The sequence below is a fragment of the Taudactylus pleione genome, unplaced genomic scaffold (assembly GCF_031769625.1).
Source record: "Taudactylus pleione unplaced genomic scaffold, aTauple2 ptg000190l, whole genome shotgun sequence".
Classification (NCBI taxonomy): Eukaryota; Metazoa; Chordata; class Amphibia; order Anura; family Myobatrachidae; genus Taudactylus; species Taudactylus pleione.
Genome location: NW_028284592.1, coordinates 4,774,461 through 5,062,818, shown reverse-complemented (window position 1 = coordinate 5,062,818; position 288,358 = coordinate 4,774,461). Strand labels below are relative to the sequence as shown.

General features: G+C 43.4%; 1 protein-coding gene across 9 annotated transcripts; it reads left to right on the top strand.

Annotated features, from left to right (window-relative positions):
• The first annotated feature begins 52,288 nt into the window (after positions 1-52,288).
• SMARCA2 (SWI/SNF related BAF chromatin remodeling complex subunit ATPase 2) lies at positions 52,289-285,993 on the top strand. 9 transcript variants are annotated; one of them, XM_088476591.1, is made up of 36 exons: positions 52,289-52,546; positions 54,116-54,171; positions 81,227-81,465; positions 84,063-84,195; positions 98,480-98,860; positions 100,158-100,259; positions 102,234-102,483; positions 119,735-119,861; positions 123,001-123,174; positions 125,350-125,523; positions 126,715-126,882; positions 130,914-130,967; positions 137,256-137,386; positions 137,525-137,582; positions 139,346-139,446; positions 143,222-143,369; positions 146,366-146,529; positions 148,929-148,995; positions 153,658-153,768; positions 156,247-156,489; positions 160,038-160,151; positions 160,473-160,580; positions 163,171-163,257; positions 164,150-164,196; positions 172,041-172,207; positions 174,570-174,733; positions 175,913-176,140; positions 206,346-206,399; positions 221,927-222,004; positions 234,060-234,278; positions 247,108-247,328; positions 271,179-271,284; positions 273,798-273,899; positions 275,752-275,893; positions 282,114-282,256; positions 283,047-285,993. In XM_088476591.1, the coding sequence occupies exons 3-36, from the start codon at positions 81,241-81,243 to the stop codon at positions 283,080-283,082; spliced, it is 4,827 nt and encodes a 1,608-aa protein (XP_088332717.1). In that variant the 5' UTR covers positions 52,289-52,546; positions 54,116-54,171; positions 81,227-81,240; the 3' UTR covers positions 283,083-285,993. The 9 variants fall into 9 exon arrangements, with proteins under 9 accessions (XP_088332717.1, XP_088332719.1, XP_088332720.1 ...); XM_088476593.1 differs by lacking the exon at positions 54,116-54,171; XM_088476594.1 differs by lacking the exons at positions 52,289-52,546; positions 54,116-54,171 and adding an exon at positions 54,522-54,742 and having other exon boundaries at positions 84,066-84,195.
• Positions 285,994-288,358: the final 2,365 nt, after the last annotated feature.

Here is a 288,358-nt window from a genome sequence, read left to right as displayed (position 1 = left end):
CAAAATATAAAAAATTATTTAGAATCACTTTTTTCAACTCTTTTCACACATCTATTCAATTTTAATCCCAATTTCGCTGGCCATTTTTTTTAATATTAGTTCATTATTGTAACATTAACCAAATAATAATAAAAGTTAAGTTTTATGTGTATATTTTCAGTGCACCACATAGGACATTTCTATGTTTCCTCCTTCTATCTTTGGATAACCAGGTGGCACTCCACCCTTTATATGCTTCAGCGGATGGGGGAACAGCAAAAAGCCATCCATAGCTATACAACAAGTCATGATATTGGGAGAGAAGAGGGAATGTACCTTAGCCTAACACAGTGGAGAGTACTTTCTGCCTTGTGCAAGGTGCTCAAACCATTTGAAGTAGCCACATGTGAAGTGAGTGCTGACACTGCTAGCTTGAGTAAGGTGATTCCTCTAATTAGGCTTTTGGAAAATCAGCTGGAGAAATTGAAGGAGGAGATTAAATAAAGTGAATCTACAAAGTATGCAGGACTTGTAGATCAAGTTCTTTATTTGCTTCACCAGGATCCACAGGTGACCATGATTTTGAAATCTGATCACTACATTTTAGCAACCATGCTTGATCCTAGGTTTAAGTCGTATGCTGTGTCTTTCTTTCCAACTGACCCAGATCTTAAAAGATGCCAAGAGCTACTGGTGAGCAAGTTGGCAAGTGTCACAAGCACTACAATGTCTCCTCCTTCAGTTTCTTCAGCAGCAGCCAAAAAAAAAACTTTCCCAAAAAACCCAGTGGTGATGCAGATAATCAACCAAGCATTTTGACATCTGGTTGGGTCTAAAAGAATTGCCCAACATTAGTGACACCTCTACCATAACAACATCTGATACGATCACCATCCATAGAATGGTGGAGGATTATTTTCATGACACCGTGCAAATAGATATGTTACAGAGTCTGTTCGAGTACTGGAAGAAAAAAAAGGCAATTTGGAGGCCCTTGTATGAACTGGCTTTGCATTACTTAAGCTGCCCACCCTCCAGTGTTTACTCGGAGAGAGTTTTCAGAACAGCCGTAAACCTTGTGAGTGAACGGCGTAGGAGGCTACGTCCTCAAAATGTGGAAAAGATGATGTTCATCAAAATGAACTGGAAATTCAATGAGGAAGATCTTTCCCAGCAATTACGTCACAGTAAAGAGTCTTCTGTAATGGTGGATTCCAGCGGGGATGAATTAATATTGTGTGAGGATGATGTACACACTGATGAGGGTGAGGATGGCAATGACGGTGACATATTCCCATTGGTAGCTTGTTTTGTGGGGGCCCAAACAAACCAAGCACTTAAGCCACAAAAGTGTCAGTCCCTGTCGTTTAAATGCTTGGTTTGTTAAAGTGTGCATGTTCTTTTTAATATCCAACATAAGGGTGGGTGGGAGGGCCCAAGGAGAATTCCATCTTGCACTACCTTTCATTTCTGCCACTGCTGTGTGGCAATGTTTCATAAATGTGGTTTAAACTGTGGTGTCTGTGCCGCTGCTCTGTCACTTAGTAAACAGCCAGCTCACTGCAACCTTTGGCCAATATTTTAAGCTGTGAGGTGGTCTAAATTGACTGGAAATTAATGTTATTGAGGTTAATAATACTCTAGGAACAAAAAAATTATGTGATTCTAGCAGTTTTTGGCAATTTTTGTAAAAAATCCAAATCCAAAACCAGTCACTCTACTGGGCAGATCAATTTTTTGTCACTCTGACTGTGGTTACTGGCAAGACAAAGTGATATAGATGGAGATGTTGGTAGAAGAGATTGAGTTAGTAGACAGTGCTGGATGCCAGTCTAGAGAAGCATTTGTGGCTTTTTCACAGATGTCTCATACTCCATAACTCTATCATATTCATATATGTATATGTAAAAAATTATATTTATATAGGTGGGATAATGTAAAGCCGAAATGAATAACATGGAGCTTGCAGAATGTTGATATAATTCCAGCATTATACTTCACAAGAGCATAAATTACCTATGCAAAACAGGATTCTTGCCTCTCACTTCAAGGAAGGCTTTCATTGCTCAAACACCTCTGACAAGTGCACTGGGAATGGAAGTTTTACAGACTGACAGAGGAGATTGTTAGGAGATAGAGTACAGGTCAATTATGTAAGGAATTTGACATTTCATGCTAAGAAAAGCCTAAAGATTTTTTTTTGCTGCTGCCAATTTGGATACCTACTTACATCACTCTTGTCAATAGTTGCATTGGAAACTACTTCTAGAGGTAGACTTTCTGCAGTATTGTTAAAATAAATGTGACATTTTAAGAGGTTTCTTTTGTCATATTGACATTAACTGTTATAATTAGTGGACTGATAGGAAATCCAAAATATGGAAAATAAATATTTTATTAACCAGCAACAGCAAATAATTAATAGAGATGTGCGCTAAACCATTTTTGCTGGATTTGGATTTGGCTCTGATTCATCGTCCGGTTTTGGATTTGGATTTGCCAAAGCAACGTGACTGGTTTTGGATTTGGATTTGCATTTTAGTGCACCTGTATCACTTCTCCTCTACCCACTACTGTGACTGTGTATAGTGTACAGTCACTTTAGAGTACAGACACTTGTGGAAACAGCATAGTCTGAGCCAATACAGCAGAGTACAGTGCAGCAAACAGCAGCGTGCATCACACTGAAATGGCGCAGAGTCCCGGTCGCAGTGCCCTATATAGAATCCAAGTCCCTCGAGAATCTGATGCCAGGAGGTTGACGTTCGGCCTTGAAGTGGGATCCGAGTCTGGCGGGAATACCCAAGCAGCGGCTCAGGTGGACTCGGAACCCCAGAGTTCAGAGCGGTTCAGATTCCTTGGAATTCAAACCGCCCATCTCTAATAATGGTCCTAAACTGTTGAGTGTGGTCTTTCCTGTTGCCAGCATGCACCCCGCCTTAAACTATTTGTGCAACATTTCCCTGTATAACCCGAACAACACCTGCCAAGTACAGGCCAGTGCATGACCCTAGTGTAATAATTATTCAGTACATAATATTCAGTGTAGTACCATTACAAGGTGTATACATAGCTAGTAGAGAGTGTACTAAATATACAATATAGTGTTATACAAGACTAGTTCGCAGTACTAGCTAGCATATAGCACACAGCATAGTAAATAGCCTCTACATTGCCTATACACAACATAACTTATTCCTTAGCAGACTAAAATGTTCATGCCACTGAAAGGCGGAACATTGGCTTATTTCTAGCTACTGTATGTTGGAATTTGCAGCAAAACATGGTCAAGAAGCAGTTATCTATATAGAAATTTGATCTATAGTGCAAATTATTGTCATTAGTCATACATTTCACATGTTTATAGGATTATTTCACAGACACTTTGATAAAGACATTTAGTGAATAGTACTAAACATTAAGGTCCTAATGCAGAGTTGGAGGGTAAATGAGAGTACATGCTCCTGCATTGCATGCATAGAAACAACGTTGTATTGTCACAAACTGAGTTGTTGCACCTGGTGAGTCGCGGGTGCTTTGGCGCGGTCCTACTGGTGGGGGTGCTGGTGCCTGGAGGTTGGCACGAGGTGCGTGTGGATGTCTGAGGGGTACAAGCCATGTGGTGACAGGTAAGACTGGCAGCGCTGTCAGGCTTGGGATTGCTGGGTGCCACCATCTTGGTTTTGGGCATGTGACCTGAATGGGCCAATCAGGTTGGAGCATCTTGTGTTTGCTCTCAACAGCCTATCATGCACTTTCCCATGGTACTTAAGGGTGTTCAGCATGCCCTCTAGTTGCCAGTGCAACGTATACTCAGCGCAAGCTGTGTGAGAGTTCTCTGTGCTCCTTAGCTCGTTGTGATTATTGCAGTCCCAGCAGTGCTCTGTTTCCGTTTATTATAGTGGTGCCTTGGGGTGGCTTAGCTGGGCTAGTTTGGGGGTGTCTTGCACTCTGGATTTGAACCCTAGTATGTTAGGGACCTACCCTACAGAGGTTACCCGAATGTGGTGGGTAGGCCCATAACCTTGGCCAAAATTATGCCAAAAACCTTTTACTGCAAACATTTATTTATATATGATCAGTTAATTTGGAGTTGTACACTTGTATTTCTTTTTGTGTATATATCAATTGTCTCCATGGGTAGCACCTCCAATTATATATATATGTTCAGGGTGTCGAAGCTGAATATTTGGCTGAGACAAGTTCAGTTTAAGATTTAATCGCGATTGGCCGCAAGATGCCATCTTGAAAATGAGATCGCAAGATGCCATTTTGCGAATGGCCGCCTAAGCGCCATTTTAGATAAACTCACATTTTAGTACATGTGGCGATAATACTATTAGCACCATGCGATTGCATCTTTCACCATGTCTCATACACACAATTGCGCTGTTAACTAGTCGCTTATTAGCGAATGCATAGGACTTTGTATGAAACCGCTGTTTTATTAGCTTTATGCGCACGCATCTGATCCAAGTTAACTAGCGTCCTTATATCAAACCCTGAACACTCACACATTACATATTCACACATAAGGTTTAATAAGCTTTAAAGTATATGATTTAAGTTGGTTCAGTTAGTTTAAATGCTGAGAAATAAAGATATTTGATAACTAAGGTTTTATACATGCTAAACAAGTCGTGTTTGGTTTCGTACTGATCCGTACTCTTTCCACAGTATTCCGGTGTTTTCGGTGGGGAGATCGCATCATGCATTCTCGAGTTATGGATCGCAGAGTCTACAAGCAACAAAATGTATATTTCATGAACAACTGTTAGGATGTTATAGGGGGCGGGAAGGGAAAGACCCCCAGCTGTTAGAGGCAGGGAGAGTCTATTTGAACCAGCCTGTTAAATGCTCTGTAACAGATGCTTCTCCCCTGGGAACCAATGACATCAGCAACAAACTTCTCTATTGTCCTGTCTATTCTAGGGGGTATAAATATGTGTGCTCAAACGCTGGGTTCTTAGTCTTCGTGCTGAATGATGAGGGGTCTCTTGCTGATGCCTATCTTCAGGTCCGGAAGCGCTGCATATGTATACTGTACTTGGGTCTGTATAATTCCTTTTGCACCTAAATTGTGTCTGGATCAATTGCGTGTAACTGTCTGAACTTTTACTTGAATAACACTTGTGCTTTGGAACCGCAGATTCCAGGTCTAAGGGGGTAATTCAGACCCGGTCATTAGCGCTGATGCGCTCGGACCGGGTCGATGGCCCCCCACAGAGCATGCGCACGACAGCGACGGCGCCGTCATGCGCATGCGTGAGATCTGCTACGACCGACAGCGCCGGTCGTAGCGAGTCTCGATCCAAAGGGGGCGAGCTGTCGATGTTGATTGACAGCTTGTCCCGTTTGGAAGGCGGGCCGGGGGGGTGGCAGCCCAAATGGGGGCATTCCCATGGGAACGCCTACCGTTTGGGGGCGACCCCACTGACATCACTAGTGATGTCAGTGGAGAGCTTCCGGCTCAGACAGCCGAAAGCTCTCCGGGTCTTACGACTAGGGAGACCCTACCCTAGGGTCTCGTCGTAAGCCCTGATGGTCGCGATGGTCTTGACCATCGCGACCATCACCTTAGGCGGTCGTAAGGCTGTGGGTGTTAACCCACAGCCTTACCACCGCAAAGTAGGACGTCTTGAAAATTCAAGACGTCCTCCACTCATTCAGACCGACCGCACGCTCTGTGCGACCGGCTCTGAATGAGGTCCTAAGTCTTTATTTACTGTATGACTGCGTACGCAAATTAGCGTCATCCTCAGAAGGTATAGGCAGGTTATCAGAAGGTATAGGAAGGAGTGTATAGAGGTTCTGATCCATTATCGTTAGCTGTATAGAGGTTCTGATCCAATATCGTTAGTTGGGGGCTCGTAGTGAAGTCACTTACCTGCTCACACGGTACATATGGCTATCGATATTTCAGCAACGGGTGGAGTGGCCACATGCAGGGTTTGCCTGCAACCACTTTGTACTGAAAGATCGCTATCCGTCTCCGTGTGAATCAAGGAAGCTGACTAGAATCCAGTGACAAGAGAGGAAAAAGTTTGTTTTCCTCTGTTGATAGAACCTTACGTTTAAAGGGGTGCCGCAGTACTGCGTATGCGGCTAAGTTGCAGGTTTGCGCATAGCAAAGACACGCAGCTAAAAAGTCATTATACGGTTGTGTGGTAGTCGCATTATTTATGCGGCTGGTCGCACAATAGCGTATATGCACTTCCGGTTCTGCTGCCACGTGTTTGAACAAAGCCGTTGAGGTTTACATTTTTTAAAAAAATTTAATTATTACCAATATCTGGGTTAATGTTTATTTTTCTGCGCAGGAAAAAAGTGTGTAACAGTGAATATTTGTTGAACAAAGTTAAGGGTATTGTATCATCCTTAAGGGCTAGGTGCAAGGGTTAGTCTAGCCACTCGGCAAGTAGCTTTACCGTTCTATACACAGTAGCAGGTGTACATGTTGTCTTTGTTGTAGAGAGGTGCGTGGGAGTAGCCGACATATAAACTCCCATAGGTGTGGAAGTTGCCTTACTAAATCTTAAACGGGTGTGGAAGTTGCCTTTTTCAAATCTTATCCAGGTGTGTGGGCGCCGCCGACTTAAAATCGTCCACAGGTAAGTGAAAGTATCTTGATTGTCTTTCACCAGTTTAAATCTTTATTGAAAAGCGTAGGAGTTGTCTCAGAATGGGAGCCGCGCAAACAGTAGAGATGTTAGACAATGATGTGCTGCTAATGGAGGCGCCGATCGGATCGGCCCGTCGTATTATGCATCCTAAGTACGGTACTTATGCAATAAGGTATTGTGATTTATGGTTTAATATGACGAGGAAGAGTGTTAGCCAGTTTCGCAGAATTGGTAGTGTTGATAAAAACGTGTTAGATAATGTCCGGGATCACATCAGTTTGATGCGCTCCCGAGAGAAAAAGGTTAAATATTTTGAATGTTTCAAACTGTGGCAGCATGAAGGGGATGCGTGGCTTAAAAATGTGCAAACGACGCAAACTAGCGTCGTGAGCACATTGCCAGAAAATACATCCGCGGCGCTAAATTGCAATACGGGCGAGCCGCAAAATGGCGCGCCCTGTGCGGCAAGGTAGCATTGTGGAGAGTATTGCCAGCAGTTCACGCTCACCCCCCCACCTTATGTGGATGGAGGTGCAAGTACAGTTACCAAAAATACCCATAAAAATGTAACAAGCAACTTGTACCCTCTATTAAGCAACTATAAAGAAAATGTTCATGATGTGGATGATGAGCCTATTGTAATGTCTGCCATTTCCCATGCTGTACAAATGATAGATGCGGCATCACCACAATCACGAGTGGTGCCGCCATCTCCATCGGTAACAGCAAGGGAAGTGTTAATGCCGTCTGCACCTGTAGAGGAAGTTGTTCATACCATACGCAGCAGCAGCAGACTAAACCCCCAGCCAGGTAACCATGTCAAAGGTAGCAACACTACTTTTCTGCATCCCATTCGGACAATAACTGTTCCAAATGGAAATGCAGATGCAAACGGTATAGTGCCCACGAGGGAAGTAGTAATGCATTGTCCTTGGACAAGAGCAGAACTAAATTCCATCATAAATGATTTCCCCGATCCCAAAGAGGAATTAGCCAAATGTCAAAGATTTTTGAGAAATTTGGGTAGTTCACATGAACCCACTAATAAAGATTGGCGTGTGGTGTTAAGGGCCTGTCTACCACGCAATACCGACGTGACAAAATTTATCACGGATTGTGTATTGGATGGTGATGTTCCCTTAACAGACCAAGTAAACCAAGGTAACATTTCCTGCATTGTACCTCAATTGGGTATATATTTTTCCAGTAGTAGTTAACTGGAACAAAATTTACACCATTAAGTAGAAAGAGAGTGAAACTGCAGAAGATTATTGCGATCGGGCTCAGCAGGCTATCATCCAGTACACTGGGATAGAGGATATTAAAGATAGCACTCCCCACCGGGGAATGATAGCCACGGTACTTGTGGACGGTCTGAAAGAGAGTTTAAAAACTCGGGTTCAGACCTCACAGCCTGGCTGGTGGGGACTCACAATAGATACCCTCACAGAAACCGCCATCGAACATGATAAAAACATCTCCAAGAAAAGAGAAGCCCAGAGCGAAAAACTAATGGCTGTCAGTATACAAGCTCTGGAGGGAATGACGGTAACATCACAGCCAACAGACACACTTGCACTTGCACACACACTCACTTCTGAACAAGTATGTGCTCTCACTAACCCCATGCAACAACAAACACAACTCTATCCCACTAACCCGATGCAACCACAGGTCCCATACTACCCACCAACTTCTTATCCCCCACAATACCCTTACCCTCCCTATCCTTACCCATATCCACCACCTTTACCCTCTGCGTAAACCTCACAACACCACATGTCTTCACCCGATACACGAACATGTTTTAACTGTAAACAACCAGGACACTTAAGTAAAAACTGTACAGCAAAAAGAGTGGGGACCCCACATCAGGGAAGACCTGGATATCCCCATAAGGGATATGCACAGAGGCCAGCAAATGTTCAGCAGGCACCAGCTCCAATTGTAGCCGTAAATGCTTTATTGGAGAATGGTAGCCAACGCTAGGGGTCAGGTCATACCTGTAGTCTACAGATAGTCAGGTTAACGGGAAGTACTAGGGAAGAACCGGTCATGATGGTTGATGTAGCTGGTACTGAATATTCTTTTCTTGTAGACACAGGGGCGACCAGGTCAGTGATAAAATCTCCCGTTAATTTGCATGTGACCAACGAGACAGTACCAACAATGGGTGTAACAGGTAAAGTGGAACATTATCCTTTAACAAAGTCCACAGAGGTTACTATTGGGCCGTTGCATACCAGGCATTCTTTTCTCCTGGCTGCTGCGGCTCCTACTAACCTACTGGGCAGAGACTTGTTATGTAAGATGGGATGTGTTATATATTGCACCCCTGATGGTGTATTTTTAGATATCCCAGAGAGAATGGTATACGAGGTGCGGGATATATTGAACACTCCCCAAAGGATAATGTATCACTCTACAGTTTTAAATGAAACTCCATCACAGGTAGATGAAATGTCCCTAATTCCAGATTCCCTTTGGACGAAAGATGGACAGGACACTGGATTATTTGCAAACGTAAGCCCCGTAATGGTAAATTTAAAAAGCGGTAGGCAAGCTCCAAAAATTCCCCAGTACCCACTAAAACAGGAGGTAGAATTAGAGGTTTGTCCAATAATTGAGCGATTATTGCAACAGGGAATTTTAGTTCGTACAGCTAGTGTAGCCAACAGTCCCATCTTCCTGGTAAAGAAGAGTGGTGGGAGTGGTTATAGACTGGTACAAGACCTTAGAGGTGTTAATAAGGTAGTAGAGAGCCAATTCCCTGTAGTGCCAAATCCAGCTGTCATTTTGATGCAGATCCCACCAAATGCAAAACATTTCACTGTCATTGACCTCTGTTCTGCTTTCTTCTCTGTGCCTCTCCATCCTGACTGTCAGTATCTATTCGCATTTACATACAGAGGTTTACAATACACATGGACACGGTTACCCCAAGGTTTCATAGACAGCCCCTGTATCTTCTCCCAGGCATTGCACGACTGTTTACAATCTTTTCAACCTGCCAATGGATCTGTTCTAATTCAATATGTGGATGATTTATTGCTATGTTCTGACTTGTTTATGTCATGTTTGAATGATACTAAACTTTTGTTACTTCATCTCTCACAAACAGGACACAAGGTGGCTAAGGACAAACTACAGCCGTGCCAATCCAGAGTAAAATATTTGGGACACTGCCTAACCCAGGGGTTACGACATCTTACAACAGATAGAATCCAGGCCATACAAAACATGACACTGCCGCAGAATCAACAGCAAATTCATACCTTCTTGGGAATGTGTGGATACTGTAGAATGTGGATCCCAGGTTTTTCTATTTTGGCCTTACCTTAACACGAATTAGTCTCTTCCTCAAAGCCCGATTATGTCATACACACAGAGGAATCAGAGCAGGCTTTTCTTATGGTCTGACAAAATCTCCTGCATTGGGAATACCCGATTATGAAAAACCTTTTGATTTGTATTGTACGGAAGCTGATGGTTGTGCTGCAGGTGTCCTTACACAAAAATATGGTGATGCCAGTAGGCCCATAGCATACTACAGTGCCCAATTGGACACTGTGGCAAGATCACTCCCCACCTGTTTGAGAAGTGTAGCAGCTACCGCTCTATTGGTGAGTAAAAGTGAGGACGTAGTATTGGGCCATGATATGATTGTCTACACTCCCCATTCTGTATCTGCTCTGTTGAACTCAGCTCAAACCAGACACGTCTCCTCGGCTAGGTTCACCAAATGGGAACTAGCTCTAATCGCTCCTGCAAATATTACTGTTAAACGTTGCAGTACGCTGAATCCAGCAACATACCTACCATATGTACAACATGATGTACAAAGGGTGGAAGGAGAGGAGTTGCTGGCGGGAGGTGAGTTTGGCAGACATAATGATACGCACGATTGTATGACATATCTGAATCAGACCTTTACTGCTAGACCTGACATACATGACACATCTTTAGAGAATGTGGATGTAAAATTTTATACGGATGGGAGTTGTCATAGACAAACAGACACAGGTGAATTATGTACAGGTTATGCCGTTGTAAATGACACAGACATCATAGAAGCTAAACCTCTTGGTCCTTCTCACTCAGCCCAGGTGGCAGAGTTAGTAGCACTAACTAGAGCGTGTGAACTGGCAGCAGGTAAATCTGCTAACATTTACACTGACTCGAGGTATGCGTTCGGGGTGGTGCACGATTTTGGGTTTTCTATGGCGTCTGAGAAATTTTATGACAGCAGCAGGCACACCAGTTGCACATTCCCGACACATAAAACATCTTTTAGAAGCAATCCAACTACCCAAAGCGGTGGCAGTAATTAAATGCAAAGCCCATACATGTGAGGATGACCCAGTGTCACTGGGCAACAACAGTGCTGATGAAGCTGCAAAATGGGCAGCAGGGTTAAAAATGTTTTCTCCAACTGAAACAATTATGTCATTTCAAACAATTGATATACTGAAATTAATTGAGATGCAAAATTTGTGTTCAATTCAGGAAAATCCATCTGGAAGTCCAAGGGATGTGGGGAAGAGTCCTCTGGGCTCTGGAGGGACGGACATCGTAAGCCAGTAGCCCCCAAGGCATATTACCCCGGCCTGGCTGAGGCAGCACATGGTCTGACTCATCTGGGTAAACAGGGTATGTGCAAGTTGGTGAGGGCATACTGGTGCGCACCAGGTTTTTCTTCACAAGCAGAAAAGATAGCAATGTCTTGTCTGACCTGCTTGAGAAAGAACATAGGGAAAGTGATCCCTACCGAACTGTCCCACATTCCACCGACTGATGGACCTTTCCAGGTGATACAAATTGATTTCATCCAATTACCACCCTGCAGGAACCTTAAGTATGTATTAGTGTGCACAGACGTATTTTCTAACTGGGTTGAGGCCTACCCAGCGGCCACTAATACTGCTGCGTTTACTGCCAATAAAATAGTTCAGGAATTTGTATGCAGGTACGGTATCCCTAAAATCATTGAGAGTGATAGGGGTACTCATTTCACAGGTGATGTTTTTTTAAAATATGTGTAAGCTGATGGGTATTAATAGCCGACTTCATACCCCCTACCGACCGCAAGCCAGTGCCAAGGTAGAGAGGATGAACAGGGCTATTAAAAATAAGCTAAGTAAAATCATGGCAGAGACTGGACTAGGATGGCCAGAAGTGTTACCTTTGGTCCTACATAGCATAAGGACCACTCCTAGACCTCCTCTGAATCTGTCCCCATTTGAAATATTGTTCGGTAGACAACCTCATTTGATTATAAGTCCACAGGAAGACCTGAAGGGTAACAACAAGGTAACTGTAAAGTATCTTATATCAATGAGTAAGCAGTTAAAGCAACAGCAGCAGAAACTGAAATTGTTGTCTAATGATATGCCTGAAACTAACTGTCATGATGTTAAACCAGGAGAATATGTAATGATCAGAAATTTCTTGCGTTCAGGTTGTTTGACTGATCGGTGGGAGGGTCCATACCAGGTGCTGCTGACGAGTACTACATCTTTGAAGGTGGCCGAGAGAGATACCTGGGTCCATTCCACTCACTGCAAAAAGGTCAATCAACCGGTGGAGAAACAAGTCGGAGACAAAGCTGATAGCGTGGACCTGTCAATCGCGAGCTTGTTCCGGGAGGATTGAACAGGTTGTAGTGAGATATCTGAACTGAGAGAAATTTGCAGATCTTGTTGTGACAATGGACAGGCCTGTTGTGTTCATTTTCATATTCTCTTTTAGAGTGTTCACCATCTAGGTCAGTTCGGGGATATCCAGTGTCTGTGATGGGGGACCGATTGAGGAAACGGGAGCTGATGGCAGTGCTGATGGAGTGGAGTCAGGAGGAGTGCAATGCCAATCAGGGGAGTGTCTGACCAATCTTAGTAGTGTTATTGTTAAGAGAGCTGTCATTCCGGAGACTCGGGGAAGGTGTGGAGGTTTATCGTCTGAAGATTCCTGTATTTGTGAGCTTTGTGGGTCCCTAGTTGATGAGAACTGTATCCAACGGTGCCAATCTAAATATAATCTGTACTGGGGTGGGTATCCTCTAGAGGATTATCATAGCATGGTAGGCAAAGTGTTCAATCAAACTGATTGCTGGGTGTGTTCACATGTGCCACAGGGACAGCATAACATAGAGTTGGTGCCATTTCCGCTAAATACCACGGAAATTTTAGAATTACAAAAAGGAAAAACCTTGGATGGAAAATTTCTCTCATCCAAACCACCTCATTTCAAACTCCATCAATTCCAAGTAGATTGATCACTTTTGTGTTTAAACATAACCAACCCCAATAAACCCGGGAGTTGGGAAGTGACGGGGAATAATCAGACGATGACCTTCTCACAAAGAGCTGATAATGAGTCCATAAACCATCATCTGTTACGCTCCATTAAGTCTGGTGGGAAACATTTTAGGTATCGGTATACATTGAGTTCCACCAAAAAAATTATTGGTAAAGTGCCAAATGGTTATTGTGCTAAAATAATACAGCCAGAAACTTGCATGTGCCAGATGGAAGACCCAGAAATAGGATTGTTTGCAAGTGAAATGTGCTTATTGATAATGATGCATACCATTCCTTATGTTCTCCCTGATAATGTATATTTCATCTGTGGAAGAAAAGCGTATAAATGGCTCTCCCCGAGTTCCGAAGGTTTGTGTTACCTGGGAAGAGTAGTCCCAGAAGTTATGACCCTCACACATGTTGAAATGCTGGGTATACATAAAAACACACCGTCACCATATCTTCACACACAATATGAACACAGAGACAAAAGAAATATGATACCGGGTGACGTACATAAAGCCACTCAGTTAATCAGTGAGACAACTGGCTTTCAAGTTTTAGTCGCATTGGATCCCACCAGGATCGCTCGGGGTACATTAAATTTTAGATATATCCAGGAACTTGCTAAATTGATAGATAATATCACCAAGATGTACGATGACACATTCAGGTATGCAGAGAGAGAATTGCAAGCGTTCAAGAAAGAACTAGTGCAACACAGGCTAGTGCTGAATTATTTAACTGCTGTTACTGGAGGGTATTGCGTAACATTGGCCACCCAATTTGGAGTAAAATGTTGCACCTATGTCACCAATGATACCAGCGACCCCAAGGAGGTGATAGACCGAAAGATGGATGAAATTCTGCAGCTAAAATGGGAGTTTCGTAAGAACCATAACGCTTCAGTGGCGGAAGTAGGGGAGAAGATAGAAGGATGGGTTTCATGGCTGAACCCAGTGAAATGGTTCTCAGGTCTAGGGGAATGGGTCCAGGAAGTGATCGCCAGCATAGGCAAATTCTTGATCCTTATACTAATTGTCATCATCATAATTGGCATATGCGTCCGTGTGTTCCTATTGTGTCAAAGTGTGGAAAATGTAAAAACAGTAAAACGTGAGAATGAAAGTTTGATGGTGGTCAGTAATGACAATATGTATACCGAGGTAAATATAGAACTGCATTACAACCCTGAACTAGGAAATACTATCGTTTGATGTATTATATTTAGACATGCATAGAATGTATTATTGAAATGTTATTTATAGAACACCTCAGATAATGTAAAGTCTCAATTCCCCTTCAAGACTGCTTTTATAAGACTGGTGCATCCCCACACCTTTCACATGATCTTCCAAGATCCGCGGTGTGCGTATAATAGTAGTTTTATGTCCCCACCCTGAGACACATTATTGATGGATTAAGAACCACCTTGTGCCATCCCACAATAACACTAAATAATATGTAAATGTAAGCCTAAGTTAAATTCTAATAGCAGATTGTGATAGCATGTTGTTTGCTATCAAAGGGTGGACTGTCGAAGCTGAATAATTGGCTGAGACAAGTTCAGTTTAAGATTTAATCGCGACGACGCCATCTTGAGATTGGCCGCAAGATGCCATCTTGAAAATGAGATCGCAAGACGCCATTTTGCGAATGGCCGCCTAAGTGCCATTTTAGATAAACTCACATTTTAGTACATGTGGCGATAATACTATTAGCACCATGCGATTGCATCTTTTACCATTTCTCATACACACATTAATACGCACAATTGTGCTGTTAACTAGTCGCATATTAGCGAATGCATAGGACTTTGTATGAAACCGCTGTTTTATTAGCTTTATGCGCACGCATCTGCCCCAAGTTAACTAGCGTCCTTATATCAAACCCCGAATACTCACACATTACATATTCACACATAAGGTTTAATAAGCTTTAAAGTATATGATTTAAGTTGGTTCAGTTAGTTTAAATGCTGAGATATAAAGATATTTGATAACTAAGGTTTTATACATGCTAAACAAGTCGTGTTTGGTTTCATACTGATGCGTACTGTTTCCACAGTATTCCGGTGTTATCGGTGGGGAGATCGCATCATGCATTCTCGAGTTATGGATCGCAGAGACTACAAGCAACAAAATGTATATTTCATGAACAACTGTTAGGATGTTACAGGGGGCGGGAAGGGAAAGACCCCCAGCTGTTAGAGGCAGGGAGAGTCTATTTGAACCAGCCTGTTAATTGCTCTGTAACAGATGCTTCTCCCCTGGGAACCAATGACATCAGCAACAAACTTCTCTATTGCCCTGTCTATTCTGGGGGGTATAAATATGTGTGCTCAAACGCTGGGTTTTTAGTCTTCGTGCTGAATGTTGAATGATGAGGGGTCTCTTGCTGATGCCTATCTTCGGGTCCGGAAGCGCTGCATATGTATACTGTACTTGGGTCTGTATAATTCCTTTTGCGCCTAAATTGTGTCTGGATCAATTGCGTGTAACTGTCTGAACTTTTACTTGAATAACACTTGTGCTTTGGAACCACATATTCCAGGTATAAGTCTTTATTTACTGTATGACTGCGTACGCAAATTAGCATCATCCTCAGAAGGTATAGGCAGGTTATCAGAAGGTATACGAAGGAGTGTATAGAGGTTCTGATCCAATATCGTTATTTGTATAGAGGTTCTGATCCAATATCGTTAAGGGTGTGCAGTCTGAGGCCCATTTTCTATATAAATCCAATCAGTGCATTCATAAATCTCCTCCTGTGCGAGTTGTTACAATGTGATGGTACTAATGTATAAATTGAATGTATTGTGAAATGTGGAAACTTTATCTTTGGAGTTCCAATCAAAATTCTTGTTAATTTAGTACATTCAGTTAAGAATAAACACAGTGGCGTCACAATTGACCACACCCGGATACCACCCGCCAAGGGGTGAAACCAAAGTGCTGACTCCTCCTCTCTGTAGCATTAAGTGCAGCACTCGGCGCCTGACACAGTGAGGGAGCCGACACTGCACACAAAGTGGTCCACGAGGGCAGTCCGCACCTCTGGGACCCCCGGACCCCCTGCCTGCTAGTCACGCCCCCTGTCCACAAGACCACGCCCTCTTTTTCCGGCACATGTACTACAACTCTCCCCATACTGGGCTTCACACCAGGGAGGTACGCCACTGAGTAGGGGTTAGAGCTAGGAGGAAGATAAGGGTAAGGCACTAGGGGGATAGGGTAAGGGTTAGGCACTAGTGAGGAGGGTTAGGTTTAGGCACTAGAGGGAAGGTTAAGTTTACGGTGCAGGGAGGGAGGGTTAGGGTTAGGATACTTACCGACAGGTGTCGGTATCCTAACCCTGAATACTGGCATCGAGATTCTGACTGCCGGAATCCCGAGCTCTGGCATCCTATACCCAACTCATTTGAAGAAAATTTGTATACAGAGGAGCTGATGCTGAGTTGAATGGTCACCTGTTTGCAGAGAATATTTTGCACTGTGATTGCTCAAAGACTGTGCACATACAAGTGCAAGTAATACAGAGTTATTCACATTTTGACGCTTAGAACTGAAGAGATGTAACTTGGCTGAGCCTGTAAATTAGGCATTATTCAGAGAGGGTGTGTCAGCAGAAGGACGGGTTATGTGAAGTTGGACATAAGCAGAAATACATCAGTTTCCACCTTCCAGGTATTACTTTTGCACCTAGGATAGGGCTAGTACAAGTACAAACTGATGACTAGTGAAATATAAATTTTTCTACATTCACACAGTGCAGGAGCACATGTGACAGTACACATACTGTGCATCCAGCTCATATGGGTATATTTACCAAAGGTCGACTTTTAAATAGAGATGTGCACTGACGCCCGTGTTTTGGTTTTGGATCTGGATCTCCCCTGGTTTTGGATCTGGATTGGCTTTGCCAAATCCTCACCTCCGTGTTTTGTTTTTCATGTTTTGGTTTTGGATCTGGATTTTTTTTCTAAAAAAATCATAAAAACAGCTAAAATCACATAAAATGGGCCTTTTTTTGTTCCTACAGTATTAATAACCTCTATAACATTTATTTCCACTCATTTCCAGTAAATTTTGACCACTCCACAGCTCACAATATTGATTTTTTCATCTAGTTAAAGGGCCAAAAGATTGCATCCAGCTAGCTGGCTCAAAACTGATTGATAAATAGAGTTGAGGACTGTGCAAAGATGATGGTTGGGGTATCCCTTGGGGATTGAAGAATTGATAGTTGGCGCAGCCACTGGCTGAATTGATAATTGGTGCAGCCCCTGGCTGAAGAATTGATAATTGGTGCAGCCCCTGGCTGAAGAATTGATAATTGTTGCAGCCACTGGCTGAATTGATAAGTGGTGCAGCCACTGGATGAAGAATTGATAATTGGTGCAGCCACTGGATGAAGAATTGATAATTAGTGCAGCCCCTGGCTGAAGAATTGATAATTGGTGCAGCCCCTGGCTGAATTGCTAATTAGTGCAGCCCCTGGCTGAAGAATTGATAATTGGTGCAGCCCCTGGCTGAATTGATAATTGGTGCAGCCCCTGGCTGAAGAATTGATAATTGGTGCAGCTCCTGGCTGAATTGATAATTGGTGCAGCCCCTGGCTAAATAATTGATAATTGGTGCAGCCCCTGGCTGAAGAATTGATAATTGGTGCAGCTCCTGGCTGACGAATTAATAATTGGTGCAGCGCCTGGCTGAAGAATTGATAATTGGTGCAGCCCCTGGCTGGAGAATTGATAATTGGTGCAGCCCCTGGCTGGAGAATTGATAATTGGTGCAGCCCCTGGCTGAAGAATTGATAGTTGGTGCAGCCCCTGGCTGAAGAATTGATAATTGATGCAGCCCCTGGCTGGAGAATTGATAATTGGTGCAGCCACTGGCTGAATTGATAATTGGTGCAGCCACTGGCTAAAGAATTGATAATTGGTGCAGCCCCTGGCTGAAGAATTGATAATTGGTGCAGCTCCTGGCTGACCAATTAATAATTGGTGCAGCGCCTGGCTGAAGAATTGATAATTGGTACAGCCCCTGGCTGGAGAATTGATAGTTGATACATAATTGTGGATGCAGCCTTCGGGCTGAGTAGTAGTGGAATACAGAGCTATGATTAGTCCTGCAACAGCCTTGAGGCCTAGAACTCTTGGCAAGTTGCGGCCATTACAGCCTTGAGGGCTGGTGAGGAGTGACCTTTGGGCCATGAAGTAGAATGTGGCCTTTGGGCCGTGTAGTAGCCTTAAGGGCTGAGAACCCTTGGCTGAATGTCACTGTTTTGCGACTTGTGCCGTCGGTTTACACAACAAGCAGCAATTGGTTCAGAATTTTCTTTAAAAAAAATGAATGGGGCATGCAGGAGATGCTGTCTGTGGCCATTACAATTTCTGGACATTCATAAACCATAACATTAAAATGTCAGGCAGCAATGCCCCAACCAGCACATAATGGAAAGGAAAAAGGTGCAAGATGGAATTGTCCTTGGGCCCTACAACCCACCAATATGTTGTATATATGTGAAACAGGACATTCACAGTTTAACAAACCAATCACTTTAGCGACCGGGACAGCCACTTGTGGCTGAAATGATTGGTTTGTTTGGACCCCCCCAAAACAAGCTGCCAATGCGCAGTGGACATGATCCCATACACAAACTGGCTTTACAATACATTAGATGTTGTCATCGTCATCCCCATCAGTGTGTGCATCCTCCTCTTCTTCACACAATCTGAATTTATCCCCGCTGGAATCCACCATTACAGAGTCAGACGCTAATGTCTTTTTTGGACTTAAGGTCTTCCTTGTGGAATTTGTAATTCATTTTGATGAACATCATCTTTACCACATTTTGGGGAATTAACCTCCTACAACGATCACTGACAAGGTTCCCGGCTGCGCTGAAAACTCTTTCAGAGTACACACTGGAGGGTGAGCTACTTAAGTACAGCAAAGCCAGGTTGTGTAAGGGACTCCAAATTGCCGCTTTTTCCTGCCAGTAGTGAAACGGACTATCCCTAAAATAGTCATCCACCATTCTCTCAATGGTGACTGTATCAGACGAAGTCACGGTAGACATGTCACTCATTGTACACAGTTCTTTCAGACCCAACCAGATGTCATTAGATTTTGCTGACTGATCTGCATCACCACCAGCAGTGGGTCTCTTAGGAAAATTTAGTTTTTTCCTGGCAGCTGTAGAAAATTAAGGAGGAGATGCTGCCGTGTCATGTTCCGCTTGAGCTGACATTTTTTTTACCACCAGCTCTTTGCATCTTTTCAGATTTATGTCCGTCGGAAAGAAAGACACAAGGTATGACTTAAACCAAGGATCAAGTATGGTCACCAAAATATAGTGATCTGATTTCAAGAGATTGACGACCCTTGTCGTCGCGAATGAAGGGCTTGATCTACAAGTCCCACATACTTAGTGGAATTACTCCATTTCAGCTCCTTCTTCAGTTTCTCCAGCTACTTTTGCAAAAGTCTGATTAGGGGAATGACCTGACTCAAGCTGGCAGTGTCTGAACTAACTTCATGTGTGACAAGTTCAAAGGGTTTGAGAACCTTGCACAATGTGGAAATTATTCTCCACTGTGCTTGACTAAGGTGCATTTCCACTCCTCTACCTATGCCATAGGCCATAGTGTAGCCTTGGATGGCCTTTTTCTGCTCCTCCATCCGTTGAAGCATATAGAGGGTAGAATTCCACCTAGATACTACCTCTTGCTTCAGCTTATGGCAGGGCAAATTCAACAGTTCTTGCTAGTGCTGCAATCTTCAACATGCAGTTGCTGAATGTCGAAAATGCCCAGAAATCTTTCGGGCCACCAAGAGCATCTCCTGCATGCCCCTGTAATTTTTTTTAAAATGTTGCACCACCAGATTAATTATGTGAGCAAAACATGGGATGTGATCGAATTCGCCCACATGTAATGCCCGCACAATATTGCTGGCATTGTCAGAAATCACAAATCCCGAGGAGAGTCCAAGTGGGGTAAGCCATTTTGCAAGGATTTCTCTGTGTTTCTCTAAGAGGTTCTCAGTGGTATGCCTCTTACTGAAACTGGTGATACACAGAGTAACCTGCCTCTAAATGAGCTGACAATTGTCAGATGCTGCTGCTGCTGTTTGCACTGTTGGAGGCAATACACCTATCCAGTGGGCTGTCACAGTCATGTAATCTTTAGTTTGCTCTGTCCCACTTGTCCACATATCTGTGGTTAAGTGGACATTGGCAGTGCCAGATTAAGGTCCACATGGGCCTGGATCTGAAAATTATGAAGGGCCTATTGTGTGCCGCCACAGGGGTTGACTACAATGCCATGGGGGTGTGACTAGTGATGTGGGCATGCATTCTACACAAGGTGTGTGGTCTGAGCCCTGGGATGTAGCTAGCACCTTGGAGGACATATCTACCACCTACCTTCAGCAATCTCAATCTCCCTTCCCTCTTCATTCAAATGAAGCATGCACCACCTGTTATTTTATATAAAGAACAAAAGAGTAGGAGAGGGTACCCACAAATATTAGATATCCCTCATGCGAATATACAGGGGTGCCAGGTACCAAGCTCCGGAATCTAATGCCATCTGAAGTTGGCTCTAGACATCGTAGCCTATAGGCTACAGCCCACAAAAAGTAGTGGGAGAGGGATCTGTAGGATCTCTCCACTCATGCATGCATGGTCAACAGACTGCACATGCGCAGTAGCGCATCCAGCCCCAGAAACTGAAAGTAAAGAGATTGCTTATACGACCACTCTATTTTTACATATCACAGGGAAGGGCTCCTATCAGTACCTTTGTCCATTCATGTGATTCTTGATGCATACTGGCGGTACAATTTCCTATTGCCGTGATAAGCAGCAATAAGAAATCATAATTATCGGGTCTAAAACCCAATAAATAATAGATGGTCCCCATAGAGTATTATATCCACATGTATGTACATATAAATTATATACCATGTATGAAACACAGGAAAAACCCAAACCGTCCTCTATAATGATGAATATGTTAGCACCGTCCTGTCGTTGCTATAGTATCTCAGATGCTCCCAACTGCCTGTTGTGTGTAGAGAAAATTAATTATGTACCAAACTGCTAAGAGAGTAGTTAATAATATACACACACATTTTATATATCTATATAATAATTCTCTAAGGTTTGTCCCATCTCCTACATGCATGTTCAGTGGGAGCTGCTCCCACTGCTAGAAGGACCAAACAGACCATAGCCTAGCAAGAGAGGAGGAGGAGGACAAGGATCAGTGCTGACGGGAACATGGTAAGTATGTGGGCAGGACCCTCTATCTAGATGACCGCTATATAATACAAAGAACATCAAAGTGACCACCATATAATGCAGAGGGCATCATTGGGACTGCCATATAATACAGAGAACATCAGTGACCTCCATATAATGCAGAGACCATTACAGTAACCACCATAAAATACAGAAAAAACATCAGCAACCACCTTTTAATACACCAAGTGACCCCATACAATACAAAAAACATTGCGATAAGTGCCACATCATACAGACAACACCAATGGCCGCCATAAAATACAGAGAGAGGACATCACAGTTGTATAGCCCCTGGAACGGGATCAGTCAGACAGACAGCTAATGGTGTGTGTGTATATACACTGTATATAATCAGTGTACAATTAATGGAGGTCATTATTTTACATTTTTCAGATTTAACATGTGCATACTATGGCTAGGTTCCAGTGGTCTCTTGTCACTTGCCTCACACACCAATAGTGTTTAAGGAGACGCTGGTTCCAGTCATGCTCCTCGCCAGAAGAATGCCAGCCTGATTAAAAATCTCATCAGGCAAATCTCCGCCTACCTCCTCCCGGGCCCGGCTCCCATCAGTGCCATGATAACGTGCGCCGCGGTCAGTATATCAGGACAGACACACATTGACTGAGCCTGCGGCTGTGAAGCAGCGCCGAGGTAGAAAACAGAGAGCCAGCAGCAGTGCTGAAGGGTGATGATCACGCTTAATTTTAAATAATCACCTGGCAGCAGCTACCCACCTGCTGACACCCCCTCCCATCTGTCACTGGGACACACAGCACGGGGGACACATTGAAATACTATGGATGCAGGGAATTCCACTGCGCTGCCATTCCCATTTGTATTTGACATCTAGCCTAGATGGGCAGACGGGGTGTTTGTAATGACAGCCCAGCAGGTTCTAGTGGGCAGGGCTTCAGATGGCCATCTGCTGTGCTGCTGGGGACAGGAAAATTAATTTTCCTGTCTACAGCAGCACCGATCCTGTGGGCCTATTTTGATGGGGGGCCTGGATTTGCAGCTCCATCCGCCCCATTGTTTACCCGGCCCTGGACAGTGGGCACAACGGCAATTCAGAGGACATTAATAAGTTTTTTTAATGCCCTTGTACAGATTGGGAATTGCTGTTCTAGAGAAGTGCAATCTAGAAGGCACATTGTAGCGGGGACAAACCCACTGCATTAATGGTGGACACTGGACATCTAATACCAGCATAGCTGTTATGGCGCCAGTAATCCACTGTGCAGCTGTGTGTTTGCTGTCATACTTGTTCACCAATGCAAAGGACTGTGTGACAGTCAATTGTTGGTTGAACTTCCTGAACTACTAAAAGTAGTCATCTCCCTGGTCCCCTTCTGGGATGAAGATCCACTTATATCAATAGCAGCAGCAGCAGCACCAGACGTAACACTCAAGATCCTTCTGAGGAGCAACGGATAGGAGAGCAGTCAGTCCTTATGATATTGGATGAAGGACTACTTCTGATCACGAATGAGGATGATGATGATGATGGAAGTGCTGGTGGTGGATATTGCAGGCACTTGGATCCAGATAGAAGGGAGCAGCTTGGTGACACTGGACTGATTGTTGTTTGTTTGACTTTTTTTGTCCCCAAAGTTTCAATACCCTTTCCGATTTGATGAATGCACTACAAGTGATGTAACGGGGAGGAGGTTCCAAGATGGTTAAGGTCCTTACCTCTACTCACTGTTTCTTTGCAACGGGCACCAGTGGCTTGGCAAAAGTTGTCTGGATTTGGGTGGAAATAATTCAACACATGAGAAGTGGATTTTTTGGTCCTGGCATGACATGGCAACAACTGTTGCCTGATTTACAGTTTTTACACAAACATCCTCACCATCAACATCCTCACCATCATCAACATCCTCATCATCCTTATTGTTATCGCCAACTAGATAAATATCCTCCTCCTTGTCCAATTCCACAGAAGCATCCTCGATTTCTATGTCAGAAGGTACACAAATGGTGGAAGGAGGATCCTCTTCAAGTATAGTATTACTAGAAAGGTCAGGCTCACACATGGCAACAGCGGACACACTTGGACTCTCCTCTGGGATTTGTGATTTTTCAGAGCACACAGTTGGTTCCGGTGTTTTACTCGTCTTAACAATTTTTATATTTTTTGTACCTCTCCTACAAGAAGAGGGGCTTAAATTATCATTAGAACCATCAGTCATCATAAATACAGGCCAATGCCTTATCCTTTCCTTGCCACTTCGTGTAGTGAATGGCATATTGCCAATTTTTTGTTTCTCTAAAGCTGACTTAGCTTTACATTTTTTTTGCTTTAACAGGGTAAATGTTTTTTTTAGCCTGACTTTTTGGCCTGACTTAAGCCTTGGTACATCGGCCTTCATAGATGACGTTGACGGCCTTGCATCATCATCATGACTGCTGTCGGCAGCTACAAGACTGGTATGTGGATCCTGCTCTCTGGTCATGTGACTGTCCTCCATCCTCACTACGCAGAAAAACCACATACAAACATGTTTTTTAACACTGGGGTGAACCCCTGAAAGAGGCAGCAGCCCCTTGACAGACAGCAGCACAGAACCCCTGCGCACCTATGACAGGTGTGGCTAACACGCACACAAAATTTTTTATTTTTTTTATTTGAACACTGGGAGTGAACCCCTGAAAGAGACAGCAGCCCCTTGACAGACAGCAGCTCAGCACCTCTGTGCACCTACGACGATGACAAGTGAGGCTAACACACACACAAAAGAAAAAATTTTGTTTTTGATTTTTTTAACACTGGGGTGAACCCCTGAAAGAGGCAGCAGCCCCTTAACAGACAGCAGCACAGCACCACTGCGCTGATGACAAGTGTAGCTAACACACAAAAAAATATTTATTTTATTTTCAAACTGGGGGTCGATGAAGAGCACCCCTGAAGGACAGTGCACCCCCTGGACAACACAGCACTACAGCCAGCCAGCCCATATGGACAGGACAACAGCCAGCTCCTATGGACAGGACAACAGCCAGCTAGCCCCTATGGACAGGACAACAGCCAGCCAGCCCCTATGGACAGGACAACAACCAGCCAGCCCCTCTATAGACAACAGCCAGCCCTTATGGACAGGACAACAGCCAGCCCCTATACACAGTGTCAGCGTGCAACAGCACTGATCACAGATTACAGATCCCAACTCCCTCCCTCCTCCCTCTTCACTCTCCACAGCCGGAATGAAAAAATGGCAGTGATCACGGAACCTTTATAGAATCCAAAACCTGCGAGAATCTGACAGCGGGATGATGACGTTTTGCCTCGTTTTCAGATCCGAGTCGACTCGGCTCTGCCTCAGATCCCCGTAGTTCGGGTGGGTACGGATCTCTGAGATCCGAACCCGCTCATCCCTATTTTTAAATAGACTGAAATTGACTCAAACTTGACTGTGTAATGCACTGCCAAACTCTCTCATATACTAACCTTTGATTTTGACATCGGTTTCAAAATCAAATGCTATGTGAATCGGATTTGGCTGATGTAAATGCATTCGATTTTGAACTTTGAACACATGTAAAAAAAGAAGCATGCACATGCCTTATCCAGGGCCAGCTGGCCCACACCGCGAAGTACACAGCCGCGTACGGCGCCAAGCTGTAAGGGTGCCGTGTCCGGTGTCCCACAGCTGTCCACCACATTTGCTGCCGCGCTGCCCGCCGGCGCCACCAGTGCTGCGGCCTGAACACTGTCGGTGATTGACTGTACAGCCTGTGCTGTCAATCACTGCCAGAGTTCAGGTCGCAGCTAATCCGGCGGCACCATGATGACCACTGCCTCCTTCCCTCTCAGTCCCTCCCACTGTCTCCCAGAATGCCTGTGCGGCGCACCGTGTGACGTCAGGGGAGAGAACTGTAGACATGGAGCAGCCTGCAGGACCGGGACGCGGAGGAGCAGCCTTTGCCTGGAGGGACCCACAGCAGGTAAGTCACTGGGGGAACGGGAAGATTAGGAGGCGGTGAATGCTGAGGAGAGGGGGGGAGGCATTACATGTGTGGCATCATTTATTATAAAGGGCATTATATGTGTGGCATCATTTATTATAAAGGGCATTACATGTGTGGCATACCTTATTATAAAGGGCATTATATGTGTGGCATACTTTATTATAAAGGGCATTACATGTGTGACATAATTAATTATAAAGGGCATTACATGTGTGGCATACTTTATTTAAAAGGGCATTATATGTGTGGCATACTTTGTTATAAAGGACATTATATGTGTGGCATACTTTATTATAAAGGGCATTATATGCGTGGCATCATTTATTATAAAGGGCATTATATGTGTGGCATACTTTATTATAAAGGGCGTTACATGTGTGGCATACTTTATTATAAAGGGCATTACATGTGTGGCATAATTTATTATAAAGGGCATTATATGTGTGGCATACTTTATTATAAAGGGCATTACATGTGTGACATAATTTATTATAAAGGGCATTACACTTGTGTGGCATAATGTATTAGAAAGGGTGATCATTTGGGGATGTTCCACAAGGAAAAATTCCATCCCCCTTTTTGAAAGCGGCTTGCGCAGAGGAACGACATCTGCAAAGACGTTTTTGCGGAGGGGGGGGGGCAACTGGTAATTTCCGCCCTGAGCTCCACATTGTCTAGAACCGGCCCTGAGTACAGGCATGGCTGGAGGGATCAATCTCATGACTGGCCCCGGCGTTAAGTCCAAGGAAGAGTTCTGGGCCCAGGTAAGAAAATATAAATACTGTGGCCTGATTTGTATATTAGTCATCCACTGGCTGTCACCCTCTCCCTGAGACCGACTGCTGTCACCCTCTCCCTGGCACTGACTGCTGTCACCCTCTCCCTGATACCGACTGCTGTCACCCTCTCCCTGTCATCCACTACTGTCACCTTCTCCCTGTTACCAACTGCTGTCGCTCTCACCCTCTCCCTATCGTCACCCTCTCCCTGCCACCCACTGCTGTCACCCTCTCCCTGTTATCCACTACTGTCAGCTCCCTGTTACCAACTGCTGTCGCTCTCACCCTCTCCCTGTCGTCACCCTCTCCCTGCCACCCACTGCTGTCACCCTCTCCCTGTTACCAACTGCTGTCGCTCTCACCCTCTCTCTGTCACCAATTGCTGTCACCATCTACCTTTCATCAATCATTGCTGTCACCCTCGCCCACTGATGTCACCCCCTCCCCATCACCCACTGATGTCACCCTCTCCCTGTCGTCACCCAGAGCTGTCACCCTCTCCCCATCACCCAGTGCTGTTACCCTGTCCCTGAATATGTATCTTTGGGTATAATTGTATCTTAGCACCCAGGGTGGTCCTGCTGTATCAGGACTTCATACATATTCATGTGGGGCCTGTTTTTTTTTGCGAGCATAAAAGCATAATTATTTTCACGTGGGGGCTAATGTGTTTTTTTTTTCTTTATGGGTAGCCTATGGGGGGTATTCAATTAGCCACAGGGTTTCACCCGTGACTATTTACCGTAAAAAATCCCCGCTGCTTGGGGAAAGGCTGTACAATTAAATAGCCTTTTTCTCACGCCTGAAAATCGGGATTATTTCAACAGGGGGCGCCAAAATCTATATCCGCTTGCCAAAAAAATTAGGCTCAGGCCGGCCCTGACTGTATCATTATGATCTATGCATGCTTCTTAGGCTTAAAAGAGCCTAAAGAGTTAAGAAAAAAAAAGTCAGCTTGGGGTCACCCCTGATTCCATAACCAGCACTGGACCGTTTAGTACAGTGTGGTCATGGAAAATCGGGGAAAAAAACGGCATGGGTTGCCCCTATATTCCATTTACCAGCACCAGGCTGAACCAGTCAGGGCTGCAATGCCATAGCTTGAGGACATACAGTGTGGGGTCCTCCTGCCAAAGTATTAAACCAGCTATAAACTGACCATTCTGCCGAGCATTGGTGGCTGTGGATGCAGGGATGATGGGTTAAATTATGTAGCAATATTGTTCTTCATAGTGGAAATACAGATACCAGCCAACATGTCCTTTGGCACTTGTAGAACTTCCAGTGCTAGCAGTCCAGAGGCACCTGCATCCCCACTGTAAAAAAAATATTAAACAAAACAGTACACACAAACTGAATATTGTAATTCTTACACATTCATTCATTCACTCACTCACCACCCACACTCACACTACATACACTACTTATCTACTTCCTGGAGGAGGTCGGTCGCCTTCTACAGGTAGTAGTCTAAACAAAAAAACAATGAGACCCCACAGACGTGCAGCAGGAGGATCCTATGCTGTGTGACCTCCTACTGTGGCATTACCACCACAGCTAGTTCAGCCTGGTGCTGGTTAATGAAAAATAGGGGGAACCCCATGCTGGTTTTTTTCCCTGATTTTCCATGACAGGACCAGGCTAAAACGCAGGCGTGCCAAACGGTGAAAAGGGCGTTTAATGGGAGTGCATAATTAGTAAAGGAGCGTCATCGACCACGTCACTTGGTTGTCTTTTAGCCTGAACTGCTCGCAGTGATTGCGGTAAGAAAAACCTACCACAAGCACTGCGAGCAGTTCAGATGCCTTTCGATGTACCCGATTAATCTAATAAATACCGAAGATGACGTGTGATGTGAACACCAAAGGGGTGTCTTTACAAAATAGCGAGCACATTTTTCGTTCGCTCGCTCAGACATAGAGGCGTCACTAAACCGCAAAGAGCGAGCGCTCAATTTAAATAGCCGGCCCCTTTTTTGGAACGACCGTCCGCAAATAGCGTCCGGGTCTGAATCAGGCCCTCAGTTTTATAGTCGATTTTATATTCAATTTTGACTTTAGTAAATCTCTAAATTGCAAAATCGAATGAAAATCAACTACAAATATACCAAAAATGCTAAATTTACCTTTAGTAAGTAAATATAACCCAAATTGTTTACCTGTTCATTGCTCAAAGTGTCTGGTTCACTACAGATCGCAACTGCATATGCAATTACGATTACGCACGCAGTTCAGCAATAGTATGCTAATTTATTGCGATTGCTATACCGTCGCAGCATTACACAGACTGCGAAACCATCGTTACAATCGAGTACCATCGCAGCCTCACGCACACTTGCACAAGCTCTGACCTTACTCAGAAATTGCTAACTTCATCGCATGCTATGAGTCCTCAAGCTGCGTATGCCGAAGCAGTGGCTAATTTATGCACGCCCCTGTAACGGCTTCCAAACGCACTGACATGCCTGCATTTCCTCGACCAACCCCCCCCGTCACCACCCACAAATGGTACTTCCTATCAATCACTCTGTGATGGGTCTGCGTAGCCACCGCGATCGCAGTCATGATCGCAGTGGAGAGTTTGCGCACGTGCACTGTGATGCGTACGCATGCGCGGTGCATAACTATCTGCCGATTGTGTGCGTATTCGCAGTTGTGATCCTTGCTGAATCAGGCCCAAAGTCATAAATTGCAGTATTACCCCTTGTGATGTATATTTTTTATATTTTTATTTTAAAGTTAGAATATTTCATTGATTTGTATTTGCATGAGAGCCTGTTAAAATTACTGCCTCACTTAGAGTTGCACATAAATCCATTTTTGTGGCATCAATAAACGTATTTCTGTATAACAGTGTAGTACACCAAGGATATGTACACATAAGTGTAGCACACCCTCTGGAGATGAAGCCCGATGATACGGACGGATCCCTAAAAATGTTGCATAAGAGGCGTATCCCTTGTAGGTACTGAAGGCCGTATGTAAATATATGTGATGATGATAATTATACCAACAGAACTACGTAGAAACTCCTGATTGCTTGTTTATATTTATTTGAATCACAGATGTAGCGAAACACCACTGTATTAGAGCTACTGGGCTGCAACTTTAACCGCACAGGAATTCGTTTTAAACATGTACAAAGCCGGATTATAGGCAGGGCGACAGGGGCGGTTGTCCCGGGGCCCCCCAACACAGGGCCTGATTCAGAGCCGGACGCTCTGACCAAAGCGCTTGCTCTGAATCAGGGCCCTCCTACATGAAAATGGAGCAGCCTTATGGACGCTCGCATAGCTGTGGGTTACCACCCACAGCTATACCGAGCGTCCATGATGATGGTCGCGATGGTCAAGATCATCGCGACCATCGGGCTTGCAACGGAGACCCTGCGGTAGGGTTTCGCTGCCGCAAGCCCTGGAGTGATTTTAGCTCTATCAGAGCCAAAATCACTCCCACTGACATCACTAGTGATGTCAGTGGGGCCGGCTTCAGACGGTAGGCGTTCCCATGGGAACGCCTCCGTGTGGCAGCCACGCCCCTGGCACGCCCACCAAAGGGGGCGTGCTGTCACTCAACATCGACAGCACGCCCCCTTTGGTGCGAGACCCGGAGCGACGGAGAGCCCGTCGCTCGCCGGGTTTCGCGCATGCGCACGGTGGAGCTCCCTCCGTCGTGCGCATGCGCAGTAGGGCAACATCGACCCGCTTGCGAGCGTCCTGCGCTCGCGAGCGGGTCTGAATGACCCCCCCTGTCCCCTGCCTCCGGTCACTACTTCTATTGAAAACCGGATTACAGCATTTAGCTGTCTCCGGTGCGGTACTCCTCGGCAGCTCAGCTGTTTCTTTTCAGCAGCCGCCGAGGAGCTTGATTACAGTCACAGTCTCGTGAGATTAGGATGCAAAATCTCGCAAGACTGTGCCTGATCGGCCCAGAGCCCAAGCAAGCAAGGAAGCAGCTACCCAGGGGCCAGGCTGCCTGCAGTGTGTGACAGCATGAGGCAGAGCTGCTGGCTGGGACTCCAAGGTGTCATGTTACACTGCCTCTGCCGTGGAGCAGAAGAGGAGAGAGCCTGTGTACAAGTAGGTAATTGTGTGTGTGTGTGTGTGTGTGTGTGTATACTGTATACTGTATGCATGTAGGTAATTGTGTGTGTGTATACTGTCTGCATGTAGGTAATTGTGTGTGTGTATACTGTCTGCATGTAGGTATAAGTGTGTGTGTGTGTATACTGTATAAGTATGTAGGTAATTGTGTGTGTGTATACTGTATGCATGTAGGTAATTGTGTGTGTGTGTATACTGTATACTGTATGCATGTAGGTAATTGTGTGTGTGTACTATCTGCAAGTAGGTAATTGTGTGTATACTGTATGCATGTAGGTAAGTGTGTGTATACTGTATGCATGTAGGTAATTGTGTGTGTGTATTGTGACACCGTTAGGTTAGGGGGTCCCTCTCCTGGGTAGAGGACTCCTTCCTTACACACACACACAGCAGCAGGGAAGCAGCACACCAGTCTGGATGAAAGTACAAGCTGGTCGGCGCCAGTCTTTATTGTACAATGTCAGAACCATAAAGAAAACATAAATATAAATCCTAGCCCTGTCGGGGCACTAACTTCACAGGTAGTTCCCTCACTACCAGAACCTGGCAGAGCCTAATGCCCTCGCCAGCAACAAAAGCACAGCACAACACTCACGGTTAGGTTTCCAAGTGTCTCTGAGCAAACTCCCTGCCTGCTCTCCCAGGTGAGACAATCAGCCCTAAACAAACTAGGCTTATATTGGCCACTCTCAGGTGGAAAACTAACAATCCTGTTACCAGGCTGCGAGAACCAAAACCTGGAGTGGCCGTGGGTGGAGCCCTCCCTCTCCTCTCACCCACAACCCCCAGGTCCCAAACCGGCTTTTCAAAAAGCCGAAACTCAAGCCTGCTACACTGCAGACTTTCTCCTGGGGGTTTAAAATACAAAAGACAGGAATCTGGGACAAATGTACCTGCCACAGACCACTTTACCAGTGATCCTATCACATATCCCCCCCCTTTGTTTCGACCTGTGGGGCGGAACAACTGAAGCCCCCAAACAATGAACGCGTGACAACGCGTCAGCATTGGCCAGCTGGCTTCCTGGCCTGTGTTCCACTGAAAATTTAAAAGTTTGTAACGCCAAGAACCATCTTGTAATTCTCGTATTACTGTCCTTATTTTCAGACATCCACTTCAGAGGGGCATGGTCAGTGATCAATTTGAACTTTCTTCCGACCAAGTAGTACCTGAGAGCCTCTAACGCCCACTTTATGGCCAACGCCTCCTTCTCCACTGTGGCATAGTTTCTCTCATGTACATTCAACTTTCTGCTAAGATAGAAAATAGGGTGTTCCCCACCCTCCTTGTTCTGGGACAGGACCGCTCCTATACCTACTTCTGATGCATCGGTTTGTACCATGAATTCCCTTTCAAAATTAGGAGTCATCAGGGCTGGTTGGGAACACACTGCCTCAGGACTCCATTCTACCATGACTTTTTGTTTGCCTTTGGTCAGGTCAGTCCGTTGGTACTGCCATGGTGGCAAAGTTGGGTATAAAACCTCCTGTAGTACCCCGTAATTCTCAAGAAGGCTCTCACCTGCTTCTTATTCAGAGGCCGTGGCCAGTTTTGTATGGCATCAACTTTATTGAGCTGAGGCTTTATCAGGCCTCTGCCAATGGTGTATCCCAGATATTTTACTTCCTCCATGCCTAGACAACACTTTTTTGGGTTGGCTGTCAAACCTGCCTTATAGATGGAGTCCAACACTGCTTGTACCCTGGGTAAGTGAGACTGCCAATCAGGACTATGAATGACCACGTCATCCAGATAAGCAGCCGCATACCGTCTATGGGGCCTTAGAATCCTGTCCATCATTCTTTGGAAGGTAGCAGGTGCCCCATGTAGCCCGAAGGGCAACATCTTGTACTGAAACAAGCCCTCTGGCGCTGAAAAAGCTGTCTTTTGTTTGGCGCTCTCGGTTAACGGTACTTGCCAATACCCTTTGGTTAGGTCAAGGGTGGTTAAATACCTTGCCATCGGGTAGGCATCGAATTTTGAAACACTGTTCAACTTTCGGAAGTCATTGCAGAAACGCACACTCCCGTTGGGCTTTGGAATCAACACAATGGGACTTGACCATTCACTACGTGATTCTTCAATAACCCCTAACTCTAGCATATTTTTAATTTCTTTCGACACCGATTCTCTTTGTGCTTCTGGTAACCTATAGGGCTTTAGATTAACTTTAACCCCTGGGTCAGTGATGATGTCATGTTTAATGACCGAGGTTTTCCCAGGTACGTCAGAGAACAGCACCCTATTTCTAATCAGAAACTCCTTGACCTCTTGTTGTTGAATTGCCAACAGGGTTTTTGCCACTGTCACTTCGGGAACTAAGGGCCCTGGACTTACTGGAGGGTCTCGGACGGCCGACAGTACCGTTCTATCTTTCCAGGGCTTTAACAGATTTATATGGTATATCTGTTCCGGCTTTCTTTTCCCCGGCTGGTAAACTTTGTAATTGACCTGCCCTACTCTTTCTAAGATTTCAGAGGGCCCTTGCCATTTAGCCAAAAGTTTATTTTCCACAGTGGGAACCAATACTAACACTCTGTCCCCAGGAGCAAAGCTGCGTAACCGAGCATTGCGGTTGTATAACCTCTGCTGTGCCTGTTGAGCCTGTTCCAGGTGCTCTCTCACTATCGGCACTATGGCAGCAATTCTCTCCTGCATTTGAGAAACATACTCAATCAGCGTTTTGTAAGGACTAGACTGCCCCTGCCATGTCTCTTTGGCAATGTCTAGTAACCCCCTTGGGTGTCTCCCATACAACAAGTCGAAGGGTGAAAACCCGGTGGAGGACTGGGGAACTTCTCTTATGGCCAACAATAAATACAGCAATAAGTAGTCCCAATCCCTACCATCCTTGTCGACCACTTTCCTAAGCATGTGTTTTAACATCTTGTTAAACCTCTCGACCAGCCCATCGGTTTGGGGGTGATAAACCGAAGTTCTTAACTGTTCGATTTTGAACAGGCGGCATAACTCTTTCATGACTTTGGACATAAACGGTGTACCCTGGTCAGTTAGTATCTCCTTAGGTATACCCAGCCTGCTAAAGACATGAACTAGCTCTCTGGCAATGGTCTTGGTTGACGTATTGCGCAACGGGATCGCTTCCGGGTACCTGGTAGCGTAATCCATTATGACCAGAATATACTGGTGTCCCCTGGCAGACTTCATTAAGGGTCCAACCAAATCCATCGCTATTCTTTCAAACGGCACCTCTATGATAGGCAATGGAACTAGTGGACCCTTAAAATGTGGCCTGGGAGCATGATACTGACACTCAGGGCAGGATGCGCAAAAGTCAGATACCTCTTTATGAAGCCCGGGCCAGAAAAACCTCTGCATTATTCGCTCAGTGGTTTTCTCTACCCCTAGATGGCCTGCCGTTATATGACCATGGGCCAGATCCAACACTGTTCTTCTGTAGGCTTTGGGAACTATTAGTTGTTCCACAACATCTTCCCCCTTCTTAGTCACCTGATATAACAAATCCTGACACATTGCCATGTGGGGATAGGACAAAGGACTATCAGGGTCTACGGGTTTACCATCAACTACTTTTACATTCTCCCTGGCTTTTACCAAAGTAGGGTCATTCAACTGCTCGACGGCAAAGACCTCTCTTCTGACCTCTAAATCAGGCAGACGATCACCTGGCCCAACAACACTTCCCACCTCAATGGGAGGCACATCAGTTGGCGGGCCACCGTCACGTTCCGCATTCTCTAGTTCGCCAACCATAGTAGAAAAAGGGAATAACTCTGACTCAGAAGAAACTCTCTCCTCCACTACATCGACAACCTTCTCAAATGGATCGGGGTTGTTCACCTCTGGAACAAAACGGCTTTCCCACAACTTCCAGAAGTGAGCAAAGTCTCCCCAATATTGCATCGTACACCAGACCATGCACCAAACCCACAGAAACTATAGCAGAGCCACATGGTGTCTCGATGTTCACCTCGGCCGTAACATAATATCGAGTATCCCCATGTATGCAGGTCACACCAACAGTTTTCCCTGTATGCCTCAAGGGGTTCACCAGCTCAGCTTTTATAAGTGTCACCAAGCTACCAGAGTCTAACAGTGCCTCTACTCGGTTGCCATCTACAGTGAGTACACACATGTGCTTATCAGTCTCAGCCTGCCGGTCAGCCGTACAGGCTATCTGTGCAAAGAAAGACCCCCTGCGGTAGACATGAGCAGTATCACATTGCATAGGTTCAGTTGTAAGTGCACAATTAGCGGCAACATGGCCGAAGCCACCACATCGGAAACACTGAGTCATATTAATGTCTAGTCGTTTACGGGGCAAGAACCTTCCTGGCCTGGCAGGCCTGTCTCCAGGTTCTACACCCTCAGTCTTAGGTACATTCCACCCCCCAGCACCCTTCTCCCCTGGAACAGTCTTACCAGTGTCTCTGGGAGTTCGCCGGTGCGCCATCGGGGCTTGGTGGGGCATACTCATCAGCTCCTCAGCCGCCACGTACCTCTCCACCAGCTCGACCAACTGGTCCGCGGACTTAGGGTCTGCATGGCTCACCCACTTGCGCTGAGTCACAGGTAATGATCGCAGGTACCGGTCCATCACGACCCTTTCCACGATCTGTGGTCCCATCAGCATCTCGGGCTGTAGCCATTTTGAGGACAGATGGACGAGGTCATGCATCTGTGAACGTGGAGGCTTGTCCTTATGGAACTCCCAGCGGTGGACCCGTTGGGCATGAACAAAAGTGGTGACTCCCAAGCGAGTTAGCATCTCCTGTTTTAGTTTTTTATAGTCCTTGGCATCAGCCAGGCATAAGTCGAAATATGCTTTTTGTGGATCCCCAGACAAAAAAGGTGCCACCAGACTTGCCCACTGCTCCTGGGGCCAACTCTCCCTTTCGGCCGTTCTTTCAAATGCGGCGAGATAGGCCTCCACATCATCGCCCGAAGTCATCTTTTGGAGGAAGTGACTGGCTCGTATGGAGTGAGTGGTGGTGGGAGGACCAGTATTAACATCTCTGGGCCGGGCGACTAGGTGCTGTACCACCTCTCTTATGGCCTGGCTGTTTTCCGCTAAGGCCTGGCGGGTTTCCTCAATGGTGACCTGTTGAAGTCTGTTAGTCTCCTGCTGAGCTCTGGTAGATTCCTGCTGAAGTTTGTTTGTCTCCTGCTGAGCTGCTGTAGCTTGAAGCAAGGCCTTAATAATGTTCTCCATTTTGTCCTGGGGTGTAGGTTGGAAGCTGAACCTTGCCTCTCTGAGCATTGGCTGACGCCTCCTCTATGGGACTCCAAGGACACAGGGTTATTTCCACACTGACAAATTGGGTGTCTGTCCCTATAATTTTTAAACGGAAAGTTTTCCTCTCGCTGCAACTTCAGTGTGTGTGGGTGCCCGCATTCTCCACCATATTGTGACACCGTTAGGTTAGGGGGTCCCTCTCCTGGGTAGAGGACTCCTTCCTTACACACACACACAGCAGCAGGGAAGCAGCACACCAGTCTGGATGCAAGTACAAGCTGGTCGGCGCCAGTCTTTATTGTACAATGTCAGAAACATAAAGAAAACATAAATATAAATCCTAGCCCTGTCGGGGCACTAACTTCACAGGTAGTTCCCTCACTACCAGAACCTGGCAGGGCCTAATGCCCTCGCCAGCAACAAAAGCACAGCACAACACTCACGGTTAGGTTTCCAAGTGTCTCTGAGCAAACTGATGTCAGTAGTGGACTTCCTGCTCTATTAGAGCGGGAAGTCCACTCGGCCTTGCGGCAGCCTAGACCCTACCACAGGGTCTTGTCGCAAGGCCGATGGTCGCGATAATCGCGATGGTCTCCAGGTCGCTCACACAAGTTGTGGGAGGTCTCCCACAGCTTTGCAGGTGGAAGAAAATAAAAATGCCCACAGACCCTGCGAGCTGCCTACGGGTCTAAATCAGTGCTTGTGACAGCCCACTGGGTGGGTGATTCGCTTTCATCATCAGCAGTATCTAACAAACAACACCAGCTCATTCAGAGGTAGGCTTCACTGAGAGTCATACTGCTGACGACCTTTTAGAAAAACTAAGGTATGTTATAGCAAAATGGCTTACCCCATTTGGACTCTCCTCAGTATTTGTGACTTCTGACAACTTTACCAATATAGTGAGAGCATTACAGCTGGGTGAATCCAACACGTCCGAAGTTTTGCTCACAAAATCAACTTGGTGGTACAGGGTTTTCTATATAAAATGACAGGGGCGTACAGAAGATGCTGCCTGTGGCCTGAAAAACTTCAGGACATTTTCATCATTCAGCCACAGCATGCAGGAGATTGCAGCAGCTATAAGAACGGTTGAATTTGCCCTGCCACCAACTGCAGCAAGAGTTACACCCTTTATATGCTTCAACGGATGGATAAAGAGCAAAAGCAATACACAGCTATACAACAATCCATGACATTGGGAGAGGAGGGGGATTGTCCAGCGCAGTGGAGAATGCTTTCCATCTTATGCAAGGTGCTCAGACCCTTCAAAGTAGCCACCTGTGAAGTGAGTTCAGACACTGCTAGCATAGGTTTTGGAAAATCAGCTTGAGAAATTGAAGGAGATGAAACAAAGAGATTCTGCTAAGTATGTTGTTGCAAATCAAGGGCCTGATTCAGCAAGGATTGCTATTGCGATTATGCTCGCAATCGGCTGATTGTTGCATTCTGCGCATGCATCGCAGTGAGTGTGTGCGAACACTCCACAGCGATCGCAGAGTAATTGACAGGAAATACTGTTTGGGGGTGGTGACGGGGGGGGGTCGTCGATACGCAGACGTGCCAGTACATTTGAACGCCGTTGCAGGTGTGTGTATAAATTAGCCACTGCCATGCCATACGCAGCTTGGGCTTTCCCTGCGTGTGATGAGGTTAGCAATTTCTGAGTAAGGTCAGGGCTTGTGCAGTATTACGGATGTGTGTAAGTAGAGGTGAACGTTCTATGTTAGGCTGCTTATGGCATTACGATTGCAATCATTAGCATATCTTCCCAGTCAGACTACGTGCGTAATCGCTATTGCGATCGCAATAGTGATCCTCGCTTCTCCAGAATCTGAGGGTTGCCAATATCTTGATATTGGATCACTAAATTTTTGCTTGATCCTAGGTTTAAGTCGTACGTCGTGTCTTTCTTTCCAACTGACCCAGGGGCTTAGTCAGCATTGCACGTATGTGCAATGCTGAATGCAGATTCCTGATTATAGGGAATCTGCACATGAGCAGGGCCCATTTAGTAAATGTGCAGAATGGGTCCTGCATGATCGCACACAGCCCCTGCTATGCCTCTGCCTGTTAGATGGGCAGAGGCATTTAAGGGGCATTGCAGGGCTGGGGATGGCTGGTGTTCCTGGAAACAGGGTCATGTTGGCCCCATTTTCCTGGAGTGGCAAGGCCAGGGGCTACGTCTACGGATGTAGTTTCCTGGCCTTGCAAGCCGGCCAGCCTGAGTAATCTGAGGCTTACTTAACTGGCCGGAAGCCTGGAGTTGTCCACCATCGCAACCGATACTCGCGATGGTGATCCCAGCCTGCTACCTTGGTCGCAGTGCTGGGACCGCAAATGCAGCAGAGTGTGTCAAGGATGGAATTGCAAAGCTGCTTGCGAGCAGTTTTGCAATTCCATCTGTTAAGGGGTTCTTGATTCTTTTCTGTGTGTTATTTTTATTCCCTTGTTTGTTTGTACTTCAATTACCTTTCTGCCTGGGTTTTAATCTCATATGCCTGAAGCAAATATTCCGTGTTTATCATTTAACCAAAGGTTATAATATACCTTTAAATCATCAGGATAGTTTCATGTCAATAAGATTTGCATACCAGATGTACTGAAGTAAAAGTGTATTTATATATAAACAATTGATACTCATAAAGTTCACATACAGTATAGTATATCATAAAACAGTATTAGTCAAATACAATGTAAGAGAGAGAGAGGGAAAGAGAAAAATATAGCATTAGAGTGGGGGGAGTGTTAGGCTGTGGGGGAAGGGATGCCACGTTTCTTTGTTTCCAAGCCTCATGGTCCAAAGCTAAACTCCATTTTGTAGGGCAACTCCCATGATCCTACAATCTCTGTGATGCTGCCTACAACACTGATATCAGCCAATGATCATAACTATGATACTATACAAGCTTATTCAGACATTCCTTGCAATTCTATTATAATAAATATACAAATTGTATGCTGATCGCTGCCAAAACATGGTATCTTTAATGCTCTCGGCTGATACGGTATCCATTAGTGAGCTCAGCTCACTTTAAAGACCCTTTGATAATTTTCTGGCAAACACTGCTTTATGTAGTATTCCAAACTATATTATTGTATAATACAAATAAGCTGATTCCAATATCCAACAATTCCATCTTAATACAACACATACCACACAATCCTATCAGAATACAGCCAGTATTCAATAACATATGCATCCCAGACCATGCTAATGTTCATCTCATGGAATCGGCCATCTTGTAACATGTGCAGAATGTAAAAGGGGGAGGGGAGGACAGCATGGATTCCTTCGTGTAGGCCACATGGTGGCGGCCATATTAACAAACTACACTCTATTCCAAACGGTTATTACCTCATCTCCCATGATAATAAACCTATTTGAACTACACAATAAACCTAGGATTATAACTATAGTATATAACATTATACAAACTTCACAATACTATCATAATGTAGCAAGTAATTCACAACCCTTATTGAATCAAGCACATGGTTCAAGGCCTATGGTGGGTATCCATCAAACAGTGTATAGTACTTATAAGCCTATTACAATATTCCCTGTTAATCCTACATACCTATCAAAGATCCACAGCTTACAGTGAATACTTAAATCTCGTAATTGTGCAATCACTTTTATCTTTAAAGCTAGCCAGGACTATAATAAACAGTATATTAATTGACTACTACAGAACTTCACAATAAACAGCATCTTACTGCAGCTAACAACAATTACTACAGACTTACACATTGTAACAAGTCGCCGGCACGACTTCTCACTCTCCGACGCTGTGGACTTCGCTTCCTCTACTTCCGCCTCCCGTATGCGAACTGCACCACCGGTTTCTAGGCAACCTGGACGATGTCACGGGTTACTAGGAACATAGGATGATCATCCATTAATCTGATTGGTTACTCATCCTTTTTATACCAAGCAGTATCCTCATGGCTTTGCCGGCTGTAGCATCTCCATACGTGCCCTTCCGGTTATCTGTGATAACACCTTGCTGCTTGGCTAAAAGTGTCCCAGAACCTGTTATTTCAAGTGGATTCCCTCTTTCCAGCTTCCACATTGCTTGCCCAGCTCTCAAGCCGCACCAACGGCTCTCACGTCACACTACCAGCATTCAGACGCACCTCCAGCTCTCAAATCCGCATTTCATCACTGGCTCTCAAACCACACCACCGGCATTCAGCCGCACCTCCGTCTCTCAAAAGCATCATATCACCGACTCTCAAGGCACACCACCGGCATTCAGCCGCACCTCCGGCTCTCAAAGCCACATCACATCACCGGCTCTCAAGCCACACCACCGGTACTCAGCCGCACTTCCGGCTTTCAAAGCCACATCGCATGACCAGCTCTCGAGCCACACTACTGGCACTCAGCCGTACCTTCGGCTCCTGAAGCCGCATCACACCACTAGCTCTCTAGCCACAGCACCAGCACACAGCCGCATCTCTGGTTCTCTAGCTGCTCCATTGGCTAGACTTACTGTGCTTAGATCACCAGCCCTTTAGCTGTCACATTTACTCCGGTCTTCCTAGAGGATCTGTGTAAACCTCTACTACCCCGAGTTTAAGTCCAGGCAGTTGCCTAAGTACCGGTGAATGTAATTAGTCCTAAGGGAACAGCAGGCAGTTGTTAGAGGTAAAGACCTCGTCCATTGGGTTCTAGGGGTTTACACGGGGTACCCTAGGTAACCATAATATTATAGCTGGCCTAAAAACAGCAGTGACACAAATGGAGCCTTCACAAAATCCTGCTCAGGTTCTGGGGGGCCAGATTCAGCTCTCCAACAGGGTAGAAGATGTTCCTTCCACTTCAGCTCAGATAAGTGTCAAGAAACCCAAGATGCATCTCCCTGACCAATTCTCGGGCGATTGCAGCAAGTTTCTTAATTTTCGAGATTGTTGTAAACTCTATTTCAAATTATGCCCCATTTCCTCCGGAACCGAGGCACAACGTGTTGGATTAGTCATTTCGCTCCTTCAAGGAGATCCTCAGACCTATGCTTTCGAGTTACCTTCCACTCATAGTGCCCTTCTCTCCATGGAAACCTTTTTTAAAGCATTAGGTCTCCTTTACGAAGACCCAGATAAGGCTGCTATGATGGAGGCCAGTCTTCGCTCACTTGGACAAGACTTGAGAGCAGTGGAAGACTACTGCACTGAGTTTTGTACATGGGCAGTGGACCATCTACTCTGGTTGGAATGATTCCGCTCTTCATAGCCAGTTCCGTCTGGGGCTGTCCGAACCTATCAAGGATATCTTGGTTCAGCACCCTGTATCGGAAACACTGGACGATCTTATGCAGTGATTCGTATCGATCGTCTTCTCCGTAAACGCAGACATGAGAAAGATCTTCCCACTAGCTCTCCTAGGGTCTCTTCTTGGGGACTTCCTCATGCAGAAGAAGGACCTATGCAGATTGGAGCCTTTTGTCTGTCTCCTGAGGAGAAACGTAGAAGGTGTTCTCTTGGTCTTTGTTTGTACTGCGGTGGCAGATGATACTCCGTTAATAACTGACCAAACAAACCAGTAAAAGGGAAGGCCTAAGTGTTCAGGGGAAATTACATTTAGGCCTCGCTTCAGTTTCCCCCACAGATTCTGTTCTAGTTCCTGTGCTTTTTCAGACTTCTGGAAAGAAATTTTCTACCACCGCATTTGTTGACAGTGGTGCGGCTGGTAATTTCATGGACCTTTCCTTCTTTTAGACCCTGGAAATCCCTACTTCTCCTTTGAATCACTCAATTTCCATCTGCGGTTTAGATGTCCAGATCTTCCCAGATGAAATTGTAACTTTTGGGACACCGCCTATCAGGGCTTAAAGTGGTCCTGGAGACGCCATGCTAGTCTGACAGGCCAAAAGAAGGGGTGTGAACACTGTTCTTTACACACACACTGTTGTGTACAGGAAGCGGTAAAGTGAACGGCTGGGGGCCGCCTAGGCTTTGGGGGCTATGACAGTGTGAAATACATTTTAGATGCTTTTTTAGCACTCCTGCCATCAGCTGAGACTACAATGCTAGATCACTTAAAAAGAAAAAAAAATGTTCCATATCATCAGTGTTATTTTTCTGCCGTGCCTCTCAGTTTTTTTTATGGGGTCCCACAAACTAGTCTATGTCACTTGGATGCCCAATGTCTTTTTGCAACCCCTATGTATTGCCTTCGCTTGATTCTTTCTTTACCTATATGCTGGTTTCTCTGAAGAAATTGAGCCTCCCTAGGCAGACAGTGGTTCTCTGTCTGTGGGACTTCTGTGCAGGGACTTGGTGGAGGTGGAACTAGTTCCACCTACCATTAGAGGTGACAGAACTCAGTTCCACCCTGTTCCTGACTACTTTAACCCCTGCCACCCATCCATCTTTCTGTTGGTCTGTTACATTTTTCTTTCTTCTCATACACTGCCCCTTGTTGCCTATCGTCCTGGGTCTTCCCTGGCTCAGGGTGCATAATCCCGTTATTAACTGGGAGACTGGTGAAATTACCAGGTGGAGCTACAGATGTTTTTCTCAGTGCCTTTCAATACCTGTTCAGGTGTTGCAACCATCTGCTTTAGAACCGTCTTCCATGCTTCCTCCTCAATACTCTGATTTCTCCTATGTTTTTTCTAAACAAAAGGCCAACGTCCTTCCACCTCATCGATCTTACGGCTGTGCAATCAAGCTAGTCCCGGGCGCTAATATACCTAAAGGATGCTTATATCACCAGGCCTAGTGACAATGTGCCCGAACAGAACCACGTGCAGCCAATGCCCCTCGCCAAACACCAGCACCATTCCCAGAGATCCCCCACCATAACGACCTCACAGGTAATACCCGGTGACTACCATGCCGAGAAACCCTGGCCGTGACAGTATGGCCAGCATGGAACTTCCTGATGAGTGCAGGAGCATGGACATCTCCATGGACATGAACATCTCCATGGACATGGACATCGGTCCAACAACATTCCCCTGGGCCGTAGCCCTTCCAGTCCAGTAGGTACTGCAAATGTCCTCTGCGGAGACGGGAATCCAAGACCTGGGAGACCTCAAACTCTACTCCCCTTTCAGTCTGGACACGGGGAGAAGCAGGCAGGACTCTGTGGAACTTGTTTAGCACCAGGGGTTTCAACAGGGAGACATGAAAGGAATTGGGAATTTTCAGATAAGGGGGTAGTTGAAGGCGATAAGCCACGGGGTTAATGACTTATATGATGATAAAGGGCCCGATGAAGCATGGAGCAAATTTCATGGATGGCACTCGAAGTCGTAGGTTCCGGGTGGACAACCAGATCTGGTCTCCAACTTGCATATGTGGTATTTTCCTACGCTTTTTATCAGCTTGAAATTTGTAACGGGAGGACGCCTTCTGCAGGTCAATACGAACTTGAGACCAGATTGAAGCAAATTTCCGTACAGTGGGCCTGATTCAGAGCCGGATGCTCTGACCAGAGCGCTCGCTCTGAATCAGGGCCCTCCTACCTAAACTTGGAGCAGCCTCTTGGACGCACGCATAGCTGTGGGTTACCATCCACAGCTTATGCGAGCGTCCATGATGATGGTCGCGATAGTCAAGACCATCAAGACCATCGGGCTTGCGACGAGACCCTGCGGTAGGGTCTCGGTGACCGCAAGCCCTGGAGTGATTTTGGCTCTATCACACATCACTAGTGATGTCAGTGGGGCCGGACCCAGACGGTAGGCGTTCCCATGGGAACGCCTCCATCTGGCAGGCACGCCCACCAAAGGGGGCGTGCTGTCAATCAACATCGACAGCACACCCCCTTTGGTGCGAGACCTGGAGCGACGGCTTCCCCGTCGCTCCCCGGGTCTCGCACATGCGCAGATGGAGCTCCCTCCGTGGTGCGCATGCGCACTAGGGCACCATCGACCCGCTTGCGATCGCTCAGCGCTTGCGAGCGGGTCTGAATCAGGCCCAGTGTCTTCTACAGCTGGGATATCAAAGACGGGCAGGCTTTGAAATTCAGGGACCCGAGGATGAAGGGAATAGACCACTTGGAATGGTGTTTGGTTCGTGGAAGATAGGTAGGAGGCGTTATGAGCAAATTCAGCCCATGGCAGCAAAGCAGACCAATTGTCCTGGGATGATGTCATAAAAATCCTCAGGAAGGTCTCAAGGTCTTGATTAACCCTATCTGTGGAACCGTTGCTTTGTGGGTGATAAGCCGTAGAAAAATTTAGCTTTACTTGCAATACAGAACATAAGGCTCTCCAAAATTTTGCTGTGAACTGAACACACGGTCAGAGACTATCTCAACTGGAAGACCATGGAGACGGAAAATATGTTGAACGAACAAGTGAGTCAGGTCAGGGGCAGAGGCAATTTCATTAGTGGTATGTAATGGACCATTTTAGAGAATCGGTCTACTACGACCCAGATGGTAGTGAACCCATGAGAATTTGGCAGATCCGTGACGAAGTCCATGGAGAGATGCGTCCATGGACATGATGGAATAGGTAGTGGCAATAACTCACCAGCCAGTGCCTGACAAGAAGAATTATGCTGGGCACATGAAGAACATGAAGAAATAAATTCCGACACGTCTGCTTTCATGGATGGCCACCAATAGCCTCTCTTTAAAAATTCCAAGGTCTTCTGGGTACCTGAGTGACCTGCAAAGCGAGAGGAATGAGCCCAGGTGAGGAGCTGCTTCCTTAACTCTGGGGCCACAAAGGACATTCCTGTAGGAGGCTGTAGCTGTAAGGTGGCCAAGACTCTTGACTCCAAAATAGGGGTATTTTGTTGATTCTCTGATTTGTCATCAAAGCAGAAAGATCTGGACAGGGTATCTGCCTTTTGATTAAGGGTTCCAGATCGGAAGGTCAGGATGAACTGGAAACGAGCATAAAATATCGCCCATCGGGCCAAACGAGGACTCGCGCACTGAAGACTCTTGAGGAAGAGAAGATTTCTATGGTCCGTGAAGACAGGGGAAACTTGGCCCCTTCCAGCAGGTATTTCCATTCTTTTAATGCTAACTTTACTGCTAAAAGTTCTTGCTCACCAGTGGCATAATTTCTCTCAGCAGGAGAAAACTTCTTGGAGAAGAACCCACAGGGATGAACTCAATTATCATCATAACACTGGGAAAGAACTGCACCCATGGCCTCTGAAGACGCATACACTTCCACTAGAAACTGCCTACCTAAATCTGATTGTCGTAAGACTGGAGCTGAAATAAATGCCTGTTTTAAAAGTTGGAAAGCAGTCTCTGCCTCAGGTGGCCATAGGGCACGGTTAGCGTCTTTTCGGGTCAACGCGATAATGGGAGCCAATAATGATGAAAATCCTTTAATAAGACGTCTATAGTAGTTGGCGAACCCAAGCAATCTCTGGATGGCTTTCAAAGTTTAAGGACGGGACCAATCCAAAATCGCCTGCACCTTCTTGAGGTCCATTTCTACACTGGAGCCAGAGATGACGTAACCAAGGAATGGCACACTGGGAACCCCAAAGACACATTTCTCCAGTTTGCAGTAAAGGTGGTTCTTTCTCAGATGGGACAATACTTCCTTCACATGTTCATGATGTTTTGTTACAGAAGACGAAAAAATCAATATACTTCAACCGAGACGTACAACAAGTCCCGGAAATTCTCATTAACAAAGCCCTGAAACATGGCAGGGGCATTGCACAACCCAAAGGGCATCACAAGGTATTCAAAGTGTCCATCCCTAGTATTAAAGGCGGTCTTCCATTCATCGCCAGCACAAATGCGGATGAGATTATAAGCCCCTCTCAGATCCAGCTTTGAGAATATGATGGACCCTTTAACTCTGTCAAACAATTCAGTGATCAGGGGAAGAGGGTACCGATTCTTAATCGTTATATCATTGAGGCCCTGGTAATCTATACAAGGTCTTAGGCCTTTGTCTTTCTTGCCAACGAAAAAGAAGCCGGCTCCAGAAGGAGAGGTGGAAGGTCGAATAAATCCCTTTGTTAGGTTGTCCTGGATGTACTCCGACATGGCTTGAGTCTCAGGCACGGATAGTGGATAGGTGCGACCACGGGGTGGCATCTTGTCAGGCAACAGCTCGATAGGACAGTCCCATTCTCTATTGGGAGGTAAGACGTTCGCCTGTTCCTCGAAAAACATCAGAGAACATCTGGTACTCCTCGGGTATAGCTGGAGATGGTAACGAAGCTGTCTTTCTTACAGGTCGTATTTTGGGAAGACAGGATTTCTGACAGTCAGTTCCCCAAGAAAGAATCTGCATTGAACACCAGTCTATCCTGGGATTATGTTGGCGTAACCAGGGTAGTCCTAAAATTATTTCTTGAGAAGCCTCTGGTATCACTAAGAGTTTTAAAGACTCGGAGTGGAGTGCCCCAACACGAACTGGTTGAGTTTCCTTGGTGACTACTCCTTTAGCTAGAGGACGTCCATCTACAGAAGTCAGGGAAATTGCTTGCTTGAGAGATGAACAAAGAATCTGTAGTTTATCAACTAGGCTGGAAGTCATGAAGTTTCCAGCTGCTCCAGAGTCTAATAGAGCAGAGACAAAGACAGGGTTGGGCTTGAGATCCAAAGCTAAGGAAATCTTGAAATCTTTAGTGTTTGAGGATGGGCAAATAACTCCTAACTTGATGTCCCCAAGGTCAGTTAGGAACGGGCGTTTCCCGACTTGCGGGAGCAGGAGGCCACCAGGTGACCCGAATCTCCGCAGTACAGACAGAGGTTTTTTAGCATCCTTCTCTGACGTTCCTCTTTGGAGAGATGGGTTTGGTTCACCTGCATGGGCTCCTCATCTAAAGGAGGATGGGGTGGACGGGTAGGCAAGGGAGATGTAAATGACCTTTGCCGGTCAGTTCTGTGCTTTTCAGCCTGACGTTCTCTGAAGCGTAGGTCAGTCTTGTTGCAGAGTGAGATCATATCATTTAAATTGGTAGGAAGCTCACGGGTAATCAGATCATCTTTTAATACGTCGGACAGACCATGCCAAAAAGCTGAGGTGAGGGCCGCCTCATTCCACTTAAGCTCTGATGCCAAGATTTGAAACTGTACGGCATATTGGCTGACAGGACGGGTTCCTTGTCTCAGGGTCATGATGCTGGACGATGCTGACACTGTGCATCCAGGTTCATTGAAAATCCTCCTGAATGAAGATACAAAGTCTGTATAGTTATCCAGCAGCGAGTCTGAACGCTCCCAGAGTGGGGAGGCAATCAGTTGCTGGAGCAATATCTCCGTTGTTTTGTCTCTGCCACGGTCTGTGCAGTTCCTCCTCTTTGCCTGAGGCCTGTCTAGCCTATTCCACCCTGGCTAGTCTTTGATTACAGACCTGATTACCTAAATCAAGCAGCTGTGGGTTGCACCTGGGGAACTAGCTTTGTATCTCTTCAGAACTGAGCAATCAGTTGCAGGTCATCAAGTCTACCACTGTGACTGTGCTCCAGGTTCCCAGATATCCTCTGTCTGTTTGCTGTTTGGATCCTGGCTCGCTGCAACCAAGCTTCCTTGTGCTTTCCATTGTAAGTTTCTCGGGACATTATCATACTTTATCAGCATTATTTACATTTCACCAACTATCCAGGATTTGTTGATCACTACTGTACATCAGTTACTCTGGAGTTTGTTATTTTCAGCATTTACCATGTCTGCCTTATACAGTACCATTTGTACCTAAATATGATCTGCATTACTACCTTGGACTTTTTCTGATGTGTGTATCCAGTCCGGTTCCATCCAGCCCAGCCAGTGTACCTGTGTTCACAGACTGCCTGTTATTATCCTCATTCTGAACTCAGTAACTGTTTATCTGCATCAGCAAACCACAGTCCAATTCCAGTGATTGTCTATCTGCATTACTTCGGTACTGTTCAGTTCAAACCTGACCATTCCTGTATTCCTGTGTAAACCCTTGGTGATAATAAATCATCGCTTTATTCCACCTGTTTGCAGTATTAACCTCAATTCAAATACTTCATGAGCATGTACACTTTAAAAAATTGGGGATCGTAACAGTCTCTAAATGTCATATTGATCGGGTTGCTCATTTGCCTTTGGTAGAGTTTGCCTTTAATAATAATAATAATAATAATATCATGTCATTCTGCATCCTCAGTTTCTCCATTCTACTGTGTCACTGGACAACATCCCAGAGCCAATGCCTTCGAGCCCAATACCAGGGGGTCTACATCTCCATCCTCGATGGCCCAGCTGCGCTCCATTTGGAACAAGGCTCACCAGTGTCTCCTTAAAACTTCTGTACACTCTAAGAACATTGCAGACAAACATCGAAGACCCTGTGGATTCAAGGTTGGTGATTGGGTTTGGCTGGCTACGAAGAATATCAAACTGCGATAACCCCCACAAAAATTAGGTCCCAGATTCGTTGGTCCTTTCCGGATCATTGCTCAGGTTAATCCTGTCGCTTTCTGACTTAAACTGCCTAAGTCTCTGGCTATAAATAATACTTTTCATTGTTCCTTATTGAAATCGGTCTTTTCGTCCTCAAAATGTAAGTCCAGATGTCCAGTTAGACCTCCTCCGATCGTGGTTTAATGACAACAGGAGTTCGTGATTGAGAAGATTTTAGATTCCAAGTTCTCTTGAGGACATCTACAATTCCTGGTTCATTGGAAGGGATACGGTCCTGAGTAGAGTTCTTTGGTTCCAGAGATGTCTTTACATGCTCCCAGGTTAAAGAAAAGCTTTTATGATGATTTCTCTGACAATCCAGGTTCTAGGGACTTCTTAACCCTTCGTCAAGGGGGGGGGTACTGTTACAAGTCGCCAGCATGACTTCACACTCTCCGACACTGCAGACATCACATCCACTACTTCCACCTCCCATGTGCGAACTGCACCACCGGTTTCTAGGCAACCTGGATGCAGGACAACGTCACGGGTTACTGGGAACATAGGATGATCGTTCATTAATCTGATTGGTTCCTCATCCTTTTTATACCAAGCAGTATCCTCATGGCTTTGCCGGCTATAGCATCTCCATATGTGCCCTTCTGGTTCCTGTTGCTAGACTCAGCGTTATCTGTGATTATCTTCCAGCCTTGCTGCATGGTCTACGAGTGTCACAGAACCTGTTATTTCAAGTGGATTCCCTCATTCCAGCTTCCACATTGATGGCCCAGCTCTAAAGCCACACCTCCGGCTCTCATGCCACACTACTGGCATTCAGCCACACCTCCGGCTCTCAAAGCCACATCTCATCACCGGCTCTCAAGCCACACCACCGGCATTCAGTCGCACCTCCGTCTCTCAAAGCCGCATCATATCACCGGCTCTCAAGCCACACCGACATTCAGCCGCACCTCTGGCTCTCAAAGCTGCATCATATCACCAGCTCTAAAGCCACACCACCGACATTCAGCCACACCTCCGGCTCTCAAAGCCGTATCATATCACCAGCTCTCAAGTCACAGTACGGGTACTCAGTCGCACCTCCGGCTCTCAAAGCCTCATTACATCACCGGCTCTCAAGCCACACTACCGGCATTCAGCCACACCTCCGGCTCTCAAAGCCGCATCACATCACCGGCTCTCAAGCCACACCACTGGTACTCAGCAGCACTTCCAGCTCTCAAAGCCGCATCACATCACCAGATCTCAAGCCACACTACCGGCACTCAACCGTACCTTCGGCTCCTGAGGCCGCATCATATCACCGGCTCTCAAGACACACCACCGACATTCAACTGCACCTCCGGCTCTCAAAGCCGCATCATATCACCGGCTCTCAAGCCACACTACTGGCACTCAGCCGCACCTCCAGCTCTCAAAGCCTCATTACATAACCGGCTCTCAAGCCACACTACCGGCATTCAACCACACCTCTGGCTCTCAAAGCCACATCACATCACTGGCTCTCAAGCCACACCACCGGTACTCAGCCGCACTTCCTGCTCTCAAAGTCGCATCACATCACCAGAGCTCAAGCCACACTACCAGCACTCAGCCATACCTTCGGCTCTCGAGGCAGCATCACACCGTTAGCTCTCTAGCCACAGCACCAGCACACAGCCGCATCTCCGGTTCTCTAGCTGGTCCATTGGCTGTCACATTTACTCCAGTCTTCCTAGGGGATCTGTGTAAACCTCTACTACCCCGAGTTTAACTCCAGGCGGCAGCCTAAGTACCAGTGAACGTAATTAGTTCTAAGGGAACAGCGGGCGGTTGTTAGTGGCAGAAGACCTCATACATTGGGTTCTAGGTGTATACCTTAGGTAACCGTCACACACATAGAGACTAACACACAATGACACAAACCAAAGCATCACAACCACATTCTAATATTACACAATTAACCATCACCATCAAAGCTATCAGTTTCACATATTTAACTATGGTAGGTCATTATGTTTCTATTGTTTGATACTTAGCCATCCCTCTTGGCGTAGTCAGGGCCATGGTGCTGGTCTCTATGTAGCAGAGAAAGAGTGTGTTACTGTGGGCTAATTAATGGGCCCTGTGTGCGTTTGTGTCTGAGCTCCACCTTTATGCTGGTCTGCCTGTAGCAGCATTAGTGTCTGTGTGTGTCTGAGCTCTCTGTGGGCGTGATTATCCATAGGGAATGTTTCAAACCTTTAGTGTCTGTGAGTTTGAATCAGGGTTGCCGACGGAAGGGGCAGCCAGATCGGCAAATCGAGGGAGCGTAACTGGCATTTGTGGGCAGAGCAGGGTGAGGGGGCGTGACCCGCATTTGTGGGCGGAGCGGGGCGTGACCACGCAGTCATGTCATTTTGGTAACGCCCCCGCTACACAATGCCGGGATTACCGGCATTGTTAAGCAGGTGGTGTGGACAAAATGGGGCGATTCGGCGAGAATCGCATCATTGCTCCCCCCCCGCTGCGGGGGATTGTCTTATAACTGCGGGGGGACGGAGGGATCTCTGATCAAGTTTTTGATTAATAAAAATATTCTTGGTTTCTCTATGGGGTCATATAGTTTATTAAACTACCATCCTGTCAGCCACTGCAGTGCCACCCTTGTTTCCTAGATGTGCTATGTTGGAAGTTGAACTGCCACAGCCGCTGAAATCTTCTTCATTGAGGTTGATGAATGCCAAAATTGTACAGAAAGTTTTATGGCCACAAACATCATCTCCTGCATGCCCCTTTCATTTTGAAAAAAATTCTGAACCACCCAGTTTTGTGGGTGGGCAAAACATGAGACATGTTCACCCAGTTGTAATTATTAATTAATTTCTGCCCTGGCAGTGTAGTGTGAACTCTCCTTTGGCAGTCCTGTGTGAAATGGTGCCTAAATCACCACGAGAGGGACTTCTATCGAATCCAAAACCCGTGAAATTCAACACACGGATGATGACACTTTGCATCAATTTTGAATCCCAGCTTGGCGGGAAAACCCCAGCCGGGGCTCGGATCCTGTCAGATCCCCCTTCTCCTTCATACATTTTCTTAGGAATTAAAAAATTTAATTACATTTACAAACTAATCAATCCTTCCTTCCTTTCCCTGCCTACATACATACTCCATCTCAGGCCTCTTGATTAATGAATACATTATTGGTTTCTTTCGTATAGTTTATTAAACTGCCGTCATGTCTGCCACTGCATTGCCACTCTGTTTCCTAGATGTGCCACGTTTGAAGATAAATTGCCACATGTTTGTGCCACCCACTGCTGTTGCTTAGCTTAGTCAGCCAGCTAGCTCGGTGCAACCTTGTGGCCTAAACTGGATGAAAACTATATTGTGAGCTGTGAGGTGGTCAAAAATGACTGGAAATTAGTGGATATTAATATTATTGAGGTTAATAATACTCTAGGAACAAAAAAGGGCTAAAATTATGAAATTGTAGCTTCTTTTGTAAATTTTTGGAAATAAATAAAAACCAAAACCAGTCACGACGGTTTGGCAAAACCAAAACCGGCCGATGAATTAGAACCAAAACCAGCTAAAATGGTCCGGCAGACATCTCTAATTTTAAGTACAGTAATTTAGAGACTAGGAAGAATTTATTCAAAAGTTTAATTTGCAATTCAAAATGTTATGTCCGAATTGGCTATAATAAATGGGCCAAATGTAATATGGTGAGAGTCAAACTCGCACGGCCATCAGACAAATGATGCGGCTGGCCGGTCACCGTAGCATCAGTAGACTCTGGGCACTAGAGTGTGTCCAGAGTCTACTGTGCATGCGCAGATCGCAAGGGAAATGGCGCGGCTGCCATTTTCCCCGCAATTCCCACACTGCGCATGCGCAAGACACCAGAATAATGACAGCGGCGCCCATTTTCCAGCGTTTTGTGCAGCGCTGAGACACCCAATGCGGGACCTCGGAGAAGTAAGTTTTAGGTAATATCAGTGCAGGGTGTACGGTGAGGGCTCCCCCTGCACCAAGGGGCCCGCGTGCACCACACACCCTGCACCCATAATAGATACGCCCCAGTCTAGAATGTCCCCAGCTTAAGTATACTAATTAGCTCTTATCTTTAAATGGCTATTCGTTATGCAGTATCCATTTGTTTAGTGATTGTATAAATACATTTGTCAAGATAATATAGATTGTAATCACTGTATTAAAAAAAAAGTTGTATAGCTGCTTTAAACTTTAGGCATAAGTACAGTATATAATCCACTTTTATTGCTGCAACTAATAATGATGGAGATTGCAGTTACAGCTGTTCTGTTCCACACATCAAAGACAACCTAATGCTTGCCACTCGTTTGTATTGTACTAGGTAATAATGGTGACAGCAGGTCACAACAAACAAATGGCCACAAATTTACAGAACAAAGCCACCCTGACCCATTAAATATTGCAGGGTCAACAACAAGACAAGCTCTAACAGTGGAGGAGGTGTATAGGGATTTCTCATGAGTTGCCTCTGTGCAGTTGTTCTCATAGCTTCCTCCTTAAACTATGGAGGAGGTGTGGTGCTGGCACCCACTGCACGGGGGAAGTGGCAGAGAGGAGGAAAACTACAGACAGCAGGATTAAAAATAAAACCAAGAAGGAATTGGGAGGAGGAGTTGGCAGAAGGATTGAGCGGGAGGGGAAGAGGCCATGATCCGGATAATGATCTCATGGCCCGGCTGCCAACGAGAGTTGCAGCCCGTGTGAGTGACGGCGCGTCTGCAGCAGTGACAGGCAGGCACGGGGTGGTCAAAAGGTGGCACTGACCAGTCACAGGGAGAGCAGCAGCAGTGCTACCATCATCCCCATCACTCCTCCTCTCATACTAGTGACACACGGAGGACAGTGACAGCACATCTCCCTGGAAGGACAGGAGAGACCAGCAGCAGCTGCAGACTGAGCTTTGCCGCCGGTAATCCCATGCATTTACAGCTTCTCTTCCATTGTGGTAAAGGAGAGCGTGTGTGAGGTCATGACTTGTGCCACCTTTTGTTGTAATGCTCCTTGCCAGGCTCCCTCTCTCCCACCCAGCCGGCCGGCCGGTGACATCCTCAGCTGGCTGGTGTTATTCTTGTTGCAGTCTGCTCTCCCACATCCAGTCGGGGCTGGGTGCTGTAGTGCATTTCTTTCTAACTTGAGTCATGTAAACCCGTGGGGTTTGCATGCTGTTACATTAGTAATAATACAGTGGGTGGTGTGCGGGGGCATGATAACATGTACTGCTGCGTTGCTTTCAACTTTGGCTATTGTAGTATGGCAGATTCTGCCTTGCATTATTTGTGATTACGCCGTGTGTGTGAGCATGGAGGGAGGGGGTCTCAGCCAGTGTACATGCCGGAGTGTGTACACAGGGCTGTGTTAGGCAGCAGATTGCTCATGCAATCCAGTCTCCAGTGGGTAAGGCGACCTGGAGAATCACACGCTGTTTCTGCCAATGAAGTTTCTATAGGCAAGAGAATAAAGTTGGTGAATGACTTCCCATCATTATTCTTATTATTTACCACACAGACTGCGGTCACATCTGCTGCTGATGTGTATCCTTACTTCTGCGACATCCTATCCGTTATTTCATTGTACTTACGTTACGCCTTTATTTACTACAGGTAATGCTATATAACTGGGACTATCTATAGCGTGGGGAGGGGACTGGATTGCAGATATCTTTTGTGTGGAAAATAAGTAGAGGGTGAGATTTTAACAACACTACATATACACAGTACTGCAGCGACTGTGTATATCTGGTATCTGAGTTGCAGCAAAATAACAACAGACACACAAAAAGCATAATGAATCGGTATTTGTTATGTATATATTATTTGTAGGGGATGAATTACAGCATAATTATTATTACATACAGTGTTATAGCCCATCTGACGTATGGCATCTTCCTAGATTAATGTAGTATTACACACACTTCGCGGAGAGCGATAATGATTATGTTTTACCTTCTTTTAAGTGAAGAGGATTAATTAGGATTATGCTGGTGTGTGGTAATGAATCTACATATAGTTACTGCATTTATGTGTACAGAGAACAGCGATGAGGATAATGCATATGCTAGTCCTGGTGGGACACAGCTTCATATTCATTTGCTAAATCAGATATATTCTATTATGTAAACAATGAAAACAAATACAATAGAAAACATGCTGCATGATAATATCCATAATGGTAAATAGTATTTCACTTGTGAATATAGTATCAATTTCATTGTGTGGCGTTTCAGTGCATGTGTATCCGATGGCAACAGCCAATAGAAAGTGGATATTTAATATCATAAACTATTTCTACTGGATACATTGCAACTTACATCTTCCTTCCTATTGGCTGGAGGGAGCACGGGTTTCATGAATCATTAGCAGCCAGCCGGCATTCCGTGGTACTACAACCTCTACTGCTAACACACTGGTGGGAGTAATACTTATGTTATGTAATGCCATGTTATCTATCTATCTATTTATCTATCTATCTATCTATCTAGGTACAACGAGGAAGTCACGACTTGCTTTGATCCTGATTTAACTTTGGGTGTTTCATGTAAGTGAGTGGAGTACATGCTAACAGAGAATGCTGCCATATCTGGTAGATGAGATGAGGCTGGTGATGGGGTTTCCCTCTGCCCATCGTGCATGTTATTGCGTCCTGTGCGTAGTTTTACGTTTGCATTTACTGAGAGTGGGACCCATTAAAAGTAATAGCGTTTTAAAAAGTGCATGTATAAGTAATGGTCATTCTATATTGTATATACAAAGCTGTTTGTGGTGCTGTGCTCCTGTCTGCACAGAGTGTGTGTATGTATATATAGATATAAATAGACACACATGCACTCTGTCGGGCTGTATGGATTCAGTGTGTGTAATGTGCATGTGATGTGAGTAGTGTGTACACTAGGGGGGGTGGGACTGCTGCATGCACAGCGACTGATGTGCCGAGCGGAGCAGCAGCATCAGAATCAGGAAGTCAGGCAGAGAACACACAGACATGTTGGATCACGATGACATGACGGAGGGGAGGAGGAGGGACAGGAACAGGGCCTGAAGCTGTTACCTCCAGCACACTCACAGAGCACACACATACCCCCCACACCCGCCGCGGGGCTGCTGAGCAGGTAAGTGTCCACCCCTACCCCCGGGCAGGTACCCGCTGTCGCCCTGGCCCAGCCGCGCAGTTTCCGGATGTAGTCGCGGGTACAGCTGGCATCGATCGGGTGTAAAAACTTTCCTGAGGGAGGGAAGAGATATGGCTCCCTCCGTCCTTAACGTCGTGCCGTACGGCCTGGTGAGTGCAGGAAGTGTCCCCCCGCGGCTGTATCTGGGGTCTGAGGGGCTGAGCAGAGGAATGCCTGGTACCCCCTGCTGCCGTGCCCTCCCTGACCGCACAGTCCCCGGCCGCCGCATTCCTGCACTTCCCGGCTCTTTCTAGAAAAGTATAATTGTCAGCAGCTGCTGGTGTAGCGGAGTGTGGGGATGTGTGCGGCCCGGGGTGGTAGTAGCTGGGCCGCTGCTGTGACATGTGTTCCTGGGAGTTACATGTCTGCCTGCTGCTTAGTATGTTGTGTATGTCAGTGAGAGTGCAGCGTGCAGACCCCGCTAGCAGCCACATTACTTATCCTATTGTAAATACAGTGCTGAGTTATTACTGTGGCCTAACATGTAACCATAATAAAAAAACATTATTCCATGTAAGCTTCATAACTTTGGAGAGTGCTCTGCTCCCAAGAGCTTGCACTCATAACATGTTGGCATTGCTGTACATATACAAAGGATTGAGTTTTGATTTTCTATGCGATTAGAAAATAAACCCTAATGAATAAATTTAATTTTTGCAGAATAGCTAATTGGCAATTAAATGTATGTTTTGAATGTTTTGTATTTAAGTGTTTGACCTGGGTGTTCTATTTGCCTCTAATGTGAAAATTACCTATTTTATTACTATTACTAGGTTGTGTTGCTGGGTATTTTATACAAACCGTGACCCTTCATGTCACTCCAGCAAAACAAGGGAAGTGGCAAACACAGAGAGGATCTCTCACAGGAGCTTGCAGTCCATTAGGAACTTGGAAGGCAATGTTGATACAGGCACATGAAACATGAGGCATTGTGACATGTGACACACACCTGGACTTTGATTGGTCAGACCTGTTTCTATGGTGCCAGGTCAGGCAGAGCAGATTTAGGCCTGATCATTAATAAGCCCCAAATGGGCAACTGAATTGCGCGCATGTGCCACTTTGCTTACTCTACCTAGAAGTTAGTGTCTGAATGTAAATTAATTGGTTATGAAGAATAGCTATTCTTGGCTTCTCAAGATGCCAAGACTTTCTTATTCAATATAAAATCCAAACTTTATTATATTTATTGAGTGCTGCCAGATAATAAAAGGGCAGTTCCATAGAAAGTGAAACCAAACTGAAAAAAAAAACATTTAAAAAAAAATCACTGCTTTTTCATGTCAAATTTGGTGTAAAAAACATCAGTGTTGTTTTCTATACTGGTGAGATATGTGGCCACACTAGTATTTCTGTAAATGCTAATACTGAAGTTAGCTACTATTGGAAACGAATGCAAGTGAATAGCAGTATTTCAAGAGTAACGGTGTGTACACACTGTACGATTAAACTGCACAATATGAACGATCATATCCTTATGGTTCATATCGTGCATTTTTTGGTGCTTCCAACCCACCAATGACCTGCGATGCGCGGGCACACATGGACGATAACTATATCATCCATCGCCCGTGCATGCAGGCCAACCTGGTCGATATCGACCAGGTTACTATAGGGACTCGCGATCATTGGCCATTGTTGGTGGTGTGCTGGATAATCGATATCGATCATTCAGTACACCCGGGAGATCGTTCAACGATGTTCTTGACGATCGTCCTGTGTGTATGCACCATCAATTTAAAAGGTTTGTTATGACTCAATTATAATCTAAAACTTATACTGCAGAGGGATAGCACCGCTGTATACATGATGGGACAGCTCCAACTTGAAAAAACAAAAAATAACACACAGGCATGTAGGAAAAAAAACGATCACATAGGCCCCTAAAGGAAATAAATAAACAGATACGAGGAATTCAATTGTTCTGGGTAGTGTCTATGCCTTTGGGCACCCAGTGGAGCAATACAATCGCTGCTCTGTCGGGCACCCATTAGCTGTGGAAGACACATTTCTTCTCGCAGCCTCCTGAGGTGGTGAGAAGAAATGTGTGAAAAGTCAGTGGTTTGGGTGCTGAAACCATGACTTCAGATGGGTTTAGCCGCGCATCCCGTGCTTCTGTGCGCTTCAAAAGTAATGGGTGTCCGTATAATTGAATTGCTCCGTTGGGCGCCCAATACTTTAGACGCCACCCAGAATAATTGAATTTCCCCTGTATAGGCATTGAATGAAAACAAACGCGCACAGTGGTACATATGTAAGATAATAAAGACATACATAGGCCCCCCACAGGAAAAAAATAGAATACATAGGCTTTGCATTAAATAAACAAAAACACACACACACTGGCACCGATAGGAAAATGTTGTGGGATACACAGAGATAATGAGGCACATGGGTGGTGAGGCACACGGGTGGTGGGGTACACTCTACACAGTCAATGAACGTGGATTCTAGTATTACTCACCAGTTGCTTCTGTACAGAGCTGAGGAAGAGCTGTCTGATTCTGATTGAGGTCTGTAATGGTGGAGTGGAGAGGGATGCATCTGGTGGAGTGATGAGGACTCGGATGTAAGCAGGGATAGTGCAGGTGCCAGTGGATGAGTGACAGCAAATGCTGTACTAGGGAGGGGAGTAGCCCCAGAAACTAAGAGGCCCCAGTGCAGGAACAGCTCCAGGGCTCAGCCAACCGCACCAACAGTCACCATGGTGGACCAGTATGACAGGCTGTCCTGTCACCGGCAGGGGACGGGCACACATCGGCTGGCAGGCGGCACACTGGAAGGCTCCGCAACGTGGGTGAGTGAGCCATACTCCATCCGATAGGGGAAGGGCACAAACAGGTGGGCCGGGTCTCACTGCAGGGCTCTGCAGCGTGGGTGAGCGATGCAGAGACAGTTTAGGTGGGAGACAGGCACACACAGGCTAGTGGCGGTACACTGCAGGTCTCTGCAGCCTGGCAAGAGTGAGGCTGATTATGGTAGAGAGAGCCTTAGTCAGCTGCGCAGACACTGACTTGTGCCACAGCGTGCAGTATAAGGGGCTGCCAGGGTAACGGGGAACAGGCGGCACAGCAGGGCTCCGGAGCATGCCTGAGTGAAACTTTCCCACTCGGTGCTCAAGGTACGCCTCTGCCCTCAGCTCTGCAGTCCTCAGAAATGGGGAAAAAAAATGACTAGTGCTTGAAGTGCCGGTATGTCATACTGTTGCATACCGGCACACTTCGAGCACTGAATATTACCCTATCTTTGTAGTGCATGTACATGGCAATAAAAATTTAGATACACTGTACCACTAAAATAACAAGCTCATACATGTTGCAGTAATTACATACAGGTGGGTGATAATTGGATATTTTAGACATTATGACTAGAAAGTTTTTGTCCCTTAATGGGCATACCAAATTTTCTGGATTTTGCAATCTGTCGGTTTCCCTGGGAATTATTTGTCAAGCCAACATCATGCTAGAGCTTCTAAATGTGCAACTCCTGTTATATTCTAAAGAAATTGAATTATCCAAGTTTTCTGACCATGCCAAATGTTTGTATTTTAGGCAACGGTTAACCGTGTTCTAGTGCCCTAGTTTTTAAGTTTTTCCAATTTTTTTCCCTTCCGAATGAGACGGGAGGGTTTTGCTCGTAGAAAATTGGCAAAATGGCGGTTTTGAGGGTTTGGAGACACATTCATTTGCAAACATAGATGGATTTTTCCATACACTAATACCAACCATGCAGGATGTGTCAGTGCCATCAGAATAGACAACATATTCTTGTTGGAGAGGCTATTGGAAGGATACTTTATGGGGTCAATTGAATTAGGAGTGAGGTGGGTGAATTGCCATTGCAACAGTGTAGACACGACAGCATGACTTGTCCCCCCATGCGGCCCGATCTCACCCTGGACTCTTGGGGGCGAATCAATTCAGCTCAATGCTGAATAGCCACGGGAAGGAGTTCCCGGAGCTATTCAATTTGCAATGCTGGTAGCCCAACTAGGATTTCTTCTCGCACCCTCCTCAACAGAACAGAAATCCGACTAAAGTGCCGGACATAATGTTGTTTTCCAGCTTAGCGTAACATCGCGGACGGCACTAAAGTCGGAAAATGCCAGTTAGTGCATCTAATCACCCGACTTAAGGCGCGCTAACCGGCATCTCCCATCTAAGTCCCGAGAGCGGGGAAAACAATTGAATAGCTTTGGGAACTCCTTCCCGGAGCAATTGAATTGCCCTACTTGGACTTTTGTACGTAGCCCTAAGGCACTGCAAACAAAAATCCATGGGTTCGGCATTGGCGGTACCGTCAGTGTGACATATAGCCGCATTTTTTATTTTTATTTTTTATTTTGTCCACCTAAAGATAAAAGATGTGCAAATGGTCTAATCCAGTGGTTCTCATCTCTAGTGCTCAAGTACCACCAACAGGTCATGCTTTGTGGCTTTGTTTAGTCATGCACAGATGAGTTATACCTCTTTTACATCTGAATACCGGGTTGCACCTGGGATTTTGTACATGCATCCATCCAAGGTACGACCCGGCTGTGGCCCCTTATATTCTGGTGGCCCGACCCAGCACTAATGTCGGGTCGATTATGTCACCGCCATCACGTGTTGAGCCGACTCTTGGAGATGAGATCATCTCCAAGCACCGGCTCTTCCTATGCAGTGAACGGGACCCGGGTCACATTGACCTAGGTTACCCGTACACTACACTGCGAGCCACATGTTCAACCCTTCTCGTGACCAGGGTTGAAATGCCGGGTCGACCCGGCTTATTTCAATCTGGCCCTTTCACACTGCACCTGGGTAATTGCTTGTTGTGTGAAACTGGCATGACTCTATTTGGCTTGGCCAGTAATTCTACCACCACTTTTTACAGACGGAAATCCTCAAAACATGACTTATTGAGAACCACAGGTCTAATTTACATACGTTCTACATATCAGTATTGCTACATTTTGGTTATCATGTGCTTTGATATCAACTTAATTGATTTGCAGGCACAGAACTGCTATCTGAGCCTGTTACTGTCATCTTTGTTTGTGCTAGAAGGTATGCGGCTGGATGGTGGATTAGGCCAGCCAACATTTTACAGAATGTTTTTAAGTATTTTGTCAGGATTCACAAAGTCTGATGGGGTGTTATCAATAAGTGGTTTAGGGGGCCTATGTTTAAAAAACAAAACAAAACAAAAAACACATGTAGAAACGGAAGTATCTGTATTTTATGGATTGTAGCTATGTACTAAAAGCACAATGCAGGAGATTTTATCTCCGGCAAAGTGCTAATTAGCACTGCAGTTTGCAGTCCCCATTATTATCAAAATGGACTATGATCTGACCCCTATAGTATGTACCAAACTCCAAAAAGCAAAGATTTTTGGAGTTTGGCTCTGGTAGTTTACATTATCTTCAGATGGTGTAAATTGCTTTAAGCCTATGGAGGCTTAGGAGCAGGAGAGGGAACTTTCGATCTCTTTCCCACAGCCTCTGGCTGGCAGCGGAAGCTGACACTGGGCCTGATTCAGCAGCATAAGCAATTGCAACTACGTACGCAAATCGGTCAATTGTTCAGCACTGCGTATGCACTGCACTTCGCATGCGCTGCAATCGCACTGCGATTATATACGCACATAGGAATCCATCGCAGAGTGAGTGACAGGCTGTCAGCGTTTGGGGGTGGTGACGCGGGAGTGGTTGCAGAAACGCAGCTGTGTCTGTCCGTTTGAACGCCATTGCATGGGCGTGCTTAACTTGGCCACTGCGATTACCTACGCAGCTTGTGGACTTAATGCATGTGACGAGACTTGCACTTTCTGCGACTGGTCAGACCTGCTGTATTTGTGCGTGACGGGCCGATGTGCTTCGATGGTACCGATGTATTTGCAGGACTGCAATGTATTACGGATGGGAGAAAGCAGTAGTGGGCGTCTCTATGCTGGCTGAGCTGTGGCAGGCATTAGCATATTTTCGCATTGCGTACGATTACGCAGCTGCAATCGCAATTGCGATCCATACTGAATCAGGCCCACTGTGCGCATGCGCAGTATCAGCCTCTCAGCTTCCAGAGGAGAAGTCTTTCATAAACGTGAAAGACTTTTAAAATTTTCCGGGTATATAACTCGAAGGAACAGCGGTTACTGCAAACACTGTCCCCGCGGTACAAAGTAGGAATATTTTCGTTTAAAATGAAAATATCCCCTGCAATATGGATACTTAATAATCCCAGCAGTTCCGTGATTATTAGTACATAGACCCCTTAATCTTAAGTAGAAGCTAATAGGGCGATTATTGAATGGCAACATTCTTCAATGGTTAGAAGCCTGTTATCTCTGTTAAAACTTTTAGTCAAATCAACTTGTGCATGAATCCACTAATGTGCACTGCTCTGTTAAGTAGTCTTTGACTAGCCTGTCGTTTAGACCTCCATATTGTCATGGTGATGCAAGATGGGTATCTTGTGGACCTACTTTTCAAATTTTTTAAGTAATGCATTTAAAAAAAACCCCAAAAAACAAAACAAAAACAAGAAACAAACCACCGTACTGTGCAAATTTAGCTAAGGGGAAACCTTTCCGTCTCAGGTATTTTATTTAGCTTGGTAATACTGTTATATTTTAAAATCAAGTAGTCTGTAACCCTTTCAGCAATTTTAAGATTTACATTAAGTTTTGCCCCACACTTGAGAAGCCATCCATGCAAAACTTACCTTGAGTGCACAAGGCCCTAAACTGTCCTAACTTAAAATAAATGCAAAAAACAATGCCACAGTGTTATTGATACAGTAAAACAATAATAAGGTATTCCCAGTTAAACCAATATGAAAAATTAAGGTGGAAAAGAGTTAGCAGAGACTAATCTTATCAACAACCAATGTATTTTTCATACATGGAGGCTGATTTTTTTTGTGTGTTTGGTTTGGTGTCCTACTGTACTGACCAAAATGACTAGAAGTCTCCATTATTATATCTTTTGTTGGGTAGAGGGTGAAAAATAAACACATTTGTAATTAGTACAATTTTAAGCTTAGCAGAGGCATGGTTATCATTAGTTTGTGGATCAAAACTCTGCGTAAAATATTTCCTTGATAGTACCATTAATGCTACTTTTTAAACTGTAGCCGACTAGGCTAGTTAAGCAGTAAAATAAGGTTTAAAAGTGATGTTGTTAGAATGTAAATGTATTTTTTTGCAATAAATCAGGGGTTCTTGTTACACATAGTTAAGTTTGAATGAGTAATTGATGTCTTTTTATTTAAGTCTGCAAATTATTTTTAACATAACAAACAGTTGGGAATTGTAAAATAGAGTGCACACCATAGATTGCTGAACAAATGGTTTATTTGTTGGAAGAGCAATGTGGGTTTGTGAAAAGAATATGCAAATATGAAGATTTTTTCTTTTTGCGTGTGATGGGAGGGGGTTCAGAACAACTTTTAGAAAAGAAAACTTAACTACATAAAAATCTAGTAAAAAATGTAGTAACTTTAGCAAAAGCAGTTTTCAGAATCTACAGAGTCAAATATTGTACTTGTACATTGTTCAACTGGCGACCTGCCACACCATCTCCTGTGGGCCCTGCCTGTAGAACAGCACATTTAATATGGAGCATGGGGATCTACTGAACATCTTCCGCTTCACCATCTCTCCTGATGGCAAAGAGCTGCTTCATGGCTTGACACTGCTGCAACCTCTTTAAAAGCATTCATTGGCTGAATCTACCTTTAACCAATTAACTGGCAATTTTTTTCCCCTAAAAAACTCTTCAGAAATAGTATTTTTCTTTAATTTAATAGAGTTAAAAAGTTTTTTAAATAATATATTTATTTAAAAAATATATATATAGGGAGTTGTATTGCACACATTATAATACTTAAGGGGTTGTAGTGGTTGGGCCCATCCCTTCGGTGTCCATAGACCCCATTATAAAATAACTTCCCACCCTCATTGGCAATAGACCCCCATCCCCCTCCACTGGTAATAAATCCGCATAATACTACCCCCACACAACCCCTTAGTAGTGGAAAAAAAATCCCTGTTTTTTTTAAACCAATCCCGTCCTCCTCCTCCTCCTACCTTGTGACCAGTCTAAATTTTTATTATTTTGCCCCCCCCCCCCCCCCAACGTCATACTGCTTTATTTTACCCCTTTCCCACCCTCACTGATGTTTGATCCCTCCCGCCCACATGGGCGTATACCCCCTTCCATGCAGAGTGTGTGTCACGGGGGACTGATCATCAGTCCCCACTGCTGATCTTTGCACTTGCACAGATCAACCAAATAGTGCTTGGAGGGGAACTAGTTTGTGATCCTTGGCGCATACGCTCCAGAATGCCGTTCGCACAGCATGCTGGGACACAATTCTGAAAGTGATGTCGGCAGTCACAGACCACTGCATCACTTCCAGGGTGTCAGAGGAGATCTGTTCTGCACTTGTGGACACTGAGATAATAAAAAGTAAATTAAATATAGAAGATACAAGTATTTCAACTTAGAGGCTCCTGGACTGCTTTTTTTTGCTCTTATATTGAGCTGGTGCATATAATTTCAGCGCTGTATGTTATTAATCCTAGTTGGTGTATCCAGCAGATTTGCCTCATGCCCTCCATATGCATCCTGTGCCATCTTATGCACCTTATGTACAGTACAATGGACTCTACAATTAGTGTAAAATAAACAGCACAGAAAAATAACTACATATCATCATGGCCAGAACACTGGCTTTAATGCTAAGGCATTTATTTCAGGACAAACATTATAATAATAATATTATAAAATTTTTGCTTTCGCACATAGGCACAGTTACCCAAGTTACAGCTTTCTACAACTGGCAACATTTATTCTGGTATATCCTGATACTCTTTAGAGATTGTGAAGCCCTAGATATTAGCAAGGCCCCCAGAACCAGTGGCAGCAAATCGAATGACAATATCAATGATCCGCTGTCATATTTTACTGAGCAATTGAGGTCCTTTCCTCTTTTTTTCTAACCCCAAATACGCTGATGATGTGAACTGTGTTTTCTCATGCGGCCATAACACCTTTTTCCAATAAAGTCAATTGATTTGTGGGTGTCAGTAAAGTTTTTTTTTTTTCCCTGGCAACCTTTTCACCTAGCACGTTGGCATTGTGATACCATCTAATGGCTGATTTGCAGGCTTGTGGTCCTCCAAGTTGCAAACAGATCCTGCAGCTCACCATAATTGACCCTTGGATTGTTTTTCTACTCACTGTGAGTGTGGACAAGATACAGTTCCTGGTAAATTCATCACTGTTTTCTACTTCTTGATTCATAGTTCCAGAAGAAATGTTGTTTTGTTCTTCTAATGGTGCATACACACGGTCAGATTTGTCAGATGAACGATTTGAAAGATTTTACCAATGATTTGAATGATTTCTGACTCCATTAAAATGAATGGAATCGTCCAAGTCTGCCTGCCAACACATCAGATGTCAGATATTGTTATCTAACCATCGGGAACGGGCATCGTTCAACGTTCAGACATGTCAGATTTTCCTTCAGATATGAACGATTGGGTTCTACTGTATAATTCATATTTCACACTAAACATACTAAATTAAATAGCATTCAAGCTTATGTGTTTTCATAGGAAACCTATCACTCACGTAAATTCTTTTTAAATAATTGTATTAGAATTAACATGTAGTTGTTCTATATAATATTAGTACAGAACCAATGCACTCCGGGACCAAACAGCGTGTCCAATAATAGGCAGACCCCATCTTTTATCAAGACATATTCTTTTTTGGCTACGACATGCATCTTTATCTGTCGTTTGTTATTCTTTCTTTTTTTTTTGTTCATAATTATGCAGCCCACTGTATTTGGTATGTTTAGGGGCAGCTAAGTCAGTAACAGACTGTTTATGGTGGGCATTAGGTAGCTCTGCTGGGTAATGGTTATTATGGATTTGGTACTGCGTAGGCTTGAGGCAATTACGCTGGGCATCGGCTGTGTAAACGCATAAAAGCAGATTGAGATTGAAGATTGATTTATCTTCCCTGAATCCCAGCTATGATTAACAAAGTTATTATAACTGAGACCTATATATGGGTGTGTGACTGTGCAACTACACGGATCAGCTTAATATAAGCAAGAAAACCGGTACACCAGATAGCTGGCTGATATATAGAAAGGGCTGTGTGTGGAACTAGTAGTAGAGATCATCATTGTGTTTATTGTGATTGATGTAAGTAGAATCTGTGGATAAACAGAAGAATTTCATGTAGGAGTTGTTATCGGAGCATCGTCTTAAGGTGCGTATCCATTACATGGTAGTGTAACGACCATACGATTACAACATTGTAATCGTGCAGTTGTTCATCATCCTGTGCAGTGGATAATGTGGCCACCCTGAACGATACGTCATTCAGTGCAGGCACCCTCCCTCGTCCCCGAACATGCACAACCTGTCTATCGACAGGTTGACCCGCATGTTCAGGCGATGACAAATGCCGACAACGAACAGGGGGAACACGCATCGCTGGTCGTTTTCGACATTTTACAACACGGTAAATGAACGATTAATGAGCGATTGAACGATTACGACATCGTAAATCGTTAAATCGCTCATTTTTCTTGTCTAGTGGATACGTGCCTTTACAGTAGTGTTGTTTTTTTTTTTTTATATACAACACCATCATATTGTATCTGATTGCTCATCAGATGCCTGTCAACAGTGGCGTCACAAGGGTGGTGCCAGCAGCACCCGGGTGTTACCCGCCGAGGGGTGACACGAAGGTGCAGGCTCACCCTCAGTGACAGGAGCCGGGTGGTGCACTGTAGCATTAGGTATAGCACAGTGAGGGAGCCGGCACTGCCCGCACCTCTGGCACTCCCCACCACCTCATTGATAACCACGGGCCGGTTTTTGGGTTGCGAGGTCACGTCCCCCTTTTCTGCGGCGTGTGGCTGAGCCGTGCACATGGCATCCCTCCCCGCACCGGGTGTCACCGTGGGGAGGGACGCCACTGCTTGACAACAGGTGTGCATGTACAAGTCAAGTAAGTTGAATGTCAAGTTAACAATCATGCGCATTAAACCCTAAAAATTGTAAATTAAATTAACACAGGCAGATGCAGATATTGATATGCCTTTTTCAGTACACTATTGGGTTACAGTTAATCATCACACACCCAAATATGGCTGTTACTGTGCACAAGTTGTTAGCCTTTTTTATCATCATCATCATCTTATTTGTTACCACAGTTTGCCTTGGTGTTTCAGTGGTGGGTGAATTCTGATATAACCATGGCAATTTGTGGTTGAATGCATCAGTAATCAGCATGATGTTGCATTAAATGCTAATTCTTTCTCTGAATCACACACACATGATCATTAGTACATATCGAACTGTGTTCAGTAGCATTGTTTACCTCTACGATTACATTCACTGAAAGGTCAAATACATTGGTGAAACAGTTACATTTAACAAACTGGCCACTAGATGCTTGCCAATAAATGTAAAAGTAAAGGGGCCTATTCATTACGCGACCTGAAAAATTGAGCGACTAGCGTTCAGTCCTTCAGGTTGCCGGGTGCGGTGCCTGCACTGAACGGCGTTCACTGAACGTCTTTCAGTGCATGATCCCTACGTCCTATCTGGGAACATGTGTAACGATCGTCGTCCGGTTGATCAGCATGTTCCGTAGATAGTTCTGGTTCTTGCCAGCTATCCATTAGACGACTTTCTGAACAATCCGACCAAAACTTCCTGGTTTTGGTCGGATAGTTCAAAAAGTCTTGTAATGGATAGGCCCCTTAAGTCTAAATCGACAACCCAAACAAAAATGCATTGTTGCCAATAAAACATTCAATAAGGTTGTTTGTATTTTAAAAAATAACTTTGCTGCTTTATTAAGCTTTCCCCAAAACACACTTGCATTGGATGTCTTTCTGTAACCAGAGCTATTCAATTCAGATCGATGCTATGGCCGACTAAGAATTTCTTCTCGCATCCCTCCTGGGGTGCGAGCAGAAATCCAACAAAAGTACAGGCGCGATGCTGTTTTCTGTCCTTAGCGTGGCGTAAACAGCATTGCGCCGGGAAGTTTAGTCGGCGAATGCCCGTTCTCGCGACTAAAGACCCTGTTTAAGGCGCGAGGGGTGGGAGAACGGGCTTTCCCCGACCTAACAGCGCACAGAATTTAACAGCTCCGGGAGCTCATTCCTGGCACTATTCAATTTGCGTTGAATTGAATCGAGCCCTATAATTTAAAGTTAACATTTTCCACCTGCCCCTCCTCAGCATAACACAGCATGGTGCTAAGGTGGAAAATTGCACATTCTACCTGGACTTATTTTTAACCCTAAAGAAGGACCTATGGGCCCCATGTAACAATGATGCATAACTCCTTTAGCACTCACTAAAGGAGTTATGTCATCCTTTACTGCTGTTTGTTAAAGACAGAATCTAAGATTACCGCGGTCTGTCACTGCACCTCTCTCGCCATCTTTAGATGACGAGAGCGATGCGGTTCCCCAGCAGCAGCTTCAGCGTAGCCTTCCAGGTACTGTCGGCTCACGGCTGCGTTAAACATTCATGCACATGTGCAGACTGACCTTGACGCATGACACAGTAGGATGTCGCTGGACCTCGGAGGAGGGGTAAGTAATGATGAATACTAGTGGCATATTTGTTTTCCACTGCGATACTAAACGAAATATGCCGTTGGTATTTAGGTTCGTTGTTAAATGGGTCTTATGTATTGAATTATATGTTTATTACCATCTTTTTCTTTTCACTTTGGTTATTAATAACTTTTTTGAAGCTAAATATCTGTTTTTGACTAATAGAACAGCAATGCACACTTTGCATAGCAGGCCAGACAAAATGATAATTGCATTGGGATTTCTATAAATACTATAAGTGTTTGAGTAGCACTGATGTCTAGACACTGCAGGGAAGAATAGAGGTCTTTCCCCGAGGACACTCACATTGATAGCTGATGGGAAATGTAGGGAGAAAATAACAACGTAAATACAAATCACAGTCAGCTTGTTATTGTAAGTATTCCTGCGAATGTAGCTCTCCATTGCCATGGAGCACTGAGGGTCTGATTCTGAGGGGTCTAGTTACTAAACAGTGTTAGGAGACAGAGTGAAAAGTGATAAGGTGCCAGCCAATCAGCTCCCAAGTGTCATTTTTCAAACACAGCCTGTGAGATGACAGGAGCTGATTGGCTGGCACCTTATCACCTTCTTATCACTTTTCACTCTGTCTCCTAACACTGCTTAGTAAATAGACTCCCTAGTCTATTCTGGACATTCTTTCTATCTATTTGGTGATGTGCCCTCCAGATATCTAACACATTCAATCTTCGCAAATAGACAGGGATTCCCAATTTTGGAAGTCTTCCTCACCCCTATTTGGCAGTTGTTTGTCAAGTTGCGAGGAAGTGATAAGATTAAAATCTCCACACACACGAGGTATATCAGTAAATGCATGCAAGGAAACTAATGATTTTTGAAAGAATGGTTTAGAATAGACAGGTGCATATACACACTACACGAACCACATGATATATCGTTTCGATCCTCTTCGGAACGATATATCGTACAATATATCTTATAGTGTGTACCCAGCTTAACTTTCCTCAGAGAGAGAAAATATAATGGTGTGTGAAAGGATGTTGGAGTAGCAAGCAGTGAGAAATCAGCCTGTGAATGTACAGTGATGATAGCCAACACAGGGAGCCACAATTTTATATAAAAGTTATTTGTTAGGTATTATCTAAACAGTTGCTGTTAATAGTGCTGTGCACAAAATATTCCATTTACTTCTCAGGACGCTGAGAATGCTGCAGGTATTCATACAGTCTAGTTTGTAATGTGCTACTACAGTAAAACTGTAATCAACATTAAACAATATTGTAATTAATTTGAAAAATTTAATTTCAGAAAATAGTTTTTTTTACAGTTTTGCTTGGAGGCACGCTTCTAACTATAACTTGCAACGCTTACTTTTTGCACAGATCTAACGGGTTCAGTATGTTTGAAGTGTTAACAAAACTATACAAAGCACCCAATAGATACATTGTTTTATTGTATGTTAAGGTGCCTACACACATACAGATTTTTTACACGATCTGGCCGATTCCGGGGCATCGGAACGACAGATCCTGTAAAAAATGCCCAAATCGTGAGTCCCCACTCATGTTCATGATGCGATGCGCGTCCCCGCTGGTCACACATCGCATCGTCCAATCTGCCGTGCTGCAGGGGAGGTCTGACAATCTAGGACGCGATGCACTGTAAAAAGTCTGGATGCAGGAGAGATCGTATGAAGATTGGACACCAAATTGTGTGCAGAGCTGCCGGGGGGAGAGTTTCAAGGGAAATTGTACACATCGGCTGATCATGAGCACATCGCTATGTGTGTAGGCACCTTTAATGTGTCACCCCTCCTCTTTTAGTATTGAGTGACCATAACATTTCTGATATGATTGTTCATGGTGGGCTGAATCTTGATCATGTGGTTGGCTGCTGTTTTCTCATGTGTCTGGTAGCTGGTAAACAAGTCTCTACATTTTCTACCTCTTATATTTGAAGGAGGGATTTTTTTTTTACCAGCAGGCTAACAGGAGATGTTGCTGTAATTCATTGTAGAGCTCACATTAGCAGGTTGACGTAAGTGAGAAGGGCCTCTATGCTTACATTAGGATTCATTCCAAGAGTTCTCTTCTCAGCCTGTTTTGGTGTTTCACTGTTTTCCGACACCATCTTGCAATCATTTGTGGTTTTCTATGAATGTTAAAATATTATCCCAAAAATTATATAGTCCAAAGTTATTTTCCTGTTAATATATATATATGTAATAGATATTAAATTTTTTTCCCGTGAAGCTGTAAATGTTGCTCTATACACAGAAATCAGGTTATAATTAGACAAGTTTACTATTTCTCTGTCCTATTAAGGCTGGTGAGGGGGCAATTAAATTAAAATACATGTTGATGCAATGTGAAAGGCATACAAATGTATAATCAATAGTTCCCATATAAGGAAAATTGCTTTGCATTTTTTATGCAACCTCATTTTCTATCCCATGGCCAGCTATTATCTTACTTTACCACGTATCAGTCTTTGAAAGGCTCCCACAGTTCATTTCAGTAGTTTTGCTAATATATTTGTAATGTGCATTTGGTGGGGCAGATTCCTGCTTAATGATCAACTGTCTTAAAAGTTTTCTGTAGGGGAAATAGAAATCAGTTGTTACCTATGTAATGTTTTTGTTGTCCATACGTGCAGCAAAGCTATACTCCGAGCTGAGCTGCTGTTTTCTTCATTATTTCCTGTAAATGCTTATGCATTTTGAGTTGGATTGCGTTTCATCATATATGGTGGATAATCTGTTGTATGGAAGGTGATCATTATTTGACAAGAATATTGAAGTGGGTGCACAACATTGTATTCAAAGTGGCACTATCAGTGCAGATTGCACGTGTGTGTGGTTAGTTGCTCACTGATCAGGTTGTACAGCAGGTGGACTGAAGTCCCAGATTCGAGAATGTTTCATCAGCATTATTGTGTCGTAAGGGGCCCTTTTGTTAATAATCATATACAGTACTCAATGCGATCTGGGAGTGATATTAGCGCCTGAATGGATGAAATAGTACATGCAGGGGCAGGGTCTCTGAAAGAAGCCCGTCCTTACAATGTGCTTTGAGTGAAGTGAACACATCAGCGGTCTCTTCACTCCTCTGTCGAGACTCCTGTGCATGCGTGGTCTACAGACCATGCAAGTGCGACAGCCACTCTGGATCCCTCTCCCGGTAAATTTTTCAAGCGTAGCCCATAGGCTACAGCAGCACAACACTATGGGGACAAACTCCAGAGTGCTTCACATTCCGGAGCTTAGTAAATCTGACAGCTGTGTAACCTCCATAGAAACGGGTTGGGTACGTGATGCCGGCGCTCGGGATAACCCTCCCCCTTAACCCCACTACTTACCGTCGGGATTCCGGTGGTGGCATTCTGAGAGCCGAAAGCCGGAATTTCAACTACCTCCCATAGAAACCTACATTTTACCTCCCATAGAAACCTATAGGGGGTTGCTGCTGCTGTAGGAAATGGAAGGACTGCAGTAGATATCTACTGCAGTCCCTCCATAGGAAATCTGGGAGATACTTAATATTTGCAGATATTGCAAATATTTTTGAATGATTGAGGAGCGAACACCGCAAATTTTTGCATGTCGCACCTTCTATCTAGAACATTCCAATAGATTTCCATATGCACGCATTATGTTATTAATTTAGGGTATCCATTACAGCTGTGTCCTCATACTTCTAGCCTCAGAAAGTGCCCAAAGGACCTTTACATTTGGGACATATGGAGCTAGGCTGTCCTCCAAATTGGCAGAAGCGAACAGGAGTCAGATGTATTCTGTGTAATATAAATAGTTGAATATGCTGGAAACGTATTGAAGTAGTCGAGATCCGTGGACACTCCAGAGCCGCCTGCCACATCTCATCCTGCAAGGAGTCCACATCAATCTACCACTGAGCCCTAAGGTCTGGCAAGCACTCAGGATGATGGGCTTGCAGAACAGCAAAGTTCACATATGAGACAGTACAATGGGAGCCAATTACAGATAGAAGTTTCTTGTGGGGAGTCCTGAACAGTAGGAGGGGTCATCTGAGAACTGAACAGCCAGGGCATGCCGAAGCTGCTGGTAACGATAGTATTGGGTGGAGGGAATACCAAACTCTAATTGAAGCTGAGCAAAAGATTTGAGTACACCTGTCACATATAACTTGCCCCACACCTTCCTGGTTTGCAGCGCTGTGAGCTCAAAGTCCCCCAGCGTTCCACAGAGGAGTAGCCAGATCCAAACCTTGAGGCAGGAAAACTTTAGATGTTGAATTCCAAATTCGTATTTCTTGAGTAAGCAAGGGGATCCGCTGTCTAGGCTCCCGCCCCCTGAGTAATGCCTGTGGGGGGTCACCTGGATACCATTTGATTATGTAACGCGTTTGCTATCAGAGGGGGAATTCAATTGAACTCATGTTTGTTTAGCTTCGGGAATGAGTGCCCGAAGCTATTCAATTGGCCGTGCTGTAAACCTACAACTAGACTATTTCTGCTTTTACCCTCCTGAGGTGCAAGCAGCAACCGACATAACTAGTGGCACAATGCTTGTTGCACCCCGGGTATTAGTCATGGTAAACAGCATCTCCCGACTTAATGGTTGGACACAAACAATCAATTGTAATGTTCCCCCTCAGTCTTTGTTCCAATGTTCTAGATGAACCAGCTGGAAAGCATAGTAGTAGAAGCGAAAATGGGGTAATGCGAGGCCAACAGTCATTTTAGTAAGAACTTTAAGCTGAATGCAGGCATGAGGATCCACCAAGATCAGAGCTGAGACAAGGCTTATAGTATGGTAAAGTTTAAGGGGGAAGAGAACTAGAGACACTATAAGGGAGCTATATTATCATTTTAACTAAATTGAGAGAGAGAGAACTCCACACCAGATGTTAGACAATCAATAGATCGTCGGGGACAAAAGGTCGACACACTAAAGGTCGACATGGTCAAAAATGGTCGACACATTATTCTATTTTTTTAGGGCTAGGCATTAGAAGGGACGGTTAGGGTCAGGCACCTACCCCAACGGTTAGGGTTAGGCAGCAAGGGGAGGGTTAGGGAGAAGATTAGGGCTAGATTAAAATAAACCACCTATCGACTATTTTTTGTCGACTTGTTGTCCCTGTCGAACGTTTGTCTAACATCTATTGTCTACCTAGACATTGTCTATCTAATTACTGTCTATCTCTTATATCACACCCGACTTTTAAGTAGTTCAGCTAGGGGTGTACATTCAACGCCACATAATCCTGGGGAACATTAGAGATCCAAATTCACAATTATTTAAAGGTATCTACTGCAACGGGAGTGACATATGAGGACATATAGGGCACTGACCTCTGAAGGAAATATTAGACATGTTCCAATCTATAGGGCCTTAGAAGGTGCCATTTGTTTAATATTATTTTTTTTGGCTTTTGGTCTATATAGATGATGGTCAAATATAAAATTATTTGTTTGGCTCCTAAACATATTCATTTGATATAATACCTTTTGCTATTACATTAAAAAGGTCCTGTCAAGTTTCAGCTAAATATCATTTTGCATAGTTCCATGTCATTATATGTGTATTGCAAAGAACAGAGTAACCTAATATTCTCTGCTGCCAAAAGAGTTCACTACATATCTCAGGTCACTGTAAGCAAATGCTTGTGGAGATGGACTTAAGCTGGCTTCCAAGAGGCATCTACCCAGGAGCAAGCATGGATTGGTCTTAGGAGTTGGTTTTTGCATACAGCATGCAGAGATATTTCATGTTCTCTGCAAGGCATGGGAGAGTTGGAGCACTCTATTTCCGTCCTACTGTATACATGAAATGGACTTGATGGGTTTGAAAAGTGAAATGCCACGGGACGTGATATACATAATATAAGAAAATGTGATGAAGAATTGTTTAATGTTCAATGTCATTCAATTTAGAGACATTAAAGACTTTAGGTAAAGAGGCTCAGCAGGAATGCAGGTATTTTATATTTCCACGCCGACTTGAAACGCCTCCCCCTCTCTAAAAACTTATGCAGGTAAAGGCCTTTGTCTTTTTCTGCATTTAAGCACCCTATTTGTTAATTTCATTTAACAAATGCAATTTTTGAAGATCTTAATAACATTGGGAGCGATTTCGATTTGAATAGCGAGTGATTGACTTCCCGTAGCTATTCAATGGACCGCCCTGTGCCCTGTACTTAGTCGGCAGATGCCGGTGACCACGCCTTAAGCCGGGTGTTTAGTTGCAGTAACCGTCATTCTTCATCTTAAGTGCCGGCCACGATGCTATTAGCGCATGCACTAAGCCAGAGACCAGCATAGCGGCCCTAGTTTAGTCTTATTTCTTCTCGCACCTCAGGAGAGTGCAAGCAGAAATCCTCTAGTTGGGAGTTTAGAGTGAGGTCAATTAAATGGCTCCGGGAACTCTCTCCAGGCGCTATTCACCATCGCATTGAATTGAATCGCCCCTATTGTCTAGACCACAGGTTTTCAAACTCTGTTCTCAGCACCCCAAACAGTGCATGTTTTCCATGTTTCCTCACAGAATTACAAATAAAGTAGTTCGCACCACCTGTGTAACTTTTTTAAAATGTGTCAGTGAGTAATGAATACATCTGTGCACCTGCTAGGTGACCTGCAAAACATGAACTGTGTGGGGTCCTGAGCACAGAGTTTGAGAACCACTGGTCTAGATACTAGTCTCTCGGGCGTATGGCCCTCCATTGCATCATATTGTGTTCGGATAGGTAGATGTGATTTAATTTCATTGTTCTTGCTGGGCGTATATTATAAATATTTGTACACCAGATGCAGAAATACTGCTGTGCTTGTAATTGGTTATATCTTAAGTTACACAACTATGCATTTTTTGTAGCATAATTAGCAAACCACTGTAAATGATGCCCAGTATGCAGAGCAACATTGTTTTCTCATTTATATTCTCAGGCGTACATTACAATGACTGAATCATTGTAATCATACTAGATTGATACAGCACGGGGGACATTTCCATCCAGTGGTCATCAGTTGTGTGGTGGAGCCCGTGTTTTTCTTATTGTTACACAGGTGAATTAGATTTAAAAGAAATAAGAATTTCTATAACACAAATATATGTTAGTTGCTACCAACTGTCATGTTGAAATATTTTTATTATTTTAAAACAGCCAAGTGGGAACACTACAAGTTACTTTATGGCTTGTCATGAGCAAAAACCATATACATTGTTCTTATAGATATCAATTTTAAATAAAAAAACCCATACTGCGTAAGAGTATATCTCACCATAGACCACTATCAGCAGTGTTGCCCTTAACAGTTCCAGAATAGTACTAAACCCAACAAAGTGCATATAAGAACTTTGATACACACATATGCCGATTGTTTTGTAACCTACTTAGGGAAAACTACTTTTTTTTCCTAAATACTTTATTTAAAAAGCGCACAGGAAAAAAAAAACATGTAAAGTCACAAATATAATAAACATTACAAATGAGCCATTTTTAAAATAAAATAATTGGCAATAAGCGTATGAAAGGGTCACGGGGGGGGGAAGGTGTTGGGGGGGGGGGGGAAACAGGACTACCAAGGGAAGCAAGGTACCATGAAGAATACCAGATGCTGGGCAGGGAAGCATTAGAAGGAAGAAAAATGTGCCGCTTGTAGAACAGCAGTGAAAAGTATTTAGTTAAGTAGGGGGGGTTTGTCACAGAGGGGTCAAAGTAGGGGGAGCAGACTCATTTATCGCGCATGAATCGCACATGGGTAGCGAGTGTGGAGATCAAAGGTGGCAAAGTGCCATCGTATGAGAGCCCTGGAGCCCAAACCTGAGAGAACATATTGCCTCTATCATGACGGTAGTAGGTGATATTTTCCATCTCCGCTATATGCCGGATTTGTGACTTTAGGGTAGAGAGCTTTGGTGGAAAAGGGTTTTTCCAGTTACGAGCAATCAAACTTCTAGTAGCAACTAATGTGGGATAACAATTTAACAGAGCATTTACTAAGATCAGGAGGGGGGGTTACTTAAAAGGAAGGTCCATGGGTCTTTCGGAATGGGGGTCCCAAATACAGTGTTCAGAAAAGCATGAACCGAGGTCCAGAAAGGTTCAAGGATCGGGCAGGTCGACCAGATATGAGTTAGGGTACCTCGAAGGCCACATTTTCTCAAATAGAGGGGTGAAGCAGAGGGGATCATATGGGAAAGCAGTAGAGGGGTATAGTACCAGTGGTAATATAATTTATAAGAAGTTTCTTTAAGGCGAGTAGAGATAGAGGTTTTAGCAATTGCCAGTCTCATATCGTCCCAAGCCTCTTCGTCAGGTAGAGGGCCGATGTCCATCTACCAGGAGGATTCATGGGGATTATTAGTAGGGAGAGCAGCATCGATGAGAGTGCTGTATATTTGAGAGATCATCCCTTTAGACATGGGACAATGTTTACAGAGTTGTTCAAAAGGAGTGAGGTCACGGAGAAGTGGGAGCTGTGGTAAGGAGCCTAAATAGTGTCGTATTTGGAAATATTCAAAGGGATTTAGGGATTGAGTTGAACATTGCAGTTGTAGGTCTGAGAGAAAAATCCAGAGCCCCTGTGAGCTAAAATCAGCAGGAAATTTAAGGGACACTGTTATCCACGACTTCATGCGGGCTGTATGTAAACCCGGGGGGAAATTGGGGTTACACCATATGTGGGTAAGAGGAGATATGGGGGTGCTAATAGCAAATTTAAATGAGTATAAAACCCATATGCGTAAAAGGAATTTAAGTGTTGGAGGATGGTTAGAGGGAGGAGGACGGTGTTTCTTTTGTAGGCCCCACAGGGAGGATAGGTCTGGGGAGTTGATATAACTGGATTTAATATCCAGCCAGGAGGTCAATCCATGGGGGGGAGTAGAAGGGGACAATTTGGGAAAACTGTGAAGTCAGATAGTAGAGCTTAAATCCTGGAGTCTACCTCCCTTGGAAATAGGTTTTTTTAAGGATGGTTGAGGGGGTTTGCCATTCCAAATAAAACGGTTGACAGATTTCTGAAGATTTTGAAGGGGAACTGCCACTGGGAGGGTCTGGAAAAGGTGGTAGAGGCATTTAGGGAGAATATTCATTTTGACTGCGATGATCCTGCCCAGCCACGAAAGTATAAGCCGTTTCCAGGAGGTCAGATCCGCTTGTAGTTTCATAAAAAGCTGTGAAAAATTCTCCTGATATAATAGATCATAACGGAATGTCAGGAAGATCCCAAGATATGAGTTTTTTTATGTTGCCATTTAAAGTTGTAGGAGGATTTAAGGGCCTTAGCATCCTGGTGGGGGATATGGAGGAGCATGTTCTCAGATTTAGAAAAAATAATTTTCTATCCGGAGAGCACACCATAGCGGTCTAGTAGATTATAAAGGTTGGGTAAAGATATCCGGGGTTGAGTGAGGGCAAGTAAAATGTCATCGGCAAAAATGGCGATTTTGGAAGATGTATTCCCAACCTGCACTCCATGAATGCTAGGGTACAGTTGGATGAGGGAGGCCAGAGGTTCTGTTACCAGGGCGAAGATCAAAGGGGACAAAGGGCCGCCCTGTCTGGTGCCATTTGAGGTAAGGAAACTGTTGGAAAGGACGCCGTTGATGTAGACAGTAGCAGAGGGACTAGAATAGAGGGCCATGACACCAGTCAGGAAGTCTCCCGATATCTCAAATGATCGTAGGAGATCCTATCGAATGCTTTTTCAGCTTCGAGAGAAAGGATTACAGTCAAGGATCTCCTAGAGTTTATGGTACGGATTAAATCTATGGTTCAACGGGTATTATCCCAAGCTTGACGCCCAGGCACAAAGCCAACCTGCTCATAGTGGACCAATGAGGGAAGGACCTGGTTATTTAAGTCTGTTGGCTAAAATTTTGGATTATATTTTAACATCTAGGTTGAAGAGGGAGATAGGCCTATAACTAGCACAATTGTGCGGGTCCTGGCCTCAAGCATATCTGTAGTGAAGGAGCCCCCATGTAGAACATCCATTAAAAAAGGGAGTGCAGGTGGGGAACCAGATGCCCAATAAACGTTTATAGTATTTAGCCGTAAAGCCATCAGGTCCAAGGGACTTGCTGGACTTCTGCTGTTTAATGGAAATTTCGATTTCCTCCTCTGAGATCTCCTCAGTCAAACCCCTGAGCGGATTGGCAGTGAAAAGATATTCTTGAATTGCCATCTCAGTGGGTGAGACTGGAGTAGGGGGTGAGGCAGATTGCAGGTTGTACACGTTACTGTAGAAGCTCTTAAATTCAGAACGAATAGCTGCTGGGTCATGAAGAATTTTTATGGGTTCGTTCCACACGGAGCCCAGATGCCAAAATCTTAAAAGCCTTATCTCCCTTTTCATAAAAGGTTTGGCGTAACCATTATAGATGTTTAAGCGTGTGTTGGGAAAAAAGAAGAGCAAGAGAGTGACTAACAGTGGTAAGCTCCTGTTGAAGGGAAGGGCTAGGGAATGGTTTATGTTGCGACTCCAGTTGCTGGAGGCAGATGGAAAGGTGATTAGTACGAGTTAGAAAGTTTCTTTTTTTTTCTTTTAGAGGCTATACTAATCCGATGCCCCCATAAAACGGCTTTATGAGCCAACCTGAGGGTGGAGGGAGAGGTGCCTGGGACTTTGACCAACATCAGGGACCGATTTGAACAAAAAAAAAATGAAAGTGCCTGTAAATTTAAATGAACAATACAAACATTTAAATGATATTGTTACTTGTCTAGACAAGGAAACTGTACAGATTCTGCCCTAGATCTGGCATACTTGTTGACTCCTATTCCCAGCTCCCCTTCAACATCACACAGTAGTCAGATTTACATCCTCATTTTCTTAAGTTTGGTACCAATTCAATTTCTGTATCTGGCTACCCAATCAACATAAGGGGTGGTAAAAAAAATATAATGTATATTATTATATTATTCTTATTTAGCTTTTTAGTCATCAGCGTGAAGGTTTAAGGTTTCAGTCATATTTAGAAATGACTGCACATTTGGAAATGACTGCACATTTTTGAGTGTGTGTGTTTTGAGTGTGTTGAAGATGCAATCCCTTCTCAAAATGTTTATAGAACTATGATTACCTATAGGAAGACATAAGAAGTTAACGTGTGCTCAAGGTTTTGGTTCAAGCTTCTTTTAGTTGAACTACAGTTTGCAAAGTATCTGCCCTTCAGTTTTGTGACCACCAATGAGCTTTGTGGCTGACTGGCACAGACTCAGAGATCAGGTTCCACTACTCTTGGGAACAAGCAGAAACCAGATGTTTTCTGGAGAAAGATATATTTTTCTTTTGTGTCAAGTCACAGTTATATAAATGTGCTCACCAGAATAATTTTGCAAAGTGAAGAGTAAGGGCCAAATCTAATAGGGTGCAGGATTTTGAAACTGACATTCTTGTCGAGTTAGCAACCCAATTTAAAGCTGCAACCTGGAATTACCTTGCCAAACATTGTTGCTTTAAATTTGACTGCTAACTCAGTGTTTCCCAAACTTTCTTACATCATTTTTTTTTTTTTTTTTTTCAGGGTACGCCTTGGCCAAAAGTTTCTTATTAAGAAATTCAGTAAATTTTGCTTACATTTCTTCATTTGGTTCACTTATGTGGTGGTGGACAGGGTTGCGCTGCTTTTTGACCACATCTTTTATGATAGGCAAAAGCAGTGCTGGTGGCTGCCAGTCACATTGACAATAAATAATTTGATGTGGTCCTGGACCACCAACCTGTGGCACCCTTGTAAGTGCCCCACGGCACCCAGTTTGGGAACCACTGCACTAACTCACTGAAATCTTGGCAGTTTCAGAATCCGGCACCTTATTTTATTTGGTTCAAAGTTCTAGAATAATCTCCAGGAAAAGTGACTGCAGTATCATGTTAAAAAAAGAAAAAAAAATTACAAATCCTTTTTTTTTTTTTTTTTTTTTTTTTTTTTTTTAAATTGCTTTACGTGAAGGAACCAGATAAGTTTTGATGAGATGTGGAAGTTACTACTGCATTTTAAATATTATTGGAAAACCTTTTTTTTATTAGAAATTATATCACCCTGTTACAGCAGCACTCCATGGACTGTAGTGTGCCTGTTCTCTCTATCTATATTTGCTTAAACAAAGAATTTGTTTATTCACATGAGACAACGTTTCAAGTCTGCATCAGAACATGTTTCAAGCGCACACACACATAATAAATATATTTTTATATATATATGTGCAGTGTGTGCATACCCCGTTCATTTGGTAGGCTTAATTAGTGCATTTTAATACACTGGGGCTGTGAAATGTAAGGGCAATGTGGGGTACTGTTGCTAGTATTCATATGTCACCACATTGCCTGCTTCTTTCCTAATTAGATTGACTGCACCTACTTCATTATTTAGACAGTTTGTTTACATGTCTGGATCTCTCAGGAAATGAGGATAGGTTCCTCGACATTTAGATAGTCAATGTAAAGGCGCATATCCACTACACGATATAAATGGACGATTGAACGATAATGACATTGTTATCGTTCATTAATCATGCAGTGAATATGCCGGCAACAACCAGCGATGCACTCTCCCGCTGGTCGTTGACAGCATCACTCATCGCCTGAACATACTGCTCAACCTAACGATATAGTCAGGTCGTGCATGTTCAGGGATGAGGGAGGGTACCAGCACTGAAGACCTATCGTACAATGTGGGCACAATATCCACTGCAGAGTATAATGAACGATCGTTATTGTTCAGTCATTCATTAATCGTGTAGTGGATATGTGCCTTAAGAGAGAAGTAGCTACAGTTAACGGTAAGTACTTTGTAGCAATGTGTTTCATAAAGCCTGTCCCTTTGCAAGTAGAACTGCAACAGTTTCTTGCCCGCAACCTACAAAGGTCTGCTAATACTTATCATTCATGGTCCCTGCAAAGAACACTTCTTCCTCACTCATAGCTAGTAGACATCTAACAGTAAGCATTGAGTTGTTTATTAAGCTAAATGGCCACTGCAACTTTATAGTCTGCTCAACGAGTTGGGTACGGGATCCCGGGGGTCGGGATGCTAGCAGACAGAATACTGTCAGCAGCATCCTAACGGTCAGAATCCCGGCCCAATTAGGTAACTGTCCTAACCCCTCATCCTTCCACTAATCTACCTTTCCTGCAGCCTAACCCTAGCACTACCACCTGCAGCCTAACCCTAACCTTCCCTCCTAGCAGCCTATATCTAACCCTTCCCCTCCCTGCAACCTAAACCTAACCCTCCCCCTAGTGCATAACCACTAACCCTAAATCTAACCCTAACACTTACTGTTGGGATGGCGGCAGTCGGGATTCTGGCACCAGTATTCTGAGCGCTGGCATCCCGACCGCCAGGGTGGTAACTACATCCCTGCACAACAACTACATGTTTATTGTTTAACAGTTCTACTCTTAATTATTTTGGTTGATGTATTGACAAATATATCAATCCTACGACCCTTTTTTATGAATCTGTGTCCAAAGCTGTGTGTTGAGGAGCCCTGTCTCACACAGGTTTTTAGCCTCTTGAACAGTATTTCAATGCTGTTCTAAAAATATGTTCTTTTTTAAAGTTACACTGTTAGTATAGTATAGTCCACAATGTTTGCTGAGTTTTGTTGTAGAAATTTCACTTGGCAATTGATGCTTTTGCTGTAGTTTCGTAGTGTTATTTCTAGAAATCGTACAAGCGCAAATTGACACTGTTTGACCATGAAAAGGATCGATCACTTGCTAATCCATACTAAAATGCCAAAAAAAGAGGTTAGGAAAGCTCAGTTGTGATTTCTGATGATAGTAATGCAATAGTAAATATTGTTCTATTGTTATATTTTAGGTACGGAACATTTGATGTCTACGCCAACGGATCCGGGTGCAATGCCTCACCCGGGGCCTTCCCCTGGTCCTGGACCTTCCCCCGGGCCGATTTTAGGACCAAGCCCTGGACCAGGGCCTTCACCAGGGTCAGTACACAGCATGATGGGCCCAAGCCCTGGACCACCTAGTGTGTCTCACCAACTGTCTACCATGGGCCCATCAGATTACCCACCAGAGAATATGCATCAGATGCATAAGGTAAGAGTGCTCTAATACATACAGAAATAATCCAACGTTACAAAATTAATTTAGCCACAATTGGGGGAGACTCGTAGGCTTACAGTATATATCCTGCTTTGTTGTTCAGTATGTATAGGTTAGCTCAATAAAGGATTTTTCTTAAATCAAATTTTTTAAAGTTCTTTTTTAATCAGTATATAACATAACATTGTGTGTTAACCACCACACAGCTATGAAAATGGGATTGTAATAAATGTATCGAGCATGTTTTCAACATGTACTCTAAATAGTTTGTAACTCAAGATTACACATTTTAAAGACACTTGCCTTCTGCAATTAGTTATTTTGAGGCCTATTCAGAGTTACACGCAAGTAGTCTGTCATTGCACTGTAACTAAATACGTATTTTTGATCATATGCAGAGTTGTAGACATCTATGTGGCTGTGTCACTCCGTACAAGTCCACTTATTCAATAACTGTCCTCATTATTCATGCTCACTTGCAATGAAGTCAGACTGATCCATGCATGACCGCACTCAACTTTGCCTATGTGTGAATGCCCTGTTGCCACTCACTTATGTGAATTTAGCAGCAAATGGAGTTGCGACTGAAATGCATATGCTACAGAGCATGAAAAAAATGGCAAGATCCGTCTGAGAAACTAATTTGTGTGCAACTCCAAATCGACAATATGGTCTGTTACGTGCCACTGGTATAAATATTGTGCAGTTATTTTAATTTGCTGTTTAAAGCAGCTCTATATTTAAAACTATCTGGAATACTCTGCGTTGCCCGGGTTGAAGACTGGACCCTGAACTACACCTGCAGCCTTCATTTTTTTTACATTGTCCTCGCTTATAACCTGGATAATTATGCAAATTAGGAGTAAATGACAGTGTAGGCAGGCGTATTCTCATACCATTTGGAATGGGGTATATAAGGAGCAGACTGACTTACAAAACAGAAATCAGTATAGCTTCCAAAATCACTTGAGTGTCAGAAATCACTGCAGAACAGAGGGGGTGATTCAGCTGCAGACGGATATGCTATTATAGCTGCTAACATGGTTGCAGCTGTAATATGGTAATTCAGCAGGAGGCATTGCCTCCTGCATGCATTACTGATCCAAGCTGCATCCAAGGATGTAGCATCGGATCATCTGTGATCCCTTTGGCTGACCATGAGGGTCATGCAAGCCAGCCGCCGCAGATGAGTAAAAGTGGCCATGAAATCTCCGTCAGCCGATGAAGATCCTGGCCTCTCCGCTTCTTCTGGTCTGTGTGCGGAATTGCAGACCTGTGCTGCACATGCGCTGTATGGATCAGGTGCATTTGCAGATTCCTGATAATCGGGAATTTGCATGATCCCTGACACTGCGTCCGCAGCTGAATCACCCCCAGCAATCGCTCTGCAAACCAACATTGAGGGCCATGTCTAGCAGGGCTGCCATTAAGGGGGTAATGCTGGGACTGGAGTCCTGTTCCCAGACAGAAGGGGGCCTGCCCGCAGTGACCTTGTGTAGCTGCGTTCTATCTCCCCTGCTGTTTGTAATTTCCGTATGCTAAGCTTTGCCAGGATCAAAGATTGTGGATTGATTATGCTGCCTTCCACAGTCTGAATGTATGGAGTGCTGAGCTGCTCACATGAGCCTGCCAGGCACTTTGATAAGACCCCCGGGCGGCTGCTGTAAGATGAGACCGTGAGTGAAATGCTTGTAATGCACACTATTTAAGGTCAGTTTAACATGCAAACACAGAGGGCTGACTAACTCCGTATTTCATGTATGCGGTTGTTGGAATGGTGATGTAACACAGCACTTTGGAAGAGATGAGTGTGGCAATGTGTGTGTAATTTAAGAGTGTCCCGGTTTTATGGGATTTTGTGAGTGTGTGTGGCCCTGACGATGTTCAAACCTTGGCAAAAACCAAATTAGTGTCAAACTACACCACCATGCCAAATCTGGTGGAGCTAGGTACAAAACTCTTGCCCTGCATAAAAGCCAAACAGACACGTACACTTTCTTGCTTATTATATAGACGTTTTAGGACAGTAAGTCCCTTTGTGGATATTCCCGTAAGGAGCTATGAATGGACACTGAGGGGTATATTTGCTAAAGTGCTGGTTTTTAGAAGTGGTGATGTTGACCATAGCAACCAATCAGATATTACTTTAACTTTTTTCTAGCACCTTTTAGAAGTTAATAGACCTAATCTGATTGGTTGCTATGGGCAACATCTCCACTTCTAAAAACCCACACTTTAGTAAATATACCCCTGAGTGTGTAAAACTAGTCCAGCATGGCACATGCAAGTGAATCAACAGCATAGGGCTCATTTGATCCTTGTGTGAAATTGGACCATGCACCAAAACTGTTTCATGCTGCCACCATTGTTTTAGGCATATGGGCTAACCTAAGAATAATGCAGTATTTTGCCTGTCATAGCATTGTTCTCAATTGAAGCAGGTCTTTTTACAGTAGTAAATATTTTTTATTTATTCAAACAGGATATTGTGTATTTGATTAAATTTATATGTAATATATTGTAAAATGAAGAAAAAAAAATCTCTCAAGTTTATTAAAATCATTCTTGTGACCAATAATACATTGTTTCAGCAGCCCATGGAGAGTATGCATGACAAAGGGATGTCTGATGAGATGCACTGTGCTACTATGAAAGGTTCTAACATGAGACCACCCCATGCTGGTATGGGCCCTCCTCAGAGCCCCATGGATCAGCACAGTCAAGGTATTTGCTACTTTTATTTGTAGTTCTAGATGTAATACATTTGTTTTAATTGTATGTTACTCAAATACATGTACTCCTCTATGGTTTGGTTAGTGTTTAAGGCTAAATAAAGAACTATAGTCCTTTTGTTGTAGCTTGAACTAATTCCTTAATAAGATCACTAAGTAAAGAGCGAGTGCATTGTAAATCATGTGTGCATTGGCAGAATTTCAAAATGTTAAATTTATTGTATCTTAATAAACATTGCACTGCAATTTCATCTTAATGTAATATTCATTGGAGAATACTTACAGTTAATGTAATTAATTTCGCTATTACTCAGCAAAGAATGCTTTTTAAAAAACAAAACAAAATTAAAAAAAAAAATCATAAAAAAATATCATGGTTGTACATCCGGTTTGAATAACATCAAAAAAGCAATCATATGCCTGACCTTGCTTCTGTTATCTGTTGGACTGAGTATATATGGGCTCATTTATGCACACTGTTGTAACTGATGGAATCTGATTGAGTTGCTAGCAAATTTTTCTATTGTAGTTTTGACAATAAATCAAATGGCTGGTTGTTGTGTGTCACTGTACTTTTTTAATGTGCACCAGTGTTGTTTCTTAATTGTCCTTCCATTAAATCTTTGCAGGACAAAATTGCTTAATCAACAATTCCCAATCAAATCTTGATTTTTGCCATTGGAAATCCTGATTCCCAAAATGATTCTGTTAATCCAGTTTATTGGCATAAGAACCATGTACTGTTATACTGCATGTGGCACCAAATTGTAGGCAAGTGGTGTCACATGGATCTCCCTTATTTTTCCCTCCCATAACACGAACTTTTTTAAAGTATACTCCATGATGCAATAAGGAAAACTGTTGTGTAATTAGAGCTGGTCATAGAAAATTAGGTTTATTTTGTTTGTGTTAACATGGGTTGCTGGCTACTATGTAACCTTGTTTTATGTTGAAGAGCAATTTGTTGGGAACCAGATTTGTTTCCTATGAACAATAGTACGCTATTTAGTGAAGAGAGTTGGAGGATACTAGTTTCTATATCATGGGAATTATTGGGGGCGATTCAATTCAACGCGAATTGAATAGCGCCGGGAGCCTTCTCCTGGAGCTATTCAATTCAGTGCGCTATGTGGTTGGAGAATGCCAGTTATCGCGCCTTAACAAGGGTGTTAAGGCGCGTTAACTGGCTTTCTCTGCCCAAAGTGCCGGGCGCGTGGCTGTTAGCGCCGCGCTATGCAGAAAAACAGCTGGGCGCCCGGGACTTTGGTCGGATTTCTCCTCTCATCCCCAGGTGAGTGCAAGAAGAAATCTTTAGCACGCTTAAACAGCGCGGTGTATTGAATAGCTGCAGGAGCTCCCTCCTGCTGCTATTCAACATCGCGTTGAATTGAATTCCCCCCATAGAGTTTTATGTGGTGTAGAGTTGCTGAGTCTAAAGCTGGATACACATCAGACGTTTTTTTGAACGATTTGTCCGATTCTGACGAATTGGAACTATAAATGGTTCAAAATTGTCTAGTTTGTACACACTGTCGGCTGTTGCGTGCTCCCGTTTGGTTATCAGCCGCATAGTCTGGTTGTTCCTACACCTGACGATGCGACTGACGAACCTATGCAGTGAGATGCAGCAGGGGCCAACATGAAGGGCACCGGATCGTCTAGTCTGTACCGACCACCCGATATGTTGGCCCGTCGGCTGTGTGCCCAGCTTAACTGAAATGCTTTGTTCATTGGTACTTGCATCACGTGTAGCGTGCATCAGTTTCTTGTTGGAAAAATAGTTACTGTGCATTGTTTGTGTATTTTTGTTTTTGTGCATGCTATACTATACATATCTGTTTTTACTGGCCTGCAAGTTCTGGTAGATAAGTTTAAATTTACGTTTCCCAATAGACTTTTTTTTGCCCTTCCAAAATGTAAACCTCTAAGTTTGCTGGCAGTTAACCTATTAGTGTTCATACATTGCAATCAGCAATGTATTGTCACAAAACACTGTCATCCTTCACCAGTATATTAATAAGGAACACAATGCGTGCCACCTGGCTCACATCGCGCATCACAGCACACATACCACTATTGGTAAGTGGCTCAGGAGTAGACTGTAGGTTTTTGTTACAATGCCTGGATGCACAGAAATCACTATAACCTTTTATAGTTGCCAAGCAATGGCCACTTACTCATGACAAAAGACCTTTCTTCCCGGTGTGACAGAAACTGCCTTGCTCCGCCTAAAGTAGGTAACTGAGCTCTATAAAAAACCTACACTGACAAGCAACGGGAGCTGTTCTTCCAAATAGAGTCAAAACTAAAAAAGTAGCACAGAAATTGCAGTTTCTGGAAGTGCAAATTTCCTGTCTTAGTGTATTGGTCTCTCTTTAGTGTTCTGAGAGTCGCAATAGGGCATTGCACTACTACATAAAATCTTTCTGTTTTTGATTGACTAGCAGTGCCTTCCCTTCCTGCCCCTCCCACCGACTTTCGGCCGGAACTACAGTTAGTGCAATAGAAAGGTGTACTGCCATATAAATAGACATCATTGTATATATGTATGTGTATGTGTGTGTGTAATGTATATATCTACTGTATAAAATGTCAAATTTGGCCTTCTATACAAATCCACAGTTTATAAGCGAAGATCGGGAAATTTTACATACGAGCGTATTAAAACACGGCGGAGGCAACTAAAAAACATTGGAAATCGAAATTAATTACTGTTAATTTTTAATTAATTAAAAACCACAATTGTTGCTGGACGCTCATTGTGGGGCCTCACGGCATATGGGTAGGGCCTCTTAGCAAGCGTTTTGTGTTGTCATAATCTTAATGTTTATTATCGAAGAGTGCTTTAGCAGGCTTTGCCAGCATTCTCAGCTCTCTGACTATACAAAATTACGCAACAACATTGACTTTTCTTCGAACTGTGTCAAAATGGTGACTTTGCAAGGACCCGGCTGTACTGTGAGCTGCCAAAATATTACACGTGGAATGCTTCTCGAAAAGTTTTTATGCGCAGAAAACAGGGAGTCGCTGTAGATGGTCATCCTGGTATCAGAGCAACAGAAGCTCTTGGCCGTGTTTACACTGTACATCCGACAAATTTTGAATACTTCTATCTCCGAAGTTTGCTTTACACAGTTACAGGTCCTACTTCCTTCGAAGACCTTAGGACTGTTGATGGGGAAGTTTGTCAAACTTTTCGTGAGGCCTGCCTAAGGAGAGGTTGGTTGGCGGATGATGTGTAAACAAACATTCTTAAAATCCCGGGCAACACTGGGTACTCCAGCTATATATATATATATATATATATATATATATAATTATAAAGCAAGTCCAAATGATACAGCAGCTTCACTGTTAGATGAACACACATGGCATCTCCACTATATAAATCAGCAGAGAACATGTAATGGCAGATGCATTGCTAATTTACCTGATGAAACCAATATAAGATACAGAGTAGTATGCATTGTTTGCAAAACCACATATGACAAATACTTGGACCATCTGACACTAAATAGTTAAAGCTTGATAGCACAGGCTCCTCCTCCCCTATACCCCTCACCCCTTGCTCTACACAGCCAGTTATTACTAACAAAGCCCAAAAGATAGTCGTAGGAGAAGAGGAGGCAAACCAGGACTTCCACGTTGAAACTCCTGTCTGGGAGTCCATACCATCATGCAGTCTTTTTATCCGCAGGTTGAGAGCTGGAATACTGCACGTCCAAGTTGGCCTGCTCTAGGACTTGCCTTCTCTGGAAGAGGAACCTGGTCCCGAGAGTAGGGTTGAACCTTGGTTTGCCCTTAGAACGAAAGGAAGAAGTCCTTGCCTTTGGTGCTGAGGGGTGGGAGGAAGAACAATTTGGAGGCAGCCACCACTGTAATAATTTTATCCAATTCAGGTTCAAAAAGCACTTTGCCATTAAATTGAAGGAACTCTATGTTTTTTGGGGATTCCGATTCTGCCTGCCAAGAACGGAGCCAGAGAGCTTGTCTGGCAGCAACACCGGAGGCAGAAACCATGGCAGACAGAGTGCTTGAGTAAATGGCAGCCCACCCTAAATAAGATGCTGTTTCCCTGTTATTGTCAACCATGGACAACAATACCAAGCATTGCACACCTGTTCTAAGACCCTTATCCAAGGAATCTGCTCATTCTAAGGCATTAGTAACACATGCAGAGGCTAAAGGTAGATGCAGTGCTGCCCCTGCTGCATGGAAAATGACATTCAGAAAAACTATTTTCCTGTTCGTGGCATCCCTAAGAGAGGCCACATTAAGAAGGGGGAGCATGGTAGTCCTTACTAACCCATTGATAGGGCATCTAGCCCTGTCGGACGAAGGGAGGGGATGGAAGGCCAAAATACACTTTGAGACCTTGAATGTCTATTTGGATGAGTCCAGGTTTCAGCAATGAAATCCTCCAACTGAGTGGAAGAAGGAAAGGTTACGGTCTCATATTTAAATTTAAAGAAGACAGTCTCCTCAGAAGGAGCATCCACAGAGTCCTTAATAAACTGTGTGGATTTAACTGCACCAATTAAGGCCTCCACATTCACTGGACTAGGCTAAACCTATGCCTGTAAAGAAGACAGCTCTAAGTCTGAATCCTAGGGAAAGTCTTCCTCCACCTGAGAGGAGAACTCAGAATCAAACTCCTATCTTGAGTGTAGAGGAGTAGGCATTAGGATACTTGGATGGACACCGAAGGACTGTCAAGTCCAGCATCTGTTGTAGTGTATTTCAATCCTAAACTAGACCCTGTACCAATTTGAGACAAACCTTGTCCCCAGGGTGGCTCAACCAGAGTCTTTTAGGGAGCACCGGGCAAAGAGGAGGGTCCCGTGGGAGAGGAATGTGTGTGGGATGGCCTGGAGCAGGCCAACTGCTGCGCCAGCTCCAATTGGCTTGGGACAGGTTGAAGGACCATGCTGCCTCCGGCAGGGGCCCAGCTACCGGGGTAGCTCACCGCTACTCTGCAGTGAAGCAAAAATCAAAGGCCAGAGTGATCCTGAGCAGCAGTAGTAATTTTTGTCCTGACCGTTTTTGCAGGAACTTAAATTTAGCACAGAAGCGCCCTTTTACACGGGGCCAGTCCTGGAAGTATTTCCCTTGGCAGAAATATTTATTAACATGTGCAGTAACACCCGACACAGGGTACATACAGTGTCCTGAATGAGAGGGTGCGCACTGAACAGGAGAAAGCCACAATACAAAAAATGACTATCCAATAGAGAGACTGCACTATAATCGGCTGTACAATATGTGTAGTACTGTAAGAAGAAAAAGGCACAGTAGTGTGAGTTTAAACTGTTGTGTACAAGTACACAGCAGGATACTGGTATTAAATGCTAAACAGTGCAAAATTGGATGTATACGAGGCAAAATGTTATATAAATACACAGCAGAACACTGGTGAGAGTACTACGAGTATTAATACACACACAGCAGCACTCTGCACTCAGGTACCATGCACACAGAAGTTCAGAAATGCACAGAAAGCAACACCAAGCTAGGTGAGTTAAAACTCTAACCTGACACAGTCTGTGAGGTATAGTGGAAGAGCTGCACTCTATCAGGCTGCCAGCTTAGCAGAGCCTTGCTGAAGATGGCTGCTCTCCATCTGTGATGAGGACAAAGTGAAGAGGACTTTTGGCAGTCTGTCTGTATAAGGGGGCACACTAACGGATAGGGAGGAGAGACTGGGAAAGGGCTCCTCCCCAAGGCCGACCACCAGAGACTCCCTCTGTCCCAGGTGGTCCAATGAGGGAGCAGCGGAATGCGGGATCCAGTTACCTGAGCACCTGGCGTCTGTCCCACTGGGTCCTCGGGGGACCGGTACAGGTCTGGTGGATGGGATGCTCAGTGCCAGTGCTGCGTCCACAGCTGCACCGCCGGCCGCCCTGAAAAAGAAAATAATAAAGAAAATAAATGCTTTTTTAAAATTAAAAACCACAGCTGCAGAAGCATTAGCTGAAAAAAAACGTGCCAGCACCTTAGGGCACTGAAAAGAACTGGGTGTTCAGTGCAATGCTTCAACTAGTGCCTAGACTCCTCCAGCACCACCCATACCCCAGTGTCTCTAAAATGTGTCCCCATGGATGAAAGAGAAATTTTGCTGATTGCGAACGAAAAATAGTGGCAATTGGGTCGACAATGTCTAGATAGACACCAGATATTAGACAGTCAATGGGTCGACAGAGACAAAAGGTCGACACACTAAAGGCTGACATGCTAGAAGGTCAACAGATACAAATAGTTGACAGGGTCAAATGGTCGACACAAAAATGGTAGACGCTTGTGTGTTAGGCACTTACCGGAGGCACTAGAAGGGACGGTTAGAGTCAGGTACCTACCCTGACGGTTATAGTTAGGCACCAGGAGGGAGGGTTAGGCACCAAGGGGAGGGTTAGGATGAATACTAGAAAAAAAAAAAGTGTTGACCATTTGTACCCGTCGACCTTCTTACATGGTGACCACCTTACATGTCACATTTTTAGTGTCGACCTTTTGTCCCTGTTGACCTTTTTGTCCCTGTCGACCTATTGACTTTCTAACTTCTGGTGTCTATCTAGACATTGTCAAACTTTTTACTGTCTTATCTATTAATCCACACCTGATTTAAGACTTCAAGAAAATGTTATTGATAAGATAATTTTATTTAACTATACCCCTCTTAATGCTCACAAAGTTTAAGGAATTAAGGAATTGTCTGATGTCCACTTCTGCATCACAATAGTTTGTTAAGGTGACTACACACTAGGCAATATTTTACGTGATACGCCCGATTCGGACGCATTGGTAACGAGAGGCCGTGTAAAATATGTCGGAATCGTAAGTGTCCACTCACGATCACGCTGCCGATGCGCTTACCCGCTGGTCGTACATCGCATCTCCAGATCTTGCCTGCTGCAGGCAAGATCTGACAATCTCAGTCACAATGCACTGGAAATAGATAGGAGGCACGATAGATTGTGGGTCAATTTGTACAGTTTTTAACACCAAATCGTGCCCACGACTGCCGGGGAGCTGCTGGGGAGAGTTCAAGAGGAAATCGGACACGGTATCGCATCGTGACCACATCGTCCAGTGTATAGGCTCTTTTAGTATAGAGCTGAAAGGATTATGTAAATAGCTAAATTTATCTTGATCCAGAAGTTGCTAGATGTAACTTTGGACTGTCTTACTGAAGTACTTGAAAATGCAGAATAAACCAATTATTTTGGGTTAGAAGCTGACATCAAACCGTTCCATTGTGGAGGCGCAAGCAAATACATTTCACAGTTTCATTCATATACCAAGAACGATTTCCTTGAAGTCCTCAGTCAATGATATCCAGTGAATCCGAAGCATTTGTGAATGATATATACCAACTGTAAATGACCAGCTTTTCTACATAGGTTCAATATCTGAACTAAAAATCTACATACTACACATTCCCAAGCTTGATCTAAGTAACTACCTAGGTGACTAGCTAAGTAACACAGCAGTGCCAGTGCTCCACCTGCTACATTATCCAAATACAAACACCTATACCCCTGTGTCCTAGCTTCATTAATCACAGTCTCTTTATATATTTTGAATTACTTGCACTGAATGTAGTAGGAAGCCCTGGACATCCAGATGGGCTCCTGCTGAGTATAGTGAACAAACTGGATCTGCCATCTACGTACAGTGAAGGCATCTATTTTGTAGGCTCATCTAATATTGAGACTGCAACCTGCTAATTCACTAGGAACCCGTACCTAATGACTATAAATCAAGCCTCCACATTATTAGTCAGACCATTATGTCATTAGTTCCTAGCAAATGATTATTATTACATTTTATTTATAGGGTGCCACAAGTGTTCTGCAGCACCGTACAGAGAGCAAAACAATAAGAAAATACAGGGTAAAACAATACAGTATAAATAGCACTACAAATCTCAACACAGCTGATGCAATCTGTAGCTGTCAGTGTGGGCAAGTGACAGGTCTAGTTCGTCTGAAAAAACAAAAACAGTGTGTAGCAGCTGTGCAAGAGAAGTAGGTGATAAGAACAGGAGGAAGGAAGGCCCTGCTCATGAAGCTTACAGGGAAGGGGGAGACAAACAAAAGACATAATGAGTGAGCCAGTGTAAGGGGAGTTTAGAGGTAGCCTATGTTGTAACATGGTTAATAGTTGGATGGATATGCATTTATGAACAGGTGGCTTTTCAGTGCCCGCTTGAAGCAATGCAGACTGGGGGATAGTCTGAGGGAGAATGTTCCAATGGTGGTGGGCAGCTTGGGAGAAATACGGAGTTCTGGATGAGATGTGGTAACCAGAGGGGAGGAAAGGTGGCAGTCAATGGCCGACCAGAGAGGGTGGAAAGGAGGTGTGTAAGGCGATGAGGTTGGAGATATAGGGAGCTGTGGAGTTGAAGAGGGGTTTGTATGTGGTAGTTAGGAATTTGAAAAAGGATACTGTAGGGGAAGGGGAACCAGTGAAGGGCTTTGCAAAGAGGGGAGGCAGATGTGTAGTGTCAGGAGAGGAAGATAAGTCTAGCTGCAGCGTTGAGTACAGATTGGAGAGGAGTAAGGGAGTCCAGTGAAGAGAAGGTTTCAGTAGTGAATGCGAGAGATCAGGGCTGGCTGGTTTAAACCAAATGGTTTTAAAAAAACCAAAAAAACACACTGATTCTTATTATGCTGTGACTACAGGCACAACATTGTGACTGGTATTATTCCACATTCTTGTTGCTTGTGGTCTTTATCTGAGTAAGCTGAACCAATGCAGTAAATCGCACACACTACAAAGATATAGGGATGTTGAACCATATATGAGAGGTGCTAAATCTGCCTTGCATCAAGCTAATACTTCTCCCCCATCATCCCATAGGGCAGTAAAAAAAAAGCCACAGCTAACATTCTCAATCTTAAAGAGTAAACACCAACACATAAAACAGGCAATACACAGAGAAACACCTCATGGTTTATTCTCCATGTTTGCCTTTGTATTTCAATTCAAAACGTTCAGTCCTATTGCGATGAGTGCTAGAAAGAAGTCTCTTGTGGTGTCACAAGTATCATCTTATGAATGGTGGACGAGCAAAAAAAAAAAAAGCGCAATTGAAAAAAGTTAACCCCAATGTATTTCCCATTATATAACAATGTCTGACTGCTCAAGCATCTTCAGCTAGTGTAGAAAGAAGTTTTTCTTCTTTCAGTTTAGTTAATTCGAATCTTCGAAACAGACTGGGAACTGAAAAGGTCTCTAAACCAGTGTTTTTATTTAAAATGTTTATTGCCAGTGTCATTTCCAGTTCTAATGCTTAACTCCTTTTTTTTGTGTTTGTGTGCTTCTCTGAAAAGTGCATTTGCATGTTTTAATTATGTTTTAGTCTAAAATTGGTTTTATTGAAAGATGTAAAATAAATTAGATCAAACCCTAATAACTTTGGTTTGTTAATGTTAGCATTAAAACGTGATTGATCAAGGATTCTAATACATGGCAAGATTCTTTTTTTTTTTTTTTTTTTTTCATTTAAACATGAATTAAAAAAAAAACTGGTTTAAACTACAAAAAACTTTTATTTTTTAATTTAAAAAAAAACTTTTTTTTTTTTCCAACCCTGCGAGAGATCATCAGTGAGTGGACAATGGTTTTGGTGGCATCCTGGGAGAGGAAAGGTCTGATTTGAGCGATGTTGTGGAGCTGGAAACGACCAGATATTGAAAGAAATCAAATGTGTGGAGAGAAGGAGAAGGAAGAGTCAATAATGACTCCCAGGCAGCGGAGTTGGGGAACAGAGGAGATAGTGGTGTCGCTGACCATGATACTGAGGTCAGGAGGGGATTAGACTGTAGATGGAGGGAAGACAATGAGTTCAGTTTTGGCCATGTTGAGTTTGAGAAAGCGCTCTGACATCCAGGAGGAGATGGCAGAGAGGCAACTAGACCAGAGAGAAGGGAATGGGAGAGATCAGGAGAGAAGATGTAGAGTTGAGTGTCATCAACATAGAGGTGATACTGGAGGCCAAAGGAACTGATGAGTTCACCCAGCGAGGAGGTGTGCTGAGAAAAGAGTAGAGGGCCAAGGACAGAACACTGGGGGATGTCCACGGGAAGGATTGATGGTAGAGGTAGAGAAGGAGTGGTCGGCGAGGTAGGAGTTGAACGAAGAACGGTGTTAGAGATGCCCATGGTCTGAAGGGTGCGCAGTAGGAGAGGGAGATCCATGGTGTCAAAGGCCGCAGAGAGGTCCAGGAGGATAAGGGGGAAGAAGTAGCCCCAGGACTTGGCCAAGAGAAGATCATCGGTGACTTTGGCCAGTGCAGTTTCAATGGAGTGGAGGTGGCGGAAGCCAGATTGGAGAGGATCAAGGATACAGTTGTCAGAGAGGTAGCAGGTGAGACGGTTGTGGACAGGCTGCTCAAGTATTTTAGAGGCACAAGGGAGAAGAGAAATTGGGCGGTAATTAGAGTGTGAGGAGAGGTCAAGGTTGTTTTATCTCTTTAGAATAGGCAAGAGCGAGTATGAAGGGTGAGGGGAAGATGCCAGTGGAAAGGGATAGACTGAAGAGGTGAGCAAGGTGGGAGCAGGCAGTGGGGGAGAGGCAACAAAGGAGGCGAGAGGGGATGGGATCTATGGGACAGGTAGAGGGAGGAGAGGATAAAATAAGGGAACAGACTGTCTCCCGTGGTGGGCGGAAGGAGCATAAGGGTAGGTGGCTAGGGGGAGTGGATGGTGAGGTGGTAGGAGTGACAGAAGAGTGATGAGAGGAGGAGATACCGTGACAAATTGCCTCCTTTTTCACCTCCAAAATTGAGGCCAAGTCAGTGGCAGTGAGGGAGGGGGTGGGCGAAGGAGTATAGTATATGTGGCAAAGAGGTGGCGGGGGTTGGAGGATTGAGATGAAATGAGAGAATTAAAGAAACTTTGCTTGGCAAGGGAGAGGGCAGAGCCGTAGGAAGAGAAGGTGAACTTGAAGGAAGCCAGCTAAGGAGCAAGAATTCCTCCAGTGGCAATCAGTGGTGTGTGAGTATTTTTAAAGGAACGGGTACATTTTATGTGCCATGGTTGGGGCTTGGATCAGCGAATTGGGACAGGAGAGGTGGGGCAACAGAGTTGAGTGCTGAGGTAAGGATGAGGTTGGGGCAAGCAATGGTGGATAGAGGAGCGAGGAGAGTTTCAAGTGAAGAGGAGAGAATAGCGGGGCATCGATATTGTGTCTGTTGACAGTAGATTTGGGCATCAGCAGGGGTGTAGGAGGAGAGGAGAGATTGAAGGAGAGGAGATGGTGGTCAGAGAGTTGGAGAAGTCAGAGAGTGCAGAGATGGTAGAAAACAAGGTCATTGTAGTGGCTGAGGCAGTGGGTGGGGGGGGGGAGGTCCATTTGAGAGAGGCCAAAAGAAGAGAAGAGGTCAATAAGTTTGGTGGAAGCTGGGTTACTGGGGATGTTGAAGTCTCCTATGATCAGGGAGGGGAGGTCAGAGGGGAGGTAGTGGGGAATCCAGGCAGCAAAGTAATCATGGAACTGGGAAGTGGAGCCGAGGGGGACGGTAGATGATGGAGACACAGAGATGTATGGGGTAGAAAAGACAGATTGAGTGGACTTATTAGGAGAAGAAAGAAAGAAGGAGTGCTTAGGCGGGATAATACTAGAGGTACAGCTGGGGGATAGGAGGATGCCCACTCAACTGCCTGGGCGGTCATCAGGCCTGAGGGAGTGGATGAAGGAGAGGCTCCCAAAGGAGAGAGCAGTGGGGAATGCAGAGTCAGTGGAAAAAGCCAGGTTTCAGTTATAGCAAGAAGGTTAAGAGAGAGAGATGAAGAGGTCATGGATAGAGCCTAATATGTTACGGATGAATCTGGATTCCAGAGTGCACAGGAGAAATGGAGAAAGGGAAGTGGGCAGATATGGATGAGATTAGCAGGGTTGCAGGTATGTGGAGGTGGGCTAGGTCTGTGAGGGAGATAAGAGCAGGTGGTGATTATTGGTTATGGGTGCGAGCAAGGACACGTTGCAGTAAATAATAGTGTAGAAAGTGATAAGTTAAAGGGAGCAAATACAGCAAAAGGTAATACAAGTCAAACACAGTCAAAGTTGCTACTCAAGGGTAAGCTGTTGGGAGAGTTGTAGTGTGTACAGTAGATAGAGACAGTGAAGGTAAATAGGGAGGAATGCAGGACAAAGAACAATGCAGGTATGATTCTAAGTACAACTACAAAGTGTATTGATAGGGGATTAATCAGGAGATGTTAATTAGGAATACAATACTAATATAATCAGAGCTAAACATACATATATGTGAGGGTGATGTGAGAACAGATGGAAATACAGATATGAATTTTACGGGTTGTGGCATCACCAAAGATGGTGCTGGTGAGCAGCTGTTTTTGTGGTAGGGCTGAAGGGATCTGCCTACACAGGGTAGAAAAAGCCAGGTGCTAGCTCACCTAATTGCTGTCCTTTGCACAGAGCCCAGGGAGGGCTGGAGCAGTCAAACAGTCCAGCTGGGACTGCAATTGGAGACCAGTGTGTGCTGGGAAATCACTGGTGGCTAAGAAGCCAGGGTTCAGACCTACAGGAGGTAGGGAGAACCCTAAACCTATAAAAAGACTGAGTTAAGACTGCAACTATGAGGCTGTGGCAGCCAGCCAGCTAAAGACCAGGCCAGAACCTACGTTAACCTGCTAGAGGAAGCAGGACCGCTGACAATTGAGAAGCCAGAAGCCAAGCCAGGCCAGGCTAACTATCCCAATGTTACTTTGCAGGAAGCAGAGAGAGACTTTGGACTTTATTTACAGACTAGCTGCTCAAGGTTAGTCAGGGGCGAAGTAGTGAGTCAGTGCCCTGAATGGTGGCTATGCGTTTGGTATTTTCCTTCATATGCTGACAGTAAAGCACTTTTATTTTATTTATAACTTGAAAAGCTATGTGTGGACCCTGATAAAAGCATCTAACACTGCACCACTGACACTCTACCAAGCTAATTACCCTTATCACAGGGTGTATAGGCAAAATGGGATCCGGTCACAATCCCGACAGTCTGGATGCCGGCGCCGTTAATGTTAGGCACTAGGGGGAGGGCTAGGGTTAGACACTAAGGGGGGGAGGTTAGGTTTAGGGTGCAGGGAGGGGGAGGTTAGGTTTAGGCACCAGGAAGGGAGGGTTAGGGGTAGCGAGAGGGGGAAGGATTAGGATACTGACCGACAAGTGTCCGTATCCTAACTCTGTTGGGATGCTGGCGTCTGGATTCTGACCTCCAGGATTCTGAGCGCCGGCATCCCGTACCCAACCCAGAAAAATTATGTGGGTGCAGTTAAAAAGCAAAAAGCAATCTAACAACAGAAAGCAAGGTGATAACTCATTGCAATGACCAGGCAAGGAGGTCTGTTTAGATTGTCCAAGTTTTGCCAACAGCAAATGTTTGAGCAGATGAGTTAGAGAGCTCACAGTATTTTGGATTAGAGTAGTCCCTTTAGGGCAGGGGTGGGCAATAAGCGGCCCTCCAGCTGTTGTTGAACTATACATCCCAGCATGCCTTGCAACAGTTTTAGCATGGTCAAATAGCCAATCTGTGGCAGGGCATGCTGGGATGTGTAGTTTTGCAACAGCTGGGGGGGTGCACTTATTGCCCACCCTTACTTTAGGGGCTAACTCTGCTAGTGCTGTTTAAAATATTGTGACACTTTAAACTAAACACTTCAAAATCTAAACGGCTTAGCAGTCTTAACTATGCTGATTATATAATGGCTTGCATCCACCTTCAACCTGGAACCTAGGTGGCTCCATTATGTGTACGTGACATGTCCACTTTAGGTGTACTTACTAATAGCCAATAAAGATGTGCATTTACTTAAAGTCCTTGTTTTTTTTTTATCAATCTGTTGCAAAAATGAGACTTTAATTTTTCTGGTCGTTTAAAATTGGCTACATAATATGTATAATATAGAAGGCGATGCTTCAATATTGGATACATGAGAAATCAGTTTATTCATGTCATTGATATTCCAGCCAGTTATAGAAGTCACAACATTTCTGATTGTATTGTGTTTTTACCTAGAGCACTTTAGTATTATCTGTTTGATTAGAAAGAATGAGATATTAATTGTTATAAACTACTTCAAATAAGAAAATTGACACCAAAAATAAGTCACCTTTTTTTCAGTGATATGTGTTAGGAATATATTCAAAAGTAATCACAAAATGGACATTTTATTCTGCAGGATTGCCATAAGTAACTAGCAAATATATTATTTCCATGTGTTTAAAGACCAATAAAGTTGTGTGTTGCCTCTATTTTGCTTTAGGGTATATGTCACCTCATCCTTCACCACTGGGGGCTCCTGAACATGTAGCTAGTCCAATGTCAGGTGGAGGCCCAACACCTCCACAGTTACCACCAGCTCAGCCTGGGCTCATGATGCAAGGTGACCAACAAGTTATAAGCCAGCCCAGTCGTGGTCCCTCCGCGTTTAGCCAGGTTCAGCTTCATCAACTCCGGGCTCAAATATTGGCTTACAAGATGCTGGCGAGAGGACAGCCATTGTCTGAAAATCTGCAACTTGCTGTACAAGGAAAGAGGACACTGCCTGCAATTCCTCAACAGCAACAACAGCAGCAGCCACCACCACAAGCACAACAGCAGCCACCACCACAGCAGCCCCCTTCTAATTACAGCAGACCACCAAGTAAGTAAAGGACTTTGGCTTTCTGTTAACTCACCTTAATGTAATAGTCTTACATATGTGAACCTATGCACATTTTATTTCTTTCATTTGAAGAAAAATCTTTTTTTTTTTTTTTTTTAAACTATTTTATTTTTTGGTTATGTAATTTAATTGGTTTATTAGTATAATAAGTGTTATCATTGCATCACATTTGCTTTTGTAAAGATATCGTGGACTTGGGTCACCATTTGTTGTACACTGGTGTGTTCATATCACAAGTACAAGTGTTCTAGTAATCTATTTGGTGAATCCAGTGACTTAAATATTGCAATACAGCCTGCTCCATCAGTTTTTAGTCAATTTATAAACTAGACCATTATAGCTATACTGATAAGTACTGTTTAGTGAGCCATTTCTAATGTTTCTTTTTTGTAATTTTCCACTGCTGAGTTTAACTTTTTTTATCTACTTTAAATTGTTAAGGTAGTAGTTCAAAATTTTATTGCCCATAAAATATAATCCAGATCTAGATATATATATTAGGGATGTGCAGGCTCGGATAGGTTCAAATTTGCACGCCGACTTCGGCTTTTTCCCTCCAAAAATTGGGTCTCAGAAAGAGGCAAAACGTCATCTTTCATGGTCAAACATCATCTTCCATGGACTTTTGTCCAGGAATGCTGATGTTTGTCCATTAAAGATCACATTTTGTCTCTTTCTAAGACCTGATTTTTGGAGGGAAAAATCCGAACTCAACGTGCAAATTCGAACCTATCTGAGCCTGCACATCCCATATATATAAAACGAAACAACAGCGGCACTCTCAGGACTTGAAAAAAAATAAGACTCACGACTCCACAAGGTCTGCGTTTAGAACGCAGACCTTGTGGAGTTGTGAGTCCTATTTTTTTCAAGTCCTGAGAGTGCTGCTGTTGTTTTGTTTGTATGCTTGGTGTTTCAACCATTTTGAGGGCACCCAGGCCAGTATTGTATTTGTGGAGTGCCGGCGTTCTCATTATATACTGTGTGTGTATGTATGTATGTATGTGTGTATATATATATGTGTGTGTATATATATATATATATATATATATATATGTATATAAGTTTTTCTTCACAAGAAGATTTACGTGCTATTTTAAAATAACATTTTATCTGAATGTACCCTGTAATTTAAGACTGTAAATAACATATTTATTTTTTTTAGAACCTGTTCTGTAGAGCAAATACATTTTTTTTTTGTTTTGAATAATGTGGTAGTTTGGTAACGAGTTAAACATTCAGCAGTTTGGTATTCATTCATGTTTCTTGTTTAAAGGTATGGGAATGCACCCAATGGCTGTTCCTCCTGCTGGGGCAGGACCAGCACCTGGGATGGCTGGACATGCTGCCAGCATGGCTCTAAAGCCCTGGGCAGAAGGTAGGGGCAAGAGTGACCCATTGTAGATGGTAGGGGGCAGATATTTAGTAATGCTTTGGAATCTATTTTCACCAGCTGCAGAAATCTCTTTTCAAGTATATGAAATCTTTAAATCAGTTTTTAAATATATATTGCAAGTGGCTTCTTTATATACAGGGTTAATTCTGTATTTTAGATATTTGTAGCTTCTTCTGTTAACCGTGGAGTCCTAATATTTTATTTGCTTGTCTCAACATAGATCAACATTTGCCATTTGCACATCCACATCCATATTGATTTAATAGACAAAAATATGAGATGATTTTACATATCCACCTATTTAGTTTATAGATTATATTGCATGAAATCAACATTTATTTTCTTGCAAATGAAACCTGATAATGAGTATATACAAGTATGTATGTACCATAAAACATGTCCTGACTAATTTCTTACTGTACAGCCACTGAGAAAAGTTTTGAGAATGACACAAGTACTGGTTTTCACAAAGTTTGCTGCTTCATGTTTTTAGATCTTTTTGTCAGATGTTACTATGGTATACTGAAGTAAAATTACAAGCATTTCATAAGTGTCAAAGGCTTTTATTGACAATTACATTAAGTTTCTGCAAAGAGTCAATATTTGGAGTGTTGACCCTTCTTTTTCAAGACCTCTGCAATTCGCCCTGGCATGCTGTCAATCAACTTCTGGGCCACATACTGACTGATGGCCGCCCATTCTTGCCTGATCAATGCTTGGCGTTTGTTAGAATTTGTGGGTTTTTGTTTGTCCACTTTGAGGATTGACCACAAGTTCTCAATGGGATTAAGGTCCGGGCAGTTTCCTGGTCATAGACCCAAAATTTCGATGTTTTGTTCCCCGAACCACTTAATTATCACTTTTGCCTTATGGCAGGGTGCTCCATCATGCTGGAAAAGGCATTATTCGTCACCAAACTGTTCTTGCATGGTTGGGAAAAGTTGCTCTTGGAGGATGTTTTGGTACCATTCTTTATTCATGGCTGTGTTCTTAGGCAAAATTGTGAGTGAGCTCACTCCCTTGGCTGAGACGCAACCCCACGCATGAATGGTCTCAGGATACTTTACTGTTGGTACAGGTGTATAAAATCAAGTACCAAACATTTGTGAAACAAAATGGGTCGTTCTGAAGAGCTCAGTGACTTTAAGCGTGGTACTGAGATAAGATGCTACCTTTTAAATAATATGGGTCATGAAATTTCATCTCTGCTGGATATTCCACTGTCAACTGCAAGTGGTATTGGAAGCATTTAGGAACAACAGCAACTCAGCCATGAAGCAAAAGACCAAGTAAAATCACAGAGCGGGGTCATTGACTGCTAAGGCGCATGGTATGTAAAAGTCACAAATGCATCGAAAACATAAAAATTTTGAGTCCTTGGCCAGGAAACTCCCCAGACCTTAATTCCATTATGAACTTGTGGTCAATCCTCCAGAGGCGGGTGGACAAACAAAAACCCACAAATTCTGACATACTCCAAGCATTGATTAGGTAAGAGTGGGCGGCCATCAGTCAGTATATGGCCCAGACTTTGATCGACAGCATGCCAGAGAGAATAGCAGAGGTCTTGAAAAAGAAGGGTCAACACTGCAAATATTGACTCTTTGCATAAACTTAATGTAATTGTCAATAAAAGCCTTTGACACTTATGAAATGCTTGTAATTTTACTTCAGTATACCATAGTAACATCTGACAAAAAGATCTAAAAACACTGAAGCAGCAAACTTTGTGAAAACCAATACTTGTCATTCTCTTCTATCCTAAAGTGTCTTGCTTTATTGCTTTACTTTCGCATACTTTAGTTTTGCTTCAAAAATTCAAAACCATCTTCTTCCATTTAAACAAAAAATAAAACCCACTGTATTTATTCACTAATTTACTGTCATTAAATTATTTGTATTCTAGTTGATTTGGGCATGCCATAATTTATTTTTGTTGTTCAATGTTCCTATCAGGACAAAGCTCCGATCTAAATGTACCAAGTACTCCTCAGAAACTTGCTGTACCCCCCTCAAGTGGAAGGCCATCTCCTGCACCTCCCACAGCTCCTCCATCAGTTGCTCTGCCAGGTCCATCTGTTCCCCAGCCTACACCTGGGCAGCCTACTCCGATTGTTCAGCTTCAGCAGAAACAGAATCGAATCAGCCCAATTCAGAAACCACAGGGCTTAGATCCTGTTGAAATACTCCAAGAAAGAGAATATAGGTAAAAATCTATTTTATGTTTTAACTGTATTACATTACTAAATGCTTTCTTAATTGGCTGATAAATAAGTATTGAAATACCTCATCCACTTAATTCTCTCCTTATCTCATGTGTGACATGACCACTGAGGAGCTTGATATCTTACTGGCTCAGTATGAGTTCAGGTTGTGCTGACTTGGTAATAGGCAGAGGTTGGAGACTAGCAGAGAGACCCTTTTTGCAGTGGCCGCCATAGAAGTCTCCTCAAAATGATTATGCAAAGGGAACACTGAGTTATAGGTGAATTTCCTAGTTAACCCAGCTTCAAGTTAAAAAGTTCAAAACCTTATTTGGAAAATTAGCATGTACTGTTTTATATGTAGTGAAATTAACTTCGTTATGCCAAGTTTAATTACTTAAGTTTGCAGAATATTTTATACAAATTATTTCTACTTCAGGGTCCATAGGGGGTCCACAGGGTTGACCTTGGGGTATAGCTGGATCTGGATCCATGGGCACCACGCAGTTAAAGCTTTAGCTGCTCCCAGGATGCACTTGGGTCCGTCCTCCTCTATACCCCGCCCCCGGCCACAGCACCTCAGTTTGAGTTGGTGCCCGGCCGGAGTCGGGTCACCTGCGCAGGGGGGCTGCAGGAGCAGCCCCCAAAAGCTTTCTATTTTTATTTAAAAAAAAAAAAAAAAAAAAAAAGAGCCTGTTAGATTTTTATTTTAAAACAGAGGCTCTAGTGTGGCAGCGACGGGCTGTCTATGCAGACGCCCACGCTGCCGCTCTCCTTCCCCGCTGGCGCGCGACGGCAGTACTGCACTGGGGATCGCGGCGGGAGGCCAGAGTCCGTACTAGCCGGACTCTGGGTCCCTCCCTGGACTGCTGCCGGAGTCGCCGGGGACAACGTAAGCCGCGAGTCGCCGATTAGCGGCGGCTCGCGGGTTTTGCCTGCAGATGCAGTCCTTTGCCCCCGGTCCTAGGGGACAGACCGGGGGCCGCTAGCGGTGGCGGCGGGCTCCCCCTCTGAGGAGGAATAACCCGTGGAACCACTAGACCACCAGGGATATATGGCAAGCGGGATGCCGGCAAGCCCTGGGGTTAATATGCTAGCCAGGGGAGGAAGCCTTCCCTGTTTAGCGGCTCCTCCCCTCAGCTCAGCGCGCCTTTCAGCACGGAGTCTGGCGTCGCTGAGCTGCAGCTACTCGGCCACTCCTCCTCTGAGGTCTCCAGCGGCCATTTTCTCACAGTGGCAGCGCAGATCTTCAGGGAGCACGCGGACCGGTCCCCCTGTGTACCTCTCCCCTGATTAAGGACAGCGTACACAGCACTATAGCCCTCCCAGACACTGAATCTGGGCAGGTTGATTGTAGTGGAAAGGTGCAGTGAGTATATCTTCCTGCATGGTATGTGACTTTTGCTAGTGCTGCCTGTCTGTGCTTATTTTCCGCTTACTGTCAGCTTATACCTATCCCTTTACTTCTCCTACAAGCCCTACAGGTGTGTGGGGGAGGGGCGTTTCTACTGACCTCACTTATATAGATCACGTATTTGTGAGGTCCGTCACATACAGTTGTGTGCTACACAGTGCCGTATTGTGGGCTGTTGTTTAGCACACCGGTGAGTGCGTTTTCTTCTGCCCTGTTGCCAGATATATTTTTTGACTATATAATATATTCTGTCATGTCAGACGAGGAGGTTGAGCGCTCAGTGGCTCCGGTGTTGGCCTCCTGCGGACGCTGTTCTGCAGGAGTAGATAGGGAGGATTTGTCACAGGATGGCCTGTGTAGTCGATGCCAGGTGGCTCCTGGCCCATCCAGACCTTCTCTGGCGCAGGAACCACCGTGGGCGATGTTTTCTCAAGTGCTGGTGTCTATTGCGGACCGTCTGTCGGTCCCGACTGCTCTCCCTACTAGGGCGTTGCCCCAGCCGACCATCCCCCATTCCCCGGGTGTCCCGCAGTTATTGCGGAGCCCTCCTGGGTCTCAGTCGGTGGGTCCCTATGTGGGGTTGCCTATGTATATACAGGCTTCCCCTGTGCCGCAGCAGCCTGTGGTACCTTTTCAGGCCCCTATGGTGACTCCTCCACCCTGGGTGGATGTGCTCTCCAACTCCGTGCAAAATTTGGCGGCCGCTTCCTCGGCTTTTCAGTCAATGTTGCAGACTGACATGCCTTCTAGGATTTCAAAACGCCCACTCATGACACGGGCTGCTCAGGTATCGGACTCAGAGGGTTCCTCAGATGATGGGGAGGTCCCTGATGACACTGACTCGGACGCCTCGGTCCAGGAAATGGATACCAAGTCGTCCATTAATGTGCGAGCACTAGTTAGGGCGGTGCGAGCTATTCTTCTTATAGAGGATGAGGCACCGGTTCCTAAGTCGAAGTTTCCTAGTTTCAAAAAAACTAAGGTGGCTTCTGCGGTGTTTCCCCTGTCGGATCAGTTGACGGATCATATGGCGGTAGCTTGGCAGGCGCCCAGTAAGAGATTCCTTCCTCAGAAGCGGTTGGCTTCTAATTACCCCTTCCCTGAGGCACATTGTAAAAAATGGGAAACTCCACCGGCGGTGGATTCCCATGTCACCCGTTTAACTCGGGGCGCCACCTTACCATTACCGTCGATATCCTCGCTGAAGGATCCCACGGACAGGAAAGTTGAGACTTGCTTAAAGTCTATTTACTCCCTCTCCGGGGCGGTGGCCCGACCGTCCATGGCCATCTCCTGGGTGGCCAAGGCCATAGAGGGGTGGGCCAATGCATTGGAAGATACCTTCCCGGACGATGCTCCGGATGTCCAGCGGGCGTTGTTGGGACAAATGAGGGACGCTGCTTCTTACATTGGAGAAGCTTCTTTAGATGCTAGTCTGCTGACCTCGCGGGTATCGGCTGCAGCGGTGTCTGGCCGCCGATCCTTATGGTTGCGGTCCTGGAGAGCGGACTCTGATTCAAAGAAAGGTCTGGAGGCCTTACCTTTCAATGGGGAATTACTATTTGGTCCGGACTTGGACAAAATAGTGGACACCTTGGCTAAATCCAAGTCGGCCTTCCTCCCTTCGGCCGCACTGCCTGCTAAGGTTCGGAGTTCGGCTTTTCGTTCCTTTCGGGTTCAGGGTAAGGCGAAAGGTCAGTCCTTCCCGAGACAGTCTGCGAGTAAGACGGCCTCTAAACCCAAGAAGCAAGCCTGGAGTGCTCGGCGCCCTTCTTCCAAGCAGGAAGATAAACCTGCGGCCTGATGGGACGGGCCTCCCTCTGGGGGACCTCAGAGTGGGAGGCCGACTTCTTCTATTTGCCCAGTGCTGGCACAATACCACCACGGATGCCTGGGTTCGAGAAGTGGTCTCCCAGGGGTACGCCCTGTCTTTTCGGCACAGACCACCCCACCAGTTTTTCTGCACAAGTCCTTCTCACGACAAGACCAAGGCGTTACAGGTTCAGGAGGCTATAGAGTCCTTGCTGAAAGCAGGGGTCATTGTTCCCGTTCCTCTATCACAACGAGGGACGGGGTATTATTCGTCTCTGTTTCTGGTGCAGAAACCCAATGGTTCTCATCGCCCTATCCTCAACTTGAAGTCTCTGAACAAATTCCTCAGAGTTCCCAAGTTCAGGATGGAAACGTTATGTTCCATCATTCTGGCGATGGAACCGGGGGATTACATGGTGTCCCTGGACATCCAGGACGCCTACCTCCATGTTCCGATAGCATCTTCACACCAGCGGTATCTGAGGTTCGCTATCCTTCAACACCACTATCAGTTCCGGGCGCTACCCTTTGGTCTCTCCACGGCACCGAGGGTGTTCACGAAGATTATGGCGGTCATGGCCGCACATCTTCGGAACCAGAATGTACGGCTGCTGCCGTACCTGGACGACCTCCTGTTGCTGGCGAGCTCCCCGGAGGTACTGCATCAACATCTCCACCTGACGATCGCTTGCCTGCAAGCACACGGGTGGTTGATAAATTGGAAAAAGTCCTCCCTGATTCCATCACAGCGGATGGTTCATTTGGGAGCCCTGCTGGATTCGCGTCAGCAAAGGATCTTCCTGACTCCGGAGAAGGTCGCCTCCCTACAGCTGCGGATACGCAGTTGCCTGAGCCGTTGCCGCCTGTCGGTCCATTCGGCTATGAGAGTTCTGGGGTCCATGGTGTCGACATTTGACATGGTGGAATTTGCCCAGTTCCATTCCCGGCCCCTGCAGGGGCTGATTCTATCAGAATGGAACGGGTTACCTCACCGGATCCGCTCTCAGGTGCTGGTGTTGTCTCCGGACGTTCGGCTATCTTTGGCTTGGTGGCTTCAGACAGCTCATCTGGTCGAGGGGCGCCCATTTTGGATCCCGGACTGGGTCCTGCTCACGACGGATGCCAGTCTCCGGGGTTGGGGGGCAGTGACCGGCTTTTTGTCGCTTCAGGGTCGTTGGTCAGCGGAAGAAGCACTTCTCCCCATCAACATCCTGGAACTGCGGGCAGTATACAGGGCCCTGCAGTCGTCCGGCCCCGCTCTTCACGGAAGGGCGGTACAGGTGCAGTCCGACAACGCCACCACGGTGGCGTATATCAATCACCAAGGCGGAACTCGCAGTCAGGCAGCGATGTCGGAGGTGTCTCGTATCCTGACTTGGGCGGAGGGTCACATTCCAGCGATCTCGGCGGTCTTCATCCCCGGAGTCCTCAATTGGGAGGCGGACTTCCTCAGCCGTCACGACGTGCATCCCGGGGAATGGTCGCTTCACCCAGAGGTGTTTCAGCTACTCGTGGACAGGTGGGGACTGCCGGAGCTGGACTTGATGGCCTCCCGTCACAATCACAAGTTGCCCGTTTACGGGTCAAGGACAAGAGACTCAGGTGCAAGTCTGGTGGACGCGCTGTCGGTGAAATGGACGTTTCACCTGGCGTATCTGTTTCCTCCGATATCCCTGCTTCCTCGGGTTCTGCGGAAATTCAAGCAGGACGGCGGCATGCTCGTGCTGGTAGCTCCGGCGTGGCCCAGACGTCCTTGGTACTCCGATCTCAGGAGCCTCTCCATCGACGCTCCGTACCTTCTTCCTCAGCGTCGGGACCTGTTGTCTCAGGGGCCCTGCCTTTACCCGGATCTGGGTCGGCTGTCTTTGACGGCGTGGCTCTTGAGACAGCCGTCTTGAGGTCTCGGGGCTTCTCCAGTTCGGTTATTGGTACCATGCTCAGGGCACGCAAGCCTGCTTCAGCACGGATTTATCACAGAGTGTGGCACACTTACTTTCAGTGGTGTGAGTCCAGACATTATGATCCTCAGGTGTTCCGAGTTTCTAGGATCTTGGAATTTCTTCAGTCAGGATTGGATCTCGGCTTACGCCTTGCATCTCTGAAGGTTCATGTGTCCGCCTTGTCCGTGTGGTTTCAACGGCGGATTGCAATACTACCAGACGTTCACACCTTTTTCCAAGGTGTTCTCAGGATCCAGCCTCCCTTTGTGCCTCCTGTGGCTCCTTGGGACTTGGCGGTGGTGCTACGGGTCCTGCAGGGTCCTCCGTTTGAGCCTCTTGAGGCGGTGGAGCTCAAGTGGCTGACATTTAAGACGGTTTTTCTCCTGGCAATTGCTTCGGCCAGGAGGGTGTCTGAATTGGGGGCGCTTTCCTGTCGCCCTCCTTTCCTGATTTTTCACCAGGACAGGGCGGTGCTCCGCACTCGTCCTGAGTTTTTGCCCAAAGTGGTCTCGAAGTTCCATATTAATCAGGAACTTGTTGTGCCAGCTTTTCAGTCCCCTGATCTTTCAGCTGGTGAGACTTCCTTAGATGTGGTCCGGGCGCTTAGAATTTATGTAGACCGGACGGCTTCGGTTAGGAAGTCTGATTCCTTGTTTATCCTCTTTGGTTTTCACAAGAGGGGTTGGCCTGCCAACAAACAAACGTTAGCCCGTTGGCTTCGTTCCGTTATTTGTGAGGCTTATGCACAAGAGGGCTTACCTGTGCCAGCCTCTGTTAAGGCTCATTCCACTCGTTCTGTGGGTCCCTCTTGGGCTGCTAGACGTGGCGCTTCTGCTGTTCAGCTGTGTAAGGCGGCTACTTGGTCTTCAATTCAAACGTTTTTGAGGTTCTATGCGTTTGACACCTTTGCCTCTCAGGATGCATCCTTTGGGCGCCCGGTACTCCTTTCAGCACAGGAGCGTCCCCGCCCTTAGTTGTACTGCTTTGGGACATCCCCAAGGTCAACCCTGTGGACCCCCTATGGACCCTGAAGTAGAAAACAAGAGATATGGTAAGAACTTACCTTTGTTATCTCTGTTTCTACGAAGTCCATAGGGTCCACAGGGCGCCCGCCCTGACGCACCTGGCTTCAAATGGGCTGTGTGGCTGGTCACCGGTTTTCCGTCTCCCATTTCTGTGAGTATGGTTTCTTGTGTGTTCCAGTCTTCCTTCTCTCTGTTTAGTCTCCTCCTCCGGCCTTGGCTGCTTACCAACTGAGGTGCTGTGGCCGGGGGCGGGGTATAGAGGAGGACGGACCCAAGTGCATCCTGGGAGCAGCTAAAGCTTTAACTGCGTGGTGCCCATGGATCCAGATCCAGCTATACCCCAAGGTCAACCCTGTGGACCCTATGGACTTCGTAGAAACAGAGATAACAAAGGTAAGTTCTTACCATATCTCTTGTTTTTTGTTTTTGTAATTCTGTACATTTTTTTTTATTAATACAAATAATTTAATCGCATTGAAATTTTTGTTAATTTATTTTAAACACTTTTAATCATGTATTTTGTTTAATTTTACCCATGTTGGGCTGTTTTGATAACATACTATCAGATAACTAAAATATAACATTATTACCCAAGGTGCAACTTTGTATAGTTTAAGTATACTGTAGGTATCTGCCTAGTTTTCATGTACATGGAGATTTTGGTTTTTGTTTTTCCTTCTGTCCGCTTACAGACTTTTTGTTTTGTCTGTTTCTAATTCGCAATTGATAGCATACTGTTGAGAAGTTTTGTATGATATTATATAGTTGTTGGAGACTAAGCTAATCAAACATGATGACTTAATCCTTTGTGACCTTTTTTTAAAGGCCATCATTCAAGCTCATTAACAATGAGGGAAGTGTAGACCGATAAATGTGTCCCCGCTTACCGATGTTTAGGTCTTATGCAAGCCTGCAGCATGTTTCTGGTGGAGAAAGTAGTGCATTATTAGTGAATAACAACATATGCGTTGGTTATTTCACGTAAAACACAAGCATAATCCCTTTAATTCACTTTTTTTTCTCTCTTGTTTATGAAGAACTGTGTGCTTCTGTGTTTATAAATGATATTTTAATAATACCTCGGAATCTCAAAGCTTCAAAACGGTGCTCTCTGCATGCCAAATGTGTGGTGTCTTTACAAAAATATATATAAAAGATTAAATATTGTGGCTTTATATAGTCATTGTGGAATTTAGATCTGTCTTTTTGAGGCAGATTTATAAAGCTGTCCACACATGGGCCATTTTGGTTGCTTGACCATCAGGATTACTTTACACTTTGGTCACAAACGTGGATAGGATAGGTCCTATAATTGTTTTTGACTAGGTTATTATTGTTGATTGCACTTGTTTTGGTTCCACACCTGCTGGGATAACAGTCCTGTAGGTGGATCCTGCCTGCTTATCATTGTTAATGAACTGATCTTACCGTCATATAGTGTGGAGTATGAAGTCATTATCATTTCACAGGCTTGATATATGTTGCTACTTTCCTTGGTCTGTTTGCCATTTACTTGCATTTGTATTCCTTTCCCTTGAAAACATTCTAACTCCCAAATGTAACCGTTGCGATTTCGACTAGTTTTAAATTGGTTTTAAGGCAGAATTTTGACCTTAAAATTAATTGCAGCGTTAAATCTAGTGTTTATCAATCCAAAATGGAAACAGTGTCTGTAATTGGGTGTAAGTCTAGTTGTGGTCGCTGGTCTTGCTGCTGTTATTTCAGTCGTGAGTGACATGATGCAGCTTTTATATAAGTACTGTACATAGCCTAACCTAGTATTTAAGTTACACAATTAGATGTTTGGTTTGTATCCAACCTAAAACTGTATATTTTAATCTGTGTAACAGAACTTAGCACAATGTTTCATACGTTTCCAGAATCCAGCAACACAAAGTGATTTTGTGCATTCGTTAATAGGAACAGTGCACCCATTGTAATATATAATAATTCAGATATAAATTGTAAGCTCCTTGGCTCATACATCAGACACATTTGCAGGTGTAGGCAGCATTAAATCATGTATTCTGCAAATGGCCAGCAGGGTCTGTGACGTGTAAGCCCAAGTATTGCAATGTGAGTACATTGACATACCAAGTAAACGTTCCTCAAACCCATGAAATCGTAGCACTGCTAGAAAATAAACTCCATTCTGTTTCATGGGGTTTAAAAATTCTGCTACTATCAGTCTGAAAACAGTAAAATCTAAGTTTCTATTTAATACAGAACTAAGGCCATACATATTTGCAGTACTGAAACTTTTTCTTTCACGTTCTCGAGAAAAAAAAATTATGTTCGGCATAGTTATTTTCTTTATTTTATGCTCTCCATAGATCATAGGGAAGAAAAATATAACTATATACATAATTCTATTCCCTGTATTATAAATGTTGCATATATGTTTTTAGAAACTAGATGCAAAGACAAACTTAGCCGTACTCAGGCCTACCTGCTTGTGCAAGTTTTTGTTTGGTCTCCTCTAATGTTGATGTGACATAGGCCCTCATTCAGAGCCGTACGCTCTGAGCAGAGCGCACGCTCTGAATGAGGGCCGGGCTCCATTTTCATGGAGCGTCCTCCTGGACGCTCGTATAGCTGTGGGTCACCACCCACAGGCTATACGAGCGTGCATTTTGATGGCCGCGATGGTCGTGACCATCGCGACCATCGACATTGCGAGCCGGAGCCTGCGGTTGAGGTTTTCAACCGCAAGCTTCGGAGTGATTTTGGCTCTATCAGAGCCAAAATCACTCCCACTGACATCACTAGTGATGTCAGTGGGCCGGCTTCTGACGGGAGGCGTTCCCGTGGGAACGCCCCCGTCAGGGAGGCACGCCCACCAAAGGGGGCGTGCTGTCAATCAACATTGACAGCACGCCCCCTTTGATCGGACACATAACGAGCGAAGGAAAGTCCTTCGCTCGTCGTGTCTGGCGCATGCGCACGACGGAGCTCCCTCCGTCGTGCGCATGCTCAGTGCAGACCATCGACCCACTTGCGAGCGGACAGCCGCTCGCGAGTGGGTCTGAATCAGGCCCATAGTTTCCTAATGTTCACCTTTGGTGAGGATGGATGGCACATTCAGCAACCCACTAGTTTGGTATCTTTAGGCAAAAAGCTAAGAGCGTTGCCTACTCTTTCTTGAACTATTAGGGAGAAATCGTATTGTTTTGGGCGCCACGATACTTAATGGATGAAGCAATTAAGTTGTTTTGGGCGCCCATTAATTATCATGCTTGTTGTGCCCACTTGGCTAAACCCGTCGAAAGTCCTGGTTAGGGCGCTCAAACTGCAGGAGGCAGCGATCAAAAATGCAGGCGCTAGAGGATATTCGTACCTAAACGGAGCAACAATTGAATTGCTCCGTTGGGCGTCCATCACTAACAGCCGCCGGCGCAATTGAATTCCCCCCTAACACACAAATATTCCTAGGTCTCCTTGCATGCACTGCATGTCTTAGAACTCTTGAAAGATTTTCAATAACAAGTCTGGGACCTGTGAAGGCTATACCAAAATGTTAATCTTTGTTCCTATGTTAGTTATTTTGAGGTCTGTTTTGGATTATTGTTTCCCAAATCTCTGAATAGATCAAGTGACTTTATTAAAACACCAATAAAATAAGTAAATGATGCACTCATGAGTGATGCAGTATAAATCGCATGTAGAACATTTATGCAGGCTGCTCACCATCTCGAGACAGATCTCGGTTAGTCAGAGGAGAAGTCAGCCTTTTTGTTACTCGTTTCAAATTGATTCCTTTTTCGCATCTCCAGGTTTACAAGTAAAAAATAGTGTGGGTACTGCCAGGACAAAATAGATAATTTCATTAACTTAAACTGGGTACACACTAGACAATTTCTTAAACGATTTGTTGTTTTTATGACGAATCGGAATGACAAATCGTCTAGTGTGTATGCACTATGCACTCTTGCGGGGTCGTCCGTGGTATCTTTAGATCTGCCGTACATGCTGCTCTATCTGAAGATGTGACTGATGATCCCATGCATTTGGATGCGGCGGGGGAAACAAAATATCGTGAGGTTGTTCACCAAATCACGTGGTGTGCCACGGACCACACAATATGTCGTTACATCGCATCTGCCGTCGGCTGGTTACACCGGTTGTCTAGTGTGTACCAAGCTTAAATAAATGATCAATTTAAATTGCATGTTAAAACATATACTGTAGCAATATAAAATACCAATCATTATCCAAGAGGCACCAATGTATTAAGGGATTTATTTATGAAGCGTCGGTTTGTAAAACTCAACTTCTGTTCCTGTTTGTACCCAATATTTAAAAGGGTAGTGCTTTTACTAGCAAGACACGGCTAGTAAATGCACTGCCCTTTTCAATATCAGGCATAAACACATACAGAAGTGTTGGTTTTTACAAACCGAAAACTTCATAAATAAACCCCCCAAAATCCTAAATATCCACATTCCCAGTACAGCAATATTCACATTCCCGGTACAGCTGGTAAAGTGAATAATAAGAAAAATACTGGCAATTCGCTTTCCGAATCAGGTAATAATTGTCTGTTTAGACTTGTAAACCACCCCTTTGGCTGAAGATTTGCCTAGGTTCTAACTCAAGTCTCGATATAACAACCAGTCAGTCATTTTGAATAATTTAAGCACATGAGTTTGCGTAGACTAATAGAATATATATATATATATATATATATATATATACAATTCTAATGCCTACAGTTTGCGCTTTAAATATTGTAACTGTAATATAAATTACTGAATATGACTACCAGCTGCTTCCCTCATAAAAATCCCCTGTTAGAAGGATAAACCAAATACACAACAAATATATGAAAGAGGGCACTATTATTATTTTAGTCTTTAGATAATATTTAAGCTCAAATAGATTATCTTTTTTCAATCCAATGTGTTGGAAAAGACAAAATCCTGTGGAGGAGAATACAATGAAGACCCACAGATCACGTAGTTTATCTTCAAGCTATATGTTCCATGTTAGATTCTTTAGCTTGAAAGAGTAAATGTCCAAATGGAGATTTGTTCTCAAAACTTATAGAAGTAAACGAAGCCTTTTTTATCCAGCGCATTGTTCCTTTTGGAGTATTATCCTTCTCTAGAGAAATAAACCCTCACACCAAGGGAAGACACCCAAAGAATAATAAATAAAAATTCTGATGCGCATGTGTATATTTATTTAAGATCACAATCTTTAAAACACTTGACAGTAAAAAACATGCAGCAAGGCTTAACACAGTTCAGATTGGGGGTATAGTGAGAAAAATTCAACCACCTTAGAATTCTATACTCCACATCTGTGGGACCCCAAACAGGTGTGCCCAATCTTTACCCGACACGTTTCGTCCTATACGGACTTCTTCAGGGGTAACAATGTACATAAGAACTAACGCCTCACCAGACAAACAAATAGAGATTCTCTGGAATCCAAATTTCTGTGATATCATGCAAATATATACCAAATCGGAGTATAGATATCTGATGATGTTATTACTTTATCTCAGTATTTTCAGATTTTCCCAGTTTCACATAGTATGGTAAAAGGAAGCTTGAGAAACTTTACACTTTAAACAATTACCCAGTTCCCCCATGGAATTGTGTTTCCTCTAACTTTGGGAAAGATATGCCCTATGGAGGGTCTGTATATGCACCTCCTGTAATAGGGATGAATGCAGATTTTTTAGATCTGATTTCTGCATGTTTAAGAAGGGGAATAGATGATCAGAATGCATTTGGTCATCGCCACCTTCTCCTCCTGATCGCCCATCTCATTTGATAAATATTAAAGTAAAATAATGGTTTTATTTGCTATTAAAAGCTCTTTTAAAATTACTTTTCATTTTCTTACCAAAGTAATACTGGTCTTAATACAGGTTGAGTCTCCCATATCCAAATATTCTGAAATACGGAGTATTCCGAAATACGGAATATTTTTAGCATGACTGAGATAGTGAAACCTTTGCTTTTTGATGGTTCAATGTACACAAACTTTGTCTAAGGCACACATTTATTAAAAATATAGTATAAAATGACCTATAGGCTGTGTGTATAAGGTGTATATGAAACATAAATGAATTTAACGTATGTACACAAACTTTCTTTGAGCCACAAAATTATTGAAAATATTGTATAAAATTACCTTCAGGCTGTGTGTATAAGGTGTATATAATACATAAATGCATTCTGTGTTTAGACTCTGGCCCTATTCCTAAGAAATTTCAGTATTGTATACAAATATTCCAAAATACGGAATATTCCGATATCCAAAATACCCCTGGTCCCAAACATTTTGGATATGGGAGACTCAACCTGTATACAGTTTGTAGGTTCCAAAATGTTTAACCCACTTATACCTTAAGTAAAATATTATAATTTTCATTCTCAACTGAGCCATGTTACCTAATGTGGGTTCTCAAACTTAGAGCAGTATTCCCGGGTAAAGAACATAGATTACTTGGGCTGCTCATTCTTCTTAAGCTGTTTTAGTGTGCAGTTCAGAGGCTTTACTAAGGTGAAGGGTCAGCTCAGTTAACTGTTCCCTCGCCCAGCCTAATTGTCCATATATATATATATACATATATATAATATCTACATTTTATTGCAGCTTTTTTGTGTGACATTACACAATGTTAATTGTTAGTGATAGAGCATTTGACATGTAGAGAATTAGTGGCTGACTCAAATGTGTGGGAGTGAACAATTAAAAGTTGGATAATAACCAGCAGTTGTTTCCCTGCGGTGAGACGTGTATCATTGTCTTTTGTGTTAGTGGTGGGTCTAATGATAGTACTGACCCCCCAGGGAGAGATTATGTGTAATGATCTTTAAGGGGCACAAGCCCACTAACATCAACATGCTAATAATTACTTTGACCAGCTCCCCTGCACAGACTGAATACAGACATCCATTTACTTACGCTATTTGTACAAACTGAGCTTTCCCTTGATGTTTTGTACCAATCTCTTTGGTACCCAAGGGTATATTCTTCGATCTTTTACTATTATTGCATTTAACATAAGAGAAGGTACTACCCCCTCCCTTCCTTGGAGAAGGAAGAAGATGAGAAACTTGCTTCATCTAAAAAGATTACAATGAGCAGCTCCTGCTGTGCTGTTTGCACTGATGCTGCAGTGCTTGAATGTATGCACTAAAAATGCTAACTACCATTAATGGAAACAAATTGAATGAAAACGCACAAAAAAAATAAATGATTGCTCCGTTTTGATGCCTGGCTAAATGTGTATTTTAGAGAACCAGGCAATATGGTGTTTTTTTTACATTTTGTGATTTTGTTTTATTGTATAGGGCTGTTCCCAAATGTGTGTCTGAATATATTTAGGCTCCTGACCCTGTGTGTGGTTAAAGTTACTGATTCTCCACTTAATGCAAATTGTGGTCTCGCTCCCTGGCATCACTTGTGTCAGCAGATGGCAAGTTGTGCCATCCGCATCACACAGAATGTATATGTCAACAGTCTAATGATAACTGTAATGATGAGCTTCTACATTGCTGCAGTTCACAGAGCTAATGAGTCAGTACTTTTATATGTTACACTGTGCTGCAGTGCAAAAGAGGTAAAGAACAAGAACTCAGAACTGTCTCCAATCAATTTTTCTTTAAATATAATGCATCTACTTTGCCCTTTTGCAAAATGTCATTGCTTTTTTCAAATAGTCATAGAGGTAGGTTTGTGGTAATATCCTCTAGTCCAGTGCTACAGCTAAACACAAATTTGAGGGCCATCTTACTAGTTACTTATGGAATACTGTTGTTTTAATGCAAAATCGATTTGGCAAAGAAGTAAGGACAAAGGTCGTCATTCAGAGGCGGTCGCTAGAAGGGACTGCTCGCTCTGAATGAGGGCGGCCGCTTACGGCCTCCTGGTCGGTCGCTAAGCTGTGGGTTACCACCCACAGCTTAGCGACCGACCAGGTTGATGGTCAAGACCATTGGGGCTTGCAACGAGACCCTAAGGTTGAGTCTCGGCAAGCGCAAGCCCCAGGGAGCTTCCTGCTCTGATCGAGCAGGAAGCTCCCCACTGACGTCATTGCTGATGTCAGTGGGGCCGCCCCCAAACGGCAAACGTTCTGTCGGGAACGCCTCCGTTATGCAGACCACCCCCCCTGCCCGCATCCCAAACGGGGCGAGCTGTCAATCACCATCAACAGCTCGCCCCCTTTGGTGCGAGACCCGTAGCGACGTAGCGCCCGTCGCTAGCCGGGTCTCGCGCATGCGCACTTCGGAGCTGGCTCCGACGTGCGCATGCCCAGTGGGCAAACATCGACCCGGTTGCGAGCGCTCAGCGCTTGCGACCGTGTCTGAATGAGACCCAAAGTCTTAATGTGCTTTTAAATATCATCCTCCTTAAGGCCTTACACATATTGGCGTTCAGAACATGTTATCAGCAACTCTCTACTAGAGAATAGTGCAGGGCTAGGCAACCTGCAGTTTTCCAGCTGCTGTGGAACTGCCACAGTTTTTCTATTAGGGCATGAAAAAACAGGTGCAGCGCATGCTGGGATGTGTAGTTCCACAACAGCTGGAGTGCCATAGGTTGCCTACCCCTGGTATAGTGTTCTGCTTACGGAGTGTTCATGCTCGTAATGTGTTTTCAGGTTCAAACTCCTTACCTTTTTGGACAGCAAGCTTAAGAAGTTTGATTCCCCAGCCTTGTGTGTAAGCTACAATGGTACATTTTCATTAATACATATAACCTAAACAAAAAATATTAACCAAAGCAATAAAAAGTTGGCATATATAATAAATGGAGATCTGCAAAAAGATAATCAGTACAGAATTCTATTATGTGGAAATTTATGATGCTCCCAAATCACCTTCCTAATATATATATTATATGGTATTGATTCTTTGGGACTTGTATTCTATTTGGTATTTTATGGTAAACTTAATGATCTATACAATATATCCTGTCACCAAGGTATGCAACTTTATTTGTACAGGCTATGTATTTTATGTGTTGTCATAATTGTGAACCTCATAAGTATATATAAAAAACTATGGTGAGCAAAAGAAGGTGGTCTGCTGAGAAACCCTGGTCTGGTTATTCATGTGGACGTTAATTTGCCACATAACACTTGCCTAAACATTGTTGAAAACTAGGTACATCCTTTCATGGCTATGGTATTCTCGATTGGTAGTAGCCTCTTTCAGCTAGATAATGTGCCTTGCCACACTGTACAGATTGTTTAAGAAACATGATGAAGAGTTCATGGTGTTGCCCAGGCCTCCAAATTCACCAGATCTCAATCCGATCTAACTTGTGTAACTGTATGTGTTGTAACAACAAGTCTGATCCGCAGTGGCTCCTCTAAGCTTGCGATGAGCAGCCCTTGCTGAACACCGATATGATGGTGATACTAATTAATTATTATTTATTTACCTATATTGATGACAAGTTGCTGATTTTAAGATGCCTGTCTGTATTGTGTGCGTTACATTTCTGCAAAGAAAACCATTTTGGAAGTAATAAATATGCAAAAGAACTATTCACTCTTAGTTAGAGCACAATTTTAGTAGGCTTGTAACTGTGGTGGTCTTATTATAAAGATGAGTTCTCCTGAGACACAGCTGGCTTGAGACTCTGCTGTCGTTCTAGTCTGATCACCTCTTTACCTTGTTCTATAAATACACAACAAAAATAAGATAGACAGATTGTCTCCTAAGGAGATTTCAGGCTTTAAAACACCCCAAATCACAAGGATGTAATTCTGTATCACTGCAGGAGACTCGTTTTCTCTCCTCCAGTGCACAAAAAATTGAATTAGAATTAGGTCAGTCAGGTTTTTCATAGAGATTGAACTGTAAATCAAGAGAGGTTACTATTGCAGCATGAAACAGACTTATATTACAGGCTGGATATATTTTTCAGTTCCCAAGAAGAGGTTTATGAATCCTGCAGGAGATGTGAACCTAAAGTAAGAAGAGGAAACTGATGCATTGTCATATAAGACTCTGCTGATTCATTAATTTATATATTTATTATGCTATATTTCTATGTGTATGTTCAGCGAACAGATACTGTTTAATTATTCATATGGCATGCCAGGTCACATCAGCAGTAAAGAAATCTGTAATCACTAACTACAAAGTGCTGCTTGTGCAAGTTGCTGTATTCTTGGTGGATTGGGATATCTGAGTATTGGCACAGATCATGCCATTCAGATGAGTTAGCTGGGCATTAAGTTCTTTTCATTCTCATTTGTCACTAACATACAGCTCCCTATTCTTTCTAAATGTAACATTATGCATGCTCTCGACTCATGATTCTAAAATACAACTGGCATTAAAGGCACAGTATGGTAAAGAAAAAATGTACTTTGATTTTTTTTTTTAAAAGAGATGTTGGATTTTGCATTATGATGAGAAATTTGGGGGGTATACAGTAGTATAGTTTAAATCTATGGCAGATATTTTATTTTAGAATAAAAATGAAGAACATACCTTCATGTTAAAAATGTACAGTAAATATACATGATTATATACATAAATAATCATGATTCTTGTGGAAATGACACGCATCCACCCATGTTTTATTGAATCATTTACTTTGCACCTTTTTGTAGGGTCTAAAACGCCTATGTAATTTCATCATGGTACTATAAAAGATTATATCAACTGTATAATATAGACCTTTTATATAGGAGTATTTAATCATAGCTAACAACTTCAGCGACCTTGTAAATGGGAGATGCCATATTTTATGCAGATCGCTGTGGAGGCAAGCTGGATGGTTGGGAGGTATGATTAATGCACATTGCTGTATAAATTTCCAAAATCGGAAGAATACAATTTCCTAACATTCATGAATTCCCAAATGTCTTTTCATTGCTTCCAATATGAATAAAGGTTGTTAATAATGTACGTTTGTTCAATAAGAATAAGGAAATGTTTGTGATGCTGAAATGAATCATTGTGCTATGTACTGTAGTACATGCCAAAACTTTTCAGTACTTTTGAAAATCTTGTGATGCGAGTCTAAATGTTCACCAGAATCACTTTTTCCATATTCTAATTACTTTGAATGGTTGTGTCTCCAGACTTCAGGCCCGTATTGCTCATAGGATTCAAGAATTGGAAAACCTGCCTGGCTCCCTACCTCCTGATCTGAGAACCAAAGCTACTGTGGAACTAAAAGCTCTAAGACTCCTAAATTTCCAGCGCCAGGTAACCTTAATTTAAACCACAGTGCTTAGATACCTGTCCTTTACAGAGATCAAATACTACTACGGAGGAACATCATTACAAACCAATAAATCTAGTGTTCATTCTAGCACCCTGCACCTGTCACAACCTGTGCAGTTCCTCTTTCCTGCCTCGGGTGTCACAATCCGTTCTGGTGCTTCTAGCACACTCTGCTCTGCATTCAGCAGTTTATTGCATTGGCTGAGTGTGCTAGAAGCACCAGAGCAGAGAGTGACACCCCAGACCGGAAAAAGGAACTGTGCGGGTTGTGACAGGTGCAGGGTGCTAGAATGAACACTATAAATCTGTCCAAAACTAGACATGTTCCTTTCATGTGACATTAGGTTACACGTGGATCATTGTATACTCTAGGCCAGGGCTCTTCAACCTTGGCCCTCCAGCTGCTGTGGAACTACACATCCCAGCATGCACTGCCACCTTTTTGATATAACAATATGCTAAAACTATGGCAGTGCATGCTGGGATGTGTAGTTCCATAGCAGCTGGAGGGCCAAGGTTGAAGACCCCTGTTCTAGGCATTGCTAGTAGGTTCTGGATTTACTGAGATTATGTGGTTGGTCGGTTTGTTCAGAAGCTCATGATCAATTCCTAGTCTCTTTCGGATATCCCTTTACTCATGTGTAGTGTTCTGATTTCTCAGTAGATTATTCCTAGGCCAAATGGCATTGGCAATGGCATTTGTTATGTGGCACATATTACCAGTGTAGAAAAAACAGTTCCATGATAGCAGCCCTAAGTAGTAGATTTTGAAATAGGTGGAAGTTTTTGTTATTTTCTTTAATGGCAGTGTGCATCTTAAGGGTTCAAAGATGACTTATTGTGAATGGACAAATATTCTGTGTAAAGCACTACGGAATATGTCTGTGCTATATAAATAACTGGTAATAAATAAATAACTTGTTGACTTCTTAAAGTGGCAAATTGCTCAACCAGCAGGTTTGGCCCAGGTGTTTACAGGTCCTTTGTACTTTTGGAGTACCTTTTGGTGCCCCTGGTAAGTGAAAACTGCAATAAAGTGTTACAGTCCCTACTAGGACAGCAGGGATAGTATTTATGGGAATTCCATGGCACTAGTCTCCTGAATATATCTTTAATCCACTGACCCTATCACAGTGAGTGATCAGGTGAGAAGCTGTGCATCAAGCCTCTATAGAACAGTTGTGCAAAGTATACAATTTGTTCATCAGTACAGTACATTTGTTCATGTTCAGTACATGTGTTGCTGTTTTTGTTTATAAGGTCTTACAGATAGATGTAAAACAATAATTGTGATTTGTTTAGAACGCTCTTTAGTCACTGCTGTTTTTTCTATTTTGAAATAAAAATGTGTTGTAAAGAAATTATTTTCTCTATATCCATGACCTGACCCCAAAAAGCACTGAGCTTTTTACTGGATAAGATGCACATAAGCACATATAAAAAGCATTTTGCTAATTATTATTATTTATTTTGTAATATTTATTAAAGTGACCACTGAAAATAGTGTTAAGGTTACACAGCAGGATAAATTAGGACAATTACAATTCCTGCTGTTCAAAACCAGACTGCTTAAAACTAAAACCTTTGTGGTGAAAAGTGTAACCTTCTAATCCTGTATCTGCTATTTCTGTGTGATAATGTGAGCCTTGTGCTAGCTGGGAGCAGGTACATGAGGCCCATCAATAAGGCCTTGGTAATGAATCTGTGCTCTACATGGAAAGCAACTGGTTTTAACCAGGATTCTTTATGAAAAGTGATGCATGGTTGCTATAAACAGCGTTTTTCCAGTAAGAGATGATGGTCGAATCTGTTATTTTGTTTTAACACCCCCAGGATTCGTTTTTTGCTGTGTTAAGCTATTTTTCAAGCCTTGTAAACACCTCTTCCAATCTTGAATAGTAGGCTTGCTGAACCAATTTGATCTTCTGGCACAATACAATGAAATTCATTGGTAGACATTTCTACATTGCCTAGTTACTGGCTCTGTGATAGCAAGGGGGGTATCCAAGTAGCCCCAAACATTGTTTGGGTGATAATGGATCCCCCGGGGCTATCCAATTAGCCCTGAAGTCCGCCCACGCTGGCACTTATAGGGGCTTTTTTTTCGGGACCTGATGTGTTTTTTTGTGCTGTTTTTTCACCCCTGAAATGACAAAAACACATAGGTCCGCGAGCTTATCGCGGATCCTATGTGTTTTTGGGAGAAATATCCTACTATTTCGTATGAAATAATAGAATAGGGTATAAAAAAACATTGTCTCAAAACGGGGATAATTGTCGAAAAATACCCGTTTTTCGCCGATTGCGCTTAATTGGATACACCCCCAAGGGGGAATAAGTCCAGCCTGGTAAAGCAATATTCCCAGCTGTATTATGTGTAGCTTCAACTTAACACAACAATGAAGATGTTTCTGAGTCGTTTGAAACCGAAGTCATTTGCTATTTTAATAATTCTATTTGACTTTAAAAAAAAAAAAATAGTTTCTGCCTTTTCATAAAAAATTATGTAAAAATTACTGTTTGTGCAGCAACATCCAGAGAAGAAAATTAAGATGGAGACTTTAACGCGTTATACTCCTTATCCCAGTCATATTAGAACCTACATTGTCACTTCTGGGCTTTATGTAATTCACCTATACAACACTTATTGGGATTAATACCACACCTTAAATTGTCTTGCAGTGACAGCTAGGGCTTCTGATATGAGGGGGACCAATATGGGTAGTGTAAACTTATCAGTCACAGTACAGTTTTATGATTTACTAAATATAGTGTGTGTCCTCTTGTATTATTATTAGGGATGTGCAGGCTCGGATAGGTTCGAGTTTGCACGCCAAGTTCGGATTTTTCCCTCCAAAGAAACGGAACTCAGAAAGAGGCAAAACGTCATCTTGCATGGACAAACATCATCATCCCTTTGACTTTGTCCAGGGATGATGATGTTTGTCCATGCAAGATTACGTTTTGCCTCTTTCTGAGTTCCGTTTTTTTGGAGGGAAAAATCCGAACTCGGCGTGCAAACTCGAACCTATCCGAGCCTGCACATCCCTAATTATTATATTCCTGCTCTTAATGTTTTACACAAGGCATTATTGATTTGTTGTAACTTTCTGTTGCACAGCTGAGGCAGGAGGTTGTGGCATGCATGCGGCGAGATACTACACTGGAGACTGCCCTGAACTCTAAAGCATACAAGAGAAGCAAAAGACAAACCCTGCGCGAGGCCCGAATGACTGAGAAACTTGAAAAGCAGCAGAAAATTGAGCAGGAGAGGAAGCGAAGACAAAAGCACCAGGTATGGCTAATCTGCATGTAAACACTGCTTCTTGGAACGCTGTACAGTTTTGACAAAATGGGCCAGATGCATCAAGGGTAAAAATGCGGTCAAACCCCGGAAATGCGGGTTTGACCGCATTTCTTATATTAACCAAGCCCCAGAATGCGATGCACTCCGGGACTTGGCTGCGATGGGTAACGCCATCTTCTTGATGGCGTTACCCATAGAAGCTTATGGGCTTCTCTCCGCTGAGTGCTGTTAGAGGGATCCCTCCCAGCACCCCCCAAGGCACGCGTGTCCTTCTGCGCATGCGCAGAAGGATGCCAAAGGTGCTTCTGGGTCATAGACCCGGAAGTCCCTCCACCGCAAAGGGCCGCTCTTACCTTTGCGGGGATCGTCATGCACACGATGACCGGCGGAATGCATCACAGCGTGAGAGCGATGCGTCATGGATCCCGCCCAATATGAGAATAACTGCATAGTAGATCTGCATAAGTGGAGCCAGCCCATTCACACTGCAGTTCAGTTTTTAAACCTATAAGACAGTATGTGACACCCCCTTTCCCCCCTCACACCTATTTTACTAGAAGTACACTTTCAAACCCTGTATGTTAACATTGTTGCGGTGACGCCTTTGGTAGATGAATACATTTCCCATGCCTTTCAAGCACTGTAGGCATGCTGATTTATATTGAGGAATTTGTGTTCTTGTAACCTCATTTTTAAACTTTCTATTCATTCATCATTGAGCAGGTTAAAAAAATGGACATAGAAAACAAATATTCCACTGGCATGTCTTAAAAGCTCACATGGCTCAGTGGTTAAGTGCAATGAAACAGAGAGATACACTGTACACATTGGATTGACATCCTGTGTTGACTTCTCTGAAAAAGTCAATGTTTCTTTGACACTGAAAATGTATCTTTGCCTGGAGTCTCTACATTGCAGTATAAAATTAGGAATTTTATATATGTAATGATTGCAGCAGAATTTTGTGGAGCCATCTGCAATTACACATTGGAATGGTCACTTGGCTCCTTTCTTTGGGGGTTTTGAGACTACAGATGAGCGGTTCAGTTCTACTGTGTTCTTTTCGCCAAATTAGCGCAAGTTCGGATTTATCTTATTTGCTATCCCAAAGATTTGAGAGCCGGATAAGCCATAAGATGCCGGTTTTCAGATCTGAATCTCTAGTTGATACCAATGTGACTTTTCTGTCATTTTATTAAGCCCCATTTTGTTTTCCCCTCTGTTTTATATAATGTGCTGTGGTGTAGTGTTTTGATGTTATTTTCCACTGCAGAATTGGGTAAAAATTGTCCCTCTGTCTTCACTTATACCTTGAATACACCTGTATTTGTATACATTATTCTGTTTCTCACCATTCAGGAGCTTTGCATCCAGTGTATTGACAACTGTCAGTAAGATGCTGCTTACCTGTACTAAAGCCATGAAATAAATTTTTTATATGGAAAAAAGGTGGGTCAGGTGCGCTCTCTGGATATGCAGGAAGGGGATGAGTGTGTGTTATGTGGTGCTGGCATAACCTCACCCCCCCTGGGACCATTCCGGAGCAGCACTGTGTCTTCTCAATAAACGGTTTGGCCCCTCACCAGGTTGTTCTGTCTTTTGTTCCACACCAGCACCACATAACACACACTCATCCGCTTCCTGCACATCCAGAGAGCGCGCCTGACCCACCTTTTTACCAGTTCCCACACCCGGTAGGATTAGGTACTCCCACTACAGGTGCAGCTCTCTCCAACCACCATCCCCCTCCCCCCCCCCCACTTTTCCCCACTCTACCACATAAACACACACATACCATCCTCCAACTCCCCCCCCCCCCCCTCCACCTCCACCACAGTTATCCACCTTCCTAACCTCACCCCACGCACTCACTCCCCCTTCACCCCATAACCTCACGCCCCTCCCACACCCCACCCTACCCTTCAAACCCATCCCCCCCACACCCCTTCTACCCCACGACCGCACCCTTTCCAGCTCCACCACCACCCCACCCAACAGATACACACTTATGAGCGCAGTTCACCAACTATTGCCTGTAACTACATTTTTTATATGTTGCTCACAGTGATAGGAATTGATTTAACCTTGAGCTGGCCTACTATGTAAGTAATGCTCTTCTGTATGTCAATTAAATGTAATTTTTGTTTTCTTTTATTCCTACAGGAATATCTTAACAGTATATTGCAACATGCAAAAGATTTTAAAGAATACCACCGATCTGTCACTGGCAAAATCCAAAAACTTTCTAAAGCGGTTGCAACATGGCATGCAAACACCGAGCGGGAACAAAAGAAGGAAACTGAGCGCATTGAGAAGGAAAGAATGAGAAGATTAATGGTAAGTGCAAATACAGCAGAATAGATTCTAAATCTGACACATGTCTGTTTATGTAGGTATTTTTTGTGTTGCCTGTGAATTGGGAGCATTTAAACAATAAATATAAATCTTAACAATTTAACATTATATCTAATGAATTGTATGATTTTTTTTTTTTCTTTATCCTCTTTTTTTAAAATGGCATTTGAATTTTTTAGGTGACAGTGTTTCTTTAACCTGGCCTTGTAACCATGGCAACATTCTCCAATTCAGTAGCTCAAGAAAAAAAAAAGATCTGTCGTGTGTAATAGCCCAGGCAAGCACCAATTGTTTGGAAAAATGTTATTTACAGCATGGTGAAAGTCTACAAATAATATAAAGAAAGAAGTTCTTAAATTAAGTTTTCAATGTGAAATTGCTAGGGATGCAGGCATTCTTCATAAGCACCAGTTGCATATCTGGACTGGATGATCTGAAACAAAAAAATGAAAAACAGGCGCCCTCTTGTGTAATATTTTTCACACTATTATATAGATCATAAAGTGTAATAAGTGTCGTACCTATTAAAAGCTAAATAGTAAGGTTATTTGTAATTATTTTGATCTCCCACTCTCCTCTCTTTATGTGAATATCATCTCCTCCCAACGTTAGAACATTCTGAATCTGGACACCAGGAGTTTAAATTTAATTTTTGTTTTTATCTTGGTATGCAAAACAATGTATTGCATACTAAGCATATAATGACATGAAATATGTCACTAATTACACTGTCCAGATGTGTGCTAGCTATTAGGCACCACAAAACGTTCTGAACCTAGTATTACTTAATTTTGCATAAATTAAATAAATGTTTGTAATTGAATCCAACTGAATGCTGCTTCGGGTGAAGTAATAATAATGTTGGTAATAAAATAAAGAGGAAAATGATTCAAAGCTGTGGTATCCTAGTAAAATTCTTAATGCACTGTTCATGCATGTGTAGGAACATAATGCACAGAGATAAACATGTTAATTATTTTTTTTACTTCTATCAGAGCACAATGAAAAAAAAAATGTTTTATTCCAGAAAAAGTTCCTTAAACTAAATTTACATGTCTGTTCTCTTTGTTGAATTTTTTGCTGTGCTTGAATTTTGTAAGAAGTTTATTCATCAAACATGAGGTAAAAAAATATTACAAAGCACATAAAGAATTTGAACTTCTCTTTTAACAGGCAGAAGATGAGGAAGGCTACCGTAAACTTATCGACCAGAAAAAAGATCGCCGTCTGGCCTACCTGCTCCAGCAAACTGATGAGTATGTTGCGAACCTGACCAGTTTGGTGTGGGAGCACAAACAAGCACAGGCAGCCAAGGAGAAAAAGAAGAAGCGGAGAAAGAAGGTAAGGGCATAGATGAGCTAGAACAAGTGTGGGGAACCTTATTTCTGCCGAGGGCCATTTTGATACATATAACATTATTCACGGGCCCAATGCAGCACACGGCCCCTCCGTGTGATGTCACATGGGGCGGGCCACAATCGCCAGTGATTACAGCAATACTCGGAGCATCCTTAGGATGCTCCAGGGAGCTGTAAGGATAGCGGTGTGACCGTCTGAAGAATCCTAAGGACGCTCCAGCAGGACTGCTGCATAGATTCTGGCTGCAGACTGCCATTCTAGGCACCCCGCTAGCCAGATGAGGCTAACAGAAAAGTCTCAGAGGGCCAGACCAAATGATTCCAAGGGACTTATACGGCCCCAGGGCCTGAGGTTCCCCATCCATGAGCTAGAGGGACTATACGAAATGCATTAATCATCAGGTAATGACTATCAATATATCTCCAGGTGGCATTCGTGTGCAGGATGGTGACTTCAAACCGGGAAATACAAATTAAACCAAACCATGTAATTGAAGTAAAATTTATTTATTTTTTAAAATTTACTTATGTTTATCTTTCAATACCCTAGGGCAGTGATTCCCAACTTCGGTCCTCAGGGCACACTAACAGTCCTGGTTTTGGTGATGTCCAGGCTTGAGCACAGATGTTTAAATCAAAATAACTGAGGTACTAATTAAGTCACCTGTGCTCCAGTATGGCTATCCTCAAAACCTGGACTGTTAGCGTGCCCTGAGGACCGAAGTTGGGAATCACTGCCCTAGGGTATTGATAGATAAACAAACATAAGTAAATTTAAAAAAAAATAAAAAATTTACTTCAATTACATGGTTTGGTTTAATTTGTATTTCCCGGTTTGAAGTCACCATCCTGACCGTGGTTGGGAACCCCTGCCTACAAAACTTCTTTTTTGTTGTGAACTGCTCTCCATGTACAGTAGCTTGACAGATGTGCAGTACAGACACTAGATTTAGGATACTGGTGGCGGTAGCCAATGTCTTGATTTGGATGGTGTTCTTTAAATGTTTTACCCAGACTGTGTCATTGAAGGATTTTTTTCTGAGATTAATACTTCACTTGTGTCCTAGCGATGTGCAGTAGCTATTGTGTTGTTTTAGTTCATTGTGCTGGTCAAAAAAAAAAATAACTTTATTATAATTTGGCTGCAATTTTAGGTGTATTTTTCTGGTACTAATATTAAATTATATGCATTTAGTATTAGACTTTTATATGTTTCCAATTATAGGAGAGTATGGATTGAATTTGTTTCTTCCCTGGTTTTACATTATAGACATATTGGTGGCGGCTGAAAAATAATAAACTCAAATCAATTATCCTGCTTTAAACAAACTGATGCTGCACTACTAATACTTCACTTTAGATAACCTACATCTGACTACCTACTGCACAGATGGTTGGTTTTTGAAGCCCAGTGAGGCTTGCTAAATTAAAACCAGTGGCAAGCTGTTAATACATAGTTACTTATTTATAGAAGCACAGGCTTGGATGGCCTTCTGAGCTGCTCTTTCTCTTATGTGTATGTTTTGTTTTGTTTTGGGGGTTTTTTGGGGTGGAGGGAGATGCTTTTTAATATTTGACTGCTGATTGCTTGGTTTCCTTTTTTTTAATTTTAGTAAGGGAAAAGCTTCATTATTTTGAGATGAGTGTAAAAAAATAGGCCTGTATAATTTTCAACACTATGATTTTAAATTGCTTAGTCTGAAGAAAATGCTACTTTATTTCTTGTTGGTAAAATCATTTTGTGTACCTCCGTTCTGGTAGGTTGTTTTTCTAGAGCACTTGAAGCCTGAGAGCTGAAGTACGTTCCAGTCATTTGCCACAAATGTTCCCATTAGTAGTGTTTAAATGTCCGTATCTATGCAACCACAGCTGCACTCCTTGCTGGCTGTCTTCCTCATCTTTTTGTATATTTTTTTCTTCTGTATTCTTTTCCAAACTACACTAACAGCTCCACTACCTTTTATTATTGTTATTCCATATTTTGAAAACTTATTTATGTTTATTGCATGTTTTCGCACATATCTGAAAAGCTTATTGTTTTTCTATTTCTCTTAGGGAGTTAACTCCCTATCTACTAAAAAGAGCATGGTAGCCCTTAATACTGAAGATTTCCGAGAAGTGTCAGTTATTTAAAGTGGTATGCAGTCACTATGTTGCTGTTTAACATGCCGACATTCATAATGTTGACAGCAGAAGGTCAACATTGGTGTCGACACCTGCAAAATGTTGACATTGACAGAATGTTGACATTGGAATGTCAACATTTAAATTAGCGTCAGGGTTACCGTTAGGATTAGGGATAGAATGAGAAGATAACCAGTATCGACATGCTAACAATGTCGACATGGTGAATGTCGACATCATGGACATCTTTCCCATCGCAGGAACTCCCGGGGACTGCTCCATGCTGATGTTTTTCTGGGCTCTGTGTTTTATCTCAGTCTTGTGGCTGCAGAGGGGGATGTGAGTGAATGGATATCAATCAGAGGCTGCAGTCATTACGATTGCTGCTCTTGGTTGATCCACCCACTTACAACCCAGTCCGAAAGCCTTTTTAAAGTGGCAAACATAACTTAAATGTTCTGCCACTTAAGTGGTAATGCACTTTTAAAGGTCCATTTATCCCAAAATTAAATTCACGTGAAGCTGCTATAAGTTAAGTATATCACTGTTACCCTGTCATTATGTTGCTCCATTTTTAGGACAGTGCACTAATGGCATCCAATCAAAAAGCTTTAATTTCCGTCAGTTAAGCTGCTGTTTCCCTCCTAATATTGCAACCTGTTGTAAAGAAATAAAGGAGACAATTTTCTACACCGTTAACTTAAATCACTTTATTACTTTCAGATATATATTATTTATCTTATTAATATAAATTGACCTTTTTCAAATGTAAATAACCTCCCAAACCATGTGATATGTTACAGAGAGTGCAAAGGCTCATATTTTGACTTTCTATGTAAGAATGTCAAAAAAGCACAGCTTACTCATATAATATTTTACTTTGCGCTATTGTGCTACTGGGAGATCATTTACATGCCCTTTTTGGGAGCACATGGTTTTAAATGTGCAAATCCTAATGTTCTCTCTGATCTATCTGAATGGCTTGTGGTTTGTCTGTTGAGGCACGTTGGACTGTGGTTATTTTGGGGCCAATTCGAAGGTGAAGTTTAGAGTAAATTTTGATCTGTCATATATCTTGTAGTGTTCACTCTAGGGTGAACAGCCCTAGAGTGAGCTGTCCGGGAGAAGAGGCGTGGCTTCATGGCACTCTAGGGGACATGCATAGCACTTATGGAGATGCTGGGTTTCCCCCAAGCACTACCCTCACTGTGCATAGATGCCGTGCACATGGCATATATTCACCGGCCGTGATCGCTAAACCGCAACCTTTGCCACCCACAGGACACTGGCCCGCGATTGAGGCACAGCCATGAGGGCAGGGCGCATTTTATCATTTTAAAATTGGACAGAACTCACGGCCCTGCTGAAACAGCCTAGCGGGACCACTAAGCTTGTCTACATTTTTTTGAAGATCAAATAAAGTATCTTGACAGTTTAAATAAAAGTTATTTTGCTAGTAAATATAAGGTAGTGCATTTTCACTGCACTCATAGTTTTGAAATACTTTTTCCACATTTTATTTTAAACTTAACTTCCTTTTAACTTATACTGCACACTACTTGCCACTTCCCTAGATTTTCTGCTGAAATATGGCAGTCCCTTGTAGGAAAAAGCTGAGCTTGTTTAGCTTGTGGAAGTTAGTTTAACAACCAAATGAATTGTACTCACATTTAGGAGCAGATACAAATATCTTAAATACCTGAAATTGTTGTTTTTGCGGGGGAAGTGATTTGGGCATTTCATTCTCATTTTAATGTTACTTTCCATTTTAGTGCAGTAATATATTGATGCCTAACTACATATATTCTAACGTAATGCCCTTTGTCTACTCTTCTTTCTTTTCTTCTTATTAAAATAATGTAATTGCATTGTAATGTTTGTCTGTTACAGAAGGCTGAAGAAAGTGTGGAAGCAATGGGATCTGGCCTTGGTCCCGATGGAGAGGTAATGTCCAAACGGGGTTCATAACATGAAGGCATTTTGTTTTTCTTTCAAGTAACTTGTAATGCTATTAGATACTTTTGTGAAAAACAAAAACCTTAAATAAGACATTAAAGAGTTGAGAAAAATATGTACACTGAGAGACAATTATGTGTTGATAAGTTTCATTTGTAAGTAATGATCAGAAGGCTCAAAATTAGAATGCAGTGTACCCTGAACGGCGAAACATTTATAGGAGGAGTTACAGAGATTAATGCTATTTGAATATAATAAATCTCCCCCTTTATATTGCAGTATCTATGAGTTGAGATTAACTAGACTAGTTGATGAAATGACAGGGATGGCTGTTTTTCAATATATTTGGCCAAATAAGAGTGAGGTTAGGTGTATTTTATTTTTGTTTTCCTTGCAGGCAGTGTTTGTGGTAAGTAATGATGTCAATCAACCTTCTTAATGTATTTGCTTTTAAAGCAAATTGTGTTTTGGTTAGGTTTATTACTTTTTTGCTCACATGCTGTGTTGTGAATTATATCTTCTGGACATTTTAAAGCCGTTTGACAATTCTGATTAAAAAACCTTTATTAGTAATAAAGAAATACATCATTTTACACTTCCATTATTGAGGGAATCTTTTCGGAGAAACTACGTACAGGATATATCATGCTGTAAATTTGCTCCTTGGGGAGCAACTCTCCACCTACTGGGTTGCTTGAAAAAGGACTAGTTAAGGTGTCGTCTTTCTTGAAAAGGATCATGGAATCTGCCACCACTCCTAGAATGTGGAATAGAGATTCTGTATATTCTTCAGTCCTAGGAATGATCAGTCTTTGGCTTTTTCCTCCCAGGAGAAAGGTGAGGTTCCTAAAGATGCCATGATGAGGATTGCAACAGAAAATATTGAGGATGGTGAGGAATCATAAGTTCACAACAATTTTCTATCCAAGAGTAAGAAGTAACAGACTGTTTCCTTATGTTTTCCTCAGTTGGAAGACCCTTTCTGTGGACCTGACCTGATTGTAGGGTTCTCTCAAGACTTTTGTTCATTTTTTAGCAAGAATGTGGTGAAATGGGAGGCTCTGAATAAGTTATATTCTCTTAAAGCATGCTTAAGGCCCTTGTCTTTCCGATTTATGGACACTGTAACCTTCATAATGGTTAGAGTAACTTGGAGAGGCTTGCAATTGGGTAGACCAAGATCGGATTTGCTAACTGTGGTGGACCATGTTCATGAAGCATAGATATCATTAGGTCCTAGAATTTTGACCTTCTCAGCCTTGTATGCATTCTGGCTTTAGAGAGGTTGATATAGGTTGCGAAATGACTCTGAAGTATATACCTTTTCCTGGGATTGTCTTATTTGGTCCTAAACTGGAAAAGATCTCCATGGCCACAACAATAGAGTTCTTTTCTACAAGTTAATTCTCCCAGATCAAAGGTACCTAGGCTTCACTCCTTTCATTCCTCAGGGAAACTGAGGTGTCATACCTTCCGCTCTTCTTGTCATTCAGCAAATAAATCAACAAACTTGGGCAGCTGAGCATCTAGATCTTAAGTTTTCAAATAAACAGCATCATATACAGTCTGTCAACCTGGAAATTACCATGCTGGGAGCCTTTATGCTTTTGTAAGATCAGTGATTCAATTCCTCCTCTGATGCCTTGTTGAGAGGTATCTTCAGTCTGCGATTACCCCCTAGATCTCCTGATATTCCAACCTAGATGTGTTCTCTCCTCTGGCCTTTCAGTGGAGAAAACCACTGGCCTTCCAGAGACAAAATAAAGCATATGTATTCTTTCCTTTTTATTTTGGCCTATTTATTGCTACTTTTGCAGCAGGATCTGGATTGGGCATGTCGTAGTAGCTGTTTTGAGGTTCAGGAAACAGCCCTCTCTAGTATAATTTTTTTTTTTTTCTGCGAAAACAAGCATTGTTATTGGCAGTGCAGACTTCCTTACAGGAGTGAAGCATGTACAGCCTCCATACATCACTCTAATAGTTTATTGGGATCTCAACTGGTGCTAACAGCCTTACAGCAACTTTCCTTCAAACCATTGGTTTCTGTGAAGTTAAAATTCCTTACCTGGATAACTAGCTTTCTCTTTCAGCCATGAGGGACACTGTAGAGACCATGCGGGTATTGCTGGAGTCAGGACATTAAGGGGTAAATTTACTAAAGTGAGTTTTTAGAAGTGAGTTTTAAAAGAGATGTTGCCCATAGCAACCAATCAGAGTCCAGCTATTATCTTCTAGAAGGTGATAGTCAAATGTAGAATCTGATTGGTTGCTATGGGCAACATCTCTTCTAAAACCCACGTCTAAAAACTCTCACTTTAGTAAATTTACCCCTAAGAGTTAAATTCATAGTATAGGCTCCTCCCCTTTACCCACCCCCTGCCCAGGACAGGCTTTTTTTCTTGTAGTGCCCAGTGGTGCTGGGCACATTTTTCAGCTGTTCCTGTATCTGAAGGTTTTTTCTCCCTTTATGTTTTAGTTTGTTTTATTATTTTATTTTTTTAGTTATGGAGCTGGCTGTGGAGCTGCTGCTTAGCAGTAGTTATACCAGCCGCCTGTTACAGATCCCAGCTCTGGTGGGCAGATCTCTGTCGCTGCATACAAATCCATGCTGATTAAGGATCCATAGGAAACTCCTCCTTATTTGTCCTCAAACGCAAAAGGAAGGAAACAATAACCTTTCCTTTCTCCCCACAACTGGAGGATCTTTTCACTGAGAACTGTACCCTTCCAAATAAGCTGTTCCAGGTGTCCAAACGTATTCTGTCCTTTTATCCACCCCCCCTTTCTGACATGGCTAGGTTGGCTAAAGCCAACACTCTCCCTCTGCCTAATGTGGCCTCGCTCAACGATGCCTCTGATAGAAAAATGGAAGGTATTATTACAGCAATTTTTTCAGGGGCTGCCGCATCCCTGCCACCAGCTGTAACCTCGGCATAGGTTTTCAAAGCCTCGGAAAAGAGGGCAAACTCACTGTATGATGGCGTCCATTAAGGTGCTTTCTGCTCTTTATTATTTCACTGTGGAGAAAATCAGGGAAGCTGCCGCTCATCTGGGGGAGGCGTCCTTGGACTCTAGTCTTCTTTCGGCGACAGTTTCAGCGGCGATGGCCGGGTGCTTCTCTGGCTCCGCACCTGGCAGCCTGATACAGAATCCAAAACGTCCCTTGAGTCTCTTTCTTTCAATGATTTCCTTTGATCTATAATGGGACAAAATGATTTCTTCCATGGCAGCAACTAAGGGTGCCTTCCTACCATGCATGTCTTTGGAGACCAAGATATCCTCCTTTTTCAATATTTTTTCCCCAAGGACAGCCACAGTTTCAGCCATCCTCCCAGGGTCATGGTTCCTCCATCAAAGGTGGTAAGGCCAGGGGTAGACCATCTTCGGCAGGTTGCAAATCCACTGCCCAGCTCTCTAGGCAAGCAGCCCACATTGCGGGCTGGTCTCCCACCTATGATGAGTTTTTTAGTAGTGGCAAACAACATCATACTCTTGTGTGCAAAGCATTTTAAAGCGGAGCTACATCCTGGACTTCAGGGAGATTCCTCTCAACCGGATCTTCACCACGGGTCTCCCACCCGACTCCTCCACGGCTTGAGGCCTTGCAAGACTCCTTCAAGACCCTTCTGTCCTCAGATGTTAATTCCCTTGTGCCGCTACATCAGAGAGGGACGTGTTTTTATACCAAATGACTCCTGTCCCATTCTGAACCTGAACTTGTTGAACATTCATCTTAGGGTTCCCAGGCTCAACATGGAGTCCTTCAGGTCCATTATGCACTTTCTGGAATGGGGATTTCCTTGTGTCCCTGGATGTCAGGGATGCTTATTTGCATATTCCAATTTGGGAGGCACATCAGTGTTTCCTGCGCTTCACGGTCCTTTCAGAACACTACCAGTTTCGAGCCTTGCCATTTGGTTTGTCAACAGTTCCTCGGGTGTTCACCAAGGTGATGTCTGTGATGGTGGCCGCTCTGCTGCTTCGGAGTGTCTAGATAATTCCTTATCTGGATGATCTCTTTATTGCAGTTCAGTCGGCAGACACCCTGCAGGAGCACATGCAACAAATGATTTAGGTCCTTCGATCCCAAGGCTGAATCCTCAGTTTGCACAAATCCAGTCTTGTGCCTTCTCAGCACATGATGCACTTGGGGTTTTTTGTTGGTCCTTGGATGCGGTGCGAGCTCTCCTCATTTATGTTGAGAGATCTAAGGATATTCGGTGCATGCTGTTTGTTCTCTATTCTATGGTCAAATGGGGTTGACCTGCTTTCCAAGCAGACTGAAGCCCGTTAGATTAAAGCGGTCATCTGTCAGGCTTACACTTTGTAGAACATGCCTGTTCCACAATCGATGACAAGTCCCTTGACCTGGTCAGTGAGGACCTCCTAGGCGGCTTTGTGTGGTGCTTCGGTGGAGCAGCTTTGTAGAGCTGTGTGTGGTCTTTAGCACTAGTTTGACACCTTTGCCTCTAGGGATGCTAGTTTCTGGCGAAGGGTCATTTGCCCAGCACAGGAGTGTTTCCTTCCTTAGTGGACAGCTTTGGCACGTTCCTATTGCCTCTCCAGTGTCCTTCATGGCTGAAAGAGAAAACAGGATTTTGATTCCTACTTGATAAAGCAGTTTTTCTGATGCCATGGGTGACACTAGGCACCCTCCCTTAGATCCCGTTAGGTAATACAATCCCGCCCCATTTTGTAATCCCATGTTTCTGGATGTAAATTATGTAAATCCCAGGATTGAATTGTACAAAGATTCCCCCCCCCCCCCCCCTCTCCTACCTGCTTACCCTCTCCCTTGTCCCTATCCCTGGCATCCCTCTCCCTCCTCAACCCTTCCCTTTCATTTATCTAGTCACACAGCGATGGTCAGAAGGGGTTTCTCTTTTCACTGGGCGCATTGTTCAGCTGCAGTAGAAGAGCTGGATGCTTGTGATGCTGCTGTTCTCATTCACGGATTGGCTGGGAGTGCTTCGCACAGTGACTACGTCGCTGTGCAGTAGGCTCCAAGCCTATCACTGACTGAGAGCAACTGCATTATGGGACTGAGAGGACTGGATAATGTGGCCAGAGTTTAGAAGGTAAGTATTAACCCACTGCCCCGACCCAATCCATGGTGTGTTTGGAATCCCATAATACCCAAGATTTAATTATTATAATCCTGGGTATTTTGGGGACTCTAAAACAGCAGGGATTCCAGTAACTGCTTCCATAGTTCTAGATCTGCTGACCATCCTTAATAATGTGTGTGTGTTTGGTTTCTCCTTTTTCTCTCTCCTCTCTGTCCTTGGGGGTTTGCAAGTATAAACTGCCTGCCCTGGGCAGTATGTGGAGTATAGAGAAGGAGGAGGAGCCTGTGCTGTCTGAATTTAACTCTTATGGTGCGTACACACTGGGCGATAAAGTGGACGACTGAACGATATCGTTATCGTTCAGTCGTCCACTTTATCGTCCATTTTTAACCCCAAAAAGATGAACGATGACGACGCGCGTTCCCGCGGGTCGTTCGTCATTATCGTTCATCGGGCTGACAATGCAGGCCAACCTGACGATGTCGTCAGGTTGCTGCATGTCAGGGAATGGCGGAGAGAGCCCGGCGCTGTACGATATCGTTAATGATATCGTTCAGCGGCTGTGCTCCATGTCATGAACGACATTGAGCACAGCCTGCCGGGGACAACACTACACGATATCGCTCAGGGAGCATATCGTGTAGTGTGTACCCACCATTAGTGCCCAGACTCCTCCAGCACTAGCTTATACCCCCATTGTCTTTTCAGTGTCCCTCATGCCATCAAAGAAACTGATTTATTAGGCAAGAACAATAATCTGTTTTTCTGATGGCTATTGCCAAAGCTGGGAGAGGTTGGGAGTTGTCTTGTAGTTCACAATTTCTCATCTTTCATAATGGCACGCTGCTGTGACTTAGTCAGGACATTGTTCTCACTCTTGTTTGATTCCTCCTGCTCTGGTTTTTGGGGCTTTATTAAAAAAAAATATTACTGGAGATCCTAGCAGGCTATGGGGTTATAGTAGAGATAGAGGAGCCTGAACTTCTGGAGCCAAATTCATAGTTCCCAAGCTCCAGTTCAACCCCAATATTTCTAGTTTTGCCCAATGATTTAATGTAAAAACTTTTAATTTCACTTAAGTGTTTCATAAGTGACTCCATAGCATAAGAGAGAGTTCTTGATTTATTTTCACTGAGCATAAAGTGAATACTGCTTACATTAATAAAATGTCACATTTTGATTTGTTTCTTTGATTTGTGTCACCTAGTTTATAGATGAGAGCAGCCAGATGAGCGACCTGCCCATAAAGGTTATTCACACTGAAACAGGGAAAGTACTGCTTGCTCCAGAGGCACCAAAGGCCAGCCAGCTTGAGACATGGCTGGAGATGAACCCAGGGTGAGTTGCAGTCTCAGTGTTTTCTGCATGCTATCGGGTTCTCTTTTTTTCATTTAGCCTTGTCAGGCTCATAATAGAAATACATCCATAAAGAAAATGATTGTGTTAACTGTTCTGTTTTTTTCCCTCCCCCTTAAGATATGAAGTAGCACCTAGATCTGACAGTGAAGAAAGTAGCTCAGAGTATGAAGAAGAGGTATGTGTTTCCTATAATCAGGTGTCTCTATTTGAATATTCCTCAGATAGTAAAATAAATAGCAGGCACTCCTGTAGATTGTAAAACATTTTGTAGGTGCATACGCCTGTAAACATAAAAAATTACTTGTGAGCTTTCCCTTTGTTCAATTTACACAAAATACATTAGCCCATATGTTTTATTCAGACATCAATTTTCAAAACAATAGCTCACGTGTTGTATATAAGTTGACATGTTTGGGGCTTTCATGAAAAATGTTACATGACCTGTTTCCTTGCTTTATGTGTAATAGTAAGTTTCCGATTGCCATGTCTTTTACCCTGGTGACTTGGCAGTTTTTTACACTTATGGCTGCCTACAGCAAGGGAGCTGGGATGGGAGATGGAGGGGTAGATTGTTTTAAGTACAGTAGAGACAGATTGATGCGAGGTGCATCCCATGATGGCCACCTACAAGACACAAACACCCCTGTTTGAAAGGGATGACTTGCTGGTACTTAACCTTGGTGCAGGTTGTGAGCTGATGATGACCATGACTGATTCGCTGACTGTGTCTATGGCTGGGTACACACTAGACGATGTGTACCCAGACTGACATCTGCAGTGAAAAGACCCGGCACCGGCAAGTGCATACACACATGCATACATTAGTCAGCATGGTCCTCGCTAACAACATCCCCTGACGGCCCTGCATGTTGGGCCAACGGAGGATGTTTTTGAAGACCCGCAGGAGCATGCATCGTTAGCGACAAAGCAGGTACACACTAGACGATGTGCATGATATGTCTGTTCGATACGCCGGATCTGACAGCATATCGTCTAGTGTGTACCAGCATAAGATGTGATCAGGTAAGCAGTCATAGTATAACTGTTGAGGCTGAGTTCTAATTGCAGCATATTGTTCACTCATTTTAAAAAAAATGAGCATGGTTCCTACTCTGTTTTGGGAAGTGTAAGGCTGCGGATATGTTTATTATGTGAGGACTTTTAACTGGTTCTGTGCAACTTTGGAACTTATTATCAACACTTTCCAGCCATTTACTGTAATATATATGAATTATGTACTATGTTTTTGCCCATTTTCTGTACTCGCAGAGAAACAACATCTTCTCTTGTATTCCTGGCACATTTGCTGCTGCTGTTTTCAGACGAGGGAGGCACATTTTGCTATCTATACAGACTTGTTTACAGCCAACTCTGCAATTTTTTTTTCTTTGATGCAAATTGCTTCAAACTCTGAATGAGATCCTTTGTGTGTTTTGCCATTGAACTCCATATTACTTTATTCAGTGCTTATGCTTTTGAATGCTGCAGGCAACTACATAGTTAACAGAAAGTAAATGCTTTTCAGGAAGTGTGTGCACAGGTTCATTGGTTTACGGTATTTATTTATTTTTTTAGATATCCAAGCGTTTTTAATAGGTTTTGAAAGTGTTTTTTTTTATGTATTAAAATAAGGACCATGTGTTTAATTACCAGGAATATTATCCTGCTGGTCAATTGACATAACATAGATTATTGGAAAATAGGAACATTTCCATGGGGCAAATCTTTAAAGCCTGGGATTTCCATGAAACATATGGACAGTTGGCAGTTATGTCCATGAATTGGCAACTAGCCAAAGTGCATGAATCTTCTTTATTTAATGTATGTGTAGTTTCCATTTTAGAAACTGGTGTTTGATTTTTCAGTATTTGTGTCTCTAACTTTTCAAAAGGTTAGTGTACTAGACCAAAGCATTAACCATGTTTTTTTTCTCTATAGGACGATGAAGATGAATCTAGCAGATTGGAAGCAGATGAAAAGAAGCGCTTAGACCTGAACACTGAGGACCATGCAGAAAACAGTGCTAAGCAGATCATTGAGTATGCCCTCAGTTCTCCTTCGGGAATTCTCAACACTGTCTGTGCCAGCTGTTCTATTATGCAATAACCTGCATTGTATTTAAAGTACTGTGCATTATATTTACTCCAAAGGAGAACAGATTGCAATATGCAGATTTGAAAAGTTTGTTAGAACTTACATTTTAAGGTCCATGAGCTACTGTATATATGTGTTATTATACTGTATGTGGTATAATCAGGAATCACACAGTGACTCCTGCTTTATTTGTGTTGCTGAAATGATCTGTTTGGTGATCTGAAAAGTGTTCACGCTAGTTCTCGACTCTGTTATAACATATTGGGAAATATGTAATTTCCTGATAATGTTTGGTGACATAATGTAAAGCCTTTTTCTCTACCATCCTGTCTGGGGGACACTGCTATACCTTAGGGTGCAAAGGTTGCTGCGTATTCAGCCGAATTCCGCCGTGAGGTCTGACTGGGACCCCAACCACTCCATAAGACATGCCAGACCAATTGCCACCCCTCTGTGAAGTTTTCATCCACATCCATTCAATGGAACTCCCAGAATAGGCTCCCGGGGTCAAAGTTTTGCCCAGCGTCCCCGGGTCAAAGTTTTGCCTAGCGTACAACCGGGACCTCAACCGCCTAGTATGTCTTCTGGGATTCGATATTACCACTCTGTGAAGTTTTCGTAAAAAATCCATCCAGTGTAAAACCCATAACAGGCTCCCCGAGTCAAAGTTATGCCCAGCGTACACCAATGGGAGGTCCAACCGGGACCTCAACCCCCCTAAAACCTGGCCAGGATCCAACTGGACCACCTCGTGTTGGTTTTATCCCAATCACATTCACCAGACACACAAATTCATTTTATATATAAGAGAGTGCTCGTAGTGTAATAGATTTAAATACCAACTTCTTAGCTAATAAATAAATATTCTGCGTATTTCTTCTAAAATGGAGTGGTGCTTGTGTGATAGAATAACCACTTTGGGGATAGTACATAATTCCAGTTTTTAGGACACTTTCTGTGGTCTTCACATCTGTAACACAGCCCAGTACCAAACAAATTGTGAAATATGAACTGAACAGGAATCTTTTACAAACACCACTCCAGACTTTTATAAAATTTGAAGTTACCTCATTGGTGCTGTGCTGTGTTACAGAAAGATTGGGGTGGCTGCTAAGCCACAATCATAGCCAGGGTTGCACCCTTTCCATCTGGAATTGGACCATTGTGACTACAGATGTCACCCTGCAGGAATCAAGAGCAGTGATGCTAAACCTTTATCTCCAGGAGCTTGGGTGCTCATGCTCTGAGCTCAGTCATTCTTCTGGGAAAACCCCTAGGTATCCAGTCCGACAACGTCATGGTCATAGCATACATGTACAACCAAGTGACTTGACCATGGAGGAAGCAGCCAGGATATTCCGCTCGGCAGAGTAGTACATCTTGTTGATATCAGCAGTCTTCATCCCAGTGGGAGGGAACTGTGAAGTTGATATTCTAAGTCACACTGCCATTCATCCCAAGAAGTGTCAACTTGATGGTCTTTTCCGTAAATCATGCTTGTGCAATACTGTGTGAGAATTTGGAAGCTGCAGACAGTGCTAGTGGACACAATGAGTCAATGGGAATACTGACTGGGTTATATTTTCCCGCTGTTCCCCATGCTTTATTGGGTACATCTCGAGACAGTAGCGGCTTCCACTAATTCTGGTGGCTCCAGATTGGCCATGAAAATCATGGTATGCCAAGATCTTAAGCCTGGCGACAGGATCACCAAGGGGTAAATTTACGAAGATGAGAGTTTTTAGAAATGTAGATGTTGCCCATAGCAACCAATCAGATTCTACTTAACATTTAACTAGCACCTTCTCGAAGATAATAGCTACAATCATTTCTAAAAACTATCATCTTAGTAAATTTACCCCTTAAGTCAGGACCTTTGTTTTATCAAGACCTAATTTGATTGGCTTTATGGTATGGCCATTATTCCGTGGGCTATGGGGTTTCAGGAGCAGTTCATTCAGACTACAAAATTTCTCTAGAAGGCGAGAAAAATGTCTTCCAAAAACTATCATTGGGTGTGGAAGATTTACAGTTCTTGGTGTGAAAAGAAAAAGGTTCCCACTACTTCATTCAAATAGGCATGTCTCTTGTCATCTTGCAAGATGGTCTAAACAGTGGCTTGAATCTGGCCTCACTTCAGTTTCAGGCTAAAAGAAATTGGCCAGCATTCCTGCAGTGGAGGTTTTCCTTCAGAGGGTTCTTCATGTTTAAATACCTCATGTCTGATTTGTTGGCTATTGCCTCTGCAAGACGGATGTCTTAATTGGCTGCCTTGTTTGTAGGTCTCTGTACCTTGTCTTTCATAAGAACCGAGCTGTCTAAAGTTCCAGACTTTCTTTATAACCCAAAGTTGTTTCCAGATTCAATCTTAAACAGAATATTGTTTTCTCTGCTCTGGATCTAGATCTCTGTTCAGGAAGTAGTAGCTTTCTCCAAATCCTTGATGTGATTGAGCATATGCCGACCGATGTTTATAGGTTCTTCTTTCAGGAAGTCTGATATCCTTCTGGTGCTTTAAGATGCACACAAGGAAATCGCCAATGACAAAGCACAGCTGCCATCTGACAAGTATTTTTTCAGATAAGGCTTTCCTAATAACATTGTGGCTCACTCTGCCAAATCAGAGATCACCTGGAGCATTTGTGCAAAAGCAGCCAGCTGGTCATTCATCCATACTGTTATGAAGTTTTTACTAATTCAGTATTTTTGTGCAAATTTCTTGCATGCAGCTTTGTTTCAGCCTACTCATCTAGGGAGCCAATTTAGAATTTCCCTAGACTGAAAGAAAACGGGTTTTCACCATTAAATCCATTTTTCTGAATCCATCTAGGAAGCACTGCATTCCCATCCCCTTCTGTCTCTCTGATTGTCTGAGTGTTGTTCTGCTTTAGTGTTTAGTTCTAGTCTTTCCTTAGGACTTTGTTAATTATAACCTGAAGGCTGATTGGTGGAAAGGTATAGGAAGAAATGGCAGCAAACAAGTTCGCAGAACTGCCTACTCCTGGACACAGTGACTTCTAAACCTCAAGATTTAGCAGTTTCACCAAAGAAGGTTTCAGAGAACTGGATTTAATGGTACCCAAACCTCTTTTTTTTTTTTGTAAAGCCAAAGGCCACACACCTTCTGAATGATCATTGGCTAGGGATACATTCAAGATTGCAATGGTATATACAACTCTAAAATTCATTGTTTAAAATATATGCTTGTTTTTGTTCTTCTTAATTTGCTGTAAGTCATCTATTCCTGGTATCGTGATTGGCTTGCTTCATTTTAATGGACATTGTCAATCTAGTGGTTAATTGTTTTGATTCATTGATCATTGTAAATTAATTGGTTGCATGCATTATACATCTCTGTGTCCCTGATTGGTAGTTCTTCTATGTTAGGATTATAAAAGAACTGAACATTCACTGTCAGACCATCCCCCTAACAAAGTCCTGTGTGCTGAAACTTCTAGGATCAAGGCCTGGCCATTCACACTTAATTAATCATCATTCCACAATGACATTGATGCAGCAGGAGTAGCGTGCTATGTTTTTGAAGCAAGGAGTGCTGATTTATAATTTAATCAATTTGATCTGTGTTCAGTTGAATATTGCATAGCAAAGTACACTTATACCAGACTAGCGGTTTATAGTTTTTTCTCTGTTATCTATGCCTTTTTAGATATAGTTTTTTTTTTAAAAAAAAGTCATTTGTGAAATTCATTTCTACATCAGGACCGCGAAGCAGGATGTAGATGATGAATATGGTATGCAGGCAGATGCCCGCCAGTCTCAGTCCTACTATGGAGTAGCTCATGCAGTCACAGAGAGGGTGGAGAAGCAATCAACACTTCTTATCAATGGTAGCCTTAAACATTACCAGGTATGTTATGTTCTGTCCTGTACTAGTATGTTATTCCTATTACTGCTACTGATTTATGTGGTGAACCTAAAGAGATGCACAGGCAGTTAGTGCAAACATTACATCATTTACTATCAGAATGGATTATAGGCAAAATAATTAGCAAACTGCCTGCGCGGTTGACCTTAAAGATTCAATAAATGTTGATTAGCATATAGTAACTATCATAAATTATACAAAATGTTTAAAAAATTTTAAACTACATATAGTCTCCCTAATCCTAATAGTGACATGTCAGGAGGCCATGTCTGCACCCTCTGGAATTGTCTCTACAATCTACATTTGATTTAAAAATAATGAAGATGAAGTCTCTACCCTCTTCTGCACTTTTACTCTGTTTCCACAGAAATCAGTAATTCGTTGTCTTTTATGTTGAACCCATCTTTAATTAAAATGTGTAAAATTCTCTCTCCACTGGTATGTTTCCACCTTTTTTCAAGCACATGGTAATCACTAAAATAATCATAATAATTTGGACTATTTCTCAACTCCCATGCCCCTACAAGCTTTCAGGAGTCAACCTATACTCTCTTCACATGATATCTCCCCTCCCTCAACCTCTTGGACCCTCTTTAGAAAGGGGCTTTTGTTCCCAACACACCACAGAGATGGCACCAACTAAGCTACTCAGTGGTTTGCTTATTGCTAAATCTAAAGTACTGTACTTGCTTTTAATACTCCTATTCCTCTCTGCTGCATTTGACACTGTCGAACACTCATTTCTTCTATAAATTCTGTATAATTTAGGTCAATAGTACTCTGTTCTATCCAGGTTGTCTTCATATAAAACTTATTTTTCTGGATCGAACTCTTATCCAAGTCCTCTATCAGTTAGATTACCACAGGGTTCAGTCCTAGGCCATCTGTTCTCTCTATAAATGTTCCTTTTGGATTTAAGTTACCTCACTATGGGGCCGATTCTGAGTTGGACGTATAGGTCTTTATGCTAATGCCGCAGCTAGTTCTGACCATCGGCTATAATCCATCTCTCTGCGTCTTCAGACGCACCAGCACTAGGACAGGTGCAATTTCTCTGTCTGAACACGGCATCCTGTGTCAGTAAAGCTGTGTCTTTAGACGCAGTCTCTGTCAGCGACATGCCCAAGTCAGGCAAGCCATTATTCCGTTACCTTCAAAGAACACCCACTGAAATGCACAGCTCTTGCATACAAAATTGTACTGCGTCTCCGTGCGGTAAACATCGGGATGCGTAGTGCCAACTGTGTGCATATTGGCATGCATGCATCTCTGAATCAGGCCCTATGTATATAACTCCCAAATGTATCTATCCTCTATGGATCTTTCACCGTCGTTCTTTCAATTTGTATGTACTCTTCAAATTTAATCTTTCTTTCTCAGGAACTGAATTAATAATTTAACATCAATAATATTTAAAAGAAATATGGGGTACAGAAAAAAAAACTGAGGGGAAAAAAAACAGTGGGGGTACATATGAGAATCCAAAATATCATATAAATAAAGAATAACCTAGCGATCACAGTAAATGAAGAGGAGGCAGCCTCATTTAGACATATACGATAGGATGTAATATAAACCAATTTCCACTGAGCGTCTAAGATAGAGTGGCCCAAGTCGAGTTCCCGACGAGTCTGAGAAGGGGACTTCACACACTGTTGCAATTGTAGTCGAAGGTTATACCAGTATGAAATGTCTCCTCGACCTCTACTAGATTTTAAACGGAAAATCAAGTCCCTTGGTAGTACACCCACCGACCCAGAAAGTTTATTAATACTCTTAAACCAGTGACTAATCTGATAGTATTGGTATAAGACTGTGGGTGGGAGAGAGTAGCGACTTTGCAAACTGGAAAATGGTAGCAAAATGCCCCCTTCCAAAAGATCACCTAGGGTTGTAACCCCACTGAATTAATAATTTAGTTTCCAGTTAATAGAAGCAGCTTGCTTTATATATGTTTTGCTTTACAAGACAATAAAAATAACCCCTAGAGCTTTCTGCTCAACTTTAATCCTTGTCAAAGAACTGTCCTTTGTTCCCCAAATTCATTCTGTTCAAATCCTGTTTTATGCATTGAAGCAACACCTCCAGAATGTGCATGGATCTCACACAAGGCACTGCCAAACTTTTAATTATGCTGTAGCCATCTATCCCATTGACTATCTTACCAGTATTTCCCTAATCAGACCTTCACCTCTGAAATCACTTTTGAACAAAGCAACTATACTATTTTACCTCAGCAGTCTACTCCTGCTCCATTATATTAGCCTCTTTACAGAATGAAAAACTTCTACATTAACATATAAAGCCATTTAGAATACTGCATTAACATATACAGTAGATCTCTTCACTTGCATCAAAGTATATCCTCACTCAATCCCTCTGCTCTGCACCTCACTCATTGCCTCTATTACTGGTTTTGGGACTTAGGCTCCACTCGCTCTGAGGAATTCCCTCCTTCATACAACATCTCTTTCCCCTAGCCTCCAAGCCCTTGAGCATTTTCAGAAACTCCCCTAATCAGTGCACCTTATCTTCTTAATTTCCCTAAATTATTCTTTCTATACTGAAACATTGCTGTGTGTCTGGATCATATAGTCTCACTAAGCGAGTTTCTCCACTGCAGCTGGCAAGACCAGTATTGCCTTTATGGCAGTTTACCTTATGTATTAAATTAATTTTGCCCTGTGAGTTTGCAACCAGGGCCCTTTTTTACTTTTTTTTTATATAATACCCAATTTTGCTTTATTACAGTTTCCAATTATAAAGCGTTGCAGAGTAAGTTGGCGCTATTTAAATAAATATTTATCTATAAGCTACAGTTCCAGCTCAGGTAATTAAAATATTGTACACTTAAGTTTTAAAGCATTTGTTTTTCTCAAAGTATAGAGAGGATTATTTAGCTTGTTTTAAATAGATCAGTAGAAAATATTTATTGTCAGATGTGCAGATTTTTATCTTTGTTTTGCTTGGTAATTCAGGTCCAGGGCTTGGAATGGATGGTTTCTCTCTATAACAACAACTTAAATGGAATCCTTGCTGATGAAATGGGTCTTGGAAAGACTATTCAGACTATTGCACTCATAACCTATCTCATGGAGCACAAAAGACTTAATGGCCCCTATCTTATTATTGTTCCACTCTCGTAAGTAGAACATTTGTTTCCCTTACTGCATTGTTTTGAAATGTTTAAGTCACTTAGCATATAATAGGATGAGCTTAATGGTTAAACATCTTTGGGGAGAAGTATAAGCAACTTTTGAGATATATTTGTCTTAATTGACTGGATCTTGCCCTTTTTTATACTCCTGTTTTCTGTTTTTCTTTTTTTCGTTGGGTAAAACACAGATAACCCTATTTAAAAATGATTGCTTGATGAACTCAAACAAGTCATCTCTCATTTCTCTTTATAATTTGGTCACTTGGGTGGTGATCTAGTAATATGCATCAATGATATGTTTTTTGTTTTCTGCAGTTAGCATCACAGCTAAAGAAATATTTGTTTGGCTGCAGAAATACTTCTGTTCATATGTTTTTATTAGGTATCTATTTTTTAGTTTAACAAAAAATTGAAAGCAACTGCGCTAAGAATTGTTATATGTACTGTATGTATACATTCGCCGAATTATGTGCTTATTATCAAATAATGTGCTTGACAAAAACCTTTTTATGCCTTCACTTTTCCATGGTGGTAATTGCAAAACAAAAGCATCCCGCTGTGATCGCGCTGAGCAAACTAAATTATGGGTCCCTGGACTCCTCACTTTAAAAGATTTGGGTCCTACACCACTGTTTCTGTTTCCCACCACACATTATGGAGGGGGGGGGGGGTTAAGGCAGGCAGCAGTTTGGACAGTGCTGGGGGTACAGGCAGGGAGAAGTTGGGGCAGAGCTTAGGGCTAGAGAGGAGTAATGTCAGGCAGAGCTAGGGGTAGGGAAGGGTAAGTGCAGACAGCAGTTGCAACATTGCTGGGGGGTAAGGAAGGAGCTAGGGGCAGGCAGTATTGGGGGTAGCGGACAGGGCAATGGTAGAGAACAGTTGGGGCAGTGGTTACCGCCTTCCTCCTGCTGGTAGCCCTCCGGCCGGGTCACTGTTGTCCGCCTGCAGCTCCCTCCCGTCCCATGCAGGGTCCATCTGAGGGCCGGCTCCAGCTATACTAGCACCCTGTGCAATCAATTATTAAGCTCACCCCCAAATATATCCATGATGAATACTTTTATTATTGTTGGTAGTATTGTATTTATTATAGAAAAAACACACACACAACCATTGGCCCCCACAGGGAATGAAAACAAGCACAGCATGCTCAGGATATAAACAATAGCATTAAATGAACAGTAAAGTCATAGGGTGAAGCAGGTGAGAACAACCAATGTGGCATATTGAGAGTGATGCCTACACAAGTAATAGCAACCCAACAACAGAGTAGTATAGTAAATTGTAAATGGTCCAGACAGAGAGCAGGCCAAGCTAGCAGTGATAAAACAGCCCCACTGGAGGTTCTGGGCAAAACAATGTCCACATGTAGAATGCAGTGGGGACCAAAGAAAAGGACCCCCCCTGACAAGTGACAAAGAAAGGGGTAAAACTAAATAGAAGACAAAGGGGGACAACACACTGGGGAAATGTAGGTATAAAGAGGGATGGGAGGGGGACAATTAGCAGAGGAAAAAAAATCAGAACAGAGGGGACTGCAGAGGCATTTCCAAAACCATGAGCTGAGGAGGGAGCAGTCCAATAATGCCGATACCGGATAAGCAAGAGCGAGGGCGTCCACTGCCCCCCCAACCCAGTGGCTGTAGAAAAGGGGAGTAGCAGTCAGACTTACCACACCAGTGACCAGCATCCCAGCAAAAGGCACAAGGAGAAAGCAGGAGCAGGCTCCGGAGTGCACCTCCACGGAGAGAATGGTGGTCATGGAGACAGGTGCAGGGGCAAGCCATCACGGGTGGGGACCGCCTCAGCTGCTAACGCCACAGCACATTCAGATAAGCAGATTCAGATAAGTTCAGAGACGGGAACGCCAGCTTATGAGCCATGGAGCCTCCCGGTTCCGGCAGGGGAAAGTAACATAGCCACAGCAGGAGACTACTAACGTCAATCAGAGCAGGGGGCAGGATCGAGACTCCCAACGGGTCACTGCATAATCTTCTGCCTTCTGGAGACTGAGCAGGCTGGCGGGCTATGAGGAAGGAAGGCTGTGACAGGCTGCATTTAGATCAGACGCTGCCGGCAGCGATTGGCTGAGGAGATGCTGCTGGCAACTATTGGTTAAGTAGACACGACCGATTTGTTGAGAAAACGCCACTGGCAACCATAGGCTGCTGCTGCCGCACTGCCCACACCGCATCCTGCGGGACCCGATCAATTTTAAAAGCTGGGTCCTCAACTTCCTGTATCGCGTAAAAATGCGCTATAGCACTTATTTTGCAATCACGGTCCTGTGATCCTTTCCGTTCTAGGGTCAATTATTTTGAAAGAAATTCTTACGTTTTCCTTATTTTGCCTTCCTGCTTTTAAATTTATTGTTTGTTCTTCCCTAGGACATTATCCAACTGGCAGTATGAGTTTGATAAATGGGCTCCATCTGTGGTGAAAATTGCTTACAAGGTGTGTAGTGTTTGTATGGAGCTTTAGTGTCTGTGTACCTTTTTGTTCTTCTCCAAAAATCTAAATAATATTACTGTGTGTGCTGCAATGCAAGCTAACCATTCTAAGGAGACCGCAATAAAGACTAATTACTTTCAGATGAAAAAAGCTGCACAAAATGGTTTATCATCACATCCAATATATTTGATGAGAGCAATAATAGTTATGACTCTTGTATGCCGTTTTGTGTGATGGGTAGATTGGATTTATGTTTTGGAAAGGCCCACCTGCTTCCCTGAAATGTCACAGCTGAGCACCTTTGAGAAGTGTGATGACTTTTTTGTTCTTCAGCAATTGTTTTCAGAGGCTGTTTTTTCAGTGTTCTTTTCATATTTGGTTATGCACACTTCATGCTAAGGATACCCAGTGGGTAAAGCATTGACTTAGAAGGATGAACTGTAAATCCAGTTCTCAGAAATCATTAAAGATATCAAGATATAAGTGATTGTATAATATCACTAAGGAGGCGATTCAAAAGTCTTGCTTGATTTATTCACCATCTAAGTGAAGTTGGCGCAAATATAGTACTTTTAAATACTTTTTTGACAATTTTGTTTTTATTTTGTTTGGGCATATTTTTTTTTCAGCCTGGCAGCCCTTTGGGTAGGGTTTTATGATGGCTGCAGGCTAAATGTAAAAATTTACCTGAAACAGAATTTCTTAAATGTGAGCAATTTGTGTATAAAATGCAACATCAGTTTGTTGAAAGGGAGTGCTCTTGAGCTTTCTGCAGCATACACATGAGTGAATGTATAGTACAGTAGTCTACACCCAGTCAGGGAATGCAACCTACTCTCCAGGCCTTTCTTGCCACTGTCTGCTAACAGTAGCTTTGCTCGGCCACCAGATCTTAAGGTGCGTACACACGGAACGATATACCTTAACGATATGAACGATAACTATATCATTTAACGATATATCGTTCTGTGTGTATACAGTGAGCGACTAACGATGCGTGCGTCCCGCTGGACGATGATAATATCGTCCATCGGGCATGCATACAGGCCAATCTGGATGATATTGTTAATTTCCCATAGGGGTTTGCGATCGTTGGTCATTCATCGTTGGCGATATCTTTGGTGTGTGGATGAACAATTTTGTTTATCCAGCGCACCAGGAATTTCAAGGGAGATCGTTCAGCGATATCGTTCGCTGAACAGATCGTCCCGTGTGTACCCAGCATTTACACTCCTGCTATTTGTCTAATGTAAAAATGTTTACGGTTTATATTAATAGGAGTTAGAATGTATTTTAAAACGTGTTTCTAATGAGAAAAAAAACACACTGAACTTTAGTGGTGCAATGAGTTCTGGGACAACTGCTCTTCTGGGTCACAAGAACTGGAATGCTTGGAAGGGCAAAGCATCATGTAGCCAATTCACTATATCCCCAACGAGCAATGATATCTAGTCTGAGTCACATACAAGATATGTGATTCAACTTGAATTGCTTAAAGGGGCAGGGGGCTAAATTACCCCCTGCCATTCTTGTGCATAAACTGTATTCCTCTGAGTCACTACCCCACAGCAGTGTTCTTTATGGAGGGGCACGGGGGCAGGGCACCTGGCCAGCGTCCTCAAAAAGGGGCTTAGGCACTCAAAAGGGGCATGTCCTTGAGAGTAGCTCCCTTTACATCACTGTGGGGGCATGCCCAGCACTCATGGATATGCTGGGCAGCCCACAAACTCCCTGCAGTGACACAACATCCAAAAGTAAGGGTTTACAGGTGCCTTATGGAATTTTCTACTGAATTTTGGGTATAGCACCATTGATATTCATGTTTGTTGGGGCAGGTTTGTAACTTCCGGACATTGGAAGCCCCTTAGAACAATGTAATCCTTGTCCGTCACCAGTAAATCTTCAGATAATCACCTAGGAAATAGAGAATACCAGTGGTCTAGTGGTTTGTTTTTGAATGTTATTTTGGTAGGCCCTCACTAACAGGGGTCTCACAGAGAGAAGCAGCTGACTTGTACCTATCACAGAAAAGAGCAGTGTGTACATTCTAGGTTCGGCCGCACACCGTAGAAAGTGCACTTTCGTACGAGCCAGAATAGGGGGCGTGGCCACAAGCAAAGTGGCTATGTCCTCACTCTTGGGGGCGTTCCCAGCACTTGGACATACTGGGCTGCCCCCAAGCTGTCCCCTCGCTGTGAATAGATGCAGTGCGCAACAAGGTGGCACAAAAAGTGCACAGGCAATGAGAGTGATATGTAGGCAAATAAGAGTCAGACTACCTCAGCCGGCAAGAGCTACATCCAGGGGAATTGTCCATCCATCCGCAGGTCTTTCAGCTGTTGGTGGACCAGTGTGGTCAATTGGATGACACCATAGTGGCTTCCAGTCTGATCCACAAGGTGGAGAGGTCTGCTTAGGGACCTGAGACCTGTGGGTGTTTTTGATAGACGTCATGGTGGTACCATGGAATTACCCTTTAATTTATATTTTCCCTCTGGTATTAATGCTACAAAGGTGCTAAAAAGGATGGGTCTGTGTCATTCTGGTGGCTCCAGATTGCTCTTCTCAGCATGGTGGAGGATCCACTGTGACACCTTCCACTGAGACCAAACTTTCTCATTCATGGACCTTTTCAGCACCTTGACTTGCCTGGTTGACTTTAAAGGTGTGGCTACTGCAGCAACCATCCTGATAGCAAAAAGGTTCTTGATGCTGTTATGCAGATGATGATGATGATGATGATGCATGCCAGAAAACCAGTATCTGCCACAGTATATCATTGAGTTTGGAAAATTAACATTCTGTGGTGTTGTAGAGCAGTGTTTCCCAAACTCATTCATCAGGGAACATTAACAGTTCATGTTTGTCAGGTTCTTCACAGAATCACAAGTGAAATAATTAGCTCCGTCTGTGGATCTTTTAAAAAGTGTCAGCCAGTAATAAATATACCTGCCATGCACTGCTGGTGCTCCCTCCCTGCCATGCACTGCTGGTGCTCCCTCCCTGCCATGCACTGCTGGTGCTCCCTCCCTGCCATGCACTGCTGGTGCTCCCTCCCTGCCATGCACTGCTGGTGCTCCCTCCCTGCCATGCACTGCTGGTGCTCCCTCCCTGCCATGCACTGCTGGTGCTCCCTCCCTGCCATGCACTGCTGGTGCTCCCTCCCTGCCATGCACTGCTGGTGCTCCCTCCCTGCCATGCACTGCTGGTGCTCCCTCCCTGCCATGCACTGCTGGTGCTCCCTCCCTGCCATGCACTGCTGGTGCTCCCTCCCTGCCATGCACTGCTGGTGCTCCCTGAGGAATGCATTTGGGAAACACTGTTGGAGAGGTTGGAGTTTTTCACACTTTCATCTTTCCAGACTGCTGGTTTAAGACTTAATGCTTTGAAAGTGCAAATTTCTGCTCACTGGTGCCTTATCCAAAATAAATTGGCTTCTATTATTTGGAAGTAGAAGAAATGACTTGCTATATCTTCAGCTAGGAGGGTGTCCATGCTCAGAGTCCTTTCCTGTTGGTCATCCTTCTTTGTTTTATACAGGCCTGTCTTGAGGGCTAAGACCTTGTTTCAACTAAAAGTTCTTTCCCGATTTCATATGACCCAAGAAATAGTTGTTTCCTGCCTTAACTCAAAAAGTTCATTCACATGTAGAGTGCTTCCTTCAGACTTTGAATGTAGTGAAAAATCAAGAGTCAAAAATCCTATATTCAAAGGACCAAGGAGATACAACTTTTTGACAATCTCTTTGTTCTTTATAATTTCCAATCTATTGCCCACTGGATTAAAACTGTAATGCATCAAGTGTATACCACATCAAGTACATGAGAATATTGGAGATCACTCTGCTAGGCTCATGGAAACTTTGCGGGCAGCAAGGAAATGGAGCTTTTAACACCTTGACGTCAAGTAACATAAGCTTTGGGTGAAAGGTCCTTTGCGCAGCTCAGTAGTGTTCCCTCCCATAAGGACAGCCTTGGGACACCACCAGAGGCTTCAGTTTTCCCCATGAAATGAGAGTACAGGATTTTTACTTTTACTGTTAAATCCTTTTCTCTAAATTCCATGGGAGACGCTATATGTCTTCCCTCACACCCCTGGTTTGGTTGTTAGGTCTGTTTGCACTGTGTTTTGTACTACATTGTAAAAGTAACGTCTCTACTCCTAATTGATGCTCAGCCACTGTCCTTGGGCTTTAATTACAAACCTAGGTGTTGTTCACCAATAGAGGGGAAAAGAAAAAGCTGTGGCAAATTTTTTTTTTTTTTTTTTTTAAATGCCCAGACTCATTGTGCCACCATATATACCCCAGAGTTTCCAATGTCGTCCTTGTTGTTGTTTTTTACTTTTTTTTTTTTTTTTTTTTTGCGTTTTCTTAATACATAATTTTTTATAAAAAAAAACAAACATGATTTATTAAAGCTTAAATAAGAACATTGACAGTGTTATCATGGATGGTCCTTGTTCGTGTAAACAGACATAGAAAAAGATCAGGTTAATCATGCAGAAGATAAAAATAAAAGTGAATTGTTTTAATGAGTAAGCTATATTTTGCCTTTATTGTTTCCACACACTGTATGAAATCTTTATTTCGTAAATCTGACTCTTGTAAAATCGTGCTACCATATTATCAATGGTGTGATGTCTAGCCTTGTCTCATAATTTTAGGGAACACCTGCCATGAGACGCTCTCTGGTCCCTCAACTCCGCTCTGGAAAATTTAATGTCCTCTTGACAACCTATGAGTACATTATAAAAGACAAGCACATCCTTGCAAAGGTATTTTTTACTTTTTCTCCATTTTTATGTATGACATAGTTGTTTAACATTTAATTAAGACGAAACCATAGAACACTTTATCGTTCGCTCAGTCTAGACTTAGACTTTTTGTTTCTGCACTGTTGTTTGGAACATGTTTAGATTGTCTTATTGTATGTAATCTATTATTGATGCCACTGGTATCAAACGACTGCAGTGCAGACTTACTAATGCCAGCCGGCAATATTTAGTTTTGCTATAAAATGCATAATCCTTCCTACAGTAAGTATATTTTCTTCAGCCAGCATTCTGTTTACTCCTAGCCAGATATCTGATGCTGTTCACATTGGTAATTGCTGGTCTAGTCTATCCCAACATGTGATCAGTGGGAGCAATGTACTGCCCTAAGCAATAATGGCTGGCAAATGGAGACTGCAGCATTCTAAAGCTCCTAACTGCTCCTTCCTGATGATGATTACAGTTTACCCACTGCCACCTTGTTTTTGGTTAGATCTGCTTTGGATTATAATCTCATTAATGTATGAATCCGTGTTCAGGAGGATTTACTGATGCATTCAAATTATTTTATTTGAAGTTGTTGGCAAGTCCGCAGAGAGTTTGGCAAAGAACTGCATCGTGGGAAGGTCATGTGGGTAGCTGTCCAAATTATTCATGTACAAACGCTTTGTGCTAATTCCAGATAAAGTTTATTTATTGTTTTTAAAGTAAGTCTTCTGTTCTTCTAACAGTCTTCTCTCTAGATAATTAAGAACATACAATATAATGCACTGCCCCTTGAGTAACATTGCTCCTTATATTGTATCACCATTGCTTATTTGACAAATATTTGTCAAATAAACACTGTCTCAGCAGCTTATTGGGAAAAAATAAAACGTTTTGTTGTGTATAATAAGCTACGAAAACTGTGTTATGGTTAAAAAGACTATATAGATTATTTAACAAATGTTCTGAATTATGGTGGATATTTCTAAAAGCTGTGCAGGATGTATTGCCAATGGAGACCAATAAGATTTTCATTGGCACTTTTCTGGCACTGTTCAGAAAATGGGATGTCTGGTTACTGTACATATGTCTCCTACTAGACTTACAGGGGTATTCAATATGGGTGCGATAACATCGTTTTTGCATTAATATCGGAGGTATGACGTCATTATCGCAGGTTTTACTTTTACACCGTATTCAATTTCAAAGACTTATCGCAGTTTTGAAAAGTCTTTGATAAAAAACGGGGATAACTTTTCACCATTGAATAGGTGTCGAAAAAAAGTGCAGAATTGGGGCTATTTTTTTTAAGCCTGCACCCCTGGGAATGACATTTAAAAAAGAACTGTGTCAAAAAAAGTAAAAAAAAAAAATAGGGACACCCCAAAAAATAATTTTAAAAATTGGGGTGAGAAAAAAAAAATAGGAAAAAATTGTTTAACAATAGGGAAATAGGTTCAGGGCTATTCTGCAAGTATGCGGCAGATGTTTTCTAGAATAGAATTATAGCGGCAGGTGCACAAATGCAGAATTTAAAAAAAAAAATACTTTAGGGACTTAAAAATATGCTAGCACCCATTTTCATGTACTCCAAATTTGATGGGACCACTTAAAAAAACGAAAAAAAATAACCTAAGTGCTCTTCTGCATCACTTCAATGTCGGGAAAAAAACAACTGCTGCGGCTATTTAAATCACCGACTTTCAATTAAAGGCTAAAACGGGGGTACCCATAGTGTTCCCCCATGTTTTTACAACTTTCGGGGGGTCTTACAATTATTTTAAGGAAAAATTCGTAACTTTACGCAAATCCAACTTCGGAGTTTCCCGTTTTCGTTAATTTCATATTGAATACGAGGATAAGCGGGAGCGCGCACCATACCTTAACGCAGAAAAAAACTCTGATATGAAACGGTAACTTCGACAGTGAAGTTAACGTTTCATATTGAATACCCCTCTTAGCCTCAATATGTCATGTGTCTTTTTCATCGGAAAATGCATTTTGGTCACAAGCTGAAAATGAGTTCTAGGCCTAAACTGATGCAACAATCTGCTTCCTTGAGACTACCTTGATTGATTTGATATGCGACACTTGTATGTCTGTGTACAACTGAATCTGTATACGAAGTACAGCGGAACGGTGTGGTAAAAAGCAGTGGCCACTGCATTATAGCACTTCATACTCAGTTTCAGACTCCTTTGCACACAGATACACAAGCATTGCTTATCAAATGAATCAAGGCAGTCTCAGGAAGCAGATTGTTGCATTTGTTGAGGCCAAAGACCCATTTTCTGGAGAAACTTAAAAAATATGCAATGCAAACCGAGTCACATGGGAACTGGCTTCCCGAGAAGGGCTGTTTGGCTTGACTGCATCAATAGTTTATAAGAACACATCCGTAGGTTGCAGAACAGTTTTTCCTGTTGCCCGTGGAAGCTTTCATAAATGTGTGTAAATGCAGTGACATATGTAAGGCTTCCCTTGCCATGTTTTTAGATACGATGGAAGTACATGATTGTGGATGAAGGGCATCGGATGAAAAATCACCACTGCAAGTTAACGCAAGTGTTGAACACGCATTATGTGGCTCCAAGACGTATACTGCTAACAGGAACTCCGCTCCAGAACAAATTGCCGGAGCTCTGGGCTTTGCTGAATTTTCTTTTGCCTACCATCTTCAAAAGCTGCAGCACGTTTGAGCAATGGTTCAATGCTCCATTTGCCATGACCGGAGAGCGGGTAATGTTTCAATGTCCCCGGTGGTTATTTTTTCCACCCAAGAACCAGAAAAACAAAAATGCAACTTAGCACAGAAATTCTGAATTCTAAAATGGTATAACAATTTCAAGGTATAAATTGAGTTAGATACTGCTAGTACTATAGTGCAAATTTGGGTAAACACTAGCCTGCATGTTAAATTGATCATTCTATATTCTCATTTTAATTTCTATTGCATAGACCCAGTACATTATTTTACTAAACCAGATGCCAGCAGCTCTCATTTTAACTCAGTAGTTTGCTGATTTTTATGTACAATATCTATCCCCTGCAAAATTCCATTATTTATTAACCCTTTTAATTTAGTTTATCTAAACGATATGAGAGGTAGGGACGACTTGGATGTAAGATAAATGTTTTTGCCAATTATATTGCTCATTTTAACTATGGTAGCAGATATGTATGTCAGTATGTGGTGTTCTTCTAGCAAGTTGAGTATTCACTGATTTGTTAACTTTATAATATCAGAGTGCATTCTTAGTGTTTAGTGAAGGAAAACGGTGTAATACAACAGAAAACTATTTCCTGTTTCAAGTTAAGGTGTACTTGAGTATATAGTCATTGTTTATGGGAAACCTTTTTTATTGGTGTGCCAGTTTTTAATGGTACAGTTTTCAAGTTTGTCTTAAATTTTCCAAGAACATGAAAGAGCTCCTTGTATGGGTAATTTTGTATTGCACTTTCCTTTCTAGGTAGGTTTCTATCTTTGGCAGAACACATGTGCCACCAATTTAAGTACATAGTATAATGTTCTACAACGCGTTCTCCTTGGTCATATCTAAAAATTAAATGTACAGTTTGCAATTAACAAAATAAAACTTGTATAAAAATGAAGTTCAGAGGGAAAACTTTGATTTGTGAAGTTTAATGGTATATGTTACTAAACGATTTTTTTTTAGTAATGTGCAATGCAAACGGCTTCATCGATACTAAGTATCCTTAGTATAAACATTACTGCTCAGTGAAGACTAGCAACTTTTCTGCTATTTTTAACTATGCACAATCTTCCATTATAGATTATTAGGGAGAATTTATTTATAAGCAATTAACTATTGTAATAGCAATATAGGTTTGTTTTTTTTACAAGAAGGATATATAGATTTATTCTTATGCTTTTTAGCTAATCTTAATGTCTTATTTTTATCATACACGGGGGTTAAACATACTATAGATCAAGATTTCAAGTCCTTACTGACCAGTATAGATTTAAAGCCCTTAATGCAATTGTTAACCTCTGTGGTAATTCATTTCTCCCCCTCACCATCCTATGTACTCACATTTCTCCCACCCTCACCGTCCTATGTAGTGACATATTTCTCCCCCTCACCATCCTATGTAGTGACACATTTGTCCCCCTCACCATCCTGTGTAGTGACACATTTGTCCCCCTCACCATCCTATGTAGTGACACATTTCTCCCCCTCACCATCCTATGTAGTGACACATTTCTCCCCCTCACCATCCTATGTAGTGACATATTTGTCCCCCTCACCATCCTATGTAGTGACATATTTGTCCCCCTCACCATCCTATGTAGTGACACATTTCTCCCCCTCACCATCCTATGTAGTGACACATTTCTCCCCCTCACCATCCTATGTAGTGACATATTTGTCCCCCTCACCATCCTATGTAGTGACATATTTGTCCCCCTCACCATCCTATGTAGTGACACATTTCTCCCCCTCACCATCCTATGTAGTGACACATTTCTCCCCCTCACCATCCTATGTAGTCACACATTTCTCCCCCTCACCATCCTATGTAGTGACATATTTGTCCCCCTCACCATCCTATGTAGTGACATATTTGTCCCCCTCACCATCCTATGTAGTGACATATTTGTCCCCCTCACCATCCTATGTAGTGACACATTTGTCCCCCTCACCATCCTATGTAGTGACACATTTCTCCCCCTCACCATCCTATGTAGTGACATATTTGTCCCCCTCACCATCCTATGTAGTGACATATTTGTCCCCCTCACCATCCTATGTAGTGACACATTTCCCCACCTCACCATCCTATGTAGTGACAGATTTCCCCCCCTCACCACCCTATATAGTGGCATATTTCTTCCCCTCACCACCCTATGTAGTGACATATTTCTCCCCCTCACCACCCTATGTAGCAGTGCTTCTCAATCTTCGTCCTCAAGACGCGCTAGGTTTTAAGGATATCCATGCTTGATCGAATAGTACTTTATTAGTGCCTATGATTTAACAATCTGTGCCAAAGTTATCCTTAAAACCTGTACTGTTAGTGTGTCTTGAGGACAGCGTTTGAGAAGCACTCCTCTGTTGCAACACATTTCTTCCCCTCCCCAACCTCTGTAATGTTACATTTCTTCCCATCCTCTGTAATAATGCATCCTCTCTCCTCCCTAGTATGAACACATTTTCCTTGAAATGTCTCACAAGTACTTCGTCTTCCAAGGCAAAGTACTTAGCCATGTCAAATTCTGGGACTTTAGGGGAAATTTATTTTACAATGTAAAGATCGTGTAAAGCAATTGTCAGATTCTAGCTATTGTTTGGGTTCTGGACTATAGATGGACAGTAAAAAGGTCGACAATGTCTAGATAGACACCAGATGTTAGACAGTCAATAGGTCGTCAGGGACAAAAGGTCAACAAGGTCAAAAGGTCACCACAAAAATGATCAACACATGCTTTTTTTTTTGTTAGGGTTAGGCACACCCTGACGGGTTAGGGTTAGGCACCAGGAGGGAGGTTTAGGGTTAGGCACTTACTGTAGGGTTAGGGTTCGGCACTAGAAGGGGACTGTTAGGGTCAGGCACCTACCCTGGCGGTTAGGCACCTGGCGGGAGAGTTAGGCACCAAGGGGAGGATTAGGGTTAGGGTGAAGATTAGGGTTAGAAAACAAAAAAAGATGTCGACCATTTTTTGCATCATTTGTACCCGCCGACCTTCTTACATGTCGACCTTTACTGCGTCAACCTTTTGTCCCTGTCAACCTATTGACTTCCTAACATCATTTGTCGATCTAGACACTGTTGACCTTTTTACTGTCTATCTCTTCTACCACGCCCTTATTGTTTATTTTTTACATTCTTTAAAATTGTAGCTAAAATTTGAATAGCTGTTGTGGACAAACACCTTCAATTGTTTTCTTTAGAAGATTTGACAAGCCTCCCCCTCAGTCTCTTCTGTGAGTGTTTCTGACTGCCAGACTAATCTTACCGGTGAAGGTCTGGTCTCCATTAGGTAGTGAGGAGGAAATTCTGCACTTCCCTGCACAAAGTTGGACAGATCTAGAGAAACATGACACGTTATGTCACAAATACTGTAATAGTTTTTCAGTACCAGTGTCCTGGGTCTCCCTGTTTTTGCACTGCTTCCCACGTGCCATATATAAAATAGACAAATTATTCCTACTGTATAGAACTACTGTATATTTGTTAATCTGATTTGGTCACATTTTTTTCTATGCTACATTAGCCTATATGTTTTAATTCCAGGAATGTATTGTTTTTGTTTGTGATGCTAGGTGGATTTAAATGAAGAAGAAACTATACTGATTATACGCCGTCTACATAAAGTGCTGCGTCCCTTCTTGTTGAGAAGGTTGAAGAAGGAAGTAGAGTCGCAGTTACCAGAAAAGGTTGGTTATGCTATTTATGTTGCAGTGATTGGCTCCTTTTACATGCATGGACCAATAACCAGCAAAGCTGAGAAGTAATTGCTCATGGCCAAGTTACAGAGGGAACTTACGCAAAACAGGTTTTGACAGTCAAATTAATCGATATGAAACTGATTATTAGCAATTACTTGCTCTGGTTATAAATCTAAAGCTATTTGTGCACTGATTTATGTTATCTGTATGCTTATGATTTGTATGTGTTATGCAAAAATAACTTGTTTATTTATTTCCTTTTTTGTTACTACTTGTTTGCAAACATTATATACCTTTCAATTATTTCAGGTTGAATATGTAGTTAAATGTGATATGTCAGCTCTCCAAAAGATTCTATATCGACACATGCAAGCAAAAGGGATTCTCCTCACTGATGGATCAGAAAAAGATAAGAAGGTACAGTATGTAAAATGCTGTCTCTGAATTGTTTGTGAGAGTGTGTTGGAGAATTTGCAAGTGCTTCTGTAAATTTATCATGATTTTATTTTAATGGTTGGTATCTCGCAACTTAAATAAATAGTCACAATTGTGAGCATAACAAGAGATTAGCAAAAGTCTACTATTGGAAATGGTCAATCTAAGCCAAGAAACTTCTGAGGTTATTATTTTAGTAGTATTAGGAGTTCTCCTTTCTATGTGAAACACTGGGTTTATACCAGAAGGCACGAGGAGCCTGTCCACTGCTGCTCCCTCTATAACCTGGTTAGCGGAAGCTAAACTCAATCGTCAATTTTCCGTTGGAGCTGGGTGCGAGTTTTGAGATTGTTTTGCGGCCACTTGTATATTTATGCATAATTTTTTTTATATTTGTTTTCCCCTTGAGACGCATGTACCCTGCTTTTGGGCTACATTAGGGGCAGACTGTGCAAATCTGAAGCTTCTCAATTGACCGCAGTCTGCTCCTGACGTGAGAGCATCTCCAGGAGACATGGCCACTACCGCCACGGGTTACTGCCCGGGATTCCCGAACCACTAAAGCCCCCTTGTATGCTCTTTCTGTCTCCTACCATGCACCTGAGATGGGGGTGCACTGTTCTCTGTTCCCGAACGAAACAGAGAGCAGTGCTCAATCCCTGGCACCTCAGAAGGGATATATATAATATCCTGGTGCTGGGGGCAATAGGGCCTAACACGCTTCATATCAGGGCAGCTTTTCTGAGCTGCTGTCAGGGTGCTACTTAGTGATGGCAGCCTTTAGTTCGCAAGATACTTGGAAGGAGGTACTGTTGGCCTTCCTCTTTTTGGCACTGTCCAATCAGATGAAGTCAGAAAATATTCTGCTCAGACACAAGCAGCCGCCGTTGACTGAAGCAACAGCAGCAGCACTTAAGGTGGGTACACTAGATCAGGGGTCTTCAAACTTGGTCCTCCAGATGCTGTGGAACTACACATCCCAGCATGCACTGCACATAGTTTTAGCATGCTGTTATATCAAAAAGGTGGCAGTGCATACTGGGATGTGTAGTTCCACAGCAGCTGGAGGGCCAAGTTTGAAGACCCCTGCACTAGATGATATGTCATCCGATCCTGGGGAGCCGGTGAACTAAGTTTTTTTTACTGAATGGCTACAAAACATTACTTTATATCACATTGATGCGACATTATAGTGATATCTTCTGGTAGCCACTTCATGTGTACATGAATAAGTCCTGCATTATTTACTTGGAAGACATTCCTTCTCCTAGCCCAGTGGTTTCCAAACTTTATTGAATCACGGCGCCCTAGTGCATCGGAATTGTTTTCACGACACCCCTAAGCCAAAAGTTTGTTATTGAGAATTTCAGAAAAATGTAGTAAAGTAGTACAGTGAAGTAAATTGTGGTTACCTGTCATCCTTAGGCTCAGTAATATAGTGGGGGACAGGTTTGAGCTTCTGTTTAACCACATATTACATTACATTGACCAGAAATAATTTTATTTGGTGGTGGACCCACCAACCTATGGCACCCCTGCAAGTATCCTGAGGTACCCCAGGGTGCCACCACTGTCCTAGCCATATCTTTGACTTTGAGATGTCTGAACTTGCAGCTCTTTCCTGCTGGTCCACATGTTTATTTTCCATGAAGACAGGGCTGTTTTAAGGACTACACCTTCCCTTCAATCTAAAGTGGTTTCCCGCTTAATATAAACCAGGAAATACTGGTTCCCGCTTTGCCTTGAGAATCTCATCTGGACCAGCAGGATGCTCTCCATTTGTTGGATGTAGTAAGAGCGCTTGAGGTTTAGTTCTTCACAATGGGGAGATCTGCCTCATGTATGATCATTTTATTTTGTATGACTTTCAAAAAAGGGTCTGACCAGTCTCTAAATTAACTAATAATAAATGGATCTCTGCTGTTATCAGTCAGTCTTACATTTCTACAGGAAAGGCTGTACCTAAGACTGTACATTCCCGCTCAGCAGGTTTGTTGGGGCTTCTTGTGTGGAGAGACATGGGGACTCTGCTGAATAGCTCTGCAGGGCATATCAGCCACCTGGTCTCTGATTTAGTATAGTTTTGGCATCTGTCCTCACCACTGACAGATGTAGGTAAGTATTACACATTGGAATGCATTTTATAGCATCAGACACTGAATGAAATTGTTGTAAAACATACAGAACTATTAGTATTAAGGTACTTGGTTAAAAATTGAATTTTATAAGCATGTTCTAAGTAACTTTGACGTCTCGTTAACTTTTAGGTTTAGAAGGGATCTTATGTATAGAAAGGAGGATGTGGCATATTACTTCTCTTAAAGACTTGATTTATGGTAAATTGGAATGGTATAAACCAGAGGTTTGCAAATTACTCCATTAGTCCACATTTTCAGTATATCCATGCTTGAGCACAGGTGAGTTAATTGCTACCTCAGTCAATTTAATTTAACCATCTGGACACAAGCATGGATAGCCTTAAAAACTGGACTGGAATGGCGGAGTTTGGGAACCTCTGGTATAAACCATGAAGGTAAATGATGCCAATACATGTCTTTGTACTTTCTGACAGGGCAAAGGTGGAGCAAAAACACTGATGAATACGATCATGCAGCTAAGAAAGATATGCAACCACCCATACATATTCCAGCATATTGAGGTAAGTCCGGCGGTTGTCATCAGTTACCAGTCAGGTAATCACTTTATACTAGTGAAAATTTAGGGGGTGCCATAGCATAGGAAAGTAGTTGACATACTGGCAGTCAGGATGCTGGCGCTCAGAATATCAGAGCCGGAAATCTTAGAATCCAGGTGCCAGGATCCCGTCCGCTGGCATCCCGATGGTAAGTATTAGGGGGAGGGTTAGGTTAGGGGTTAGGATTAGGCACTACAGGGAGGGTTAGGCTGTGAGGGGGGAGTTAGGGTGAGGCTGCGGGAAAGGTGGGTTAGGGTTATACAATTTACCTTTGTGCGTCGGGATTCTGACTGTCTGGATGCTGTTGTTGGTATTCTGACCGCTGGCATCCTATACCCAACCCATAGCATATGTGGCATACGAGTACTTAATACAACCACTAGGTGAAGGGTTGAACCAAATTAAAATGTGTCAAAATCACCAGACATGAATAATTACCTTGTGAAAACACTACAGCTTACTGATTTGCAATGTAAACATCTAGGATTTCAGTCCAATTGCTGCTGATTTGTGGCTTAAGGTGCAATGTCTGCTATGTGCCACATTTACTGGTTTTTAATACACAAAAGTTCAGTTGTCACTATACAGATAGTGACAACTGAACTGATGTTCATCTTCATTTGCCAGTGCAAGAAATTTCATATAATGAAAATTATAGCTATACAGTGTATTTCTAGTATAAGGGCAGATACATTATGCTTGTGTCTTGCTTTTAAAATGTAAATTACATGGAAAATATTGTATACTATTAAAGATAAGCTGTTGTCCTTCAAATACTATGTATACACCCCTATAAAACAAGTATTGTCAATACATATGTCATACAAAATAATAATAAAAAAAAAATGTATTGCAGGAATCATTTGCTGAACATCTGGGATATGCTAATGGAATAATCAATGGGTAAATAATTTTAATATTTGCATCTGATGTTAGCATTACATATTTTAAAGTCTTACAATCCAACCACTTTTGTTTTAAGATAATAGAAAAATAACAGGATTATCTTCTGTATTATTATAGTAATGGATTGTTCATACTGATTATGTCCATTTATTTTGCATTATACTGTATATAGGATGCAATCAGTCACTTTTCTTGATTTATTTTAAAATATTACATTTCAAAAGTACTTTCTAGCCAGAATCTTGTCTGATATCTCTTGTAAAGGTGCGTACACGCTGGGCGATATTACTGAGCGACTGCACAATTACGACATCGTAGTCGTGCAATCGCTCAGTAATCGTGCACAAATCGTGCACTTTTATGTCACAAACGACCAGCGATGCGCACTCCCGCTGGTCGTTTCCGACATTGTCCATCGCCTGAACATGCAGCACAATCTGCCGATAACGACAGATTGGCATGTTCAGGAATGATGGACAGTGCCTGCACTGAGTGACTGATCGTTCAGTGCAGACACTACAGGGGATCAGGAACGACGGTACGATTGCGATGTCTTAATCGTACTCTCTTTCCTGATCGCCCAGTGTGTACGCACCTTAAAATATTCGAATGCTTGAATAAGCTTGAGAAGATATAAGCACACTGTTTTTTATTTTGGTACAGTACTAGTTAGAGCTGGTTTTTGTTGATAGTTTGTAATTGGTTGAGGTCAGTTGCCAATCATTATTTGGTTAGCCTATTAGCTGCCCCGTCAAGGCGGGGTTTAGCATTTGTATTTTAAGGCTGGAGGAGGAGTCAACTGCCTCTTGCCATTTTGAGATACCTCCCTCCCACCCACTCGGCACATTGAGGAATTGGTTTGTACCAATATTTTATTCATGTTGAGAAATTGGTTTGTACCAATAGTTATCAGTTGAGAAAATTGGTGTGTGCCAATACGTTTCTCGTTGGAATATGCTATGCTTCTTTTTCCAACAGGTGAGGAGCAGCAGGCGGAAAGCAGTGCTCCTCGGCGGCTCAATTTAGCGCAGCAGAGCTTGGCTAGCATTCCCCCTTTGAGAAAAGCGAGTCGGTTGCTACCTTAAAGGAGAACCAGGTCTTCATCCTAGGGAGGGGCCAGCAGTATGCTAGTTAAGGGGGGGTGGTTCTACCCAGGATAGCTTGCGCAGGGGGTGGAGAAAACTCCACCCCATTTTGGTAAAGCAATCAATTAATTATGAGCTGTGGACCGAGGTAGCACTGCTTTTTCGCCACCAGGACTAATTAACAATTCTAATTTCATATAATAAACTTGGCTGTGACCTCTTTTACCATTTCTATACAGTTGTCTGTGTCTTATTAATTAGTTAAGTTATATCTTAAGAGTGTTGTGTAAAATAATAAAACTATGGATGACTTAAGGATTAATTACATATTTTTGTACATAATTGTAGAACTGAAAGAATGGTGTTTTTTTTTCAGATGTATTGGTTATGTAAATTTTATCTTTCTTTAACTTGTTTACCAGGCATTCGACCTCGATTCTCAGATAGTTACAAATTAGCTAGTGTCATAGGAAAAGTACAAGACACCTGTTTTGATTAAATGTACAAGACAGTAGGTTTGCTTCTAAATGTTCTCATAACAATTGTTTTATTTTGCTAGGCTGAAGTTCATTTTATTAAAAAAAAATATATATACTCTGTGTGGAGCCATTTTAAGTCATGCTGACAATTTGATTGCTCCATAATAAATAGATTTATTGTTTTATATTTTTATTTGCTTTCTTTTTTATAATTAAGGATTGTTCTTATTGCTTTTAGTAACTGACTGGTTTTCTTCTTTCCAACCATACACTACACTTCTTATTTACTTGAAATTGCCTTGTACTTATTTCTCTTGCAGCAAGGCTGGAGAACACTGGACAATGGGATTGTAGGTTGGGGCTAGAGCTGGCACTTAAATTAAACTGTAGCTTTAAATCCTAAATTCTTCCCCCCCCTGCAATCCCACAATTCCAGTGTTCTTTAAGTGCTTCACAGAGTAGGGCATGTTTTAGAGGGCTGCTATGGATTGTTAGCTTATATTTCTCTTTTTATTTGGAATATTTATTTTTCTTTTTTTCAGTTAGGTACCTGTGCGCTGCTTATAGCAGCGCACAGACTGAGTGCGGCCGCTGCGTTTGTCAACAGGCCGGCGCACAGGGGGGTGCGCTTCACGGGGACCCCCCACAGCACTCTGGTGTCCGGTGAGAATGTCTGGGCCTGGGGTCCGGTGCACGCGGTTTCAATTTTAGAGGGTGACGATGGAGGGGGCTGTCGCAGATGGTGGCCGCCATTTTGCAAACAGGCTTGTTGCTGTGCTCCCCTCCCATACAAGAGGGGTGCGCGCGCGGACAGGCTGCCCATCAACAGGGCTGGAACGGAGTTTCCCGTAACCGTGGGTAGTACTCCAGGTCTGCGGAGTATGGAGAAGGTGGGGTCGGGGCTTCTCACGCTGCACTCACCTTCCTGCAGCAGCATAGAATGTCGGCTCTGCCATCACCAGGTGCACGGAACGTCATCCCTCTGCTGGTACTGTTGGTCTCTCCTGCATGACACAGGAAGGTTTCAATCTTCTCCCCTGCAGCTCCATGTAATACAAGTAGTCTACGCTTGTACTGGTATTACCTGCCTACTGTATGTGTTAACTGCTTCTGTGTTAGCCACCTATGTATACGCAGACTTCACCGCTGCCTGCTTTACAGTTAATCACATCTTTTGTTATACTAGGGGCAACACAGACGGTGTAATGGTTAGCATTGCGGCCCCACGCACGGCGGCCGTGGGTTCGTTTCCTGGTACAACCCTAACTATATGGAGTTTGTACTGGGATTTTACTGTAATTTTAGCAATGTTTGCCTTCATGCACAGGGTACCGGGCAGGTTGGTGTACACCCTATTAGTGGTGCTGGTTGTGCTTCACAGGGAAACCAAGTTCAGGCTTGGGTTTTCCCTCGTCTCTGGCGCAGGCTTTTTTCCCTCTATAGGGTTATGTTCCCAGCCACGGTATGTCCCGCTCTGGCTCCATGCTTTACAGCGTGCGGCGTCCGCATTTCAGCCAGTTTTCTACAAGAGACCTCATGGCACAAGGTAGTGTGTTTGACTCCAGCTCAGACAGTTGTGTGTTCAGACTATATACTTATTTGGCACGCTTTTCCAGGATACTCTCTGCTGTGCGAGGCGCAGGTGGAGGGTGGTCTTGGTGGCATCTTCCTCCTTTCAGGGCTTTATTAGACGTTTTGCATGCAAAAGAGCTTGCGAAGCTTTGCGCTGTCCCGTGGGGTGAGGGTCTACTGTCTCATTGCTGCTTTGCACTGCTCTCTAGGCATTTTAGATATGGATTCCCCAGCGGGGTCTGTGGGTCTGGCCAAGCGTTGGCGATGGAAAGTCATTACTTTCCTTCTGCGAATCTCTCCGGTCTCACCAGAAAGGCATAGTAGACGCCGGCTTAAGAGGTCTCCGCTTCTCGCAGGTATCTGATTGGCAGCACCTTCCACGGTGGTCGCTGCCATAGCAGTTATCACCACATGCCCCTTCCTGTTCAGGGCTCGACGTCCTTTAGGGTCTTCTACCCCAAACCTTTGAGGGTTGTCTCCGGTCTGTTTTAATAGGTTCTTTGGTCATTATCCGGCCTTGGCGAGCCTTGACATGGGTGGTGGGAGCTATGGTCACTTCTGCCATCACAGTGATTTGCCCTGGGATTCCCTGCTAACTTGGCATGACATTTGCGGCAAGCTCTGTGTGGCCAGGCAAGACGGCACAGGTTGCTTACGGGTTTTCAGCTACGGCCGGTTTGGCTTGAACGGTCCCTTTGGCTCAATGCTTCGCATTCACATTCATTACCAGTTAGTTCCTTACACTATCTTCTGTTTGGTAAGGAAGTTCTCTTTTAGCCACACCTGGATATTCCCCACCGGTCGGGAAAGCACTTATCTTCCGGTGGCCGTCCCTAACGACGGGGTCTGCATTCCCAAGCTTTCGCTCCTTCCTCTGTGTGGTGCATCCTTGGTAGGTCAGTCTGACACAAGCGGATTTTTTCCTTGGCAGGGGTTCGATTTCTGGGGGCAGATTTTCTAGTCCCATTGACAAGGAAGCCTAGGACCTAACGGGCTATCTCTCTCGCTCTACCTAGTTCGCGTGCAAGGGGTAGGGCGTTTGATCCGGTTCAGTGACCTTTTCTAAAGTTTTCAGACAGCTGGGTGCTTGGCATCATTCGCTATGGTTCCATCTTGGACCTCTGAGGTCCACCTCCTCGGCGTTGTTTAGTTATTAACATCGCTCTTCCCCAGGAAGCGGCGAACGCATTGACATTGGTCCGTGTTATCATTCCACTACTCTCAGCCGGCAAGTTTTTGCTCCCAAGACCACCGCAGGAATGCAAACTGGGGTTCTATCTCCTTCCTTGTTTGAATGCTCATTCCGGATGATATGATCTCTTTGTGCCTTGAGCACCAGGGGGTGGGTAGTTCAGTTTGCATGAACTCTCTCAGATCGGTACACCACAATACGAAGGCCAAAAAATCCTCGCTAGCTTGTCTGGTATGCGTATCTTCAGGTTCCATTTCGGGCGGGTCGTCCTTCTTCAGTGGGTAATTGACCCTGTTCCCTGTCTCTTCCGGACCCTACCATTCGGTGGGGCCCTGGCTCCGTGTGTTTGCAACACAATGAGATTGGTGATGCCATGCATATTGCACACAAAGGATATCACAATTCGTCCCTCTTCTGAGATTTTGTTTGTGAAGAATACGTAGGCTTCACAGTTACGGACTTTCCTAGGTCGCTTGTTTCATATACTTTCGGATCAGTGTTGTATCCCGATTTTTGCAAGGTCTCCCTTGCTTCCTCGTCCACGCCTTCAGTTTTGGGGGTTGCCTCCGACACCTCTCTCCAGCTGTGTTTTTCTTGCGGCTGACATTCAATGGACACAACCAACCTTGGCCAACGGTTCAGGCGGAGCCTCGTCCGTCGACCTTGTGGAACATTCGGTTGTTGGGCATGATGGTCTCCACTTAGGTACCATTCTGTGGACCAGGTTCTACTCGCGAGAGTCCCAGGGGGTAATTCTCCAAACTGGAAAGGGCTGCTCAGCATCCCTCTCGTCTCCGTTTCCGTTCTGTCCGACAGCACTCATCACTCTCCATTCGTGGAGCGTTTTCAGTTGTTCTCCTCCAGGTCGAATTCTTGATCCTTCGGTGTTGGTTCATTGTGACCATGGCTACGAGTCTCCTGGGCTGAGGTGCCGTGACATTGCTTTTTGGCTTCGGGGCCTTGGGTCACCGTCCACAATGGCTCGGCTGTTCGATGGACTTGCGCTACAAACAATCGTTCTGGCTCTGTTAGGTGCCCTGTCCATCCTCACCGGCTGGCCGATCGGACAAACGACTTGGCGATGGCATATGTACTTCTTCCGGCAGGCAAAAGAGCACAACGCCGATGCTGAAGTCTTTCCGGGGCGGAGACCTTTTTGTTCAGTCTCTCTCAGCGGTGGTCATACCAGTAGGGGGAAATTGGTCAGTGGACTTCCTCAGTAGAACCACGTTTCTCCCAGGACAGTGGGCTCTCCCTCCAATGGTCTTCCTACCAATCGGGCATGAGGCCTTCAGTGTGGGGATCTCATGGCCCCTTGGCACGTTTGCAAGACTCCGCAGTTTGGTATGTGATCCGCTAGCATCCGCAGGTGGTTGCCTTGCCTGTTCCGTGGAATTTTTCATCCAGAGAATCTGTTTCCGCCGTCCACACTATTCCCTCATGTCTCCAGGGGCATTGAGGCTTCCCGAGTGAGGGTAATCCTAGTGGCTCCAGGTTGGCTACGCTAGTCATGGTACGCGGACATTCACCCAAGGTCAGTAGGTCCGGGGTGGCGTCTTCCACTTCGTCCAGACCGGCTGCAACTTGGCCCATTTTTACAAGGGCACTTTCCTTGGTTGGTTTTCACGACGTGACTTCTGTGACTGAGTATGAGAAAGCTGCAGGTTTTTCTCTCTAGTGATCCGTACTACGCTGCAAACCCAGACTCTGTTTCCATCTCTTGCTTCTCTCCGGGATTGGAAAAACTACCTCTTGTGGTGTAACCGTTCCAAGTTATCGCCTCACGTTTCTTGGCCTTCCTTCTGGAGGGTTTGGAGGCCAGTTGACTACTTTGTTTTGTGACGATACAGGCTTGGGCCCTGTCATTTTCTTTCCAGCAACGTTTGGCTCTTATTCCAAGGATACAAACTGTTTTTTACAAGGTGGACTGCGTATATAACCACCGTTTTGTTCACAGGTGGAGCCGTGGAATCTTAATCTAGTCTTATCGGCTCTCACCTAGGCTCCATTGGAGTCGTTGCGCTCAGTGGATCTTCAATTAATTGCTTGGAAATTGGTCTTTCTTAGGGCTTTTGCTTTCCCTCGGCATAGTTCAGTGTTTAGGGTTGGCAAGCCACATTTTTCTTCTATGACGATTGTGCGGTTGCACCGTACAGGTTATATGTTTCAGCCTTGTTCTTACACCAGGATATTGTTCTTCCGGTTCTTCCTCTTTTTGTGAATTTCCAGGACTGGGATGATCTGGCTCTGCTAGTTGTGCTGAGCTCTGCATATTTCCTTGGATATGTCTTCTTGGGATGCCGTACTGTTCTCAGCTGGTTATTTATAACGTGCATGAACATGGTTGACCAGCTCCGCTCAGTCATCACTAAAGCCTATTCTGGTGCGTGGTGACCGCCACCAGACCAGGTGTCGCCACCTTCTGCTAGGGCGGCGGCGATCTTATGGGGCAGCGTAACGCGAGACTTCAGCAGCACAGGTCCGTAGTGCGGCCATCTTGTCCTCTGGCCTCACGTTTACACATTTTCACGTTTCGGCAAAACCCACTTTGGGTGTACACTGCCCCGATCAGGCAGCCTGAGCGTCCCACCCCTGGGGGTGGCTTTTGAACGTCCCATTGTCCAGAGTTCCCCAACCTTGCTGCAAGAGAAAATAGCATGTTTGGACAAATTACCGTTGAATCCTTTTCTCTGTCGTGCGAGGTTTTGGTTCTTGACAGTCTTTTTTTTATTTTTTTTATTTTATTTTTTTTATTCTTCCCCTACTGGTTTGTTTGGTTGGTTTAAACAGTAGACCGGGTTCCTGCTACTTCTCTCCGGACTATTTAAAAAAAAAAAAAAGTACTGGAATTGTGTGAATGCAGAGGGGGAGGAGTTTAGGATTTAAAGCTACAGTTTAATTTAAGTGCCAGCTCCAGACCCAACCTACAGTCCCATTGTCCAGTGTTCCCCAGTCTTGCTGCAAGAGAAAAGGGGATTCAGTGGTAAGTTGACCAAAAATTTCTATTATCCAAGCTTGAAACATTCCCATGTAAATACAGTAACACCAAAACTAAAAACCTGCTTCTACAGAGTTATGGGGTAGATGTATGAAGCAGTGAAAAGAGTGGAGATGTGTGCCAGTGGAGAAGTTACCCATGGCAACCAAACAGCTCTTATTATTTTACAGAATGTACTATAAATGCAACCTCAAAACTGATCGCTTTCCGTGGGCAACTTCTCCACTGGCACACTTCTCCATTCTTTTCATTACTTCATACATTTACCCCTATGAGTTCTAGGAACACTACTACAGTTTTACCTTTATTTATTTTATTCTATTAATCTGTAAATAAAAGTGTATTGTTATTGTGTTACAGTGAATAGCATATGGGATGCACAAACTTAAAAAGCTCTCCCAGATTTGATCACTCTGATGTCTCTGTATCATGATGTGTTATCTACTTTTTGTTGTTACTATGCTAATGTACATTTTTTAGTATTCAAACTTAAACCAGTTCTTTATGTCTCCAAGGCCTGATTTGTATAGGGCCTCAGGAAAGTTTGAATTACTTGATCGGATCCTACCAAAGCTACGAGCCACAAATCACCGGGTCCTGCTCTTTTGTCAGATGACATCACTCATGACCATCATGGAAGACTACTTTGCTTTCCGGAGCTTCCTCTACCTGCGACTTGATGGTTTGTGCTTTCTTTTTATAGTCAGAGTGAAATAAGTTTTGTTTGACAGTGTCATATATTTAAATTGTTTGGCAATCGCTTACCATTAACAGTGAATTCTGGTATTTCTCCATATCTAGTCTGCTTAAATGCTTTGAATGTATAAATTACCAATTTTTTTACAGAAATATATTCATACAGGGCACTCTAGCCTAACTGAAAAACTTTGAAGTAAAAGAAAAAGACAAGGATTACAACAGATTTAAAGAATGCTGCACACTATTAGAACCAAAATGAAGAAGAATCTATTTACATTTACAAACATAGCATTGAAGATATTAGAAATTGCATGCACCCTTACTTCCGAAGTGAGTGCTTGCTGTATTATGTTCTACTAGTCCAAACGTATATTCTGGATATATCATGAGTGCATGAACTCTTATTCTGCAGATCAGTAAGCCTGATATAGCATAGTCACTTCTAAGTTTTTTTTCTATTAAGCATAGAATATTAACATATATTAATACAATGGACCAGAGGTTCCCAAACGTCCTCAATGCTCCCCAACAGTTCAGGTTTTAGAGATATCCATGGTTGAGCACAGGTGGTTAAATCAAATTGACTGAGGTACTAATTAAATCACCTGTGCTCAACCATGGATAACTCTAAAACCTGAACGGTTGGGGAGCCTTGAGGACCGTGATTGGGAACCTCTGCAATAGACAGTCTAGGTATCAAAAGTCTATAGGATAAAATACTTTAGTATTTAAATGGATTATTTAGTTCCTAACATGATTGACATGCTGCGGCATTTGGGGGACAGACACGAGGATCGTTCTTCAAAATGGAGGCGTATTGAGTCCAGGATCTGCGCCGTCGGCTTACGCAGCCTGGCCAAAGCAGCAACCATTGCGACGGACGTTCGAGAGAGTGATCCGAGTCAGCGTCTACAGACGCTGCACTCAGATTGCAGTTGCATGCCGGAGGTGTCCATTTCCTACAGACACCACCTGCTGCATTTGTATTTTGGTTGGACTGTATTGCACAGCCGCTTTCCTGTGGCTGTGCTATACCGTCCATCTCTGAATCAGGCCCTATGTCATGAAACCTAATGTTTTATAATATGTTTTAGATCAGTATTTAAAAGTAGTTATTAAAAATCCCAATTAAACCTTTCTCATCTCCTTAGTGTACAGTTATGATATATATCACCTCTACCCTGTAAATTGTCCACTTATAACATATATTAGCGCAATTTTCAAGAGAGGCATTTTGTTAACTACTGTACATAACTTGGATAACACGTGAAAAAAAATGTTCCTACATACAAACTAAATAGTTGTGTGAATTATATATAATTTCTCTTGAAATCTGAATTAAATGACCATTAAACCTAAAGTACAAGCTGTTTCACTATGAGAAGGCATCACATACAGATTATTACACTCAATATCTTGAAACATTTATATAATTGAGTTATTTTATGTTGTATTTATCCTTTATTCACTGTCTTTTCCTTTGGTATCAGCCATTTTCTATCAGCTAGGTTATATAAAGCAAATTGATATTGCTTACAGCCATCTCATATTACAGTGGCACTGGGTGATGCTTGAGGTTTGGGCACCAACTCTGTACACTTTGATCATGCTTACCCACAGAAACCCTTCTACAATATCCACTCTGGATTACTTACTGATCTACCCAACAAAATGTACATCTACCAAAATGCATAAAAAAACTGTAAACCGAATTTACTTACATGCACAAGCCTTAACTGTACTGAACGAGCATGTCCTCTATCCACCGCCCAAAGGTGTAAGGTACCGCAAGGTACTGCAAGTGCAGTAAATTTAATGTTTACATGTTGTGGTTCGATTACTATACAATTGTAAAGCAGGTCCAAAGTGTCTTGGCAACTGGAGTCCCTCAGTGCGGATTGTGCACCTGCAAGTCACACACATGCTGCACTATATGACACTGCCCATGTTTAATGAAGGCTCTGCTTGTTGATATTAAGCCGGTGGCAATAAGTTATTTGTTTTTTTTTTTAACACTGGTGACCCTTGGTGTCTGTCGTCTACCTTGGCACAGTGATTTGAGGTACACTTCACTGTTTTTGTATTCCCTTCCTATTTAAACTAGAGATGAGCGGGTTCGGATTAGTTCGTATTTTCCGCCAAATTCTTTTTTTTCCCGCCAAAAGTCGGGTCTCAGAAAGAGGCAAAACGTCATCTTTCATGGACAAACATCATCATTCCTGATTTTCCCGCCAAATCTGAATTTGGCGGGAAAATATGAACTAATCCGAACCCGCTCATCTAATTTAAACACATATGCAAATGTATATTAAATGCAGCTAACATGGAGTTTGATGTCTTCTAAGGTACAACCAAGTCAGAAGACCGAGCTGCATTGCTGAAAAAGTTTAATGAAGAAGGATCACCCTACTTTATCTTCTTGCTGAGTACCAGGGCTGGAGGATTAGGCTTGAACCTCCAAGCTGCAGACACAGTCGTCATTTTTGACAGTGACTGGAATCCTCATCAGGTGCCGTTTTTATTGTTATTAAAATGATTATCTTCCCAAATGACATCCTATTTACTGATAAAAATAACTTTAATCATAACTAGTTGGTTAAAAAAATCAACACGCATAATATTATGTAATGCATTGTTACTTGTATAACTTTTATTTCCCGAGATATAATGGTTGTTTCCATTAGTCTCTTTGTGACGTCAATAAAGGTCCATCCAGCAGTAAGCTGTAATGTGTGTAGACTTTTCCAAATACTCCCAATCTGTATAGCAATGTATGCTAATTAAATAAGTATAGTGTAGTGTTCCTTTTTACCCTCAGCCTGCCAAAATGTATGTATAATGTAATTGATTTTACATAGAAGATGAAATAATATGGAATGATATTATGTATTTTAATACACCTTTAATTTAAAAATACATATTTGAAGAACAGTTGCAAATATAATTTACATTTTCTTTGTTATGACAACACTTAAAAATGGCTTCCCCTTCCCCAACTGAATATTAAGCACTTTTTATTTGTGACCTGCAGTGTGAAATCTCTTTTCAAACACTGTTGCAGCAGTTTAGGGCTTTTGCATAAATGGGGTGTATTGTCACAATGTGCAAAGCGCAGTCATTATTATCAATATTACACTTATTCCACGGTCGGAGCACCCGCAGCCCACACACACAATTAGTTTAATTGAAAGTCAAGTATTTTATTTAACACTCTTGTTTTGCACCATAAGGTTACAATAGTGCAAATATGCTATTGTCAGACATTAAGGTGGGCCAAGCTACCCCAGGTTAGACTGAAAATATGGAATTACTTACTATGGCTTTTAGCACATCTAGACTATTTATACCAAGGGTAATGAATATCCCGGCATATGTACATTTAGTTATCATAGATTCTTTACAATAAGTGAGAATGCATAGGAATAATGTCAAGTATGTCTTATTGATAATGTAGGCAGGTAGACATCACAGAGCACCACACCTCATGCCAAGGCTTAAATGCTTTCTACACTTTATGTACTAAAATACACATTTTATTCTGAAAATGCATTAGCCCCAAATGTAAGCTTTGTTTAATTAATTTTGGGCAAATACGCACATCTTAATAACGTATCATGAGCTAATCTATGCTTGCATGATTTTCAGTAGACTAGTAATATATCTAAGAAGATTTTCATTTAATACGTAGGACTTGCAAGCACAGGACAGAGCCCACAGGATTGGACAACAGAACGAGGTGCGCGTGCTGCGCCTGTGCACTGTGAATAGTGTGGAAGAGAAGATTCTTGCAGCTGCCAAATACAAGCTCAATGTTGATCAAAAAGTTATTCAGGCCGGCATGTTTGATCAGAAATCTTCGAGCCATGAACGCAGGGCGTTTCTACAGGCTATTCTCGAACACGAAGAGCAGAATGAGGTACTTTTTTTTTTTTTTTCCTACATAAACCTTTATAACATAGTTAGAAAAGGGAATCATCAGTTGTTTTTATGTAAAGTCTTATTAAATGGGAAGCTATAAGAGAAAACTGAATAAATAACACAGCAAGAACTCATTGATTGCCGGAACCACATATGCTGTCCATTAACACATCAGATATACATGCTTTAAACGTATTTTTGCAAGGTCATGATACAGACTCCCATTTTCCCATGGGAAACCTATGAGCCTATATTGCATTATTTGTGTGGTCATCAAAAGCGACATGCCATAGAGATCTTTGCTCTGCTCCTTCCCATGGCAGTTTTATTGTGTTCCATTTATAATCTACTGTAATAAAGGAAGAGACAGCACATGATTGGACATACCCTAATTTGGTATTTACTTATATTTTTGGTTTGATTTGTTTACTTTTATAGAACATTTAGTATTTAGTGTACAAAGCCCTAAAAACTAGTTGGATGTACCTTTTGGTCAGTTGCAGTAGTTTTCTATTCCCGATAATGATTTTTGCTGCTTCTCTTGTCACCCTTGGTTGTCAGGAGCAACTGTATGCCAGTCAGACGTTAATAAAGATATCTCTTTTTTTTATATGTGGTTTGAGAGCTAACAGCGCTGTGGGCCACAGAAATAAATAACCGTAAACTAAAGAAATGTGATGTATAGATAATAAATAAAAGGAAAATCAGTTATGCCATAAAAAGGTTATTTCAATTTATTAATAGATACACTGAATCAATATCTTATATTTAAAAAAACCACCAAAAATCGATGCATATAAAAATACGCTGGTGTGGGATCACCAAAAGATGTTATGTGGTATCTGCAATCACATACCACAGCTGATAATTAGACAGTTCAACAGAGTGGTAACTCTGTATCATGTAATGTTGCAGAACTGACACAAATAATAAACAGTTGCTAAATTCTTCATATGGGTTAGCTGGGAATTTTAGCTGTGAAATTTTCTCTAACCCTTCCTTAGGGGTGCCTAACACTAACCTCCCCCCCCTAGTGCAGTGATTTTCAACCTTTTTCAACTTGAGGCACACTACGTAAAATTTGTTAATTGCCAAGGCACACTATTCGGCAATGCAGCGTGCGCGACCCATGAAAACACATACTGTACATATTGGCATCCACATAAAAAAAACACATTCATTGGCCTCCACAGGAATAAAACACACTACATTGGCCCCCACAGAAAAAAAATAACATTGGCCCCCATAGAAAAAAAAATAACATTAGCCCCCACAGAGACAAAAAACAACAACACATCGCTGGGGACACAAAAAAATATATAAACCACATTGCTTCCCCAGAAATTAAATAATACTGCCTCCCTGTCAGTCATCGGCTGTGGGTTCCCACACTGCAGAGCTGTCCGCAGTGGCTGACTGGCCATGAGCTGGCTTGGTGACTGGCCACGGACGGGATGGAAGGGGTGGCTGGCCACAGGAGGGTGGGAGAGAAGGGCTGGCTGGGTGACTGGCTGCCAGCGGGAGGGAAGCACTGGCTGGCCGCTGGCTGGTGGGGAGAGAAGGGGTGGCTGGTGGGCCGCGGGTGGGAAGCAAGGGCTGGTTGAGACTCTGTTGGGGTGGGCGGGCGGGCAAACCAGGCAACACGGCGTGCGTGACCTGCGATGTCACGCCGCCGCATTTAGGTAGGTCACAGTCCGGGCACGCCTGAGCCTCCCAGAGGAGCTCAGCAGCAGCGCTGCCCAGTCCGCACTTCTGACCTGCAGCTCTGCGGCACACTTCACAATCGCCCGCGGCACACTACTGTAGTGTGCCGCGGCACAGCATTTGAAACCTCTGCCCTAGTGCCTAACCCTAACCTCCCCCCAGGGGTGCCTAAACCTACCCCCTCCCCCCACCCCCACTGCGGCTATAAGCTCCCGAAGCCCGGCTTACCTACGTTCAGTATGCTGGGTGTTGGGATTTTGGCGTGGGGCTAATGATAGGCATCAGTATTTAGACGCCTATCATTAGTCCCATGCCGGGATTTCACTGGCAGGAAGACGGCGGTTGGCATTTCCACCGCCGGCTTCCTGACTACATCCCCCTGAACACAGGGGTGGGTGGTATGTAGCACTCAATTGTATCAAGCGGAATTATGAGTTTTATTATTTTGAGTTTTTTATTCAGTCAATATACTCCACAGTCTCACTGGGGCCAAAATGATGGTGGTCAATAATGCTGACCTGGCGCTCACAATACGAGAGAGGACTGATATTCTGCGTGGTGAAGTCCGCCTTATCTCACCACATCCCCGACTTGTTAGCAGCCATGAACTGGGATCCGGTCACTCAGCGTGGCGAGGTCCGCCTGTTCTCACCTCGTCCCCGGTGTAGTTGTACAGTGTGCGGAAGGTCTGGTCACCCAGTGTGGCAGGGTCTGTCTTCTTCCACTGCGTCCTCAGTTGTATGTGGCTAACAAGAAGCGCCTGCCGTATCCCAGCTAACTGCGTCCTCGGCTGGATAACTGTTGGTGAGCTCCTTCACTGGACAATCAGCGGAAACAGAGTCTATATCCCACAGCAATGATCAAACATACGTAAACTTTACTTTATTTTATGTTTGATCATTGCTGTGGGACTGTGGGACTCATTCAGACCCGCTCGCGAGCGCAGGATGCTCGCAAGCGGGTCGATGTTACCCCAATGCGCATGCATACAACGGAGGGAGCTCCGTCGTGCGCATGCTCGAGACCCGGACAGCGACAGCCAAGCTGTCGCTTCGGGTCTCGCACCAAAGGGGGCGTGCTGTCGATGGTGACTGACAGCACGCCCCCTTTGGTGGGCGTGCCGGGGGCGTGGCTGCCAGACGGAGGCGTTCCCATGGGTCCGGCCCCACTGGCATCACTAGTGATATCAGTGGGAGTGATTTTGGCTCTGATAGAGCCAAAATCACTCCAGGCTTGCGGTCACCGAGACCCTACCGCAGGGTCTCGTCTTAACCATCGCGACCATCTTTTTGGCCGCTCGCATATGCTGTGGGTGGTCACCCTAGCTATGCGAGCGGCCAGGAGGCCGCTCCATTTTTAGGTAGGAGGGCACTGATTCAGAGCGAGCACTCTGGTCAGAGCGTCCGGCTCTGAATCAGGCCCTGTGTGTCAGTTCTGCCTGTGGTGGACATTAGGTGATACAGATTTACCACTCTGTTGAACTGTCTAATTATCAGCTGTGGTATGTGATTGCAGATACCACATAAAATCTTTTGGTGATCCCACACCAGCGTATTTTTATATGCATCAATTTTTGGTGTTTTTTTATATAAGATATTGATTCAGTTTATCTATTAATAAATGGAAATAACCTTTTTATGGCATAACTGATTTTCCTTTTATTTATTATCTATACATCACATTTATTTAGTTTATTTATTTCTGTGGCCCATAGCGCTGTTATCTTTTTTTTCTTTGTTATTCTTTTGTCTGGCTACCTTTTAACAGCACCTTGGAACACTTATTTTGTATTGATAGTGGTTTATAGTAGATTTTTTTTAGTGCCTGTGGCTATATCCTTTTTTCTCAAACCTGTCAGCAGGTTATCCGCACCTGTGTCCTGGTTATCAGCACCTTTTATGGCATTAAAAAGAAAAAAAAATGACAGCTATAAAAGGAACCACACAGATTTTAACCAGACTGACTTGTTTTGTATGTTCAGTTTTCTGAAATACACCTCAGTCAGCTTACAGTGGCTCCCAGATGGATTATGTTATTCACATGTACTTAATATACACACTTTAAACATACTAACTGAATCTTCCCTGCTGTTAATTATCAACTATTGTGACTCATTTTTGTTTATATGTTTACCTTAAAATAACAAAAGTGTGCATCACTCAGATGCTGTTAAAATAACAGTGCAAAAATATTGTGGCTGCTGAGTTATGCAGAACTGATTTGGCTATGAGACTAATCCCAAGGATAATATATACGTTCCCTGTAATGTTCTGTGTCTATGATCTTGATGGAATAGTATATAATCTCAGAGATATATCAATGTTGAAACATAATGTATATAAAGGTGTACTGTATATAAAGGCTCTCCAAAAATATTAATGTCTCTCATAGGCCTAAGCCTGTAACAAGTAGTTTAGAGCAACTATTTTTAATTACGATAAAATAACTAACTCAGTAAAGCTGCATATCCACATGCCGATATTAATGGACGACTGAAAGATAACGACATCGTTATCATTCACTTGTCCATTAATTGTGCATAAATCGGGCAGTTTACTGTCGGAAACGACCAGCGATGCGCGCTCTCGCTGGTTGTTTCCGACATCAATCATCGCCTGAACATGCCGGTCAATCTGCCGATAACGACAGATTGTCCATGTTCAGGGATGAGGGGGAGGGTGCCTACACTGAACGACATATCGTTCAGTGTTGGCACTACAGTGGATGAGGAACGACTATACGATTACTATGTCGTTATCATACACTTTTTTTTTTTTTTTTCCCCCTAGTCGGCAAGTGGATACACACCTTAAGTTAAGCGGAGGTGGACTGTTGTCTGTTTGTGTTAGGTTGTGTATTAATGGGTAGTTAGACCTGCCCTTAGTGTGTTTCCCTGCACACTACCTTCACCTGAAAGGGGCCTTCAAAATAATGGAATAGTAAGCAGCAAACAGTGCATCTGTGATCACTTAACACCCTAATGAACCTTGTCTAATTATACCGCTTTTATACCAAGTTTCCAGGTCTGACCCTGAGGTTGGAGCAGGGTTCCAATCAGGATCAGACCCAGAACTTCCCCGGCGCCGACCCAGGAGTCGGTGCCGTTCACATCGGAGCCAGGTCTGCAGTGACCCGGCTCTTCCGACGTTGAAGGGGACACTTGGAGATGACATCTCCAAGCACCGCTGAGGCCTGCCAATCGGCCAACATGTGGTGCGATCTGGGTCACGATACACTGCAGGCTGGCACGGGAACGACCTGTGGCCAACCCTGCAAAATACCCAAGTTAGATCCCCGGGTGGATCCATTTAAACCGGCAAAAATTGCGGGTTGATGGGCATCAACCCGGGATTTTTAGCTTGGTGTAAAAGGGGTATTGTTCATGAATATAAACACATTCTTTACTGGTGGTTACCTGTATGTGGTAGCAGTGCAGGGCAGAATACCTCATCCAGGTGTATATTGGTCCGTGATTACTAGGCCTTAGTTAACAATGGAATTAAGAGTTACCTAGCAGAAGGAGAATGCATTGTCTATATGTTGACTTGTTGTTGTCTTTTTTTGGGTGATGCTTAGCAGCCTTTATTCTGGGAGTTTATTGGGTATAAAAGGTTCAGAAGAATATTGATGAAATGTAATCAATATTGCTACTATTTGCCATGAAAAAAAAAAAGATTTTATCAAAATAAAATATTAAAATAATTGCTGAAAATCTGTATGCTTGTATGACAAGGTAGGTTTTTTCTTTCGCTCCATGGGGTCAATCCAATTAGGTGCGAGTCAGGGCTTGCAAGGAAACTCGCACTGCGAATTACACTTCGTATCCAATTCCAAACCCTCATTAACTTTCTACATGAAATTCACGTTTTTTTTGTGCACCTGTATGAGGGTGTGAAACGGTAGGGAAAATCTTTATTTTAAGGTAAACATGTTGGGACTTGCTTCAGAACTCCTTGGACACCCTCCCTAATGACTAATTAGGCAATTGGGAATTTTCAATAAGCTTAACTGGGCCAATAATTACATATCATTATTGTATTATTGAAAAAAATTCCCTCAATTTAGTCCAAAATCAACTTTGTTAGTTTAGGTACCCCTAATTTAATGAAAGTGTTTGTTTTTTGTTTTTTTTTTAAATAAAAAATAATGGCTTTTTATAACTTTTTGAGTGGCCTCAAATTACCACAGAACCACCTTTTTATTCTACTTTTTTCTGCTTTTTTTTTATTGTATTTTTTATTTAATTCTTGAACAAATCAACCATTTGACACAGTTTGAAAACCTCCAGTACTTTAATTGTGCTTGCTAACAGCCTTCTATATGATTCTGCTAACGAATAAGTAACTTTTTGCGGGTCCAGGATAACCCCCATGTGTCTTTACAGAGTGCAATTCACCCCTTATCAACACCGTGCTTTTCTAGCTGGAATCATGGAGTGTACAAAGAAAACCAAATGTACAGTAGTGCTAAAATAAATAGCTAAAAAATATCCTCTTTAAAGTAAATATCCTCTTTACTACCCCTTAGTAAAAGGTGATTAGTGCAAAGCCAGACATTTTTTCCACAGGCTCTCCCAGTTCTGGATACACAATTGACAAATGAATGGACTGCCTTTTAAATCAGCAGGGCCAATCACATGTTGTAATTTCTCTGTTTAATCGAGGGCTGTAAGAAAAGAAAACTGCAGCACAGATCACTGGCCAGAGCCCCATATGCTACCACCAGTTACAGGGTACTAATTGAACTTTACGGGACAGGAAATATGATGTGCAAAAATAAATGTATTCTCCAAGATCACAACTTTTTTTGTTTTGTATAAGTATAAGGGATTTTTGCATATAGTATGATTTCCACGAGTGTTTCAGGTTTAATTGATTTTTTGGATATTTCTGTTGACACTATAGTATCTAAATTTCTGATATATTCCCCTTTCTCTGGTCATCGGGTGCGTTATCCGGTCCCCTCGTAGGCTCAGCTGTACAGTAGTAGAAGAGCTGGAATCCTTTGATGCAACTGCTCTCAGTCACTGATTGGCTGGGAGCGTTCCGCACACTGATTATGTGAAGCGCACTGCGTTTCCAGCCTATTTGGGACTAAGAGAAACTGCATTATGGGACTCCATCTATTCCACGGGCAGCTAGTAGAGCCTGAGAGGACAATGTAATGCAAACGGAATCAAGACTGTGACTATTAACCCAATGCCCCAGCCCAGTCCACAGTTTGTTTTATATCCGATAATATCCAAAATGTAATTATTATAATCCAAGGTATATTTGGGACTCAAAAACATCCGGGATTGGTTTTACCAAGTATGACAGATTGTAGCTATGTATGTAAGCTTGTATGTTTCCACATCTAAACTTTTTTTTTTTTACATGTGATTTAAATTGAATTTACATTTTTTTTTTGTAGTTAAACTCCATGCTCATTTTACATTAAATAGTAATTTGGCACATTTTTGCCCTGTAACTAAGGAGATCTGTAAAACATGCACTGTTAGGGGTTCCTTACCACTAGAGTTGGGAAACACTGGCCTGTAGATGAGGTAGTTGAGATTAAAGTGACCTAAGACTAAACTGACTCTTGCAGCTCATACTATTTATTTATTTAGTTTGGTATTTATATTTTTGTGTATAGAATAGAATACTTTTATTGTCATTAACAGCACAAGTGATGTCATTGAAAAACTACACTTGGCACATTACCATATAATAAGACAAATGGCAGTTACTTTACAAATATAAAAATATAAAAAAAAACATAAGAATCAATCAAAGATCATTACGACCGTTTAACATACGCACAGAACTATGGGAAAAACTATTGTGACTGTTTTGTGCGCGATTGTAAGGCTCTAAGACGCCTGTTTGATGGTAACCACTCAAAGATCGCGTGGTTTGGATGGCTGGTTCTTCCACAATTGATTTTGATTTATTCAGGACTCTCTTTACATAGATCTCCTGGGAGCATGGTAACAGAACACCAATTATTTTACCAGCCGTCTTAACCACCTGATCCAGAGCCTTACGTTCTGTAGCAGTGCAGTTCCCAAACCATACGGCAATCCCGTAGGTCAGGACACACTCCATAATGATAAAAATTCAACAAGGTCCCTCTACTCACACAAGCCAATCTCAAGCGTCTTGGCGTTGTTGTGCCTTCTTAACCAAAAATGCAGTGTTTAAGGACCAAGTTAAGTTGTCCGAGATAAAAATCCCCAGGAATTTAAAGGACTCCACTTGTTCAATGGTCAATCCTTCTAAACAAACTGGTGCCTTCGGCATAACATTCTGTCTCCTAAAGTCATCTCTTTGGTTTTAGATGTGTTCAAATGTAAGCAATTCTCCTTACTCCACTTGCGCAATCTAACAAACTCGCGTCTGTAAGCGCTTTCATTCCCGTTGCTTATTAAGCTATTATTCTTACGTAGGCCTTCCTAGCTTCTAGATGTGAATGTACCTGATGCAAAACAGTCAGGACAGCATCCTTCGGCGAGCGATTTGGCCTAAAAGCAAATTGGAAGGGTTCAAACCCTGCAAGAAGATGTGACCTAACATGCTTCAACACTAGCCTCTTATAGCATTTCATCTCTAAGGACGTCAAGGCTATTGGCCGATTGTCATTTGGACATTTCGGTTTTCCACTCTTGGGAATGGGAACTATAGTAGTAGACTTGAAACATGTAGGAAAAAAATGGCACTGGCTAGAATTGCACCTAAAGGCAAGCTAGAGGTGTTTATCCTCACCAGAATCAAACATATACAGTATACACACACTTTAATTGGATGGTATCCCCTTGCGCCCTAAATAACACTTAAAAAAATAACGCTTATCTTGTTACAGAAGAAAACTTGATCTCTTTGGATCAGAATTCTCCACAATGTGTTGGTTTGTAATAATGAAGATATATTCTTGGACAGGTGCTCTCCATATCTTATTTTTAGGCTCCTGCCAATATAGATTTTCTCGAAACTACAACCTATAAAATAGATGATGTTCCTTGAGGTACATGTTATAAATTCCTCTTTTTTTTTTATTTTTCTGTTAATTGTCACTTACTCGACTCCTTGGTGTTCTTGCACATACCGCATGAGCCGCCCTCATCATTTACTTGTCTGGATATATCAGCTGTAAAACATCTGATTCTTTCATTATATGGATGATGCTATTTTGATTTTTTATTTTCATTAAATGTGTTTATTTTTTATCTATTGTGATTACTGTGCCTGATTTAGACCCGCTCGCTAAGATGCATACTCTCGCTGCTGCCGATGGTATACAGTGTGTTTGCATTGTGCGTATGTATCGCAGTGTGCATGCGCATACCTTAGCGAAAGATCACAATGCATTTGCTCGCTGCGCATAGACAGCCCAGCAGAGTGAGTGACAGGAGAAGCCGTTTGTAGGTGGTAACAGGGGCTGGCCATTAAAAACGGGGGAGTGGAGGTGCAAACACAGGCTTACCTGAGCATCTCAACAGCGTTTTAGATTTGTGCATAATTAAAAGACAGCATCATAGTACACGTCACCTGGCTTGTTTTTACACTGAAGTGCTCGCAGTGCTTGCGGCAGGGTATGGTCAACCTCATGCTCTACGATTTCTTTCCGATATACCGATGGTTGCATACACTTCCTGGACATGACGTGCATAAGTGGGCATCTTAAAACAGGCTTCTACCGAAGAACTATCTACACTCCTAACATCAGTCTGTTTAACCTTTATAGTCTGTAAGGCTCTGCATACATTGCCACATACGCCTAGAGTCGCCATTATGACTGAATTTCTTCTCCATTTTTACTGAGTAGTCTGCCTTGGCTCGACTAATACCGCTCCTTAAGTCGGCCCTAGCAATTCGATACCCGTTCTTATCACCAGACCTAAAAGCTCTATCCTGTGCCCTAAGTAGAGAACGAATTTACCCATTTAGCCAAGGTTTATCGTTTGCAAATACCTTAAAACTTCTCCTCACCGTAATGCTTTCTACACAGCAATTGGTATAACATTGGACCATAGAAGAAAGCAAGTCTACATCTATGGTCCCATTTACCACAGATTCATCAATAAATAGGGCCCAGTCAGTAAATTCCAGACTATCTTGGAGACTCTCCATAGCATTTGTTGGTCACACCTGTACACTCTTCCTAGTAGGTTTAATACGCCTTACAATAGGTACGTAAGTAGGAATCGTAAATAACAAAACATGCTCTAATTTCCCTATATGGGCACATACAACAGTTTCATAACCTGATTTAAAGCTTATATACACCTGATCAAGGATATTTCCTCCTTGAGTGGGAACCATAATATTTATATATATATATATATATATATATATATATATATATATTACTATATTTGCGAAATGCATGTTCTGTGTTGGAACAACTTTTTTAAGCAAGACATGGAGTGAACAATTTATTTTGAAAATGTAAGGGTGTCACACAAGTAAGTCTTATGGGGAGGCTTATCCAATTGGTCTCATTACTTCAAAAGTAAAAGGAGGCTCAAAAATAAGGCTGTGAGCAGATGACCTCACTGCTCTACCCGATCACTAATTAGCTTTCATCCCCACTGGATCTTTGGGTATCAGGGATTCCCGCTTACTGTCAGTAACCGCCTGGTACTGACTCCCAACACCAGGTCCTTCGGCCCTAGAACTGCTTGCTGCTGTGTATGCATCGACGAGCTGCGGCCACACCTCCTGATTGGTGTCCGTTGATACCCACTTATCCCTCGCAATGGACCAGGCTCTGCATGGTAACTGGCAGGGGGCTTGAGCTTGGAGACACTGGGCTCAATTCAGAACAGCCAGAGAACGGAATAGTATTTGGCCCATTTCTGTTGCCGCAGGATTCAAATGTAGTCGTTGTAAAGGCAAGATGCTTATTGCTCAGTTTGTCTTAAAAAAAGACTCTTCCCCTTGGGGGTGTTACAACAGTTGTTGATTTCCAAAAAGATATGCAGTTAAACCAGGCTCACAGGCCGCCTTTTATGCCACTCCAATACACATTACCACATTAGCCTGTAGTTTTTAACCAATCAATTTAAGTGCATGTGCCTTGCATGCTCACCTTTAACATGGTCACTCCCCTGTGCCTGAGCCCACCTGTAGGGCTCATCGATGCCCTCCGCTCAGTCACGTCTGGAATGGACAGATCGTTCCCTCCAAAACTTACTTCCAGGAACCAAGCCTGCTACCTCTGGCCTGAATCTGAGCTCCAGAGGTGGGCAACCAAGTTCCCCGGGCAGGAGGTGAAGCTCTTTGGAGCTCCCTTAAAATAATTAGCTGGCTGCTTTGGCCAGCTTTCCATGCACCTCCTCATACCACTTTCAAGCATGAGGTTGCAGGGAGAGGACAGCCTGTTTCCTTGTAAGGGGGCTGGGGGATCCAGCAGCCCACACGGAGCCCTGGATCACCTGGCACTTCCAGGGAAATTAAGATAAGTGCACTTTACTTTTAAAATACGTACATTTAATATATTTTTGACGTGTTATTTAACATTACCTATACTTATTTGTGTGTTCTTTTACATTGTGCTCAGCACTGGGCCTTGCTAAAATAGCCCTGCAGTGCTGGGGCACAGGGTGCCGAGCTGCCAGTCCCCATTGTATGGCATTCAGCTCTGCAGCCTGGGACCATGCCCGGGCTGCAGCAGCTATTTCTTTTTATACTTTGTGCGCTGGGATTTTACCTAGTTTACCGCTGACGGTACTAGGAGCTACCCTCCCAGTCCCCAGCACACTTGCACCAGCCTGGCTGCCCGCTTGTCACTGGGGTACCGGCGCTCCTTACCCCCCAGCGTGCGGCTATTTGAGTCGTTCACCCCCCCCCCCCCCCCAGGGCAGCACGCTGCACTGTATTCCCAGTCCCCATCAGTCAGCGCACAGCACCACACAGGGAGCCAGCTAGCCCGGTCCCCCTGCGGGTCACTCAGCCCTGCAGTCCGAACCACTTGTCCCTGCTGCAGCGTCCCTGGAGTGTTGGAGAACTAGGAGCTCTGCTCCCAGTCCCCAGCGGTCGACTTACAGCCTGGGACCATCTCCAGTGGCCGCGGCACTTAGACACAGTTGGGGTTAACACACACTGCTGCCGCGGTTGCCGGAGACGGTCCAGCCGCGGCATATCAAACATCTAAAAATTAATTTTCTAGAACACTCGCCGCTGATACATTTTAAATATGACGCCTAGTGCCCTTTGTCCTTTTAAAAATGGTGCCGCAGCACGGAGGGTTAACCCCTTCAGTGCCGTGACCGCCATTACCACATGGTGGGGGGTTGGAAACCGGCATCGGGACTGGGGACACACAGCCACAAAGGTTTATTGCTGAAAATTGAAAGACAATCCATAAGAGTTCTGTATCGTTCTACACTGAGCTGGTGGAGACATAGGGGGTCATTCAGACCCGCTCGCGAGTAAATGACGCTCGCAAGCGGGTCGATGTTTGCCGAATGCGCATGCGCACGACTGAGGGAGCTCTGTCGTGCGCATGCGCGAGACCCGGCGAGCGACGAGAAATACGTTGCTCGGGGTCTCGCACCAAAGGGGGCGTGCTGTCGATGGTGAGTGATGGGAACGCCTACCGTCTGAGTCCGGCCCCACTGACATCAGTAATGATGTCAGTGGCAGTGACTTTGGCTCTGATAGAGCCAAAATCACTCCTGGGCTTGCGGCAGCGAGACCCTACCGCAGGGTCTCGTCGCAAGCCCAAGGGTCGCGATGGTCAAAGACCATCGCGACCATCTTTTTGGCCGCTCGCATATGCTGTGGGTGGTCACCCACAGCTATGCGAGCGGCCAGGAGGCCGCTCCATTTTCAGGTAGGAGGGCACTGATTCAGAGCGAGCGCTCTGGTCAGAGCGTTCAGCTCTGAATCAGGCCCATAGGCAGCTCTGAAAAAAGCTGGCTTTTCATAAGTGCAGAAACAGGTACTTTATTTGTGGCAAAAATCTGAGTACGGTGATGGCTCTGAAAGTCTTATCTTACATTCTTTCGATTAAAGATGAGAATGGTAAAACCCTTCTTTTGGATGATAAAAACTTCCAGGGCTTTCCATAAATTCTATACAAATTGTATATTCTATACAAATCTTTCCTTAGCATACACAGAAATGAGGCAGAAAATGATAGTCCCAATACCATACTAACCTGTTCATTGTTCAAGAGTTTGAGGAAGCCATACTCGACTAGTGATGGATTTTCCATATCCAATTACAAAACCAGCATTTAATTAACACCATTTTTTTCGGAGCAAACATTAGCAATATATTTTACGCTTAAATCTGGTCATCAAACTCTGTGACAAATGCCTACCTCCTTCAAACATATTTGTCTCTCTTAATCAATAATGGTCGGGATGGCTTTATACCTAGAGGTCTATAATACTACGAAGGCATTTGATCTCATACACTACATCTGTCATTACCGCTGTCCACTGAGTAGGTTGATAATTTATGATGGTGGGGTGATGTGGCACTTGGGATTGGGTCCTTCATTCCGCAATAAAATCATTGCATTATATCGATCACCATTTGCTCAAATTAGAACCATTGGTGGTCTCTAGGATCCATATGGTTCTGAGAGACCACCATTGATACATGTCAGGGTTGCCTGCTCTATCCTGTGATTTTTATTCCCTGTATAAACACCTTGGCTAGGTCCATCTGCCTTAACACTGATCGAAGCGGCTTGTGGAGATTGAATTGGAGCTCTTTGCCTTTTACTTTCTTGCCTTTTATTACTAGTCAAGTTACTAAACTCCAAAAGTTGATGGAAGAGTTGGGACATTTTGTCTAATTTTAAGATATTTTTTTTTTCTAAATCTACTGCCTTTGGCATGTACATTTCTGTTTCAGTGGCTGTAGAAGAGTTTGTATCCTGATTCTCATGTCATCCCTCGCAGAATCGCTATCTGGGGATTGTTCTTTCAAAGCAGTTTCCCAATTGTAATCTCAGGTTTTTGCCCCTTTTGCCTATGTTGATTAAACGGGATGAACTTTGTTAAAATTAACATATTGACACGACCGGGTCAGCGACCTTGACCAGGTCCTCCACAAGCACAGAGGGGACACTACTGTAGTGGCAGCCATTTGGCTGGCAATAGATCTGCTACAATCCCACGGGTAGATCATCAATTGGAGAAAGTCTTTAACGCCATGTCAGCAGATGCTCCACCTGGGTGCCTCACTGGACTTCACTGTTCAGAGAGTCTTCATTCCAGCGGGCAAGATTCAGGACCTTCAGGGAAAGATGCGCAGATTCTTGCATCACTGCTGAGTGTCCATTCACTCCTGCATACAGATCCTGGGCTCACTGGTCTCCACTTTCAACATGTTGAAGTACGCCCAGTTTCACTCCTGGCCACTTCAGAGGGTAGTTCTGACCCGATGGAATGGTTGCTATCTCCAGATCAAGTCATAGACCATAATCTTCTACACGTGTCCAACTTGGACCAGGGCATCCAATTTTGGATTCAGGATTGGGTTCTTCTCACCACCGACGCAAGTCTGTGCGGGTGTGGACAGTAACCTGCCAGCAGTCCTTTCAGCTTTAGTGGATGGTTCAGAGAGCTGCCTTCCGATGAACATCCTAAAGCTCCGAGCGGTTTTCAGGCTCAGTGTCTAGCACAACCACTCCTCCAGCATCGTCCGGTACAGGTTCAGTCTGAAAACGCAACCGCCGTTGCCTACATCAACCAACAGGGAGGGAGTTGCGGTGCCTTGACAGAGGTGAGTTGCTGTCACAAGCTGCCGCACTGAGAATGCAGGGCGAGGCGAACGCTGGGCAATCTTTCGCTGAACTCCTCCCCATCAGCTGTCCATCATCCTTGGTCTGTCTTCGATTGGCTCCTGTGGCTATTTCCTGCTGGTGCGAAGGCTACTCCGGTGGCGGTGATAGCGTTTCACGTGCTTCTGGTTTAGGTGTTGTCTCCTGTTACACAGTTGAGTACCCAGTTCTCCTGTCAGCTTTAGTTACCTGCCGTTTGTGTCATCTAGGCAGCATGGTCCGCATACCTGCTGTTTGTGTCATCAAGGCGGCACGGTTCATATATCCACGCTCTGCCGTTTGTGTCATCCAGGCAGCACATACAGCACTCAGTGTCCAGAGTGCGCACTTCAGCGTCCAGCTGCTTGTGTCATCCCGGCGGCACAGGCCGCTCTCTAGCGTCCAGCTGCTTGTGTCAACCCAGCGGCACAGGCCCACCACCCAGCGTCCAAAGTACACAACCCAACGTACCACCGCCTGTGTCAACCTGGCGGCACAGGTCCTTCATCATACCACCGCAGCCAAGGCTGCTGCACAGCCCAAAGGCTGTATCTTGTTTTATGGGCCACAGCTTGCCAAGATTTACCAGCCCACAAGGCTGCATCTTGTTCTACGGCCCACAGGCCACAGCTCGCAAAGGTTTGCCAGCCCACAAGGCTGCTGCGCAGCCCAAAGGCTGCATCTTGTTCTACCACCCACAGGCCACAGCTTGCCAAGGCTGCTACACGGCCCAAAGACCTTTGGTCTTCCCTCCACAAGTACTGCATTACAGACTGTGGACTCCTTTTTTATCGCATTGGGTCTACTTTATGATATGATGACCCCTATAAAGCAGCTATGGCAGAGGCGAGTCTCAGATCCTTGAAACAGGAGAACAGGGCAGCCGAGGATTTTTGAATGCAATTCCGGAAATGGACAGTTGACGCAGGTTGGAATGACTTGGCCTTACAAAGCCAGTTTCGTTGGGGATTGTCAGATCAGATAAAGGATATCCTAGTCTAACATCCTTCTCCGGATTCCTTAGATGACCTCGTGAGTTTGGCCATTCGTATTGACCAGCGACTTCGGGAGCGCAGATTAGAAAATAATCTACATTCTCTGCCTCCGCGATCTCTGGTATGGATGGCTTCATCTGAGCCTGAAGAGCAACTGGGAGCATTTTGTCTTCCGGCCGAAGAGAAACGTAGGAGACGTTCGTTGGGTCTTTGCCTCTACTGTGGCGGTAAAGGACATTTGGCCCATGCTTTGTCCAGTAAAGTCGGGAAAAGGCAAAGTCTAGATGAGCTAGGGGAGGTACATCTAGGCCTTGCATTCATCTCCCCTGAAAATTCTGTTATCACCACAGTGATCAATTTACCCAACGCTCAAATTTCCGTCCCTGCCTTCGTAGACAGCGAAGCTGCGGACAATTTTATGGGCCTGTCTTTTTTTCGAGACTGTGTCTGAATCCCGAGTCTTTGTCTACTCCTGTGTCGGTTATTGATCTAGACAGGGCAATTCTTTCCAAAGTTCCAGTTGTCTTCCGGACCCCTTCTTTGCAATTGTCCATTGGAGCTCTGCATCAGGAAGAGTTGTCATTTTTCCTTCTTCAGTGCCCGCTGGCTATGGTCGTATTGGGGTTACCTTGGCTGAAAAAACATAACCCCGTGATCCAATGGCAAACCGGTGAAATCCTTGAGTGGGGATCGTCTTATTTTTCCCCAGTGTCTGTCTCGACCCATTCGTCTTGCTGCTGCCATCTCATCCGAATCCTCGTCTATTCCTGCTCCTTATCGAGACCTAGCTGAGGACTTTTCCAAGAAAAGAGCTGATGTTCTCACCGTTCTTTTGATTGCGCCATTGATTTGTTACCAGGAGCCAGGCTTCCAAAAGGCAGATTATATGCATTGTCCATCCTGGAGGATAAAGCCATGCAGGAATATATTCAAGAGGCTCTGGACAAGGGATTCATTCGTCCTTCTAAATCCCCAGTAGGACCGGGTATTTTCTTTGTCCAGAAGAAGGATGGATCACTCCGACCCTGCATTGACTTCCGTGGAATGAATAAGATCACAGTCAAGAACGCGTATCTCTTGCCGCTCATCTCCGTTCACTTTGATCAACTGTGTGAAGCTTCCATTTTTTCTAAAATTGATTTTAGAGACGCCTATAATCTCATCTTCATCAAGGAAGGAGATGAGTGGAAAACTGCATTTAACACCCATTCTGGACATTTTGAGTATCTAGTTATGCCGTTTGGCCTCTCCAGTGCCCCAGCTGTCTTTCAAGATTTTATCAATGAGGTGTTAAGGGATTTTCTTGGAGTCTTTGCAGTGGTCTATTTAGATGACATCCTCATCTATTCCAAGTCTGTGTAGGAACATCGTAGGCATGTGAGGCAGGTCTTGCGAAGATTGTTGGATAACAAGCTGGAGAAATGCGAGTTTGATGTGAAAGAAGTCTCATTCTTAAGCTACATCATTTCTTTGCAAGGTTTCCCCATGGACCCTGGCAAGGTGAAGGCCATCTTGGATTGGGAACAACCCACTACGTTGAAGGTCATTCAGTGTTTTTGGGGTTTCGCAAATTACTATTGCAGATTCATTAAAGCCTTCTCCTCCGTGGTCTCGCCCGTCGTAGAACTCATTAAAAAAGGAGCTGAGGTCGCTAATTGGTCGGCTACTGCCATTCAAGCCTTCGAAGCACTTAAAGCGGCTTTTGTGTCTGCTCCTGTTCTTCGGACCCGGCATTACTGACCGGTTTTGCCAGAAAAATCGTCAGTTAAGTGGTTAAACACCATAAAGTCTTCATTTGAAATGTACTCTGATGATGCAATAGAAAGTGCAACGTGTGTCTAACACAATTACATACCTTGTGTCTGAGGGTAGAGGGAAGTGCTGGGGTTGTGTCGGAGGGTGAAATAAGGCTTGTGGATTGGACAAAATATTGCAGGATTTCCATCCCCAGCACATAAATACATCAATATTTACTTTGTGAAAGGGCTTGTTCACACACACATACAGTCAGGTGCATAAATATTGGGACATTGACCGAATTTTCATATTTTGGCCTCTATTCACCACCACAATGGCTTTGAAATGAAACAAACAAGATGTGCTTTAACTGCAGACTTTCAGATTTAATTTGAGAGTAATTACATCCAAATCAGGTAAACGGTGTAGGAATTACAACGGCTTCTATATGTGCCTCCCACTTTTTAAGGGGCCAAAAGTAATGGGACAAACTAAACAATCCTACATCTAACTTTCACTTTTCAATACTCTGTTGCAAATCCTTTGCAGGCAGTTACAGCCTGAAGTCTGGAATGCATAGACATCACCAGATGCTGGGTTTCATCCCTGGTGATGCTCTGCCAGGCCTCTACTGCAAATGTCTTCAGTTCCTGCTTGTTCTTGGGGCATTTTCCCTTCAGTTTTGTCTTCATCAAGTCAAATGCATGCTCAATCGGATTCAGGTCAGGGGATTGACTTGGCCATTGCATAACATTCCACTTTTTAGCCTTAAAAAACTCTTTGGTTGCTTTTGCAGTATGCTTCGGGTCACTGTCCATCTGCACTGTGAAGCGTCGTCCAATGAGTTCTGAAGCATTTTACTGAATATGAGCATATAATATTGCCTGAAACACTTCAGAATTCATTCTGCTGCTTTTGTCAGCAGTCACATCATCAATAAATACAAGGGAACCAGTTCCATTGGCAGCCATACATGCCCACGCCATGACACTATCACCACCATGCTTCACTGATGAGGTGGTATGTTTTGGATCATGAGCAGTTTCTTTCCTTCTCCATACTCTTCTCTTCCCATCACTCTGGTACAAGTTGATCTTTGTCTCATCTGTCCATAGGATGTTGTTCCAGAACTGTAATGGCTTTTTTAGATGTTGTTTGGCAAACTCTAAACTGGTTTTCCAGTTTTTGAGGCTCACCATTGGTTTACATCTTGTGGTGAACACTTTATATTCACTCTTGTGAAGACTTCTCTTGATTGTTGACTTTGACACATATACACCTACCTCCTGGAGAGTGTTCTTGATTTAGCCAACTGTTGTGAAGGCGTTTTTCTTAATCAGGGAATTAATACTTCTGTCCTCCACCACAGTTGTTTTCCGTGGTCTTCCGGGTCTTTTGGTGTTGCTGAGCTCTCCGGTGCGTTCTTTCTTTTTAAGAATGTTCCAAACAGTTGATTTGGCCACACCTAATGTTTTTGCTAACTCTCTGATGGGTTTGTTTTGATTTTTCAGCCTAATGATGGCTTGCTTCACTGATAGTGACAGCTCTTTGGATCTCATATTGAGAGTCGACAGCAACCGATTCCAAATGCAAATGTCACACCTAGAATCAAGTCCAGACCTTTTACCTGCTTAATTGATAATGAAATAACGAGGGAATAGCCCACACCTGTCCATGAAATAGCTTTTGAGTTGATAGTCCCATTACTTTTGGCCCCTTAAAAAGTGGGAGGCACATATAGAAACCGTTGTAATTCCTACACTGTTCACCTGATTTGGATGGAATTACTCTCAAATTAAATCTGAAAGTCTGCAGTTAAAGCACATCTTGTTTGTTTCATTTCAAAGCCATTGTGGTGGTGAATAGAGGCCAAAATATGAATATTCTGTCAATGTCCCAATATTTATGCACCTGACTGTAAATACTGTTATTGAGTATTTCAGCTCCTAACTAATACAGATATGTCCACATACATCTATCCTCCGTGCGCGACACACAACACAGGAGCTCTGTGTGACTCGGTTGTGCCAAGCATTTTTTGTGCTGCTTTTTACCTTCAGGTGTGTCTTATTCACACAGGAACATTTAGCACAAGCAGCTTCTGCTGATTAAAATGATATGCAGCATGCCTATGTTCTCTGTGCATCTGCGGGTGCAGCTGACACTAACGTAGTGTTTCGCATACAGATACACCCACAGTCGCTCACAGAACATGGGCGTGCTGCATATCATTTTAATCAGCATCGCCGTGCAAATAAAGACGCATTTGAAGGTAAAAAGTTGCATGAAAAGACTCTCGGCGCTACCGAGTCACACCACGGCATGGCGCGACTAGAAGGGCTGTTTGGCTTCTAAGGAGGCTAGATGTATGAGGACACATCTGTACATTAAAAGTAAAACAAAATGTTTCCTTAAGGGCTTGATTCCACCATTCCATTTTACATTTTTATCGCCATTGTTAAAAAATTCAGAAAACTGCACAACCTATTTGTAAAATCGCAATGCATCATCAAACACATCTAATGCTTCTACTTCAGGGTCCATAGGGGGTCCACAGGGTTGACCTTGGGGTATAGGTTGGGAACCAAATCCGGGCACCACGCAGTTAAAGCTTTTAGCTCCCAGGATGCACTTGGGTCCACTCTCCCTATAACCCCGCCCCCCAGCCAGAGGCACCTCAGTTTAAGTTGGTGCCCGGCCGGAGTCGGGTCACCGTTACTGCAGGGGGGCTGCTTAGCAGCCTCTAAGCTTAAAAGAGTTTTGTTTTATTATTTTTTTACTACTCTTCAGAGCGGCAGCATCAGACTGTCCAATGGACGTCTGAGCTGCCGCTCCTACACCCCGCCGGCGCTGCGACTCCAGTACAGATCTGGGGATCGCAGCGGGACCCCAGAGTCTGTACTAGCCGGGCTCTGGAGGAATCCCTGGGCTGCTGCCGGATCGACGGGGACAGGTAAGTCGCGTGGTCACCGCTTGCGGTGACCCGCGTGTACATGCAGCCTTATGCCTCCGGTCTCTGGGGACAGACCGGAGGCGCTAGCGGTGGCGGCGGGCTCCCCCTCCATGGAGGCATACCCCGCGTGTCCACAGCCCACCAGGGATTATAGCGGCAGCGGGAGCCGGCATCCCGGGGGGTTAATTGCTAGCCAGGGGAGGAAGCCTTCCCTGTCTAGCGGCTCCTCCCCTCAGCTCAGCGCGCCTTTCAATAATACAGTCTGGCGTCGCTGAGCTGCTTCCTCCGCGGGCCACGCTTCTTCTGAGGTCTCCAGCGGCCATTTTCTCTCTGTGGTGCTGCAGAACTCTTAGGATGTCAGTGAGCCCAGTCCCCCTGCGTACCTGGCCATTTTGGGTGAGTGTACACAGCGCTATAGCCTTCCCAGACACTGAATCTGGGCAGTTGAATGTAGCGACATTGTGCAGTATATTATATGTCATGCTTATGTATGTATATATATTTTTCTGCATTGTATGTGACTTATGCTAGTGCTGACTGTCTGCTTTTTCTCTCACCTGTCAGTGTATATCTATCCCTTTTCTTTATCTGCCCTAATACAGGTGTACCTGGGGTGGTTCTGAGACCTCACATATATATATTTGTTAATATCTGTGAGGTTTGTCACATACTGTTGCGTGCTGCACGTTGCCATATTTTAGATGGAACTGTGAGTTGCGTACGCTGATAATGGGTTCCTGCAGCTAATCTTAGCGTCAGTCAGGACCGGTATGGCGCTGCTTAATATTTCCGTCAAGATAGTCAGATATATCTGACCAGGAGATTGCACACGATACTGCACCCATTATTGCTATCCTGCAAGTCATAGCCTGCAGGAATTAGTGCGGAGGATTTTAACTCAGAAAGGTTTACGTATGCGGCACCATCTGGTGCCGGGCCCCTTGCACGACCCCCTTAAAGGGCGTTGTTTCTCAGGATCCTCTCCTTTGAGGATCGCCGGGCGGGCCCCATTGTCGTCACTCGCTTGGAGTTACTTCACCATACTGCCCTTTTGAACTCGGGGTATCTCGCAATTTCTTGCAATTTACCCCTGTGTCACAGACTATCGCTCCCTGCCGGGGTTTTTCACAGTACATGAATTACCTCCGATACCACATCGGTCTGTCATTCCCCTTGCAGGGATTACCACAACGGCCACCCTGGTGGATGTCGTTTTATACGAAATACTAATTGGCGTGATATACGCCCTGTGGTTACTGACCAGTGGCTCTGCCGTGAACTGGATGGTATATTCGGCTCTTTCCCTCTCACATGGGGGGGAGCCAATCTCAAGTATTATTATCCCTGCTTTGGGGCTGGTAGCCAGGCTCATTCTGGATATAGAGAATGTCGATCCTGCACCTGTATCATACATCTCCCGTTTTCTGCCCAGCGGGTGGATCTCATAGCGGGAGTCTGGCTGTCCCCAGATACGAGGAGTCACAAAGGCCTCCTGTTTCCCATTCCCTGAGGGTCCTCACAAGTAATGGAAATCCCCTTCTGGGATGGATTTGTATGTTAATCATCGGGTTACAGGCATTAATACGCCTCCCATCCCGGCCTGGACGGATTTTACGGATCCGTAGGTGGTAACTTTGCCTGAAATCAATGTACTCGTTTTCAGGGCCTGTTGCCCGTCCTACCATGGCCATCGCATGGTGATGCTTTTGTGACGTTTTTCCCCTCCAACACGTCTGAGGTTCAAATATCTTTTTGCCGCTCACAAAATATGCAGTGGTCATATGTGGGATTACCTCATGGGATGCCGGTCTTCTAACTTTCAGGGTTTCGGCGGCATCTGTATCCGCCGCAGTACCCTATGGCTGCGTTATGGGAAAGCAGAGGTGCACACTCCTTCCAGGGGGAAGTTCTTGTTTGGTCCTGACCTTGACAAGATCGTTGCATCATTGGCAGTATCACTAATGGGGAGATACCGTCTTTAGCTACTCCCACTACATTCGGACTAACTCTGTTAAGTCTTTTTGTCCTCAGGGTCAGCCTAAAGGCCTGTTTTTTCCTAGGCTGTCGGCCTCCACGGGGGCCACCATATCCAGTACCGAGCAGTCCTGGACTTCCGGACGACCCTGTTTCTACACCTGAGGATATACCCTCAGCCTGACGGGACAGGTCTACATCTGGGGAATTTCCAGAGTGAGGTACTGATTCTCAACGGCCTCTCATTGCTCATGCAGCCTCCTCACAGGCATTGGTACACGGGCCCTTCTTCAGAACTGATCAGGGCCTTACAATCCCAGAAAGCTATACAGTCTTTGTGGTAAGCAGAGCTATTTCGGCCAACCTCACTATCTCAGTGAGGGACTGGTTGTTCTACTTTCTTTTTGGGGCGGTGACCGACTGGTCCTCCTTTGCCTATACTCTGTCTCAAATCCCTGAATCAGATTCCAACGGTGCCTTGACTCAGGTGGAATCGTCCATGCTCCATCATCCTATGTTTGGAACCTGGGGATTTTATGGTATATCCGAGTATTCAGGATACGTACCTACGGGTACATACAGAGCCCTCTCATCAGCATGGGTTCAGGTTTGCTGTGCCACAGCAACACTTGTAAGTTTCGGGCTCTGCCTTTTGGGGCTGTCCTCAACTCCACCGGGGTTTACCAGCTTTATGGATTTTCTGACAGTTCACCTGTTCAGTGTATCCGAATGCTCCTTTCTCTGGACGGTCTCCTACTTTTAGCAGGATCACCAAGGTACTTTACCGCCAGGTCAGGATAACCGGGGCTTCTTCTCGTCACAGAAAAGTCCTCCCTGCATCCCTCACAGGGTTTTCTTCATCTGGGAGCACTGCTGGATTCTCAGAATCTGAGAATTTTTCTGGCGTAAGACAAGATCTCCACTCTTCAACTTCGAGGGTGCGGATATCTACGCAGTCAACATATGTCATTACTCTTTGTGATGCGCGGTCTACCAGAGTGTCTACCTTTTGGTAGGGTGGAATGTGCTCAGTTCCATTCCAGGCCTTGCCATAATTGACTCCCCTCCAGATGGATCGAGTTTTTTCCATCGGATCACTGTTCGAACGATGATACTTTCTACGGAGGCGAGTTGGTCTCTGTCCGGGTGGCTATGGCCATCTCGTCCAGGGTGTTCTTTGCTAAAGACAGTGTCTGGTCCGCATTCATTTCGGGGCAGTTGGACGTCTGTCGCTTCTGCCCTGCCACTTACCTTGTTGATACTTTAAGCTGTCTTGGACTTTCACTCTGGCCTAACCCATTTGTCACGGTTAACCTGAATAGGTTCAGTCCGACAGTGTCACAACAGTGGCTTCCATCTAGGCAACACTGGTAGTTGGGTGGCAATGTTAGGAATGTCACCCATTCTGACATAGTCCAAGGGTCTTCTCCTGGCCAACTCTGCGGTGTTTATTCCCGGAGCTCTCCATTGGGAAGCGGGCTTCCTCAGCCGTCACGGCGTGCATCCCGGGGACTAGTCTCTTCTCCAAGAGAGGTTTCAACTCCTGGTGAGCAGAGGGGGCCTCCCTGAGGGGATTGATCCCCATGGCCTTCTGACTCGATCACACATTACCGGTGTTACAGTCCAGCTCTAGGAGTACTGAAGCTACCTTCAGTGACTCTTTGTCAGTGAAGTGGTCCTTCCACTTTGTGTACCTGTGTCCTCCGGTCTCCCTTCTTCCTCGAGGTCTTCGGAAGTTTAATTCGAGACGGAGGGGCTTTCCTTCTGGGGGCTCCAGGTCGTCCCAGACATCACTGGTACTAAGATTTTCGGAGTCTCCTCCTCGATGCTCCGTTCCTACTGCTTCACTATCTGGACCTGTTGTCTCAGGGTCCTTGTTTTTCCCTGGATCTGGATCGCTTGTCTTTAACTGCGCCCCTACTGTGGTCCTCGGGCTTCCCTGGCTCTGTCTTCATTGAGATGTTTAGAGCAGATAGGCCAGACTTTGCTGGGATCTGCCACGGACTGTGGCATACATAATTCTTATGGTATCGTACCTGTCGATACGATCCTCCGGTGTCCAGGATTTCCAGATATTCTGGCATTCCTTCCAGCTGGCTTGGGTTTCACCCTTGGCCTGGCCTTCCTGACAGTGCGGATCTCTACACTGTCGGTATGGTTAAGATATGGAATTGCTCCGCTCTGGTATCCAGTTCATCCTTTGGAGTGTTTTCTGGATTATGTCTCCACTTATCCTCCCTAGGGACTCCTGGGGAGTTAGTAGTGGTTCTTTGTTCCCTCCGGGGACAGTCCATGGAACCGCTGGTTGTGATAGCCATTACATGGTCTATTGTTTAAGCTCTCTCTCTCTCTCAGGGTGTTTAAATCAACCAGGAGAGTGTCTGAATGGGGAGCGTTCTCATGTGGCTCCCTCTTCTGGAGGGCATCATGTCAGGGTGTGAGTTGCTCTCGCCCTGTGTTTCTTCTTAAAGTGGTTTTTAGGTTCCATATTATTCTGGAACTTATGGTATGGCCATTCAGTTCCCAGTCCTCTCGGCTGTTGTGGCCTCATGGACTGTGGTCCGGCCTCTTTGGCTTTATGTGATCCGTTCAAGTTCCTTATGGTAAGCGGACTCCTTATTGGTGGTCTGCGGTTTCTGGTTTTAACAGGAAACGATGGCCGGCCTATAATGAAATGTTGACTGGATGGCCTCGTATGTCTTCCTCAGGGGCCTACCCATGGGTGGGCATTTCTGTCGTTGAGGCTTGTTTTTTTCTCGGGCCGTGTAACCCTCGTGGGCGGCTCGTCGTGGCGCCTCGGCTGTTTTGCCTTACTAGGTGTCCACGTGGTCTTCTGTCCATACCTTTTTAAGGTTCTAGGCATTGGTTTCCTTTGCCTCTCAGGATGCTTCCTTTTTGGCGACGGATTCTCCTCTCAGCACAGGAGCGTCCCCACCCTTGGTTGAACTGCTTTGGGACATCCCCAAGGTCAACCCTGTGGACCCCCTATGGACCCTGAAGTAGAAAACAAGAGATATGGTAAGAACTTACCTTTTGTTATCTCTGTTTCTACGAAGTCCATAGGGTCCACAGGGCGCCCGCCCTGACGCACCTGGCTTCATATGGGCTGTGTTACTGGTCACCGGCTTCCCGTCTCCTTTTCTGTGAGTATGGTTCTAGAGTGTTCCAGTTTTCTCTCTCTTTTTCTCTCCTCCTCCGGCCTTTGGCTACTTACAATCTGAGGTGCCTCTGGCTGGGGGGCGGGGTTATAGGGAGAGTGGACCCAAGTGCATCCTGGGAGCTAAAAGCTTTAACTGCGTGGTGCCCGGATTTGGTTCCCAACCTATACCCCAAGGTCAACCCTGTGGACCCTATGGACTTCGTAGAAACAGAGATAACAAAGGTAAGTTCTTACCATATCTCTTGTTTTTGCTTTCTTGCGTTTTACCCATGTTCTTAGTACATGTGTGTGAACAAACCCGAATGTTTAATGTATTACTAGCAGAACAGACCATCTTCTATTTATTTATTCATTAATTGTTTTACCTGGAAGATTTATATATATATGTGTATTTTGTACACATTAACACTGAATTGACAGTATTAGGAATATATACATATAATGTGTAAGTAAGTGCTTCAGGTTTGGTTTGAAAAACATTTAACTTTATAATGTAACGAATAGTATAAAATATATTACCCATTTGATCATTTAATCGCTATGTAGAGCTGCAGTGTTTTCCAGTGTACACTACAAAGCCATAAATTCAGTATGGGGTGTCCTTTTTAGTTATTTTTTGCTAGAGATAATGTAATTGTAAGACTTTTATGTAATAATAAGTATATACAGTTACTAAATACATATTTGTCTGTTTTATGCTTTCACAAAGCAGTATTTATTATGTATAAATGGTTATCTGGTCAGAAAAAATATCCTTTCCATGCTGATGCTGTACTTGTGTTGTCATTGGTCAACTGCAGTTGCTATGGTAACCACTTCTAGTATGTTTGGCCGTTGTAAAACTGAGGGAGTTTAACTGTAAATCGAGATGAAGAAAATTAATTTTTCTACTATTGTCTATTCGTGTCTGGGAGCAGAATCTAAAATAGCAGAACCAATTAAGACCTCCACTGACATAACTGTAGTAGAAGGCAACTAAATATATATCTAGGTAAAATATATTGCTGTGCAGACAACAATGTATCTGGTAAATTAATACGAAATACATCTCACAGTCACCATCTGAGAAGTAATAAGTATACAGTACAGCTCTCATTTGGGGGAGGATTCAACTGACCACAATAATTCTTCAATTTTTCTTTTTTTATTGGGACAATTCAATTACCCTCCATATTTACTGCACAAAAATTTATCCTGTTGATAAGTTCCCGGATCCATGTGTTTTTGCGATTATGGACGCAAAAATATGGCACGTATTGGGGGTTTGTTTCACCTGACTATGGGCAGGTGAAAAAAAATCCCAGATGGTGTCGGCTTCCTGTCAGCAGCCCAGCACACTCTGCTGTATGCTAGGCCGCAGTGGTACGGGGGAGACTGCTGCCGCTGAACTCCTCTGGAGGAATGCGATCACACTGATCGCAGCCCCCCTGGAGCTGCCCCTGGCTGAGCGGATCATAGAGCCCCTCTCCTCAGTGCGGCCATTTTTTTCCCCGTGATTAGACCACAGCCCCCGATAAGTCCCGAATCTAACTGAATTAGCCTTGAGAATCAATTAGCCAGCGGTAAAGTACCGCGGCTAATTGAATTCCAGTTTGAATTGCTAACCCTGTTCATCCAGTATTATTTCCCCCTTGCAGTATACAGTACATTTACCGTAAGCCCAGTATAACTCCTCCATCTTACAGAACAGGACCTGTACACCCAGTATTACTCCTCCCCCTTACAGTACGGCACCTGTACTCCCAGTATTACTCCTCCCCCTTACAGTACGGCACCTGTTCTCCCAGTATTACTCCTCCCCCTTACAGTACGGCACCTGTACTCCCAGTATTACTCCTCCCCCTTACAGTACGGCACCTGTACTCCCAGTATTACTCCTCCCCCTTACAGTACGGCACCTGTACTCCCAGTATTACTCCTCTCCCTTACAGTACGGCACCTGTACTCCCAGTATTACTCCTCCCCCTTACAGTACGGCACCTGTACTCCCAGTATTACTCCTCCCCCTTACAGTATGGCACCTGTACACCCAGTATTACTCCTTCCCCTTGCTGTATACAATACAAACCCCAGTCATTGGCTGACTGTTAGCCCCCACCCCCTCCACCATGCTGCTAGTATTACTCCATCCCAACAGCTAAACATAACTCACTGAATGTGAGGCTTCTGTTTCAGTTGACATCACTACTTACAGGTTAGTTTCTTGTTAATTATGGGTGATTTTACTATAATACGTTTTATTGCAAGTGAATACTCATCAACATATTTTTGTTAAAAATATAGAAGAGTGGAAATGTTTTGTGGGTACCGCTGAAAACCACTAAATGCATAAATACAGTATATACGTTTCATACAATGTTCCTATAGCTCATTGGCTTTGAAAAGCACTATTGTAGCTTTATGATCACCATTGCCATTCATAAAGAGCAATCCCTCATACTTTGATTTCTTTCTGACAAATTCAGCAATGGTTTGAAATGGTGGTAGATACCGATTAATGGACTGTAAAGTACCACAACCAAATATTAGGTGCTGTAAAAACAAGCTGTGGAATTGCTGTGCACCTTTTTATTTCTTATATTCAGCACTTACAGATATGTCCTCATATGTCTAACCTCATACACCAACTTGCCTGGCGTGAGTGAGCCGCTAGGTCTGGTGCTACTCTGCTAGTGTCAGGCGTGTTTTTTTATTTTACCAGAAATGAGTCTAAGATGCAATGTGGCTAGGACGCACCAGCAGACTGTGCTGATTAATTTGATATGTGACACTTGTATATCTGTGTGCAGCTCAGTCTGTATATGAAGCACAACGGAACTTGGAATGAAAAAAACTGCGGCTGCTGCATCATAGCACTTCATATTAGAGATGTGCGGGTTCCCTTTTACTCGGTTCTTTTCGCCAAAATTATCGCAAGTTCGGATTCGTTTGGATTAATTTTATTGGCTATCCAAATCACGTGATAGCCGATAGCCAATAAAATGGCGTTTTTGAGATCCGAACATATCCTGGTAAAACTGAACCCACACATCTCCTCTACTTCATATACAGAGTCAGGGTCACACCGAAATACATAGGTCGCATATCAAGTTAATCAGCACAGTCTCCTGGTGTGTCTTCTTCGCATTGTATTGCAACTTAGATGCATTTACAAAAAAGATGCCCCGCGCCAGCAGAGCCTCATGGTTCCTGTCGCACTGAGAGAGGCTTTTGGAGCGACTGCAGCAAAGATGTGTAAGGACACATCTCTAGCACTGTAAAACTACATTCTCCTAACAAAGGGGGGGGGGGATCAATTAGCCGGGGTACTTATCATAAGTAATTATATATGTCAAATACCCTCAAGATGGCGTGATTTCCTAACACATAAAGGAGCATGCAATGTAATTATGCTTTACATTTAAATACATGTACAAACTATTTTTCATATTGCATATAAATCAGGTTTCATAATTACTTATGCAGTATAACAGAAAACACTACGCTATTGGTCTGGAACATATATAAATACGTCGCTCTGTACACGCATTCTTAATTATTTAAAAACAAAATTTATTTTGAGGTACTTGTACAATCATACATACTTTATTTTATCCCACCCACCCAGCCCCGCACATTTGTAAACTAAAGCCCAGTCAAGTAGCAGGAGAAAACTTGCCTGATATGTGGATGAAAAATACAATATATTGTGTTATGGTACATCTTGCGGAGGCTATGCACGAAGTGTAAAATTTATACAGTTTAAAGATTGTAAGGCATGTGCATTTTTAAGAGCTGAAATATTGACTTAAAAATAAGCTATTATATAAAAATGTAGAAATAATTTATAGAAGTTAATAAAAAGGAAAAGATTTTCTGTAGAGGTAAACACACATCTAATTAGACATATATGTCAGTAGTTCTTCAAATTGCCAGCGAGATACTGTAAGTGCCTGACTATTCATTTGATAAGAAACTTAAAAAGAAACCCAAATTGCATGTTATTCTTCTATTTGTATTTAACATTCTGCTTCAGGCAGCTGTTGTATGCAATGGTTCTTGAATGGTATTGGGTAAATAACCTTTTAATTGTTGCCCAATATTTGAAAATGTATTACATATAGTTCATTAAAGAAGTATTCCACCTACAGTAAAATACCTCACATTATTCTCTCCCTCCCCTCCAGTAAGTAGAAGCATAGGTCTCCTATGCATGGGTCTCTTTATGCTAACCAGTCTATTCTTGCTAGTAGAACATAAACATGATTGCAGATGTTTCAACACATTAATACCGCTTTTCCACTTAAGTCCCGGGTCTGACCCGTACTTTGGAACATAGATGCAGTGCCGGCGCTTGAAGATGACATCATCTCCTTGCATCGGAATACAGCTCTCCCTGTGCTGTAAACTGGTCGGATTACCCGTTTACACTGAGCCTTCCCCGGGTCCTTTCCGGGAATAACCCTGCTCGCTAGCAGGGTTGGCTTCCCTGGTGACAAGTTTCTGCTTGCTAAAATCCTGGGTTTATGCGCGCTCACGTGCAATAACCCGGGAATTTGAGGCTAGTGGAAAAGGGGTAAAACTCTCTGGGCTGAGTATCTTGATGAGATACCCATTTGAACATGTGTAGTGTGTTTTTAATAGTTTTAAACTACAGACAAGAAGTGGGGATGATTATGTTTAAATCTATGGCAACCTTAAACACTGCTATGGTACTGTTCTGGTAGTTAGGATGACAGTAAACTGTAAGTGGAGCCATCCTTTTACATTTATTTTTTTCATGAACACTAACAAAAATGAGGTTATTGGCAGGGGTGAAATTCTTGAACTATTGAACGTGACTTGTTTATGCTCATTTGGATGTATTTAGCAGTGAGGTTCTTACATTTCAATTCAAACCTTAATCATGTCTAATATAGTGTTGTACTGATTGACCTAGAGCCAAAAGAAAGATGAACTGTCAGGAGATAATTCCCAAGAAGGTGCCAGCCAGGTTGGTGGTTTTAATGGCTTGTTTCAGTGGTTGGTCTATTGCATGTGGTGCTTGTCATCCATACATACTTTGTTTTTTTTTATTTGCATATTGCGTTATGGGGTGGGGCAATGCAGGTTAATGTATACGTCATTTTGCAAAGTGTGCTGACGTAATTAGCTCTAGTGCCAGCAGCTTCTTTTTATTTTTTACTGTTTTTTACATTGTATTGTTTTTGTACATGTTTTCGTTTTTCTAGCATAATTTAGTTTGTCTCTCTTGCAGTCATTTAGCTAAACTTGCCTGCTTATTATTTTTGTAAAATATCTGCTGTGATAAAATAATGACAAAATAATGAAAGCATAATTTACTTATTAAATACTTGAAGTATAATTGAAGTATAATTTAGCTCTTCGGTGTTAAAGAATTAAAAAAGTTTGTAAGTATGCAGTATACATGTAGAGTAGGTTACTGGGATTCTAGCACTACCCCCAGAAAACGCATCATTGCACTTTTTGTGTTCCCCTTTTCTGTAATAAGACCATCATATATATTCAGTGACGTATACTGTATTAGAACATAGTTTACATGATCATATTATACATTATTAAGTAACCAGTCTTGTCTCAGACTTATCAGGCTTTGAATGTACTAATGCATAGAATACAGTAATGCTGGCCATACACCAGAACGATATTGTTCCAACTAGTTGGCCTGTTGGTACGATAATCGTGCCCGGCAATAGCCGCCAAGGACCCAGGTTCTAATGGGGGCATCACCTAATTGCAGGAGGTGTTGCCACGCCCCCTTAGGGGAAAAACACTATTTGTGTGCCGTGGAGGGGGGCACTGTGAAACTCTCCGCCCGACACAAACCCAGGGGGTGGCGCGATCAGTGTGATTTTTAGCACATGGGTCATGCCGGGACTTGTAGTTTGTCAAAAAGTGTAATTACTTTAAATAACTTACAGTTTTGGGGTGTAGGAAGGTGCAATTAGGGGTGGGGGATACACATTTTGGCATGCCCCACTCCCCTGGGAAAGTCAGCCACAGTGCCAACCAGCCTGGGGCTGTCTGGAATTGTAGTGGGGGGGGGGGCTTCACATTGCAGTGACCCTCTGCATCAGGGGTCTTCAACCTTTGGCCCTCCAGCTGCTGTGTAACTACACATCCCAGCATGCCCTGCCACCGTTTTGATATAACAGCATGCTAAAACTGTGGCAGGGCATCCTGGGATCTGTAGTTCCACAGCAGCTGGAGGGCCAGAGATTGAAGACCCATGCTCTACATGGTTCCAGCAACCCAGGGTGGCAAAGCCCAGTGCTGGTTATCAACTTTTTTTTCCCTGATTCGGGGTAACCAGCACTTGGCTGAAAGCACCAGTGCTGGATACAAATTGGGGGGGGGGACCCTGTTCATTTTTTTTAATATTTATTTAAAATCTGAAGAAATAGGCAGACACTGTATGCCTTCTTCTGTGACATCACAAGTTGGAGAGAAGTTGGCTGCTCTGCTGAAAAAGTTGGCTGGTTGTATGGTCTGATGAAAAAGTTGGTTAAGTATGTGGAGCAGCATTTTAGTTGGACAGATAGCTGGTTGGATGAAAGTTGGTCTGGTGTATGGGCAGCAGAATACTGGCTACATATCACACTATAGTCACAAAAATTAAAAGATGTATACACTGGATACTTTAAAGTATATTATTTCCTACTCACAATACAATGTAATCACTTTATTTTTTTGTTAATGGAATATAAAGGTAAGTAGCTAATCGTAGTTATTAGCATTGTATTGTGTGAAATGTTGGGTTTTATTCCTCCGGATGGCTCCTGAGAATAAGAGTGTTGATAATATCCAGCATATGGAAAAACTAAGCTAATGCTCTACTAACATATAAATACATCTTCTGGAAGTCACTGGACATTTTCAATAGGACATAGACCAGTCTTGAATGAGCATACTAATATCTAATAATTTAACAATTTAATAATATAACCTCATTTAGCATAAAATATATAAGGACACTTATTTGTTTAGACAAATGTCAAAGGAGCTTAGTAAATTGTTTTGGAGGTGTGTGTGTGAAGGTAATATATTTTTAAACCACTTGTAAGAACAAAGCAAATTCCCTAGAGAGATTAAACCGCGTGCAGCATTCCCAAATTGGTAATTGCTTTCAATTGGGTCAAAAAGAGACATATTATTGGTATCAATATATTGGAGATGCCAGTTGTGGTTAATATATTACAGGTACCATCATGGTAATGATTAATCAAAGTTACCAAACCTTTTTACAACTATATCTTTCACCTGCTTTCAGGATAGTAGCGGCACTCACATGGGTCAGTGAAAATCACAGTGACAGACAAGTTGAAAGGCTAATTAATACTTGCCTCTATTTTAAAAGAGTAGTTCTTTGAATATGTGAGCCTGCAGTGATTTCAGGTAAATTCAATGATTAGGGTCAGACATTTGAAAGTTACAGAAGAAAGTTGTATTTGAATTAGATTTGAAAGAATCTGCAGCTTCAATAATCCTTTATATTTTAATCTCCTATCATACTGCTTAGTAATTACTAGTATGTAGTAATTTACACATACAGTGCATCTGGAAAGTACTCACGGCGCTTCACTTTTTCCACATTTTGTTATGTTACAGCCTTATTCCAAAATGGAATAAATTAAATTTTATCCTCAAAATTCTACACACAATACTCTCATAATGATGTGTTAAAAATTTTTTTAAGATTTTTGCAAATTTAATAAAAAAAAAAAAAACTAAGAAATCACATGTACATAAGTATTCACAGCCTTTGCCCAGTACTTTGTTGATGCACCTTTGGCAGCAATTACAGCCTCAAGTCTTTTTGAATATAATACCACAAGCTTGGCATATCTATCTTTGGGCAGTTTCGCCCATTTCTCTTTGCAGAACCTCTCAAGCTCCATCAAGTTGGATGGGAGGCGTTGGGGCACAGCCATTTTCAGATCTCTCCAGAGATGTTCAGTCGGATTCAAGTCTGGGCTCTGGCTGGGCCACTCAAGGACATTCACAGAGTTGTCCTGAAGCCACTCCTTTGATATCTTGGCTGAGTGCTTAGGGTCGTTGTCCTGCTGAAAGATGAACAGTCGCCCCAGTCTGAGGTCAAGAGCGCTCTGGAGCAGATTTTCATCCAGGATGTCTCTGTACATTGCTGCATTCATCTTTCCCTCTATCCTGACGTGTCTCCCAGTTCCTGCTGCTGGAAAACATCCCCACAGCATGATGCTGCCACCACCATGCTTCACTGTAGGGATAGTATTGGCCTGGTGATGAGCGGTGCCTGGTTTCCTCCAAACATAATGCCTGGCATTCATCCGAAAGAGTTCAATCTTTGTCTCATCAGACCAGAGAATTTTGTTTCTCATGGTCTGAGAGTCTTTCAGGTGCATTTTGGCAAACTCCAAGCGGGCTGCCATGTGCTTTTTACTAAGGAGTGGCTTCCGTCTGGCCACTCTACCATACAGTCCTGATTGGTGGATTGTTGCAGAGATGGTTGTCCTTCTGGAAGGTTCTCCTCTCTCCACAGAGGAATGCTGTAGCTCTGACAGAGTGACCATCGGGTTCTTGTTCACCTCCCTGGCTAGGGCCCTTCTCCCCCGATCGCTCAGTTTAGAAGGCCAGCCAACTCTAGGAAGAGTCCTGGTGGTTCCGAACTGCTTCCATTTATGGATGATGGTGGCCACTGTACTCATTGGGACCTTCAAAGCAGCAGATATTTTTCTGTACCCTTCCCCAGATTTGTGCTTCGAGACAATCCTGTTTCGGAGGTCTACAGACAATTCCTTGGACTTCATGCTTGATTTGTGTCTTTATATAAACAGATGTATGCCTTTCAAAATCATGTCCAATCAACTGAATTTACCACAGGTGGACTCCAATTAAGCTGTAAGAACATCTCAAGGATGATCAGTAGAAACAGGATGCACCTGAGCTCAATTTTGAGCTTCATGGCAAAGGCTGTGAACACTTATGTACATGTGATTTCTTAGGTTTTTTTTGTTATTATTAAATTTGCAAAAATCTCAAAAAAACTTTTTACACATTGTGTGTAGAATTTTGAGGACAAAAATTAATTTATTTCATTTTGGAATAAGGCTGTAACATAACAAAATGTGGAAAAAGTGTAGCGCTGTGAATACTTTCCGGATGCACTGTATATAGCGAGGTTATACCAAAACTTACAGTAAATAAACTTACTGTAATAGACTTGCCAAGGTCAGACTAATGTCTGTAAGATAGTCAAGAGTGTTGCTAATGTAAAGCAGAGCTGATCTTTAGGGAAGATTAAAGAGGTCTCTTTTTCTTGATCAGATAGGTACTTTGGATTTCCTACTTTGTTTTGCAGAAGTGTTATATTGTGTGGGCTTCTCTTAAAAGATTTTTTGATACTTTTCTGGTGTTGTGTTAAGAAATGCAAATAGTTCTTGTTTAATTAATTTGGTTAACCACATGTAGGTAGGCCACAGATTCTGTTGTTGCTATGTTTAGAAATATTTTCTAATTTAATGTAGATATTTGTCCTGTGCAGTGGAGCCACTGTTTCCTGTATAACAACCCTGGTCAAACAGGAAATCAACATGTAAACCTATACAATCCCAGTGATGTACATGTTGGTATGTTGATGAATGTTGAGTCCAACATATAATGTAATGTGGCATTTTTATTCTTTTCTGGGAAGCCTCTGAACTGTGGGTCTGATTCTGAGATTTACGCTAATGCAACTGCAATCTCTTACGGATCGCAGTTGCTAATGTATGATGATTGCCTTCCAAAGCACAGACACTCCCACTACTGCTTTCTCATATCCGTCCAGCGACGTACAACAGCGTAAACATCAGTAACATTGATGCATCGGGCAGCTACACAGCTTGTAAGTCAAGTCTGACCTGTCTCTCACACTGCGGCTCTCCTGGCACGCTAAGAGCTCTCGTGCTGTGAAGGGGATCGCAATGGCTAATTTATGCACGCCCATGAAATGGAGTTTAAACGCTCCCGATATGCCTGCATTTGCCTAGCCACTCCCATTACCTCCCCCCCAAATGCTGACTACCCATCATTCACTTTGCGATTGAATTCTCTGTGCAAACGTGATCGCAATACAGTTGCTGCATGTGCGCAGTGTTGCTTTCGTGCATGCGCAATTGTAAACTATTACTTGATCTGTGTAAATATTGGCTTTGCGTACATCTTGGAATGAGGCCCAGTGGGTAAGCTATATTCCAAGTTTCATTCCGAAAGATTCCAGCTGATGGGCTTGGTGGCTTTAAGGATGACAAAATAGGTCATCTAATATTGGTGAGTGTAATGATATTACATTGTTGCGGAGCAGAAAAAAGTCTAAATTGTAAAACATATTCCATTAGAGAAGGACCCATTCTTTTGGGTTTAAAGCAGAGGTGGGGAACCTTTTTTCTGCCTAGGGCCATTTTGATATATATAACATTATTCGTGGGCCTGGTGCAGGCCACACCCCCTCCGCGGATGTCACATGGGGCGGGCCACAATCGCCAGTGGTTACAGCAATGCCCGGAGCATCCTAAGGAAGCTCCGGAGAGCTGTAAGGCACCCTGCTAGCCAGCTGAAGCTAGCAGAAAAAAGCTCAGAGGGCCAGACCAAATGATTCAGAGGGACTTATACGGCCCCCGGGCCTAAGGTTCCCCATCCCTTGTTTAAAGTATAGCAAGTTGTGCTTGTCAGCCCTACCAAAGTGTCTGACACTAGGGACATTTCATTTCAAGTGGCACAATTAGGAATTTCTACTTCAGGGTCCATAGGGGGTCCACAGGGTTGACCTTGGGGTTATAGCTGGAACAGGATCCATGGGCACCACACAGTTAAGCTTTTAGCTCCCAGGATGCACTTGGGTCCTCCTCTATACCCCGCCCCCGAGCCACAGGCACCTCAGTGTAAGCTGGTGCCCGGCCGGAGTCGGTCACCGCGCAGGGGGGCTGCAGGAGCAGCCCCCAGAAGCTTTTTATTTTAAGTTAGATTTTATTTATTTTTAATCTCTTTTTACTACAGACGGCAGCGAAGGGCTGTCTGTACAGACGCCCACGCTGCCGCTCTGATCCCCAACTGGCGCCGCGACGCCAGTACTGATCTGGGGATCGCGGCGGGAGGGCAGAGTCCGTACTAGCCGGACTCTGTCTACCTCCCAGGACTGCTGCCGGAGTCGCCGGGGATTCAGGTAAGCCGCGCGTCGCTGGCTAGCGGCGGCGCGCGGAATGCCTTAAATGCAGTCCTTTAGCCTCCGGTCCTGGGGACAGACCGGAGGCTGCTGGCAGTGGCGGCGGGCCCCCCCCATAACCCGTGGGACTACTAGACCACAAGGGATAAAGGGGCAAGCGGGAAGCCAGCATCCCTGGGGTTATGGCCAGCCAGGGGAGGAAGCCTTCCCTGTCAGCGGCTCCTCCCCTCAGCTCAGCGCGCCTTTCAGCACGTAGTCTGGCGTCGCTGAGCTGCATCTACTCGGCCACTCCTCCTCTGAGGTCTCCAGCGGCCATTTTCCCAGTGGCAGCGCAGATCTCAGGGAGCACGCGGACCGGTCCCCCTGTGTACCTCTCCCCTGATTAAGGACAGCGTACACAGCACTATAGCCCTCCCAGACACTGAATCTGGGCAGGTTGATTGTAGTGTAAAGGTGCAGTGAGTATTACTTCTGCATGGTATGTGACTTTTGCTAGTGCTGCCTGTCTGTGCTTATTTTCCGCTTACTGTCAGCTTATACCTATCCCTTTACTTCTCCTACAAGCCCTACAGGTGTGTGGGGGAGGGGCGTTTCTACTGACCTCACTTATATAGATCACGTATTTGTGAGGTCCGTCACATACAGTTGTGTGCTACTCAGTGCCATATTGTGGGCTGTTGTTCAGCACACCGGTGAGTGCGTTTTACTTCTACCCTGGTGCCAGATATATAATATATTCTGTCATGTCAGACGAGGAGGTTGAGCGCTCAGTGGCTCCGGTGTTGGCCTCCTGCGGACGCTGTTCTGCAGGAGTAGATAGGGAGGATTTGTCACAGGATGGCCTGTGTAGTCGATGCCAGGTGGCTCCTGGCCCATCCAGACCTTCTCTGGCGCAGGAACCACCGTGGGCGATGTTTTCTCAAGTGCTGGTGTCTATTGCGGACCGTCTGTCGGTCCCGACTGCTCTCCCTACTAGGGCGGTGCCCCAGCCGACCATCCCCCATTCCCCGGGTGTCCCGCAGTTATTGCGGAGTCCTCCTGGGTCTCAATCAGTAGGTCCCTATGCGGGGTTGCCTATGTATATACAGGCTTCCCCTGTGCCGCAGCAGCCTGTGGTACCTTTTCAGGCCCCTATGGCGACTCCTCCACCATGGGTGGATGTGCTCTCCAACTCCGTGCAAAATTTGGCGACCGCTTCCTCGGCTTTTCAGTCAATGTTGCAGACTGACATGCCTTCTAGGATTTCAAAACGCCCACTCATGACACGGGCTGCTCAGGTATCGGACTCAGAGGGTTCCTCAGATGATGGGGAGGTCCCTGATGACACTGACTCGGACGCCTCGGTCCAGGAAATGGATACCAAGTCGTCCATTAATGTGCGAGCACTAGTTAGGGCGGTGCGAGCTATTCTTCTTATAGAGGATGAGGCACCGGTTCCTAAGTCGAAGTTTCCTAGTTTCAAAAAAACTAAGGTGGCTTCTGCGGTGTTTCCCCTGTCGGATCAGTTGACGGATCATATGGCGGTAGCTTGGCAGGCGCCCAGTAAGAGATTCCTTCCTCAGAAGCGGTTGGCTTCTAATTACCCCTTCCCTGAGGCACATTGTAAAAAATGGGAAACTCCACCGGCGGTGGATTCCCATGTCACCCGTTTAACTCGGGGCGCCACCTTACCATTACCGTCGATATCCTCGCTGAAGGATCCCACGGACAGGAAAGTTGAGACTTGCTTAAAGTCTATTTACTCCCTCTCCGGGGCGGTGGCCCGACTGTCCATGGCCATCTCCTGGGTGGCCAAGGCCATTGAGGGGTGGGCCAATGCATTGGAAGATACCTTCCCAGACGACGCTCCGGATGTCCAGCGGGCGTTGTTGGGACAAATGAGGGACGCTGCTTCTTACATTGGTGAAGCTTCTTTAGATGCTAGTCTGCTGACCTCGCGGGTATCGGCTGCAGCGGTGTCTGGCCGCCGATCCTTGTGGTTGCGGTCCTGGAGAGCGGACTCTGATTCAAAGAAGGGTCTGGAGGCCTTACCTTTCAATGGGGAATTACTATTTGGTCCGGACTTGGACAAAATAGTGGACACCCTGGCTAAATCCAAGTCGGCCTTCCTCCCTTCGGCGGCACTGCCTGCTAAGGTTCGGAGTTCGGCTTTTCGTTCCTTTCGGGTTCAGGGTAAGGCGAAAGGTCAGTCCTTCCCGAGACAGTCTGCGAGTAAGACGGCCTCTAAACCCAAGAAGCAAGCCTGGAGTGCTCGGCGCCCTTCTTCCAAGCAGGAAGATAAACCTGCGGCCTGATGGGACGGGCCTCCCTCTGGGGGACCTCAGAGTGGGAGGCCGACTTCTTCTATTTGCCCAGTGCTGGCACAATACCACCACGGATGCCTGGGTTCGAGAAGTGGTCTCCCAGGGGTACGCCCTGTCTTTTCGGCACGGACCACCCCACCAGTTTTTCTGCACAAGTCCTTCTCAGGACAAGGCCAAGGCGTTACAGGTTCAGGAGGCTATAGAGTCCTTGCTGAAAGCAGGGGTCATTGTTCCCGTTCCTCTATCACAACGAGGGACGGGGTATTATTCGTCTCTGTTTCTGGTGCAGAAACCCAATGGTTCTCATCGCCCTATCCTCAACTTGAAGTCTCTGAACAAATTCCTCAGAGTTCCCAAGTTCAGGATGGAAACGTTACGTTCCATCATTCTGGCGATGGAACCGGGGGATTACATGGTGTCCCTGGACATCCAGGACGCCTACCTCCATGTTCCGATAGCATCTTCACACCAGCGGTATCTGAGGTTCGCTATCCTTCAACACCACTATCAGTTCCGGGCGCTACCCTTTGGTCTCTCCACGGCACCGAGGGTGTTCACGAAGATTATGGCGGTCATGGCCGCACATCTTCGGAACCAGAATGTACGGCTGCTGCCGTATCTGGACGACCTCCTGTTGCTGGCGAGCTCCCCGGAGGTACTGCTTCAACATCTCCACCTGACGATCGCTTGCCTGCAAGCACACGGGTGGTTGATAAATTGGAAAAAGTCCTCCCTGATTCCATCACAGCGGATGGTTCATTTGGGAGCCCTGCTGGATTCGCGTTAGCAAAGGATCTTCCTGACTCCGGAGAAGGTCGCCTCCCTACAGCTGCGGATACACAGTTGCCTGAGCCGTTGCCGCCTATCGGTCCATTCGGCTATGAGAGTTCTGGGGTCCATGGTGTCGACATTTGACATGGTGGAATTTGCCCAGTTCCATTCCCGGCCCCTGCAGGGGCTGATTCTATCAGAATGGAACGGGTTACCTCACCGGATCCGCTCTCAGGTGCTGGTGTTGTCTCCGGACGTTCGGCTATCTTTGGGTTGGTGGCTTCAGACAGCTCATCTGGTCGAGGGGCGCCCATTTTGGATCCCGGACTGGGTCCTGCTCACGACAGATGCCAGTCTCCGGGGTTGGGGGGCAGTGACCGGCTCTTTGTCGCTTCAGGGTAGTTGGTCAGCGGAGGAAGCACTTCTCCCCATCAACATCCTGGAACTGCGGGCAGTATACAGGGCCCTGCAGTCGTCCGGCCCCGCTCTTCACGGAAGGGCGGTACAGGTGCAGTCCGACAACGCCACCACGGTGGCGTATATCAATCACCAAGGCGGAACTCGCAGTCAGGCAGCGATGTCGGAGGTGTCTCGTATCCTGACTTGGGCGGAGGGTCACATTTCGGCGGTCTTCATCCCCGGAGTCCTCAATTGGGAGGCGGACTTCCTCAGCCGTCACGACGTGCATCCCGGGGAATGGTCGCTTCACCCAGAGGTGTTTCAGCTACTCGTGGACAGGTGGGGACTGCCGGAGCTGGACTTGATGGCCTCCCGTCACAATCACAAGTTGCCCGTTTACGGGTCAAGGACAAGAGACGCAGGCGCAAGTCTGGTGGACGCGCTGTCGGTGAAATGGACGTTTCACCTGGCGTATCTGTTTCCTCCGCTATCCCTGCTTCCTCGGGTTCTGCGGAAATTCAAGCAGGACGGCGGCATGCTCGTGCTGGTAGCTCCGGCGTGGCCCAGACGTCCTTGGTACTCCGATCTCAGGAGCCTCTCCATCGACGCTCCGTACCTTCTTCCTCAGCGTCGGGACCTGTTGTCTCAGGGGCCCTGCCTTTACCCGGATCTGGGTCGGCTGTCTTTGACGGCGTGGCTCTTGAGACAGCCGTCTTGAGGTCTCGGGGCTTCTCCAGTTCGGTTATTGGTACCATGCTCAGGGCACGCAAGCCTGCTTCAGCACGGATTTATCACAGAGTGTGGCACACTTACTTTCAGTGGTGTGAGTCCAGACATTATGATCCTCAGGTGTTCCGAGTTTCTAGGATCTTGGAATTTCTTCAGTCAGGATTGGATCTCGGCTTACGCCTTGCATCTCTGAAGGTTCATGTGTCCGCCTTGTCCGTGTGGTTTCAACGGCGGATTGCAATACTACCAGACGTTCACACCTTTTTCCAGGGTGTTCTCAGGATCCAGCCTCCCTTTGTGCCTCCTGTGGCTCCTTGGGACTTGGCGGTGGTGCTACGGGTCCTGCAGGGTCCTCCGTTTGAGCCTCTTGAGGCGGTGGAGCTCAAGTGGCTGACATTTAAGACTGTTTTTCTCCTGGCAACTGCTTCGGCCAGGAGGGTGTCTGAATTGGGGGCGCTTTCCTGTCGCCCTCCTTTCCTGATTTTTCACCAGGACAGAGCGGTGCTCCGCACTCGTCCTGAGTTTTTGCCCAAAGTGGTCTCGAAGTTCCACATTAATCAGGAACTTGTTGTGCCAGCTTTTCAGTCCCCTGATCTTTCAGCTGGTGAGACTTCCTTAGATGTGGTCCGGGCGCTTACAATTTATGTAGACCGGATGGCTTCGGTTAGGAAGTCTGATTCCTTGTTTATCCTCTTTGGTTTTCACAAGAGGGGTTGGCCTGCCAACAAACAAACGTTAGCCCGTTGGCTTCATTCCGTTATTTGTGAGGCTTATGCACAAGAGGGTTTACCTGTGCCAGCCTCTGTTAAGGCTCATTCCACTCGTTCTGTGGGTCCCTCTTGGGCTGCTAGACGTGGCGCTTCTGCTGTTCAGCTGTGTAAGGCGGCCACTTGGTCTTCTATTCAAACGTTTTTGAGGTTCTATGCGTTTGACACCTTCGCCTCTCAGGATGCTTCCTTTGGGCGCCGGGTGCTCCTTTCAGCACAGGAGCGTCCCCGCCCTTAGTTGAACTGCTTTGGGACATCCCCAAGGTCAACCCTGTGGACCCCCTATGGACCCTGAAGTAGAAAACAAGAGATATGGTAAGAACTTACCTTTGTTATCTCTGTTTCTACGAAGTCCATAGGGTCCACAGGGCGCCCGCCCTGACGCACCTGGCTTCAAATGGGCTGTGTGGCTGGTCACCGGTTTTCCGTCTCCTATTGCTGTGAGTATGGTTTCTTGTGTGTTCCAGTCTTCCTTCTCTCTGTTCCATATTCTCCTCCGGCCTAGGCTGCTTACCAACTGAGGTGCCTGTGGCTCGGGGGCGGGGTATAGAGGAGTACCCAAGTGCATCCTGGGAGCTAAAAGCTTAACCGTGTGGTGCCCATGGATCCTGTTCCAGCTATAACCCCAAGGTCAACCCTGTGGACCCTATGGACTTCGTAGAAACAGAGATAACAAAGGTAAGTTCTTACCATATCTCTTGTTTTTCTGGTTGCTTGACCATTTTGTCAGTTAACCACTACATGCCAATAGATCAAAGCCACAAATATTTTTATTTTACTCGCTCCTTCTAAAAATCATGCTGACAGCGATTTTCATGTTTATAGGTGTTTATGCACAGGCATATATATCTGGACTGGGAGGACAAAAACCATTGTTCTCAGCAAAATTTGGTCACACATTGATTACCGTTTTTAGTGACTCAATTTGAACAAAATATTTGTGAAATTATTGAATTTCAGGCTTCCACTATCTAATGTTTGAATGAAATCTAAGGTTTCAGATGTTTTTGGGAGGTATATAAGTACTAGCATGTGTGATCAGAAATGTAGCCCAAAGTTGGCTGAGATGGTTTTTGTCCCAAGGTTCTATCACCTCCAAGTACTGAGATATTTGCTTTTGCGTAAACGCCTACAAACCTGAAATCATGATAAGATTGATGTGATTTCTAAAAGGAAGCAAGTAAAATAAAAATATTTGTGGTTTTGCGCTATTGGCATATAGGGGTGGATTAATTTTTTTCTAAAATGGTCAAGCAACCTGTGATGGACCACTTCATCTGTATTGACCCACTACACGGAAAAGACAAGTAGATATGCACATATGCTTTATTTATTATTACATTTATTTATAGGACGCCACAAGAGGTCCGCAGCACCATACATACAGTAAAGGGTACACAGAACATTACATTACAATACTGTAATGTAATGAGGATCAGTGTGTTTAATAGGTTTGCTGTTCCATAAAGTGCATGTTCTATGAACCAATGCACAAGAGTAAGCAGATTTTAGGATCAGAATGTAAAGATTCTTTCAAGAACTACATGTAAAGCGCCTTTTCGTTTAGACAAGCAACAAAATCTGGTTCCTGTCAAATGAGTTGGATTACAATTTGATGGACTATTCCATTCACTGACATACTTCTATGTGAGCTGAGTGATGCACTGCTTAGGGCTACATCATAGGTATTCAATTGTACCACTTGGTGCAAGAAAAACATAATGCTTACATTTTCTCGTACTGGCACAGACAAACCTGCAAATGAATAAAACCATGTTGACACTTCCACGGAATGATGCCAGTCCTTTCTTTGTTTTCTGAGCTACAGCACAATAAGCAAATACACATTTATTTTGATTGAAAGAAGTATACGATTAGTAAAATAAAGGCAAATGGCATATATATTTTTTTCAATTTATATTTTATTGAACCATATGAGAGAATGCAATATAAATAATAAACACAAAAAAAACAAAACATTGTACAATAGTCATGCGGCATTGGTATTCACAGAAATCGTTCGATGATTTTCCAGACAATGCATATCACAATCAGAAGAACATTAGGTACTGACATTGTACCGTTGATAATGTGTAACATGTGAACACCAATACATAATCAACAATGAAAAAGACTTAATAACCAAGACCTGTGACAGCCACCATCCCAGATTGGATCTGACCACAATAGCATTTGCTATATAAGGCAATCAGAGGGTCACCTTCCAGAATTCGCAGTTCGTACCTGGTGGTCAGATGTAAACTTCTATGAATTCTTCTTGGCATAGAGAGGAGTAAAAATTCAATATATAAAGAAAATGTGGGAGGGCCTGGGTGAACCCAATTCTGAAGTATGTTTTTTTTTTTTTTTGGCTGCAAAACTTTAAAGCCAATAAAAGCTTCTTACCACCCTTTGTGACACGTTGAGACCTGGGGGGGAAACCCAAATATAGCCCACTCCGGCATTAAAGGAACATAGTTGATGAGCGTTCTCTCTGCGTCCCTCTTCACCTTCATCCATAATCCCCTGATTATCGGACAGTCCCAGAGAGAATGGTACAAATCTGCCATCTCATGATGACATTTAGGACATCTATCTAAAGAAGTCAATCCCATGAGGTACTGCCTATTAGGAGAGGGATAAGTTCTATGAATTATGTTTTAAAACAATTCTTGGTACATGCTTGTAGACAATAGTTTGCAGGAAACCTTAAGAAAACGCAGGAGATCCTGAGTGGAGCAAGCGGGGAAGTGACAAGCCATTGTCCCATCCCTGCTTGTGAAGCAGTATGATCAATGGGATTTTCTAACGATACATAGTAATGAGAGAGAGCTTTTCTACTAATGAGTCCTCGCCTTATCAAAAGGGTTATCCCAGTCCAGATCTCCCAAGTGGAAATGTAGTGCTGTGATTGCAAAAATGCTACAGGGTAGGCTCCAAGAATCTCAAATTTAGCCACTGCCTCTGAGTATAAAAGAGGTCTCCTGTCCTCAATATTAACCAGACGATCTAGGTAATTTATTCCCCCCTGCTCTCTATACGGTGAAAGGGTAGGGAGCCATGCCGCCCTGGAATTCCTGATTATGGCAAAAGAGAAGGTGAAGGGAGCGATAAGAATTTAGACCATATCGATGTTGCATAATATGCCAAACTCTTCTCGTGTTCCAAAGCAAAGGGTTCCCCTGATGTTTGAGTGGTATATCCTGGTCTTTGATATGGAGGAGACTAGAAATACTTAGTTTCTAAAAATTAAGATTCCAGAGTAGTGTTGGCATATAAATCCCTGCCATGAATCAAGTCAATTAAATATCGAACTGAGCTGCATGATTATAACGTGCTACATCAGGAAAATTGATGCCACTGTTTGCTTTAGTTTGGCATAATTTTAGCAGTCTGATATGTGGTCGTTTCCCTATCAAATGAAATAACACTAATGTGCATTGATCTGCTTCATGTCTTTTTGAGTTAGAAGAAGGGGTAAGACTTGTAACAAATAAAGCAATCTGGGGAATGTGATCATTTTGATCGAGTTTGCCCTGCCAAAGTACAAAAGAGTCAAATGGCCCCATCCCTTGAACTCATCAAGAATATACTGAATTGCCCGAGTTGCGTTTATACAAGTCAGTAGGATTTCTGGTTAAGGTTATGCCCAAGTAGGTTAAAGAAGAGGCGGCCATTACAGAATGGAATGACCTGGACCCACCAACATCCTCACTGATTTTCTGCATTTAACTTTAGTCCAGAGACACTGCTAAAAGTGCTAATTTTGTCCAGAATGAGTCCAGAATCCTGAGGATTATTAATATGTAACAATAAGTCATCAGTGAAAATGGCATATATATAAATAAAAAGGAATCAATTTATTTGGGTCTTCTTAATACTATTTCTTGCAATTTTCTTAGTCTCACAGGTCTTCTCATCTTTTTGAACACATTTTTGTTTTAAATCGGTCCTGATGTGGTTTACATTTATTATATCATCCACCTTGCATGTTTAAGGACTATGTAGTGTTTTTAGCTCAGGCGTTACTTGTTGTAGTCGAGTTTGACAGCTGTGTACATTGAAGTGTATGTTTTGAATGAATGAATGAAGAATTGACACTTTCTTGAACAAGTACAAATGTTAGTCTTTTCGCCCTTTGGTGCCCATCATGGGTAGCAATGTGTATTCTTATTGACATAAAATGCAACCTATAATAAATATTTAGTCCATAAGCAGTAACTGCAGCACCTGGTGTTGATGAGCACACTGCATTGTTTTATGTGTCATTAGAAATCTTCTTTGTACATATTTTGGGGGCATGTGCACCCAAACTGGTTTATTTCTCTAACTCTGTGTCACACCCTGTCAGGAGGAAGATGAAGTCCCCGATGATGAGACACTGAATCAGATGATTGCACGTCATGAAGAAGAGTTTGACCTTTTCATGGTAAGTGAATTCAAAACTATGTTTCTGTTAACCTCTAGAGTGGTAATGGGCTGTGGCTATCTCGCTTAAAATAGAACATTTTAATTACAAAAAAAAATCCTACATTAATGCTTTAAAGACAAATTGAACATGTTACAGTGTGTAATGTGTTTGCTATTATTTAATTTACCTGTTACCACAGGTTTCTCTCCCTTAGCATCAGATCGTATTTTCATTGGCCTGATTCGCTTTTTATTGCTATGGAACAGTAGTTTAAGGTCCAACCCTTAAGTGCTCCCAACTGGTCATGTTTTCAGGATTTCTGTCTGTGGTAACAGGTGTGATAATTACTTGCCTACCAAAATGGATAAACTCATGCATGATTAAAGAAATCTATTAGCTGTTTGTGGGGTACTTGATTATTGAAAACCACTGCTATAGAAAACAACACTTTATATACACTTATGTTGTAATGTAATATTTTATTGCTTCAGATTAAGTTTTTACATCTACAAATATAAGATGTATGTGTTATGTCACATATTTAAAACAAGTAATGTAGTTAAGGGTACTACAATTGTTAAAAATAGCGAGGTTGGCATTACAGCAAGAAGATTCAAACTGTCGGATATCAGTTCCTACTTTGACAGGTTGCAGTGTTCATGATTGACTGTTTATTTGAGCCTAATGAATTAGAATGTTCATCTTACAATTAATTTGTAGCAGGCTAATAGCATGACGCAAAATAAATACAAAGTTTTCATTCCAATTTTACTGCACATCAAAATGTCTATAAGTTGTTGCATATAAGATTTGCATAATACTTCTATAGAGTGAACATTAAGATAAGGAGGGTTTTTTTGCGGTTTGTGCCTAACAGCTCATAAGATCTTTAGGTTAGAGTCTATTCTGTCTCCTCTAGCTTACCCAACAAAGCCCTTTTGTCTGCTCACATAAAATGCCACACAATATACGTACATGGCTTTTGCGATCCTTGCTGAATCAGGCCCTAAGACACACGCAGTCGGACGATTTTCACAATCTGCGTATGCATCGCAGTGCGCGAACTAGCCACTGTGACTGGGAATGAGAGCGCAGTGTGTACCCAGACCCATTGCAGATTGATTGACAGGAAGTACCGTTTGTGGGTAGTGATGGGGGGGTGGTCGGGCAAACGCAGGCGTGCCTGTGCGTTGGGACGGCGTTATAGGGGCGTGCATAAATTAGTCACTGCAATACCATACGCAGTCTGAGGCCTCATAGCGTGCGCTGAAGTTAACAATTCCTGAGTGAGGTCTGACCTGCCTTAGTTGTGCGTATGGGTCTGATGGTACTCGATGTTACCGATTGTTTTGCTATATTGCCCAAGTGTACGGATGTGAGTAAGGGGAAGTGGGCGTCCTCATGTTAGGCTGAGATCGCTTTGCAAATGCAAACATTTAAATTATACCGCTGATTTTAGCAACTGCTTTGCGTGCGTATAAGATCCTTGCTGAATCAGGCCCATATTTGGGGAAAAACAAAGTGACAGAAATCTGGTTACCCACCCCTTTTCCCACTAGTTCTGTACTAGACCACAATCCTATTTGTGGAATCCGGATCCATGTGTTATAGAGGGCTCCCACAGGAGCATAGCGCTTTGACCCAGTGCTGCCTATGGCAACATAAGTAATTTGCTTTTCACTACAAGAAATCTGCATTTTGTGTGTTGATGTCTACAGGACTGCCTCTGGTTGGTGAACCGGGCACGATAACTACAGATAGTGGGGGTGATGTATCAAAGCTTGGAGAGAGAAAGTACCGACCAATCAGCTTGTAACTCATTTTTTCAAACTGAGGGCTCCATTTAACAACAAAGCATAACCCCTTTAGCGCTCGCTAAAGGGTTATGCCATCCATTCTGTATTCAACAAACATTGTTAGAGAGACAGGAGAGACAAAGTGGGAGATGGTAGGAAGCGGGGAAGGTGGAGGGCAGAGATGGGAAGTTGTGAAGGAGAGAGAAGAATATAACACTTTAATGCTAGGCACAATAGTCCTGACATGGAATAGGAATTATTAAGGGGCCTATGTATTAATAATGACAGCACTGCCTTGATTATTAACAGTCCGTATCACAATGGATATACTCAGTTTGAATTAAAATATCCCCACATGCCTGGCGCCATTTTCTCTCCAGAGGAGGCCCGCACAAAATATTGCACCCAGGCCCACTCATCTGTTAAAACGCCATTGATAAATACCATAGTAGAGGTTTCTTCTCCCTTATATATGTGTGTGTTTGGGTTTAGGAGGTTTACACTCGGGGTCCTTAACAAAATATTATTATGGGGCCCACATATGTCTGGTTACACCGCTAATGTAGTGTGGCATTAGCAGTGTAACCAGACATATGTGGGCCCCATAATAATATTTTGTAAAGGACCCTGCAGAAACTTTGAGCAGCCATCCGCAGAACCTGTGTAATTCATGTGGTGCTTATTAAAGCACGATCTGCCAACCTTGCCCCTTATAGTGTGGAAGGCAGCATTGTGCTTGTGCATGCAGAAGCTGTACGTGGTAGTTGCCCTCCCCCGAAGGCTTGTTACACCACTGCTGTTTGAAAGTTGTCAAAGCGTTGAAAACCAACGGATGATCTTTTGGTTCTCTATGTTGCCCATGACTGAGGTTGTCCTGTGTCTAAATTAGATTATTACTAAGGGTATTACTTCTGTAAAATGTCAGGCTTACGGTGGAACAAGGAAAACTGTTCCTGAAAAAAGTGAGAGCACATTCTAGCAGATAGTTTACTACATCTTTGTCAGGCAGCCACCTGGTCCACTGTTCATACATTCACAAAGTATTACAAAGAAATTTTGGATTATCCCCGTGGCTCCAGAATCTCCCATTAGGATGATGGAGAAAACAGGATTTTTCTACTAAGGTTTAATTCTTCTGTCTGAATCCATTGGGAGATACTGGGCAGCCGACCCTTTAAATCTGGTTCTCTCCGATAAGTTCAAGTTTGTGCTTGTAAGAGGACATAATATTTCAAAATACAGTATATTAGAACAGAATACAATATAAAATAAGCAAAATAGAGCAATGACATGGGGCCCTTACATCAGCAATAAAAAAAAGGATTTTGCGTTTTTTCCCCTGATTTCATGATTCTTCAATCCATCCATTTGCAGCCATACACTACAGATAGTCATTCAGTGATTTTCATATCATTTTCAGCAAATAACAGATCAGCCAATCGTGAAAGGCTTATCTTTTTTTTTTTTTTTTTTCAATATTAGGTTTTTATTGGTTTCCATAACAGAATATATATAACGAAACATACAATAAAATAAAGTAAACAATAAAATATAAACAACAGGAAAGGGAAATAAATGGCCCTAGGGCCAGGGTACATCAAAACATATAAACAAACTTATCAATAAAGTACTGTAAACATACAGTATAATCCATACAGTATAATCATCTACATATAAACAATATAGTGCAAAACATATATCAAGTAACATAGATACTCAATGACGAGAATTCTTTATGTATGTAACACAGGCAAAATAAAGCTAGTAGTGCTTTGAGTGCGTCGGGACTCTGCTCGATATTCACTCCAACTGAACCATATCATTAATGGATTATTGGCTGAGGGTGGAGTATGAGACTCCTGCTATCTTAAAATCACAATGAGCTTGTATTTTATAGTCTATAGTATCCAATTTTTATATTACATCTGAATGCCAATGATATGCAAAAAGATACTTAGTGTCAATTAAAATATGCCCCTTCACATACTTATCCCCAGAAGAAATATTGCCATGATAGGCATGGAATAATGCTAAAAAAAAAAAGGATCCAGATGTATAGTAATCCCAGTCACCTTGAAGATTAACATAAATACCTGACGCCACAATATATAAAATTTTGGACATGCCCAGAAGACATGATAAATATCCCCAATTTGGCTGTATTTGCGCCAACATTGGTTAGGAAGAGCAGGCCAGAGTTTATGGAGCCTGTCGTAAAAACATCTTGTGAGTAAGTTTATAACACATTACCACATGGGAAATACATTTAGAAATACGGAAGCATGATTAAAAAATAGAGCCCCAATCATATTCCATAAGATAAAAAAGAAAAATCCGATTTCCATTTCAAGAGAGATGGAAAAGTTACAGGTTTGGAGGCACCAACTAATAAACTATGCCACCAAGAAATACTTCTCTTATATCCCCCTGGTAAGAGGTAAGTCTCTCACAAATATATTTTGGGGTAGCTTGCAATGGCTGAGAGCCCAAATGTAAAGTGTGCAATCAGTGCCGTAACTGTAGGTAATTATAGAAATCCATTGATGAAAACGATTCTTGAATGCGGGAGAAAGGGAGAAGTACACCATTAGACAAAACATCATTCAGTGAAATCACCCCCTGAGCCACCCATGTATCAAATTTCAAATCGGGGATCAAATTAGCTATACTATTCAAAGTAAGATTAGTAGTGGGAAGTCGAAAATCATTTAATCTAGATACAGCTTTATGCCATGCAGACACAGAGGCACTTATTGCCATCGAGGAAGAATGCAACTGGCTTTTACAGATAGCGTTAACCCTTGTAAATCAGATAATGAAAAAGGATGAGACATGTTCCGCTCCAAAATTACCCATGGTTTAGGGACATCCAACTCAAACCAATCCCCAAGTTGACATGTTCACTGGTACAGTTCTAGGTCTAGAAACGTACCATCTTAGGCAGGGACAGAATACGTCTAGACAATCCTAGGTTTTTTTGACTTCCAAACATATTTTGTAAAGACTCCCTAAAATTTAGATAACTGTGACAAAGGGAGTACCTCGGGAATTGTGCAAAATAGGTACATTAACTTCGGCAACAGAACCATTTTTTAAGCCGCAATACGGCCCAACCATGAAACTTCCAATCACATTTGTCAAGAGGGGAAGGTAGTTACAAGCCACAATATCAGCCACCATTTTTTGGAATCGGAACCCCTAAATATGTTACTCTTATCTTGCCATGCATAATTGTAAACCCCCGAAGCCTAGTCAAAAGTTCGGGATTTAGTTTATAAATAGGACACTCCGGAATATTGCTCCATTATTGTATGTAGTGACGACAATGAGGATTCAAGGCTAGTAAGACACATTAATACGTTGTCAGCAAATAAACAGATTTTATGAGATAAGCCCCCCCCCCTCCCCACTCAAGACTCTGTATAGCAGTGGTTTTCCCAATAGTGTCCGCCAAAGGTTCTATCGCAAGCACGAAAACCAAAGGGGAATGCGGGCAACCCTGCCGAGTGCCATTTGACATAAAAAAGGCAGAGGAGAGAAGACTGTTAGCAAAAACTTCAGCTGAGGGGTTAGAATAAAGGGCCAAAATGGACGACAAAGCTCTATCCCGCAACCCAAATCGAGTCAGAACAGCAGATGGGTAACCGTGATGCAGTCTGTCGAGTGCTTTTTCAACGATTTGCGGCTCCAACATCTCTCTTGGGAAGTTTCCTGTGCCTGAGGCTTCATTATACAATACCATAAGGACTGGAACAAATTCTTCCTTAAAAGTTTTATAAAAAAACATTGATATAGCCATCCAGACCAGGGTCTTTACCTAAAGGTAAGGACTCGATACCAACAGTTATTTCTTCTTCTGACCAAGGGTTGCTAAGAGATTGAATTGAATCCTCTGTAATGAAGGGAGATTAACAGCATCCAAAAATTTTGCGATCTCATCCGGCTTAGGCTGAGAAACTTGCGGATCACTAGATAAGTTGTATAGTTGCGAATAGTACTCAGCAAAAGCATTAACTATATCTAGAGGATCCAACACTTTTGCACCAAATTTATTGAAAATAGCACAAATTCTTTTCTTGGGAAGCTTCCCCCTTAGTTTTCGCACCAGTATTCTGCATGCTCTATCACCGTGTCTTAGCCTAAATCAGCTACTATGCACCTCTTCAAAAGTGAAACTATTCCATTCATCCCTGGCCTTAAGTAGGTCTTTATAAATAGCATCAGAAGGAGAACATTCTTAATTGAGCTTCCAGTGCAGCATGTCGCTGTAAATTGGCCTTCTTAATACGTTCCACTGATTGAATAGCCGTCCCTCTAACAGAAGGGGTGGGCAGTAAGCGCCCCCCCAGCTGTTATAGAACTACACATCCCAGCATACCCTGTCACAGTTTTGCCATTTGGCCATGCTAAAACGTTTGCAAGGCATACTGGGATATGTAGTTCAACAACAGCTGGAGGGACGCTTATTTCCCACCCCTAAGTCCACTGCTGTTAGTGTATATCAATAATTAAATACAGACGTATCTGTTTGTTTATTAGTTTCCATATACATAGAAAGGGTACGGGAATGGGCCTGTTTAGATTCCAGATCAGACAGAAGATAAGCTCCCAACTGCCAAGGCCTAGGCGCCATACAAGGTGACCCCAAAACCCACTCCAAACAAAGAGGTGCATGATCAGACCATGTCATAGGAAGTATAGCAGAATGTATAGTACCTTACTGTCGGGTGTTTTGTCCTCAATCTATCAAACAAATTATATTCCGTTAAAAGTTTTTGAAATGCCCGAGAATGGTCATGCTGAGATGTAGCCTTCACCCTAACCGTGGGAGAGGATCTATCAACCTTCTGGTCAATAACCATATTAAAATCACCTAAGACCATAACCACTCTATTACAGCATTTTTGCAAAGCAGTACAGAAGCATTTACAAAATGCCACCTGCTTCGTATTAGGGACGTAAACAGGTACCAAAGTGACTAACTGGTCTTCTAAGTTGCCAATCAAAATCAAATAACGCCCATGCAAATCTGCATATTGACATAGTAGAGTAAAGTTACAGGAACGACAAATTAGAATAGCTACTCAAGCCTTTTTCTCTGGCCAATTCGCAGTGCAACAGTGAGGATAGATGCGGTCATGCGGAGAAGAGAGCAAAATGGGTTTCCTGTATAGCTGTCACATGATGAGCCTTTGCAAAGTATTGCAAGGCAAGACTTCTTTTATTTTGGGAGTTTAAACCCTTAACATTCAGCGATATAACCCTAACCATAATCAATCGCAATTGAGCTATAGCACACCAGTATGCAAAACAGTACGTACATAATACAATAAAAGTACCCAAGGGAAAAAAAAACAGGAAGAAAGGGGAAGGGAAACAATAGAGATAAACAAACAATGCACAATAGAAAAAACTGAAATACATGTAGCTCCCATGTTGAGTTAGAGGACGTCACCAACTAAGATGACACTAAACGGGAAGGTGGGTAGAGGCCCCTCTCCACCACTCCTAACATAGATAGAAAGTATATATTTGAATTAAATCGTGTAATGACACTAATTCTGAGGACAAAGATAAGTGGGGATTAACAGTAATCAAACACATAATAGTCAGAGAGTCCTGGAAACACGTTGGAAAATACCCGTTTAAAGATCTTAACCTCTATAAATGCATTTTACCAGGAACAGTCCAAGGTCACAGATTCTGGTAGAGTGACAGTCTAGTAAACAATTAAAATAAAACCGCAAGACACACGAAAATAAGTCTGGCCCTCAATCATTAGACCCTACAGAAGACCATTCCTTTTGGATACGAGGACTTGAGGAAATCTGTACTGGATTGTCAGGCACAATATTCCAAGAGCAAAGTCATTGAAAACCTTCATCTGGTGTGAAACCTTAACTGTGGATCCATTATGCGATATGATCAGCTTTGTCCGGAAACTCCACCAGTACAAGACGGGTTGGGTATGGATTGCTGGCGGTCGCCATGCCGCTGGTCAGAATACAGACAGCGGCATCCCGGCAGTCAGAATCCCGGCACCCATAAGGAAACAAGGTAAGTCTAACCCTCCCTGCCCGTGCCTAAACCTAACCTCCCCCCCCCCCAGTGCCTAAACCTAACCTCCCCCCCCCCTCTCCGCACCCTAAACCTAACACACCCTCCCCGGTGCCTAAACCTCAAATCTTTATATTGTTGCGTCGTTACCGGTCTCCAAGCTCATCAACTTTATTTTGCAAGCTCTTAACTTCAGACTGAAGCTGCTCGTGCAAGCGAATCGTGTCATCATGGGATCCAACCACTTCCTCCATCTTAGTTTTCAAGTGATCGGTGCAAGTTCCCAAATCATCAATCAACTACTGACAGGACTGTAAGGCAGCCCGAAACTCCAAGGAAATATCCTCTTTGAAAGACGCCAAAAGTTGTTTCACTGTTAAAGGTTCCAACTCTCCAGGGGTAGCTGCAGGAGGTAGAGCAGTAGCTGCAATAGGGGATGACTGTGTTGTAGAAATGGGTCCTTTAACTTTGGCATCACGAGACACCGCTTCCAATGCACCATGATCAGGTGAACGTTGTTTAAAGAAGCTCATAGGAGGCACCTGGGCGCACGCTGACGTTTAGGCACCATTGATAAAAAGGAAGTAAAATAGATTAGAGAACACTAGCAATCCAATGAGATGGCTTAATAATACCACGGATCGTATAAGAAAGGGTCCTGGACTGCACCCACTTACTACAGTATATGTAATGGGAGGTGCTACCAGTTGAGACTATTATTGCAGGCACAGAAACAGACAGATCACAGGTGCACAAATCCAAATTACTGATTATATTTAAATACATAAATTTTACAACGGATCCACAGATCTTGAATAGTGTCAGAACATATAGGAGTGGTGGAGGAAAGTTTTATATATTGTTAATCACTGTCCATGAGGGTAGCTGATATGGCTATATACTGTAATCCAGTAGCAATGTGGATTATATTCTCCAACTGAAAAGATTTAACTACCAAAGCTAGGCAGGCAGGACCCCAGGACTAGATTCAGAGCATATGTGCAGGGAATATCACACAGGCAGGTTGCCAGGCACCCTTATTTCCGGTGCTGCAGAAGTTTCTGTTGTGCCTCTTTTCAAGACGGTGGTCGCTTAGTTTTCCGTGACTCCACACTAAGTACAGGGGCCCACGGACCTTTACTGGGCCTAGTAACAAGGTGCAGGGGCGTCAAACAGCTCACCTGCAGCCCCTTACAGTAAGGGAGAGAGCCGTCGATCAGCCGTGACCGCGACTTCCGCCCAGCCTTCAACTTTAGTCCCCGGCTTCCCGCAGCAGCCCCGGCCTCCGTACGCTCACCTGCAAGGAGGGTGATAGGAGGAGCCCTGAATCACCCTCCCAGGCTTTTCTTTTTCCTAGTAACGGTCACCCTGGCCAGTTAGTGAACCCTCATACATTGTAGATGTATTTAAACAATCATCTGCACACGGGGAATTGACCCAATTGATAGCTGATGTATGGGTGGTGAGACGTCTGGTGCGAGTGAGCCGCCTGGTCCCGTGCGATTCAGCTTGCGCCAAGCGTCTTTTTCATCCGCAAATGCGTTTAATCTCAATTGAATGTTACAAATCGCTTCACGAGACTGCACTGATTGGAAAACGGATGGGTTAGGAGATATGTATGCGAGTGATGAGAGCTCAGTCTCCATGATCAAGTATGTTTTACTCCCATATTGCTTTTAATTACTGCAGTGTAAGATGTGTAAAAGACCCCTCACATGATTATTGGCAATAGTTTTTTTTTTTTTAGCTAATTGCAATATAATGGAATGCCCTCCTTTGCTTTGTCCATTGCCAGTTATTGTGCATTTTCATACCTTTTCAAAACAATTCAAATTCGTACTCTGTTGTAATGTTGAGTGCATACTGATTCACAGAATGTATCACATTTCCTTTTGAAATACATTATGCATGAATGCAGTAAATGTTTACGGCTGTGTGCGTTTGTTAAATTTTCAAATGATTTCTTATGATAATCCGAAGCAAACAACTGTATAATAAGTTGCACATCACAATACTTCCAGATCTTTCAAGCAATATAAATGTTTGCTTGTGAATTTATTTAAAGCATTTTGCTTTCATTAACCTTCACGTAACTTATATTTATTGATTTACCCCTCTGCAATTTTTACTAAATACATTGCTTTATGGTACCCCCCTTTTTTATTTTTTAGACATGTATTTATACCCTCAGTCAGATTTTTTTGTTACTTTTTTTGTGTTGCCCTGTAAAATTATACACAAATGCTTTCTAGATATAGATTTGTCCTCCTACACTGTGGTTCTAGTCACAGCAAATAGCTCTTCTCTGTGTGCCAGGTCTCAGGCAGCTCATGTGTTTGTTTGTTGTTTTTTTTACTCAATATGTGTGTCTTATTCGCATAAATTAAATTACTGGGAGAAAAAAATGACATGGCTAGCTTGCACTGATCAATTTGATGTGCAACATTTGTACAACTTTTTGCAATTAAGGGCCGTATTCAATTAGAGGTGATTGCCGCTTATCGCCAGTTCGGAACTTATCTCCAAATTTAATTCAAGCCGGAATTCGTCTAAGCGGAAACTCAAAGCAATGCAAAAGTTTCTCCAAAGAATAGCAGGTGAGAAGAAGTGCAAAATCTTTATTTTGGGGTACAAACGTGGGGAAATGACCCAGAACCCTTGGGACAGACCCCCTAAAGGACAAATCTGGCCAAAAGAAAAACTTAACACCCCAAAAAAGTACTTTCATTTGTGGGGCGAAAAGAAAAAAGTTGGGGGACAAGCTTAAAAACTAGTGAAATAGACTTCTTGGGGGTCTGCAAGGATGGGTCAGGTGTTTTTGGGTTTGCAGGTGCATGTAGCAGGTTCACTTTAGAAACATTAAAACATGCTAGCACCCATTTTCAAGTACCCAAAATTTGACTGAACTACTTATTTTCACCAAAAAATACTGCTTTATGCCATTCTTCACGTCTTTTGCAAAGACACTAATAAGAAGCAATTTCAACTACTTAAATACCCCAAACACTTTTAATGTTACTGTATCTTTTTTGGGGGTTACAGACTGATTTCCCCACTTCTGACAGTACTTTCCACGTGTTCCGCATTCGCTGCTTTCCGGTTTCACTTGTTCAGGAATTGAATAGGGCAAAAAGCGGGGACGCTCACGAAACGTTTTCGCCTCTGAAACAGGAGAAGGAGGCAGAAACTTGTACGACTTTTCGCCTCTAATTGAATACAGACCTAAGTCTGAGTCTGCATACAAAGTGCTACGATGCCGCAGCTTTTTCTCACGCCAAGATCTGTTGTGCGTCACCTGCAACTTTGTATGTGTTTAAACTAATTCATGTGCAGCCCAGCAACTCTAATACACTGAGTGGTGTTTCGCTGTGTCTGTGATGCGAATAAGATCAGAAAGACGATACGCTACACATCTCGGAGAGGCTCAGTCATGTCAGGCGTCTTGCGCTGTATGACGTATGGATGCTAGATGTATGAGGACTCATCTGAACACTTGTTTCAAGTACACAAAGCACACTGAGCTTGGATTTTCACTGCCTACTAAAACCCCTGGTGAACTCCAACCTGTTGAAACCGTTCTCTGCCCACCCAATCACATGTTGTCTGGACAAGAGGGGGTATAAGCATATATGGATATGTAATCTCAATCCCTTCCATACTTATTGTATATAATATTTTTAGCTTTGGGATGCTGGGAAACATGAAATAGCATTGAGTTGTACAACAAAAATCCTTGAAAAGTCTGAGTTGATCAAAACGAATTAACTCCAGTCTGATACCAGGGCCAAATGCTAAAATAGGAGACTTTTTTTTGTCAACTGTTAAGTTTTTTGTATCTGGATTAATATAAAAATAGAAATTGATCTCACGCTATTTAAGGAAAGTAGCTGAGTAAATTAATTGTAATTATATATACACAGACATAGAAACATACAAAGGTGTTTTTATATTATATAATCAACAAGAAGGGTAGATATTGAGTATAATTAGTGGGCGTTAATTATTACTAAAACAAATAAAAATCTCTCTCCCTCTCTATAATAGTGTGTGTGTGTTTATGCATGTGTGTGTGTGTGTGTGTGTGTGTGTGTGTGTGTGTATATATATATATATATATATATATATATTTACAATGTGTATGCATAGTATATTGTAGACGTTTTATAGTATTATAATTATTTTTTTAAAGTATTACCCATATATTGCTCTTTGATCCACAGCGTATGGATCTAGATCGGCGCAGAGAGGATGCTCGAAATCCGAACCGTAAGCCACGTTTGATGGAGGAGGATGATCTTCCTTCCTGGATCATCAAAGACGATGCTGAAGTTGAACGACTGACTTGTGATGACGAAGAGGAGAAAATATTTGGCAGAGGATCACGCCAACGTAGGGATGTGGATTACAGCGATGCTCTTACAGACAAACAGTGGCTAAGGGTACGTTTTATTGTATTTAATCTACATTGATTATACTGCAGTAATGATTCCAAAATATAGACATATTGGGTTATAGTGCACTAATATAATAGTAGTTTACTAGAAGTATAGTAATTGTATACTCTTTGAAGTGTGACAAACGGTTCATGAGCTTTCTGTATTTTACTGTGTGTGCATTGTCTGCTGCGCTGTTCCAGGTATTTCACTTAAAAATAAATGCATAAGATTAAATTGTGAAGAGGAATAGATATAATTAGTGACATTTACTGTACAGAAAAAGTGCTGTAACCAATTTACCAGAAAAAATGACGGGATGCTATGGTTTGGTATGGACTATGGCACACTTTTTGCACAGTAAGCTGTGCACCCATTTTCATATTATAAATGATGACTTTATAGTAATGTTACTGTACGTTATTTTAGATAAACCCTGATAGTTCGTGACACCTCTCCCTTGCACTATTTCAGTCTTTACCCACTTCCGTACATCTGGACTCCCCTAGTGTTGCTGGAATACTGCTACCCAGTTCTCACTGCTATCCCTCCTTTTATTGCCAGCACTTATATGAATCGTAGTGTTTTGTTTTTGTTTTTTTATTACTCAGGGTTGGCGTGGATAAGAGATGAATTCTTTTTTCAATTGTATTTTGCTTATCTGTTTTGTGCACAATTTTGATTTGAATTTATTTTAGCCATGTGAGTGGATGCACTGTAAAGGGCCATTCCATGTCATGTATGGGACATAATACAAAGAGTTGAGCTGAATTATTAAGCAGAAATTTCCTTTAAGAGCGTGGGTTATTTATTTTTTTTTTTTATTATTATTAAGAAAACCTATGTGAAAGAGCTAAAATTGAACTTGAAAACTCGAGATATACAGCTGCAGATTTTTATTTACATTGTCACGTAGCATTATTATCCTTTTATACAACGCCACAAGGGTTGCAAACTACATGAACAAACAAGAAAACAATGACTTATGGTGCATACACACGATCAGATTTTTCCTTCAGATATGAACGATAACGATTTAAAAATCGTTCAGTCGTTCATATCTGAAGGAAAATCGTTCATATCTGACATGCCTGAACGATGGACGATCAACGATGCGCGTTCCCGATGGTCAGATAACGATTTCTGACATCTGATGTGTTTGCAGTCAGACTTGGACGATTCCATTCATTTTAATGCAGTCAAAAATCGTTCAATCGTTCAAATCGTTCAAATCGTTCAAAACTTTGGTAAAATCGTTCAAATCGTTCAAATCGTTCAGTCGTTCAGTCGTTCATCTGACAAGTCTGACAAATCTGACCGTGTGTATGCTCCATTACAGTACGAAACAATGCAGGACAAGGACATTGTTTATAAACATTGCTGCATTAGCGATCATAACACTCAATAAGCAGCATGGCATAAGCAACCAAGTGTTAGGAGTAGATGATGGTATAAGTAAGGGAAGGAGAAGCACATGAGAGAAGAGGGCCCTGCTTGTGGGACATTTCATGGAATGGCTCTAAAGTGATCTTGTCTGTTTAGGTCTTTGTGTAGTCACCATAAGACTAGATGGTTTAACATCACATGTCTAAAGTGTTTCATAAGGAGAGGATTGGCCAGCACCTTTGTAATGTGGCATGTCCTATATATGTTTATATACAAGTGTTTTCAAAACCTTATTTAACCTTGTTCATATTGCTTGTTCACTGGATCTCAAGGTCAGAAAAAGTTAGTCTAACCTCTCACAAATCAAACATAATCAGGACACATTTCAATTTACAATGTCCATACATTTGCTGATTTTAACATACTAAAAAAGATAAAATCAGTGAATTTGTTAAAGCCTGAAAAATGTATATGAACGTTAGGCTATATATTAAACTAAGTAAAACAATTCTGGAGGTGAATTCATATTAAACCATGGCCTCCTTTAAGCAGCTGACATGAAGAATCCCACCCATCCACCCCTCCCCCCTGGGATTTTGCCCATTCCTCAAGGCAAAACTGCTCCAGCTCCTTCATGTTGGATGGTTTCCGCTTGTGAACAGCAATCTTCAAGTCTGACCACAGATTCTCAATTGGATTGAGATCTGGGCTTTGACTAGGCCATTCCAACACATTTAAATGTTTCCCCTTAAACCACTCGAGTGTTGTTTTAGCAGTATGCTTTGGGTCATTGTCCTGCTGGAAGGTGAACCTCTGTCCCAGTCTCAAATCACAGGCATACTGAAACAGGTTTTGCTCAAGAATATCCCTGTATTTAGCATCATACATCTTTCCCTCGACTTGGATCAGTTTCCCAGTCCCTGCTGCTGAAAAACATCCCCACAGCATGATGCTGCCACCACCATGTTTCACTGTGGGGATGGTGTTCTTGTGGTGATGGGATCTGTTGGGTTTGCGCCAAACATAGCGTTTTCCTTGGTGGACGAAAAGTTCGATTTTAGTCTCATCTGACCAGAGCACCTTCCTCCATACATATGGGGGGTCGCCCACATGCCTTTTGGCAAACTCAAATCGTGTCTTCTAATTTTTATCACAAAGTAATGGCTTTTTTCTGGCCACTCTTCCATAAAGCCCAGCTCTATGGAGTGTACTGCTTATTGCACAGATACACCAGTCTCTGCTGTGGAACTCTGCAGCTCCTTCAGGGTTACCTTTGGTCTCTGTGCTGCGCCTCCGATTAATGCCCTCCTTGCCCGGTCTGTGAGTTTTGGTGGGCGGCCCTCTCTTGGCAGGTGTTTGTTGTGGTACCATGTTCTTTCCATTTGATGATGATGGATTTGATAGTGCTCCGGGGGATCATCAAAGATTTGGATATTTTTTTATAACCCAACCCAGAATTGTACTTCTCAACAACTTTGTCCCTGACTTGTTTGGAGAGCTCCTTGGTCTTCATGGTGTGATGCCTCTTGTTTAGTAGTGTTGCAGCCTCTGTGGGGCCTTTCAGAAAAGGTGTGTTTATACTGACAGATCATGTGACACTTATATGACACATAGGTGGACTTCATTTCACTAATTATGTGACTTCTGAACGTAATTGGTTGCACCAGAACTTTTGAGGGGCTTCATAGCAATGGGGGTGATTGCATATACACATGCCAATTTTCAGAATTTTATTTATAAAGATTTTTTTATATATATTTTTTTAATTTCACTTCACCAAATTAGACTTTGTGCAGATCCACCACATAAAATTCAGATTAAAAAAATAAATTAATTACAGGTTATAATGTAACAAATAAGTGAATACTTTTGCAAGGCACTGTATATCCTCCAACCTTTGCCTCTTGCTCTTTCCCTTCTTTATCTTTCTGTTTACTGTCAGATCTCCCTCTTTTTTTCGACATTATTGATCCCATCCCACCAGCTAACAGTCTCTGTGCTTATTGTAACCTCCCTCCTGCGGTCCCTCTCTCCCCCCAGCTTATTCTCCTCTACTCTTGTAAGCCCTCTGGACCCCTGCTGCTGTCCTAAGCGCCACCAGCAAACACTTTCTCTACTCCTGTATTCCCGCCCCATCAATCATACAGTCCACCCTTAAGCTGGGTACACATTTAACCATGTGTACCCAGCCGACCTGTCATGCGACGGGACCCCACATACATACTTGGCGATGTTGGGAACGACATCCCGGGGGCCATGCTGCATTTGGCAGTATGGCCCTCGCTGACTGTCGCGGACCTGCATGCAGGTCCGACTGGTGATGTCGCTGACGATGCGCGGGAGCTCGCATAGTCAGTGGCATTGAGTGTACACACTAGACAGTGTTGCTGACGTCATCCGATCTGGCCGGATCGGACGACGTATCGTCTAGTGCAGTGGTTCTCAAACTCTGTCCTGAGGACCCCACACAGGTCACATTTACCAGGTCACCCAGCAGGTGCACAGGTGTATTTATTACTCACAGACACATTTTAAAAGATCCACAGATGGAGCTAATTATTTCACTTGTGGTTCTGTGAGGAGACCTGGAAAACATGCACTGTTTGGGGTCCTGAGGACCGAGTTTGAGACTGAATGCAGGGGAATCCCTTTGTTCAAAGATTTTTTTGGAAGACCCCCAAAAAATCTCTGAACAAACTTCTTGGAAACTGGTCAAATATGCATGCAGAACCCGCATATTCCTGCAAATGACCTGCCGAGTGGATTAGCAGACATCATATTGGAACGTTTCCATTCCCATAAATTCAGAGTATAGGGTTGATACTTTAGAACAGTGTTTCCCAAAACTAATTTCTCAGGGAGCACTAACAGTGCATGTTTTCCAGGTATCCTCACAAAATCACAAGTGAAATAATTAGCTCCATGCACTGTTAGTGCTCCCTGAGGAATGAGTTTGGGAAACACTGCTATAGAGGCATGGAGTATACAAATGCAGTAGAAGAAGGTAGAGAATTGCTTGTTTCCTATGCAGTTTGGGTCCCTTACATACCCATAAATGTATAACGCTTGTTTCATATTAGCAATTGTTTTAGAATCGGAAGCCAAAAACTTTGAAAAAGGTAATTAACTAAATTATATGGCCTAACATTGCAGATAAATATCCACCCCCCAAAAAAACACATTCTGGTTTTATGAAGGGAATGGTACATTACATGGTGCAGTTATTATTGTCAGTGCAACACTAGTAACATATATACCATATTTGTTTTGGTTGTTTAGTGAGGTTTTTTTTTTTTTTTTTTTAAAGATAACTCCAGCATTTATTCATCCTTTTTTAAGTTGTTGTTTTCAAAAAGAAACTACATGGAACAATTGTCTGATCCAGAGAGACTATCCCATGTTCAAGTGAGTAGGTGTTACTTATTTGGGTTGGGTAAGATATCTGGGCGGTGACCATTTCGTCACAATACCGGCAACGAAATCCCGAAGGTCAAAATACCGACGTATGTTGGTAAGTATCTAACCTTATCCTTACCCACCCCTCCCACAGCGTAACCCTAATGGTCCCCTTTGGCAGCCTACCCTAACCGCTTCCTCCTGCAACCATCCCGTACCGCAGCCTAACCCGAATACTCAGTCTGGGTGACCATCGGGATTCTGGAGTCAGTAATGTGACCGTCAGGATGGTCACCGCCTAGATCCTGACTACATCCCACCTATGTGGCCTTGTTTAACATCAACCAGCTATGTAGAATTTATGCCTCTTTAAAAGCTACTTCCCCTCTGCAGTGTTGGTTTTTAATTTTGCTTTTCTGGACTACTAGTAAATTGGCTCCTGTCATTTTAAAAATATACACATAGAAACATGTAAGAATTGAATGAAGAAATTATTTCTAGACCTCTTTCTCGAAAGCAAAAATTTCTGGATTGTTAAATATCCAACATGTTTGATAAATATGTAGAAGCGTTTCCCTGCTGCCAGGAGCGGAACTAGCGGTGTTGCAGCCGGTGGCTTGCACCGGGGCCCGCTGTGGTGCAGGTACCCAAAGCCGCCGCTGCACCCTAACCATCCCCTACCGCAGCCTAGCCCTAATACTCACCGTCGGGGTTCCGGAGCCAGTATTGTGATGACCATCGGGATTCCCGAGTCAGTAATGTGACCGTCAGGATGGTCACTGCCTAGATCCTGACTACTTCCCACCTATTTGACCTTGTTTAACATCAAACAGCTATGTAGAATTTAGGCCTCTTTAAAAGCTACTTCCCCTCTGCAGTGTTGGTTTTTCATTTGGCTTTTCTGGGCTACTAGTAAGTTGGCTCCTATCATTTTAAAAATATACACATAGAAACATGTAAGAAATGAATGAAGAAATTACTTCTAGACCTCTTTCTCGAAATCAAAAATCTCTGGATTGTTACATATCCAACATGTTTGATAAATATGTAGATATGGAGAAGTGTGTCCTTGCTGCCAGGAGTGGAAATAGCGGCGGTGCAGCCGGTGGCTTGCGCCGGGGCCCGCTGTGGTGCAGGGGCCCAAAACCGCCGCTAGTGTACCTGCCGCTAGTATAAGGCAGACCTCAGTGAGAGCGGTCCGCACTCCACAGTAACAAACATATGCTATAGCAGCCGATGAGAGTCACTCGTGAGCTCCGCCTTCCAGCTCCCTCCGCAGCATGTGATGGGAGTGACGTCATGAGGTCTCTCCCTTAGTGCAGGAGAAGAGCGGGCCGGGACTCTGAGCAGATAGCGGCGATTGCTTCAGGAGCAGGGATTCAGGTAAGTTGGTGTTTTTTTGTGTTTAAGGGGCACTGGCACTGCATAGGGAGGGTGCTACAGGGGGCACTGTATAGGGGGTCTGCTACTGGTGGCACTGTATGGGAGGGCTGCTACTGGGGGCACTGTGTGGAGGGGCTGCTATTGGGGCACTGTATAGGGGAGGGCCGCTACTAGGGGCAAAGCATAGGGGGGACTACTACTGAGGGCACTGCATAGGGGGGACTCTACTGGGGGCAGAGCAAAGGGGGGACTATTACTGGGGGCAATGCATAGGGGGGGCCACTTCTGGGGGCACTGTATAAGGGTCACTACTGGGGGTACAGCATAGGAGGACCACTACTGGGGGCACTGTATATGGGGCACTACTGTGGGCACTGCATAGGGGGACCACTACTGGGGGAACTGCATATGGGGGCCCAAAGCATATTCTTGCACCTGGGCCCACCACTCTCTAGTTCCGCCACTGCTTGCTGTGTTTACAAGACTGATGAAAGACTGATGTTGAACAGTGTAGGTTTAAAGTGGGTAACTGAAAATATGTGTTACCCCTAAATAGTTTTTTGATATTTGCTGTCCTTTAATAATGTGGGGAACTGATCACAAATGTAGCCTGCTACAGCTGGCTGACTGCTGGAGACCCCAGACTACAGTCACATATTCAAACACTTGTCAATTGTGAGTCTGTAAGTGCTTAAACTTGCAAACTGACTATGTTGCCCGTTTTCTGTGTGTCCACTGTAATTTAGTGATGCAGGGTGCCATAAGCAGACTGGCTTGTACTAGTTTTAACATTGCTAAAAGCATTAGATTGTGTACAAATATTATTAAATTTGACTATTGGTGCCTGTTCCTTGTTTGACAATTTTCAAAGAATGGGAGAGCAGCCCAGACAAATCTGTTAGACAAAATATTGGCTCGGAAGTTTAAAACAATTATGCATTGAGGAGAAAGAGGAGCCAATGAATAGCTTGATGTTAATTGTCATTTTGAAACATGTCTTTTGCTGATCACAATGCATTTTGCTATCATTTATATTCTGTTAGCATGGTCTTAAAATATGTACATTCAAATCTAGATTAAAAATACACAATTATTGTAAAGTAAAATGTAAGTAAATTATCATTTTCTCCTATCGAAAATACAGTTGAGATCTTTAAAAAAAACTAGTAGTCACCCAAAAATATTTTAAAACAAAAGCCTTTATGCATTTGACTCTCTGGGTGCAATTCAATTAAAAGTAGTAGGCATGAGCTGGCAGTATTCAGACCGTTTCCTGGCATCTCATGCTCACTAACATCAGATTTGTGTTCTCAGCCCATAGAGCTGCATATGCAAATCTGCAATGTTTCCCGTCAATTTTAGCTATGGGACTGATTCAGCATTGCACGCAAGTGCATTACTGAACGCAGATTCCCGATTACCAGGAATCTGTGCTTGCGCAGGACCCATTCTGCGAGCGTGCAGAATGAGTCCTGCGTAATTGCACGCAGTCCCTTCTGTCCCTCTGCCTGATTGGGGGCGGCCGGCGTTCCCGGGAACGGGGGCATGTTCGCCCCATTTTCTGGGAGTGGCAATGCTGGCATCATCGCGACCATCGACCACCAATGATCGCGATGGTGTTCCCAGCCTGAGACCCTGGACGCTGTGCTGGGATCACAAATGCAGCAGGGGGGTATCATACACCACCTGCTGCATTTACATATTTACAACGCGATGTGACAAAACCGCTTCACGTGACCGCACTGATTAATTTGATATGCACCACTTGTATATCTGTATGCGACTGTGCCTACTATGATAGGATGGTCTGTGGTGATATGAAGATATGTGGTAATGTTATCGGTCACACTCACAAATTCAGCCAATTATTCCAGTTATGTTACCATGGACATATATTTATGGAAACTGCTTTACATGTACATTTGAACTGTTATCAGTTTACATGTTGACCTTTTGTGGTAGCTTGCGTTTGTCCTGTTCAAGATGTGTTTTGTCCCACTCGTAGCTTGGATGTCTTAGTGGTAAGACCATAACTAATATATTGTATTGGCTGCTGGAATGTCATAACACTAGAATGCAGGTCTCTGGAGGTTAACACCATGGGTTGGCATGTAATGCTGACACAGCATGGTTACTGTATATCTTATCCCGTATGTTTTGTGGTAGTGAAGCAAAAAATTATCTTATCTGCCTAGTTAACAAAACAGCCATGATTTCAATGTAGGAAAGATGCATATATTTTTCATAGTATTGCATTATTAATGTCATTTATCCTAAATCTTTCATTATTTGTTGTACTGTATATGCATGAGCACATCTTCAGTGATAACTGCTTGTGAAACACACACATGACCAGAGATGTTGGATTCCTAACACCTAAAGACTATAGCTATTATTGCCTTCCAACAGACAACGCTGTGACCAGGTAAAGTAAGGTTGAAGTGCTTGGTCGCACGTACATTTTGAGACTGTTAATATCTAGCATTCTAAATAGTTTTTGTTTTGTATATATATCCTATGCCTTCAGTAGGAAAAAGAAAATCTTGTCTGCAAGGTTGATCTTGCCCTTATACAGAGGGTAATTAGCATGAGGAGATGTGCAGACTGCAGCCCATCTTTACCTCAGCTCTCGGGCTGCTATGGGTTAAGTTTTTCCCTTTCAGTCCTTGTGCCTCCCTTTCCATTCACCTCACTAAATTGAGAAGCCGATCAGCAGGAGAGGCGTCACCGTGCGGAATAAGGTCTCACTGCAGCGCGTCACCAATCAGAAATGTGGGATTTGTCTTTGTGATTTATAATTACCGTGCTGAAGATTTGGATGGGCATTCTCTGTTCTCTTTTTGCTTTGTTTCATGGCACCCTTAATCACTGAAAGTCTAGCCTTGTATAGTAAGTTGTTTTTTTGGAGTCCAGTTGTCTGTATTGTATACATACATGATCTTTAAAAGCATTGTATTATGCAGCGAGGCTGCAGCCGGTTCCAATTTTCCTGTTTCCTTAGCATACAAAGAAAGCTTGCAGTTTCATTTAAAGGGACAATATCGTACCACCAGTTCAGTGTCTGTGACACAATCTTCTAGTAATGGATGACAATGGTATTTACAAGCGCCCTGCTTGATTGATTTGCAGGGTTTTATTTTGTTTTTATATTTTTTTTCGGGCAAGCTTGAAAACTGAAATAGCTTTAGGAGACAGCCTATTGTGTACATGGTATTCTAGTTAAATACTATTAAAACTACATTAAGCATGACAAATGCTTATGTATATTGGACACCGTGGTTATTTCATATACTATGTGTGCATTAGCCCTTTACGATAATATCAAATAACTTTTTAGATATATCATAAAGAGCAAATGCAAATAATATCATTCACACTATTGCTGTATATTATACTTGTATTCGATACACATTATACATGTTTCTTTCTCTAATACAATGACAGCTTCTCTAGCAGTGACCTATAATCTACACTGAGTGTACTACTTCATATGTGCAAGCTTTATTGGGAGAAAAATAGATTATTGCTTGACAATGATAAATTGTGCAGAGTATTACACAATTGTTATTATATTTACCACATATTTGAAGAGATGAAAATAATTTCCCTGTTTTCAGTATACAATGTTTTTGTCTAGTTTGTCCCGTATTTATTTCATCATGAAATGAATAGTCAGAAGGAATGATTGTCCTCAATGATAATCCTATTTTTGTGCCTGGAATAATAAGGGCAAATATGATAAGTAGTTGTCAATATGAAAGCAGGACTGAAGCAAGAAGGCTTTAGGCCTTGTGGTCGGTAGAATGAAGCAGCAGATTTGAGTATCAGTCTCCCTCATATTACATTTTCAGTAAAATAAAATTACTTGTATATGAAAACATAGCCTTTCCCCTGCTCCCTCTTTTTTTTTTTTTTTTTTTTTTTTCCTGATCAGCTGATGAAGAGACTAGCAGCTCGCTGCTTTGCTGGCTTGTTAATTTTGTCCCCACTAACAGTGATTTCCGATAGCCGGCCTGCTGATAGTGGTAAGGTAAATATCCTTTTTTATTGTCGTCTCGAAGATTCAGTTCAACTTGTATAACAGGCATGTGTAGGTGTGTAGCACATCAAAAGCTGGTGTTCATCGTGTTTCTCTGTTCGTCTGAGTGCTTAAGGAAAGCAATAGCATTAACTGTTGACTGTCTTGTATGCTGCATTTTAGAATGGAATTTTAAGCTGTCAGACATACAAGGAATACTAGACATTCTGTATCCTAATTGCTTGCTAGCTGTAGTATGACGGGTAATGCTGTTTTATCCATATACCTTTAATGATAATGAGCCTTTTAGCAGATTCATTTTCTATTTTGCCGTATCCCGTCAGATTTTTGTGCGTCCTTTATGGTTATTGTGTCTGTACGCTACAAGCATGATGGAAATTGGCTTTTGATTATTAAGGCCTAGTCTGGAGCTGTCCCTTAGGATTTTCTGCTCATGTTTGTTCTGTGGGTTTTAGACGTTGTAAGGATCCGTAGGAAACGGATCTGCGAATCCATTTGGCTTATTCACATGCCAGGGTGAAGAATTAGAATTTTTTTTTTTTGTGTGGTCGGGATTTATTCCTTTTTTTTTTTTTTACCAATAATTTACAGAAGGATTTATAAAGGAAATATATGTTGGGCGTGAACTGTGTTTATTCTTGTTGATTGTCCTACTCCCATGATTGTAAATATTGGCTATGTTTGGTACTGTGGAAAATTGAAGGTAATTGCCATTTGATTAGATTTCTTTTCAGCTGCTGTCAAAGACTGATAAACATTTGTATGCAGACAACAATATTTAGATGCATAAGTCTGTATCTGCATACAGTTATTACAGATGTACTACTACTTCTCATTAATTTCATCTTTACACAAAATGCTTTTCCTATTAGTTAGTGTTATTATAGTTGATAAAATACACAAAGTAAAGTTAATTTGCGCGAATGTGGAGATATGCTTAAAATTGATGTAATGTACATGTTTGTCTGTGTTATTGAAATAGGTTGATGGTTATTTTCTTGGTCTCTCTAATTTATTGAAAATGTGTTGTTTCTATTGGTATAAATCTATGGTACATCACTAGGATGTGTATTACATTTAATGTAGAGTACCAGGAGATCACTCACTGTGGGTCACAAGTTTTTAAAAGTTTTTGATATAGAATTTATCAACATCTAACATGTTATTTTTGTAGAACATTTTCATCATCATTCATATCTAAATAATAGCCCCACAGACCATATATTGGTTTTTGAAACAAACAGCAGCATGTTTGTCAATGAACTGTGACACAGCAAGGTTCCCATGCTTTGTGGGTTAAATAGGTAGTACATATACTTTCCTGACTGATGATGCTGTATTTGACCATATTGGAGAATGAAATGTCACGAAATCGTATGGCAACACAGTGTTTATAGTGGTAGGTTAATAGTGATATATAGCATTAATAAAAAGCTGTATGCAGTGGCGTCCATTAGCAATCCCCTATAAAGGACATCTTGATGCATCCATTGATTGAATGTAGATCATGGATCCATGCTTTACTTTGGGGTAATTCATATCTGTGCAGTGTGCATGCTGGGCATCGCCAATATACCCAGTTGCGCACATGTGGTCTAGTATTGAAGTTTGCGATGCCTGAAAACGCTATGTCAGAGCTTCCCCAAACTCTGTCCTCAAGTCACCCAGGTTTTAAGGATATCCATGGTTGAGCACAAATGATTAAATCAAAAGACTGAGGTACTAATTAAGTTACCTGTGCCCAAGCATGGTTATCCCTAAAACCTGGACCGTTGAAGAGCGAGTTTGGGAACCTCAGTGTTCTGTTCCATTCCCGAGGCAGCACATGGAGTAACTGCCTGATATGTGTGCAGCCCAGCATTGAGGTGATGTCTGGTGGCACATCATACAGATTGATTCCTCCGCTTAGTTTGCTGGGTGCAGTAGTATCTTTCACTCTCCTTGCAAAAAATATTGTCCACTCATATTTACTGTATATTTATTATATTCTCAAACTGTGATAGTTTCTGGCCTTTACAGGTAAGTTGTATGTATTATTGTGTGATACAAGCTAAAAGTATTATTCTGTTCTCATTAAGAGGGTAGTATCACCTATCTTATTAAATCTAACTTTCTAAACAAATTAGCACTTAGCTTGGTCTCTCAATGTTGACATAAACTAAAACCAAGGAACAAACCAATATTTACTACATGGGGATAATAAAGCAATTAAAACCTGTGTCACTTTATTCTTCTCATGTGTCCAGATCTTCCCATTCTTGTTTTTTTTTACACACACGCACATACACACACGCACATACAAAGACTGGAGCGCTGTGGAATAACTGGAACATAGAATTAGCTAAATTAGTCTTCATTTGCTGCACATGAAATATATACTAAATTCTGTGGACTTCTTGGAAAAAAGGCTCACGAGACATCACCACGCTTTTCTAGTAATTGCCAAGGGTTGTGCAAATATCCTCTTTCCCAAAAAGAACATAATAATTGGCAATTTAACATTGAAAGATGTGAATAGCTGAAAAATTATTCAGTTGTATAGATACAGTATAGTATGTTTTAGTTTAGAATTATTTGCGCTGAAAAGTACAGTTAAAAATGTTTTTAATAAGAAAATGTTTCTGCTCTCAGGCCATCGAGGACGGAAATTTGGAGGAAATGGAAGAAGAAGTACGGCTGAAGAAGCGCAAGCGACGAAGAAACGTGGACAAAGATTTTGTAAAAGATGATGGTGAAAAGAGAGAAAAAAAGAGAAGGGGTCGACCGCCAGCTGAAAAATTGTCGCCAAACCCGCCAAAGTTGACCAAGCAGATGAATGCCATAGTTGATACTGTAATTAACTATAAGGACAGGTAAGCTTTTCATTTATGGTTTACTCTTGGCATAATTTCAAACCATATTTAAAAAAACAAAAAGTTACTAAAGGGATGGATTTCATTACCCCTCCCCAGCCACTCCAGTCTATGCAGCCTCCTCAGCTTCAGTGAAATCAGCAACAAGCACTCTCAGGCTCCCCAGACCCAGTCCTCCTCCAGAGCACTGTCTGACAGTGCCAGTCTTTCTCCCACCGCAGCCGCCGCACAAACAGTATGACAAAGTGACAGTGTCACCAAGCAGCCGCGGCACTGAACCGGCAGGGGCAGACAGACCTCCGCGGGCAGGCTCCTGATGTGGAGCTCCGCAGCGTGACCTCTGACGTCATGCGCAGCTGCACAGCCTGCCTGGCCCAGGACAGCGTCTGAGCCGAGTACTCAGTGCTTCCCAGCTAAATACAAATGTGCGCATGGGTGATGGCTATGGGAGGCCGGCGTTCGGGATCTAGGCGGTGAAAATTCTGACGCAGCATCCCAACAGGGTTAGGATACCAACACTTGTCGGTAGGTATCCTAAGCCTCTCTCTACCCTAACCCTCCCTCTACCCTAACCCTCCCTCCACAGTGCCTGAACCTAACCTCCCCCTCCTCGCACCCTAAACCTAATCCTCCCCAACTCCGCTACTTACCTTTGGGATGCTGGTGGTCGGGGTGCAAGTGCCAGGATTCTGACCGGTGCCGGCATCCCCTGTGTCAGAATACTGAATGTATGCGCACGCGAACACTGATCCCGTAAATCCCGCGATTGGTAGAACCAAGCCGAGATTCAAATCCCGGCATTTTTGGACCAAAATCCAGCAATCCCGCTGATCCCGATTCCAGGATTAGCCTCCCTAGATGGATGGATTTTTTTCCATTTCTAATTATTGATTAGAAATATTAACACAAATAGTAGTATTTCAGGACATATTTTTGCATTTTCAACAGCTCAGATGGAGTTTACAGGTTATATGGAGTATCATTTTCTATTGAAAATTCTGGTGCAGACAACATGGTGACTCTCTAAATACAGCGCACATGATCAAATCTATAGCACACTATTAAATCATACACATTTGACATCATTTTAAAACACAGAAATGTGATTAAAAAGATATATTACTCTCTTGGTCTGTTTGATGATCTTTCCTTCTCAGTTATTTCTCTTTGTAGGCTTTAGAACGGGATTAAAGAGTTTCTTAATTTCAGATGACTTTTGTTTCTTGCTTTGTACTATAACTCTTATTAAATGCATTGCTCCCTTTCTTTTCCATTGGTCTATGTATTTTACCAATACTTTTCTTTACTGTCAGATTTGTTTACTTTCTAAACCCTCCATTTGGGGCACACTGGGAACACGTTGGGGTATAGTGGATGCTGGTTAGGTGCAAAACATTAGATTAGATTACGTGTGGGGCTTTCTTACATCTGCAAAATGCATCTTTTGTTTTTATATTTGCTTTTAATTCCATTGCTCTGAACTGTGTCTGTGGCGAGTAGATTCCTGCATACAGTTCTGCACAATGCTTGATGGCTGTGCATGGGCTGGGGATGCCATAGCTTCCTGACCCCCACTCCCAGTGCTGGGCCTCGGGCAGCAAGGTCATTGCCAGGGAACGCAGTGAACAGGTCATCCACTGGCAGCCACTACACACCTTAAGTGGATGACTCTAAGCAACCTTTTCTCACTTCTGGGAGAGGGCCTTTTTCTTCTTCCATAGGGTCCACAGGGACTACCTTGGGGTATGTAGTTGGAGTAATCTATTGCACCAAACAGCTACTGCTTTCAAGCTCCCAGCATGCATAGGGCCTCCTCCCTATATACCCCTCCCCCGGCCACAGGCATTCAGTTTTTTTGTTTGTCTCGTGGCAAGTGTCCAGACGCACCTCTTATAACAGTAAGACTGCTTAGGCAGTCCTAAGCTTTTTGATTTTTTGATTTACCTTAGTTTTTTATATACCTTTACCTTAGTTTTTTATATACTACTGAGTTGAGTTCGTACTAAGCTTCCAAAGTGACGCATGTACTACGATTCCTACTACCTCCGCTGATGCCGAATCGCCAGCTCCTGATCTGGCCTTGGGGATTTTGGCGGGTCTCAGCGAAGCTTCGCTAGCAGCGACGCTGAGGCCCGGACTGCAATCGGATCCAAGAAGATGACAAGGAAAGGCGATTCCTCGTTTGCGGGGAATTGTACGCTGCAGTCCTGGCTTTCGGTGTAGGAGACGCATCGGAGGCTGCTGCGGGTGAAGGGCTCGTCAGAGTGCCTCACTAAGACCGCTGGGGCCTTATCGTCTGACGCCAGGGATGGGTAGTAGATGCACTGACAGCGCACTAGTAAGCGTCTACTACTGTGAGGCCAGCATACCTGGCCGTCAATATCGCAGCTTAAGCGAGATAAGCGCTCCCCCGGCCGCTCCTCCCCCAACCCAGACGCAACTTCCTGTGTGGGTATATATGACCATCTCGTGTATTGAGACGCTCGCAGTTCACCTATGGCGCGCTGCTGAAAGCTGTTGGCTCTCAGAGGTGTGGGTCAGTCTCCCTGTACGCCTCTCCCTTGGGTCAGGTATACTGTGCTCTATATCCTACCAAGGCCCCGGGGGTTCGGTCAGTTGATTCAGAGCCCATTTTGCATTTGCATTGGCATATGAAATTATATTTGCATTGTATGTGACTTTAATGCTAGCTGCTGTATTGACACTGTCTTTTATTTTCTAAACTGTCAGATATATATATCACTGTGTTTCTCCTCATCCCTCTGTACAGGTGTGTGGGGTTTTTCATTGTCTTACACATTTACTTGTGAAGACGGTCATATTGCATTTATATCTTCTACCTTTGATACATTGTTATGTCTAAAAGCACGGGAAAGAAGGAGGTTGAGCCTCCTACGCTGGTATCATGTAGATCCTGTTCGGCAGACTTGCCAGAACAGGATTTTGTGCAAGATGGTTTGTTTAGGGCCTGTTATAAACAGCCGATTCTCCAAATCGGTACACCAGCACCTGCACAAGAGCCACCGTGGGTGGCCTCTTGGTTCCAGGTTTTCTCGAATTTAGTGGACCGTGCAGCAGCTTCACAGGCTCCTGCAGCGGTGCTGCATCCCTCTAATGGGTATCCACAACATTTACATCTTTCTATGTATATGTCTCCCATGAATACTTTTTGGTTTGATGCTTATGCTCACTCTAGTCAGAGTAGAGTATGCTGCCGTTTATAGCTGCTCAGCAGGTAATGCAAGCGAATAGTCTAGTTGTGGTAAAACAAAAACATAAGAGAGTATCCCTTCAGACATTGCCTCAGGATCCTCACATGGCAGCATCATCAGACTCTGATACTCAGAGTTCCGGTACTTACTCGGTTGAGGAAGACCATCATTCCTCAGTAGATGTCCCCCCTCTGGTGAGAGCAGTTAGGTCTGTCCTAGGAATAGAGGAAGAGGAGGTTCCGCCTAAATCTAAGATTCCGGTCTTTAGGGGTCAGAAGGTGGCAAAGGATTATTTCCCTCAGTCTGAACAACTGACGGATCTCATGTCTGAAGCATGGAATACTCCTTATAAGCGTTTCCGTGCAATAAACAATTTAACTTCTCGTGACCCATTTTTACCGGGTGAGTGTAGCAAATGGGAAGTTCCTCCAACGGTAGATGCTCATGTGACAGGATTGATCCGGAGTTCTACATTACCTATCCCTGCCGCATCCTCACTTAAGGAGGCTACAGATAGAAAACTGGAAAACTATTTGAAATCAGTTTTTTCATTATCTGGAGCTATTACCAGGCCAGCTATGGCTTTTGCCTGGGTGGCCAAGGCTATGGAAGAATGGACGTCGTCTCTGGAAGATAGTATGCCAGATGCTACCAGAGAACAGTTGTCTTATCTCTGCAAAATACGAGAAGCAGCTGCGTATGTTGGGGAAGCAGTTATTGATGCAGGTATTCTGGCTTCGAAAAGTATCGGCAACCTCCTTGGCTACTCTGAGGACCCTGTGGCTAAGAACTTGGAAGGCAGATACAGGGTGCAAGAGAGCTCTTTGAGACTTTACCTTTTGTTCGGAAGGTACTGTTTGGGCCGGAATTGGATAACATTGTGACTTCTCTGGCAGCATCTAAATCTGTTGGGTTGCCCTCTACGTCTACCCCTAAATATAAGCAGACGTCCTTTCGCCTGCAAGGTCAGCTTTTATAATCCCCATTCCTGTGACGCAAAGGGAAGGGGTTATTATTCAAATTTGTTTCTGATTCTGAAACCAAATGGGTCTCATCGCCCTATTCTGAAATTTAAAGTTTCTCAACAAATTTATCCATGTACCCAAATTCCGTATGGAAACCCTACGGTCAGTTACGCTAGCAGTGGAGCCTGGAGATTTCATGGTTTCCCTAGACATACAGGATGCGTATCTGCATGTACCTATTGCACGTTTTCACCAAAAGTTTCTGAGGTTTGCGGCGAGTCAGCAACATTATCAATTTCAGGCTCTGCCCTTCGGTCTGTCTACAGCACATTTGTATATATGTGTGCTGCTGTTTGTAAATGGAATTTGTTGTGGGAAAAAAATGCTGCCACTTTGTATGCTGTTTCAGAGACTCAATCACATATAGATATAAAAGTGTTGCATACCAGATCAATTAGCAGTGTCTCCTGGTGCGCCCTAGTCACATCACATTGTGACTTAAACACATTTTCATCAAAGAAGACACCAGGAGCTAGCAGTGTCTCACGGACCTGGAGAGCCGAGAAGGGCTATTTGGTGCGACTGTAGTAAGGATGTGCAAGGACACATCTTTAGGTACTGTGACTGTTCCATTCTAAGGCTGGGTACACATCTAAAAAATTATGGTTGGGACAAATTCCCTTCACCCCGGATCATCCAAGTTTGCTCGCACACACTGTGATTTATTGAACGACTGAACGATGCCTTGTTCCGTCCTTCATTAAACTGTACGGCCCTGCATACGATATCATCTGATTGGCCGTGCAGCACAGCCAACCAGAAGGTCTCATATTCAACTCGTGGGAGCCGTGCAATTGTGGATACACACTAAACGATCTTCAAGATTCCAATATGACAAATCGTGAAGATATCGTTCAGTGTGTAACTGCCCTTAGTTCTTCAGGAAGAGGTGCCTAGAGACTTGTGCCTGGATTCCATTGTATTAGCTCATTCCCCTAATGAACTACCACAATTTAATAAAATATTCCAGAGTTGGCTTCTACATAAAATCATTTTATCTATCTTTTTCTTTGTTTTTGTGACTCCTAATATTATAGTGGACATGTGCTGTAGGCCTTAAGGCCCCCATACATCTGCGATGGATTGGGACAATTTGGTGATGATTGTCCCAATACATCTATAATTGACGATTGTATTAAAAAAGTGATCACAATCGGCAAATCAGGTTGTCCAACATGTTGGATTTCACAGATTAATCGGGGCCATACTGTAGTTTGCTAGCTAGTGTATGGTAGCAAACAACTGCTTTGCCGACCCCGTGTGTGTTTGTGTGTGGTGTGTGTGTGTGTGTGTGTGTGTGTGTGTGTGTGTGTATATATATATATATATATATATATATATATATATATACATATATATATATATATATATATATATATATATATATATACACACGCACATACACACACAGTGGCCTCTCTTTTGTTTTGTATAAGTAGGGTTTCTGGCAGAAACTATTCATACAATTGGAAAGTGAGAATGATCGCTCTAATTTTAGTTATTGTTGCAAAGTAATCTTTCTGGGCTATATCAGGCAGGCATTTTATCAGGCTGTGATGGATACTCTTTGTGTGAGGGTACGCCTTTTTTGTTTCTTTTGATTGGTGCAGATCATATTTCCTCTCATTAAAATGTGTGTAAGATACTTATGCAGAAGAGTTGGTAATGATGGTATGTGGATGGTAGACTTGGGTGCACTTAAGATTAACTCTGGGTCCCCTCATCACGAATATAAAACATTTAAAGTACAAAGGACAGTGGGAAATTACAGTGCAGTGCTGAGGTGTATCCTCAAACCTGGTATGGGGTTGTTTCTGTGATCTCCTGTAATGATATCTGAGTTCAGCTGTTAGACGCAGTGAGTTCACCTGTTATTTCTGTAGCCATCTCTGTTCCTCCTTTGATTTCTCTGGCCGCCTTGGTGGAAGCAGGTCATGCCACAACTTCTGTGAACATCGGAAAGAAAAGCCCTGGATTTGTGTTAAGCAGCGAGCATAATGTCAAACGAAAATATGAGGCAGAAAGCTTGCAAATAACTTTTACATGTGCACAGTAGCACAAAAATGAAAAGCCTTTTCTAGAACCAGAGTAGAGAATATATTGAGTTTATGTAAATGGTGAACTGTTTTGACACACACTTTCCCCACCAACAGCTGCAATTTGTTTCCCACACATTGTAGATTGTAAGCTGGATGATCTATCACTCCCTCGATGTACAGCGCTGCGTAATACTGTACGTCAACACTTTATAAATGAACTATAATAATAATGGAGCAAAAGAGCTTACATCCCGAACTTCTGGTGAGGCCTAGAAATTGAATACAAAATAAGTATTATATCAGTAAGTGGTGGAACTGTAAGGGTTGTGACAATGCCCAAGCACCAGTTCCAAGGTTCCTTCATCCCCTCCCCAAGACCCCAGCCAAGTGGGCATTGCATGTGCAGTGGGGTCAGGTCCTCCTCTTTGTTCTTCTCAGAGCCTAGTTGTGGAGCCAAGAGCAGCATGTCTGGGCCCTTCCCCAAATTTCTCTATGCGCAATACCGCCGCTGTATATAGTCACACTTTTGAGGAAGTTTGTAACAAAGCAAACAGATTCATTTATAAAATAAACTACTTTTAAGTACAGGTAATAGGTTGCACTTAAACCTAATTCTCTAAAATATCACAGAGGTCTTAGGCAAAGCCTGGGGTTACACATTTTAAACTAAGTTAGATTATTAAGATTTCATAATTTACTTTTGGCAACAACACACTGAGATTTACATTTACAGTAAGTAGTAAATCCAGCTAAAGGGTGCACACTCATGCATTGTGCAGCTTTATTTTTACACTGCAATTTAGAGTAGTATTTGCTTGCTTCTCCCTCCCAACTGTATATCTGTCTGCACAATTTAAATTTGTGAAGACCCACCCCCTCCAATATACAATGTGATTCTCCAAGCTGTCATTCTACCTGCATCCTCCCTTGTCTAGTTTCTACCTTATTTGAGATCCGCTGTGCCTGCTACAGTTGTGTCCTCATACACTATTGCCGCAGTCACGCCAACCAGCCTTCCTCGCCACGCCAGGTCTAGTGTGTCTCTGTTTGCGCCGAGTGCCTTTTACAAGTATTTTTGTTTGAATGTGCACCTTAGTCGCAATGGAATGTGACAGAACCGCTTAAAGAGACTGCACTGATTAATTTGATATGCAACACTTTCATATCGGTGGCTGAGTCTGAATCTGTATACAAAGTGCTACGATGCAGAGGCCGTAGCTTTTTTTCACACCAAGTTCTGTGCGACTTTGTACGTATTTAGAATTCATTCCTGTGCAGTTAAAGTCGCACACCAGCGTCTATGGTGTGTGACTTTATCTTCGATTGGGATGCCGGGCGCCGGTCTACCGGCATCGGTAAAATGACCGTCGTCTAGACGCCGGGCATTTCACCCTCGCCGGGATATAACAGTCGGGAAGCCGGCTGTCGGCATGATGTCACCGGGTTCCGGATTGCATACCCTCTAGAAAGCATTCCTTTACCAGTACTGACTGTCTTCCTGTCTCTCCAGCAAATAATGGATTATAATATCTTTTATTGAAAAAGCGCTGACTTATTACACTGCTCTGTACTTTAAACATGCTTGGGATCGGCATAAATATATAATTACAAAAAACTGACGCTCACATAGGGTTGAGGTTACCAAAAGGTAAAAAGGTAAAAAAAAGGGCAGACTACATGGGCCAAGTGGTTCTCATCTGCCATCAAATTCTATGTTTCTATGATACCCAAATGAGCACTTGAGAGAGTACACGTGCATGGTTTCCCATGTAGATTTGGGAGCTAAACATTGATAGTGTCTGATGATACACAGATAACTAATAATACAATCTTCAAAAAGTGTTACATTTCTCTCTATATGTTAGTGACTATTATATAGAAATATATAGAAACTACTGAGATACATTTGAATTTGGGCATATGAACTCCAGATAAAACATAAAAATACTTCTAGCAATTAAGATACTGTACGCAGTTAGCAGTAATTCTGGCATAAATTATATGTTGGCATCTGAAGACTAATCTATCTTAACGCCATATTCCAACATTTTTTGAGTTAAGTCTGGCGGTAATTTTAGCTTCTCACATGTTTAATGTTTGTTTATATTAGGTTAGGGTATTTATTGGCATATTTATTTAAATGTGTGGCAGCCCCTGAATATTAACTCTACTGTACTTATTGCTGTATATTGCGGGAAGAAGGATTCTGTTTTCTCCTGTGATGTACCAGTTTGAATCGCCTGGACACCTGCTCTGGTCAGGAAGAAGTGAAGTGATTGCGTTGCGATCACTTTACATCTACATACGGACCTCAGAGCAGCTACTGCACGTATGTGGCTTTCCAGCTGTGCATGCACAATACAGAAAGTCCTGCAATGCGCTTCAGGATCTGCAAGACCTTCCTCCATCAGGGCAGCCCCATTGTAGGTAATGAAGATGGCGTTAGCCCACACAGGCAAGATCCGCAAAACTTCGCTTTGTGGATCTTGTTAAATACGAACTATAGTCATAGAAAACTATAGGGAGGGCCGCTGCAGGGGGAGGTGGACAAAAATCAGGACATATCTCTGATATCTCCTCTTTGGTACTTTCAATGGACACTTAATTCTGACCTTAAACCTGCGGAAACAGCAGTTTCTGCATATTGATGAATAAATAGGCCCCTTTCTACTTCAGGGTCCATAGGGGGTCCACACGGTTGACCTTGGGGTATAGCTGGATCTGGATCCATGGGCACCACGCAGTTAAAGCTTTTGCTGCTCCCAGGATGCACTGGGTCCATCCACCTCTATACCCAGCCACAGGCACCTCAATTTTAATTGGTACCCGGCCTAAGGCGGGTCACCTTAGCGCAGGGGGGCTTAGGTTATTTTTAGAGTTTTTAATTACTTTTTTTTTTTTTTATTGACTCAGAGCGGCAGCATCAGACTATCCATTGGACGTCCAAGCTGCTGCTCCTACACCCCGCTGGCGCCGCGACACCAGTACAGATCTGGGGATCGCGGCGGGACCCCAGAGTCTGTACTAGCACGGGCTCTGGGCTCTCCCACGACAGCTGCCGGAGCGCCGGGGATAAGGTAAGACGCGAGTCACTGCTTGCGGTGACCCACTTGTGTCTATGCAGTCGCATGCCTCCGGTCTCTGGGGACGGACCGGAGGCGCTAGCAGTGGCGGCGGGCTCCCCCTCTCCGGAGGCATACCCCGCGGGACCACTAGACCACCAGGGTATTATGCGGGAGCCAGCGTCCCTGGGGTTAATTGCTAGCCATGGGGAGGCAACCTTCCCTGTTTAGCGGTTCCTCCCCTCAGCTCAGCGCAACTTTCCGCTTAGGTCTGGTGACGCTGAGCTGCTTCCTCCTGCGGCCACTCCTCCTCTGAGGTCTCTGGCGGCCATCTTCTCTCCAGTGGCAGCGCAGATCTCGCAGGCAGTGTGCGGTCGGTCCCCCTGTGTTCCTCTCCCCTGCTAAAGGATAGCGTACACAGCACTATAGCCCTCCCAGACACTGAATCTGGGCGGTGGATTGTAGTGACAAGGTGCAGTGAATATTTGCTAGTGCTGACTGTGCTTTATTTCTACTTACTGTCAGTCTATGACTATCCCTTTACTTCTACAGTGTGTGTGGGAAGGGCTTTTCTTGGATCTCGCTTATATAAATTCATGTATTTGTGAGGTCGGTCACATACTGTTGTGTGCTACACGGTGCCATATTTGTGGGCTTGTGTGCTGCATGCTTGTGGGTGCGCCAAGAGTATATACTGAGCTTCCCTGTTGTGTTGCTGTATATATATATATCTGTGTATATATATTTTATCATGTCTGATGAGGAAGTTGAGCGCTTTACGGCTCCCACTCTGCTCACCTGCAGACGCTGCGAATATGGAGCATTTATCACAGGATGGGCTGTGTGTGAGGTGCCGTCGGTTACCTGGTCCCCCCAACTCTGACGACCCCTCCTCTAACTAACGAGCGTACGAAATAGCGAGCGTACATCCCCGAAATGGCTTGAAAGGAACGCACGCACAAGTATAAACAGGAAGTGGCCTTGTCAGATGTCGATTACCTGCTCCTTTATTCTGCCTACCTCCATCAATCGTATCATACCAATCAATGTATCAATTAGCTTAATTGTTTGTTTTTTTTCAACACAATGCAAGAAACTTTACTCTTGTCTGTGTTTGTGTTTACCCGCAGAATACGTACGGATGAAACATTCGCTTTTATTGTTTAAAAAACATGTGAACCACAATTAAACAATTGTACTATTGCTGTGTATCCCCGCATATTTCCCTGGGTTCATTTCTTTATTTAAATTTGCTTACGCATGTCACTGCATCAAGCCTATCCTAACTCTCCAGAGATTTCTGGCCCTGTCGAACACATGACTCATACACTAACCAATAAAATTGCTCCTGTTAATTTCCAAAATACATTAGCCAATCAGAAAATTTTTAGACACTTTATCAAAAATGATTTTTAAGAAAAACACCATTGCCATCATGAGAGCCTCCGCATTCACCAGGCGTGAGCTGCTGGTGCTTACGGAGGTCATGGATCGCCGGATCACCAGCCAGCCAGAACCCATGACCAACCGGCAGAAGCGCTCCGCGTATGCGGAGGTACGGTCCCGCCTGCGGTCCTTCGGATCACGCCGCAACATCGGGCAGCTGGAGCGCAGGTGGTCCGACCTGCAACGGCGAACGCCCCGCTTGCTGGCATGCTTTCGCATGCAGATCCTGGCAAGTAAGTGTTATGTATTGTGGTTTTAATGTTTGTGTTTGTGGGGCAAACTGCGTGTGCATGTTTTCCTGTCTGTTCTATTTATTATTTGTACTCATATCTGCGTGTGCATGTTTTCCTGTCTGTTCTATTTATTATTTGTACTCATATCTGCGTGTGCATGTTTTCCTGTCTGTTCTATTTATTATTTGTACTCATATCTGCGTGTGCATGTTTTCCTGTCTGTTCTATTTATTATTTGTACTCATATCTGCGTCTGCATGTTTTCCTGTCTGTTCTATTTATTATTTGTACTCATATCTGCGTGTGCATGTTTTCCTGTCTGTTCTATTTATTATTTGTACTCATATCTGCGTCTGCATGTTTTCCCTCTTTTTATGAATTGTTAATTCTACTGCTATTTTTTTTGGTTTTATTTCTTTTTTCTTTTTTTTTTTTTTTTGTTTGTTTGCCCGGATTTGTCCATAAACTAAACGCAATTTATTTGACATATTTTAGGGGGACAGCCAAGACTCCGCCGTCAACGTCGGCGTTCCCGCCCACTCTCCCCAACCCCCAGCCAACACTCCACCCCAAATCTTTCGCCTATTCCCCACTCCTCCCCATCCTTCCCAGACCCTCTCCCGGAAATGTCGGGCCTCCTTCCCCTCCGTCCCACTTCCCCCTCTCCTCCACCCACCCCTCTTCCAATTACCCCCTCCCCGGAGTCCAGCATAACTCCGCCCCATTCTTTGGGGAATGACGGATCCTCCGAGGAGGATCATGGAGGTTTTGCCGGAGCTCCCGATTTGTTTCCCGGTATGTTTTTTATTATTTTTTTTTAAAGCACAAACTGTTTGTATGTAATCATGTGTCGTGCCTTTCTTCGTGTTTTTGTGGCTTGACTTTTGTTGATTGTGAAGGTTTGCCTTTACCTCTTCCTGGTGATTTAAGCATACACATATCATACCTGTGGGAATTTGTACCTAGGCCTTGTATTTTTGCCAGCCCACCCTTTTTATTTATGTTTTTGGGTTTAGGAGTGATTTGTTTTTTTTTTAATGTTTTTCTGTGGAGTCCCTATTGTTGTATTAACCCACACACTTTTCTCACCCACAGAGGAACAGAGGCGTCGGCAAGAGGTGGCGGATGTTGTGGGGCAGATGCGCCACCATGTAATCGGCCTTCTGGTGGCCCTCGACCGGCTGTCTGGCCTCCTTCGGCATTAGTTTTTTTTTTTTTGTTGTATTTGCCAAATAAATTTTTAAAGACAAATATACGTTGTGGCTCATTTTTAAAAACCAAAACCAAGATAGTTTAGCCTGACATAAGTTCCTGCAAGGATTTCCCTTTTTTAAAAGTTAGATTGTGTTTTGTCTTTGTATGTCAAACAGACACCAGAAACACATAACAGTAACAATGTAATTTCCCTTTTTGGGTGTAGTGTCAATTTCAGATTTCTACATTTTCCAGGTTCCTACTTGGTGCGCAAGCTGCTTAGGCCAATCTTACAAATCCCAAGGTTGGGCCAGGCTTCCTTTTGGTGTGGATTGGAAAGCTGAAAACATATTTCAGTTTTGCTCAACTGGCGTCAGTACTGGTTTACCCCTTAGTAAAATGTAACTTGTGTTAACCTGGTTACACTTGCTGTTAACGTCCCAAAAAAGGAAGACCATTTCACTCTTCAAACATTTATTCACCACATAACAGAGAAAACAAAGTGGTCACTCCCAAAAAAAATACACAGTGATAAATTCAAATACAACACATACCAAGAAAAAAATAAATAAAAACACAAAATCAAGAACTGGTTGACGAAGGACCATGCCAACATGATTCCACAAACATGGCGTTGCGATATGGGTTCCAGAATATATGCCCAAAAGGACCAGATCCAGGTTTGGTAAGGGTAGCAGGAAGTAGTGAGCGTTGGAGTGCCAAAGATTATGTGGACAAACAGAAGATGGTGAGAAAATTAAAAATAAATTAGATGTTTGCCAAAAAAAACAAACACATTAGGTATAAACACTGGAGTTTTGAACAAACTTACCTAAAAAATCTGGCCACCACATCATCGCGTATGGCCCCCCCACATACTGACCTTCGACCAACCTCGGGGGGGCCATCCTCAGGTAAGGCATCCTCTGGCTGCATTGGGACACCACTCCTTATGGCAATGTTGTGAAATATCCCACACAGGACCACAATTTTAGACACCATATCCGGCACATACATGAGCTCGCCACCAGAGCGGTGGAGGCATCTGAATCGGCCTTTTAAAAGGCCGATACAGCGCTCCACCACTTGCCTGGTGGCTGTAAGTGCGAAATTATACGCACTTTGTGGCCCTGGTGTGGGAGCCAAATAAGGAGTGAGCAGCCAGGACATGCAAGGGTATCCACTGTCTCCTGTGAACAAAAATAGACCACATCAGGAACACTGTGTATCAAGCTTAACATTGTTATGTACTAAAGGTCTCCACTTACCCAGAAGCCACGCATCACCAGCTTGTAGGTTGGTTAATTTCTGCCATATCCCTGATTGCCGGATGACGAAGGAGTCATGTGCACTTCCTGGTAATTTAGCATTCAGGGACAGGATCTGGAGGGAGGCATCACATACCACCATTACATTCAGGGAGTGATAGTGTTTCCTGTTTCTAAATATTGCCTCCAGCCGTGCTGGAGGCTGAAGTGGTATGTGAGTACCATCCACAACCCCTATGATGTGTGGGAAGCCAGCTATTTGGTAAAAATTGGCCTTGGCCACACTAAGGGCACCCATATCCAAAGGCATTTTAATAAAATGATGGAGGTGCTTGAAAAGTGCCTCCATCACTGCCCTCAGGATCCGGGAAAAGGAGGATTGGGAGATGCCCGCCACTATTCCCACCGTTGTTTGAAACGATCCTGAGGCACAGAAATGTAACACCGCCATAAATTGCGTCAGTGGTGGTATTGCTGTTGGACTGTCAATTTGCCGCTCAAGATCACTTTCTATTAATGAGAGAGTGTCTATGATGATTTTGGGAGGTAGACGGTAGCGTCTTAAAACCTCATCATCGGGCATTCCAAAAAGGGTGACACGTGTTCGAAATATCTGGGGCCTTGCATGCCTACGATGCCTACGCCTGGGACGAGTTTGAGGTTGGTCGTCTTCCGGGAGCAGGGCCAGAACAATTCGCCCCAGATCTACCTGAAATTCAAAGTTTACAATGTAAGGCTTTTGACCCACCCCAAAAGTAAGAAAAAACAACTTAGCTTTCTGATACCATCCATAGCTGCTTACATGCCGGGGTATTGTCATGATACGTATAAACTGTAAAAAAGGCAACAATGAGACTTCAAAAATTTAGAGGGTGTTTTTTTTGTTAAAAAATTGTTGCAAGCCAACACAGAAAATAGCGGAAAAACACATTTGGCCATCGATGAAAACTACATTGCACACCGTACGTCAAATAGGGTTCAAATGGACCCAAAAAATGGAAAAGGGAAAAGCAAAACTGGATTATATGATGAATAAGCCGTCAAAAATGGGATAAATTATTCGCAAATGCAAGTCACTACACCAACAGTCAAAAATGCGGTAAATTATTCGCAAATGCAAGTCACTACACCAACAGTCAAAAATGCAGTAAAGTATTCGCAAATGCAAGTCACTACACCAACAGTCAAAAATGCAGTAATTCATTCGCAAATGCAAGGCGCTACACCAACAGTCAAAAATGCGGTAAATTATTCGCAAATGCAAGTCATTATACCAACAGTCAAAAATGCGGTAAATTATTCGCAAATGCAAGTCACTACACCAACAGTCAAAAATGCGGTAAATTATTCGCAAATGCAAGTCACTACACCAACAGTCAAAAATGCAGTAATTCATTCGCAAATGCAAGGCGCTACACCAACAGTCAAAAATGCCGTAATTCATTCGCAAATGCAAGACAAAAAATGGACTTACCCAACTCGAATATATAAGATGTCCTCAAAAAACTTCTTTGGGTCCGAAAACAAAAAAAAACTAAAAAAGATGAAATGAGTGTTAAACAAATTAACTAACCACAAAACAGAAGAATACACCAATTGGCCACAAATTTGAATGCACAAAACTTACCAAATCAGGAAAGGATGTTGAAAAAATGAAAAAAATGCGAACGGAAAAACCAAAGAAATGTAGCAAAAACAAACAAAAAAACAACTCTCCAAAATCCTCCAAACGCAACCAACCAACCAAATCCAAACCACTTAACCGACAACACTCCAACAACCCCACCTCGAATCCACACACACCAAGCCATAAATAGTGTTTATTTTCCCGCACAAATTAAGGATGAATCATAGGGACGCACAATCAATGATGCGGCCGCAAACTAACGACGCATGTATAAATACGTCACGAAATCACATAGAATTTCTGGATGATTTCATGCTGGAAGCAGAGACATGGCTTCAAACCAGGGAAACAATGGTCAAAATTGCGGCGGTAAGGCCTTCATGCATTTTGTGTCAATGAGTATTTTAAAACATAATATTGTGCAAGTTGTGAAGTGGCTAAATCTGCATATTTACCCAAATAGGTGAGGAGGATGACATGGAAGAGACTGCTGGCCCCAGTCAACCCGCCAAAGCTGCAAAAAAAAAAAGGCAGCCACATTTCACAAGCAAGGAGATGGAGGTTTTGATCCAGAAGTGCGTTGACATCCTGCCCCAGGCAGCCAGGAATATGAGCCAAAGCCAGAAGTGGAGAATGTGGGAGGAGGTCGCCGTTGCTGTCAATAGGGTGGGTGATTATGTCCGTCTAGCCCGGGATGTCAAACGGCGGTAAGTAAACACTTTCCCATCCTATAAACAAACCCCATTGTAAAAAAAAGGATAATGGTTCCAAATTCATTCCACAGATGGGCAGACTTCAAATATCGTCTAAAACAAAAACTTGCCGACAGGGCTAGGCATGCAAGGGGGACAGGTGGGGGTCCCACCCCTGTGTCATTGGAGTTGACAGACTTAGAAGAGATGGCACAGGGGTGTGTGCAGGCTGTGGAGGTGTTTGGCGTGTCCAACATGGATACGGACATGCCAGACTTTGCGGCTCCTCATGTTGGCCAAGGTAAGTCTTGTGATGTCACCAACTCAGAAATGCTATTGTGCCAATATGTAGATTCTAATGTGAGTCTTTTCTCCAATTTCCTAACAGAGACAGAGGCGGATGAGTCTGCTCCAGAGGGGAGCCTTGGCCGCAGAATTTCTGCTGACTCTGCAGGGGAGGAACCAGTACATCCGGCTGAGGACCCTGCAGAAGCCAGTCCAGGGCGTGCCCCCTCGCAGGCAGTGGGCCTCCTCACAGAACTCAATTTTAAATCGGATTGCCATACGGAGATTCTGCAGAGGATGGACGCCAGTCTGATACGGGTGGCTGAGGCCCTGGAGCAAAATGCTGCGGCCAACGTGACCATTGCTCAGGCCCTGGCGGAAAATACCAGGGCCAACATCCGCATCGCCGATGCCCTGGAGCAGCTCGTTCGCCAGCACATGGTGGAGCCGACCTCCCTTCCTGCCGGAACATCCAGATCCTCTACCTCTGGCACAACATCAGGCAATCCTCCAAATGTGCCTAGCCCTGTGCCTAGTCCAGAGGCCACAACATCTGCCTCTGGACAGGCCAGCCCGATGGCATCCCGGACCCGGTCTGGCGCCCACCCTCACCCAGCCAAACGGGCGAGAAAACGGTGACAGCAATGGCGACTTTTCCCACTTTCCTTCTGTGCTTGGCTCATATTCCTTTCTGGTCAAAACTTCCCTCTCCTTTCTTGTGAAATGTTTTTAAATTTTGTATTTACGCTTATGTTAGTAGTTATGTTTTTTTTTTTTTTTGATCAAATATCTTGGCCACAAAAAAAGGCAATACAATATTATGCCAATTTGTTTGTGTGTAAACAATAAATTAAAAACAAAACACTGACATTGTATTGTGACATTATTGTACAAATGGGTTACATTTAATCCTGGCCTTAAACGCAAAAACTGACCCTCTTCTTTTTTTTAAAAAAAAGGCCTCTTTAAGGAACGTTTAAAAAAACACATAGCGATGCAAATTCCACAGTAAACCAAAAAAAAGGGGAGCTAATTAAAAGATGATGACATTATTGTTACAATAGGCCATAACCACCAAATTGTGGCCAAAATAAAAGCCCAAAAATGTACGCTAATTGATTGTGTAATCATGACATTAGCAGCTCTGATTTCCACCTGCGTACGCTTTTGTGCTATCCCAATAAACTGCTTTCCAAACACATACCAAGCCGGATTTCAATCCAACACTAATTACTTTACTGACCAGCCACGATTAATCGCTGCACCATCGTGGAGTCCCGGGACGGAGGAGAAGGCCATCGCCAATGTGGTCGAGTAATCCTGACCCTAAGCTGTGCGAGCATTTTGAAGGGAAAGCGGATGTTTCAGTGACGTATGAGACGGTCCGAACACATTTGACGTTCGCATCTGCTAATGTATGTACGCCCCAAAAACGCCTCGCCACGCCTGCGTTTTTTCATCTCCACCCCCGTCAACACCCAAAAACGCCCTGTTCTGTCAATCACATTTGACATGTCACTTCCTGTACGCTATTTTAGGAACGAGAGAAAAAAAGCTCGCAATCTGCCGTACGCACATGCGCGGTGTAACACCGACGCATGCGCGGTTAGTCAACATCGGAACGCAACGAGCGTACTGTTGTTAACGTGCGGCTCTGAATGAGGGCCTCAGTCTCCTCCGGTGACGCAGCAGTCCGTCATTCCCCTCCCATGGTCTCCCGCAGGCGGGTCAACCACCATGGGTGGATGTGTTCTCCAGTTCAGTCCAGAGTTTGGCGGCCTCATCTTCAGCCTTTCAAACTATGTTGTGTAGTGACAAGCCTCAGAAGGCGTCAAAACGCACTGGTATGTCATCCCAGTCTGCGCAGCTATCAGACTCAGATGAATCCTCGGATGAGGGGGAATTGCTTGAGGGCTCTGATTCGGATTCCCCTGAAGTGGAGACGAAATCTTCCATTAATGTGCGGACGGTGCGGTCCATTCTTGATATAGAGGATGACGCCGCGGCCCCTAAGTCCAAGTATCCAAATTTTAAGCAGGCAAAGGTGACTTTGGCTGTTTTTCCTCTCTCTGACTAGCTGACTGATCATATGGTGGATGCCTGGCAGTCGCCTAGTAAGAGATTCCAGCATCTAGTTATCCGTTTCCTGCAAGTCATTGCAAAAAGTGGGAAACCCCGCCTGCGGTGGATTCTCATGTCACTCGCTTGATCAAGGGTGCTACCTTGCCTATGCCGTCCATTTCATCCCTAAAGGATCCCACGGACAGGAAAGTGGAGACTTGTTTAAAATCCATTTATTATCTCGCTGGTCCGTCCATGGCCATCTCTTCGGTGGCTAAAGCCATTGAGAGCTGGCCCAATGTACTGGAAGATACTTTTCCTGAGGAAGCTCCGGAGGTTCAGAGAGCTTTAGTTGGACAGATGAGGGATGCCGCTTCCTATATTGGAGAAGCATCTTTGGATGCCAGTCTTCTGACTTCCAGAGTTTCGGAGGCAGCGGTCTCTTCTCGACGGTCTTTGTGGCTTCGTTCTTGGAAAGCGGATGTGGATTCCAAGAAGGGCCTGGAGGCATTACCCTTTAATGGGGAGATTTTGTTCGGTCCTAACCTAGACAAAATTGTTTAAACCTTGGCAAAGTCTACGTCGGCGTTTCTGCCATCAGCAGCTGCACCTTCTAAGGCTAGGACCTCAGCCTTTCGGTCCTTCCGTACTCAGGATAAGTCCAAGGGTCAGTCCTTCCCGAGGCAGTCGTCAACCAAGGCTGCTCCTGGAGCACTAGACGCCCAGCTACCAAGCCTGAGGATAAGCCTTCAGCCTGATGGGACGGGCCTCTCTCTGGGGGATCCCAGAGTGGGAGGCCGACTTCTTCAATTCACCCAGTGCTGGTGCAATACCACCATGGATGCTTGGGTACGAGAAGTGGCCTCTCAGGAGTACGCCCTGTCCTTCCATCACAGACTCCCCCAACAGTTCTTCTGCACGAGTCTTTCTCAGGACAAGAACCAAGGCCTTGCAGATTCAGGAAGCCATAGAGTCCTTGCTGAAAGTAGGGTTTTTGTTCCCGTTCCGCTTTCTCAATGCGGGATGGGTTACTACTCTTCTCTATTTCTGGTTCCGATACCCAATGGGTCTCGTCGACCTATCCTCAATCTGAAATAGTTGAACAAGTTCCTCAGAGTGCCCACTTTCAGGATGGGAAACTTCGCGTTCCATCATTCTGGCTATGGAACCGGGTGATTATATGGTCTCCCGGGACATCCAGGACACCTACCTGCATGTTCCTATAGCATCTTCATCTTCCAGTGGTATCAGAGGTTTGCTATACGTCAGCTTCACTTCCAGTTTCAGGCTCTGCCCTTTGGCCTTTCCACAGCTCCATCTGCGCAGCCAGGGTATACGGCTTCTGCCATATCTGGACGACCTCCTATTGCTGGCAGGCTCTCCAGAGGTACTTTTGCAACATCTGCACCTGATGATCGTTTGTCTGCTAGCGCACTGGTGGATGATAAACTGGAAGAAGTCCTCCCTCATTCTGTCACAGAGGATGGTTCATTTGGAAGCCCTTCTGGACTCTCGTCAACAAAGGATCTTTCTGACTCCAGACAAGATTTCCTCCCTACAACTATGAGTGAGCAGTTGTCTGATGAGTTCCCAGGTGTCGGTTCACTCGTCAATGAGAGTTCTTGGGTCCATGCTGTCGACATTCAACATGGTGGAGTATGCCCAGTTTCATTCCCGGTCCCTTCAGGGGCTGATTCTATCCAAATGGAACGGGTTACCACACCGGATCAGGACTCAGATGCTGGTGTTGTCTCCGGAGGTGCGCCTATCGCTGGCTTGGTGGCTTCAGACATCTCATCTCGCCAAGGGTCGCCCCTTTTGGATCCTGGACAGGGTTCTGCTCACGACAGATGCCAGTCTCCGGGGTTGGGTGCAGTGTCGGATCCACTTTCACTTCAAGGCCGTTGGACGGCGGAAGAAGCGGTTCTTCCAATGAATATTCTGGAACTTCGTGCTATGTACAGGGCCTTCCAGTTGTCCAGTCACGCTCTTCAAGGAAGGGCACTGCAAGTTCAGAACGACAACGCCACCATGGTGGCGTACATCAACCGTCAAGGGGGACTCGCAGTCGAGCAGCAATGTCGGAGGTGTCACGCATCCTGTCTTGGGTGGAGTGCCACCTTCCGGCCACCTCGGCTGTCTTCATTCCAGGAGTTCTCAATTGGGAAGCAGACTTCCTCAGCTGTCACGACGTGCATCCTGGGAATGGTCCCTTCACCCAGAGGTATTTCAACTACTCGTGGACAGGTGGGGACTGCCGGAGGTGGACCTCATGGCCTCCCATCACAATCGCAAGCTGCCTGTGTACGGGTCCAGGACAAGAGACGCCGGCGCAATGGACATTTCAGCTGGCGTATCTATTCCCTCCGATATCCCTGCTGCCTCGGGTCCTTTGGAAATTCGAACAGGACGGCGGCACGCTTCTGCTGGTGGCTCCAACTTGGCCCAGACGTCCTTGGTACTCCGATCTTCGGGGCCTATCCATCGACGTTCCGTTTCTTTTTATATATATATATGACAGCATGCTTTCACATGAGGTTAATATGGAACAGCAGGTTTGTGCAGAGTTGGAGCAATAAACAGCATGGTAATGAGATCCAGTGCAGGTTTTCCTGGGATCACTTGTAAGCCACAAGCAAGGCTAATTAGCAGCACCTGTTATCTGTCTTTAAACTTGTGCCAGTGCAAATCCACAATGATCCTGATGGTGAATTAGTTGCCCAGGTTATAGGCCAGGGGGTGACTAGTGTTAAGGATCCTGGACCTGAGGATCCACTGAAAGAACTGTGTTGCTGTATGAAAGATTATGTTTACCTGCTGTAACATCTTGTCTGTGAACATTGCATAACATGAAAATCTGGGAGTATATGCCTTCCATGACGTAGGTACCCACTAAGTAGGGATTTTTCTAAATTCGACTACTCAGAGGGTGAAAAGGTCTAAAATGTTTCCACCACCTGTGCAATGTCCTGACTGACTCATCGTGGCTGTAGCACAGCTCATATTCAAACACCAACTGTCACCCCAAGTGTTGCCAAACATCACTGGCAGTTGGTGTAGACTCCTCTATTTGAATAGTGAGGGAAGGGAATGTGTTACTACAGAGGTGAGAGAAAAATGTGTTACCATAGAGGTGAGGGAGGGGAATGTCAAATGAGTTACTACAGGGTGAGGGAAGGGAATGTGTTACAACACGGGCGAAGGAGTGGAATGTGTTACTACAGGGGTGAGTGGGGGTAATGTGTTACTCCACAGGGGAGGGAGGGAAATAAGTTACTACAGGTGTGACTCAGGGGACATGTGTTACTACAGGTGTGAGGGAGGGATTGTATTCCTACACAGGTGAGGAAGGGTAATGTCTTACTATAGCAGTGATGGAGGGGGTGCATTACTATAGAGGTAAAGGATTAATGTGTTATTGGAGTGGTGAGATAGAAATGGAAACAGTACATTTCTAAGGTCTGCCCAGATGAAACCAGGTACATCAGCAAACATATATATTTTTAGCATGACTGAGATAGTGAAATCTTTGCTTTTTGGTGGTTCAATGTACACAGACTTTGTTTAAGGTACAAAATTATTAAAAATACGGTATAAAATTACCTTCAGGCTTTGTGAATGAGGTGTATATGAAACATAAATGAATTTCATGTATGTACACAAACTTTGATTTACCAACAAAATTATTGAAAATATTGTATAAAATTGCCTGCAGTCTGTGTGTATAAGAAGTATATTAAATAAATGCATTCTGTGTTTAGATTTGGGTCCCTTTCCCAAGATATTTCATTATGATATGCAGATATTCCAAAATACGGAATATTCCAATATCCAAAATACCCCTGGTCCCAAGCATTTTGCATATGGGAGACTCAACCTGTATATGATCCTGTTGTATTGACTCTCTTAAATTTTGCATAGACCAGACAATCCAGACCGGCCCAGCAGTATAATCATTGCACATCCTCCTGCTGCAAACACTTACAGCCATTGTTGTGGTCTCCGCTCTCTCTGCGGCAGGCATCTCCTGTTGCCTAGAGACCATAGTAGCATGATAAGCGCGTGCACTGTTCTGGCTAGCTAGGAACACAGCAGTGCTAAGTAGATGGAGATTATCATGTGCAGTCATTTAATGCTTTGCTAGAGCACCATATAAAAATTCATAATCCTGTACTCTTGTCAGACAAGTGTGGGTGTTTAAAAATGGAGTCATTTTACACACAGCAGCATGATTTCAGCATTGTACTGATCATAAAACATTTAAGAAACATCAATCTGACCATGTATATTATCTTGCACCATGATTTTGAAGTTAAATCCTATTCTTTTTATGTAATATTGGCAATCTTTTTTGCATATATTTGTCTATTGATATTTTTTGTTTTAATGTTGTAAGTGCAAGTATGTTTGAGTGGAACTATTATTTTTTTGTGGTAAGTAACTATACAAATGCTTTTCAGAGTCTCTTCATATTTATTTAATCAAACAATAGCACTATTCTATTGTATTCTTCTAACATTCGGCATTTAGCTCTGTCCACCAGTAGGTGGCATCTTCTGCAAAGCAATTATACGATCATGAGTATTGGTGTTCATTTCATAAACAGCATCAAACAATAAAACCAGAGATTTTTACGTCATTCTATTTATTGGTTCAGCACCGTGATTTCAAGAAAAGGAATCACATTTGCTGTGTAATTTTTTTAATAATGGTCCATATTTACTGGCACAATGTGGAAATATATGTTCCATATGCATGTTACCGTAGATATTAATCCCAGGCAGGTATTGTCCCCTCTATCTGCTATTGGTCTGTCTCAGGGCATTAATTGTTATGTGCACACTTCTGCTTTCTATCTAAGCACAAGAGCCTGGTTATCGTAAGGCTTAGCTGCAGTAAAAATAGACATTATTCTGTGTGCTGTATTTTAAAAAGAAAAATACCTATAGTTACAGCCTCGTTTTATTGTATTATTTGTAAATCGTGGTATTATGCATTAGCCGCTGAGCCAAACGGAAATGACAAAAAATTCCTAACGAGCTACATCTTCTAGCATACCTTTGAAAATGTACTGTTCAGCGCAATTTCTCAGATTATATTATTCATGCTGCAGTTTTCTGAGGAGAATTAGTTTTTTTGGGGGTGGTCTAAAATAATTGCCAGTCAAAATGGTGTTGAACAAGCTTTTGATCAGAGTGGAGGAAGCTGTACTTTCCCACAGCCCTGCTCTGCTATCTGCCTTGCTCAGAAAACCATGTGCGCTGCTCCAGTGTCTGCACAGAGGTCAGTGATCTTTTTGTGAGCTTTGAGCTGCTTACAAGTCAATAAAGGGGAGCCTGACTTTGTTAATGCCCATGTGCACAAGCCCTTAACAGATCCAGTTTTACGTGCAAAATTGGAGCAGCACTGAAGGAGAGTGTGAGATGCGCAACAAATGGTAGAAGATTCCCTACTTCCAAATACTATAATAGGTAAAGGAGGAGAGGAGTAAAGTGGAAAGCCCCTTATAATGCATATTTAGAGGTTGCACACTAGACCTAATTTTGTATTTGCAAGGAGATATTATCTAGGTTTATGGATTACAGATGACGCATCAACTCTAGACTAATACAAACACAATGAGAGTGATACCAAAGAGTGCAGTGTGTGGCTGTCATTGTACTGTGATCTGATTTTAATACTTGAAAATTGTTTCCTTTTTAACAGCTCTGGACGGCAGCTAAGTGAAGTTTTCATACAACTCCCTTCTAGAAAAGAATTACCAGAGTATTATGAATTAATCCGAAAACCTGTTGACTTCAAAAAAATAAAGGTATGACTCATTGTAATTTGAGAGGTGGTCTCTTAAGTGCCCATAAGCGCAGTGACTTAGGTGGCTAAATCTGCCGTCAGTTGCCTGTCCAACCATCACTACGAGTCTGGGTACTTTTACATCGATACTGAACTGTGCAGTCACAGAATATAACAGGGACATTATAGCCACTTATAAAAGTGATTCTTTGCTCACATATACCATAGTTAGGTATCGTAACTCCTTGGTCAGAACGATAGACCTGCACTCTTCACCTCATATGCGCTTTGGCAAAAGAAGCGTGCCTGCGCGCAAAACGGCTATTGGCCAGATGTCTAAACTCTGCTGTCATTTGAACGTTTATCAGAGGTTGTATACCATTGTATCACAAATACATTGTTACAATGTTGTAAGTGATGTGTTTTTGACTCTTTTTGCTTTTGTTTGGAATCTTGTTATCTTCAATGGACATACAGGCACCAGAGTTCCATAGATACGGTAGGATACTCAAACACCATATAGCCTGGAGCAGCTACTGCACTGCCTTTTCTCTGTGCTTCCCCTTAAAGTGGTCATTTGCGTTTGGGTCTTGTTTACTTGTATATTTGTTTTCAAACAAAAAGTTTGGATTTTTTTTTATTTTTTTTTAAATAATTTTATTGACATAGGGCCTGATTCACTGTGTATGCAATAGCGATTACGCACGCAGTTCAACTGCGATAGTATGCTAATCCATTGCGTTCACAATGCCCTCTCAGCACTACATAAGGACGCCCACTTTACCTTACACACATCCATAATGTTTAGCAAGACTGCAAAACCATTGGTACAATCGAGTACCATCGCAGCCTCACACACACTTACACAAGCTCTGACCTTGCTCAGAAATTGCTAACTTCATTGCACGCTATGAGACCTCAGGCTGCGTATGGCATCGCAGTGGATAATTTATGCACACCCCTGCAATTGCGTTCAAGTGCACTGGCCCACCTGCGTTTCGCCGGCCACCCCTCCATCACCATCCACAAATGGCACTTCCTGCGGTGGATCTGCATAGTCACTGCGATCGCAGGGGCCGGTTCATGCACTGCGACGCATGCACAGAATGCAACAATCGCTCAATTGCGTGCGTAATCGCAGTTGCTAACAGTAGTGAATCAAGCCCATAGACCTATAGGCAAATGTACAAACAATGGACCATATGTAAAATTGTACATAAATATTATAAGGTATTATATTGAGTACAAACAGTACATGATGCCAAAACTCCTAAGGAAGTACAGGAGTAATAACACCTGGATTTACCATTTTAATATTTTTAATAGTGTTTAATGCAAAACATTGACAAACAGCAAAAAGAACAAATTTCATGGCTGGGTGGGTTTAAGTTTTTGCTTGAACCTTATTGCAAACTTGTTTTTGGTAATTTTGTACTCGAATACTATTTAACATAATTAATGGCACCTGAAAAAACAAAGTTTCACTATAGTGTCTGGTTATTTAAGACGTGCAGATATCACTACTTACCAGGTTGTTGTTGTCATGCATTCATCCTGTCTGGGCTTACACATCTGTGCATTACAGCAAAGTGCCAAGGCCTTGTGGCACAGTAATGATAAGCACATAAGCCCTAGCAGCTATAACCCCAAGAAATAAAGTATGGTAGTTAACACGTCCGATTCCAGCTTCTAATGGGATGTGATGGCAAACGGGCAACCATGCTAGTGTTTTCGGCTTCTAACTGTATTCCTCCGCCCACCCCTTTATTATTAAATGAGTTCTCCCTAAAGAGGGTGGGATAGAGGAAAAAAGTGTTTGTGTTGCAGGACAGGTTACATGCTGTTCTAAATCTGATCTTTTGTTCATAGAAGTTTCAACCCAAGATATTAAGCAGTCTTGCTCTGAGAACAGCCATGTGCTCTATTTCTATACTTTATGCTAAATGAGTTTGTATACTGCACCATAATCTCTGGAGTGGATTTTGAAGCATTTCCAACACAAATCTGCAATTTGTACCATATATCACTACATCTGCGTTTTTCTCTGTGTGCCATTAGTTCACCACTTTCTATACTGTTGTGAATGGATGTTTTTTTTTTATTTGTTATTTTTTTAAACCATAATCCTCTGTGGGAGTAAAAGGCTTATAATCTTGTCACAAACGTAGCTGAAGCTATCCTAACATAAGTGATTTCTTTTTCAACAGTGGGGTGTCACCAAGAAGCCCCAAACCACTGGCTACTGTAGTATTTATGATCCTATATTTATAGAGTGCCAAGATATTACTCAGCGCTCTACTGCTAACTTGGGGGCTTATAAACAGATAAAATGCAATGGGGAAAGTGATGGCAGTGGTTGGCCTAGGGCAGTGGTGTTGAACCCTGGCACTCCAGCTGCTGTGGGATATGTAGTCCCACAGCAGCTGGAGTGCCAGGGTTCACCACCACTGCCCTAGGCCAACCAGTTTACAGTTTGATTTTATTGCTCAATTGTATTCTCTCTTGATTTTCCTTTTTCTCTTTTTCCAATAATAGGAAAGAATTCGCAATCATAAATACAGAAGTATAAGCGACCTAGAGAAGGATATCATGTTGCTGTGCCACAATGCACAGACATTCAATTTAGAAGGCTCTCAGGTGAGTATTGTTACATTTGTTGCTCATATTGTCTGCGTTAGCCATTGCAGCCTATAGGAAACATATCACTATAGGATCCCTCCCTGGCACTCTCCACTCGTGCATGCATACGTAATAGTGAAGGGACTGGTAATGCAATTCCTTAACTTCTTGCACACTGCAGGGACAGGCCTCTTTCATAGCCCCTGTCCCTTTAGGTGTATTTTAATACATTTGGGAGAATCTAAATTTCTTATTGCCATGAATAGCAGTAATAAGAAATTATAATTATTGGGTTTAGGACCGATAAATAATAACTATGCCCCTTAGTGTCTGCTGTTGAGAAACGTGATAACATATTACAAGGTGTGATGAATATGCAAACATTGACACTGTCAGATACTATAAAAAGGTATCGGACTGTAATTGTGATTATTTTTTCTAAAACATAACCATCTAGAGAGGTGCTATAATCCCTACTCTCTTGGTCCATGACTAATGCTGGCCACATATGAGCAGACCCTGTCATTCGGCACAAGTGTCAAACATCAGGGTCCTTTTCCAATCTTGGTAATCTGGAAATCTCCCTGATGCACCCAGGCCAGGTCACTCCTCTGCACACCAGGCATTTAGGCATGCCCCAAAAAAACCAATCCATTTTTAATTGTTTTGTTTGCCAGCATAATTATTAGGATAATTTCCCATTATTCTCCTAACATACTGCTTGTTCAAGCCTCCTTGATGTCTACTGTAATTTACAGAAGAAAGGGCACGTAGTGACTTTGAACATTTTCATTTCTTAATTACATTTAGTCATGTTTTTTGCAACTTAGTAAATAGCATTTTATATATGAAATGAACATGCTTTTTTTCTAGACCACTCTACACATCACAACATAATAATCATCGAAAGAATGGATTTTCTGCTGGGAAGTTTGTTCTTGTTTTGTGTGAATTCAATGGCTGTCCTAACAGCTCCTGCTACGCAGCCTAAACTGTCATTGGCATCATGAGGGGGTGTGGGCGGTGCGAGACGCACCCTGGTGTCACCCTAGGCAGGTACAGCACCCGGCTCCTGTCATAGAAGTCATTGGGATCTCCCACTAGACCACACCCCTTTTTTTGCGAGTGGTCTCGTCTCCAGCGCGCAGGGATAGTCAAAGTGCGCACTGGGTTTCACCAGACCCTCGGTGACTCCTCTGTAAACTGTCTGCTACACAGAACAAACTCACTTGATGACAAAAAATAGTTATACAGATTTGTCCACATACATCTTAATTAAACAGTCCTTCTAGTCATGCTATGCCGTGGCATGACTTGGTAGCGTTGAGTGTCTCTCTGTGCAAATTTTTACCTTCAAATGCGTTTTACAAGCAATATATATATATATATATATATATATATATATATATATATATATATATATATATATATAGTGCTATATATATATATATATATATAGTGCTATATTCTGTGTGCAACTGCGGGTGTATCTGCATTCTAAATGCTACGTTAGTGTTACAGCCGTGGACACTGTAACGTAGCATTTTGCATGCAGATATAATCGCAGTCACACACAGAATATAGGCATGCCACCTATCATTTTAATCAACAGACGCTGATTGTGTGTCCTATTCCCATCGCTTTGCTAATAGAACACATTTGAACTTAAAAAGTTGCACAAAAAGACTCAGCACCACCGAGTCGCACAACGGTCTCGCGTTATTTTTAACGCGACTTATAGCGCACGAAGGTAAGATGTATGTGGACATACCTATATTTTCTCTTACAGATTTGCCTCCATTGAGTGTCTTATTAGTTACCATTATCGTGTTGTTTTAAGCACTCATTACCTCATGTGCCTTGTTTCTAGATATATGAGGATTCCATTGTCCTACAATCAGTCTTCAAGAGTGCAAGGCAAAAGATTGCAAAGGAAGAGGAGAGTGAAGAAGACAGCAATGATGATGATGATGAGGAAGAGGAGGAGGATGAAGATGAATCAGAATCTGAGTGTAAGCCCATTTTCAAAATCTCCCTTAAAGAAGACATGCCACATTTCTATTTCCTGTGCTGGTAAAAGGGTCTCGACCTATGTTTAATTTTAATTTTTTTAAAAACCAGTGGTTCCCAGACTCGTTCCTCAAGGCACCCTAACAGTCCTGGTTTTCAGCACATCCATACTTAAGCACAGGTGACTTAATAGTACTTCAGTCAGTTTGATTAAACCATCTATGCACAAACATGGGTATCCTTAAAACCTGAACTGTTAGGGTGCCTTGAGGACCGAGTTTGGAAACCCCTGATGTAAACACAGTATCTTATAATGCAACAGTGTTAGCTTTTGCCTTCACTGTAAAAGAGAGAGAGAAAAAAAATCAATTTGTAGACTAGAGGAGGCCTAGTCGAAGGTTTGACGTACCGACAGCACAAACTTGTCCTGGGTCATCATAACATTATAAAGAATTGTGGTGGAACCAGCGGTGTAACGGGGCTGCAGTGTGCCCTGTGCTGGCCCTGCCCCTTGAGCGCATGACATCATGATGTTGTGCAGAACCTACCATCACCTCAAAGTGCAGCACTGCCTGCGGCGTTCTAAAGATACTCAGAGCGGCTGTACAGACTGCAGGGTGCATGCTTAGAGCGTCCAAAGAATGCTCCGGCAGACACTGCAGCAGCGATACTGGCTGCAGGGTGCTGTTCCAGGCAGCGATGGTGCCATACAGAGGACACCGCTCGCACATCCCTAGTTACGGCCCTGGGTGGAACTGAGGTCTTTTCTAAGCAACCCACAAGATAAATACTCTGATTGTAATGGTTTCATACCATAAGAGGAATGTTACTAGAATTAAATATACACATTATACAGTTTGCCAAATATTTAAGGCCCACCGATCCAGATTTTTTTTTCTATTTAAACAAATTTTTTCTTATACCATGACAATGTCCATTAAATTAAAGACCTATCTATGCAAGTGTACCACTAAAAGAAAACCCTGTCTTGAAAAGTAATGTAAAATTCACACTTGTATGAAGAAATAAATTATGCCCATTTGACTTGATGCATTGAAAAATGTGAAATTTTATCTCGTCATAAAGGCGTGAAAACCTTGTGGTTTTCATGTGGTTGAGTGTACAGTATTACATATAACTATAGTACAGATGTCTACACATACATCTTAAGCCAGGCACACACCGGATCGATGTTGGGCCAATATACCGTTTTCGTAACGACGTATCACCTGCATCGCTGAGTGTGTACGCATGATCGCGTGCTACCGCGGCAGCCAGGTTTGATATGCTGCACATCAAACCTAACTGTATCGCTAGCGGCCAGTGCTTTGTTAATGAATGACGAATGGTGATCGTTCTGTCCATTAAAGTCGTCCAGTGTGGAAACACAATCACTGTTCACGGGCATTCATTCCAATGTTGGCAAGGAATACCCATCGCTTCAGTGTTTACCCAGCCTTACTTCCTTGCACCGGGTGTCACCAAACTCTGGTGACGCCTCTTTAAACTGTCTGCTACACAGAGCAAACTCACTTGATGACAAAAAATAGTTATACAGATTTGTCCACATACATCTTAAACAGCCCTTCTAGTCGCGCCGTGGCCTGACTCTGTAGCACCTAGCATCTTTTCATGTAACTTTCTACCTTCAAATGCATCTTAATTGCAAAGCGTTGCGAATAGAACGTACAAGTAGCTTCTGCTGATTAAAATGATATGTGGCATGCTTATATTCTGTGTGCACTGTGGGTGTATTTGCATGCAAAATGCTAAGGTTCAGTGTCAGCAACTATGACGCTGTAACGTAGCATTTTGCATGCGGATATAAGGAAACATGAGGGAAAAACGAATACCTTAAGTATATTAGTAATTGTACTTTCAATTCAAATGCCACATCTTGCTTACATAACTGACACCAAAACGTAAAAAAAAGTTTCTATAAAAGCCCTCTTAATAATTTTTTTTTAAGATTTATGCAAAGGTGTTTCCTTTTTCATCCACATGGAGGATGCCATTACCTCTGGGTTATGTATAGTGAGCTGTAGAGTCGGGCACTAACTAAGACTTGCTCCCACCCCCTATATAACCCCTCCCCTTCCACTAGAACCTCAGTCTTCTTTTTAATGCCTTGGAGTAAGGCACTAGCTAGGTCCAAGCTTTTAGTTAGGTTTAATGTCTTTATTTTTCTGTTTTCCACATTAATCAGGATATCGTCCTTCCAGCCTTTCGTCAGGCTTCAGTGACTAGTGAAGCTTCCTCCTTAGCACTATTGGATGTGGTATGTGCGTTACGCATTTACTTGGAGCACACTGCGTCTTTGAGCCGTACATGTTCTTTGTTGGTATTGATTGATGCACCCGAAAGAGGCTGACCAGCCTCGAAAGGATCCATCGCTAGATGGGTCACTTCTGCCATCCGGCAGGTATATATGTCTTCAAATGTGATGGTCCCAGCTTCAATCCGGGCCCACTCGACTCGTGCTGTCAGGGCTTCTTGGGCTGTGTGGCATGGTGCCTTGGCAGAGCAGCTGTGCAGAGCAGCTACCTGATCATCCATACACACTTTTACAAAATTTTACCGCTTCCATACATTTGGAGCGAGTGAGGGACGCCAGTGTTGGACGAAAAATTATTCGAGTGGCCGGTTCAGACGACCCCCTCCCTTGCAAAGGAAATACAATTTTTACCCACCATAAAGTCTCTACCTTGGAGTCCATCTGGGGGATGCCGGGATCCCTCCCTCGCTAGGTTTCATACTAGTTACCTGTTGGTTTTCTGGTTTTCTCAGTTCTTTCGTGGGTCCTTCTCCGGCTTTGTTAAACATAGACTGAGGTTCTAGTGGAAGGGGAAAGGTTATATAGGGGGTGGGAGCCAGTCTTAATTAGTTAGTGCCCGACTCCAAGGCTCACTATACATAACCCAGAGGTAATGGCACCCCCCAGTGGCTATGGGGAACAAAACATTGCAATTTTGAGTCCATGGCCAGGAAACTCCCCAGATCTTAATCCCATTGAGAACTTGTGGTCAATCCTCAAGAGGCGTGTGGACAAACAAAACCCCACAAATTCTGACATACTCCAAGCACTGATTAGACAAGAATGGGCGGCCATCAGTCAGTATGTGGCCCAGAAGTTGATTGACAGCATGCCAGAGTGAATTGCAGAGGTCTTGAAAAAGAAGGGTCAACACTGCAAATATTCACTCTTTGCATAAACGTAATGTAATTGTCAATAAAAACCTTTGACACTTATGAAATGCTTGTAATTTTACTTCAGTATACCATAGTAACATCTGACATAAAGATCTAAAAACACTGAAGCAGCAAACTTTGTGAAAACCAATACTTGTGCCATTCTCAAAACTTTTGGCCACGGCTGTATATACTGTATAATGTAATACAATTTATTGCAACAAATCCAAGGATGCTCAGTGTTTCAGTATCCGAGAGCAGGTAGATGACTCTGGGCCGGCTCGAGGCAGGTTCGACCACTGCTGTCGAGCAGGGGTGCCACCCCATAGAGGGCTCACCTCTCCCAGTCATCCCGATTTTCAGTGGGATAGTCCCGTTTTTCGGGCACTCCCCAGCTGTTTCCCCCGCTGGACAAAGTGTCCCATCGGGAGGTTGGGCACCCCCACTGCCACGGCTGAGCCGGCCCCGGAGAAAAGGAATGGATGCCGCGAGCATACTCACGGCATCCATTCAGTGCAGCTACTGAAGGAGTGCTGGGCTCGCCCCCAGCCTGACGTTAAATGGGTAGGGGGGCATCGGAGTCCCTCTCTGCACAGGGCGCGGCTCCTCCTCGAGCTGGCCCTGAGGTGACTCATATACAGTAATTTGTGAACACTTTTCTTCCCTATAATGTAAAGTCATCTGTGTTCATTTTCCCTTTGTGGCATGCAGTGCTCCTAATTGTGGAAAATATTTATGTTCTCCTTAATCTCCCTTACCGCGTCTGATTTGTTGTCTGAATTCCTGCTTGGCATATCCCACTTTTACTAATATTTCCCTATGCAAGATGGTTGCTCTTATATTTAAACACAGTAGGTCTCTATCCTTTTGTATTCCAAACACAATGCTAATCTTCCTTTATTAGTTAACTGTGGAGTTATTAAGACAAAAATAAAGTCTGCCAGTTCTTTATAAGTAAGGCTGATGTCTGTGCTCTATATTTAGCTGGTAGGATATTAATCTAATACCAAATTTGCTGTGTCTTTAAGCATGACACAGCCTCTTCTTGGATCAGATAACAAGATGCAAAGATTACTTATACTTAATTTCTGCAGTAAATATGAGAGTTACAATTTATTCAGCTATTAAGTTGCTCACTTATACCAGATCTATGAGCTTTAATAACTCCCTCATCAAACTAAGAGGACACTCTCTGAGGTACCTAGCTGTTGTCTGACTCCACTCATTGACTGGCAGTTATAGGCATTTAGTGTGTAACTGACCCCTCTGTGACTGTGCTCACCACAGGTGAGAGTTAGTGCAGTGTCAGACAGGCTGGTGCTTTCAGTGCTTTCATATGCCCGCCTCCTGTCAGTTATCGGGGCCCTTCGGCTACTGGCCACCTCAGAATAGCCTCTAGTCAGCTACCCAGCACCTCCGTTGACTGTCTGCTCTGCACTGAGACCGACTGCCACTGCTGCCGCTGACTAACCCTTCTCTGTCTTGGTGAATGCCACTGCTCAAAGCTCTAGCTATGACAGGCCCCGGCTCCCTCTCTGGCTCCACCTCCTGTGCCTGGCAGCTCATCCATAGCTCAGCTGCTGCACAGGACACTGGGTGAGCAGTAGAGAAAGGGATCTCAAGACTTAACGGTCAGTCTGCTGGCAGCTCCTTTTATACCTCTCTGTCCCTGTTTTTCTTTCCTTGACAGGAACCCAATCACTCCCAGCTATATCACTCAGCCTTTTCTATAGTGTAGGGAAGGCTATCGGTATGGTTACCATCGATGGTAAAATAGAAAGTGGTCATCGATGGTAACCAACTATGCAATGGATGACCATCGATGGCTTCACCAACCGATGGTCATCCCTGTTCTATGACTGATTGGCCCGTGAAAAAAAAAAAAACTATTCAGTTATGTTCTTCCATCGATGGAGGGAAACTGGTTCTCCCCCATCGCTGGGAAAAAATTTCGACATCCGCCGTAAACCATCGATGATTACGAATCTTCAGTGGCCATCCCTACTATAATGTATGTCCATCCCACACACTGAGGCACATCCACACAACAGAGAATAAGTACCTCATATATATAGTGAATTCACCTATGGCATGAATTCACTAACATTTTACCTCAGAATATATACATAAATGAATACATATCACTGTGTAGATGACCCTTTTCTTAAAGAGAAAATATATATTTTCATCACTACCGTATTCGCTTTAACCCTTAACCAGGGTTACGACATATGACAAGGTTTAGATATATAGTGAACTAGCTGATGTACCTGGTTTCACTCAGGTAGACCTTAGATATTTAATGTTTCCATCTCACCTCCAATAACACATCAGTCCTTCACCTCTATAGAATCACTACTATAGTAAGACATTACCTTCCCTCACCTGTGTACTAACACATTCCACTCCCTCACCTCTGTAGTAACACCTTTCCCCACCTTGCCCATGTTGTAAAACATTTGACATTTCCCTCCCTCACCTGTGTAGAAATACAATCCCTCGCTCACAGCTGTAGTAACTTATTCCCCTCCCATACCTGTGTAGTAACACATTCCCTTCCCTCACTATGCAGATAGGGGGAGCCACGCCATGTTTGGCAGCACTTGGGATGACAGTTGGTGTTGAATATTCAACTGTGCTACAGCCACCATGAGTCAGTCAGGCAGGACATTGCGCAGTGTGAGGAAATATTTTAGCCCTTTTCACCTCCTTAGGAGTTGAATTTGATGAGTTGAAGTTGATGGCCACCTACAGTACATCATAGATGAGAGGAAAAGAGAGGTTAGACGGCCTGAGTGAGTGCCCTGTGCTCAGAGGGTGAGCCTACTTTCCTCAGCCTCCATAGCCCATCTCATGGTCCTACATATCTGCTGTTTCGGTATTCACACTGACTTTTTAGAAATTCTAAACGTGTGAGTTTCTTTCTGCTTTAAATGTAACCAGTTTTCAGTACACATCTCTAACTCTAAATTTTATTGAAATCTGTTGCCATCACAGTTTTATGTGAATTAATGCCACTACTATCTGTTTTAGCAAAATCAGTGAAGGTGAAAATCAAGCTGAATAAGAAGGATGACAAGAATCGAGAAAAGGGGAAGGGAAAGAAGCGTCAGAGTCGTGGCAAAGCCAAGCCAGTAGTCAGCGACTATGACAGTGATGAAGATCAAGATGATAATGTGAGTTCCGTCTTACATATTGGGCTACCTGTCAGATAATATATGCAATTTAGTCTGTTATGGGGACTGGATTGTTGTTGTATACTGCTTTTTGCACAGACTGATTGCTCAGCAAAGATTCTAGCAGACAGGACAGAGAGCCTGATTCAGACCCGCTCGCAAGCGGGTCGATGGTGGCCCAGTGCGCACGCGTGAGCCCCGGAGCGAGCGCAAAAAGCACTCGCTCCGGCACTCGCATCCAAAAGGGGCAGCTGTCGATGTTGATTGACAGCTGTCCCGTTTGGAAGGCGAGGAAGGGGGGTGGCTGAGCAAACTGAGGCGTTCCTGCAGGAACGCCTGCCGTTTGTGGGCGGCCCTACTGACATCACTAGTGATGTCATTAGGTGGACTTCCTGCTCTAATAGAGCAGGAAGTCCACTGGGGCTTGCAGCAACGAGACCCTACTGCAAGGGTCTCGTCGCAAGCCCGATGGTCTTGACCATCGCGACCATCATCATGGCCGCTCGCATAAGCTGTGGGTGGTAACAACAAAAAGAAAAACACACACGCCCTGATTCAGAGCGAGTGCTCGCTTTTTGTGAGCGGCTCTGAATCAGGCCATGAGAACACACACTTGTGTTTTCTGATGAGGCAGGGCCAAACTTTATGATGTCGGGAATAAATGGCTGGTAGACCTTTCTCATATAGATGTACGAACTTATTTTATATTACAAAATATAATATGAAATTAACAAAATAAACCACTCTTGCGTTCTCTCTAGTAATGTCCTTTTTCTGCACCTCTCCCTAGGATCAGTCAGAGGGAAGTGGAAGCGACGACGAGTAACTTACATGGAACTTATTTTCTGGACAGATATCTTCATTTTCTAGTTTCAACTCATCCAATGATTTTTTCTAAAAAATAAAAATTACACAATGGGGTTGTTTCCGTACTCATCATCTAGAAATAACATTAGACTAGTGACAGACATACATGATCTCATCGTGTAAAAAAAAAAACAAAAGAAAAAAAACGTTTTTGTAACATATTGTGACCAAAATGGGCCTCCAATATGAAGCAAGTCACACATTTTTTGATGGAAAACTGTGGATCAGTAGTATATTTCTGTGGGTCGACTTTCACCTGGAAGTGGTTTCCCTGTGCCTGGTTTCCTATACTATGGTGCGGCAATCAGCAGTGCAGAGCTGAAAATATAATATTTTGTAGATGTGAACTGGGACAAACTGATAGAAGTAACTGGTTATTTTATTTTTCGTCAGGCAATTTCAGAGGTATTTTTATGTTGCTGTGGTTTAGTTGTTTTTTTGTTTTGTTTTTTTTCTGTTTTTTTTTATATAAGTTTGGTACATATATGCAACTTTCAGATACTGATTAACTCTTTAGGCGCTGGAAGGGCCATGAGTGTATTGCTTTGCATGCTATGGCTCAGCTGGCTCACGAGGTGTTAATATGCAGTAATTGTTTTCACGATTTTTACCCTTCCTCCCTCCCTCCCATTTTTTTCCAACGTAATGCTCTTTGAAAACAAAGTTCTACTAAAACTACAAACTATATGGCTAAAGTATTTTTTTTCTATTACAATTTCTATTTGTTATGAAGAAGTTTGGGTAAACTTGTTATTGTTGCAAACTATATATAGTATAATGGAATGCTTATTTCTCCCCCCGCTCCTTTTTTTTTCTTCAAATTGACCTTTGTTACCAATGTGGATAATCAGCTTTTCCCTAAAGTGTACTTAATCTTTGCTTTCTTTGCACAATGTCTTTGGTTGCAATTCATAAGCCTGAGGCAAATAAAATCCCAGCAATTTTGAGAAAACCGTTTTATTGTGTTTTCCTAATGAGGAGAAAATTGTTTCTTAAATTTTTTTTTGCCTGTCTTCATTGGAAGCATTTGTACTGAATTAGTAGTAAGAGAGCGAAAAGTCTCCCAACCAGGTTAGTGAGCAGACACGGGCCAGAAATAAGTGAGATCAAATGGTTATGGCTTTAATTTGGCCTTGGAAACTTTCACTACTGGCCACAGAGCTAATCCTGGTCACATTATATCTGGGTCTGTGTTCCATGTGGCCATATACAGATACTAACTAGCTACGTTAATGCAGGCAGCAGATGACTGCACAGATAAAATTTATATCGCTCAAAGTGCTTCAGTCTTTCTTGGCCAGGCAGTTGGTGGAGCCCTAATATTGACATGATTATAGACTTTGGCTTTACGCAGCCTCACAGCTTATCTATAACTAGTTAGCAGCCTGTCAAAATGACGGGATGTTGTCGCGCCTGCGAAAAGTCCCGTTTGTGCACTCAAGCCGGTCACTCTTCTGTAATTTGTTCTCGCCAGCACGGGGGGCTGCGAGTAAAAATGTCAGCGCCGGTGGCTGTGCACGCCTGAACGGAGCAACAATTGTATATATGTACATCATTCATAGAAAAAATGGCACTCAGAGACAGCAGCTAAGCAAAATACAAGTGTACGTGATACATCTTACGTTTTCATGGCCGTAGCCCCATCCCCAGGATTATACACATATAGATTTGCTTTGTGATTCATTGCTAATTTGTGGCTAATGCAAACTCCAAAATGAAAAGGCAGCAGAATAATATATATTGGTAGAAAAAAAAGCTTTACTATATACTCCTATATATTTAGCAATAGTCAAATAAAATCTGTACATTAACATTTTAAGTACAAAAAGGAGTTTTTTAGACCAAAATCATATTGAAATCTTCACTAATATAAATGTAGAATGTTCTATATATTTAAAGAACTTGTCACATTCCATCGTGCTCAGGAGGATGATATTCTTAGCAATGGTCACTTACTCTTTAAGAATGGGGTCATTGCTGCTGATCCTGTATGTATCAAGTAGGTTCATAATATTCCCAAAGTTACAGTCTGCACAAAGGTTGCCAATTTCCCTGCACATTTAGTACGGCTAGCTCCATTTTTATTGTCTGTATGATTATAAAACTTTTACAATGCGCATACTTTATGATGAAGCGGTTGTTTTTTATCATAAGGAAAGTTAGTTATTGTAAAATATCACAAGGGCTGGGTTTTTACTCTCTTTTTATAACTGTACAGTCATATTCATTGCATTTTTGTGGCAATGTTTTCAAAGTACCAACAAACAGCAAAATTACCAAGTTTTTACTTTTTCTTTTCAATTCTTGAAAAGGTTTGTTAGCAGGTGCATGTAAATCATTAAGGGGTCTATTTACTAAGCCTTGAATGGAGATAAGGTACCATCCGAACAGCTCCTAACTGCCATGTCTCAGACTGTTTGAAAAATGACAGTTATGAGCTGGTTGGCTGGTACTTTATCTCTGTTCACTGTATCTCCGTCCAAGGCTTAGTAAATAGACCCCTAAGTCCTAAAGATGCCTCCCAGCTTCATTGTGTATTTCTAAGTCTACAATTACTCTACAAATAAAGCCACTATAGCAACTGCAAATCATTTGTAAAAGGAGAGAGTACACTTTTTTTTTTTTACTGCTATATGTTTATGAGCTCTAGCATATGACAACGCCCTTCTCTTGTTAATTGGTTATTGCACTGTATAATTCCTTTGTCACAGGACTTTATTATGTAACAAAATGTTAAATGCAATTTTATGAAAACTGCTTTTGAAACCAAAGCATGATAAGTGTTGTTGCAAAAATGGTAAGACAAGCTCCTGTCTATAAATGTTCCCTGTTCATCTTGTCATGAATCAAAGCTCAGCATTTTGATTTAATTCTTTTAATTGACTCCTTCTTTGAATGTACCATGTGTTTGCCTGGAAAGGATTATTAGACATGATAATGTGACAAGTACAGTAACCTCTGGAGACTGTCTTATACACAGTTTCTGCAAGGTATGGCTGCAACATTCACATATTATTGCCAAAAATGTGTAAGGGTTGAGATCTCACACATTTGTTTTTTTATTATTTTATTTCTTTCTTCTTTTTTTTACCTTTTCTGATCCCATAGTTACTACATTATGAAGTTATTTTATAACAAACAAGTTGGATGTATGACTATTTATCTGTAGAGGTTCTTTGGTCATTAGCCTTGCAGTACTCATGGCTGTAATTACATTTATCTTAGCTGCTACATGTTAGTCTATTCCCTCTCACTTTAAACACGTAACTACACTGTTGGCTAAAATGTAATGGTAACATTGCAATACTACGATTTGATGCAGGTTGTTCGAACGCAACCCACTTTATTTCTTGCACAGCTGAGTGTCCCTTGTTTCACAAAGTGATCACAATAGTAAGGAATGGACCATATAATACTAACAAATGTATCAATTAATATAGGACAGACAGCTCAAAAGTGCAGTTACTCATAGCAAAGTGACCAGACTAGTGAATGTCAGACTGTAGAACACATATCTGTCGTATTCGCACCACATTAAATAAGCTTTTTTATATTCTTATTTATTCTCCTTATAAGCCTGTGTATGAAGCCAAAAAGTACAATTTTTTATAACTTGACGTTTCAAAACAATGCATTCAGATGTTTCCATGTTTATGAGAAATACATATTTGTTTAATGCTGGCCATACACGTTACAATTATTGGGACGATCCGCCCGTTATCGGCGGATCGTCGCGATAATTGTAGCGTGTGGGGGGGCGAACGAGTGTTAAATATTGCTCGGTCAGGCATGCTGGATTGTCCAGCATGCCCGTCCGATGCGATATTTAGCGGGTAAACTGTCGGCCGCATCGGGCAGTGTATGCCCAACGCAGCCGACAGACAGACATTTCCTGTGTTCCTTCCTACGGAAGGAACAGGGAAATGTCTCCGCCCCTGGGGGCAGAGCGCGGATGTCGGGCTATACACTGTGAGATTTCTCTCACAGTGTATGCCGGCGACGTCTGCGGCTGGCAGGCTGCCAGATAAAATGTCTGTCGGTCTGACAGACATTTTATCTGGTAGTGTATGCCCAGCATAAGACATATTGTAAAATACAGTGAGGATCAGAAGCAGATTTTATTTCGCCAAGTATAACATATACATGGAATTTGACTCTGGAACCACTAACCAAGTACTCAGATTACACACCAATAACAATACACCATACATACACAATATAACTTAATTTAAAAAATAACAAGACATTTTTAACAATGATTTAACTGCATAATTGCTTGTGGGAAAAAACTATTAGCATGTCTCGAGGTCCTAACCGGGCAAGATCTATACTGTCTACCAGACGGAAGCAATTGGAACAGGTCATGGCCCGGATAGGCCACATCCGCCACAATATTTATTGATCGTTTCCCAACCCTTGCCGTATAAAGAACAAAGATCGAGGGCAGGGCCACCCAATAATGTTTTCCGCATATCTGACTACCCTCTGTAACCTGGCCCTATCACGGACACTGGCCGCACCATACCATACAATAATCGAGGAACACAAAACACTCAATTATCGCAGAATAAAAAAGCAACATCAGTTCCCTAGAGACATTAATTTTCCTTAATTGTCTAAGGAATACAACCTTTGATGAGCCCTCTTTACAATAGCACTGGTGTTCATCTCCCACTTCAAATCACGGGAGATTGTAATACCCAGAAATTGTAATTAATTCACCACCGATACAACAACATCAGCTAGGATCAAGGGAGAAGTAATAGGAGGATGTTTCCTAAAGTCAATCATCTCTACCGTCTTAATAGGATTTTATTCCAAATGATTCTCATCACACCATTTTACAAGCCGGTCCACCTCTCTCCTATAGGAGGACTCATCTCCCCCCTTGATCAGGCCTTTGACCGTGGTATCATCGGCAAACTTTGATCGTTTAACCGATGGGTCTGTAGAAATACTGCTGTAGGCCACAAAACCCTTACTGTAGCTGTTTTGTAGTCCACAGGTTTGCAGGTCTTGTGTACGTTAAGTGCCAGACCCACACTTCATGGCAGATGGCGTATATACCGATATTAACACTTTTGCAGCTAAGGGTTTTCTCGCCCAGTGGCTACATTATTTTTTTTGTAGTGCAGGGGGTTACTGTCAGGTAAGCAGTGTGACCACCAGATATTAGCCTTTATCTGGGCATTTGGACTTCTCTCTTTCAAACGGGGGGAGATAGAGGCACTTAAT

Bases quoted from the DNA above. Each gene is read 5' to 3' on its own strand.
- SMARCA2 (XM_088476593.1), top strand. From the start codon at position 81,241: ATGTCTACGCCAACGGATCCGGGTGCAATGCCTCACCCGGGGCCTTCC. The intron at 146,530-148,928 runs GTAAGTAGAACA...GTTCTTCCCTAG, and splicing joins CTTATTATTGTTCCACTCTC to GACATTATCCAACTGGCAGT. The intron at 271,285-273,797 runs GTATGACTCATT...TTCCAATAATAG, and splicing joins TTGACTTCAAAAAAATAAAG to GAAAGAATTCGCAATCATAA.